We start from the raw sequence: 288,358 nt of genomic DNA on the forward strand, positions 1-288,358 counted from the left end.
TTTTTAAAAGAATAAATTGAGTCAGCTGATCTCATTAGGGCAGTACGGTGGCACGGTGGGTAGCGCTGCTGCCTTACAGTTAGGAGACTTGCAGTTGGGTTCGCTTCCCGGGTCCTCCCTATGTGGAGTTTGCATGTTCTCCCCGTGTCTGCGTGGGTTTCCAGTCCAAAGACATGCAGGTTAGGTGTATTGGTGATCCTAAATTGTCCCTAGTGTGTGCTTGGTGTGTGCCCTGCAGTGGGCTGGCGCCCTGCCCGGGGTTTGTTTCCTGCCTTGCGCCCTCTGTTGGCTGGGATTGGCGCCAGCAGACCCCCGTGACCCTGTAGTTAGGATATAGCGGGTTGGATAATGAATGGATGGCTGGATCTCATTAATTTCCGGAGGTCATTCCAAAGTGTGGACGCTATACAGCTGAAGGCCCTGCTGTCACCCATAGACTGCATGTTAGTGTGGAGCACAACAAGATGGTCAGAATCAGAGGACATCAGGCATAGATGCTGGATGGGAGCCCCTCTTAGTTGACCCTCTGTTGGTCATTCTTGGCTTCTCTGTCTCCTTCAAGCCCGATGCGATGGTTGGAATGGAATTCTGCACCTGAAAAGAGTTGTGAGCCACGAGGTCGCTGATGTTAGACGGTGCCATCAAGCGAGGGTTCCACCCATCACACCACTAAATACCTGGCTGCAATCACTTACACAGTAAGAGGGTATGGGCATATTCCTGGCATACTTGGGGCACGCTCTGCTGCTTCTCACCCGACGGACCCCACGCTCTTACCCATGTTCCCCTCAAGGCAAGTCAAAGTATAGAATTATTAAATGGAGCCCCCCTTCAGGGGCTGCTTTGAATGGGTTGTCTTTATTCAGACACATCTTCACCCAAAGGTACATGATATGTCAGGTGTATAAGACTGTCAGGATAAGGAACAAACGAAAGAATTTGCCAAATACAATAGCATCCAAGTGCTACGTCGATCAGGGCACAACTTCGTCATCCCCTTTTGTTCCATGAGCACAATGAGGCCTGCCAGTTCTCGGAGGGCCTTCATAAATTTTTCAGTTGGAGACATGATGATGTGGACGCCCACCATGCTGCCTGGGGTCTGTAGGAATCTCACCACCTGCTGGCTGAGTGAAGGAAAGGAAGCTTACAAAGCAAAAATGGAAAACAAGCTCACTCAGAATAACATGATGGACAACAGGGGCACCGGAGAGGCAACAGCAACACAAACCCCCCAAAAAAGGGAATGGTGGCCACAGACAGTTGCTCTCTTCTGATCCTCCCTGACTGATTCTTCTCTAGTTTTGCATTTTGATAATGTTCTTGTCAATACTGAGAGCATGTGTGTTTCTGACCAAAGTGTCATTAACAGACTCCATGAGGACAACATGAGGGCCTCTAGTGGAACCTGAGCTGACAGCTTGAGTGGCATTCACCAGAGAATACACAATTGGCAGCTCCACCATTGGCGCCCCATCCTCTTCAAAGATGACAGCAGGTTCACACTGAGCTCATGTGACAGACATGACAGAGGAGTCTGGAGACACCATGATGAATGTTAGGCAGCCTGCAACATCAACCAGCATGACTGGTTTGGCGGTGGGTCAGTGATGGTCTGGGGAGGCATATCCTTGGAGGGTGGCACAAACCTCCACGTGCTAGGTTATGGAATCCTGATTGCTGTTAGGTAATGAGATGAAATCCTCAGAGCCACTGTCAGACCTTACGCTGGTGCAGTGGGCTCTGGGTACAATGCCCAGCCTCATGTGCCCAATGTGTGTAAGCAGTTTCTGGATGACAAAGGCATTGATGATATTGACTGGCCTGCATGTTCCTAAATAACTTGGCTGTTGACCTGAATCCACCTGAGAACCCCTGGACCATTGTGTATCAGTGCATCTGATGCCACCAAGTAGCACCACAGACTGTCCAGGGGCTCACTGATGCTCAGGTCTGGGAGAAGATCCCCCAAGAAACCATCTGCCATCTCATCAGGAGCAGGAGCAGGCGTTGTCGGGGGTCCATACAGGCACTTGGGGGCCACACACACGACTGAAATATTTGAAATATTTTGCTTACATTATTTCCCATTGGGATTAATAAAGTATCTATCTATCTATCTATCTATCTATCTATCTATCTATCTATCTATCTATCTATCTATCTATCTAATTAATTAATCCTGCCAACTATGCTATCTATCTATCTATCTATCTATCTATCTATCTATCTATCTATCTATCTATCTAATTAATTAATCCTGCCAACTATGCTATCTATCTATCTATCTATCTATCGATCTTTGAAATATGATTCTGTGTTTGGACTGTCATTGTGACAACGCAACATATAACTACATCCATCCATCCATTTTCCAACCCGTTGAATCCGAACACAGGGTCACGGGGTTCTGCTGGAGCCAATCCCAGCCAACACAGGGCACAAGGCTGGAACCAATCCTGGGCAGGGTGCCAACCCACCGCAGGACACACACAAACACACCAAGCACACACTAGGGCCAATTTAGAATCGCCAATCCACCTAACCAGCATGTCTTTGGACTGTGGGAGGAAACCCACGCAGACACGGGGAGAACATGCAAACTTCATGCAGGGAGGACCCGGGAAGTGAACCCGGGTCCCCAGGTCTCCCAACTGCGAGGCAGCAGCGCTACCCACTGTGCCACCGTGCCGCCCATATAACTACATGTGATTGAATTTCGTTTCTTTTTCTCTATTAAACAAAACGACTTTTTCGAATGTTTGGCTCTGAGATTTGTTAATTGTCTTTGCTATTCTAACAGGAAACTGTAAATGTTTTAATACGAATGGCATATCCAGATCTCCTTTGGAGTCTAATGTTATCCCCTGAAGATGAACTGCATTACCTTTCTTGGATACGTCCTTCTTTCTACAGTAATTGGTGCGGAGGAAGTTAACGGTTGTAGATATTCTGTGTGATATTATAAGTTAATGTTTTCATCTTCCGCTCCATCACCACCAACTGTTTCAGCAGAGTCTATTGATACGCATTTAAACAATTTACGTGTAACTGATCAACATTTTTGCCGTTAATTCGTTTGACTTCATCATTTCTCGGTGCGAGGATCACCTGTGTACTCATTTTTTCAGTTGATAACCCTTCAGGATAAAATTCTTCAACAAGACACACTCCCTTCTTGGATACACAAGACATAATAAGTCTTCTTTAATTGTGAACTTAAAGTGAGGAAAACATTAAAATTTATAAGATCTATCTATCTACAGGTGCTGGTCATAAAATTAGAATATCATGACAAAGTTGATTTATTTCAGTAATTCCATTCAAAAAGTGAAACTTGTATATTAGATTCATTCATTACACACAGACTGATGTATTTCAAATGTTTATTTCTTTTAATGTTGATGATTATAACTGACAACTAATGAAAGTCCCAAATTCAGTATCTCGGAAAATTAGAATATTGTGAGAAGGTTCAATATTGAAGACACCTGGTGCCACACTCTAATCAGCTAATTAACTCAAAAGCCTTTAAATGGTCTCTCAGTCGAGTTCTGTAGGCTACACAATCATGGGGAAGACTGCTGACTTGACAGTTGTCCAAAAGACGACCATTGACACCTCGCACAAGGAGGGCAAGACACAAAAGGTCATTGCTAAAGAGGCTGGCTGTTCACAGAGCTCTGTGTCCAAGCACATTAATAGAGAGGCGAAGGGAAGGACAAGATGTGGTAGAAAAAAGTGTACAAGCAATAGAGATAACCGCACCCTGGAGAGGATTGTGAAACAAAACCCATTCAAAAATGTGGAGGAGATTCACAAAGAGTGGACTGCAGCTGGAGTCAGTGCTTCAAGAACCACCACACACAGACGTATGCAAGACACGGGTTTCAGCTGTCGCATTCCTTGTGTCAAGCCACTCTTGAACAAGAGACAGCGTCAGAGGCGTCTCACCTGGGCTAAAGACAAAAAGGACTGGACTGCTGCTTTCTGATGAAAGTAAATTTTGCATTTCCTTTGGAAATCAAGGTCCCAGAGTCTGGAGGAAGAGAGGAGAGGCACAGAATCCATGTTGCGTGAGGTCCAGTGTAAAGTTTCCACAGTCAGTGATGGTTTGGGGTGCCATGTCATCTGCTGGTGTTGGTCCATTGTGTTTTCTGAGGTCCAAGGTCAACGCAGCTGTCTACCAGGAAGTTTTAGAGCACTTCATGCTTCCTGCTGCTGACCAACTTTATGGAGATGCAAATTTCATTTTCCAACAGGACCTGGCACCTGCACACAGTGCTAAAGCTACCAGTACCTGGTTTAAGGACCATGGTATCCCTGTTCTTGATTGGCCAGCAAACTCGCCTGACCTTAACCCCATAGAAAATCTATGGGGTATTGTGAAGAGGAAGATGCAATACACCAGACCCAACAATTCAGAAGAGCTGAAGGCCACTATCAGAGCAACATGGGCTCTCATAACACCTGAGCAGTGCCACAGACTGATCAACTCCATGCCACGCTACAGTAATCCAGGCCAAAGGAGCCCCAACTAAATATTGAGTGCTTTTCATGTTCATACCTTTCAGTTGGCCAACATTTCTAAAAATCCTTTTTTGCATTGGTCTTAATTGATATTCTAATTTTCCAAGATACTGTACTGAATTTGGGACTTTCATTAGTTGTCAGTTATAATCATCAACATTAAAAGAAATAAACATTTGAAATACATCAGTCTGTGTGTAATGAATGAATCTAATATACAAGTTTCACTTTTTGAATGGAATTACTGAAATAAATCAACTTTGTCATGATATTCTAATTTTATGACCAGCACCTGTATCTATCTATCTATCTATCTATCTATCTATCTATCTATCTATCTATCTATTATATAGAGCCTTTCATATCTATCTATCTATTCTCTTTTTCCAGTGGCTCAGTCAGACTGCTTTTTCATGGAACAGGTTGGCCAGCAGGGGGCACTGGTGCCTCTTGTGTTGATGATTTCTTTCCATTTGTTATATATTTTCTTATTTTTTTTTTTTATTCTCCTCTCCTCCTGTTTTTTATATTAAAGGCAAATGCTGATAAACCAACATCTCGTTCCCATAATGCACTTCACCATTGCAGCTGCTCCTTCCCCACATGGTACAAGGGCACATGATGCCTGAAGGGCCACTGTTGGTGAATCCATTGCTGAGCATTAAAGAGAACAACAAGCTTGGAAAAGATGAAGGCCTTTCTCTACACCCTGTGCCCAATAAACCCCCATTCCACCAGGCTGCCACCCCTTCCAGAGCCGCTCTAAATGGTAGGTGCAGTTTGGTGAATTCCTTCTCATTGCATGTCAGCAGCCCAGAGCAGGTTTGTCTCCCATCTGTCCCTCCACAGTAGTGGACGGGGCCTTTAACTGGTCTGAGCAGTCCGAGCGTCAGGCATCACGTGGAATGGGAAGGACACTCGAGAAGATTGTGGGTTCACATTCCAGGTCATCCCAGCATGGAGAACACTTTGTGTAGTTAGAAAAGCGCTATATACATGTAAAGTATTCTTATTATTAACTAGCTGTCCTCGGCGGCTCCACCCGTGTAATAGTGAAACAGGATAAACTTTAAAAATCAATAAAAAAAATAATTTGTATTGAGAAGAATTTATATTGATAGCTCTTGAGGGCCTCTTGATAGACAATATTTTTAGTTCTGCTATCGGGGTGTGAATGTAATTGTGTAAAAACCAGGCAAGGTATCTGTGACCATGTGGAAGGTGAGTACACTCCAGTGTCAAACATCGCCACTGTACCTGATGGTGTTCAGCTCTGGCGGGAGAGCGGCGCCCACATGGACAGAAGAGCAGGTGGCTGTGATATCAGCAATCAGCTGGCCCCCTTTAAAACACATGTAGCTGTGATCTCTCTCTCAAAAACATCAAACGTTATTCCTTAACAGTCTCTAGATGATAATGTCTGCTGACCAAACAGGTAAGTGCTAAGTGGAGGCGAAGTGCACTCCAACACGTGGCGAGAGGTAAAGTGACTCGAGCAGAGGCTGGCGCGTGAGTGAGGACGGTCCCACCCGACTCCCTTTTCCTGAAGTTCCGCTTTCCCCTCCTCTCGGACCACAGCCTGTCTGTCGGATTTGTGCGAATAAATTGGTGTCGCAACCGAACGGTGATACTTAGTGCGATGACAGAAGTCGCAAAATCCACTGGAATCAAGTTGGGGAGCAGGCACTGGTACAGGGTACTGCCACACCCACTACACGATGAAACAACTCGGGATCCAGGTTGGCAACCCCCCAGGTAGACACGCGGTCCAGTAACACCCTGTATGAGCAACACAAAGTCAAACCAGCGGGACCCAAGGACTCTCCAAAGAGACACACATGAAGGAGTCCAGTCTTCATCTCTGGTCACTGGATAGCGTCCATGTCTCACAAACAGGTAGAACCAGGACTCTAAAGACTTGGACCTTCGTCCTTTTGCAGATATCAGGGGTGCCACACCCCCCTTTCCAGTGACCTAATGCCCCCCCCATGCTCTCCCAATCCGTCTACTGACTTCATAGGAACAGTCACCAGAGAGATGAATGTCACTGCCAAGGTAAGTAAACCTCTCAATGATGAGGTCGACACTCTCTCCGCAGACAGACACACTGCTGATGGCCGTGCCCAAGAGATCATTAAAGGCTCAATGTTGGTTTTTATCAGGACCCTCGCCAGCCCAGACACTCAGACTCCTCACTCAGTCTCTCGAGACCCCTGACCAGAGCCTCCATTGACTCCATGAAGATCACAGCATTGTCAGCAAAGTCAAGACCAGTGAATCCTTCTTCACCAACAGATGCCCCCCAGCTGCTGGACCCCACGACGATGCCCAACATCCAGTCCTTGCCAGCATTGAACAGAGTAGGAGCAGAACACACTGCTGATGGACCCCAGAATCAACTGGGAAAAACACAGAGGGTCTGCCACCACTCTGCACAGCACTCCCAGTACCAGTGGACAGGCCGGCCATGACATCCAGCAACCTCAAGGGGATCCCATGAACCCTTAGGATGTCCCACAGGGCAGCTCAACCAACTGAGTCGAATGCTTTACGAAAATTGACAAAGTCTGCAAAGAAACTCTACCGATATTCGCGTTTGCGCTCCATGAGAACCCTCAGTGCCAGGATGCGGTCGATGGTCGACTTCTCAGGCGTAAAACCAGTCTGTTCCGGATGCTGTTAGGTGAGCAAGTGATCACGGATCCTATTGGGGACAACCCTAGCAAGGACCTTACCCAGCACCGAGAGCAGTGTTACCCCCCTGTAGTTGCTGTAATCGAGGTGATCGCCCTTCCCTTTCCAGACAGGGACGACAAGGGCCAGTTTCAGTGAGACCGTCCTTATTCTAAAGGCGGAAAACCATTTATAGGGGAAAAAACAAAACCTCCTCCTGTACGTAGTCTCCTTAGCGTTTACCACTGGGGGAAAAAATGAGCCAAAAAGGTTTGCTTTTTTTCAGCAAGAAAAATTTGGATTATTCGAGGGTTAGCCCACCTGAGTGATTTTAGCGTTATTATATCTCCATTCACTTGGATGCTTGTATTCATTGAATTGATGTGGGCTGGTGACCTCCGAGCGTTAGCGCCGTATCCCTGTAGAGGACGGGAGAAGCAAGGGTTAAAAAGTAAAGGCATCTGGTCAGTGGTCCCGTGTAGCCTCTGTGGACGCTTGAGGCGCTGTTGCCCCGCTAAACCCACCAGACAGACGTCCTGATTTTTAATACTGTCATCTTCGATAAAGTGCACAAAGCACCGCACAATTCACAATACTCAATAATAATCAATACAATAATCAATAATCACAATCCTCCACTCCTCCCAGCAGCTCCATCACTCTACCACCCAACTCCGGCTCTCCTTGCTGGGATTATATACAGTACATCGGACTTCCAATACAACTCGGAGTCCTGCCACGTGCAAAAGTTCACTGATGACACTGCTATGGTGGGCTGCATCAGGAGTGGGCAGGAGGAGGAGTATAGGAACCTCATCAAGGACTTTGTTAAATGGTGCGACTCAAACCACCTACACCTGAACACCAGCAAAACCAAGGAGCTGGTGGTGGATTTTAGGAGGACCAGACCCCTCATGGACCCCATGATCATCAGAGGTGACTGTGTGCAGACCTATAAATATCTGGGAGTGCAGCTGGATGATAAACTGGACTGGACCACCAATACTGATGCTCTGTGTAAGAGAGGACAGAGCTGACTATACTTCCTTAGAAGGCTGGCGTCCTTCAACATCTGCAATAAGATGCCGCAGATGTTTTATCAGACGGTTGTGGCGAGCGCCCTCTTCTACGCGGTGGTGTGCTGGGGAGGCAGCATTAAGAGGAAAGATGCCTCACGCCTGGACAAACTGGTGAAGAAGGCAGGCTCTATTGTAGGCATGGAGCTGGACAGTTTGACATCTGTGGCAGAGCGACGGGCGCTGAGCATACTCCTGTCAATTATGGAGAATCCACTGCATCCACTGAACAGGATCATCTCCAGACAGAAGAGCAGCTTCAGCGACAGACTGCTGTCACCGTCCTGCTCCACTGACAGACTGAGGAGATCGTTCCTCCACCACACCATGCGACTCTTCAATTCCACCCGGGGGGGTAAACATTAACATTATACAAAGTTATTGTCTGTCTGTATACCTGCATTATTATCATTCTTTAATTTAATATTGTTATTATCAGTATGCTGCTGCTGGAGTATGTGAACTAATAAAGTATCTCTCTATCTATCTATCTTATCTTGCTTATGGGAGCTTTTGAATTCTGTATTTTAAATGTAGCTAGATGGTCTATCTAATCCTGCCAACTACGCTCTCTATCTATCTATCTATCTATCTATCTATCTATCTATCTATCTATCTATCTATCTATCTATCTATCTATCTATGACCCAGAAGTGTTCCTTCTCCAGGTCAAACACCACATCATCCTTCTCAAGTAGCCCAGAAGTACTGCGGGATTCCATCCTCGTGACTCCAAAGTACTTCTGTGGTGTCATAACAGTAGTAGTCCCCAGGTTCTTTATGAGCCCCCCCTGGCGGCACCTACAGCACCCAACAGGGCTGAGGAAACGGACTCCACGTCCCAGGGTGCTTTGAGGGAATCCAGGGATCCAGGGGAGCTGCCACCTAGCGTCCCGGGGGATGCAGTGCCCTGAAAAGGCTGCTTTCCTCCAATCTTTTCTTTCAGGGACGTCCCGGCCGGACTGAACGTATGTTCCTTATGTTAACCCCTGGAAAAACTTTTTTATTTTTTCAACGAGAGAATCGTGTAAATACCAAAAAGTCGCCATCATTACAGTAGGACAGGTCTGATGCAGGTTCGGTACACGGCCCTAGTGAGACAGTCGCCTACGCACAGCCCAACGTCACAATTGGGACAGTAGACATGCGTTTCTTTGCACACTTTTCTCATATTTTTTTTATTGCTCGTGCATTAGAAGGTATTATTTCTGTGCGATCGTCGTACATCATTGTAGTGACATCCACATTTCCTGCGACATGAACACTGACAGTTGCTTTAAGGGTCTTTCTTGCCCTTGCACTCGATTGCACCACAGTGAAGCTTCATGCGATCAAATTCGCCAGGCATATCATGGCAGTTTGGTCCTACCGTATCACATGCATCAGTTTCACTGCCGGCAGTGACGTCCAATGACCAATTCACGTTGTCGTCACAAAAGTTCAGTTTCAGTTTGCTCTCACAATAACTTTACAGCTTTCTGCTGTACGCCATTATGTTTTTGGGTTGAAAGCTCCGCCCTAGTCATGAATATGGATGAGTTGTCACATTAGATATGCAAAAAACCCGCATAGTAATTTTCATGCTTTTTTTTTGCAACTTGGTGTTTTATCCACTAGATGGCAGCAGAATACTGTCCTGAGTGTCATTCCAGGCTGGCTCTTGTCACATACGTGGGCCTTGGCGTCAGCTTAAAGGCTCTGGTGGAGGTAATTCCTTGCCAAGCCACAAGATGGTGTTATTTACTTCACACCTCTCTTCTCTTGCTCCCTCTACAGACCGGGTGATTGACAGCCCTGCTACCTCTGATGTCACTTCCTGTACACGCCCCCAACCCGGACCTGCCTCTTCCTGCCTGGCCTGTGCATAACTGGAAGTGTTGCCATCTTGAAGCAGTCACTCGTGTCTTTAAAGACGTCTTTGTAGCGAGAAGTCGAGCAAAATGGCCCCTTTTATCGGCTAACTAAGCAGATTACAATATCCAAAGGGCCCGAGCTGCCCCAAAAGCTTTTCACATTGTGATCTTTTTAGTTAGCCAATAGAAGGTGTCGTTTTGCTCGACTTGCTCACTGCATCCATAATGGCTAACACGGTACAACACCCTAATACTTTTTGCCCTCTGCTAAGCGTTTATGCCATTCGTCATGACACACTGTGTATCAGTGGATCAAAACAGCTTTCTCTAAGTTATCTGTTTTTGCATAGAATTCCAAGACTGAGATAAGCTTGGGATTACGCCAAAGAGGTTAAAGAGCTTGTCATTGAACCAGACTGCTTCGCATTATGGACATTTGATAGAACTTTTATTTATTTGTCTCCATGATGCAATTTGGCTCTTTAAATAAATGAATATATCACTAGGTAGATAGATAAATAAATAAATAAACACGCAGACTTGCCACTCTAAGTGTGACTTCATAGACCAGCCAGCAGGGGGCAGCATGTGTCACTGTCCAGAGCAGTCAGAGCCTCACATCTCCTATTTCATGTGCACATCACTCAGTGTGTGGCAGGCACTTGTCATAGCAGTGCTGCTCATTCTGGGCACGAGACAAGCCCCCTGGAGGGCAGTTTCAGTAGGGCAGTTACCAGACGTCAAGTTCACTCTTGGGCAGATGGGTCTAACTGTGGCCCTCAAAACCTGTAATGCCTGCAATGTCAGTCACGAAATGCCCTTTCAGTCAGATAACCCTCACACAACCCTAATCTTAACCACAGAGTAACTGGGCATGCGATGAACGATTCATGATTGACATGGTGGGCATTTTGTTATGTTGGTTAATCACAAACATTTGCGGTAATGCATTACTACAAATGTTTGGGATGAGCCCTCGGTTGGAATGATAAATGCAATGCATATTTTTGTGTTATATGCCATTTGGTATGGGATTCATAAAAGCAATGTTGATGTTTGTGGTGCACCATCTGTTGGAGAGCCTTTCATATCTATCTATCTATCTATCTATCTATCTATCTATCTATCTATCTATCTATCTATCTATCTATCTATCTATCTATTATATAGAGCCTTTCATATCCATCTATCTACCTAAATACAATGCATTTTATTACTATAAATGTCTGTGTTGTGCCACCTGTTTTAATGACAGAGATGCAGCAACTGGACAGACCCACAGACACTTTTCCTTTTATTATGGTGGACTAGCAGTGCTACACGTCTAAGCTGAGTTGAAATCTAACGTAAATTTCAGCGTTAATGCGTGCAGTGAACCATCTGTTGGAATGCATTTTGCTGTGCATGTAGTAATAAAATGCATTGCATTTGTCAGTCCAACAGATGGCGCAACATTTGCAGTAATAAAATGCACGCACTACCACAAATGTCAGTAATAAAATGCATGCAGTACCATAAATGTTTGGGATGAGCAATCTGTTGGAATGACAAATGCAGTTTGGGATGAGCCATCTGTTGGAATGACAAAGACATAGCAACTGGACAGACTCACAGACACTTATCCTTTTATTATGGTGGACTAACAGTGCTACACGTCTAGACTGGGTCTATTGTGGAGTGGCATGCACTGTGTGTGTTACACAAAAGAAAATAAACAGCGTGTGTTTGGACATTTGGCCGTCTCAGTGTCTGTCTGTGTCCGGGCATCTTTCACACTAGGCAATCTTAAAAAAAATGTGTTCGCGTTCTTTTAATCTGATGGTTTGTCAGCCAAAAAAGCCGTGAAAGGCGCTATATAAGGGTTACTTGGTAGTTTAGCTAACGATGGAATATTAGCCCCTTGACTAGCTAATGCATTGGTAGTAGAGCTGAAAGAACCATTTTGTGTCTTGTACAGTGACATTAACGAAAGGCACTATATGGATGGTAGTTTGATGAAGTGACCGGCTGGCCAGTTGTGCCCATTGGTATAAACGCTCACTCCGGACCTGGAAGAGGTTAGAGGTGGCCATTACTTTGGGTGGGTGGGGCAGGCTTCAAATTTTCCGCATGTCATTTTGTGGGGGCTACCTGTACGAAGTGATTTGATTCTTTCTGATTTTGGAGGGGGGTGGTAGCGGGAGTAAAGCAGAGCCCTCGTCGGAGTTGCGCTGTGCCCGCACAGATGAAGAGCTCCCATTAATGATGTTTTCATTTGTTCTGTGACTAATTAATGCTCAGCCCTTGCCAAGAATCATTTTCCTCCTCTGCTAATTCTAATTGGGGCAATTAATCATGCAAAAACAAAAAAAAAGGGAATTAGCATAAGTGAAACGTGGAGCCGCCGCCGCTGCCCCCAGGGATGCCACTTCCTTTCCAGATTCATCAGGGCTGCCACTCAGTTGATGCCGTGGACTGTGGGAATGTCGGTGATATCCGGGACGTGGGCGGGTACATGTGGGCAACACCTGGGCCACCATGTGACATCCTGGGGGTTTTATGCAGTTTCTCATAAAAGTGAGTGCACCCCTCACATTTTTGTAAATATTTTATTGTATCTTTTCATGGGACAACACTGAAGATGTGACACTTTGCTCCGATGTAAAGTAGTCCGTGTCCAGCTTGTATCACAGTGTGAATTTGCTGTCCCCTCAAAATAACTCAACACATCGTATACGAGAAAGTAAACAATAAACTTTTAGCCAACCTTTTAGCCCATCGCCTTGGTTACTCTTCAGGTCGTAACCTTACAGGACACGCCCCTAGAAACATGATCAGCTGTCCTAACGACGGATATCCAAGAAAGCGATGACAGCTAAGAAAACTAAAGGTGGCACAGTGGGTAGCGCTGCTGCCTCGCAGTAAGGAGACCCGTCTGGGTTCGCTTCCCGGGTCCTCCCTGTGTGGAGTTTGCATGTTCTCCCCGTGTCTGCGTGGGTTTCCTCCCACAGTCCAAAGACATGCAGGTCAGGTGCATTGGTGATCCTAAATTATCTTTAGTGGGTGTGTGTGTTTGTGCCCTGCGGTGGGCTGGCACCCTGCCCAGGATTTGTTCCTGCCTTGCGCCCTGTGCTGGCTGGGATTGACTCCAGCAGACCCTCGTGACCCTGTAGTTAGGATCTAGCGGGTTGGACACTGACTGCCTGACTGACTGATGTACGTTATCATCTCGATCCTTTTCCAAACATCACTTGTCCGATTACTAATTGGTTGTCATTGAATTTGAGATTATCAGAGGGCATAATAGCCAAACACAGATTACCAGAGAATTTCCCGTCTGAGACCATTTTGTCCGACCTCGTTATCCTAACAGCAATTATTGGAATGCCGATATTTCTTGTCCAAACACTGAATATCTGAATGCTAATTATCTACAAGCTCATTATCTGCACATCACTTATCTGAGTGTCCCTTATCCAGATTTACTGTATCTGAATGTGGAATATCGAAGGGCTCTTTATCTTACACCAGCTTTATAAATTCTTCTCCTTCTCCCAGCACAGATCATTGGAGAACTTCTTGTCTGTAGACATTTTATCTGAGCTCGTTAACCAAGCACCAATATTCAAAATCGCTGCTATTTGTTCTCCAAACATTGAATATCTGATGGGCTTAATATCTGCCCATCAATTATCGTGAAGATTTTTTATCCAGATGTACAGAGCCTGAACATGGAATATTGGAGGAATCTATATCCAAACACCAGCGCTGTAAATTATTCTCTTATCCAGACCCAGATTAGATGAGAACTCCTTGTCTGAAGATATTCTATCCAAACTAATAATCCAAAAACCATCCATTCTTCCATTTTCTAGACCTGCTTTATCCTGATCAGGGTCACGCAAGCATAGGGAGCAAAGCAGGAATAATCCCTGGACAGGGTGCCAGTGCATCACAGGGTCATTATCCAAATATGAATTATCAGAATAGCATGGGCTTATTATCTGCACATCAATGGTTTGAGTACAGTATTCCTTATCCAGGTCTGCAGTGTCTGAACACGGAGTAGCGGAGAGCTCTTTATCTGAGCACCAAGCCTATAAATTCTCCGTATTCAAGCAGGGATTACCTTAGGACTCTTTTTCTGAAGATGTTTTCCAAACACTTGTCATTGGAATAGTTCTTGCTGTAGGAGGCACACAAGATGGACGAGCGGCTCAGCCAGGAGGATTCCTTACCCGTATGGGAGGTCCTGAATAAAAGGGCAGACATCCCGACCGGACATGGACTTAATAACTTCCCTGACCACGACAGAAGAACACAGGGAAGGACTGTCCCTGGGAAATGTTTATTCCCCCCCAGATGCTAGATGGCAGCAGCCCACCATATCGGCTCCCATTCAGGAACCAGCAGAGAATGCTGGGAGTTGTAGTCCGGCAGCACAGCCCTGCTGGAGTCTGTGGTTGCTGCAATGGGGCACTGCAGGGAGATGTGCTCCCTAAAATACGGGACTTCTGTATAACCTGGAAGTACTTCCATCAGGCAGGTACTCCCGGGTCCTTAATTAAAGGGACCGCACTCCCTTATCCAGGTGAGTCGGAGCTGGGAGGACGGAGAGCAACACTCAATGGGAGGAGAGCCATGCAGTGGTGAGAGGTGAATTATGGAGAGAGAAAATCTGTGCTTGTGTTACAATGAAGGTATCGTGGTGAATGGAAACCATCCTTTATTTGAACCCGGGACTCTTGCTGTGTTCATGTTGGGGTTTGGGGTCGCTGGCGGCCCGGTTTCCTATCACATTGTGTAAAACACTGAATATCTGGCGGGCTCAATAACTGCACGTCAATTACCTGAGCATTCCTTATCCAGATGTGTGATATTTGACCAAAGAATATCTGAGGACTCCTTATCCAAAACCCCAATTCTCTAAATTCTTCTACTGATCCAAACCCAAATTAGCTGAGAACTTCTTGTCGGAAGACATTTTATCCAAACCCATTATCCATATACGGATTATTGGAATACCGATGTTATTTTTCCAAACACTGAATATCTGAATTCTGATGATCTGCAGACTCATTATCTGAGCATTCCTTATTGGATCACGAAATGATGGAGTGCTCTTTATCCAAATGGCCAAATCTATAAATTCTCCATATCCAAACTTGGATCACCTGAGAACTCATCATCCAAACACTAGGCATCGGAATGTCGATATTTCATCTGAACAGTAATTATCTAAGGGTTCATCATCTGCACATCAATTACCCGAGCATTCCTCATCCAGATTGTCTGAACGTGGCTCTTTATCCGAACACCAATTCTATAAATTCTCCTCCTTATCCCAACACAGATTACCAGAGATCTCCTTGTGAGCAGACATTTCATCCAAACTTATTTTTAAAAACCCACTTCTCAGAATGTTGATATCTTCTTGTCCAAATGCTGATTATCTGACGGGCTCAATATTTACATAGTTTTCCAAAGGTTTATGATCTTCACATCATTATTTGAGTGTTCGTTATCCAGATTTATTGTCTGGACATGGAATATCGGAGAACGTTTTGTCCTAAAACACCATCTCCATAAATTCTTCTCCTTATCCAAACCCAGATTAGCTAATAACTTCTTGACTGAAGACATTTCATCCAAGCCCATTACCCAACTACAAATGATCGGAATGCTGATGTTCCTTGTTCAAACACTGAATATGTAAATTCTGATTATTTTCGGGCTCATTATCTGCACCTCAAGGATAGGAACCTTCCTTTTCCAGATTTGCAATGTCCACATATGGAATAATGGAGATTTCTTTCATCCCTATAAATTCTTTATCCAAACACAGAGTAGCTAAGAACTCCTTGTCTGAAACATTTTATCCGAACCCATTATCCAAACACCAATTATTGGGATGCTGATGTTTATTGTCCAAACACTGATTAGCTTGATGCCGATTATCTGCACCTCAATTATCCTGGCATTCCTTATCTGAAGTGCTGAGGGATCACGATCTTCACATCAGTTATCCAGAGTGTTCCTTTTTCCAGGTTTACACTTTCTGAACATGGAATATCAGAGAACGTTTTGTCCAAAGACATCATCTCTATAAGTTCTTCTCCTTATCCAAACCCAGATTAGCTGAGAACTTCTTGACTGAAGGCATTTCATCCAAATCCATCATCCAAGTGCACATTATCAGAATGTCGATGTTCCTGGTCCAAACAGTGAATATGTGAATTCTGATTACCTTCGGGTTCATTATCTGCACATCAATGATCTGAGCCTTCCTTTTCCAGATCTGCAATGTCCAAACATGGAATAATGGAGATTTCTGTATCCAAAAACACCAACTCTATGAACTCTTCCTCTTATCCAAACACGAGAGTAGCTAAGAACTCCTTGTCTGTAAACATTTGATCTGAACCCATTATCCAGACACCAAGTATTGGAATGCTGGTGTTTATTGTCCAAACACTGATTAGCTTAACGCCGATTATCTACAGGCTGATTATCTGCACGTGAATTATCTCAGCATTCCTTATCAGAAATGCTAATTACCTGAGGGATCACGATCTTCACATCAGTTATCCGACTGTTCCTTTTTCCAGGTTTACACTTTCTGAACATGGAATATCGGAGAACGTTTTGTCCAACAACACCAACTCAAGACTTTCTTCTCCTTATCCAGGCCCACATTAGCTTGGAACTCCTTGTGTGAAGACATTTCTTCCACTATCAAACACCAGTTGTTGGAATGCTGATGTTTCTTGTCCAAGCACTGATTAGCCCAAAGCCGGTTATCTGCACGCCAGTTATCATGTCATACTTGTCCCAATTTACATAACTTGATCACGGAATATCAGAGGACTTTTTATCCAAAAACACCATCTCTGTTAATTGTCCATGTCCCAACACAGATTACGTGAGGGTTCCTCTCCCAAATTCTAACTAAGTACTCAATGTCTGAACACTAATTACCTAAGCGCTGTGGCCTGTAGGGGGCGTCACTGAGCTCCACAACTACGGACACAGCCACATGCAGGCAGTCGGGTTCAAGTGAAAGCATTTTTATTAAACAAAGTACCTTTCCACCGGTCTTATTTCTCCAATCATCACAATCCTTCCTCCTTCCTTCCTTTTGTAAAACCTCATTTACTCCTCCAGGTCAGTGTTGTCTTCTTCCTCCACAACAAGTGGTGGGCTCTCTTTTAGCTCCGGACCCAGGAGTCCTTCCACTGTTTAATCTTTTGCCTCCAGAAGGTACTTCTGGGTCAGGCAGGACTACAGTGGTCCTTGTATCATCACTATCCCATAGCTCCCCCTGGTGGCTCCCACAGAACCTGACAGGGTAGGCCCATGAGACCACAAGTCCCATGCTGCCCAACAAGCATCCATAATGTATGTACAGGGGGACACTTTGCCCATAACAGCAGTCGCCCATTGTGCTGTTCATCCCAGGTCCAGGATGCCAGCCCTGCTGAAACGTTCTTCCACATCTGGGTCCTGGAACGAAAAGAAGACATTGTCATTCCCTCCCTGATCTTCCATTATCAAGGCCTCCGGGCCAGGTCCAGGGGTGAAGTCCACACCGGCTGGGATGCCAGTTCATCCCTCACAGGGATTCCTGTTAGCCAATTCCATAAGTGCTTGGCTGCTGTTATTTCGAGATGCCATGGGAATGCTGATGTTATGCAGTCCACTGTGGTACAGACAGATGGCACTGTAGGGCAGCACAGCATCATTAAGGAGGTCTTTAAGGTGGTGAAAGTTTTCCATAATTGTTTTTTTATGCGTCATGTGGTGGTCGCCCAAGGTGATCTGAACCCATGACCTTCTCCTTCTAGTCCTGCTCCTGAGAGTCTCGGGGTATTTGGGTCAGTCAAGTGTCGTATCGCCCAGCAGATGACACCACAAGACAGAAATCAATTAGGAGTGCAGCGCACGGAGGAGGAAGCATCTGGTATTTCACAGCAAACCGCATCCACCCAAGGAGCGTCGTCTCAAACCTTTGCCTGCCAGGTTCACCACAAAGAAGCCCAAGCGAGGCAGGAAGCAAACAGTCAGGTAGATCTGCTGTTGACGGGAACCGTTCTTCTTGGCGCTCAGGGTCAGTGAGATCCAGTCCAGCAGCCACGGCAGCCGGCTTAATAGCAGGGAAGCCACCTTTGTTTTGCGTCGTGGGTTTCTACCCATCTCAAGGCCAAATGGGGTCATTGGGATTCTGGCGAGCCTCTTCTTTCAGAGAACAAGGGAGCCTGAGAACTTGGGTTCTGCGGCTGGGGTTTACCCGTCGATAAATCGCTGTGGCTGTACAAACACATTTATTTTACCATAAATACGCTCACATTTACAGAAAAGGATGTTGTCAGTACACTTCGGCTTTGCTCACAGGAAACTGCGGTGGTTCTGAAGTAGTGGAAAGAGCGGAAGCCTCCCCAGCAGTGTGCTGCAGTGCTACGTTGAGGCGCCACCTAGGGGTCAGGCTAGGCAGCAGTCCGAACAGAGTGGAGGTGATGCCCTTCAAGACGGGCACATCGATGAGACTGGAACTACACTGCTGTCCCTCTAAGGAAGAGGCTGCCCTCTGGTGGACAAGAGTGAATCTACAGCTGGGTATTTGCCAGTCCTGGGCTGAGAATAGCGCCACCTAGTTCTGTTTCTGTTGTGCATCACCTCCCCGAACATCTCTTTGAGCGCTTTAGGGTGCCATTCAGGGGGTTTGGGAAACAGTGGCACCCCCCTCCACTCTGGCATCCATTTTCTTAGAAGTATGGCGAGAGAGATGGACAGAGTGCCACTGAGATGACGAGTGCATGACTATATTTAGCTAGTAAACATTGTCACTTTAATTGCAAAAGCGTAAATATTTGATATTCACTAAATTAGATCTGTAGCTCAAATCATTTCTGTAAATGGAATTTTATCTCTCGCTCAGTGCCATTAGCAGCAGAAGTCAGGCCTGCCCGCGGGCCCGTAATTAACTCTGCTCAAGCGCAGCTAAGCATTTGTGACATTTCTCCTCATCCACAATGAGCTATCTCCATCTTGTTGTATTGTGTTCTCCTCTCGGCCAGAGTCAAAAGTTATGTACCACAGCGTTTTTGGTTCTTTTTTTAAATCGCCAAGCTTTGTCAAAGAGGGTGTAGGGTGTGAGTGTCCGTATGCCAGTGACACAAGGGGCAGTGGATGCCACCTTCAGTACCATCCACCCATCCATGCATTTTCCAACCCACTATATCCTGAGCGGTGCCTATTCCAGGAAGCACAGGCCACAAGGCAGAAACAGTCCTGGAATGGGGTGCTAGTCCTTCACAGGGTCAACACAAACACACACACACACACACACGGGAAAATTTAGCAATGCCAAAACACCCAACTTGCATGTCTCTGGAATGTGGAAGAAAATCCAAGCGGGCACAGGGAGAACATGCAAACTCCACACAGGGAGCGCTCAGGGCACAACCCCAGTTTTCTTGCTTCAAAGCAGCAGCCTGACCACTGTGCCACCGTGCCTCCCATGCTTAAATATCAGCCAGACTTTAATTTATATAGTGCCTTTCACAGTCAGCGCCAATGCCACCTTAATTACAGAATCCAATCAAAGTGTCTTGCAGGTAAAAAAAACAAAAAAAAAAAGTGTTTGAGTTGGGGGGGGGGGGGGGGCAGCAATAAGAGCATCTTCAAATATGCCCACGTCCCATGGAACCCAGTAGTGGGGCACTCATCTCCTGGGCACGCGTGTTAGCAGACCAGCACAAAGAGTGAAGTCAGGCCCCGCCTCCTGACCATAGGGGGTGTGTCAACACTACACTGTCATGGTGGGTGTGGCTTTAGAGCCCAGTCCCACCCCTCCTTTCAGGTCTTAGCAACAGTGCTGCATTTTAGGGAGCTCGGACTCTTAGGGTTAACCCTGTCATTATTTGAGCTGTGAAATGGACAGGCGGCTACTGAAATGTTCATTTCATTTATTATTTTTACTTCTCAGTTTATTTTACTCCAAGTCTTTTTTATTACAGGACTTTTTATCCATGCTCAATATTTATTACCAACATCAGTGCCAAGGCCAGGGGCAGATGATGTGTATCAACCAAAGCAACACGCCATTGCAGCCAACTGTGGCACAGAAAGCATACAGTGCCCGCCGTAGAGGTAGACACATGGCACACAGACATGTTGTCCATCCATCTCCAGACAGGAGACGCTCTTGTGTTACTTAGTCTTCTGTATGCTTTACTTTCTCTGTAAATCAGATTTGACTCTCTCTGCGCAGACAGACACACAGCTGACAGACAGTGTGGTCTTGGGCACGGCCATCAGCAGTGTGCCTGTCTGCGGAGAGAGTGTCGACCTCGTCATCGAGAGGTTTGCTTACCTCGGCAGTGACATTCACGTCTCTGGTGACTCTTCCTATGAAGTCAGTAGACGGATTGGGAGAGCAGGGGGGGTCATGAGATCATAAAGGGGTGTGTGGCGCTCCTGATGTCTGCAAAAGGACGAAGGTCCAAGTGTTTAGAGTCCTGGTGCTCCCTGTTTGTGAGACATCGACGCCATCCAGTGACCAGAGATGAAGACTGGACTCCTTCATGTGTGTCTCTTTGGACAATCCTTGGGTACCGTTGGTGTGACTTTGTGTTGTTCATGGAGTCCTGAATGAGGCACATGACCTGCACTGTGAGGGAGCGTCAGTTACGGAACTATAGTCATGCGCCGTGATTCCCGGAGGGTGATCCGGCTCATTATTGAAGACCCAGGTGACTGGACCAAGCCAAGGGGACACCCATGTAACACCTGGGTGCGGCAGATAGAGGGTCATTTCCGGAGGCTGGGACTGGACCGCGTGTCGGCCTGGGGGATTGTCAACTGGGATCCTGAGCTGTTTTGTTGTGTAATGGGTGCGGCAACGTGCAGTACCAGCGCATGTCCGCCAACCTGACCAGACCTGACCTGTAAATCAGATTATCATGGCTACGTGGTAGCGCTCAGTCCGAGCCATATTTTACATATTATATTGAAATATTATATATTATATTTATATACTATGTATATATATATATATATATATATATATATATATATATATATATATATATATATATATATATATATATATATATATATATTGTAGCAGTAGGGGGCGCTAGTGCTCCCTTGAACCCTCAGATACCACTCCAAACACCAGGTAAAACTATAATTATTATTATTAAGCTCAGCTCTATGTCTGGCTTTCCCAGAGTCCTTTTATATTCCCTGACCTGGAAGTGTTTCCCATCCCGCAGTCCATGTGATTTCTTATCACTTCCAGGTCAGATAAAAAGTCCTTCTTTTCAACCCGGAAACATGTCGTTCCTTCTAGTCATGTGATCATGACGTGTTTCCGAGTTATAGGGCACGTATAAGTCCTTGAGCCTCCCTGCAGTGTCCTCTGGTGGGCCCCACGGTGTCCAGCAGGGTAGGGAATAAAAACTCCATTGTCCATAATTCCCTGCTGGTCTTCGGGGCACTTCCATGCTACAGGGAGGTCTCCATCTAGCAGCCTGGGGGTATTGGCCGGGATGAACAGCCGGCCATCTCCCACAATATATATATTGTAGTGGACGGCCAGCTGCTCAACCCGGCCGGGATGCCCAAAGAAGAGAAGAATGGGGGAAGGCAGCTATTGAGGGACACTGCCTCCCCCAAGATGCCAGATGGCGAGTTCCCTGCAGCATAGCAGTGCCCTGGATTCCTGCAGTGCTTCATGGGATCTGTAGTTCGGCATCACAGCCCTGTTGGGTACCATGGGTGTCGCCAGGAGATGCTGCAGGAAGATCTGGGGATTTTTATTTTCCATATAGCCTGGAAGTACTCCCAAGTCACGAGGTCAGAAGCCCCAAAGTACATCCGGGCTGAAGAAAACCTCAAGTCCTCCATACGATCCTGAAGTGCTGGCAAGTCACGAGGACAGAAGAACGTAAGTCCGGGTCAAAAACTATATAAGGGACTACTGAAGAACCAGCAAACGAGCCGGAGTTGGGAGGTAGAGGACAGAGCTAGCTGGGAGGTGTGGAGCAGAGAAGAAAAAGAAGTAAATACTTTATTATACTAATAATTATACTAAACAGTAATTATTTTTGTATTATATTACATTCTGAAATCCATGTGATACATGACATGATGTCTACAGAGCTTAAAAATGTAAATAATAAAATAGACATAGAAATGAAAGGTGATCTTCATACACTCACAGGGGAGGGCAAAAGTAGTTTTACAGTTTGTATGGAAAAAGGCATTCAGGTTCTATCTATCTATCTATCTATCTATCTATCTATCTATCTATCTATCTATCTATCTATCTATCTATCTATCTATCTATCTATCTATCATATAGTGCCTTTCAAATCTATCTATCTATCTATCTATCTATCTATCTATCTATCTATCTATCTATCTATCTATCTATCTATCTATCATATAGTGCCTTTCAAATCTATCTATCTATCTATCTATCTATCTATCTATCTATCTATCTATCTATCTATCTATCTATCTATCTATCTATCTATCTATCTATCATATACTGCCTTTCAAATCTATCTATCTATCTATCTATCTATCTATCTATCTATCTATCTATCATATAGTGCCTTTCAAATCTATCTATCTATCTATCTATCTATCTTTCTATCATATAGTGCCTTTCAAATCTATCTATCTATCTATCTATCTATCTATCATATAGTGCCTTTCAAATCTATCTATCTATCTATCTATCTATCTATCTATCTATCTATCTATCTATCTATCTATCATATAGTGCCTTTCAAATCTATCTATCTATCTATCTATCTATCTATCTATCTATCTATCTATCTATCTATCTATCTATCATATAGTGCCTTTCAAATCTATCTATCTATCTATCTATCTATCTATCTATCTATCTATCTATCTATCTATCTATCTATCTATCATATAGTGCCTTTCAAATCTATCTATCTATCTATCTATCTATCTATCTATCTATCTATCTATCTATCTATCTATCTATCATATAGTGCCTTTCAAATCTATCTATCTATCTATCTATCTATCTATCTATCTATCTATCTATCTATCTATCTATCTATCTATCTATCTATCTATCTTTTATACAGTATATAATAGTATATAACACTATATACTGATAGATGAGAAGTAATCTTTTAATCAATATCAATATACACCTGAAAGGCACTATATAACAGAAAGATAAATAAGAGAGAAGTTCTATAAATTTCAAATTAAACATTGACTTTGCAGTGTGCTTTTTTGGACTGACCGACTCGTGCCGCTGTCTCTCACGGGGCCTTATCAATAACTCCTAAAGACTGGATGTAAAGCAGCCGTTTAGGTGCACATGCGTGAAAGGCACCACATACTGTAAGTGCACATTGAAGCTGCCATATTGCAGTTACGAGGCTAACTTGTATTTGCTGAGCCCCCTACTAGTACAAGTGTCTCTGTGTATGCTTCGAGCTGGAGAGTAGCCTGGCTTTGTTCATTCGCGTGCCCACTCAGAGTCTGTCATGTACCCCGAGTTAAAGCAGGGCCTGGTGTTTTATGCTTGCTGCTTATAGTGCCCTGCATGGTGAGCCCTGTCACAGTAACTTTGCCCTTTCTTGGTTTCATGCCCACTTTTGCGTGGCTTTGTCTGAAGTGAGCTGCCCGTGCAGAGGCCAGCAGCTCCTCCTGTTCTCTCAGCACCTCACTCGACATTTAAGGGTAACTCATTTGAGGCACAGGGGGGCGCTGTCCTCACTCCCCAAATGGACAGCTTCATGGACCCTGTGGCTGCCTGGGGGTGTCTGGCTTGCTGCGATGCCCCTTAGTGCCTGCTGCTTCAGCAGAATGACTTTACAGCCATGGTGGGTTGAATGAGTCCGCACTACTGCTGCTATTGCTACTGCTGCTGCTGCCGCTGCCTTTGTGTGGTGTGTGGGGGGGGGGGGCCTGTCCTCTGTCGCCATGGCAACAGTTGTGCTGGCAACACGAAATACAGGAATGTAAAAACCATGGCAACGTTTTCCAATTGAATTAAGCAAGCTGCACCTGTGCAGCCTACAGAGAGCGAGAAAAGACAAAAAGGGCCGTCGCTGCCCCTCTGCTTCTGTAGCAGATGAAGACCCTGACACTGCTGAAGGAAGGCTGTCTGCAACTGCTCTGAAGGGCCTGTGGAGGACCACAAAACCCGACCCAGTCAATGTGTGGCACACTCTGTGTTATGTGTTGGTGTGACCATGTAGTGGCACAATGCAATGTGCGGCAAAAGTGGAACTGCTGTGTGACACTCCTCCATCTTCTTGACTTGTCCCACTCCGTGTGTCACTGGAGTTAGGTGGGGGAAGATGGGCCAACTGTCCCACTGATGGCTGATTTGCTGTTGCACTTGTAAGGTGACAACCTGTTTCTTCCCGACAGGTTCTCATTCTGGAGCACTTTAGCTGACCATAGTGAGAATGTGAACATATTTTGTTCTTCTGCATCGATTCACTGTACATTGTCTCTTCACCAGTGGATTAGACACGGTGGAACTTGACCCGGACACAGACAGGCCGACACGTTTGTATTACCCCACACACGTTTATTGTGGTTTTCCATAGTTCCCAAAACTGCTCAACAAACCCCAATACCCCACAGTTCTGGCCAACACAATGCCTTCTCTTTGTCTTCAGGCCACCTCCTTCTCCCCTCCAGAGACCTCGTCCACTCTACTGTCCCGACTCAAGTCATCCCCTTTAAATAAGCACCCAGATGTGCTCCAGGTGTGTTCCTGGCAATCTCCCACTGACACGCCCCAGGGTGGTGGAAGTGCCGGCTGTCTCCCCAGAAGCCCTCCGGTTGTCCCTGCTTTTCTCCCCGGATCCCACACCACTCCGGGTGTGGTGGAAGTGCTGAGGTCCAGGGTCCTTCAGGTATTGGGGTGCCCCCTGGCGGTGACCACGGGCCCCTACAGGGTCGAGCTTCCCAGCTCTGTACCCATGGCCCCCAGGGCGGTCGCCCCCTCGAGGTAGGGAGGAGGCACAAGCCCTCCTCCGGACTTCAAGGGTATCCCGGCTGGGTACCACAACACATTATGCTGGTGATGGAGGGACAACTGTCTTTGGAGGAGTGGAGGAGTTGAAGTATCTCAGGATCTTCTTCACGAGTGAAGGAAAAAGGGAATGTGAGACCAACAAGTCCAGCAGCTGTTCTGCAGGTGACGTTCCTGTCCATGGTGGTGAAGTGGGAGAACAACAGTGGAAAATTCAGGGGAAGTGCATTTAGGACTGAAGCCAGGAAGCACTTCTTTACACAAAGAGTTGTGGGGATTTGGAACAAGCTAATGAAACAAGAAGTTGAAGCAGAAACCTTGGAGACGTTTCCGGATGAGCTATTGGGACAGATGAGCTATCAGCTAAACTAACGAGCTTGATGGACCGATTTGTCAGATTTCAAACGTTTTATCGAAGAGAGTCTGAGCAGGGAGGTCCCGCCGTACGAGTGGGAAGTGTGCAGATGCTGGTTGATTTAAAGCTCTTCGCCTCGCACGGTCTGAACGTCTTTTTCCGGCTCTCGAGTCGTCACTCTGCTGAACGCGGTTAAGACGTCATCTCCACCCAGTTTTTTGTTGTTGTTTTTTTTTTTTTGTTCTCTTGCCATGTCTTTCAACTTGACACACAACATGTGAAAACTGTTCTAGTTTGGAAAGTAGGGCACAGGATGTGTTTCAAAAATGAGAAAAAGTGATTTGAACCAACCACACCAAACTGGGTCAGATTGCATGTGATGACTGAGTAAGCCCCCAGTTGGATGGAGCAACTTCTTCTTGATTCTGAAGTGTCTAGTGCCTATCAGCCTCATCTGGGGTCAGAGCTCTGGTTACAGTGAACATGAGGTTACGTAAACCTGGCCTCCTCGGTTGAGTCTTATCTTCGCAGAGTCTGAAAACATGGCTGTCGATTAGACTGCATCTCGAAGATAAGGGGAAACCACAAAGAGAAGAGGCCGAATGAAAACGGATGCGCTGGCAGCCGCAGCCATAAATGGTAAGAACCAGGCAGAGGGGGTAGGCTGCGAGCTCCTCTTGGTAGCCTCACTGGACAACAATAAAAAAGCGAGAAGAAACGCAAAGCCGAAAGGCAACGCCATTGAGTCTGTTTCCTTTGGCGTGCCTCTCCCCTCCCCATAAAGACAAATAAAAACTTTCCGGTAAGCTTGTCGTCATGTTCTGGAGGCTGCTACTCTGTCGTCCAGTAGGTCCTTCCAAGACGAAAAGAGTGTTGTGTTGTTGGTTTGTTATTTATTTACTTAGAGGCAGACCCCCTGACTATGAAAACTAGAAGCTGGAACCAAAGATACAAGAAGGTGTCCATCAGTCAGGCCAAGTTATGGCCTGGGACTGATGGGATGTTACCTGAGGTTTCATCCCCAGCTGGTGTCTTCCATTTTTACATAATCAAGTAACCATCAGCCTGTGGGACAGGACAAGGTGACGAAATTGACCACCACAAGTGAAGACCATGTGAATGACAAGAACCTTTCAGAGCCATTATCGGCTCAGTTCACCCATCAAGAGTCTTCAGACGCTTCTTGAACACGTTAAGGGAGTCAGAATTTCAAATGGAGGCAGGCAGCTTGTTCCACCATCTAGGAGCTGCACAGGATTTTTATTTTTACATCTTCTTGCCTCCTCCACTCTCTCTTCAGTTTCTTCAGTTACCGATTTCGTTCGCCACTTCAACGACGTTTAATTTCAAACCAGCTTCATATGTTCTTCTGATCGAACGCTCCATCGTAGATAAGGGATGCTCTTACGATAAAGGGGTATGGGGGGGTGAGATACAAAACACACAAATCAGTGCAAACGTCGTCTCGGTTTAGTTCGGGTATTAACGTGTGGTCACGTAGGCACAATACGTAGAAAAGAAAGGCCATTAGCACAGTGGTACTCAACCTGTGGGGCGGGCCCCCCTGGGGGGGGGCGTGAAGATGTGAAAAAAAGAAAACAAGAATCGCAAAAATGAAAAATACATCTATTGAAACCAAAACAAATGAACTTAAACTACATTCTGATAGTAGAAGAATAAATATAGAGTTAGATAAATGTCGATAAAAGTTAAGTAGGTATAATAAAATATGCATCTATGATATATCATTAATTAAAAAAGAACAAATTGGTATTAGTGGGCTCCTTTCAAAAAAACCTTGGGGGGGGCGCGATTAAAACTGTTATGAAAACTCGGGTCGCAAATACTTAAAGGTTGAGAAACGCTGCGTTAGCATATCATAATCTCTTGGACCAATAGCATTACAACCGACTTTATAAAATACGGCAAGATATACAGTAAAATCAAGCCCTGACTTATCTGCAGGAGAACTTAAACACGAGTATATACAGTACAGTAAATTAATTTTTATCCCTCATCAGGCAACACTCAACAAAAATGAAATTTTCAACAGTTTTGCAGATTTCTGTCCCTCTCTCTCTCTCAAATGTTGCTATACTCCTTGGACCACTGGCACTAGGTCTTCACCACAGCCCATTGTGAGCACCCCACAATGCTAGCCGTCTGGCCATAACAATTTGTCTTTTATCAGAGTCACTCAGAATTTCCACCCACCCAACACGCTGACTACGAGAACCTACGTCAACCGCTTGCCATCTGATATATCTCAGAGCTGGACGTGCACTGTTATTAAGAGATATTTGACGTCATGTGCTTCATATCTCACAATGTTTTAGCTCTTCAGGGTATTTACACACCTGATTTCATTTTTGCATAACAGCACCATCTGCCAGGGGATGGCCGGCAGTACCTCACCTGCCCCCAGGGCCATCTCAACAGTTTCATAGACCCCCCCGGGCAAAGCAGAGCAAAATAGAAACATACATAGGCATCAGAAAAAAACGTGGACCCCCGGGCAACTGCCCAGCATGCCCATGCGTTAAGACGGCCTGCCTGCTCCTAATTCAGTGACATCACTGCCTACCAGTCACCCTTTGTTGGCCTGGCAGGCATGCAGAGAGGAGCCTACATAGAGATACCATCCTGGGCCGAGAGGGGGGCACTACCACTAACTGTCTTGTCCTTTTCTTCCTCCACAGTGCTGAGAAACTGCCCAGTGAGGTCAGCTGACTCCGCCCCGTCCAATCTCTTGAGCTTTAAAAGGATGACCACCTGGATTAGGAGACAACCTGAACTCGGGAGCTCCGTGATTAGCGACCCAGCAAAAGAGCCTGATTAACGGCGGCCACACACCTTACGTGCCAACTGTTTCTGTTCTCATTTTCACGTCATCGGGCATTTGTTTTTGAGAGTAAACAGGCAGGGCCTGGTTGGCACCTTAAAATTCTTCCATGGTTGAGCCATCTTTTCCTCAGATGACCACACCAATCATTTGTTAGGCAGTGCCTTTTATGTTATATAGCGTCTTTTGTGTCTGCCCAACTACGTATCTACTACATATGGTCTTTTATCTCTAGCTATGTTTAACGTACGTTTCTCTTCTCCTTTTCGTCCTCGTATTCCCTCTCATGTCTCCCCTGATGCCCACATAGCTCCTTCTGTCCTGTTACAGTCAGACTGACGGTCCCTCTTGTCTTGCAGGCAGTGAAGACGGTTGAAGTGTTGATCGAGCTGCCATGCATTGCCGGTAAGTGTTGTCTTCATCCTGGGGGTCCCGCTCTCTCCTGTCTTTTTTTTCTCATCTTTCCCCTCTTCCTCCTCTACTCTCTCTCTCTCTCTGACTAAGCCCGTTAACCACCCAGTGAAGCTGATGGGCGCAGTGCTGGAGAGCGAGGAGCCACAACAATGCAGCACACATTCCTAGGCAGATAAGTGGCTGAAGTCTTGGCACGGCCCCCTGGACCCTCAAGGCCAGTAGAAGGTGGGTGGTGAGGAATTCCACAATGCGGCTCTCCCACATCTCCGGTTTTTTTTTTCTTTATTTTTGTCATCTCAAGGACAACCCGCAGCTCCAAAATTGCACCTTTTTAGGCCAGAGATGGCACTTGTGTCACATGGCATGGAGAAGAACATCACGGAGTATGACAGGCACTGTAGGGAGCCATAAGGTGCTATAAAACCTTGAGGGGGCAGGATGGGGGCAGCTCTTAAGGTGCTGTGTAAGTGACATGTGGGCACCGCCATGCCTGCTAAACCCCTGTTGGGTGACTAGGGTCACTAGGGCTACTGCAGCATACAAGGCACTTTGATGGCATTTCACAATAGAAGGCACCATTTAAGCTAAACATTTCTCCCATTTGTTTGAACTTTATGGTGGTCACTATGAAAGGCACTATATAAATTAGGCAGCTTACTTGAGTATTCACCGCAAAAGGCGCTATATAAACTCAAAACTGCTAGCATTTTCTTTTCAAGCTGCATTGCCATTTTAGTAGTGGTCACCGTGAAAGGCACTATATCATGTATGCATTGCTGGCATCCACTTGCCTGACCGCTTTTGATCTTCCGTTTACAACTGGTTGGTATTCACAGTGAAAGGCACTATATAATTTAAAAATGTTAGGTCTCCCTCGTCTGCCTGCTTATGATTTCAAGTCTGGTTCAAGTGGGTGTTCACCTTGAAAGGCGCTATATACAGTATATAAATGAATGGATGACAGTGCCCTTCGACACTGGATGATACTCACTGTGAAAGGCACTACACACACATAATAAGCTGCTGTTGTCTGCTTTTCAAACTTTACTTTAAAACAGTGGGCCACGATGAAAGGCACTATAAAAAGTATGCCTTGCTGGAATGCGTTTGGTTTGATATGGTTGATGGGTTTTGGCATTCATAATGAAAGGCACTGCGTAACTTAGACGTTTCTGTGATCTCCTGCCTGCTTTTAAGTTGTGGTGTACTGTGGCTTGGAATTCACAATGAAAGGTGCCTTAATAAAAAAAAAAAAAACGGAGGCCTGCTGCCATCCCAGTGCCCATCTGCTTTTCATTTGCAGGTTGGAAGGCACTATATAAAAATGAAATGTTATTAGCATTCACGTTTTAAACTGCGGCCTACTTTTGGGTAATACTCACCACGTAAGACGCTATATAAACTAAACATTGCTTTCATTTCTCGACCAACTGCTTTTAAGTTAATGTTTACTGTGGGTTGCTGTGTACTCTGAAAGGCACTATATAAAATAAAAATGGCTGTCTTCTGTTTCCAGACTGGGCTTTAAAGATACTCAAGGGACTGGACACCATGAAAGGCACTATATAAGCTAAAAATTGATGTCTCCTCTTACCTGCCTGCTTTTAAATTGCAGTCTGCCATGAAAGGCACTATACAGTATAAACTGAAACTCGCTCTCAGTCATGGCCTGATGCTTCATCACTGCAGTTTGCAAGCTCACCATGAAAGGCACCATATTTGTATTAAAGGCTGACAGTAGAATTTTCGCAAAACGTTTACCCTGAAAGGCACCATATAAACTAAACATTCATGTTACTTGTTGCCTGACTGCTTTAACATGGCAGTTTGCTGCACCATGAAAGGCACTATATCGACACTAATGGTTAACAGAGTCTTATATAAAATATATCTACCCAGAAAGGCACTGCATAAACTAAAAATTGCTGTCATCTGTTTTCAGGGTGGGCTTTAACTTTACTTCAAAATACTGGTCAGTGTGACAGGCACTATATAAGCTAAAAATCTCTGTCGCCCCTTACCTGATTGCTTTTAAATTGCAGTCTGCCATGAAAGGCACACTATAAACTAAAACTCGCTCTCATTCATGGCCTGACTGCTTCATCATTGCAGCCTGCAGTTCACTGTAAAAGGCACTACACTATATCTAAATGAAAGGCCATTGAGGTTTTCCCTCACTAGGTGGCCTACCATGAAAGGCGCTATATAGTAAAACAAGACCCTCTGTACAACCTGTTAACACACATCAGATAAGAGCAACACGACTGTCGGGGTCCTCACCTTCCTGATTTTCATGTCACCCTTCCTTCCTTTCCTTCGGGTGGTTTGGCGCTCTCAGCCTCGGCGTTCAGATCCTGCAGCGGGCACTCAGGGGGGCAGTTGGATAAATTTAGACTTTTCTTTATAATCAGTTGTTTGTGTTTTACAAGAAATGCAAGCGAGTTCTAAAAATACAAGTGAACCTCAGCAATGGTGTTACAAAAGCTGTTAAAAATACACACGCAGCTTCCTGTCCGTCTCAGCCGCTTGGTCTTTTTACATAACGCAAGATGACTTTCACCTCTCTGAACGCTCCGCTTCTGTTCTGTTCCAGCGGCTCACCTGGAGCACCGAGTGCCTCCTGCTCGCTCCTCGCCTTGTTGTTGTCGTGGCGACCTTACGAAGAGGCACCCACTCGGGGTGGGAGGGTGTGGGGGGTGGAAATCACTAGTGCTGCAAAAGGCAGGAAAAGGTCGCTGCTGGAGACCACCCCTGCCAACACACTGCCCACGGATGACATCCACTTACACTGACCACCTGGTGGTGGCGCTATACAACATGACGATCACCTCACTCGGCTGTAATGAGCGACAAGACGACTCGGAGTGAGTGGAGTGAAAAAGGAAAGAGAAACAGGCCAGAAGATGAGATGTAGGGGGGCAAGTGGGGGGGGGGGGTAAAAAGATGGTAACAGAGAACTAGACCAAGGGGTGAGGAGGGGGATTCTGGTGTATTAGAATTTGAAACTCACCTTAAAACTCTAGGGAGGCCTAGAAAGAAAGTAAGTCAAGAAACAGGCGACCTGCACCCAAAGTCAGGCCTAGATAGATAGATAGATAGATAGATAGATAGATAGATAGATAGATAGATAGATAGATAGATAGATAGATAGATAGATAGTGTAGTCTGCAGCATTAGACAGATAGATAGAAATGAAAGGCACTATATGGTAGTAGATAAATAGATAGATAGATAGATAGATAGATAGATAGATAGATAGATAGATAGATAGATAGACAGTGTAGTTGGCAGGATTAGACAGATAGATAGACATGAAAGGCACTATATAATAGATAGACTGATAGACAGTGACATTTATATTGCGCCTTTCTAGTGCCTTAGACAGTCATGAGCCCCTTCAAACACCACCAGTGTGTAATGGCAGCCATCAGCCCGCCCAGCACACGGTGGCTATGAGGTGGTGAAGGGGTGAGAGAGATCGTTAGCCAGTAAGAGACAGGGAATGATTAGGGGCCAGAATGATCAGACCGTGGTGGTCAGTTTATCCAGGACATTGGGGTACACCCTACTCTTTTCAAAAGATGCCCAAGGATCTTCTATGACCTCAGAGAGTCAGCACCTTAGTGTCACTTCTCATCTGAAGGATGGTGCCAGTTTTATATTTATTTTCTGGCGTAGTCTTTTCCTCGTATTGCTCCTCTTCGTTTCTGTGCACAGCCCAGATCAGTATTCTTTCCCAAGCCTCCCCACCCACTTAGGCCCCTTCCTTAACTCATGCAGAAGGTCCCAGGAGTTTTCTTTTTTTCTGTTTCTTTATCTTGTGGGCTGTTGACAACTACTATTAGCTAAGCCACTCAGGAGCTGTAGAGCACTGAGGCTTCAGGAGCAATTAATTGTAGCCTCGACCGCTGAGAAGTTCTGTTTCTGAAGGATCCTGGGAGAGGAGCACTACACATTCCATTCCCATGCAGACAATGACAAGATGGAGTCACAAAGCAGGCACATTCAAGCAGGCTTGTACATCCCAGAGACTTACCGCCAAGCTTGTGTCTTTCTGCCATCGTTTCCATACCGACGGTAGCATCTCAATAAAGCTGGGGTCCGGATTGTGGTGGGGTGGGGGGAGGTGGAGGTGGTCATTGCAAATGAGCTATTCAGAATCTGGATGGTGCGCAGACTGGAACCCAACTAACTCTTGGGGTCTTTTTACTCTCAAGCCCCATTCAAATTACACAACTTTTATGGCGATTTTCAGCCATAGACATCATTTACATTAGCTAGTCAGGAGCATTCAGATCCCACTAGTGTGACCTTCGGTCGTATAGTTTGACATCCCCAGTGACTTGGCCAGGCTGGCCTGCACCTCACTCCAAAAAAAATCAAATGGGTTTGATTTGATCTTAAGTGCTAGGGGCGGGATCTGTTTGTGGGACAACCAATGAGCTCACTCAGATGTACAATATGTAGAATGAGGCCAAAGAGAAAGTAGAAAAGTGTGTGTATTAAACCTGGGAAGAGAAAAGAGACTCATCTGTCTGCTGTCTCAAGTCTGTCATAGATGGATGCGAAAGGCGCCATATAATACACAAACAGATAGGCAGACAGTAGTATTAATGCTATTGGATGTGAAAGACACTATAGATAGATAGATAGATAGATAGATAGATAGATAGATAGATAGATAGATAGATAGACATGAAAGGCACTATATAATAGATAGATAGATAGATAGATAGATAGATAGATAGATAGCGTAGTTGGCAGGATTAATTAGATAGATAGATAGATAGATAGATAGATAGATAGATAGATAGATAGATAGATAGATAGATAGATAGATAGACATGAAAGGCACTATATAATAGATAGATAGATAGATAGATAGATAGATAGATAGATAGATAGATAGATAGATAGATAGATAGATAGATAGATAGATAGATAGATAGATAGATAGATAGATAGCGTAGTTGGCAGGATTAATTAGATAGATAGATAGATAGATAGATAGATAGATAGATAGATAGATAGATAGATAGATAGATAGATAGATAGACATGAAAGGCACTATATAATAGATAGATAGATAGATAGATAGATAGATAGATAGATAGATAGATAGATAGATAGATAGATAGATAGTGTAGTTGGCAGGATTAGACAGATAGATAGACATGAAAGGCACTATATAATAGATAGATAGATAGATAGATAGATAGATAGATAGATAGATAGATAGATAGATAGATAGATAGTGTAGTTGGCAGGATTGGACAGATAGATAGAAATGAAAGGCACTATATAATAGATAGATAGATAGATAGCATAGTTGGCAGGATTAATTAGATAGAATTGCTAATATCACTGGATGTGAAAGGCACCATATAATACACAAACAGATAGACAGTAGCACTAATGCTACTAGATTTGAAGGTCACTATGTAATACACCAACTTTTCTATAAATATCTTTTTCTATGTGCCATGTGTTTTGTGGATGGTCTGTCACCGTCAACATCGTCCAGGGAAACCCTATAAAGTCTGAGGAAAGCCCACAGTCCCCTGCGGTTCATTGAATGCACTGGCATTGCTGGTTTTCGGTGACTCATAGTGAATTATTTTGCATTTCTGTATTTCACTGGATTCCGAAGCCTTCTTCTGTTTTTTGACCATGCTCCCTGGGTTTGTGTTTTTTTGGACTTGCTTTCTGAGGATTGCCCAGTTGTGACAACTCCAGCTATGCCTTTTCGGCTGTGTGGAGGTTTTTGTTAAGAGCTTTTTGTGAGATGAATCTTTCATTTATAAACATCCTGTGTTTGCTCTTATATTACTAGGTTGGGTTTGATGGTTTCCCTCCCTCTAGTGGGTATTTTTGATTTTTTTTGGGGGGGGTACTCCCAAGTTCACCAAAAATGAACGATTCCCAAGTAGGGTGTGATATTACACCAAATGAATGAGGTAAACGTAGAAAAATTACAAGTGAGAAGTCCAACATGACAGAAAGATTCAATAACTCAGGCAAATCCAAAGAAAGCAATCCCCACAAGATGGAGCGCTGCCTCCTCACAGGCCCATCGAGGTCTGTTATAACCCTGCTAACGCTGTCCTCTCCTTCTTGTCCCGCAATGCCGAGCAGCCTCAGTGTGAAGGCACTTAGCTCCGCCCATTCCAGTCCAGCCTCCATAAAATCCCGGGTGTCATTACTGGGCAGAGCAACCAGCCAGACGGAGCTCCACTGGAGCGACTACATCTTCTAATTACTTTGAATTCCCTACTGAAGGGATGCACACTGACAAGCGTTATTTTGTTTGTTTTTTTTTGTTTATTTTTCTGTCTCTGGGCAATAAAAGGGACGACCCCGGTTGGCACGCCAAAAATTTCCATGTTGCACCCTGAGCTGCCATTCCCACTGCACTTTCCACAGCGATCACACCAAACCCCTGAGAGACCTTCTGACCAACCTGAACTAGAAAGGTGGAGGGCAGCCCCTCAGCAGTGATGTCACGGTGGCCCCGCCTCTTGGGGTTCCACCCACAGAACACTGGCAAACATAAACACACAATGCATAAATACTAAAGCGTGTATAAAGATATCAGTGACGTAAAACCACATAACACAAATACGCATTCAAAAACAACAGTAAATAGGAAATAAAACAGACGCCAGCCTGAAACAGTGGTGGACATCGAAGTCACCATTCAGAGGATTCCTTCATTGTCACCTCCATACAGCTGGCATTGACTGGTGCGAAAAGGTGCTATATGGGCGCCAACCTGACACCATGAGCCACACGTAAAATAAATAAACTTTTTATTTTCTTCACCTGTGAGGCACGTCTTCCCCGTTTCCCAAAAGATCACCAAACAAAACACCACCACACAAACACTCTTCCTTCCCTCCACTCCAGCTTCGTCTCCCTCGTCCAGACTCCGGCTCCTTGAGTGGTGGCTGCAGGCTCCTCTTATAGCCCACCTGGAGGTGCTTCAGGTGGCAATTAGCCTAATTAGGCTGCACTTCCGGGTGTGGCAGCATCACAGCCCAAACGGGCTCGTTAAGTCGTTCCGCTCCCCCAAAAGGCATGAGCGCCAGTGTTCCACGATTGCGGCCCCGAAACTGCTCAGGGGGGCTGCCACCAAGTGTTCCAGGGAACGTAATGAGCAGCTTCCCCGGATTCAGTGCCAAAGGGGCATGGGCCCTGGTCATCCGTCACAACTGGTGCCAGGGCACACCAGGGTCCATGATCTGTAACAGCTGCTGGTGTGCCATACCATGAAGTGCCATCACTTGGGGTCTCTGCCCCCCTTGGGCCACACTGGAATCTCAATGGGTTTGCACCCCACTCAGTGCAGAGGAGAATGACAAGTACAGTAGAAGAGATGCCACGTTAAACTGGTCCATCTGCCAGAATGAAACCGGCTGCTGCTGCCATCGGCACGGCTGATGACTTTGTCGCGTGCCACAGGACTAATTAAATTGCTGAGGGGCTGATGATTAATGTCTGTGTGTGTTTGTCGAAGCTGACGGCGCCCCGACAAACTCTCGCCTTCTCTCTGTCTTTCTCTCGGCTGCTGATTTGCAGACCTGCTTTGTTTCTTCGCTCTTTAATAATTCACACTGTCGAGTCGCAGTGGGACTCAAATCCCACAGGTGAGAATTCGCCACCATTTTAATAACATTTGTCTGGAACTCCAACCTCTTCACTTCTCTTCTCATTGGTGGCATAGCACAATTCTGATACTTCTCAAGTGGCGAAAGGGGAAGGCTTAACAAATAGGGAAGGAGGAGCCTAAGAACTGACTTAGGTGCTTGAGAAACAGTGGGGAGGAGTCTAAGAAGGAAGAGAGAGACAGGAAGTTGGAATTCAGCAGGGAGGGGCTTGGCACAAAAGGAGGGAGGAGCCTAATAAATACAAAACAGACTGGGAAACAGTGACAGCAACATGTAAATCTGGAGGGAGGGGCTAAGGATAGAGGAGGGAGGAGCTTAAAAACACAGATACAGGAAAATGAAAACCAGATGGGAGGGGCTAGAGATAAAGGAGGGAGGGGCTTAAAAAACAGATACAAGAAAGTGAAAATCAGGAGGGAGGAGCCTAAAAAAAGACAGGAGAACTGAGCATGGAAGTCAGCAATTAGAGGAGCCTAATGAACAGCAATGGAGAATGGAGGGCAGACATCGTGAGGGAGTGGCCTAGAAAACGGAAAGGAGGACTCTTAAGAAAAAGAAATGGCAGGAAAGCAGAAATCAGGAGGGAGGAGCCTAGGAACCAAAAGGGTAGAGTCTAAGAAGGACAGGATAATGAAATAATGAAAAGAGACCAGAATGAGAAAATCAGGTGGGAGGGGTCTATGAACAAAAAGGGTGGAGTCTAAAGGAACACAAGTGACAGGAATCCATAAATCAGGGGGGAGGAGCTTAGGAAACAGAATGTAGGCACCTAAAAAACAACAAAGACAAGAGGAGGGTCTGGAAACCAGAAGGGAGGAGTCTTAACAAAAATGAGAGAGAGGAAGCCAAAAATCAGGAGAGAGGAGCTAGAGATAGAGGAGGGAGGAGCTTAAAAAGAGATAAATAGAAAAGTGAAAATCAGGAAATTAGTAGTTAGAGGTTTAGGAAATAGGAGGGGGGTGCCTAATAAACAACAGGGAAGGGATTGTGGACATCATGAGACAGTGTACTTGGAAGAAGAAGGAAGGGCTTTTAAGAAGAAGAAATAATACGAAAGAAGAAATCAGGAGGGAGGAGCTTAATAGCAAAAGGAGTCAGGAATGTGGAAATCAGAGGGCGGGGCCAAAAGGGTGGGGTCTTATCTAAAATCAATGATAGGAATCCATAAGTCAGGAAGGAAAGGCTTAGAGAAATAGGAATGGATGACCCTACAAAACAACAGAGACAAGAGGAGGGTCTGGAAACCAGAAGGGAGGAGCCTTAACACAAATGAGTGACAGGAACCCAAAAATCAGGAGAGCAGAACTAGGGATAGAAGAGGGAGGAGCTTAAAAACAGATAAACAGAAAAGGGAAAATCAGGAAATTAGTAGTTAGAGGTTTAGGAAATTGGAGGGAGGTGCCTAATAAACAACAGGGAAGGGATGGTGGACATCAGGAGGGAGCAGCCTAGAAAACAGAAGGGATGACTCCTGAGGAAAAAAAAACAATGGCAGGAAAACAGAAACCAAGAGGGAGGAGCTTAATAACAAAAAGAGTCAGGAATGTGGAAGTCAGGGAGGGGCCTAGGAGCCAAATGGATGGAGTCTGAACTAAAACAAGTGACAGAAATTCAGAAATCAGGAGGGAGGAGCATTGAAATCAGGAGGGAGGGGTCTAGTGTTGTATTTCAGCCAGGGTCCCTCCCCTGGCTGGGGTTCAAATGTCACTTTTTAGCGTGTTGTGTTTGTTTTTTACATTAAAATTGTTGCTCATTTAGTTTCTTTAAGTCAAAGCATCTTCTTTTATCTTCCAAGTGTTTTAGGGACTGGCCCTCTGCCATCTAAGTACCCCTTGGTGGTTCAATGAATGTGCTGGCCTGTGAGCTTTCTGCCATTTTTTGCTCTTTTGCTGTTCTGGATTTTGACCCCTATGATCTGTTTTTTGACTATTCCTTGTATCGTGTTTGCTCCAGGATGGCCATTTGACTTTTGTACTTCTTGGGGCTTCACTGTTTTCCAGAGAACTTTTCCAATTCAAGTTCAATGTTTGCCCTTACTCTGAGCAGCTGGGGTTTGACGGTTTTCCCCCTCTACTGGGCAGTTTTGAGAAGTTTTGGGACTGTTGTTCTTAGGCACTCTCTAGATCATAACATCTAGGAACCAAAAAGGTGGAGTCTTAACTAAAACAAGTGACTGAAGCCAATTACTTCAGTAGGGTAGTAGTTAGAGTGAACCTGGAAACCATATAAGGGAGGAGAAGGAACTGAAAAATCAGGAAGGAGGAGGTTAAGAAACACAGGAGGGTACAGCACTGAAATCAGGAGGGAGGGGCTTGGAGGAATAGGGGGAGGAGTCTAAAAACAGATATGGGATGATGGTAATCAGAAGAGAGGGGCCCAGCAGCCAAACAAGTGGACTCTTAACAAAAATGAGCAAGTAAATCAGGAGAGTGGAACTTGGAGATCAGGAGGGAAGGACTTGGGAAACAGGAAGGAGGAGCCTAATAACAACACAGACAGGAAACAGCCTGTAAACAACAGAGATTGGGAAGGGTGGACTGGCTATTGTGATTTGGCAACGCAGACGTGATGAAAAATTGTGAGGCTCCACAAAACAAGCCAGGAGCTTTACTAGCCAGTCCAGAAAAAGCTCACCCCCAGTCAGCCAGCCCCCAATTGCTATCTGCAGGCTGTGGCCTACACGGGCCTAAAAGAGGTATGGGGAGAGAGAAACCATTAAAACCTCTGGCTTGATGAGATTAAGTCCACAAATGAGGATATTATTATGTGAGTCAGGGTCTTCACCCCGAGATGGGATGGCGCCCCGTCCAGGGACTGTTCCTGCCTTGAAACTGATGCTTGGAACTGGATGGGCTCCAGCCTCCCCACAACCCTGATCAGGATATGTGGAAGGATGGATGAATAGATGAAAACATAAAAATTAGCACAAAACCCAAAAAAGAGGGAAATGGGGATGTGCCTAAAAGACAATGTGAGGCAACCAAGTCCCAACATGAAATCCAATAAGTCAGAATCCAGAAAAAGATTTAAAAAAACGCCAATACAGAGTACCATCCATATTACTAACCGAGAATAAACCGGATATAGACGCAGGGACACGGCGATGGGACCATGAGACGTACTGCACAGGCGCGCGTCTCATAAACCGCAAGCGAAATCGTATCCACCGCGAACGAAGGAGTCACGGCCCAAGAACGAAAGAGCTCAACTAACGTGAATGAGAAATGAAGCAACAACACGCCCATAGCTACCACAAACGACACAACCACACAAAAAAGACGATTCTGCGCTGCACCCCAGAGTCAAACGTGAGAGGCTACGGAGGCCCCACAGGTCCACACAGATAGTACGAAAGGCGCAGGCGTCACCGCCATATTGTGAGTGGCGCTACTGCGGAGTGAAGTTAGGAATAATGTGCTGCTTGGGATTGTACAAACCGCTGAACGCTTTACACCAAATTCAAACACAATACAGCTCAACGATACAAACACGAGCCCACCTAGATAAGATCAATGAACGCAGGAGCCTACAATGCGCGTCTGAAACTGCGGAAGCAGGCATGGGTTCAAAACGAACAAGCTCGACTGACGGATATACAAACACGAGCCCACCTGGATACAATCAATGAACGCAGGCGCCTACAATGTGCGTCTGAAATGCCGCGGGCAAAGCGGGAATGGCTCCAAAACGAACGAGCTCGACTAATGTATTTCAGGATACCCAACGCCGAGGGTAGGCGAGCGAAGCGAGCATAGGGCGGAGCCCCCTTGTAAACCAGAATGTAGAAGAGAGAAAAAGATTTGGGGCGCCAGCCGGTGATCCCAGTATATTGTTGGCAAGATAATGATGTCTTGTCTGTCCCGAGTCCGTATTTTGACTGACTCCATCCTGGAATGCTGGGCTTTATAAGGTTTCTGGACAGGATGAGACGGGACTAAGAACTGGAGATGGCAATGACATCACGGGTCCTCGACATTCTGAGCTTCTGGTCTGCAGGTGACAGAGAACAAGACGGGAATAACAGCGCCCCCATCTCAACTCGGGCTGGAATTACAGTCAACACACAAGCCCTTGGAGTGCCTCCCAATCACACTCAATGGTCCACTGCGGGCTTCTTCTTCTCTCTGACTGAATATAAACACAGGGGGAGGAGCCGGCAGCAGTGACATAAGGGTGGCCCCGCCTCCTGGGGCTCCACTCACAAAGCACAGGTGAATGGAGACACTGCAACACAACACTGTGGACCAGAAGGAAGGAGAACAATTGAGAACAACCTGGACATCAGAGTGGAAGAACTTAACAAACACAACCAGGAGGGAGAAGCCTAATAAACATTAGAGACGAGAAGATGGAAATCAGGAGGGAACAGAGCTGGCAAATTAAATGGCACAAGCCCAGGGTCAATTGGGACATATGAGGATGAAGTGAACTCAGGAGAAACGTCCGTATTACCATTTGAAATACTGCTGTTACATCACAAGTCAGGGAATTCAGCTAGTAGGGTCATCGGCTCCACTTTGAGCAACCACTGGAAAAGCAGTTTAGATGAAACTTCCAACTGGGAAATTCATATTTGTCACTGCATGTGACTGTAGCAAAAGGAGCTGGAAACTAAGGAGGTAGGAGTCATAATAAAAACAACATGAATATGGAGATCAAGCCAGGGAGCTTAATAAACGCAAGGAAGTGGAGCGTGGAAATCCAAGAGGAGACGAGGGGCAGGGGGGCTAACAGGTCATCAGGACCCGACATTGAGAGATGGATGTCTCTGGTGAAACTCTTTAGGGGTTGGATAGCAGATACAGTGGATTCAGAAAGTATGTGGGACCCCCCAACCCCTCCCCTGTCACTTTCTACACACTTTAATTGGATACATTTCCATTCAATAATGGCAAACGAAATTTTTCATTCCGAGAAGTAATTCGGACCCTTTGCTTTGGTACTCCAAACAGAAGGAACCCGAGAACAGTTTGCTTTCATTCTCTTTGAGATGTGTCCAGAACTTGATTGGCGTCCACCTGTGGCAAGCCGACTTGATTGGGACATCGTTTAGAAAGGCACACGTTTACCTGTGTATAGAGGGTCCCATTCAATTCATACTGCATGTTGGGACAAACACCAAGCCATGAAGTCCAAGGTGCTCTCTGCAGACCACCCTGGTCAAATTGTACAGTACTTTGTCAAAGACCCTTTGGCAGCGATTCCAGCTTTGAGTCTTTTTTGGGTAAGTCTCTACCAGCTTTGCACACCTGCACTTGGGCAGTTTGTCCCAGTTCTCCAGTCAGGAGCTCCATTAGATTGGATGTGAAGTGTCCTCTAAACCACCATCTTCAGGTCTCTCCTCACATCATCTTCTATGGGGTTTAAGTCTGGGTCACTCAAGAACAGTGAGAGATTTGTCCTGAAAGCCACTCCAGCATTGTGGTGCTGAAAGGTGAACGATCACCTCTGAATCGTATTCTGGACCAGCTTTTCTGCATGGACCTCTTCATATTTGGCTGCACTCGTCCTTCCCTCCATTCTGGCCAGTCACCCTGTCCCTGTACCCCCATGACACGTTGCCACCACCACTATGCTTCTCTGTAAGGACGGCATTAGGCAAGTGATGAGCATCGCTTGAAGTTCTGCCCAAGGAGATCAGTTTTTGTCCCATCAGACCAGAGACTCTTTCTCCTCCTGCTCCCTTTAAACTGTCCTATGCCTTTTTCCTCAAGAGTGGCTTCCATCTAAGTACTCCACCATTAACACCTGTTTGATGGAGTGCTGCCTAAATGGTCAATTCACAAAGTTCCCCACTGGTCTCCTCTCACCCCCACCCCTTTATCAATACACCCCACAAGTGATGTGACCTGGGGACAGGCCTGTTCCTGGTGGTGTCCCAGTGTTGCTCACACAATCCTTGAGCCTCATAAACTGGTGGTCTGCCTGACAGATAGTCCACCATCCAGGACACCACCGGCTCATCCACCTCCTTAACAGGGGTGGCTGGATGGCACTGAAGACCCCGGAGAAATCACAACACCTCATCCTCACAGTGCAGCCAGCTTTGTCCAGCCTGGTGGAGCAGACAGATAATTGCATCCTCCACTCCAATCTTTATCTGGTAGGCACACTGCAGTGATCCAGGTCCAGGTGGTCTACCACAAGAGGACTCATAAAGTCAAAGGGTCTTCATCATTTGAGACCTTAGTGCCACTGGTCTGTCATCATTAGGTGAAGAGGCGCCTGCCTTCTTTGGAACAGGAACAATGCAGGATGTTCTCCACAGCAGTGACACTTTCTCGAGCCTTAGGGACAAACTGAACAGGTGATAGAGGACACCATAAAGTGGGTCAGCATGGGCCTTAAGAACTCCAGGACTGACTCCATCAGGTCCTGTGCCTTTTTCTATTTGTAGCCTCCTCAGGTGTCTCCTCACTTGGTTATCGACAGCCCATTACTGATCACTGGCCATTCCAGTGGACGTGGTAGGAGTTGTGGACGTAGTAGGGATGGTATGGTGGGGACTGGTCATTGGAAGATGGCAGCAATGAAAGAGAAAATCTATTTTAAAAATGGCTTCAGAACGTTAGCTTTGTCCACATCCCCTCCTCGCGCCTTTTTTTCCTACAGTACCACCTACTGTGGTGAACTGGCATCGTGAAGGTTGTAACATCAAGGTGATTGGCATCACATTCAGGGCTGCTTCCTGCCAGGTACTTAGTGCTGCTGGGATGGGCTGTGGCTTCACTCCACACAGGCGAGTTCAGAAAATGGATGGAGCTGAGGGTTTGAAACTGAAAGCCAGACCACGTCATTTGAGCCACAAGCGCTGGCCTGTATGTTCATTGTGTTGACGACGCACAGTGAAATGACTTTTCACCTTGAAGTGTAGAAACAAGATGGACGATTGGCAAGCAGAATTAACTCATTCCTTTTACAGCATGGGAAAACAAATCACACTGAACCACAGCGTGGACGGGGCTCCCACCCCGTGGCATTACAGTCTACATAACGTGCAAGTTCAGTGTGACCTCCGCATGGCACGTATGGGTTAAACTGGATGCCGGGCAGCACCTGTCTTGGAGTCCCGCCCACACGTTTGGGGCCCGCCCTCGTCCTGTGCTCCTCATTAAGCAACTCAGACACTCCCCCCACGCGAATCATTTCGGAAGCCCCGCCCAGCCATCATGTTTACACGCACCCCCACCGCTGTTCTCCGCGCTGCTCCTCCCCCCTTTCTCGTTAAATGCGCACCTGTTCTCGACTGTACTGTAAAAGTGACATTGTGACATTCGCGCTGCGACATTCCACGCTCCCAATTAGTTCAATAGTTGCTTTGTAAGAGTTGTTGCCATTGCGCGGCTACAGAAAGACGCTACACGATTACAGTTGAACGAAGCCTCAAATCATTTGTTTAAATTATGTTTAGGCATTTATAGCGTAACCAGAAAATAACCCGTCCGGTTTTCTAGTAGTCCATTTCAAAGCCTCCCCACTGGCAATTTTGAGATTTGTCATATCGTGTTATTTGTGGGCTAATACCCTGCCAGTATGCCAACTTCATATCAACTGGGCACGAGTCGTTTGGAATTCGGTTGGGGGGGGGGGGGGGGGTCATGGTGTATTATCGGAGAGTCGCGACGGGTAATTTATACGACGTACCAGGATGCCAGGAGGAGCGTGGCACACCACATCAGGCTTCACGTCAAGTGGGTTGTATTCTCGGATGGGGCAAATGGCAATAAGAAGTTCCCGAAGCCTGGCCAATGAGTGCCAATCTGATCCGTCACAGGAAGCTGACTCGCACATTTCCAACGAGAGGAGCGCTTGCCAAGTAAGCGCAAAAACCCCCATCCCCCACCCCCCTTCGTCTCCTTATTATTGTTATTATTATTATCACAAGAGGTCGCCTGGCATTTATCATGGAGAAGGGAACAAGCAAAACCAAACCAGGAGTCCCCGAGCTGAACTCACGGATAAACACTCGGAGATGACAAAGAAGAGGCGAAGCAGCGGGAAAAAAAAAAATACACACGCGCACGGCGGAGGGGAGGCAGATAGAGGGGTCGGGGGTCGTGTGTGGGGATCGCGCAGCAACTTTTGCGCTTCTTGGGATTGCAAGTGTGCGAAAAGAGCGTTGAAGTGGATTGTCCGGTGTAGCGAGCGTGTGGCGGCGGCACAGCTCGAATAGGACGGGGGGGTCGTTACAGAAGGTCTCTCCCTCCATCGCTCTTTCTCTCCCCCTCGCTCGCTCCTCGGCAGACACGTGACGCCCCTGTGCACACCACAGCTATATGTACTGATGGTATAGGCTGAGCTGAAGCAGCATCACTGCGTATCCGCTAACTGCTCAAGTTAAAACCGCGAGCGGATGTCACAGACTCGGCCCCCTTTTCTCTTTCTCTCCCTCGGTTTCTTTTTTGTTCGGTTAAACAATAGCGGGTGCGCGCGACACACACACACGGGGCGAGAGTGAGAGAGCGAGAGCGAGCGAGCGAGAGGAGAGAAGAAGAAAAGAGAGAGAGCGAGCGAGCGAGTGAGCGAGAGAGAGAGACAGGGGAGCGGGAGGGTGGGTGTCACAGGCGCACTGAACCTGCTGCTTTCATGCCGTCAGTCTTACGGACTCTGAAATGGACGTGAGGTTTTATCCCGCAGCCCCGGCGAGCGTGGGTTCTTTGGCGGCGGATCCTGCTTGCTTGAGCCCCTTGGACTATTACCACTGCAATAAGGTAAGAGAGCAGGTGTCCGTCCTTCCGCCCGTCCGTCCGTCTCTTGTCTGTCTGTTTCGGCTCGCCTCTTGTCACCTGTGTCCACTCGCGCGCGCGCCTGCCTGTCTGCCTGCTTTTGTCGGTCGGTCTGTCAGTCTCCTTGTCCCGGGAAAAAGGCGGTTGCCTAAAAGTTTTGAGGCGAGGCGCCCCCTTCGCAACTCCGCTCAAGTTGACAGCTTGAATTAAGCACCCCCACCCCCAATGGTGAAAGTCTCGGTCCGGGGACAGCCACACAGGGCAGTGGATGAAGGGGGGGCGGTTAAACCCAGAAGCTGCGTCACCTGCACTTACACCAAGACCCCCCCCCCCTCCTGTGCCGTGTGTGGCCCGCGCTCAGACACAAACTTCAAAGGCTGCTTCATTAGCACTAATAGCGCCTGATTGCACAATAGCGAACACAACGCGAACAATTTAAGTAAATACATAAAATGAAAAGAATATCCGCGCAGCGCTGAAGCCCCCGGCTGGAAGGCTCACTCGCCCTAATTTTTTTTGTTTTCTTTCTTCGAGACCCGTAACTGCCGTGTGCGCTGTAGCAGTCCGTCAGCTTTTTAACGTCGCGCTTCTGTCCGCCCTTTCTCTACCGACTCGCCTCAGCTCAGCTCTTGTTTGTGTTTATTGAAAAAAAAAAAAGTAATCGAGAGCCTGCTGCGGCTCAGCTTTTATAAAGATGTGAACGTCTATCCCGGAGCCGGGGGCAGCACTCCTAACTAGTGAGAGGGACTGACCGACCGAACGATACATAAGACGGACATCTCCCTCCTCAACCCGGGTGGACACAAAGATGTTTCTCCTTGTGGCGCTTGCCCGCGTCTTGTTGACATACGCATGCGCAGTGCTGTGCGGGAGTGCGCGCTAAGCGGCTTGTTCGGACGGACCGAGAAGCTGCACACGCGCGCAGCCGGGTGCTCGGTCGACATTAACTGCCAAAGGAGCCTGGCAGGGTGTCGCCGCGAAAGCTGCACGTGTGCCTGTCAAATGAAAACGGTGCCGGGCAGCCAGCCAGCCCCGTTTCGGGTGTACTTCAGAACGGTGCCGTGTACGTCGTCTTCAGATCACTTCGAAAAGGGTTCGATGTGCTTCCTGCAGTAGCTGAGTGACTTCAGTCAACCACAAGAGCTGCAGAGCAATCATCGAGCCCCAAGAACATCCAAAATCTGACAAACGAGAGCGGACGACTCAGTTCATTTGTCGCCCCGTTTGTTTAGCTAATAATTAAGCTGTCCCGGTGTCTCACCCACATACCTCTTACGGGTTCTCGAGGGTTCTGCTTCCATTACAGTGTGGTTTGGATCAGCAACTAAATAACAATTCAGTTTTATTGTTCCAAGGGGTCATTTGGTTTTACGCAGAGACCACAACATAACATTAGAAAGGTTTAGATGAGAACTGGCCTTTCAGCCCAACAAAGCTCGCCAGCCTTATCCAAGATAACATCAAGTCAAGTTTTAAAGGTTTCCCCAAAGTCCTACTGTCTACCACACTCCTGGGTAACTAATGTGTCAAGTAAAGACGCACCAACAAAGAACACAGCCATCAAGTAAAAACTTAGTGCAAATAAATATAGCAATAAGCATAAAATATATGGTGAAACATTGGATCAAACCTATTAGACGTAAAAACGAAACCAACATTTAGACTCAACTAATGTCTGAGGCAAGCGCTGTCTGCTGAACTTATGATTTCAAGCAGAGGATCTTAAACTGTGGGTCACAGGTCACCAAAGTTGGGTTCTTAATTACTTTAGCATTTGATAGAAATGGGTCACCACAGACACTGCTCCGATGGTCCTCCTCCATTAACCGCCCCCTCCATGAAAATCGTCCTTGGTTCTCATCCTATGCCATAAGCTCCTCCCTCCTGATTTATGGGCTTCTGTTACTTGCTTTAGTTACGACTCCACCCTTTTTGGTTCCTAGATGCTGTGATTTAAAGCAGGCAGTCACAGGTTGCCCGTTTTGGGTTGCGATTTTCTGTGGTATTTAATTATCATGGGTTGGGGATATTGCTCAGATGATCCTCCTTGATTACGGGTCTGACGGTCAAAAAAGCTCTGATGATCGTCCAAGATTCTCATCCTATTCCATAAACTCCTCCCTTCTGATTTATGGGTTACTGTCATGTGTATGCCCTGCGGTGGGGCTGGTGCTCTGCCCGGGGGTTTGTTCCCTGCCTTGTGCCCTGTGTTGGCTGGGATTGGCTCCAGCAGACCCCTGTGACCCTGTAGTTAGGATGTAGCGGGTTGGATAATGGATGGATGGATGGATGTCACGTGTATTGGTTAAGACTGCTGTCTTTTGGTTCCTTGATGCCATGTTCTCCCTGTGTCTGCGTGGGTTTCCTCCAGGTATCTCCGGTTTCCTCCCACAGTCCAAAGACATGCAGGTTAGGTGCATTGGCGATTCTAAATTGTCCCTAGCGTGTGGTGTGTGTGTTCCCTGCGGTGGGCTGGCATCCTGCCCGGGGTTTGTTTCCTGCCGTGCACCCTGTGTTAGCTGGGATTGGCTCCAGCAGACCCTTGTGACCCTAGAGTTAGGATATAGCGGGTTGGATAATGGATGGATGGATGGATTTAATGGCCAAGGGTTACGTGACATTGCTCAGATGATCCTTCTTGATTACCCCCCGCCTCCTCTCCTATGAGCCACCAAGATTCTCCAAGGAGGGGAAAGGCTCAGGCAATCATCCACAATTCTCCTCCTATTCCATAAGCCCCTCCCTCCTGATCTGAATGCTCCTCCCTTCTGATTTATGGGTTTCTTTTAGTTTTTGGGTCCTAGATGTTGTCATTTGGAGCAGGGTTTTCTTAAACTGGGTCGTGGGTTCCCACCATTTGGTTGCTAGTTACTATTTATTGTAATCCTCCTTGATTATCCCCCATAACGTCACCCCGTCCCCCTCTGTGACAATCATCCACGATTCTCAACGTATCCCATTAACCCCTCCTTCCTGATTTATGGGTTTTTGTGACTTGTTTTAGTTAAGACTTCACCCTTTTGGTTCCTAAATGTTGTGATAGAGCAGGGTTTCTTTAACTGAGTTGCGGGCTGCTGGTGTTGGATTGCAAATTACTTTTGTATTTAATAGTAATGGTTTGTGGATACTCCGCGAAGTAGGTTGCTCCGGCAATCCTTCTCGATTAGCAATCCAGCCATGCTCTGATGAGCTACCAATATTCTCCAAGGGGGAAAAACTCAGATGATCATCCACGATTCTCAACGTATTCCATTAGCTCCTCCCTCCCAATTTATGGGTTTCTGTCACTTGTTTTAGTTAGGACTCCACCATTTTGGTTCCTAGATGTTGCGATTTAAAGCAGAGTTTATTAAACTGAGTCGCGAGTTGCCAACGACTTGCTCTGAAGATCCTCCTCAAGGGGGATAAAGGTCTGAAGATCATCCACGATTCTCATTGTATTCCATAAGCAACATCCAACCTGATTTGTGGATCTCTGTCACTTGTTTTAGTTAGGACTCCACCATTTTGGTTCCTAGATGTTATGATTTAGAGCAGGATTATTAAACTTGGTCATGAGTTTCTGCTGATGGGTCGCTAGTTACTATTGTATTTAATGGTAGTGGGTCATGGATATTGCTCTGGTGATCCTCCTTGGTTAAACCCTCAGATGATCATCCATGATTGTCTACATATTCCGTTAGCTCCTCCCTCCCAGTTTATGGGTTTCTGTCACTTGTTTTAGTTAGGACTCCACCATTTTGGTTCCTAGATGTTGCGATTTAAAGCAGAGTTTATTAAACTGAGTCACAAGTTGCCAACGACTTGCTCTGAAGATCCTCCTCAAGGGGGATAAAGGTCTGAAGATCATCCACGATTCTCATTGTATTCCATAAGCAACATCCAACCTGATTTATGGATCTCTGTCACTTGTTTTAGTTAGGACTCCACCATTTTGGTTCCTAGATGTTGTGATTTAAAGCAGGGTTTGTTAAACCGAGTCGCGAGTTGTCAACGTCCTCCAAGGGGGAAAAAGGTCTGACGATTATCCTCGATTCTCATCGTATTCCATAAGCAACCTCCCTTTTGATTTATGGGTTTCTGCCACTTGATTTATTTAGGAGTCCACCATATTGGTTCCTAGATTTTGTGATTTAAAGCAGAGTTTGTTAAACCGAGTCGCAACTTTCCAGCATTGGGTTGCAAATTTCTGTTGTATTTGATGCTGATGGGTCACAGATGGTTTACAAAGTGGGTTTCTGTGGACTTGCTCTGACGATCCTCCTCAATCCTCCAAGGGGGAAAAAGGTCTGAAGATCATCCATGATTCTCATCGTATTCCATAAGCGACCTCCCTCCTGATTTATGGGTTTCTGTCACTTGTTTTAATTAGGACTCCACCATTTTGGTTCCTAGATGTTGTGATTTAGAGCAGGGTTTATCAAACTTGATTGTGAGTTTCTGCTGATGGGTCGCTAGTTACTATTGTATTTAATGGTAGTGGGTCAAGGATATTGCTCTGGTTATCCTCTTTGGTTAAACCCTCAGATGATCATCCATGATTGTCTACATATTCCGTTAGCTCCTCCCTCCTGATTTATGGGTTTCTGTCACTTGTTTTAGTTACGACTCCACCATTTTGGTTCCTAGATATTGTGATTTAAAGCAGGGTTTGTTAAACTGAGTCGCAAGTTTCTTTTGTATTTGATGCTGATGGGTCACAGATGGTTTACAAAGTGGGTTTCTGTGGACTTGCTCTGATGATCCTCCTCAGTCCTCCAAGGGAGAAAAAGGTCTGAAGATCATCCACGATTCTCATCGTATTCCATAATCGACCTCCCTCCTGATTTATGGGTCTCAGTCACTTATTTTAGTTACGACTCCACCCTTTTTGGTTCCTAGATGTTGTGATCTAGAGCAGGTTTTATTAAACTTGATCGTGAGTTTCTGCCAATGGGTCGATAGTTACTATTGTATTTAATGGCAGTGGATCGTAGATATTGCTCTGATGATCCTCCTCGGTTAAACCCCCAAATGATCGTCCACGATTCTCGTCGTATTCCATAAGTGACCTCCCTCCTGATTTATGGGTCTCCTGTCACATGTTTTAGTTACGACTCCACCGTTTTGGTTCCTAGATGTTGTGATGTAGAGCAGGGTTTCTTAAACTGAGTTTCCACCATTTGAGTTGCGAATTACTGTTGCATTTAATAAAAAGAGGTCATCATGGGTTCATTAAGCCATTGACATCACTCTGATGATTTGCCTTGATTAACCCCCAATGATCAGCCGCAATCCTCCAAACGGGGACCCCACATCCCCCTCACTGATGCCGGTCCAGGCATTCGTCAAGGAGTGAGCCTCGAAGACACTAAGAAGGGTAAGATTGGGATTGTGAGAAGGAAACGTTTAAGAAACACTGATGAAGAGGTTGAGTTCGGTATTTTTCAAGTCAAAGTTGCTTCCTCACAGACACAGTCTGAATGCATTTGTTACGTGAAATTGTGTTCTGAAATTAAGCGTTTTCTACCAATTTCAAAAAGTAATAGCCTCTTGTTACGCTTTATAATGGAAGTCATGGGGCGCTGAGCTCCCACCACAAAACGAAAACCTACAAACTTACTGAATATGTCCACGTTGACGCAACAAAAGTTTACGATATAAGAAACGTGCCTTCGTTGCTTCTGATTCTTGTTTTTGACCTCAGAAGGGATCTGGGAGTAAACATTTGAACGATCCAGGAGATCATTCTTCTCCCACACTATTCAACTCTTCAATTCCATCCAGGGGGGTAAACGTTAACATTATTCAAAGTTATTGTCTGTTATACCTGCATTGTTATCACTCTTTAATTTAATATTATTCTTTATCAGTATGCTGCTGGAGTATGGGAATTTCCCCTTGGGATTAATAAAGTATCTATCTATCTATCTATCTATCTATCTATCTATCTATCTATCTATCTATCTATCTATCTATCTATCTATCTATCTATCTATCATATAGTGCCTTTCATTTCTATTTATCTTATCCTGCCAACTACGCTATCTATCTATCTATCTTTCACATCCAATAGCATTAATACTACTGTCTGCCTATCTGTTTGTGTATTATATGGCGCCTTTCGCATCCATCTATGACAGACTTCAGCAGACAGATGAGTCTCTTTTCTCTTCCCAGGTTTAATACACACACTTTCTATCTATCATTTCATCGCATATTCCTGGTACCATTTCTCTCGTGGTAAGGATAACATTTCCTGTTGGCTTGTGTGATAAAAGTGGCCGTCATGGGAGGAGTTCCCACATAAATCAACATGGCACCGATCACGCGGCAGGCAGGAAGAGTTTACTGTGGCTTGGTCTTTGGAGAGGAGACCACACCCCTTAGGGGGGTGAAAGGTTATTGCAGAGGAAGTCAAGCGTGCACAGCTGGTCTCCTTTCAAAATGGCCGAATCTCATAATATTGTTTGTTCGAAAATGACGTACATACAGTAAGCTACTTTACAATGTGTGTATAATCTGAAGACGCGGACTGACGCTCCGCTCCGTCACTTTCTTGGACTTTTCGGTAAGTTTTTTTTAGGGCTTCTGTTTTCCGGTTGTACCTGCATTATAGAATATATAAGGACAGGCTGTGTGGTTTTTGAATAAATTTATAGAAATTTAGAATACAAATAGAGTACATGTGCGCCATGCCTGTCGGGTAATAACGTTGACTTGAAAAATACCAAACGTACCCTTTAAGCCCCTTTATGTTTGTTAATAATTGAGCTTATTGAGGAGATTTTAACGGAAAGTGCGAATGTACAGTAGGGGACGAGTCCTCTCTGACCAAATACTCTTCGGCTTTCCGTAACGCTTGCTTGTTAAGCGGGGACTCAATTGCTCCAGTTTACAATTTGATTTCTTCTGTTTGTTGTTGCTGACATTAAGATTTCCAAACCTGAACATCCGGTGCCCTCCATAATGTTGAGGACAAAGACTCAGTTGTTCTTTGGTTCCCCCCTCTGCTCCACTGTCTAAAATGACAGATCAGCCCATTCAGACGCCGCGATCACAGGGCACATGGCAGACTTTCGTTGAAGGGGATTTGTACTTTTTCTACACGGTCCCCCCAATTCAGGGCACCATAATGTTTGGATGGCAGGTCTACTACTTTGTCACATATCCCAGCATGCAATGAGTGCTTGAAGTGTGTGATTCACAGGCCTCACCAGGTGCTGAGGGGGTCTTCTCTGGTGATGCTCTGCCAAGCCTCTAATTCAGCCATCCTCAGGTCCTGCTTGTTTGGGGGTCTTGTCTTGTCCCCTTACGTTTTCTCTTCAGCATATTGAAGGTCTGCTCAGGTGACTGACTTGGCCATTCCAGAATTTTCCATTTCCTAGCTCTGTGTAGCTCCCGTGTTGCCTCAGCAGTGTGTTTGGCTCATTACCTTGTTGTTGGATGAAGTGCCGTCCACTGAGTTTGGAGGCATTGACTGAAATTTGAGAAGATCGGATGTTTCTACACACCTGAGAATTCATCATGCGAGCTCCATCATCAATGAAGAGAAGTGTGCCAGGACCTGTGGCAGCCATACATGCCCACGCCATAACACCCCCCCAGCACCACCATGTTTAACAGATGAGGTGGTCTGCTTTGGCTCTCAGGCAGTTCCTTGTCGTCTCCACACTTTACCATTTTTCTAATGCAGGTTCATCTTTGCCTCGTCTGTCCATGTGACCTTTACCCAGAATTCTGCAGGCTCTTTGAAGTCCTTTTTCACAAACTGTATTCTGGCCGTCCTGTTTTTGTGGTTTCCATCTTGCAGTGTGGCCTCCTCTGTGTTTGTGCTCGTGACGTCTTCTGCTGATAGTCGTCTCTGACACACACACACACCGGCCCCCTGAAGGCTGTCTCTGATCTGTTAGATGAGCATTTGGAGCTTTTACACGACCAGAGTGAGGATTCCTCTGCCAGCAGCAGTGGGGGGGGGGGGGTCTTCCTTAGCCTTACAGCCCCTTTGTGATCACTGAGCCCACCAGTGTGTTCTTTCTTCTTCATGATATTCCAGACAGTTGATTTCAGTCAGAGTGGCGCAGTGGTAGCGCTGCTGCCTCACAGTAAGGAGTCCTGGGTTTGCTTCCCATGGAGTTTGCATGTTCTCCCCATGTCTGAGTGGGATTCCTCCCACTGTCCAAAGACATGCAGGTTAGGTGCATTAGTGATTCTAAATTGTCCCTAGTGTGTGCCCTGCGGTGGGTTGGTGCCCTGCCCGGGGTTTGTTTCCTGCCTTGCGCCCTGTGTTGGCTGGGATTGGCTCCAGCAGACCCCTGTGACCCTGTAGTTAGGATATAGCGGGTTGGTAAGTGGCTGACTGATTTCAGTCATCCAAATTTTTAACTGATGTCTCTAATGGTTTAATTCCCGTTTTTCAGCCTCATAATGGCTTCTTTGACTTTCATTGGCACAGCCCTTGTCCTCATGTTTGGACAATGGCCACTGCAGACTCCAAAGGGTAGCAGCATCTCTGCCCTTTATTTCTTTTCTCCATTCTGTTATGGTGTGTAAAATACGAGACATCAGACAGACAAGCTTCTCTTCTCTTCTCTTCTCTTCTCTTCTCTTCTCTTCTCTTCTCTTCTCTTCTCTTCTCTTCCTCATCGCTGTATTATATGAATTGATACCTTCAGGTGAGCATTCATTGGTTGTCAGCTCTCGTGCACACATGACTAACGAGAACGTCAGACCCGTTTGATTTTATCGCAGCCAATCACAGACTAGTAGGCCTCAGTTGCTGGGTTTGTCACATTAGACGATTGGTTCCGACTGGTTATGTAAATGAAGGCTGTCATCCGGTGTGACACGTCTCCATTTCCAACTGTGCGTGTTCATCATGAAGTAACTGGTTTAATGGAAGGTCCCGAGAATTACTCGTCCGCTGCAAGGTGCACGTCGTTTGGATGATACGATACGATTTATTTTTGTTGAGCCCAAAATCACACAAGGAGTGCCGCAATGGGCTTTAACTCTTTGAGGGCTGAATATTTTTTCTTGCTCACAAAGCAATGGCTTCCTACATAAACCAACATAAAACTGTGCTGCTGTTGACGCAAGTGTGGCATTTCTGGCAGCAGTGGCTGCGCTGGGGAGCCTCGATGGCCAGCAGGAATGCACGGTGGGCCAGCTACCTGGCTGTCTTCGCACAGCGAGTGGCGCATTGTGACCCAATGTGGTTTGTTCCTCTTGTCATTATAAGTGGTGGTCATCCCAAGCTGTTGGAGTATCAGCGACACGAACGAACGTGTTCAGCACCACGATCAGCCAATGCGTTCGTTTTTCATCTCCATCTCCAGATCACTTGCATCAAATTCCAAGACCGACAAGTCAGAGTCCGGTTCAGCAACAATACGTAATAACGTCCATGGAGCTCCTCGCTACTCAGGCAGGCACAGGAAATCGAGGAATAAATGAGCAGAGCTACTTCACTTTTCTCCTAGCAAAGAGAGGCGAACTAAAACGTCGGGGCGAGTTTACAGCCGATTACCGTCCTTGACCCTTCGAAATTTGAGAAAAGTCGACATCAGCCCTGAAAGAGCTGCCTTTTGATAAAGCCTTGAATCTCTAAGAAGACAAGGAAAAACTCCTAAAAAAAATAAAAAAGGAAGAAACCTCGGGAAAGGCAAATCAAAGAGAGACCCCTCTAGAGGTAAGGTTGGACGTGCAGTGGGTGTTAAAGTGAAGGGGGTCAACACAACACGATCCACAGAACAGAACACAATACAATAGAATATCCGTCCATCCAGCCATCCAACTCGCTATATCCAAAGTACAGGGTCACGGGGGTCTGCTGGAGCCAATCCCAGCCAACACAGGGCGCAAGGCAGGAAACAAACAGGGCGCCAGCGCACCGCAGCAATACAATCAAATAGTGTAATAGAAATATCACAAGTACAGCGCAGAATTCAATATCCCATAATAGGATGTTTTCGGTAAGTTTTTTTAGGTGTTTGTTTTCCGGTTGCACCCCGTGACTTTCCCTCGGAGAGGAGAATACTGGGCGACAGAAGAGTCACCTGACCTGACATGGCAGGTCCTAAGTGAAACAAGCACTGTCATTGGTTTCTGATGAACCAATTGGGTTGGAACAAAAACCTGCAGCTGCACCAGCCCTCCAGGACAGACGGCTCTACCCGGCCGGGACTTCCCAAAGGAGGGAAGGATGGGGAAAGGCAGATATTTTTGGCCCCCAGCTCCCCTGGAGTGTAGAGGACATCCTGGGACTTCTCAGCCCCGTTTGGTGCAATGCGGGTGCCGCCGTTGGGGTAATCTCAAAGGACCTGGGGACTCGTTCTCTCATGAGGGCGGAAGAAAATGTCAGTGGTCAGTGCCAGCCAGTCACGTGGTCGGTAGAACAGAAGAACCATATAAAGGAGTGATGGAGCCGCAGTTGGGAGGCAGAGGACAGAGCTTACTGGGAGGTGTGGAGGAGAGAATGGCGATTATTATTATTATTGTGCTTATTATTTGTTTATTATGGCGGTGGTGCTGCTTTGGGAGGTCCGTGGCAGAAGAAATATTTAATAAACAACTTCTTGGTGCTTAAAGGGGCAACAGCGACCCCTAGCGTTCATATTTTTTGACTATTAAGTCCTGTGCGGAGTCAGATTCCTTGTACGCAAACACACTTGGCCAGTAAATCTAACTGGGATTCGGATTCTGAGTGATGTGGCCTCAGGTTTGGGCCAGCGAACCACTCGGGCAAACTGATTGGAAGCTTGTGGGGCCGCCGCTGTAGTTGTCATCAACGCGGCAGGACGAGGGCGAGTTGTGAGTGAGGGGCCTTCGGGTGGTCAGATCAGATGCCTGTGCAAAGGGTGGACACGTTAAACACGACAAAATAAAAAGAGAGAAGCAAGCAAGGCGGCAGTACACGGATTGGGAGAGCATGGGGGGGGGGGGGTCATGAGGTCACCATAAAGGGGTGTGTGGCGCTCCCAATATCTACAAAAGGACGAAGGTCCAAGTCTTTAGAGTCCTGGTGCTCCCTGTTTGTGAGGCATGGACGCTCTCCAGTGACCTGAGACGAAGACTGGACTCCTTCATGTGTGTCTCTCCGGAAAAATCCTTGGGTTTCGTTGGTTGGACTTTGTGTTGCTCATGGAGTCCTGAATGAGGCACATGACCCGCATTGTGAGGGAGCGTCAGTTACTGCACTACGGCCATGTGGCACGATTACCCGAGGGTGATCCAGCTCGTGAGATCCTCATTGGTGGGGACCCGAGTGGCTGGACCAGGCCAAGGGGTCGCCCACTTAACACCTGGCTGCTGCAGATAGAGGGTCATTTTTGGAGGGTGGGACTGGACCACGTGTCTGCCTGAGTGGGGCTGCCAACTGGGATCCCAAGTTGTTTCATTGTGTAGTGGGTACGGCAACGCGCTGTACCAGTGTATGCTCCCCAACTTGACTTGCTTATCAACCTCCCCGTCAGTCTGTCCGTCCATTCATTTATCCGTCCATCTGTTATTATTTCACTATTAATTTTCGTGCAGCTTTATTTATCTATGAAACCTCGCGAGTTGGCCTTTCTGGAATGCTTGGTGGTGTTTAAAGTCTGGCTGGCACATCGTTTCCTCCGTGTGTAAGTCTGAGGGGGTCTTCTCTGGCCCACCTAAAAGTACTGGCGAGGGTCTGTGAACGCCTCATCAATAGATGTGAAATGACAGATCGGAGGGGGTTTTCGAATCGGACCTTAATGAGTCGTTGGAATGATCTCCCAGGTGAAGTCTCTGTTTTAGGGCGTGTGATCCTTGCATTTCTGTCTTCCCGTTTCGACTTTTGTCATTCTGTGTGTCGGGATGTCGGTCGTTTAACGTCTGTAATTGGTACAGAGAGCTGCCGCTGCATGAAGACAAGAAGTCGCATCCCTCCTTTCATTGGCTCCCAGTTCATTTTGGTTTTTTTAAGCTTTAAAGGGCTGCACCCCACCTTCTGTTTTTGACTTGCTTTGCTCCCACTCGGCCGCGACCCGTTTACATGTCCGCCATTATTAGATGAGGCGGATTGTGCCTTCGCAGTCGCTTCGCCGAGATTGTGGAACAGTCTGCTTCTCAATGAGTGTGTCTGATGTGCCGTAATAACCTGGTGTGACCACAAGGGTGTGCCACTGAGCCCCAAACCACAGACACAATGTTACCCACCTCCTGGGGGACCACCTACAAAACACAACAAACATAATAGAAGGTAATTGACAATCCAAACCAATACATGAAAAAACGTACAAAATAGACTCAAATGAGACATCTGAGACCCTGCCAGGGTTGGGGGGCAGGGAGGTGGGTGGGGGGGGGACCCCGGCTTAATCTGATTAGAGAAACCGGGGCATTGGTCTCTGAAAAATGGGGTTAATGTTTGTAATTGCCGTCGGTTGGAATGACTCAGGCAATGCATTTTAGTACTAAAAGTGTTTGTGATGCGCCATTTGTTGGAGTGAAAATGCCATGTATATGTCTCGGTTATATGCCGTTTTGTATGGGATTTGTAAAAAGAGTGTTAATGATTGTGATGCACCATCAATTGGAATGACAAATGCAATGTATATGTTTCTGTTATGCTGTTTAGTCTGGGACTTTTAAAAACAGAGATAATGTTTGTGACGTGACATCAGTTGGAATGAGAAAAGCAATGAATTTCATTACCCTAACTACAAAGAGGACTATTTCATTTATGTTAGGTAGAATGCCCAAAGGGGACTGGGCGGTCTCGTGGCCTGGAACCCCTACAGATTTTATTTTTTTCTCCAGCCTTCTGGAGTTTTTTTTTTGTTTTTTCTGTCCACCCTGGCCATCGGACCTTACTCCTTTTTATGTTAACTAAGGTTGTCTTATTTTAATTTCTTATTTGTCTTTTATTCTTCTTTTCTTCATTATGTAAAGCACTTTGAGCTACTTTTTGTATGAAAATGTGCTATATAAATAAATGTTGTTGTTGTTGTATTACTAAAATAGTTTGCTAGGTGCCATTTATTGGAATGATAAATACAATGCATATGTCTCTGTTATATGCCATTTAGTAAAAGCAGTGTTAATATTTGTGATGTGACAAATACAATGCATTTCATTTCTAAAATGCATGTGAGGCGTCATCTGTTAGAATGACAAGTGCAATGCATGTGTCTCTGTTATATGCCATGTAGTATAGAATTTGTAAAAACAGTATTAATATTTGTGATGCGACATTGGTTGGAATGGCAAATGCAATGCATTTTATTACAAAAATTGTTTGTGTGGCACCATCTGTTGGAATGGAATACAATGCACGTGTCTCCATTATATGCCATGTAGTATAGGATTTGTAAAAACAGTATTAATATTTGTGATGTGACATCAGCTGGAATGACAAATGCAATGCATTTCATTTCTAAAATGTATGTGAGGCGCCATCTGTTGGAATGACAAGTGCAATGCATGTGTCTCTGTTATATGCCATGTAGTATAGGATTTGTAAAAACGGTATTAAATGGCAAATGCAATGCATTTTATTACTAAAAATGTTTGTGCGGCACCATCTGTTGGAATGGAACGCAATGCATGTGTTTGTGTTATATGCCATGTAGTATAGCATTTGTAAAAACAGTATTAATATTTGTGATGTGACATCAGTTGAAATTACAAATGCAATGCATTTCATTTCTAAAATGTATGTAAGACGCCATCTGTTGGAATGACAAGTGCAATGCATGTGTCTCTGTTATATGCCATGTAGTATAGGATTTGTAAAAACTGTATTAAATGGCAAATGCAATGCATTTTATTACTAAAAATGTTTGTGCGGCACCATCTGTTGGAATGGAACACAATGCATGTGTTTGTGTTATATGCCATGTAGTATAGCATTTGTAAAAACAGTATTAATATTTGTGATGTGACATCAGTTGAAATTACAAATGCAATGCATTTCATTTCTAAAATGTATGTGAGGCGCCATCTGTTGGAATGGCAAGTGCAATGCATGTGTCTCTGTTATATGCCATGTAGTATAGGATTTGTAAAAACGGTATTAATATTTGTGATGCGACATCGGTTGGAATGGCAAATGCAATGCATTTTATTACAAAAATTGTTTGTGTGGCGCCATCTGTTGGAATGGAATACAATGTACGTGTCTCCATTATATGCCATGTAGCATAGGATTTGTAAAAACAGTATTAATATTTGTGATGTGACATCAGTTGAAATTACAAATGCAATGCATTTCATTTCTAAAATGTATATAATGTATGCACCACTCACCTCTTGATAGTCGTGATGTCCCGATCGCGTTAAAGCAATATGTTGGAGGGTCCCCCGTAAAGTTTTGTACATGTCAAAGCGCGTAGTTTCGTATCGTGAAGTCTACAAAGCAGATGTTTTTCCACAACTCCAGTGGCGAGTTTCGAGGGAAGTGGGCTGAGGATTGAGGGGAAAGCTGATGAGATGAAAATCCCCAAAATGCTGGTACCGCACTGTTTTCAAAATTGGGGTTTTTCGGTACTCTCCCCATTCCCAGTGTACGGTACAACCCTACCGTAAACGCACTCGGTGTTAGAGCTTACACGCACCTTCATGTCCGTCTAGATCGGGGGTCTCCAGCTGACCCTTTCCTTAGTCCGTGCTGCTAATTAACGTCTTTTCCCTTCATTTTAATTGCCTTGTTTTTTTGTTTTATTTTAAGATTCAGCCGTCTTGGTTTTTTTTTTTTTTTCCTTAAATGGCCCCCCAAACAGAAAATGGGACGTGAAGTCGGGGTCTCCAACTCCAACCAGTTTCTTTATTAGAGGTCGATTCCCGTTGTTAATTAAACCCCGTTATCTAGCTAACGCCATGGCTTGTTTTGCTGCTGGTTTCCAAAATGGTTGCTTTTTCTCTTTTCTGAGACCACCATCAAGATGTTTGGTGGACCTGAGGTGATCAACCTAACCGAGACCTTCGCCTTTCTTTATTTTTTTAGATATCGTGTTTTGGACGCAGGTTAGCTGGTCTCATTGGCTCCGTTTCTATCTCATTATTTTATTTGGCTGCTGATTAATGAAAAACAAAGCAATTAAGGGGTCTGAGTGTTAAATGGCAAGTTGATTTAAAACGAAGGAAAAAGAAGTTCATTAGCAGCAAAAAGTGATCGCTGATTAAGAAATGGGTTGGAATGAAAACCTCCAAGATAAAGGGTTAGGCTGAAAACCTCAGTAGCCCTCCAGGACCAGACTTGGAGACCCCCGGTCTAGGTGCATGATTCTGTACGTCTTAACGTGTCTGATGATTATAAGGTTTGTAACTTGGTTGTTCCTTGCCTTTTTATCTTTTATACCTTGTAAGACAAGAAGCAGACACGATAAAAGGTTTTGGTGGGGGGGGGGGTGCGCCTGTAACCCCCGGAATAATAAAAATATTTCTTACAAAGACAGCAATGCCATCTCTTCAGACAGGACTCTATAAACATTCAGAAGACCTGCCAGGGCAGAGAGGGGGCGGGTCCAGGAGGGCGGAAGTGATGTCATCAGGGGAGTGGCTGTCAGTCTTCTGTTCTGCAGAGGGAGGACGAGAGAAGGCAAATCAGCAAACAGCGCCAACCCCTGGTTCGGAGGGTAACTGCCATCACCGTCACTTTGGGTAACGCAGTGTTGTTTTTATGAGCTTTATTGATAAAATTCACATCCATTTTCTAAACTTGCTACACCCCGAGCAGGCTGACGCTGTAGCTGGAGCCAATCCCAGCAAGTATCGGGTGTAAGGCACTGAGTCGCCCGTGGGGGTCCTCAAGGCGGGACTGGAACAGAGCATACCTGAACTGAGGGGGCTGATGTGAGAGGATGGAGTCGCTCCTTAAATGGACAGGATCAGCTCTTTGTTGATGAAATTGTTGGCAGAGGTTCAGGGACTCTTTTCAAAAAAGTCAACTTCGGCCTCATTTGCGCCCATACGGTAAGGGCACGGGGTACACGAATCAGAGCCCACCGTAAGTCAGGTGATCTGACAGATGGCTCGCGTCAGGCGGGCCATGAGACCTCCCTTTGTAATTTTTTATTTTTTTGGTTCAGATGTTGCATATCTGAGTTAAGTGCTGTGTGTTTGACGGAGCCGTCCTCGCTTAAACACTCGCTAATCCTGCTGTCAAAACAAAATAAAGCAAATGAAGGCTGCAATCTGAGGCAGGCAGGCAGGCAGAGCAGAGCAGAGCGCTGAACCTGCAATTTCTTTCTTTCTTTCTTTTCTTTTTTTTTTTTTAATGGCTTTTAATAACGTTAAAGTAGACATACGATCTGCACGCTCTGCTATCATATGCGCACTAGAATAAACAGACACGTCACACATCCTGTACCTGGGCCCAGTTCATTCTTCTTGATTATCGTGGTTAAGGGTCATGTAACAGACACACGTTTATTTAATTAAATATAACCCCCCCCCCCGACATGCCACAAAAGGTTCAGCTCTCTTTTCTGGAGCTTTAGGGTTAACTGTATGGAGCTGCACTCGTGGGCAAACGGTCAGGGGGGTGATGGGGGATTACTGAGATGTAGAAGGCCGTAAAGGTTTGGGTTTGTCTGCCTTGGAAGGCTGCTCAGTTCATTTGGACTACTGGGTTTGCCCCGCTAGGTGAATGTCAGGCAGCATCAACATGTTACTTGTGGACATGGGGACTTTTTTTAGCTGCGTTCAGAGCAAATGAATATCTGTTTGATTTTAGCCGCCTCCATTTGGAATAATGCTGGGGGTTATTTTAGTTAGTGTTTGGTTTATTACCTTACAATCAATACAAGCAAGTGACATGAAATCCACCTGAACAAAAAGACAAGTGTCTGTAGGTTGGTCTGTGTTTCTGTCATTCCAACAGATGATGTGTCACAAACATTTTTAGTGGTAGAATGCAATGCATTTGTCATTCCAACAGATGGCACATCACAAGCATACAAATCCCATACCAAATGGCATATAACAGAGACCTAGGCATTACATTTGTAATTTCCAACGAATGGTGCATCACAAACATTTTTAGTGATGAAATGCATTGCATTTGTCATTTTAACAAATAGTGCATCACAAACATTAACGCTGTTTTTACAAATCCCATACTAAATTGTATTTAACAGAGGCATGTGTGTTGCACATGTCATTTCAATGGATGGCGCATCACAAACATTTTTAGTAATAAAATACATTGCATTTGTCATTCCAACAGATGGTACATCACAAACATTAAAACTGCCTTTTTGAATCCCATTTCAAATGGCATATAACAGAGACATATGTATTGCATTTTGTATTCCAACAAATGGTGCATCACAAACATTAACACTGCTATTACTAATCTCATACAAAATGACATATAACAAAGACATGCACATTGCATTTGTCATTCCAATGGATGGTGCATCAAAAACATTATAATGCTGCTTTTACAAATCCCATACTAAATGGCATTCAAAAGAGACATGTGCATTGCATATATCATTTCAGCAGATGGCACATCACAAACATTTTTAGTAACAAAATGCATTGCATTTGTCATTCCAACAGATTTTGCATCACAAACATTAAAACTGCCTTTTTGAATCCCATTCCAAATGGCATATAAAAGAGACATATGCATTGCATTTTGTATTCCAACAAATGGTGCATCACAAACATTAACACTGCTATTACTAATCTCATACAAAATGGCATATAACAAAGACATGCACATTGCATTTGTCATTCTAACAGATGGTGCATCAAAAACATTATAACGCTGCTTTTACAAATCCCATACTAAATGGCATTCAAAAGAGACATGTGCATTGCATATGTCATTTCAGTAGATGGCACATCACAAACATTTTTAGTAACAAAATGCATTGCATTTTTCATTCCAACAGATGGTGCATCACAAACATTAAAACTGCCTTTTTGAATCCATTCCAAATGGCATATAACAGAGACATATACATTGCATTTTATATTCCAACAAATGGTGCAACACAAACATTAACACTGCTTTTACTAATCTCATACAAAATGGCATATAACAGAGGCATATGCGTTGCATTTGTCATTCTAACAGATGGCGCATCACAAACATTTTTACTAATAAAATGCATTGCATTTTTCATTCCAGCAGTTGGGGCATCAGAAACATCAACTGCTTTCACACATCCCATACCAAATGCCATATAACTGAGACATATGCATAACATGGTGTACTGGAAACGTTGACGCTGAGGTCTACGTTGATTACTTAGATCTGAACCCTTCTTAGATGGGCAGCACAGATAGTTTCTTAATATTTGAGTGACGCTTTATCCAAGGAGACTCCAACGTTTTTAAATTCAATCGGGGGCATTTCTTTTTTATTGTTGGAGCACAGGCAGGTGAAGTGAGCTGCTCAGGGTCACACAGTGTCAGTAGGGGGATCAGAACCCACCACCTCAGAGTTTGAAGTCCAAAGCTTTACCCAGCCTGCCACACTGCCAGTGCAGCCTGTGGTGACGCTGGTGCCAGTGACGACTTTTGTTCAACATTTACTTGTTGAGGTTACAGTTGGCCTGTGTGGACAATCGTTGGTTTGGTTTTGTACTCCCAATGTAAATATTAGATTGGAGACGTGGATACTGGAGAACACAGAGAGTGTAGTAGTTGACATCGCTGCTGCTCCCTCCGACGTGCCTCTTCACAAAGGTGCTTTGTACGCCTTCAGCCAAACTGCACCCAGCAGCATATCTTAAAGATGAAATGTATAAACTTGAATCGTCCACGTTATTTTTTCAGCCTGCTCTGCTCATTGAAGTGTCACTTTAGGAGCCGTGGATGGGGTGCCACGTTATCCCAGTATACCGTGGGGGAGGCAGGCACCCCAGATAATGCAGACAGGCAGTATGGATGAGAATCCCCAAAGCCTGTGGGGGCAGTAGGGGCTTCAGGTAGGTGATGGTCCATTGGGGGACAGAATGGACGAGGTCATTGAGGGACAATGAGAGACAAGAATAAATAAGAATACATTTTATTTATATAGTGCCTTTGCCATGCGATTAACAAAGGATCATTAGGGGGACAGAATTGACAAGGTCATGGTGGGACAATAATAATAATAAGAAGAAGAATACATTTTATTTATATGGTGCCTTTCCCATGTTAAAGGTGCTTAACAAAGGATCATTAGGGGAAAGAATGCACCAGGCCATTGTAGGACAATGAGAGATAGCAGTAAATAATAATAATAATATACATTTTATCTCTATAGCACGTTTCCCATGCAATTAACAAAGGATTATTAGGGGGGGCAGAATGGACAAGTTCACTGTGGGACAATGAGAGACAGGGGATGATTAGGGGGACAGAGTGCACCAGGTCATTGTGGGACAATGAGAGATAGTAACGAATAATAATAATAATAATACATTTTTTTTTCTATAGCACCTTTCCCATGTGACTAACAGGACCATTAGGGGGCACAGAGCGGACAAGGTCATCGTGGGACACCTTTGAAGGATGCCCAGGGATGTTTAATGACCACAGAGAGGGTCAAGCCCTCGGTTTCACATCTCATCCGAAGCAGAGTGTCCCCCTGTCACTGCACTGGGGCTTTGGGATCCCCAACGCAGGGTCAGCGCCCCCTCCTGGTCTCGCCATCATCTCTCCCAGCAGCAACCCAAGCTTTTGCTGGTGGGTCTCCCATCCAAGTGCTGGTGCTGGTGCTGGTGCCGGGCCGAGCCCCCCTACCAGTTGTGAGGAGCAGGTTACCCAATGGCATGTAACAGGCTGAAGGTGAATATCAAGACTCTACGGATCGGACCCCTGATACCCGGAGCTGTGAGACGAGACTGGAGGAGGTTAGGGGCACACGCTGGTACAGCAGGCTGCCACCCCCACCACATGGCAAACCACCTTAGGATCCCAGATTAATAATAATCCATGCATCCAGTTTCCAACCCGCTGATTCCAAACACAGGTTAAGGTGGGTCTGCTGGAGCCAATCCCAGCCAACACAGGGCACAAGGCAGGAACCAATCCTGGGCAGGGTGCCAACCCACCGCAGGACACACACAAACACACCAAGCACACACTGGGGCCAATTTAGAATCGCCAATCCACCTAACCTGCATGTCTTTGGACTGTGGGAGGAAACCCACGCAGACACGGGGAGAACATGCAAACTGCACGCAGGGAGGACCCGGGAAGCGAACCCAGGTCTCCTAACTGCGAGGCAGCAGCGCTACCACTGTGCCACCGTGCCGCCCGTGATTAATAATAATAAGAAGAATAATTCTTTGCATTTATATAGCGCTTTTCCCAATACTCAATTGCAGGTTAAGGGCCCAACGGAGCAGAGTCCCTATTGGCATTTACGGGATTCGCACCGGCAACCTTCCGATTGCCAGTGCAGATTCCCAGCCTCAGAGCCACCACTCCGCCCCCAGGACCCCCAGTACCACCCCAGTTCAGACGGAATGGAACAGTGCGAGTTTTTTTTTTTTTTTTTTTAATGGGGGCTGGAGTGCCAATCCTGCCACCAGCCCCCCAAGTTTTCCCCGCAGGTTGGAGGGCCCCCGTCACCCCCAGGTTAAGGGTCTTGCTCAACGTTGAACGACATGTTAAAGGTGGTCCCCGCCATTCCTGCCTTTAACGGCATCGTCACAACATCGCAGTGTTTTGCCTTCTCGCCGCCTCATTGTTGATGTAAAAAACGCGCAGAAGTAAACGTTAGGCAGCGACACACATAGCTAGGGGGGGTTGGGAGAGGGGGGTCTTGGGTGGGCTGGTAATGCAGCGCCATGGATGTTCAGATCGGTGCCTGCAAACCTGCGTTTTCTTCCACCCACCCGTTCGCTTTCTAAAGTGTTGTAAGCCGTAATTACGGCACTAGTTAAACTAAAAGGCACCAGAGAGAGAGAAAGAGGGGGGCGTTTGGGGGGGGGGGGGGGGGTTCTGCTGGTTCTAAATGTACAGATTGTTCAGGGGAGGGAAAAAATGTTATTGTATGGCCGCTCTATTTATTTAACCATTTTGCTTTTCTTTTTTTTTTGTTTCTCCCTGCCAAGAATTCTTATTTTAACTTGACCATTGTTCATTAAGTTAAAAATAACAGCACCTTCCCACCCAGGAACAAAAAAAGGAGAGGGAGGGGATTTCGGGATGGGTGGGGGGCGCTTTATTTTAATAAGCCATGACGGTGGAAAAGCCAAATGTAAATAAGTGCTGAAAAATGGCATTTCTATCCGCCGCAGACATGGGGGGGGGGATGAGATTTGCGGGCTGAAGACTGGACTGGCGGAGGAAGACGACGACCATCGAGGGTGCGTTTGTCGTCGGGGTGGGGGGATCGGGGGATTGGGGGGTGGTCTTCACTCGCCGAGTGTACTCCACTTAATTGTGCAGCAGCGGCCGCCGCGTCTTTTTTTTTTTTTTTCCCCTCCCGTCTCTGAGTGACAGCCAATCAGCGCGCTGCCTGCCGGATTGTGGGGGTGGGGATCTTTACAAAACTCGGATGACCAGGGGGGCTTTGATGGTTTGGTTATAAAATAAGCAGCGAGTGGGACCGGGAGTGGGGGTAGTGGGGGTAGTGGGGGGGGGGACTCAATTGCTTTTGTCATGTTTGTATAATAGCCTTACTGGGGGGTGCAGAGTTAACACACGGTGGTGGTGACTTAAATAAAGATCAGTGTCTCACCTGGGCCTCAACCAATATTTAAAAAAAAAAAATAAACCAGACTGCAAGGTACAAAGCAAACAAGTGTGAAATGAAACCTTCACACAGGAACTCTGATAAGACTTCCAAAAGCATTGTGCAGGCTGCACTGTTTGTGCAAGCAGAGGCGGAGCGGAGCGCACAGCCCCCCCCCCAATGTGTGCTGCTTTTTGTGCCAGCGGGCCCACCTTTAACCAAACGTGGATGGGCATTCAGAGTAAGTTGGGTTGGTGTGCCATCATTCTGTAGTTTGCTACCTCCCCTGAAGATTTATGGATCCCTGTCACTAACTGGGAGTTGAAAGCACCAGAGAGTGTCCCAATAAGTTAAAAAAAAAAAAAAGCCTAACTGGAGGGGGAAAACCTGTCAAAAACCCTGGCTAGACAGAAAACTTCTGCAGCAACCCCTGAACAGGTCACCCCCCCCCCCCCCCCCCGCCCTGCAGCTAAGCATGTTCAGGCCCAGCCAGTACTTGGAAGAAGCTTGGGGTTGCAGCTGGAAGAGGTGTTGGTGGGGTCAGCAGGGGGGGCGCATACCCTGTGGTCTGTGTGTGGATCCCCACGTCCCAGTGCTGTGAAAATGGCGCCGTCCTTCAGCTGAGATGTAAAACTGAGGTCCTGACTTTCTCTGTGGTCTTGAAACACCCCCTGGGAATCCTTCAGCGATGTCCCACGATGACCTTGTGCCTTCTGTCCCCCTAATCGTCCAGTGTCTCTCAGTATCCCACAGCGACCTTCTCCATTCTGTCAATGTGGCGCAGAAATGGGTGCCGTCCTTCAGATGAGACGTGAAAGCGAGGCCCTGACTCTCTGTGGCCGTATCTTTTGTAAAGACTTGGGTGTATCTCGATGTCCTGGCTAAACGGCCCACCATGTTCCAGTCATTCTGCACCCCCCCCCCATCATCCCCCATCTTTAACTGGGTAACTGTCCCTCACCACCACCTAACAGCTCGCGCACGGGTGCAAAAATGGCTGCCGTCGCATCATCCAGGTGGGTGCTGCACATTGGTGGTGGTTGAAGTGGCTATAGAAATATAAAGAATTATTAATTATTATTACTTTTTAAAAAGAAGGGCCTCACAGAATATAAAAATGAAAAGGTTTATTCCCGCAAACCGCCCAGATTCACAAATGAAAGTCCTACGGAGAACAGAATACAAAATGGAACTGCCAGTAACAGCAAGGTGGTCCAAAGCCGAAATTTAGAGTTGAGTCCAAAACAACGGGGTGTCGTGGACAACAATCCAGAAAATTCACCAAAACAAGCACAGCAAAAAGCGAGCCCACCAGAACTCACCAACTCCGGGGCGCATTCACAAACGCGGAGAATTTGGCGCGGCATTGCTTGCCCTGAACCGTCTGGTCTTGTAGCTCTTGAGTGCGTAGATCGTTCACCTGGAATTTTCCGACTCCTCTTTTTCACCGTCGTCCCAACAGCAAAAGTGGAGGCCTGAAGGGAGAGGGAATATTGCACACTAATACGAGAGTAAGTCAGAAAAGTTGAGGCAATTTGAAAATTAACAGTGACAGATAGAAGCAATACAATGTGCTTGTGATGGATTATGGGAAATTTGAACGCGCACGGCACGGTGCTCTGGCGATAGTCTAGTTGAAGCTAAGGTCATATGAAAATGGACGCTCCGCTGTGGGATCACCCCTTTGTTGAATGGTGCGCCATTTTGAGATTGGGCTCTTTACGGGAGTGAAAACCGCGGGACTCGATGAAACGTTTCAAGTTTGAAAGTCGTAAAGTCTTACTGTCCACCACACTACTTGGTCGCTTATTCCAAGTGTCTTATCGTCGTTTGTGTAAAGAAAAACTTCGTAATGTTGGTGCGAAATTTCCCCTTCACAAGTTTCCAACTGTGTCGCCGTGTTCTTGATGAAAATGTTGTGACAAACTACAAATGGTAAGCCTGGTGTAACGAGCGAAATGAAACAAATAAGCAACATCCGCAGAGTCCATCGAGAAACACAGCGTCTTCCTTCAGGAGTGAGGATCGATCCTGGTGTGTTGCTCGTACGCAGACGCAGGTTTGAACCTCGACGTCCTTCATAGTCCGTTTAAAGCAGGAGAGGGCGGGACTTCCGGGTTTTGAGTAGAGGAAGTGACGTTAGTGCGGTGCTGGATCTGTCCTGGAGGTCGACGCAGAGAAGGTGCCCTCTAATGCCTGGGAGGTGGAATTGCCCAAATCTCAGTTGTCCCCTAGTCGCGCACATCTGTGTCCAAAATACAAATCCACACCACTGCCAGACGTTTGTACAGATTGTCCCGTTTGATCGTATGGCTCTGTTCCGGTCCAAAAATTTTCCCCTTGGGGAAACATAAGTTAGGGAATGCCCAGGAATGAGGAATCTCCAATAAGGAGTTGCTCCTTATTGGTGGGTTTTGGCTTGAGTCCCAAATTTTGTTCCCCCTGAGGAATTTATGTAGCGAGCGCACCTGCACTTCAGCGCCCCTGTCTGTCTGAAGTCGTTAGGTTCTCCTTCTTCCCTTTATTCTCCCGTTCTCTGGGATCGGTTCACACTCGGCAGTCTAAATGTCATTGTTATTTGCGGAGATGAATGCTTAATTATTGTTTTATATTGGGAGGCTTGATGGCTGATCATGAACTGTGTTTTGTCTTGTCGCTCTCATTTCACGGGAGGCTGTCTATTTTTACCGTTTTTTTGATTTCTCTTCCGATCTCAACTCCCCCAACCCTGAAACAGATTAAGTGGGCTTGATAATCGTTTGGCCCCAATGCCAGTTCAGGCTGACGCAGAACGGTATTTTCTGTCAGCTGGGGTTCATTCCTGTGCTTTTCTTCTTTGCTTCTGCTGAGCAATGCGAACGCGTCGAGAGTGAGCTCCACTTGTGGAATGCCACACCATCAGCCTTTTCACCGCTCGGGAGTGTTTGGCGGCTAATGTCTTCCTGATGTTTCAGGCCCGCACGTTGCTCCTGTGCAGTTAACAGGGATGTTAGATCTGCGAGGAGGAGACTGACAGACACGCCGCTGACTTCCAGTTGTCTCCAGCAGTGCGTGATGAGCATTTGAATTCTCTGCGACTCGGAAGCCAAATTTAGTTATACAGAGTGTCAGTTTTTAATGGTCTCTTGTGGTTAAGACCTGCCGTTTTTAGACAACTCCGTGGCGGGACTGCACGATGTTTCAGTCTGTTATATTTAGAGCTCTAATTTACGATCGGTCAACCGACTCTGGGCGCTTGCAGGTTTTGTGTCGGCTCTTTAAGAACAATGCAAGGGGGCTTGTGTTACCTTCCCGTGTTGTCCACCTGCTTCCCTGACCATTTGAAGAGTGGTACTAACAACTTTGAGAGCTGCTAACTGGCGTCACGCTACACATGATTGGGGGGTAAGTTGCCATCATTGACACCATCGGACCCCTAGGGTCCCGAGTCTCTTCAGAATTCATTATTGTGTAGGAGAGATTTTTTTTGCCCGTTTTTGGGTATAGCACTTCTGATCTCTCAGTGGTGATGTTAGATTTTTTTAAAAATTGCAACTACAGGGTGGAATTATTTCTACAGAAGAAGTGGCTTGCTCAGGTTTAGTCAGCAATGGAGATGGTATCAGCGTTGTGGTTTACAGTGCAACGTCTCAGCCACCAGGCCACATGCCTTAAAAAAAGAAGAGCTGCCATTTAACACACAGGAGAAGAAGGAGCGGAGGTCTCGAGGGCCGTGTCAAGACATTTAGCACCGTCCAGGTCCGCCAGTCCTTCCCACTTTCTTGCCCTGATCTTGCCAGCTTCTGCCAACCCTAGGAAGGTCACGTCAACCAAGCAAGAGGTCGTAAAAGGGCGTGGTGCGGATTTGGTAGAAAGGAAATTTGGTCAGCACCTCCTGAAAGTCACGTCATGTTCTAAATCCACGAGGGCTGCCAGCAAGCATAGGGTGCCAGGCAGGAGCACACCCTGGACAGGCCGCCCGTCCAATCTGAATCGGATTAAGAGGCTTGTACGTACATTTTGTGATGTATAGACAGGACGAGTTCCCAGTCTCATATTTATTTTTCTTTCAGACGTCTTCTTTGTTCATTAAATGCTCCACATGTGGACAGTTTTGTGGTTCCCCCTTCCACTCGAAAAGAAGAACCCGCCATTGTCTCTGAAAGCACTCGAAATTGACCTATGTCATGGGTACCCATTATTGTCGATTCGGTATTCAACAAAATTCGAGCTTGGCTTTAGAGTTTTGATTCCACAAAATATTTCAAATGGACACAAATGATGGGGGACCCTTCACCTCAGATTTGGTGGCACAACCTTTGGAGTTTGCATTCCCTGCACACAGGCGATTCCTGGAGCTCTCCATGACACTTCTGCATCCGTCCACCGGTCGTTTGGCCCACCAGCCCTGAGCAGACTTCTCCAACTGTGGTTTGAAAGGGGAGATCAGAAGAGCTCTACCCAAACACGGGCAAAAATCTCTCATGCACAATAATAAAATACTGAAGAGACTCGGGACCCCAGGGGTCTGATGGTGTCGGGAATAATAATCCATCCATTTTCCAACCTGCTGAATCCGAACACAGGGTCACGGGGGTCTGCTGGAGCCAATCCCAGCCAACACAGGGCACAAGGCAGGAACCAATCCCGGGCAGGGTGCCAACCCACCGCAGGGAATAATAATCTCTCTATTATAATAAAAACTAGGGGGCTCCGCCCTCTGCTCGTTTCACTCGCCCACCCCCGGGTTTGGTTTACCGGATATTCAATTTAAAGAGATTGCTATTTTAATATTATTAATATAATATAATATATTCATCCATCCATTTTCCAACCCACTGAATCCGAACACAGGGTCACGGGGGGTCTGCTGGAGCAAATCCCAGCCAACACAGGGCACAAGGCAGGATCCAATCCTGGGCAGGGTGCCAACCCACCGCAGATAAAATATATTATTAATATTAATTATTTATATTATGTGAATTTCCTCCTGGAATCAATAAAGTATCTATCTATCTATCTATCTATCTATCTATCTATCTATCTATCTATCTATCTATCTATCTATCTATCTATTTTCATGGAAATTGTTACATATCCATTATTTTCACTTTAACTTTAAAACTTTATTAAAAACAATATTTGGAATTCTGCGGTGGGCTGGCGCCCTGCCCGGGGTTTGTTTCCTGCCTTGAGCCCTGTGTTGGCTGGGATTGGCTCCAGCAGACCCCCGTGATCCTGTAGCTGGATAATGGATGGATGGATGGATATTTGGAATTAACTTTTCATCAAGATCGCATTGAGTTTTGATTCCGTGTTTGGACGTACATTTGGACTGCTCTCTGCTTAGGATGGGACACACGACGACACCAAACGGCAGAGTGATGACTTGTCTCCAATGAAATCGGCTGAATCAGCGACTGCACGATTAGAGACGTGTGTGATACGAATCTCAAGAAAACAGCCAGTTTGAAAATCCGCTTATTTGTGACCTTTTCTAGGGGTCCCCACAAACTTGTGCAGGCCGTTTTAGGAGGTCTTTATAGAATAAGTCCCACCTGATCTCTTGTCACTCTTGCTTTGCTTTACTCGATGATGAGGTATACAAGGGACAATTACTCTTCATTGTGTCACTTTTAAGGAGACTTGCGCCGCTTTTTTAAATGACCTGTACGGAGACCACCGCCTCTGTTCACGTCTCTTCTTATTTATTCGATGCATATAATGTTTGTTTCCAGTGCTCTGCTCTGTTTTTGTTTTCTGTGACCTCCTGCTGTTGGTTTTATTTTGTGAGTGAATCCCTGGGAGGCGGGGCCACCCTCCCCTACATCACTGCTAAGGGACCGCCCCCTGCTTCTAAAGGCAGGCTGGCAAGTGAGTCTCTTAGCAGTTCATTGAGTGAGCGGTCGGAGTGCTTTGTGAGTCTTGCCATTTCTTTACTTTTTAATCGTTTTTTTTTCTTTGGTTTATTTTTGGATTTCATTTTCTAGATAGTGTACTGGAACTCGATTGCCTTTCAGGCAGCTCATGTTTTTTTACTCTTTTGAGCATTTTCTTGTATTCCCCAATGACCAGCAGAATGCGATCGTGACTGTAAGTGCCAGAAGTCAAAGTTTGTTTGCAGTGCGTCTGGACTGACACTCCATGGTAGGCTGAGAAGCAGAGTGTTTCAAGGAAAGCCATGGAGGAGAGTCACTAGAGGAGGCAGCTGAGTCAGTTGGGGTATGTCGGAAGTGTGCCCCCTCCAGGTGACTCCCCTATGGGCTGCCCCAGGCAAATCCATCCTGGGCGGAGAAAGACCCCATGGAAAATCCAGGACAAAACTGGAAGGATTACATCTCTTGGCAGGCTTTAAAAGCCTGGGAATTCCTCAGGAACAGCTGGAATCTGTAGCTGGGGTCAGGGAAGTCGAGGCTGACCTGTCTGGCCTGCTGCCACCGTGACCCTCACCAGGAAAAGCACTTCCAGAACATGGGAGGAGAAGATCACTCTGGGACCTGACTCTATACAAGCCCGAGTCTTACGGTTCTCTCTCTCTTTTGAGATATCTGTCAGTCTTTTTTTATTTTTGAAACTTGAAAGCCTGTTCTTTATTTGGGGGTCTGGAGGGGTCCAAAGCCTCCCAGCTCCATAGGGTAGCCTTGAGGGTCTGGCCTGTTTCTGTGGGTCTTTATGAAGGCCTCACACGTTTCAACAACAACATTTATTTATATAGCACATTTTCATACAAAAAGTAGCTCAAAGTGCTTTACATAATGAAGAGAAGAAAAATAAAAGACAAAATAAGAAATTAAAATAAGACAACATTAGCTAACATAGAAAGGAGTAAGGTCCGAAACAATCACCACACATTTATACCCATCAGGGGTGCAACATCCCGTAGCGATGTACCTCAGGCAGCAGGTAACTTATAACTACAGTATGTCCTTATAGTCCGCGGCAATCCAAAGCAGGAGGGACCCACCCTTGAAGACCGAGTGACGTACTTTAATCTGCATTGATCCAGGGCTGAGGGCCATCAGGGGAACATCGAGGATATAACTTTGGACAGCAAGTCAGTTCATTAGAAGGCAAAAAGTTCTATCAACATATCTCTCTATTATATAGTGCCTTTCATATCTATCTATCTATCTATCTATCTATCTATCTATCTATCTATTATATAGTGCCTTTCACTTCTATCTATCTATCTATCTATCTATCTATCTATCTATCTATCTATCTATCTATCTATCTATCTATCTAACTATCTATTATATAGTGCCTTTCACTTCTATCTATCTATCTATCTATCTATCTATCTATCTATCTATCTATCTATCTATCTATCATATAGTGCCTTTAATGTCTATCTATCTATCTATCTATCTATCTATCTATCTATCTATCTATCTATCTATCTATCTATCTATCTATCTATCTGTCTATCTATTATATAGTGCCTTTCACTTCTATCTATCTATCTATCTATCTATCTATCTATCTATCTATCTATCTATCTATCTATCTATCTATCATATAGTGCCTTTAATGTCTATCTATCTATCTATCTATCTATCTATCTATCTATCTATCTATCTATCTATCTATCTATCTATCTATTATATAGTGCCTTTCACTTCTATCTATCTATCTATCTATCTATCTATCTATCTATCTGTCTGTCTGTCTGTCTGTCTGTCTGTCTGTCTGTCTGTCTGTCTGTCTGTCTGTCTGTCTGTCTGTCTGTCTGTCTGTCTATCTATCTATCTATCTATCTATCTATCTATCTATCTATCTATCTATCTATCTATCTATCTATCTATCTATCTATCTATCTATCTATCTATCTATCTATCTATCTATCTATCTATAATGCACTTGATTATCGCCAGTTAACATAATTTAAACATCTTGTAGGGTTTATGTGGAGATGCTGACTGGGAGGCTCCAAGCACAGATGGCCTTCACTTCCCAGATGTTAAAGAGAGGACGAACGTTCAGTTTGAACAGATCTTCAAGTTGCCTTCGGACCCGAGCACAGAGGGTTCCTGCCGCCATCCTTTAGAAAATCGAATACAAAGTTTGGGGGGAGAGCAGAGGGGCTGTCGGTCTTTGAACGAGTCCCGATTTGTCGGTCTTTTTTATTGGCTTTGCCGCTCTCTGTTGCTCTCCACAGTTCTTACATTGGCTGTGTGGGTGTTTGCAAGCCTGCTGACTTGAATGACCTTTTTGCTAAAGAACGTTTTAAAAGAAAAAAAAAAGAAACAAATGTGATTGGCTGCAATGTTTTTTTTTTGTTTTGTTTTTTTACAAATAAAGAATAAAAATAGCATACCTGCAACCAGCTCGCCAGCCATTGTTTTGCTGCTGCATACGGTTGGTCACCCACCACACTTGCGTTTTTCCGGTTTGTTTCAAGTTCAGGTGCTTTTCATTCCAGCAGAGACTTGAATCTTTTACTGGCTGGCGTACGACTGAGGGGGCTGATACTACAGTAGATGGCCAGACGTTGGTGGACGACCTGACCATCACACCTGTATGATTCTGCCGGATATGCCATTCCATAAACAGCAGGTCTGTGTGGACTTTGTGCCCGTTCATCCCAAAGAGCATTGGTGAGGCCAGGTCCTGATGTTGGATGAGAAGACCAGGCTCACAATCGGCGCCGCAGTTCATCCCAGAGGTCGGTGATCATTAGAGCTCCTCAGTGTCTTTATGGACCTGACTTTGTGCACAGGGCCACAGTCACGTTGGAACAGAAAAGGTCCTTCACCACATCGGAAGGACACGATTGTCTAAAATGTCTTGGTATGCCCTAACATTAACAGTACCCGTCATTGGAGCCAAGGGGCCGAGCCCAATCCCTGGCATCCATCCCTCCCTCCACTAGTAGGGACTACGCAGTCCAGAAGGTAGAGCTCCAGATGGGTCCATGAGACTGCCAGATACAGAAAGGCGATTTATCACTCCACGTTTCTACTGCTCCAGAGTCCAATGGAGGATGTGCTTTCACACGGCTTAGCACTGCGTGTAGTCATCTCAGGCTCGGCCTTGGGAAACCCATTTCATGAAGTTCCCAACACACAGTTCTTGTGCTGCATAAGAATAAAAAAACAGAACTATTCGGAAGGTTTGGGTGATCCCCGTTTTTTTTTTGAAAGATCTCGAAACAAAAGGAAATCCAAAAAGAAAAAATCCCAAGAACGTCTTCTCAGATGGGAGTCACAATTGTCGTGCTGCAAGATGGCGGAGTCTGAAAAGGAATGGAAATCCGGTGGCTGGAAACGGGACGTGAGGCCATCGTTGGTTGGTCTGTCGGCCTTCCTTTCTCCAGACGGGAGGAAGAGTAGAGGTGTCAAGTGACTGCGCCAACCCCTGGTCTGGCGGGCACTGCCTGTCACCTGACTGCGAGCACACACACGTGACAATGCCTGACACTTTAGGTGACACAGTGTTGCTTTTAAATGTGCTTTGTCAGTAAACTTTGCTTGCTCGCCTCCATTTTCCAAAAGTCGTAACCGTTACAATCGGCCGAGCCGTGACGCTGCCCCCCTAATGTGAATTTCCCCTTGGGATTAATAAAGTATCTATCTATCTATCTATCTATCTATCTATCTATCTATCTATCTATCTATCTATCTATCTATCTATCTATCTATCTATCTAATGGCAGGTGTGTGACAGCTGATGTTGCTTCCAGAGGTAGTTTGGACCCCTGTTGCCAGTGATGCCACACAGTGTAGTCCATTTCTATTGCTCTTTGGGACTTGGCAGGACCCCCCCACTCTATCGGCTTCCACCTCACGATAACAGCACTTAACAGTTGAGTGCAGAGCAGACATTTCGAGAAGGGTCCTGCTGCAGACCTCCCCACCTCTGCGGACAGCCAATTGGATCACAGGGTTTTGGTCACATGGCTTACTTGACTGGAGTCAGATAACCCTCACCTTAACCACACCGTGTGACCAGGTGTTATCACTGACACGACGGCCATCTCAATGGAGAGGAACTGTGGGGGGCCGCAGCTGGAGTCTGTTGGAGATTTCACGTACTGACTTGCCGCATAGGCGGCACTAACTGACAAGACCCTGAGCCCTTTGGCACGGCCCAGTGTTGGTCGATGGCACCCGCTAAACATTCACACGCCTGAACTCGACCTTTTGGAGGGTGTCCGTGGGGTCTCGGACCGTGGAGTGCGTCAGGGAGCGCGAATAGCAGGTCAACGTGGCGCACAGTCTGCCCGTTCTGGTCGAGAGGGTCGTTGGGGGTGACGCCTTGAACTAGTGGGCAGTTTTAAGTTAAGGTGCGGCAAGCGGGCCTGCTCTCCGAAAGACCAGCTATGCGTGTCGACCACATGGACCCTCTTAACACCCAGTGCCCGCTCGTCTTGTTTCTTCACTTTCCCATTCCGTCTTGTTTTGCAGCAGTTCCCAGCATTTACTATTAGGAGATTTCGACTTTTGTTAATCTTTTCCCCAACGTTTATTTCATTTTTCTTTACTGGGGCCCTTTGCGGAATGAAAGTCGAGTGTGTGAGCTCTGAAGCCGCCAGCAAGCTCTTGCCGTTTGAGACTGTGAGCACAGATCAGTGACGCTCATGGTTTAGGTTATCTGTTTAACATTTGAAGGAAGGAAGACATTGAGATGACACCGGGAATGTCGACGGTGTGAACCATGCAGTAAAGCACTCAAAAGAATTTCTGTGGCCAAGCTGGCTCTCTAGAAGCCGTGTGAGATTCGCATCGTGAATATTCTGAAACACGTACATTGGTTCGTATCGTTTGTGTCTTGACGGAGTGATGTGACCTAAACGAACGTGTCATTTATGTGTCTTCGGTAGTCTAAAAGCACCGGGTCTTTACAGGTGGTCTGTTTGTCTGCACACACACACATCTCACCTCTAAAGTAGTGGGGCACCTTCCATCTTTAATAAACTTGTTATTACTGGAACCCCGAGCATAAAGAGCACATCAGGTAAGGAGGTTTGTGCTTTGTGTTCATTTTACTAAAGTTCCGTCAACTGCATTTCGTGTATATTGTGGTGCCAACACGTTGGGATGTGTAGCACGTTGGTCGTGTATGAAGGAGTTTCGCTGCACTCTTTCCACCTGGCAATACAGTATTAGCAAGTCAATGAAGAAACAGAAACTTTTTAATAAAGAGGCAGGCAGTCCTCAAAATGAATCGGGATGACTCTCGTACGATAATATGTTCAAACCAAAAAATGATGGAGAGGAAAGCTGCAGCTGCACAGCCTTGCAAGACGAGCAACCATCCGTTGTGAGAGGAATCTGTGATCACCAGGCATAGATCTGTGAGTTCACGTGTGTACAAATATGAGAAACGTTTGTGCCCAGGACGTGTGTGTGTGTGTGTGCTTGTACATAGTTTTTTTTTTCTATTTTTCCTTCAGAACGTTCATGAAGTTCCTTAACAGTACTAAAGAAAATGACATAGGAATTGACGTCTCTCTAAGAGGGAGTCACGCTGAACGACACTAAAAGTCTTGAGGGTGGCTTGGGCCGAAGGTCGAGTGTGTGAGCTACTTCATGGAACAAGAAACATCGTCCTTTATAGCCTCCCCCCACTGTAGGTTTTTATAAATCCGCCCGCTCCTGGAAACATAAGATATGCAGGGTCACATTGTTTAACTTAACTACATTTCCTGAAATTGATTCAGAATATCTAAGGCTTTCCTGCCTGCAGATCTGCTTTGTTTTTGTTGCGTAACTTGCGGATCCGTATCAGCGTTTGGCTCTACATGTGAAATGGCATTCAGATGGTATTACAGTCGGTTGTTTTGTAACTGGCTTTGTCCTGAATGGGGACACATTGGGGGGGGGGGGGGTCTGCTGGAGCCTATCCCAGCTAGCACGGGGAGCAAGGCAGGAACAATCACTGGACAGGGCACCAGTCCATCGTAGGGCACATGTACACCAGGCACACACAAGTAGCCAATTTAGGATCACCAATTCACCTAATCTGCACCCGTTTTTGGGTTCTGTGTATACCACAAAGTTTTCAGGGGCGCGTGCCCTTTGGTGTGCATTGCTTGTGCACTTTTACTTTCATTAATGACACCCAGTGGGTAACGACGGCCGCTCGGTTATCGTCAGAGTTCAGCGACTTACCCAGAGCATGCGCCCCTTTTTTGTACTGTATATACCACAAACTCGAAATGTGTACGGCACAGACTTTTAAGAAGAGCCCGTCCCACAATGTGCGGAGTTGGCACGCTTACACTTTCAGAAATGTTGCTCAGTGTGTAAATGTGCCCACTTAGTATCAGCATAGTTTGATGATTTTGGGGCGGGGGGGGTGGGGGGGGGTTTGGAGCACACACCCTTCAGATGACGGCGGGGGGGGGGGGTTTGCACTATGCACCCTTCAGATGATGGTGGGGGAGTCTCTTCAAATGATGGTGGGGGGGAATGGAGCATGCACCCTTTAGATGATGGTGTGAGGGGGTCTCTTCAGATGATGGCGGGGGGGGGTCTCTTTAAATGATGGCGGGGGGTCTGGAGCATGCACCCTTCAGATGATGATGATGGGGGGTCTCTTCAGATGATGGTGGGGGGGTCTCTTCAAATGATGGTGGGGGGTCTGGAGTGCGCACCCTTCAGATGACGGCACCCTAGGCAGCCCCATATATTGCCTAACAGATTCAGCAGCTCCCTTGGGGGGGGCGGCGGGGGCCCGTTTAGATAGGGTGCTCGGTTGTCTGCTACCTTTCTTGTAAAAGTGGGCCTAAACCGTTGCTGACCTGCTGGGGGTGCTGCTGAGAAACCCGAGGCAATCAGTTTAATTCACCCGCTCTGGTAGATGAAAACATGGAGGCAGCAACAGATTTGGGGAAAACCCCAGTGGTCCCTGTTTGTTATGCCTCTGAGTGAAGAAAGAGTGAGGTGTTATGTGATTGTTCACCACCCAGAGCAGCAGTTCTTGGTTCTTGTGGTCCTCTTTATCTCTTCCTTTTTTTTTTTTTACACTCTGCTGTGGGTAAAGTTATGCAGTCGCCTTCCCGTTTACTCTGTGAAGGTGAGAAAATGACGACCCTGTTTATGAGGTGCAAAAGGGGAGGGGCCAGTCCGGCACGGTTAGGCGCTTGTTGAAGACAGAAGAGGCGCGCCATGTCAACTCACAGCCGGTGTTCCCGTCTCTCTTTCCATTTCACGATGTCCACGTAATGACAAGGTGGGGTGGCGGGTTGTCCGGGGAGGGGGGGGTCCCGTGTCTGTGAAGTAAAACAGAAAGGCTCCATAATCTGGGATTAGTTTGATTGCCCTGATGTCGGAAATATAAAAGCCATCAATATAGAGTTCCTGGGGTGGAACGACACTAAGAACGACAATAATTAGAAAATATCTTTTTGGCGTCTTCTCAACGACAATGAGATTGGAAAGAAATAAAGTGGAGACCTTGTCTTTGGTCTCCTGCTTCTCAGATTTTTCTCCCGAATTCTCACAAGGGGCCTCCTTCAATTTCACCAGAGATCTCGGCAAAGCCACCCGGTGGGCTCAGATCTTCCAAGCAGTGTCTTAACATTTTGAAAGTACCGTATATACTCGCGTATAAGTCGGGTCTTGGAACCCGAAAAATCGATCATAAAATCAGACCCCGACTTGTACGCCCGTACAAAAATACGACACTTACATTTTTTTTTTTTTACATCTTCTTGCCTCCTCCAATCTCACACCAGTTTCTCAGACACGTCAAATTTTGTTGCAGCAGCGCAGTTATCGATTTCTTTCACTACTTCAACGACTTCTAATTTCAAACCAGCTTCATATTTTCTTCTGATTGAACGCTCCATCGTAGATAAGGGATGCTCTTACGATAAAGGTGTACGAGGGGGTGAGATACAAAACACACAAATCAGTGCAAACGTCACTTAGGAATAGTACGGGTATTACTGTATGGTCACGTAGGCACAATACATAGAAAACAAAGGCCGTGTGCTCCGTGGTTACTCTCTCAGGTGGGCGTTAGCATATCGTAATCTTCTGGACCAATGGCGTGAGTTTTCCACATTTGACCTATAACGACAGACATTATAAAATACCAGAAATTATACGATAGTCAAACCCCGACTTATACGTGGAGGAACTTAAACGCGGGTATATACAGTATTTGCATTGTGTGCTCAGTAATATCTGGTGAAATGTATGGATGGCAGTAATAAAACACTTCACTAGGATTTCAAAGCTGTAGTTCCTGCTTCTGAATAATACGAGTGGCATCTCTAATTTCTATTGCTGTGCTCCAGTGAGGCGAGACTCATTCTGGAAGAAAAGGCAGGCAGTGCGGCACAGTGCTGAAGAGTTTGGATTTCAAATCCCACTGCTGACACCTGTGTGACCACAAGAAAGTTTCACTTTGCCTGCCTGTAATCCAATGGGCAAAACAGAAGAGGTGTAGATAGATAGATAGATAGATAGAGTGGGGCAAAAAAGTATTTAGTCGGCCACCAATTGTGCAAGTTCTCCCAATTAAAAAGATGAGACAGGCCTATAATTTTCATCATAGGTACACCTCAACTATGAGAGACAAAATGAGAAAAAAAATCCAGAAAATCACATTGTCTGATTTTTAAAGAATTTATTTGCAAATTATGGTGGAAAAAAAGTATTTGGTCAATAACAAAAGTTCATGTCAATACTTTGTTATATACCCTTTGTTAGCAATGACAGAGGTCAAACGTTTTCTGTAAGTCTTCACAAGGTTTTCACACACTGTTGCTGGTATTTTGGCCCATTCCTCCATGCAGATCTCCTCTAGAGCAGTGATGTTTTGGGGCTGTCGCTGGGCAACACGGACTTTCAACTCCCTCCAAAGATTTTCTATGGGGTTGAGATCTGGAGACTGGTTAGGCCACTCCAGGACCTTGAAATGCTTCTTACGAAGCCACTCCTTCGTTACCCGGGTGGTGTGTTTGGGATCATTGTCATGCTGAAAGACCCAGCCACGTTTCATCTTCAATGTCTCATCTTCAATGCCCTTGCTGATGGAAGGAGGTTTTCACTCAAAATCTGACGATACATGGCCCCATTCATTCTTTCCTTTACACGGATCAGTTGTCCTGGTCCCTTTGCAGAAAAACAGCCCCAAAGCATGATGTTTCCACCCCCATGCTTTACAGTAGGTATGGTGTTCTTTCTCCTCCAAACACGACGAGTAGAGTTTTTACCAAAAAGTTCTATTTTGGTTTCATCTGACCATATGACATTCTCCCAATCCTCTTCTGGATCATCCAAATGCTCTCTAGCAAACTTCAGACGGGCCTGCACAAGTACTGGCTTAAGCAGGGGGACACGTCTGGCACTGCAGGATTTGAGTCCCTGGCGGCGTAGTGTGTTACTGATGGTAGCCTTTGTTACTTTGGTCCCAGCTCTCTGCAGGTCATTCACTAGGTCTCCCCGTGTGGTTCTGAGATTTTTGCTCATCGTTCTTGTGATCATTTTGACCCCACGGGGTGAGATCTTGCGTGGAGCCCCAGATCGAGGGAGATTATCAGTGGTCTTGTATGTCTCCCACAGTTGATTTCTTCACACCAAGCTGCTTACCTATTGCAGATTCAGTCTTCCCAGCCTGGTGCAGGTCTACAGTTTTGTTTCTGGTGTCCTTTGACAGCTCTTTGGTCTTGAACATAGTGGAGTTTGGAGTGTGACTGTTTGAGGTTGTGGACAGGTGTCTTTTATATTGATAACGAGTTCAAACAGGTGCCATTAATACAGGTGACGAGTGGAGGACAGAGGAGCCTCTTACAGAAGAAGTTACAGGTCTGTGAGAGCCAGAAATCCTGCTTGTTTGTAGGTGACCAAATACTTATTTTCCACCATAATTTGCAAATAAATTCTTTAAAAATCTGACAATGTGATTTTCTGGATTTTGTTTCTCATTTTGTCTCTCATAGTTGAGGTAGACCTATGATGAAAATTACAGGCCTCTGTCATCTTTTTAAGTGGGAGAACTTGCACAATTGGTGGCTGACTGAATACTTTTTGCCCCACTGTAGATAGAAACTTTATTAATGCTGTGAATACTTTATGCGCTGTGAATACTTTCCGGATACACTGTATATTGTCTGGTATTACCTGCAGATTTCACTCGTCCACGGTGGGGTGTGGGACGTTCCCCTCATGGACATGGGTTGGGGGGATTACTGTACTTTGGTAATCCGGAACTGTGAGGCAGTCACGAAGCCAACGAGATCCAGCCACTGCAGTTAAGTTTGACGTGACCTCCGACTCGATGACGTGTCGTGTGATGCTGGCCTTTGATGCATGTCTTGGGGGAAGTGGGAGGAAAGCCGGTCCACCTGGAGCATAAAACGTGCATTCAGGAAGAGAATGTGAAAAACTGCAGAAAGGTAGCATGAAGCAGCAGAGCTAATCACTGCACCACCCTTGGTGTGGCAGCTCCATCGTTTATTGACGCGGATCCAGGTGTCTTCCTCTCGTCTGCTGGCTGCCAGCCTTTCCCACGGTTTTCTAGGAGCGTTAATAGAGAGGTGCGTGGAGGTGTCCTTGTCTTCACAAGCAGCGGCATCCTGCGAGTTCACCGAGTCACGTATCCAGTTCATTTTTGACGACTCAGTTACTCTTGCTACACGCATGGATCGTTTACTACGGTAACGATTGCTCTCCTCGCGACGCTCTTTTGTGTGTGTGTGTGTGTCTGTGTGTGTGTGAAAGGCAGTCAGTGGATTAGTGTCAGGATGCTTCCCTTGAGCGCAGCAGAGCAGTTAAAAGAGTGCCGTGTCGTTACTGGAGGCGGCATGCTGATGAATGGAGGGACAAATGTCAGCTGACCCCTTAAGCTTCTTGTTACTCAGCAAGACTCGCTATGGAGAGTTTCTGCCAGTAATCGCTTCCTCACTGTGGGATGTCAGAGTGAGCTTGACAGGACTGCGCACGTCGTGATCATTAAAGGAGTCTCTAAAGTGACAGGGGCTGCCTCGGGAATGAGCCGACGAGCACGGGCCTTGATCAGGGGAGCCGCGCGGTGCCGAGTGACGAGCACGTTTTGATTAAGCAAATATTATTAATCTGTCTGCCGCCCGAGTGGCGCATTAGGGAGCCGAGTGCTTTCCTTTTCGGATTGAAAGTGTTCTCTGCAGCCACCAGCAAGCTCTTGCCGTTTCTGAGTGTGAGCACAGATTAGTGACGCTCTCGGTTTAGGTTATCTGTTTAACATTCGAAAGAAGGAAGACATGCTAAGGCACTGGGAACGTCAACGGTGTGAATCATGCAGTAAAGCGCTCAAAAGAATTTCTGAGAAGAAGCCGTGTGAGATTCGCATTGTGAATGTTTTGAAATGCACACATTGGTTTGTTCGTGATGTGGCCTAAACGAAGAGTCTTCGGGAGTCTAAAAACACCCGGTCTTTATAGGTCAGGGGTTGCCAGGTCCAGTTCTGGAGGACCACCGTGGCTGCAGGTTTTCATTCTAACCCTTTTTTTAAATTGAATGCCCTGTTTGTGCTGCTGATTAACTTCTTATGAATTAATTTGAATTGACTTCTCTTTTGGGGGCGGCACGGTGGCGCTGCTGCCTCGCAGTTGGGAGACCTGGGCTCGTTTCCCGGGTCCTCTCTGTGTGGAGTTTGCTTGTTCTCCCCGTGTCTGCATGGGTTTCCTCCCACAGTCCAAAGACATGCAGGTTAGGTGGATTGGCGATTCTACATTGGCACTAGTGTGGTGTGTTTGTGTGTGTCCTGAGGTGGGTTGGCACCCTGCCCGGGATTGGTTCCTGCCTTGTGCCCTGTGTTGGCTGGGATTGGCTCCATCAGACCCCCGTGACCTTGTGTTCGGATTCAGCGGGTTGGAAAATGGATGGATGGATGGATGGATGACTTCTCTTTTAAGATTTGTTCCCCTGAATTTCTTCATCGTTCCTCTGAATTGCTTCACGTCTTTCCTTAAATGGCACCCAATCAGAAATGAAATGTGAAGTGAGGGAGCCGACAGAAGACCAACTCGGCCAGGGCCTCAAACTCCAAGCAATTTCACTCCAACCAGCTGCTTAACTCTTTTAGGGCTGATGTCAAATGGAGGAGTTGACGATGGTCATCGACTGTAAACTGTGACAAAACCAACCGTTATGTTTTAGTTGGACTCTCGTTGCTAGAAGGAAAGTTAGATTCGTTGGTCTGACTGTGATTTCCTGCGCTCGCGTGAGTAGCAGGGCACAAACAATGGCAAAAATGGCACTGACATAATGGCAAGAGATCAAAGCGAATGCGTAAAGCAAAATACTCTGTGGACGATGTTTCCCTATTCTCTCTGAACTGGACTATGACTTGTCAGACTCAGATTTTGATACAAGTGATTGAAAACGAATGTGAGGTTCCAGATTCAGCTGATTGGTCCCCAGCTAATCGTTGTACTGACAGTGTTCGCCAGGGAGGACTGCCACTTAACAATGATAAGAGGTAGAATCTAAATTGCAATGCACTGCGACCGTGTCCCAGCCACGCAAAGACAGCCTGGCCGCAAGCCTGACGCACATTCTTGGCAAACTGGCAGCCACAGCATGCAGCAACAGACGTTTTATGTTGATTTCTGGTACGAAACCATTGCGTTTCAGAAACTGTTTAATTTGGAAAACTAGGCCTGCTCACTTTGCTCGCCCAGAGGCACGCTACGCGCCAGCCACTTCACATCTCTGCTGCTCACGTTGTGATAATAGACCGCACGCTAAGGCGATGCGGACGGATCAGCTGCTGGCTTGCTGCTGCCGAATTGCATGTTCTTTCTTGTCGCGTCATTTAAAAGCCTGAACAGCAGCTGTCCTTTTGTCTCGCGGGACGTCCAAGTGTTTTCCGAGAAGATCACGTCATGACCCAAGATTTTTTTATTATAATATAATAAATATTCAGCCCTCAAAGAGTTAATGAGGCGCCAGTTCTTGTCGTTAATTAAACCCGTTCTTTAATTCCGTGGCTTGTTGCTGCCCTCGTGGTGCATCAGCAGACATTTCCGACATTGTTGATTTGCTCTTTTCTGTGAAAATGTTTTGGGGACCTGAGCACATCGACATTCCTCAGCCCATCATCTTTCTTTATTTTCAGATATTGTATGATGGACACCAGTTGTTTTGTCTCATTTTGTATCTCATTAAGAAACAATTAAGGGGTCAGTGTCTTCAAGAGCAAGTCAATTAAAATGAGTTCAAAAGAAGCTGATTAGCAGCAAAAACAGGTCACTCATTAAGAGAAGGGTGAGAATGAAAACCTGCAGCCACGGTGGTCCTCCAGGGCTGGTGCTGGCTACTCCTGTTATAGGTGGTCTGTTTGTCTGCACACACACATTTCACCTCTAAAGTAGTGGGGCACCCTCCATCTTTGATAACCTTATTGTTACAGGAACCCCGAGCATAAAGAGCACATCAGGTAAGGAGGTTTGTGCTTTGTGTTCATTTTACTAAAGTTCTGTCAACTACATTCTTGTTTATTGTGACGCCAGCACGTGGGGATGTGTTGCACGTTGGTCGTGGATGAAGGAGTTTCGCTGCACTCTTTCCACCTGATAATACAATATTAGCAAGTCAGTGAGAATCCTGGCAAATAAAACGGGATGACACTCGTACGATAACATGTTCAAACCGTTCTGTGGAAAAGAAAAAAACATCTGAAAGATGGAGAGGAAACCAGCAGCTGCACAGCCTCGCAAGGCAAGCACCTTCCAATGTGAGAGGAATCTTTGATCACCAGGCATAGAACTGCAAGTTCACGTGTGTACAAATATATACTCGTGAGAAACGCTTGTCTTCTGTTGCTGTGAATCCAGCAAAGAGCCCGGGATGAAGCAGAAGTCCAACATGGACCTCTTTTACAAATGTATGCCAACAGATGCCAAGAGCCAATTAAATAGTCCATCATATAGATGTTTGCTCTGAACAAGAAGCCAACTCTTTCTTAGAATGCAGCTGGAGGTGTTTGAGATGAAGATAACAAGTTCTCCCGTGCTGAGGAGAAGAAAAGTCGACCTTGAGCTGAGGTGAAGCTACCAGAGAAGAATTGACGTAGACCTGGGGTGAAGTTACCAGAAAAGAGTCAACCTAGAGTGGAGGTGAAGTTACCGTCTAACTAAAATGGAGGTGAAGCTACCGGAGAAGAGTCTAACTAGAGTTGAAGTGACGCTGTCAGAGACGAATCAACCTAGAGCTGGATTGACGTTACCAGAGAAGAGTCAACCCAGAACGTAGGTGAATTTACCAGAAAACAGTCAACCTAGAGCGGAGGTGACGGTACCAGAGAAGAGTTTAATTAGAGCGGATATGAAGCTACTGGAGAAGAGTCTAACTAGATTTGAAGTGAAGTTACCAGAAAAGAGTCAGTCTAGAGCAGAAGTGAAGGTACCAGAGAAGAGTTTAACTAGTGCGGAGATGAAGCTACCGGAAAAGAGTCTTAACTAGATTTGAAGTGAAGCTACCAGAGAAGAATCGACCTAGAGCTGGAGTTTAGTTACCAGAAAAGAGCCGACCTAAAGCTGGGTTGACATTACCAGAAAAGAGTTAACCTAGATTGGAGGTGAATTTACCCAAGAAGAGTCTAACTAAAGTGGAGATGAAGCTACCAGAGAAGAGTCTAACTAGAGTTGAAGTGAAGCTATCAGAGAAGAATTGACCTAGAGCTGGGTTGATGTTACCAGAAAAGAGTCGATCCAGAGTGGAGGTGAAGTTACCAGAAAAGAGTCAACCTAGAGTGGAGGTGAAGTTACCATAGAAGAGACTAACTAGAGCGGAGATGAACCTACCGGAGAAGAGTCTATCTCGATTTGAAGTGAAGTTACCAGAAAAGAGTCGACCCAGAGTGGAGGTGAATTTACCCAAGAAGAGTCTAACTAAAGCGGAGATGAAGCTACTGGAGAAGAGTCTAACTCGATTTGAAGTGAAGTTACCAGAAAAGAGTCGACCTAGAGTGGAGGTGAAGGTCCCAGAGAAGAGTCTAACTAGAGCAGAGATGAGGCTGCTGGAGAAGAGTCTAACTAGATTTGAAGTGAAGCTAACAGAGAAGAATCAACCTACAGCTGGGATGAAGTTACCAGAAAAGAGTCAACCTAGGGCAGAGGTGAAATTACCAGAGAAGAGACTAAGTAGAGCTGAGGTGAAGCTACTGGCATAGAGTCAGCCTAAAGTTGAGGTGACCCTACTGAAGAGTCAACCTGTAGAAGCTACCTTAGAAGATAGAGCTGAGGTGAAGTTACTAGAGAAGAGTCCTCGTAGAGCTGAGTTGAAGCTACCAAAGAAGACTCTGCACACTGGAATACTAAACTGATGCAGTCATTAATTATTGGAATCATTCCAGAGTGAAGCTTGTAAATAATTTACTCCATAACCGTTTTGATCAAATCATTTTTGAAACCTCAGCTGGAATGTTGTTGCCTCAGACGGGTCTTCCTTCATTCTTATTCCTGATTTTTGAACTGAATTTCCAGATACTTTTAGTCATTTCAGGTGAACTTATTCTTAACGACCAAACTTTTTTCATGTTAGAATAATCAAAAATGCCACCATTCCATTTGGATTATCCATAATGTTTTTGGCCCAGATGGTTCCTCCTTTATTGTAGAGCTGCTTTTTGAGGTGAATGTTCAGATCTTTCAGTTTTCAGTAGAACCTTTAATAAATGTTGTTTAGTTTTAAATAGACAGCAAATAAAGGAGAAGGAGAGACAGAAATGTGAGATAAATGCAGCACACTGAGAAAAGTGAGCTTGGGCAAACACGAGCAGTCGTCTCGGCTTCATGAGGTGCGTCCTGTACAAACAGAAAACGGCCATTGCAGGCTCTGCTCGGCCTTAAGAGCCAGGTTCTGAATACAGGAGAGCTTTCAGAGCTCATATTGCAGAGATGAACTTTATGTTTATGAGGAAATGAGGAGAGAAATTAATAATGTACGTGCATACAGAGAAGAATCTTCAAGAGCACTTTAACCCATTGGTTTCTGCCATTGCTGAGCACTCAGAGCAGTCACACAATGCTCAGGGGCTGTTTTATGTAGTGCCGGGTGCGGATTTGAACTTTTCCAAGGGAGGCGCTGTGTTCTTCTGCTCCTGTGTGAGCCTTCAAGTGCTGCCCCTTGCTGGGGTCTGGAATCAAATGTCTGCCCATGATCCAGTTTTAGTTTTTGGTGTCATGATCCACTCTTTCCTAACCCACCAAGGGAGGTCCCCCCCTTGGTAAATCAAGTGCAATCATCAGAGCTTTCCTTCCCTTATTGAATGGAGCAGGATCATCACAGTGTGTGGGGGTCTTTCTTGGTGAATGAAGCGTGATTGTCAGAGTGTGGGAGGAGAGTATGGTCCCCCTTGGTAAATCAAGCTCGACTATCAGAGCTTTCCCCCTCTGTGAAGCAAGTGGGATCGTCATAGTATACAGAGGTCCTACTTGGTGAGTCAAGTGTGATCGTCAGAGCAGGGGATGGGGGTTTGGTCCCCGTTGGTGAATGAAGTATGATGGTCAGATCCGCAGGACAGGGGGTTTGGGCCCCATTGATAAATGAAACATGATTGTCGTAGCTTTGCTCCTTGGGTGAATCAAGCAGGATCATCAAAGTGTGTGGAGGTCCTCCTTGGTGAATCAAACGCGATTGTGAGAGCAGAGATGGGAGTTTGATCCCCTTTGGTGTATCAAGTATGATCATCAGATCCTTGGGGGCCTTGGTCCCCCTTGGTCAATCAAGCCCAATCATCAGAGTGGGGGGAGGGGTTTGATGCTCTTTGGTGAATGAAATATGATGGTCAGATCGGCAGGATAAGGGGTTTGGGCCCCCTTGATAAATGAAACATGATTGTCATGGCTTTGCTCCTTGGGTGAATCAAGCAGGATCATCAAAGTGTGTGGAGGTCCTCCTTGGTGAATCAAACGCGATTGTGAGAGCAGAGATGGGAGTTTGATCCCCTTTGGTGAATGAAGTATGATCAGCGAGAGAGGGGGTTTAGGCCTCCTTGTCATAGCTTTGCTTTGGATCATCATTGTATGTGGAGGTCCTCCTTGGTGAGTCAAACGCGATTGTGAGAGCAGAGATGGGAGTTTGATCCCCCTTGGTGAATCGAGTATGATCATCAGAGATGGTCTTTTTGGTCCCCCTCGGTCAATCGAGCCCAATCATCAGAGTGGGTTGAGGGGTTTGATCCTCTTTGGTGAGTCTAGTGAGATCATCTGAATGTGGGAGGGGAGTTTCTACCTTAATGAATTGAGTTTAATTATCAGAATGGGAGGAGGGGTTTGATCCCCCCCCCCCGGTGAGTGAAGTATAAATTGGTGGCAGGGGGGATTTGGGCCCCATTGATAAATCAAAAGTGATTGTCAGAGCTTCTCACCTCAGTGAATTGATCGTCATTGTGTGTTAGGGTCCTCCTTGGTGAATCAAGTGCGATTGTGAGAGGTGGGGGGATGGGGGTTTGGTCCTTCCAGGTGGCTCGAGTGTAATTGTCAGATCATTGAGTCTTTGGCCCCCCCCCTTTGTTGAATCGCGACTGACTTTATGATGAACCGTAACCCCCTACTTCCATTATAAACATTACCAAAAGTGGGTCGGAACCCAGTAGGTGGAAAACTCTGATTTAAGGGGGTGTAGTCAAGGCCACTTCAGACACCCAAAGGTGGGCGTGCAGACGTTTAATTGTGGTAGCCATTACCAGAGTCTTGAGAAAATGTCGGGGATCACAAGTACATTTATGTTTTGTGCTCCACTTCCAGATCACCCAGATTTCTCACTCTCAAAGCTGTTCTCCATTCACGTTTTATCAGATACATCATCAGCTGGATAAGACCCACAATCTTTTAAAAAATGAATTGAGACATATACAATACACCTGTCGTATATTAACTTCTTCTGAATTTGGTGTTTTAATTTTTTACCTGAATCACCAGGTCCTTAGTTTTAAAAATGGTGCTAGTTACCCACATGTGAACCTGCGGGCTGCCGCTTTTGCTCGGTGTTTTGCCGCTTACATTCCATGTCGCACTTCCATGAAAGCTTAGTGTGCAGCACAAGGAATGTGGCTTCTCTCGCTAAAGCTAGAATATGTGGGAGCGAAGATGCAGAAATTAAATATGCAGACGACGTGAGCTGATCAGAGTCTGATTCAATTAGAGGATATTGGCAAGCATTCGCTCAACGACACGTACGCCTTAATGGGCTTTTAATTAGATTTTTAGGAAACCCAATTAGTCGAATTAGGTGCAACGTACACAAGGCGTTCTTGCAAAGCTGAGCCCAACACCGCTCTCATTTACTGTCTTCCGAATGCCTTTACCTGCCGAAGATGTGCTAAACACAAAGAGGGGATTTTACTGTTCGGGATTGCAAGCAATTGAACCCCTCGGGTCAAACAGATTGATGGCAAATGCCAGAATCCTTTCTGTTAAAATGCATCATCAGTGGGAAACAATTACAATGGTCTACTACCAAAGATAGCGGCATAGGAGCTGCAGATGTCTGCATTTCGGAGAACCCCCTTTTTCCGTGAGCATTTTGCCTGCCATACACCTTGTCTGCAATGCTTTTCATTTGTGTATCCTGGTCCCCTCCCACCATTCCCAGCCAAACCTGTATTAAAATGGCATCATCTGTGGGAAACAATTACAATGGTCTACTACCAAAGATAGCGGCATGGGAGCTGCAGATGTCTGCATTTCGGAGAACCCCCTTTTTTTGTGAGCATTTTGCCTGTCATGCTCCTTGTGTGCAGTGCTTTTCATTTGTGTATCCTGGTCCCCCCCCCCCCCCCATTCCCAGCCAAACCTGTATTAAAATGGCATCATCAGTGGCATGGGAACTGCTAATGTGGCATTTCAGAGAATCCCCTTGTCATACCCGTGTCATTCGTGTATCTCGGTTTTCCCTGAATTCCCAACGATGTTCCAGTTACGTTAACTGGTGATTCTAAATTCGACCCAGTGTAAACACGAACATAGGTGGGCACTGCAGTGGAGTGGCACTCCACCCTGGGCCGTCTCCTGCCTCTGTACCCTAGGGATAGGTTACATGATCCCGAAGCAGAGTGGAAATAGGTCATCCATTTCAGTTTGTTCCCACATCCCTTCATTTCCGTCTGCTGGTATTGTTCTCCGTTCCCTTCCATCATTTTAATTCTGCACAGTTCAATCAGTGTTTAGGTGCTAGAGGGCCATTCTTTGTCATTTTGAAGCCATTAGAGTTTATAACGGGAAGATTTCCTGTTCTTCAGAATCACAGGCATTACCAATATTACCCCGTGTGGGGTGTTAGTTGGACACGGACGCGACTAGTTGGGGTGCCACGGCAGCAGATCCCCTTTTAGTGGATAATTTTACAAAATGAAACCTCAGAGAACGACCATAAACTAACACGTATTGCCTTGGTCACATGTCTTCTTATACAACAACTTCAGCGCTTCGTCAACACACCCTGCCCGGTTTTATGGGCTCGGGCGGGGCCGACACTTCCCCTTTGGAGGCGGGGCTAGCCCACCCCTCCTGGTGATTGCTCAGATCTGTGGGGAAAGCAGACGCCAATGTCAGCGGCCTTTCACCCCATGGCGGAGTTTGTCGACTTGTGAGAGCCGTCCTGACAATCCCGGTGCACACGTGTGTGACGACGAAAAGCCGCAGTGAAGACCTGCTTCAAACCTTCCGCTCATTCAAACCCCAATGTCACGCATTTAGCTGACGTTTTATTTTTCATTTATCCTGCGCCCAGAGCCGCAGAAGATTGCCAATGGAATACTTCACACTTGCTGAGATCCTTTTCATCGCCAATACTACCAATTTTATGTGACAGTGGGGGACTTGAAACAGTCTAAACTGAAAATGTGCTTTTCGTCATGAATTACGTATGTTAATACCCTCACGTTTATCATTGCGCTGGTTGGAGGTAGATATGAGAAATTCACTGTCCATGCTTAGTATTAACCTCCAGGTCCTCCACATCTAACGAAACACCGTACCCCAGGTCACTCCACTGAGGGTGCCGCCACCTTTTCCGTACCGTGACGGTCTTTGGAGTGTTTGGCTTACGAAGGACCCGAAGTCCAACTACACGGCGGTGGTAGCCCATGCCACCAATTCTTTGGTCGTGGATGCCTTTGTTTTACTTTCATTAAAAGTATCCATTGTAATTTGTCGGCATGTATCTCTCTGGTGTTCCCGTTCTTCCACTCTGTGTCAGCTGTCTTCTGTTGCGTACGTGATGCTCTGATACCACTGCGTATGTATCATTAGCCCTGAGGAACTTGTGACGTGTCGCTTGACGTTCTTCATCAGCATCACGATAGATGCTGGACACAAGGCGCCGCTGTTCTTCTGCATCGTAAACCAATGGCTTGATGTTCCAGCTGACCTCCTCATCGTTTCTTGTTCCTCGTCAGTTGAGGTCTCAGATCACGTTGTTTTCTTTGTGACGTAACGGTGTGTAGGTGACGCTCACCTGATTGGCCTGTACAATGTCCTTCACTCTCGGAAGATGTCGCTTTCCTGCGACTCATGGCGTGTCCGCATATGGCTGTTTCTTTTTCTTGTCAACCATTGTGTGTAACCGTGCTGCCGCACCGGCGCAATTGCAAAGATCTGTGGTTTCTCAAACCGACTTACATGGAAAGGTTTAGCAAAAAGTGCGGGTGCTGCCTCAGAAGGAGATCGTGAGAGTTTTTAAATGGGAAGGATCAAGAGACGCAGCTGATCAGGTGTCAAGTTCAAAACGCTAATCAAAAGATCAGGACTGTAACGAGGATGTGGAAGAAGCTCAGACTGCAGCGGTCACATTTCCTCTACCATTAGAGCCACCGCACGGGGACGTGAGTAGTCGTGGACCAGCGAGACTGTTTTTGACAGCTTTCCTCTTCTTTTGCTGCCGATTGCAGCTTTTGGTTTCTCTCTAAGCTTAGCACAGGACGTTGCTCTGGTCACTTACTATCCATGTTCCTGAAATTGTCCCAGTGCAGGACCCTTCGTGTTGAGACGAATTCATAATTTATTGCAGAATTACGGTATTTAAGGGTTCCTCGAGTGCACGATTTGGATCAAAAACTAATCGGCACATCGTCATCTCATAACAGGCTTAAGTTTCGAGTTTTTTTCCGTCAAGCCGTTTAAGTTGTAGACCGTCCTCAAGAAACTGTGACACACAGACAGACAGACACACAACCCGTCATCGAGATATCAATCTTTTCGGACCCTAAATCGTTGAGAACCAGAAATCGAAATTTTTGACGAATCTAAAGCTTTCGCCCCTCCCCCATAGATGATAGGACACAAAGTAAAATAAACGGGGGCATCGTGGAAAGAAACAAACGAATTCTAGAAAAACTGACGATCTCCAAATGGTGCAAGTGAATAAGGCCCAGTTCTCCTCTCGCTTAAGAAGGTCTTAACGGTGACACGTTTCCCTAGCACACATTTTTTTTTTTTTGTTAAAAAGCAAATTGATGGCATAGCTAAAAGAAAGAAAGGAAATGAAGGCTTGGGTTTACCGTGGTAAAAAAATAAATGAATAAATAAAATTGTAGAAAAAGTGATAATCACAAAATGGTGCAAGTAAATAAGGCCCAGTTTTCCACCTGCTTAAGGTGACGCGTCTCCCTAATTCCTCCCTGGTGAGGTGGTCCGGGCAGGTCTAACCGGGAGGAGACCCCGGGGAGGACCCAGGACACTCTGGAGGGACTATGTCTCCCGGCTGGCCTGGGAACGCCTCGGGATTCCCCGGGAAGAGCTAGAAGAAGTGGCCGGGGACAGGGAAGTCTGGGCATCTCTGCTCAAGCTGCTGCTGCCCCTGCGACCCGACCTCGGATAAGTGGAAGAGGATGGATGGATGGATGGAAAAGAAAATAAATGGGACCTGGGTTGACCGTGAAGGGAAAAAAAAAAATTAGTAGAAAACTGACAATCCCAAAGTGGCACAAGTTCAGTAAACGTCACCTGAAGCGGTAGAGAGGTAGACGGCGCCACGTCCAGCAGAGTGTAAGTAACGCGTCGATATGGCGGTGTACCATCAGGTCCAAACAGACGAGAAGTGAACTCCTTCTGGAGAGAGGTGCCCCCCACGCCACATTACTATCACTTTGTAAATTTGAAGCCTGTTGCTGTATTTGTGCTCCTTTCCGCCCTCAGCCGTCTACCACGAGAGCCTAAGAATTACTTCTTGATCGTCCGCCAGCTCCGTTGACTCAGACACGCCGGGGCTGAAATTGCCTAATTATTCTGCTCGAAGCGTCACAATATTGAGTCAGACTGCAGCTGAGCGGAGCACGAGCAGCAGCTCTCCAAGCCCCTCTTTGACTCTTCTCGAGTAATCCGTCTCTGAGCTGTCTTCCCAATGTCAACACGGCATGCTGGAGAAGGAGGAACAACGCGTGAACTCCGGCTACAGAGATGGGTTATCCTTCGTGTACGGCAGTGATGTTGGCCGCCCGTGAAATCCCTGAGGAAGATGAACCACTCGCACCCTCCATGACCCTCTGCCAACTTCCTTGATTCTTGTGTTTAGTTGTACAAAGGGTCATCAAGCATGGGAAATGATTCTCTGCTCCACATTCGACGTGATGGTGTAATGGCTGGCCCACTCACCCAGAACAGAAGGACCCGTGGCCTGGCAAGCTGAGGAATGTTAGGCCCGACAAGCTGTACTTTCTCAATCGACAGTTAAATAATCATAAAGCAAACAGTTTGTGAAATAATAATATGAATATATATTAATAGTGATAAGAAACAAACAACAAAACAATATCTATTACACTCCATCTACAGCTCCCACATCACCCACAACCCCAAAAGTGACCAGCCGAATATAATAATAAAAAGGTGCAGCCAAAATAAAAACACAAATACACAACACAAACCCCCGGTGGCCTGGACCCCACACTGAACGTGAAACAAATACGACACACACAGAACAAAAAATGGCCATGAAAGTCCAGAGGATTAAACGGAGGATGAATATCGATTGTGAACCTCGTTCAGCTGGAAAAGTGTCCTACGGCAATTATACACGAAGGCAATTGATGGCTCTCTCCTCTCACAAACGACAAGAAACAGTCTCACTGTACTTATCCTCGGCGCGTCTGCGTAATCCTGAACCCCGGGGTAGGGAAAGTATTGGAATCGTCCAAAGATTCGATGTCGAGATTTTGATGAATCTCGACATATTAGTCCTCCCTGACTTTCTCGTATACGAAGAATAGGGAAAGTATTGTAATCATCCAAGATTCGATGTCGAGATTTTGATGAATCTCGTTGTTTTAGACCTTCCTGACTTTCTCATATATGAAGAATATGGAAAGAACTGGAATCGTCCAAAGATGCGATGTCGAGATTTTGATGATTCTCGTTGTTTTAGACCTCCTTGACTTTCTCATATACGAAGAATAGGGAAAGTATTGGAATCGTCCAAAGATTCGATGTCGAGATTTTGATGATTCTCGATGTTTTAGACCTCCCTGACTTTCTCGTATACGAAGAATAGGGAAAGTATTGGAATCGTCCAAAGATTCAGTGTCGAGATTTTGATGAACCTTGACATATTAGACCTCCTTGACTTTCTCATATACGAAGAATAGGGAAAGTATTGGAATCGTCCAAAGATTCGATGTCGAGATTTTGATGATTCTCGTTGTTTTAGACCTCCCTGACTTTCTCGTATACGAAGAATAGGGAAAGTATTGGAATCGTCCAAAGATTCGATGTCGAGATTTTGATGAATCTCGTTGTTTTAGACCTTCCTGACTTTCTCATATATGAAGAATATGGAAAGAACTGGAATCGTCCAAAGATTCGATGTCGAGATTTTGATGATTGTCGTTGTTTTAGACCTCCCTGACTTTCTCATATATGAAGAATATGGAAAGTAATGGAATCGTCCAAAGATTCGATGTCGAGATTTTGATGATTGTCGTTGTTTTAGACCTCCCTGACTTTCTCGTATACGAAGAATAGGGAAAGTATTGGAATCGTCCAAAGATTCAGTGTCGAGATTTTGATGAACCTTGACATATTAGACCTCCTTGACTTTCTCGTATACAAAGTATGGGGAAAGTATTGGAATCGTCCAAAGATTTGATGTCGAGATTTTGATGAATCTCGTTGTTTTAGACCTCCCTGACTTTCTCATATACAAAGTATAGGGAAAGTATTGGAATCGTCCAAAAATTCGATGTTGAGATTTTGATGAATCTGAACGTTTTAGACCTCCCTGAGTCCGAAAATACCATTCTTGGAATTCTGTCTGTGTGTCTCGGTGTGTGTGTGTGCGTGCGTGTAAACACGATAACTTGAGTACGCTTTCAGTTAGGTCAATAAAATTATACGTAGATTTCTATCAACTTTTTGACTATTTCCGTTAACCAAATGTGGTACTTTAACCTTTCATTTATGCAGCAGCAGAGTCCGATTTATTCAACTTTACCTTTTTAATAATCGCTCCATATATTATTAATTTAATTTGATTTGTTGTTGATGGTTCTTTAATGTACAGAATATAAAAATAGAATCCTTGTCTTGCGGTTTACTCCTCACATATCCATCCCCATATCTGAGTATATGAGAACGTCGAGGGGAGACCACTCACAATTTTTTTTTCTTTTACCCTTGCTGTCAATTTGCCTTTTAACCGAATTCGTGTATTAGAGAAACACGTCACCTTAAGCGGGTGGATAACTGATGGCTACATTAAGATCACAAATGGGAGTGAATGGCGCTGCCTTGTCGAGTCTTTTAAGGCACCCCTGCTGTGAGCCGCAGCGGGAAAATCTGCAAGTAATCCCGTCAGAGAGATCAACCGAATGTCGCATAGCAGTCCGTCTCCGGCGGCGAGGGGCCAAACACGGTCCCCTCGGCTGCGTTTTTTGCTTTTTATGTGAGGGTATGGCACCTCAAGAAGCTGTTCAGACGCCGTCACTTCTTCCATATTTTGTCACGTTGTAGGCAGCCTTGTGCTCAAATGTTTCCATTATGAAGCAACACTCACCACCCCAGGATGACAAAGCAAAAAGCGCATTTTAGAAGTTTCAACAAATTTATTAAACATAAAAACCTGAAATGTCACACTGACACAAGAATTCAGATCCTTCTCTCAAATACTTCATTGAAGTCCCTTTGGCAGCCATTCCGGCCCTGGAGTCTTCTTGAGGAGGACACGACAAACTTTAACACACGTGGATTTTGGGGATTTTTCTGCCGTTCTTCTCTGCAGGTCCTCTCAAGCACTTTTCAGGTCTCTCCAGAGGCTCTCATTGAGTCCCTCAAAGAAAAGACATTCCCAGAGTTGACCCTAAGCCACTCCTGGGTTGTCTTGGTTTTGTCCTGTTGGAAGCCCAGTTGGAGGTCCAGAGTGCTCTGGCGCAGGTTTTCAAAAAGTGTATTTTGAGGAGCAATCTGTAGTGGCGGATTATAGTCTCTGGTGCTTTTGGAAACCTAACCCCCCATGTCCCATCGGTTCAATGCATTAACAGTCTTTGACTTTCACACCGTTTTCTAGCAGCGTTCCCACTGAGAAAGTTGAGGACTGACTTGTATGTATTTTAGTGAAGTCCGTGCCAGTGCCGGTCAAAGCCCACATGGAACCCTAGGCGGTGGGATGGACAGAAGTAACCACAAGTTGTCCATAGAGGGTACTCTGTATTTTTAGACTTCGACGACCTGTGGATGAGGGTATTCCTTGGAGTCCGGAGTGTGTGCACTTTTACTTTCCTAAACAGCGCTCAGCGGGTAACGGTGCCCACTCAGCTATCATCAGAGTTCGACAACCTTAGGAGGGGGTCCCCCTCAGTGTCCAAAGCACACATGTCCCTTCAGCAGCACAAACGGGACCCCTTTGTGTATATACCACAGACTATAAGGACCGCGCACCCCTTGGTGTATGACGCGTGCGCACTTTTATTTTCATAAATGGTGCCCAGCAGATAACTTTGGTGTCTGGAGTGTGTGCCCCTTTGTGTATGTAAGGAACAAGCGGGCACTTCTACTTTTGTAAATGGCACCTAGTGGGTAACGGTGCCCACTCAGCTATCATCAGAGTTTAACAACCTTAGGAGGAGGTCCCCCTCAGTGTCCAAAGCACACATGTCCCTTCAGCAGCACAAACGGGACCCCTTTGTGTATGTAAGGAACAATGGCAGCCAGCGGGTAACAGTGCCCATTCAGTATCATCAGAATTTGACAGCCTTGGGGGGGACTGGGGGTCCAGATCGATGTCTATAGCATGTACACCCCTTCAGTAACACAAACAGCCCCCCTTGTGTATACCACAGACTATAAGGACCATGCAGCCCTCGGTGTATGGAGCATAAATGGTGCCCAGCAGGTAACAGTGCCCACTTGGTATCCTCCTTGGTGTCTGGAGCTCACTTCCCTTTATTAGCACAAACGTATACTGGGGACTTAAGGGAGTGTGTGCCCTTTGGTGTACAGAGCGGGTACACTCCTACTTTCATGAATGGTGCCCAGTGGGTAAGAGCACCCACTCATTGTCATCAGAATTTGACAACCTTAGGAGAAGGTCCCCCTCGGTGTCCGGACATTTATTTCTAGAGCACATTTTCACACCAGTGGTGTGGCACACAGTGCTTTTACACGATGAAGAAAGAAAAATGTATAATAAGAAGGTGGCACAGTGGTAGCGCCGCTGCCTCGCAGTTAGGAGACCTGGGGTTCACTTGCCGGGTCCTCCCTGTGTGGAGTTTGCATGTTCTCCCTGGTTTCCCCCCCACAGTCCAAAGACATGCAGGTTAGGTGCAGTGGTGATCCTAAATTGTGTGTGTGTGTGCACCGTGCGGCGGGCTGGCACCCTACCCGGGGATTTGTTCAGGTGTCTTGTGCCCTGTGTTGGCTGGGATTGGCTCCAGCAGACCCCCGTGACCCTGTAGTTAGGATATAGCGGGTTGGCTGACAAAAATAAGATTAGGCAATACTAAGTAACAGAGAATAAAGTGAGTCCTGAATGTGCCACCGAGGTCGCCTAATGGATCGCCCAGCTCTGCGTTTACGCTTGTTACCACCCGGACCACCGCCCTGTTACAGCCCCTAGAGCCGTATCAAGCATTCATCATTCAAAGAAGTGAAATAAATAGCATCCACGGAGATCGGCCCGTTTTCCGAATTTCACATTTCTGTTCACAAATAAAAAAGCCAGACGGGTTTGCAATGGAAGTGAAATCCTTGGGTTGTACGTCTGTGGGTGCCATTCTGCCTCCACCAGGGTCCTGAATTCTTTTGTTCCTTTTCGCAGATACGCTTCTCCTCGCGGTCCGGTGGTACACAATGCCAGGTGCATTTCTTAAGGGGTCATGGACCTCGTAACTTTCAGGCCACATGGACCTTCTTCTAATTCTCTTTACCATTTTCAGGTGCTTTCGGGCCTCGATGCTCCTTAATTCACGCCAGGCTGAGATGCCACTGCGCTTTCGAGAATTTTTTCTGTTTTTTTTTTTTTTGTTCTTTCCCATAATACCTGCAGAGATACGTTTGACTTGATGTGTAATGGCAGACAATCACACCACGCGCACACACACACAATAATGAATGGAGAACAAAGTCCTCCCCGCCAGGCGTGCCAGCACGTTGATCGTTGTAGTGGAGTGTGGCCGGCGGTGCGCCTGGGCGGAGAGATTATCTACTCCTCACTCTGCCGTATGGCAGAGGCAGTTAAAGAGATAAGTGTAGGAGGAAGCGAGAGTGTGAGTTTAAGAGCTGAGCCGCCGTCGCAGGAATGCCAGTTTTTATCTTCTTTTCGGGCGGCGAGCGCTCAACATGGAGCTCTGTGCTTAATGAGCTGAAAAGTACAGGCAGACCTTGATGGGATTTGCGTATGTGACGGGTTGTAAGGAAACATGCGTAGAAGTAAATAAACGGCTGCTGTCTTCTGTCGCCTCCTTTGCCTGCTTGTCGGTAGAGTGGTCTTCCACTAGGGGTCGCTGTCCTGGCCGCGACTCGGGCAGATTGACTGACGGCCGCCATCGTTCTAATGGTAACTAGTGAGGCACCCAAGTGAAAATTCTCAAAATCCTCACATCTGTTTTTGTTCCATTTCACGAGGTCAATCCGTTTTAATTTTGATCGAGGGTCTTCAACGACGTTACCATTGCAGCGGATTTTTCAGACCGCAAGTCTTAAAAGGTAACACAAGACAAGGAAAGAAAAATCGGACGACCCTGGCTAGGATGTTGGGTATCTCTGGGTCTTCGGTCCTTGAGGCTGACCCTCCCAATTAGCTGTGAACCCCCCCAGTCTCACTGAGCTGGCACAGGTAGTGAACCAGCTGAGGGGAGGGAAAGGCTGCAGGGATCTGTGGTGACCTTCTCCAGGCTGTCCTCCTGCAATCTTTGCTTTCATTTGGGACACTGGCATCATCCCGACTGACTGGAAAACGTGACGTGTCGTCCCTATCTGGAAAGGGAAGGGCGATCGCCTGGATTGCGACAACTGCAGGGGGATAACGCTGCTCTCGGTGCTGGGTAAGGTCCTCGCTAGGGTCGTCCTCAATAGGATCCGTCATCACTCAGCAACCGGAAAAGTACCATCGGCCGCATCCTGGCACTGAGGGTTCTCATGGAGTTCAAATGCGAATATCGGTAGAGTTTCTTTGCAGCCTTTGTCGATTTTTGTAAAGCGTTCGACTCAGTTGGTCGAGCTGCCCTGTGGAACATCCTGAGGGTTCACGGGATCCCCTTGAGGTTGCTGGATATCATGGCCGGCCTGTAAGCTGGTACGGTGAGTGCTGTGCTTAGTGGTGGTAGAACCTCTGTGTTCTTCCCAGTTGATACTGGGGTCCATCGGGGTGTGTTCTGCTCCTTCTCTGCTCAATGTTTGTATGGACTGGGTGTTGGGCAAGGCTGTGGGGCATCTGTTGGTGCAGAAAGGTTCATGGATCTTGACTTTGCTGATGATGCCGTGATCTTCGCGGAGTCAATGGAGGCTCTGATCGGGGGTCTCGAGAGACTGAGTGAGGGGTCTGAGTGTCTGGGCTTGTGAGTGTCCTGATAAAAACCAACATCAGGCCTTTAATGACCTCTTGGGCACGGCCATCAGCAGTGTGTCTGTCTGCGGAGAGAGTGTCGACCTCGTCATCGAGAGGTTTACTTACCTCGGCAGTGACATTCACGTCTCTGGTGACTCTTCCTATGAAGTCAGTAGACGGATTGGGACAGCATGGGGGGTCATGAGGTCGCTGGAAAGGGGTGTGTGGTGCCCCCTCATATCTATGCAAAAGGATGAAGGTCCAAGTCTTTAGAGTCCTGGTGCTCCCTGTTTGTGAGACATGGACGCTCTCCAGTGACCGGAGATGAAGACTGGACTCCTTCATGTGTGTCTCTTCGGAGAATCCTTGGGTCCCGCTGGTTTGACTTTGTGTTGCTCATGGAGTCCCGAATGAGGCACATGACCTGCATTGTGAGGGAGCGTCAATTACGGCACTACGGCCATGTGGCGCGTTTCCCTGAGGGTGATCCAGCTTGTAAGATCCTCATTGGTGGGGACCTGAGTGGCTGGACCAGGCCAAGGGGGTCACCCACATAACACCTGACTGTGACAGATAGAGGGTCATTCAAAAAATCGTAGGAGTCTGAAACAAACTTCCAAGACGTTGGAGCAGAAACCTCAACATCCCTTTAAAAAGTATGCAGGTAAGGTACAAAGTGACTGGTCTCCTCTACTTGGTCAAATTCCTTCTGCCCGACATCCCAAGCTGTTGGGTTCTCAGTTTTCAGCGTTTGCCGTCATCTTGACCTTCGAGACATCTCACAGTCTTTATTCAAAAAAACGTAAATCTGCCTGGCGACTTTTGCTCCGTGTCATTGTGCCCCCTCTGAAGGAAGGAGCCAAATGGCCCATTGACCCTCACCGCCGAAAATTCAAGAAGGAGAAGAGTGAAACAAGTAGATTTCCAGGCAGGAAAGGAGAGACAGTCAGCAGATCTCCACCAGAAGGCTACAGAGGTCTTCACAGCGATTGTTCCCAGGACAAGAGGCGTCCGCTGAAAGGGAGCGACAGAGAACGGCGGTCCGGGAGAAAGAGGACATTTTAACGGATGAAATGTTGGAGAGAAAGAACGAAAGGAAGCTACAGGAGAACCAGAAAGTAGATACTACAGGGCATTAAGAAACAGACCTAGGGGTCTTCAAAGAACAGAGATGAGAGTTTGGATCGTGGGCCAAGCCCACGGCAGAGTTCTTTTGCCCCTTATAACACATTTAGAATTTGTACCAAACTTCTTTCGTTTTTTTTTTCCTCCACTATTCTTTCCCCGTCCTGTGAAATTCGGGGAATGGCTGGACTTGATGTCTCGGTTTTACTTTGTGAACCATGTGGGACGATTCCCAAGGGCGGGTTTCCTTAACTCCCGTTACCATCTTTTATTTTTGGTCGTCGTTATCCTAAGTTTCCGACAGCTGTCCCCTGAACCGAACTAGATGTTGGTCATACTGTACGTCCCATTCTTTGGGAATTAGCATCCCACCGTGATCCGTCAGATCCATCGCTGGCGACGACATTTGTGTCTCCTTTGTGAGGCGGGATGGGCCCCCCCAGAGCACCTGGCACTTGTGTCGTTTTCACCAGATAAGTCCGGTTGCCCAGGAATATGAAAGTTGGCGGAGATGGAGACTGCTATTTGCACAAGCCTTATTATCAAAGACCAAAACAAACAACACTTCGCTAAATAACACTGTTTGCTTGGCAGAGGCAGAAAACAGCTGCTCCGCAGCGAGCCGTTAATGAACTACTAGGAAAAAGTAACCCCATCCTGCCCAGAGACAGCCTTCTGGAGCGGGACGAGACACGACGGGGGTGAGCGGGACCGCCTGGAGCACAAACACGGGCTGCACAGCGAGCGCAGGGAATGGGGACCTCGGTGTCTCCTCATTCCGACACGTGGCTTCATTGGAAGGCCCGCTCCCGCTGATACAATGGTGACCGTTATATCCATACATACATACATATGTTTTATTTTTGGATTGAAGGTGGCAGATGTGAGGCTGGTTTCAAATCCATTTTTTTTTTTTGTTCACCCAGGCCTGACCTTGCTAAGCATTTAACAAGCTGTCAGGATCACAGCACAAGTCGGCGTCGCCTCAGGCAAGCGTGTCTCCCTTTGAGGTGAGGACGGCCCCGGCAAAGCGAAGAGAGGCTGCCGCGAGCCCCTCCAGAGCACTCGCATCCTCCACAGACGAAATCAAAGGCTGCGCTTCTCGGGGCTTCTGAGCCGACCGCACGGCCGCTTTTATGAGCACTGCTGGGAATTTCTTTCCTTTCCTTTTCTTTTCACCATTTTTCTTCTTTATGGAGAGCTGACAAAAGGATTTGTGAACACTGGATACTTGTCCTAATCGGCGCTCAGCCACGTGGACCAGATCCACAACGCCCATTGAGCCATTCCTTAGTTTCTGTTTCGGTTTGGCAGGTGCACCCAGTGCCACCCAGGGTGGAGTAGCGAGTAGGGGGGCAAAGGCTTGGGTTGGTGCCAAAGCTCTCCTGGCTAAACCCACCCTGACGTACAGCTTTGCATAACTGTCTCAAGTGCCAATAATGCCACCTTGCAGCAATTTGCTAATAATGTGCAGGTGCGATCACTAAGTGGAGATCTCCAAGGGGCCTGCGGTCTTCACTGGTACAAAAGGGGGAATCTGAGCAAACCGTGGCGGAGGTGTGTTAGATGGGGGGGGGGGGGGGGGGGGCTTGTACACCAGAAGAATGCAGATTTAGAGAGATAGACAGATGTGAAAGGCAGTATATGATAGATAGATGTGAAAGGCACTATATAATAGATAGAGAGAAAGATAGATAGATAGATGTGAAAGGCACTATATGATAGATAGATAGACAGATGTGAAAGGCTGTATATAATAGATAGATTGATAGATAGATAGATAGATAGATAGATAGATAGAGGCACTATATGATAGACAGATGGATAGACAGATAGATGTGAAAGGCACTATATGATAGATAGATAGATGTGAAAGGCAGTATATAATAGATAGATTGATAGATAGAGGCACTATATGATAGACAGATGGATAGACAGATAGATGTGAAAGGCACTATATGATAGATAGATAGATGTGAAAGGCAGTATATAATAGATAGATTGATAGATAGAGGCACTATATTATAGACAGATGGATAGACAGATAGATGTGAAAGGCACTATATGATAGACAGATGGATAGACAGATAGATGTGAAAGGCAGTATATAATAGATAGATAGATAGAGGCACTATATTATAGATAGACAAATGTGAAAGGCACTATATGATAGGCAGATGTGAAAGGCAGTATATAATAGATAGATGTGAAAGGAACTATATGATTGATAGATAGATAGAGGCACTATATTATAGACAGATGGATAGATAGATGTGAAAGGCACTATATGATAGACAGATGGATAGACAGATAGATGTGAAAGGCAGTATATGATAGATAGATAGAAGCACTATATTATAGATAGATAGATGTGAAAGGCACTATATGATAGACAGATGTGAAAGGCAGTATATGATAGACAGATGGATAGACAGATGTGAAAGGCAGTATATAATAGATGTGAAAGGAACTATATAATAGATAGATGTGAAAGGCAGTATATGATAGACAGATGTGAAAGGCACTATATAATAGATACTGTAGATAGACAGATGGTCCAGTCCTTTGCTCAGTCGATTGGTCCACCATCTCACCCTTTCCTTTGTTGGTTGGTCTGCCATTTGGCCGTTTCTCCTCAGTCAATTGATCCTCCACCTCGTCCTTTCCTCGGTCGATTGGTCCCCCGTCTGGTCCTTTCCTAACCCGATTGCTCCTCTCCCATGGCAACACCGTTTTCCTAATACCCACCGTGCATGTTCTTCTTGACATTCGTTACCCATCGCCCCTCACTCGGCAAACAAATTGAGCATTTTGAATGCAAACCATGCATTCCTCACTTTGCTGTCTCAATGTCCATCTCCGGTCAGGCCTACATCGTTTCATCCTTATGCCGCTCCAACTTTGTCTGTTGAGTAATCCTTAATTGTGAATGGACGCACAGTCAGACAGACGCTTGTTGTTTTATAAATATTTAGGTTGAATTTCTGTCCTCCACTGGTTTCAGTTAGGTCAGATACAGGTTTGCGCTGCGTTTGTCTCGGACCAAAGGCCTGTCTTAGAGGTGTCCAGGGATGATGTTTAGGATCCACTGATTGAGAGGAGGTGTCCGTGTCGGGATTAGAGGGAAACATTGTATTTCTTGAATGATCAGTTCTTGGTTTAGAGTATTTTTCTGGAATGTTCTCTTGCCAGATACAAAGCTGCTGAAGTGGCTGGAGTCAGGAGAGAGTACCGTGTATTGCTGATGGGACGAAAAGAGCTTGACAGGATAAGGCACTCGCTGGTAGACCTGATGTACAAAGTGCTTGGTGGGTCCACAGTCTGCTCCCATTGGCAGACCTGGTAATTAATTGAGATGATAGGTCGGTTTTCTCAATTCACAAAAGCAGAGATGCAGAATTCTGTAAAATGATTGGCAGGTGCATAAATGATGGCAACAGGTCGCCGTTCCTGAAGTACAGATGTGCCAGTCTGGGTGTTTCACTTATAGAGCTACAAGGCAGATTAAGAGACTTCTTTGTAAGTGTGGAAGGTTCTGCGGAAATGTATTGTAATTTTTGTGGTTCTGGCAGCTGAAGTGGATAAGTGGGTACTGAAAATGAATGAATAATTAAGATGTATTTTATATTTAACCTTTCGTGATGCTTTGCAAGCAGATTTGGGAACTTAGGACTTTGTATTTGAAACCGTAGGGGGGCCTCACCATTCTTAGGCCTAACTTGAGGAGACCCTAACACACTGCTGGAGTATGTGAATTTCCCCTTGGGATTAATAAAGTATCTATCTATCTATCTATCTATCTATCTATCTATCTATCTATCTATCTATCTATCTATCTATCTATCTATCTATCTATCTATCTATCTATCTATCTATCTATCTATCTATTACTGTGTGTCATTTGCTCATCAACATCAGATGTGTTCACTTTTTGATGCACTTTGAAAGGTTGGCTGAGTTCTCACTCTTGTACTTGTCTTGTTAGCCCTGCCAACTTCCCGGCCATATGCCAACGTTAGCAAGTGGATGAACCGTGAAAATATTTTCGGCCTTAAAATTTACACTTGATACAGGGGGCTTCATGAAGCAAGGAGGCCGTCAAGTGAAACTCTTCTTAAAAACTCTTCATAAAGTTTCTATTAACGGCAACATAATAAAAAGTTCTGAGATGTCTCTTGCCATGCAGTCTTACCTGGCGAAGGAAGTTAAGTGGCTTTGTCTTTTTTTGTTAAGCTCTCCAAACTCTGGTAAACGTTGGTGTCAATTCCTGTGCAGTTCCTGTCCGTCTGCATATGGATTACAAGGAATTTGGATTTGGGGTTTGGAATCTAGCCTGAAAAGGTTCATTATTTAATCACAGGGCTGTGTTGGGTTTCTGTCTCTGCAGTCTCCGGGGAGGTTTTTCCCAGAATTCCCTGGGGGTGCACTCGTTTGTGACGTCACATTGGCAACCATACAAGTACTAAACTGTTTAATACTTTGAGATTTGTTGATGTGTTTGGTTTGGCTGCTTTGACCCCCCCCCCACACTATTTTTACTTTGCCCCCCCACCTACTGCTCCCCCCCCCCCCCCCCACCTCCTGACAGTTCTCATTCCCCGACAGTACATGTTCATGTTTTTGCTGACCATATAGATGTATCTAGGAAGTTTGGGTGGTAGGTGAATATTCCACACGACACAGATAAAGGTTTTGGGGGGCAGCCGCCCGTACACTTGAGAAGCTGGGGTTCAAATAGTACAGGTCTTAAAACAGACTTCGGTCCAACACAGACCAGTACCAACGGGCAAACATGGCGGTTCTAAAACCTGGCAGGGGAAGTGGCGTCATTGGGCCCGGAACTGGAAATGGTGTCATCGGGGCTGGGACCGGAAGTGATGTCATTGGGGGGCCTGGAACCAGAAGTGACATCATTAAGTCCAGACGAAAACGCCCGTAGTTGGTCTGCCGATGAAAAAGAGGAAGTGTCAGTGTACCCCTCCACACCCCCTTGGTCTGGCATGGAATGATCCCTTTGTAAGCCCTTTGGCCCCCTCCCATATGCGCACGTGTGTGACAAATGTTTTGTAAATAACCCTTGGGGGATTTTGAGAGGGGTCTGTAGGGGCACTCCAAGCGTGTCAATGTGATTTTCCTTGTGTGAATGTGCTTTCCTTCCCAATTTTTACCCCGTTTGAGATTTGCTGCAATCCCACTTCTGCCACCAAGTTATGTGTGTGAGGCTGGCAGTGTTTCCAGTGCACCGTGTTAGATGAGACTTGGGGGATTTTGATGGAGTCTGCCAGTGTGAATTAGAACTCCTTCCCGATTTCCCCAAAGTTGAGACTTGCTCAAATCCCACCCTGGGCGTTTCTGGGGTATCCAAGCTTAACGGATGAACCCTTTTTTGATTGTGTCAGAAGATCTTTATTTAGTCCTTCCTGGGTTCTTGACTCTCAAGTTGTTTCTGACTCTGACGTTTTCCATCGCGCTCTGGACTCTGACTGATGATTTCCTCGTCTTTCTGCCTGTTTTTTTATATCGAATATCAATTCTCCGGGTCGTTTTCATTTCCTTTCTCTATTTGTATCATTTTAGGGTGTTCGCCCGCTGAAGCGTCTGGTTTGAACTGGATTAGGACTGACGTGACAGACGGACCGTGTCTTTTCATCTCGATCGTGTGTTCATTTCCGTTGCCGGGACTCGCAGTTTGCCTCCTGACCCCTGTAGACGTTTTGCATGTTGATCAGCACACGGGAGTCAGAATGTCACTGTGCTCCGTTCAGGGGTCCAGAGTGACTTGTCTCGTGGTGACCGGTACGCGTATCCAATTGTGGACAGGTTGGCCCCAATACCTGCGGTCAGTGATACGAGGCAGTTGAGGTCTCATTTGGCCCCGGACCACCAGGTGGCTTTACGGTTCTGATAATGGCTGGGGTTTGTCGTGATTGGTGTATTTTATGAACTGTTTGTGGTTCTGCTGATTTGTTGGGTTTGGTCGCACCACCGCTTTGCCCCCCGGCTCCTGATCTCTTTTTCCTTGCCCCCCTGTGCCCTGACAATTCCCAATCCCTGGCAGTACATGCCCATGTTTTTTGCCGACTGTATAAATGTATCTGGGCAGTTGCTGCTTCTCTTTTTGGATGGTGGAGGAAGGCAGTGCTTTGTAAATAACGTGGTGGCATCCTAGTGGGATTTGGATGGAGTCTGCGGGGGCATTCCAAGCATGGCAGTGAGATTTCTTGAGTGAATAAACATTCCTTCCAGATTTCTCCCCCATTGAGATTTGCTCAAATCCCACTGCTGCCACCATAATCAGTATAAGGCTGGGCGTGTGTAGTACACAGCATTAAATAAGACTCTTGGGGGGGGGGGCGCAAAACCCTAGGGGGATTTTGATGGAGTCTGTCGGGGCATTCCAGCAAGCATGCCAGTGGGATGTCTTATGTGTGTGATTACTCCTTCCACCTCAATTAAGATTTGCTCAGATCCCACCGCTGCCACCATAATCAGTGTGAGGTTGGGCGTGGATGGTGCACGGTGTTCTGGGAAACGGCCGAGTCGAGGTGCTCATTGGTACTTTACAGCGTCAGGGATGGAGGGGTTGCTTAAATCGTCGCTGCTGCCTGTTTCGCTATCAACAAGCTCACGCTGAGCGACGGCACCTAGCAGCCGCGGTGGCCTGCGCCGGCGAGATCCGCTCGTGTGAGGTTTACAGAGCACACCAGCATTCGAAATGCTGTACTACAAAGCAAGAACATAAATGTCAGCGAGAAAATGGCAGGAAACGTGTCGGTGACAAGGAAAAAGCTGTCAAGAGTGGCCTAGAGATGAGAGTAAAAATAGGGCAGGAGGCAGGAAATCAGACGGCTGTGGCTTCTACCAGGAATGTCTTCTGGAAAGCAGAGATAAGCCGCTTAACCCTTTCCTGCCCGCGCCTGAACCCCAGCACTTCACAAAGGCAGCAATGCAGGCGCAGAGTCCTCTGCTGGGCGAGGTGGGGGAGGTGGACACTGGCACATCACAGGGCAGCAGACATGCCAGGGGGCGCTGTCCTAGAAGTGCCCTCTCCCGCCAGACTAAGCAGCGGGAAAGGAAAAAAAATAAAAAGAAACTTGAGGGGGTGATGAAGAGCGAGCGGGCGTATAGCGCCTTGTATTCAGCAGGAGGAAGTGGAAAGAGCGCAGACTGAGCAACTGTACTGGAAAAATTAACGAAAATGTAATAACTGAGGAACAGTGAGTGGTGCGGACTGCAGGACCTCTGTAAAGCATTAATAAGGGAGCTCATCATCATCATCATCATCATCACCACGATAAAATGAAATTAAGACAGGAGTAATGCATGGATTGGATTGGATATAAAACAGAAATGAACTGACTGATACTACCAATAGTGAGAAACAAGAAGAAAAATAATTAGATAAAATACTAGCAAACAATAAAGAAACAAGCATCACTAATAATAATAATCATAATAATCAGAAAAGAATAAAGTGAGGGAGCAACTTATAGTATGAATGGGAAAAAACATCAACTGTAACAAAAGCTGAGCAATTAATACAAATATCAATAATGTGATCAAAAAATAAAATGAACAACAAAGAATGAAAAAAAAAATAGAATAAAAACAAAAACCTGAGCAACTTTAAAAATCATTTTCATAAGCAAATAGTCATTGAGGAAATGCAGTAATAAGCTGGGTAGAAACAATTAACTGCAACAAAACATGAGAATAAAGGAAGGGAACAAATTAAAAGGATGGAGCAAGAAATAATAATTTTAATAATAATAATAGGATTGGGAAAAAATTATTAACTGTAACAGCAGCCGAGCAATTATATGGAAAGAACTTAAATAAAAATCAAGTGAGCAATAATGATGTGGTATAATAATCATAATGATAAAAGATTAACTGTGACAAAAATAAACAATTATATTAATGCTTTATGTTTATGAAAATCGTTATTGTTCATTTTTTTGTTGTTGTTAATATTTTCCCATTATTATTATTAATGTTATTATTATTGTCTTCATCATAGGTCCATGTGTTGTCATTATTATTATTATTATTATTATTAAGACATATAACCCTAACCCTAATTAAATTAATAATACAAATTATAATTGTTAATAATATTATTATAATCATCATAGGTCCGTGTGTTTTTATTAATAATAATAATAATAATAATAATAATGAAAACACACGGACCTATGATGAAGATCATAATAATAATATTAATAAAAATAATTTGTATTATTAATACCATTGGTTCATATGTCTTAATAGGGCGATGGTAGTGCTGCTGCCTCGCAGTTGGGAGACCTGGGGACATGGGTTCGCTTCCCGGGTCCTCCCTGCGTGGACTTTGCATGTTCTCCCCGTGTCTGCGTGGGTTTCCTCCGGGTGCTCCGGTTTCCTCCCACAGTCCAACGACATGCAGGTTAGGTGGATTGGCGATTCTAAATTGGCCCTAGTGTGTGCTTGGTGTGTGGGTGTGTTTGTGTGTGTCCTGCGGTGGGTTGGCACCCTACCTGGGATTGGTTCCTGCCTTGTGCCCTGTGTTGGCTGGGATTGGCTCCAGCAGACCCCCGTGACCCTGTGTTCGGATTCAGTGGGTTGGATAATGGATGGATGGATGTCTTAATAAAAATAATAATAATAAGACATATGAACCAATGGTATTAATAATACAAATTGTTTTTATTAATATTATGATCTTCATCATAGGCCCGTGTGTTTTCATTATTATTATTATTATTATTATTATTATTAAGACATATGAACCAATGGTATTAATAATACAAATTATTTTTATTAATATTATTATTATGATCTTCATCATAGGCCCATGTGTTTTCATTATTATTATTATTATTCAGAGTATTATTTGTAATATTCCCATTGCTACACAGACAGAGTGCAGTTTTCTGTGGTGTGTGTATAAGTGTGTTATTATTATTATTGCTATTATAGGGCCTTGTGCTTTTATTACTAGTATTATAACTAACCAGTGAGTGTCCAGGTGCCTGTTTAGCTGTCGCCTCACTTGTGCCACGTTTGTAGCAGGGTGCCCACTGTGCCCACACCGATGGCAGACTTAGGGCTGTTCACAGCCGGCTAAGCCACCGGCGCTGGCCTGTACTCCGTGATGACGCTGGTGTCCTTTTCTTTTTTCAGCCATCAGCCTACCTGTAATCTTTTAAGTCACTCGATGTCACGATTCTGTGCCTGCATTTTTTGCCACTGCCTTGTCCCTCTTTATATGGCGCCTTACATCTGTCCATCCCTCCTCTTTGTAGCGCATTCCATTTAGCAGCTAATCATATTTGATACAACTACGTGGCGTAAACTGTTTATTTAATCATCTAGCAACCCATCGCTTTTCATATAGTGCCTACACGTGACAGTCTGTTCACATGTGATGACCATTACTGTCACCTTGTCCTGTCACACTTATTCCCAAACTGACCCCCTGACTGATGTTTACTCGATTAGGTTTACTTTTTTTTGTAAGTTGCTTTGGATAAAAATGTCTGCTAAGCAAATAAATGTAAAGGTTTATAGCGCCTTCCCGCTGGCACTTCATCAGTATTTGTATAGCACCTTCATTCTGCAGGTTGGTCGTCCTCTTTATAGCGCCTTTCCACTGGCACCTCGTCTGCAGCCCAGTCCCTCTTCATATGGCGCCTCACATCTGTCCAGCCCTCCGTTTGCCTTCACATCGCACGTTTCATTTAGCGGCTGATTGCATGCAGTAAGCTGTCCTGCCCTTTCACAGAGCCCTCCATGATGAAGTCTGCCTCTCTTTATATTCATCCAGATGAAAGACTGGCATTTCTATGGTGTCGTCACCCTCTGTAGCACCTTGTGAGCAGCAGTCCGTCTGTGTTTATATAGCGCCTTTCGCTCAGAAATCCAAAGCGTCATTGATCGTAACTCATATGGAAGCCCATCAGCCTTTATGTGGCTCTGGTTGCCTAGTAATCTTTTATATAGCGCCCTTCATCTAGCCATCCATTTGTCTTTTTTTTTTTGTATTCTTTGCCCCTTGGCTTACATGGGGTGGGCCGTCTGTCTTTTTATAGCGCCTTGTTTCTAGAAATCTGCCTGCCTTTACATCACATCCTCATCAGTCTGTCGTGCAGTCCTTCCGACTTCTTTTAGCAGCTGTGCCCGACTAAGCCAGCAGCCCCAGCTTGGTGCCAGGGGGCGCCCATGTTCAGCCGTCATCCTCGCACCCTGTAACTCGTTGAGCCACTCGATGCCCACCCCTAAGGCCGACTCCAGACGTGGGGCTGGCCAGTATCCTGTGAGGAGCTCCTCGTTCACCTGTCACCTTTATCTGTCACATTTTGAGTCACGGTGATGCCAACTTGTCCACTTTGCATGCCTTCTGTTCCTTGCCAGGTGTATGGCGCTGTATAAAGTAAAACTGAAGTTTCGGCTGCTAGATAACTGACTCAGTGTGCAGGAAATTGCCAGAAGGACTGCACTGTGGACTGACGAGGGGGTTTTATAAAGACAGGCAGATTTATAGATGAAAGGCATTATAAAAAACAGAGATGGTCTACGCCACGTAAGACGCTATATAAAGAATGATGGCTTGCTAGATGAAGAGTACCACAAAAAGACAAATGGATTGCTAGAGGAAGGGCGCACTGTAAAGACTGGTGATGGAGAAGCCAGTTTGGGGGCAGCCCTGATAGCCTGCTGCCCACTAGGTGGCTTCCCCATTTCATGTCCCTTTGTCCCTCTTCTGCATGGCCATTTCTCGCTCAGCTTGTCTGCCTAGATGGCTCCTGGCAGCTCTGTCATTGTCACCTGTGACCCCAATGGCACAATAACCAGCAGCAACAGCCCCCCCTCCCCACAGCAGCATGTCTCCAGCAGCGGGTGACGACTCCGAAACATGACTCATTTACAACGGATTCCCGGGAGGAGGATGTTTACATCTTGGGCCGGCCTGGCACGTGTTACATAATGAACTCGGACGCTTGCCAGCGGCTGGCACCGACAGCGCACAGCTGATTTGAGGCTCTGAGGTCTAAATTTAGAGGTGACAATTTGCTCGGCTGAGGTGTTGTCACTCAGGGCAGTGCACTTCCTATGAGACTGAGGGATTAGTGTCTGCTCAAGTCACACACGTGCACGTCATGAGGCTTATATGGCGCCTTTTTACATGGAGGATAAGAGCGGGTGAGCGAGGCAGCCAGACACAATGCTTCATGAGCAGCGCCGATGATGATTGGTGGAGAATAAAGTGTTGGGATGGGGCCTGCTTGCTGTTTCTAAGGGGAGGGGCGATGAAATTGATGGGGATTGAGGGCAGGACCACCCAAGAGTAAGGTGGGTGGGGTGTGGCCTAGGTGTTGGGGGTGGAGCACAGTTGAGGGGCGTGTCTCTAGAGTAAGGTGGGTGGAATGTGGCCTAGGTGTTGAGGCGGAGCACAGTTGAGGGGTGTGTCTTTAGAGTAAGGTGGGTGGGGTGTGGCCTAGGTGTTGGGGCGGAGCACAGTTGAGGGGCGTGTCTGGAGGAAGACTGGGTTGATCTGGGTGGAATGAAGAGGCTGATGATGATTGAGGGCAGGACCACTCGAGGGTACGGTGGGTGGGGTGTGGCCTAGGTGTTGGGGCGGAGCACAGTTGAGGGGTGTGTCTCTAGAGTAAGGTGGGTGGGGTGTTACTTAAAAGAAGGGGCGATGACGGAGGTGAGGTGGGACCTGGTTGCCATTTCCGGAGTGGGGGGGAGAGAGACAGTAAAACTGCTGGTGATGATGATTGAGGGCAGGACTGCTAGAGAGTAAGGTGGGTGGGGTGGAGCCTGATTACCATATCTGGGGGGGTGTGGCTTGATGTGGTGTATAAGAGATACTCACATAGCAGTCTGCAGCCCCTCTTTATGTTTAAACAATAAGAACACAGACGTTGGGGCCCACCTGAGGACAAGTGATGAATCCCACCTCCTTTTTACTAAACTCCTTTGTCTTCCTGTCCAGCGGATGTGCAGCAGTGCTGGTGTGGCACCCCGACGTGGAGAGCTGCACTGTACCGTATCCCACCGCAGCTGCACCCTCCTGGATGTTGTTTCTTTTTCTTCATTTTAGTTTCTCTACAACTGCAGATCACACGTAGATAAGCCGTCACCCAGGAGAGGAAACCCGCCCTTTTTTCCACTGCCGTTATCAGATGCTGCGGCGCATACCCACTTTGGAGAGCTTAGCATCGCATCACTCTCTCCTGTCTCCATCTTTGTCTCCCTCATTGCTTCTGCTGGGTCACCTGCTCCTCTTCCCAGTTTGCATGAAGTTTAGCGCCTCAAGTGCTGATCTCTGGTGCAAGTGTGTCCATGTCGGTCAGCTTCTGGAGGTGGGACTTCGGTGGGCTGGGGAAGCTGCAAGGCCAACAATAGGCTCTTGTCCAGAATGCTCATTTTGGCAGGACGGTCACTGGGGCAGCTTTGAGTCCTGGACCCCTACAGTGGGATCAAAGTTCAGTACTGCGGACTTGGAAGGTTCCGGAAAGGTAAAAGCACAGAAACTGAAGAACAACCTGAAATGGTGAAAATTGTCACTTGTCACAGAAAAGAAAGAAGAGAAACACAAAAATGGAAGTCTGGGTTGTTATGAAAAGGGGATTGGCGTAGTCGGCAGGATGCTCCGCTTTGTTTTACCGCATAGAGGGTGGGGAAGGACTGACAACCACCGAGTGGAGGTTGTGCAGAAACAACACTTGGGTTATCCCAGAGATACTAAAGCATCCCGGAGTGCTGCGTCCAGTGAGCAGAGGTGCACACAAGAGTGAGAAGGAGTGAACCGTCCATCGCAATCCCTGCCCAGCAGCGGTGCCAGGCAGTTCTTTAGCTTAGCAGACTTGGAGCCCGCTATGCAGTTCACTTGGGATGCCACTGTGCTGTGGGAGGGTGACCCTTCCAGTGCTGCTTTAACGTGAAGTGCCACTGCCACCCTCATCCATCCATCCATTTTCTAAATCTGCATTTTCACAGGGTCATCATAGAAGTGGGTTCCAAGCAAGAACTGAGCCTGGTGGGGGCGTCAGCCCCTCATATGGCACTCATTCATTAATCTGTCCATCTTTTCTGGGATTCGTTTAGTCCAGTTAGCAGTTGTGAGGGTGAAAGGCCGATCCAGAGAGTTGGCCAGAAGGGGGTGCCAGTGCACCATAGGGCACATTCTTGTCCGTCCATCTCATCTCAAATTAGCTTGGCTAGGGGTCATTTTAGAGGGAGTGGGATATCCTGGATCACTGGGACGAGAGCAGAAATTAGACCAGGAGGGGGCACCAGTCCCGTTATGGCACACATGAATTTATTCACCTGTTCTCAAACTTGCTTAGTCCATTCTGCCCAGTAAGGGTCCGATGTCAATCACAAGACACGTGTTCATCCATCTATCAGGCTCACTTAGTTTGGGATTGCTGGGGTGGATCCAAGGCAGATGTCTATCCATCCATCCATCTGCTCTTAAACTCGCTTGTTTAAGGACTGTTGGAGGGCGATGGCTTACCCTGGCATCTTTGGCCCGTCCATCCATTCATCTTGTCTCAAACTCGAGTAGTTCAGGATTGTTAGCGGAGCCTGGGCTCATCCAGGAGGAATCAGCCCAGGATGGGGCGCCTGTCCACCACAGGTCACATGTCCATCCATCCATCCATCCATTTAGTTGAGGGCAGCTGGTAGTCAATGGCCTATCCATCAATGGGCTCACATTAGGAATGAGACCAGGAGGGGAGCACCAGTCCACCACAGGGGAACACATTCATTCATCCATCCATTGGTTAAAGATTTTTGGAGGGTCAGGTCCTGTCCTGGAATTATTGGTTTGAAAACAGGAATTGTGCTGGGAGAGGCTGCCAGGTCCATCACATTCAATCATTTATTCCCAGTCACTTATTCCAATTTCAAGTGAAGGGGCACATCCATCTTTCCTTAATTAAGCTTAAACCAGTTCAGGGTCAAAGTGGGGGGTCACAGGGTTAGGCATCTCCCACCAACAGTCTGCCAGTAGATTGGACCCCAGGCAGGCAATGACCAAGTTGAGAATCAAACGGCCCATAAATGAAGGTGAGGACCCCCCCGACAACCTCCCAGCAAATGAGATGTGCCTGTCGTGTCCACATGTATAGCGCCTTACGAGCACAGAAAGAGAGCCGTAACATATCGAGCCTGCTGTCTAAATATTATGCGAGTAACCCCCCTTCTCCCTCCCCCCCCCCATAATGCTCCTCTCCCCCAGCATTACTTCCACTCGCTGGCCGCATTGTGCGGCTTGTTTACGGCCGGCTGTGACCTACTTCCAGCCGTCCGCGGCCATCTCTGTAATCTCGAGCCGCAGTCCCTGCTGAACAATTACAACGCCGAGCGATCCTAATGGAGATGTTTGTAGAAAACAACATGTGTGTAATTAAGGCTTAATGAGCCCGCGCCTGTGAGGAATAGGCAATTAGAGTCGGAATAAAAAAGAGAACAGAAAGAAAAAGAAAAAGAAATGGCGCGCGCATGGCAGGCCCACTGAAGAGCACCGCCAAGGAAAGATCATTCCGGAGTGAATGCTGAATAATGGGCATGCTAATGGCGGTGAGGTGGGGGAGGGGAGGCTTGGGGTGAAGCGGGGGGGGGCCCCGCCATGCATAATACATGCATCCCCCGCCACCCCCCCTGCCCTCCACTGGCTTGCTGCACATGTATATTTCATACAGAATCTTCTTCAGTGAACTGAAAGGTTTGCCCTCCTGATGGCCGGACTCCCACCTGAACCCCCTTAGGTTATCACCTAGGACTACATTGTCTAATCAGTTCCATCCTACCAGAGGTCTACTTGGCTATCACTCTTCTAGTTTCCCTTTGGTTAGTTTTGCCTGCCCTGCTGTCCCGTCAGTCACCCCCCAGCTGGGATCAGCCTCCTGGGGGCACTAGAAAGCTCTACAATGCTAGGCCCTGCTCCTAAATGGTGGCCGGTGCCCAGCCTGTACCCTGGCAGATGTGGTATGAGTTACCAGAGAATGCCAGACCTTTAGTCGACTGTCTGAGGAGTTCTGCCAAGCTGGACTCACTCACAGATTCGGAAAAGTGAGATGCATCACACCAAAAGAGCACAGGGCAGAGTGAACTGCTTGCCTACTGTACCAAGGTGCATGGCATTGCCTAGCAGGCTTGTTGATTTGCACTTCCCTCCAGTCTCAGACAGTGCCAGCCTGACACTTCCTGTGCAAACCAACTTAAAAGACAGCTGGCACAGAGGCGGAGGGGTGGGGGACTAACCTAAAAGAGAGGAGCCAGCTGTAAATGGCAGAGAGAGTGGCATGAAGATGTCCGTCTTTTTTTTAATTTTATTTTGTAGCTCCTTTCAAAATGACGCCTGGGGTTTGTGTTTCATGAAGACAAAGTAAAGATGAATCAAATAAAAGGTTAACACCTAAGTTGTGGTTCACAAGGTTCAGCTACTGGGTGGGAGGTCCGTCTGTGGGGGTCCATTGTAATTCATTCACATTAACGATGAACCACCAGGAGGCAGCACTTCCAGTAAACTGACGACTCCAATAATAGAATTCAAACCCAGTTAGGGAAACAATTTCTTAGGTACTGTGGGGGACATTTTTTGTAGCCTCCATTTTGATTTTGATGATCAATTTCCTCTGCTCTGCCGGTGCGCCCCTTTGCGTCTCCTACACCTTCTCATTTTCTGTTGTTGGTTTGGCTTTTCCTACAGCATTTATTGCTCGCCGTTGTTAACAATAACGCCAAATAACGTCTTAGTGTTTTAAATTGTAGTATCTTCATTTTGTTCATTTTCTATTTCTTACTGTTTATTTTTGCTTTTTCGCAGTGTAGAATGTGTTGTGTGGATGGGCAACATAAAGGAGCGGCGGACGTAACAAAACGGTCAAACTTTGACCAACAATGAGAAAATCCCGTGTTATAGACTGAAGTTGGCACCACCCGGCACGACTCGAGGCAACTTGTAGTCGAAGGGTCCGTCAGATTTAACAACTGAGGGTGTCGGATTTCACAAATAGGGAGTGCCTCACGAGTCCCTCGCGGCTTTTTGTCCTCATACCGTTGGGCAGTTGACTAACCTGAACTTCTCGAGAACTTCTTGATTTTCGTCATTTTGTCTGAAATTTTTTTGTTGGCCCAGTTGGTACCCCACGCTGCCAGCTTTGTCCTGCGCCATCATTTTGCCCCACTACAGGAGCTAAAGAGCGCCTCCTCATGGAAGGCAATCAGATAAGCACATGAGAGGAGTGCAGTCATGACCTTTGGGGTAAAGATGGACAACCAGCTTTCAAGTCTTCCTCCCAAGAGTTGTATGTCGGCATTTGACCCCGACTTCCCTTCTCTTTGGGAACTTCACTGATGTAAACACTTCAGTTCCCATTTGTGTGCAGTTTGATTTTTTTCACATCATCATTCTTAATTTTTTTTGTCCGCCACCATTTTGTTTTATTTTTGTGGGTGCTGCCATTTTGGATCTGGCAGCCATATTGTTTAACGGGGCATTGTGACGTCATCACAGAGGGGGTGTTGTAGTCGTCCGAGGTAAAGGTGGGTCAAACAGTGGAAGAATTTGGGAGTGCCTGGCCCACCCCGTTTACGCTTGGTCTTTATAAACAAAACAGACGCGTGATGGCGTGAAAACGAAAATCAAACTGTCAGGCCGTATCATCCGGTCTATCAATGCGGACGTCCTTCGCTCAGGTTGTGTCTCCATCAAGTGACGCCGCCTTCCGGAAGGGGCGGAGTCAGTTACCCTCACTCGGCTGTTTCTCGACACGGTGGAAGACAGAAACTGACCAGAGAGTTAGCAGCAGCGCCCTCTTCAGACCCGGGGTGGTATCACATACCTGGAAAGACCTTGGCTTGGATGGTGTGTGTGTGCGTGACAGTGTATAAGATTCTGTTGTGTTGCCCAAGTAGTGTTAGATCAGTACTAAAATTTTGGTATCGATACCAGCTTTTGTAACTCTGTGCCAGTACCAAAACGGCACCAAAGCAAATATGGGTACCTCCTCACTGCCATCCCACGGCGGCCATCTTAATCCGCCGCATAATCTCACGCCTCCCTGCTCCTCCACACTCCGCAAATCGATACAAGGAGTGAGGGGAAGGCCACAAGTCTAGCTACATGCAGTAACGTATATTACGTCGAGGAGTAGGAGACGGCAGTTACAGTCGCACTAATTACGTAACCACCGAGCATGAGGTGCGTGAAAACTGCCATTTTCTTCAGGTACCGAAACTTCCAAAATGCTGGTACCGTTCCGTTCTAAAAATTGTGTTTTTTCGCTGCTTTCTCTGTACCACGCCACCCCTTTCCCTGCAGTGCCTTAAGATTTTGAATTCCAAAACCAAGTTTTTTTTTTTTTGTGATTGGCACTTTGGATGGTTGCGTTTCTTGATTTTTTTTTTTTTTTTGTCATTTTTTAACTGACCTTGGCCAACTTTTTCGCTTTCGAGTTTTAGTGTCAATCGTTTATTTTTTTTTTTCCTACCTTTTCCCTGGCCGAGTGATGAATCGCGCCATTCAACCGTTTTACGGGTCTGCCGGTGTGATTAGCAGGCACCTTTGCCCTTCGGGGGCTTGTTAGGCCAGTCGGTTAGATCTCGCCCTAACGATCTGTAATTAGTGAGGTTGGCACATGCGGGAGAGGCCACCACGGGCTAATTGCTTTTGTTTTTTTTTTTTTTTTTTTTTTTCTTTTCTTCTGTACACTGAGTGCCATTTATGTTTTTTTTTTTCACTTTCAGTTTGATGGTGACAACATGTACATGAGTGAGAGTAACCAGGAGTTTCTTGCCACTAATCAGGTGAGTGATGGATGTGCCCGGCACATCGAGCGCCTCTTCATTTTCTCCCTCTTTGGCTTTGGCCTGGAGATGTGCGGCGCTTTTGTCAGCCCGTTGCTCTTGGGGTTTTGCCTTGATGGCGCTTGTCCTCATCCGCGTGGCACTGGAGGTGCGATAAAATCTCAAAACGAAGTCCCGTGTATGAAGGCTTGCAAAGCCGGCCTGAGGGTGCTGCTCAGCGCATTGGGAATGGGGTTTCCTCCTGTCAGCTCCTTCCCTGAAGTGACTTATGTCATGTAGGTCCAGCGTTACGGTCAGCGGCAAAATGGGGAAATGGCGAAAATCCCTGCCAGTTGTTGATGAGAATTTTGTGTTCCCAGTTATGATGCCAACCTCTCATATTTCATTCTGTGCACACTGAGCTGCCGGTCAAGATGCCCATATTTATTTTACCCCCACATCCTGTCGTGGCTCACCTGTGCCCATACCAGTTGTTGATTGGTTGTGTGGTGCCAATGAACAGCTTGTCCATGCCAATTTTCAGAATCCAGTTCCAAAGGTCTAACTTGGCCACGTTGTGTGCCCATATATCCTTTCTCTAGCATTATGTCCGCAGTCAGGTCCTTTGTAAGGGTGAGACCAGGAGGCCACTCCTGAGCCAGATGTTGCGGGTTCACGACCGACCTCCAGCAGTTCACCACAGTGCAAATCTTCCAACTGCAGAGCTTTGTGGGGTGAATTCACGGCAGTGCAGTTGGTGACGAGGATGGGATTTGCACTGTGGACGATGTTGCACAGAAAAGGTGAGAGAGACGGAGATCTGGGTTGACATCACCAGGAAGCGTTCCACCCATGGCGTCTCTGTGTGGCTGACTAATCGAACTCTACTCTTAGCTCACACTTCGGGGAGCCTGATGTCGCGGCTTTGTGACTGACCACCAGCAGTTCAATACAGTGCAGATGGTGTGAGTCCACAGCAGTTCAAGATGTCTACTTCATTAATTTTGTGTATAGACCCGTGTCTTGGCTTCTACCTCATAAAAGTTGTTGTCACACATTAGTATGGACATGAAGACAGAAAAGACTTTGGATCAAGGTCCAAACCACAAGGTCAAAGGTTCAAGTCAGGATGATAATACAGAAGCTCGTTTTTGTTCATCCCTAATGAATGCAATCCTAGTGTTTGTCGTTACAGTGAATCAGAAAGCTTGTGTGCAGAATAGTGTGAGCCGCCATCTTATATAGGAGGGATGTATTGATAACAGTGCATTACGGGATCATAAATAACATGGCCGACAATAGCAGAGACTACAAAACATAAAATGGCATTTACAGAAGAATGATTACAAACATAAAACCAAATGGTTCTGAAATGACTATCATAGGATGCCAAAACCAAGATTCATCACTTCAGAGGAGTCAGATGATAGACTACAGGTATGAAGTAATACGCCACGGGAGTGAGGGAACGGTTTATTTTGTGTACATGTGCCATTGTTCTGCCAAATGGTTAAAGTGTTAGACCACAAGGGAAAGACAATAAAGGACCAGGGGATGAAAACGAAATTTAAAAATTCCGCGAAAAATCTCAAACTGTAAGATCACGATCCACCAAAACATTTGCCACAAACTGTAGTTAAAATTCGTTGCTGTGAACGCGTAAATACCAAAAGCACGCATAAAGATTCGGCCACCATCTTGGATAACCTAGAAATTCACACCGCTGGCCTTTACACATTAGCGACGTCTCAAACCACAGCTATGGTAGCCACCATGAGCACAGCCAACAGTTAAATGGCATTGCCCATAAAAAACAAAATGGTACTGCTTTACAACAGAGTTATAACATGAAAAAATATCAACTGCGGCTAAAAACACAGAAGTGCCAAATAATATCAATAATACCAGAATCTTTGAAAATCCAGAAAAAGTAAACATGAAATGAAACAGAAACTTAAACATTTATGGCAGCCATGTTATAAGCTAAATTGGAAGACTGAGATAAAGACCATGGAAGTAAGATAAGAAATTATCTAATAAAGCCAACGTCATATTATGCAACTTTTTGCCGATCGCAGCCGCAGATCTCATTGCTGCACCACATCACATTACACGACAAAGTCACAGCCCAGGGCACTTTCACTGACTGAGTACCGACCTTGCTGTACAGTCGTGCACGCCCCTTTTTCTGACAGCCAATAGCGTGCTTCCTGACAGAGCTGGGATGTGAGAATGCATTATGGGAATGAGGTGATACGAAATTGAAATGAAATAAGCCATTTAAAAGATAGAAGAATTAATAGGAATAGGGCCATATGTCACGGAGAGTGATCTGATAGAAGAAGATAATAAGGTAAGCCATTAGAATGTGGTGATAAATCATGAAGTGTTGGAGTAGCTCCATTCCTATCAGATATTATCTCATTCTAAGAACTTATTGCTCCACTCTTATTACACCATTCCAGTGACTTATTACCCCATTCTGTTATGCATCAGGTTCTGTTAAGTAGGCTTTGTTCAAGTTTCTGTCCGATGTTAATAAAGTCTATCTAACCTAATCCACAACAGGAATGGATAATAAATGAATAGAATGAGTCGAAATATAATAAGAATGGGGTAATACGTGTTAGAAGGAGATCATCTTCAGTTGGAATTGTGTAATTGGTTCTTAGAATGAGATAAATATTATTACAATGAGATAATATGTGATAAGAGCGGGGTGATATGTAATAGTAATGGAATACTGAGTTATTAGGATGAGGTCACGTAAAATAAGAGGTGTAATAAGTTATTACAATCGGATCGTATATAATACGTTATTAGAATGAGGTAATATACTATATAAGAATGGGGTAATAACTTGTTAGAATAAGATCCATCCATCCTTTTCCAACCCGCTGAATCCAAACACAGGGTCACGGGGGTCTGCTGGAGCCAATCCCAGCCAACACAGGGCACAAGGCAGGAACCAATCCCGGGCAGGGTGCCAACCCACCGCAGTAGAATAAGATCATATGTAAAAAGAATGATTTAATAGATAGATAGATAGATTTGAAAGGCACTATATGATAGACAGATAGATAGATAGATGTGAAAGGCACTATATGATAGATAAATAGATTTGAAAGGCACTATATGATAGATGGATAGATAGATAGACAGATTTGTAAGGCACTATATGATAGATAGATAGATTTGAAAGGCACTATATGATAGATAGATAGATTTGAAAGGCGTTGGAGGAGATGGCCGGGGTGAGGGATGTCTGGGCTTCCCTGCAGATAAGCGGTGGATAATGGATGGATGGATAATAAGAATAATTTAATAATTTAATAATGTATTTGAATGAAGTAATATATAAGAAGGGATAATAAGTTCTTAAGATGAAATAATAATATATAATGTGAATGGTTTAATAAGCTATTTGAATGAGGTTAATATATAATGGGGTAATAACTTATTAGAATAAGATCATATAGAATAAGGATAATTTAATAAGTTTTTAGAATGTGATAATATACAGGTATAAGGATGGTGTACTAAGTTATCAGAATGAGAGAATACATAATAAGAATGTTCCAATAAATTACGTGAATGAGGATATAGATGAGAACAGGATAATAACTTATTAGAACAAGATAATATGTAAGAACAGGGTAATACATTTTTTGAAGTAATATATAATAAGAATGGTTTAATAAGTTGCTTGAATGAGGTTATTACAATGAGATCATACATAATAACAATGATTTCATATGTTATTAGAATGAGATAATATATAATAAGAATGGTTTAATAAGTTATTTGAATGAGAACATCACTATTTATATATAAAATCTAACGTCTGTCTGTGTGCTTTTCACGAGAGAACTACTTAACGGATTTCAATTGTGTTTTTTTCTAGAATTTGCTTGAACATTCCGGTTGATTCTGTGACTTCGCTCATCGTGCTCGGTATCATAGTTCGCTTGCGGTAGCGATTTGATCGCGCTAATCCGAGACAGAGACGCAGTGGGCTGAGGGGAGCAGTGGGGTCTTCTCACTCACGCGCCGGCCTCAGGGCGTATCTTGCATCCACTTAGCTCGTGAAAGAGAGAACTATGTAACGGATTTAGATTGGGCTTCTTTCTAGAATTTGCTTGAACATTCTGGTTGATTTTGAGACTTCTTTCACCTCACTAAGAATCACAGTTCGTTTGCAGGAGCGATATATTCACACGGCTGCGGGGCCGAGGTGAGATGGAAGCGTGACGTCAGGAGTGGGGAGCCAGGCAGGGCCGTCCTCGCTGTCCTGTTACACTACTACGTGGGCGGAGCCGCGGGGGACGGCTAGTATATAACAAGAGTGGGGTGATAGGTCATGGTGAGTGATGTCATAATACATCATAGAAATGAGATAAGCAGTTAGAATAAAACACGGAAATGAGATACGATACAAACGGGGTGATATGTCATGGACGGTGATGGGCGAGTAATCGTGAGAAGAAGGTAATAAGCTGCTAAAGGAAGATAAGCAGTTAGAGTGAGATCGTAAATCTTAAGTGTGCAGTGACATTCACAATGAATACAGTAAGCAGTTGTGGAGTGAGCTAATAAATCATAGCAGTGTGGTGTTTTATATTAGGGAATTACGTAATAAGAATCTGAAATGAAATAAGCCATTAGAATGAGGCAATAAGTCATGGGAATGGGGTGATATACCACAGAGAGCGCCTTGCAGTTAGACAATAACTCCTGAAACAAGGTAATAAGTCACTGTGAGAATGCAATAATAAAACGTGAAGTAAAATAATAAATCATAGGAATGAAATAATTGTTGGACTGAGATGACAACTCAAATGAATGAAATAAGACTGGAGATGGGTAATCTATCACGAGGAGCCATGTAGTGAGTTTCTGGCATGAGATAATAAATCATGGGAATAAGATTATAAATCATATGTCAGTGTGAAGAAGGTAAGACGTTCCTGGTGTGAGATGATAAATCATTGGAAAAAGGCAATATATATGGAGGGATTAAGTAATAAGAAATGGGATTGAACGAAGCCTTTTGAATGAGACAGTAAATCATGGAAAATGGCGGTTAATATATCACAGAGAGTGACGTAAAATGACAGCAAACCATGAGGCCGAGGTAACAACCTGCTGTTAGGATACGATGATCAATCACGACATGAGATAATAAATCATCGGAATGAGATGAGCGGTTAGAGGGAGATAATAAGTTGTGGGAATGATAACATATACCATAGGGGTAATAACAGAGAGTGAGGTCAATAGTAAGCTTTGGGAATGACGTCATAAGTCGATGGTGTGAGGTGAACTCTTAGAATACGACAACCAATCGTATAACAGCAATAAGCGGCTGAAATGAGACAAGAAGTCAGAGAAGTGACATAACATCTTGTGAGAAGAGTGAGATAAATCAGCTGAGGGAATGACACGATTGTAGAAGATTTGTGCGCGTGATATCACATCAGATGGTGAGCCACGAAGATAAACGAGTGAGAAACACCTTATAGACGTGAGAACGAGGAGTGAGAGTGATGTGTGCACTAACATGGAAACGATGCGAACGGGCTATTGGGATTGGAATCTGCGTGTATTGGTTAGACACGTCACAACACGACAAGCACAACTACTCGACTCGGTGTGACAACAACGAGAAGATTCACGATAAGGAGAAAATACATCAAGGCGTCGGATGGCAGTACGCTGAATATGATAGCAGTAAACGTGAACGAGCGGCCCTGGGGTCTCGACTCGATGGGGAGTTTGGCTGAACCTGCCTTCAGGTGTGGATATGTGCGGTTCTGCCAGTTTCCTTGTTGGCACTCTGGGATTTAAAATTAGGCATAAGGAAAAAAAAAAAAAGGAGCCCGAGTACGAAATTTAGGGGAGACTGAGAGAGACCGAAGGGAGTCGGAGGTTAAAATAAAGGAGAAGAAGAAAGAGAGGCTGGAGCGTGGCTGAAATGGTGCGGCAGAGAGGAGGCAAGCGGTTTGGGAATGACGCGAGAGTGGGGCTCCAGCTGTGGGCTGAAGGGTCCCCATCCACTGAAGGCCCAGAGATCAGAGTTGACTGCGCTTGTCCACGGGCTGAGCAGATCTAATCGGGCGAGTCGAGAAGGAGGCACCGTGGCTGGACAGTCGGATCCTGCCCGCGATTCTATCCTCGTTTTTCTGAACGGATTATCTCATGAGAGCACTTTGCACATTTTTGCGCCTACTTGTGCTGTGCTCTGTGTCCTCGCGGCCCACGTTTATCGATGTCCCGGGTTCAAGAGAGCGAGTGCAGCTACAGCCAACCCAGACACCACTGGTCGTCAGGGTGGCATCTGCTCTTCTTCTCTTGGGTTTTTCATCTCCTCTCTTCACTCATTCGGGAAAGTAAAACGGTCCAACGGCGGGAGAGTTAGGGGGATTTGCCAATGTAGAGGCGGGGGGGCACAACAATCCAATAAATAGCTATCTAACCTCCGGATAAAAGCAGCTTCATTTAAAGAATGTGCATCCCTGACATCTCCCTGCCTTCATAATCCAGCAAATTAATGAACCCGAGACAATTTTACTGGGATTGTGTCCATGGCGCTCTGAGCGAGCGGGAAGATAACGCATTCCGACATGTGCCCGGCCTCTGACAATTTAAGCCGCCCGTTAGGAGAATTGAAGATGACGCCGACTTTCCATCGGATTGTGATGTGCTGGGCCTCATTTTGTGTGTTTTATTTATTTACTGAAGAGCTGGTCGCTTGTCCGCAGTGCAGCTCGAGAAATGTGGAGAACGAAAGAGCGACGGATGCCAGCTGACCCACGGCGTTGTGTGGGCTGCTTGTCACCTCCCGTGTGAGTGAGACTGGTCCTTGTCGGACACGTCGACGTCTCGAGTCAACGGGTGAGCCCCTCAATGACGGGTCACTTGTTCGCGGTGTACGCCACCATTCCGGGACGTGTACAGGCAGTGAGGGTACTGGAGGCATACTGGGCACTTGCTTTGGCGTGATGAGTGAAATGAGACAGACTCTCACAGATTATCAAGACATAATAACGTTAACCAAAATTGTAGAATCGGGCAGAAGGTCAAATAAATCGAGCAAACAAAACACTTGGGGCAAGAAAACAGAAAAGTCGAAAAAGAAAACCGGAAAACCCGAAACGAACCGAGTACTCGACCTACGGACACCAAGAGATTGGTGTTGATTTCGTCCAACTGAAGGATACCTTCCACTTATTTATAGCGGGACATCCAGGGACGTCATCGATGGGACAAATCGCGGTCACGTGACCTGCTAATCACGGCACATAAATCCAACAAAATGAACACGGATTGTAACAATCGGGATCTGGGAGTTGTGATCATGTGCAATTCCCGTTCACACACGCGAAAGGCAGATTACCGAACGTGGACTGAGACCAGACCTCAGTGTCATGTGGGATTACAGAGGGGTAGGGTTGTGGGGAGTACTGGTAGTGACAAACCCAAATTTTAAAAACGTTACGGTGCCAACATTTTGAGATTTTCGGTCCCGGAAGTAAACATCAGTTTTCCTCCGAGTCCCCCCAGCCTTTCCCTTGACACTCGCTGGTGCAGATGTCGCGAGACGTCCATTTTGTATACTTCATGAAACTGAAGCCACAGGTTGTGACGTGATTGAGACGTCATGGAGGGACAGGACTTCACGGTGAGGGGGACGCGGTACAGAGTGCGGCACACCGGGGAGGCTGCAGTAAGACGCGGAGGAGTGTGGGGGTCTGAAGGTATCCGTTGTTTGCTTCGGTGCTTACTGAGGTTTGAAAGCTGCTATCAATACCAAAGTCAAAATTGTAGTACTGGTTGTGACCGGATGTGGGAATGACCGGCAAATTTGGGGCGCCTACCAGGTTGTCCCTTTTAACACCCGTAGACAGCAAAAATTGGGAATTTCAGAGTAAGGGAATAAGCGCAGTCACTCTAGCGGAGCTCCGGCCGGCCCAGTAACGATACCTTCCTTCCAGGATGCCCGGGGAATCTTATGGCTGCCGGACAGAAAGCGGTTTGACTAAAAGACTTCACCGGGCGGCGTCTCGGCACAGTGGGGAAAGAAGGAGATGACAACGTTAGTGGCAGTGCGGCCCCTCGTCACGACGGGTTATTCCGTACCCCGACTGAGGCCTGCGAGGACACGATCCAACACACACCAGGGAGTGTACTGGCCTGGCTGTGCGAGTCGTGACGGCGAGATGGAAAAATGAAAAGGTGGCTGGATAAAAGATGAGGGGCTGGAAATCGAAACTCGGAAATCCAAAGCAAACCCAAAAATGAGCAAAGAAACCGCGATGGCGAGGCCCAGATGTGAGGCACAAATTGGGCTTCGGTCCGATCCCCATTAGCACTCGGCAACACACCAAAGGTTTTCTAGTAGATTGCAGAAGCTCGGATGCTGCCGACGGCACCCCGCCATCTTATATAGGGGATAACCTGTGATGTCACATGGCAGCAGCAAACCAAAGTGACCAAAATGGTGGCCCTAAGTATCACCATGGCCTAAATGAGTGTAAAATTAAGTTCATGACGGTACCCTGGGAGTGGTGCAGGTATTCCCAAATGTTTTGGGGGGAGACTTCTGGAATTATAGCGGGCTATGATTGTGTCAGTGGGGTTTGGGTGGGATGAGCCCACTGTGAATGAAGAGACGATAGCACACTAGGTTCACTTGTGCTGAGACCAGTGAAGGGCGGACCCCTTGAACAAAGAGAACCTGGTAAGATGGATGCCGTGATCCAGAGGCGGCGTGAGAACTGCAGAGGACGAGAGTCTGTGAGGGCCGAGGGGTGCGATTGGTCATGTGACCTGACAGGGTGGTCCTTGGGCCGCAGGCCATGTCACATTTGACGACGTTGTAGTCTTCATTTACCTAATCTTAGCGAGTCGGGGGTCCTCGGTGGTGTGCTCCCATGAAGGTCCGTCGTCTCGTCTGACGTATCCAGCGATTCCCTCCAACTCGTCTATGACTCGCCCCCCACAAAATCAGACAGGTTACTCATACAGGTGGGCTTTGTAGGTAGGACAGCTGCCAACCAATGGGTGATTATCGAGGAACAAGGAACGGAGAATAAGGAATGCGGGTGTTTTGGACCTCACCAGCTGAAGAGAAGCTCGTCTGTCTGATGTCTCGTGTTTGACGTACTGTGGCAGAATGACAAAAAGCACCTACTCGTTAACCCTTTGTACATCACCAGCTCCACCAGGCAGCATATTATTGGCTGTCAGAGAAACGGGGCGGGCACGACGGTGGTGGAATGTCACTCCGCAGTCACTAAATCTGACAAACTCAGCGATTTCCAGTCACTAAAACTGACACGGTCCAGCGAGGAGGTCAGCAACAAGTTTGATGTCCCCAACGACTAGAAGTCACCCAATGTGGCATCAGGCATTAGAAGACGGGCGCGGATCAGAACTGAGTCCCTGGGACCCGGTGGGGTGCGCCGTGTGTGACTCTGTAAAGGGAGTGAATGGTGGGCGTGATGTGGCAGCACTGGAAATGTACCCAGACATGACGGGAAATGATGGGAATTAATAGTCCGAGGTTAATGCAAGTGTACTGGGGTTTGGTGGGCTTATCCTGAGCCGTGATGAGAATGTGCTGAAAATACGTAAAGCATTGGGGCAGCGCAGAGGGTGCTGGGAGGAAACTGGGACATGCTGGGAATGCTGCCGTTGTACCAACTCATAGTGGGTATGAAGAAGCAGTGGTGGGATATGAGCGTGGTGGAACAGCGCTGGGCCATAATGGCAGTGTGCTGAGAATGTATTGGGACCAAACAATGGGCATCAGGTGGCAGCACAAGATTGGGAATGTACTGGGCCACAATTAGGGTGTACTGGGATTGTGGGGACTTTTGGGGACTAAACTCGTGGTGTACTGTGGTGTGGTGACCACATACCAGAAAGGTATGGAGAATATTTCCACGTCCTGAGGTGAGTATACCAGTTAGGACAAATTTGACGAGAGTGGGACATTCTGCCGAGCAAAGCCCACCACTCCTGTCCACCTAAAGTCTCCAAAGTAACATCAGGTTGAGGTCCCTAAATTCCTTCTCTTTGCACTGCGCGGTCATTTATTCCAAATGTCTATGGGTCTCTGGTGTGACCAGCAGGCAGACCAGGGTAAGACGATAGAAATTATTGGGGTACCAACCTGGTAAACCCCGTAAACAAAAGCAAAAAAGGGGGCACTGTGGCACAGCCGAACAAACAGCTGACCCCAAGATCGGCGGGACGCTCCTTCAGTCTCCACTCCTGGTCGTGTTGCAGCCGCCACCTTCCTGGGCCATCCGGCTTTATGGCACCCTGTCTGGCGCCAGCTCTGGGCTTCACAGGTGCCCTCACTGGGCATCTGTCAGCGCCAGTACCCCCTCTCGTCCCGGAGTGGAATCGCTTACCTCAGCAGTCAAGCCAGGAAGATGACCCCCCAGTCACCCAGTAATGCACTGGAACTCCTGGGGACCCCGAGGAAACTCGACTGGCATGATGGGAGAGTTCTGGGAATGTGCTGGAGGTGTCCTGTGAGCGTCCAGCAATGGCATGATGGGAGGGCTGGGATTGCCCGTCCGCCGCCCCATGGAATCTGGTGTGGCTCCGCCTTGTGCCATCTCCCATTAGTCACCGAGGGCAGCTGTGTCTTTGCAAAATGCATTAGGACCGCCACTCGGAGCGCCCGCGGCCCCCCGGGTTAAACACAGATGATATCATTTCTGTCATCCAATCAAATCAGCCTGACCCGCTGACCTCCGAAATGAGCCCGACGTGTAATGAAATATGACATCGCGCAAAGAAGCTGATTGTAATGCAACTTGACATCTGATCAAATGAAGACGACCCTGTGACCTTTGAGCGCGGCGGCACGAGGCACGGGCGCCAGCGAGAAAACAAATAGCAATAAAAGACTGTGAAGAACCCGAGCTGAAGATGAGAAATGCCATTCAGGTGTGGGCAGAGCATGTGGAGTGGGAAAGAAGCAGATGGCAGCTGGTGGGTGACATTGTGATGAGCGGACAGCCCCCGTGGGCAGCAGAACCTCGGACTTGGCGCTTACTTTACCGTTAACGTCTGAATTAGAGAAGAGTGAGCGCCCCCCAGAGGTGACCAGCCGCAATTGCGTTAACGCCATCTCTCGAGTTTCTGCTCCCTGGGAACGTCTCGCCACGGCTGAGCCCGCGCTGGGGACAAACTGGCAAACCTCGAGGGCGATGAAAACAAAATCTTGGAACGACTGATGACTGAGCGACCGGACTCAATTACAGGATTAGGGATACGCCGGTGCCAGCATCCCATGGCATTGTCCCTTGGCATCGGCAAGCCCAGGATGGACCAGCAGCAAATGAGGAGACGATTTATAGGTGCGAAAACGTGTGGGGTGTTTATTTCATAAAATCCACGTCTTTGGACAAATCAGTCGGTTAAAAGCAGGAGAGCCAAATAAAACAAAACAGTCGGAGAGACGAATTAAGAAAATCAGCGCATTCAAATGAAAAGAAAGGCAGCCCGGACCCTAACCCGGTCAGAACCCCCCAAAGCACCTTTCACCAGCTCCACCCAAACCCCTCCTTCAAGCTCGCCTGCCACCGTCTGCCCTCACTGCCACCTAATGGTGGATCAGCAGGTCCGCCCGCACTCCGCTCACTCTGTCTCATCTTTCACTTCTCGGCTCTTTCTTGTTTTACTTTGCCATTCTGTTTTTCTCTGCGCTGACGCCGTGTACTTGCCGTGCCACTGAATGCCAATCACCTCATTCTGGCGAGGGCTGCGAGTAATCGGCACGGTAAGTAAAAACTTTAAAACGCTGCTTTTAACCTGAAAAACCAGGAGGTGGGACAGAATCTGAGCTTGAAGTTAGCGGTACCCACCGATGCCCTGAGCCAGCATTTCCGCCTTCTTTGTAACGTGTGACCAACCGGTTGAGCAGACCATCGATGCCAGAAGAAAGACCCGTTTAACGATGGCAGGGCTTTCTACACGGGAGAGCGTGAGTTCTGTCACCGCTGACGTCCGGGTCCAAAATGAACGCCTATTTGGTGAAAGGGGCGGAGCCTTCTCTGGGTGGGTCGCTGGCCGTGACCCTGGTGCAGCTTTAGAGTGCGAGTGGCAGTGTGTGGCGAGTTACCGTCTCCCGTGTGGGCTGAAACACTGATGTCCTCTGTGTGGCAGTGTGGCACGTCCCCCTCTTGTCATTTACCTGCCGCCACTTTCTCACTGCAGCGCAGGTCAACGAGACGCACGTCAGTGCCAGGGGGACACGTAAATTACAAATGGATAGAATTTCCATATGAAATGCGTGTTCAGGGGGGCTTTGAGAGAAGGGACGGTCACCGCGGGCCGCGTGTAACGTGTTTTAACGTACATATGATGCGATGAAGTGGGCCGCATTACAAACGTCCCAGGACAGGACCCCCCGGATAATCTGAAGTGGAGTGAGGCGTGTGAAAGGTTAAAATAAAAAAACAATAAAAAGAGCCAAATAATTAGGGTTTGCTTTGGTGAGAATGGTGGTGAAAAAAAAAAGAATAATGGGCACTGAGGAGCCCCCCGCCGTTCAGTCGTTTCAGCGCACCCGGTGGGTCTCGTCCGCACTCGTTTATTTATTTGCCACGCTCGTGATTGAATTGATCAGATGAAACGTATGAATTATTTATACCTGAAATATTTAACTGGCAGAAATCCTTGAGATTTGCATCTCCTCTTCAAGGGCATCGAGGAAGACGGCGGTGGCATCTTAAGTGACGAGAGGAGAAACAAACGCGTTTCTGGGTGGGCCGGTCCCGACTGCAGCCCCCATTTTTTTTATTTTTATCTGAATCTCAAGTTGCTGACCGCTGGAGCTCTCTGTCTGTGTTTATAGCCAAGGAAGCGCGACTTGAAATCCCACCGCTGCCTCCAAGAGAGACCCCTCCCTGCGAGAGTCCCGTGGCCGACACAGGGGTACAGTTTGGACCTCCCACTTAATCCACAGGGTCTCCTCGAGCAAACATTCCCATCTCCTGCTTGCTCCATTTCCGCTTTGTTTGCAACCCCCATGTTGTGATTCCGACTTAACTACCAACAAGAAGAAGAAAAGGGAGAGGAGAACCGTGAAAACCCCGGCACAGGATAACAACAGGAAGTAGGCTTTAATTATTTTATATTTTGAAGATTTTTGCCTGGCCATTTTGTGTGCTCTTCTAGCTGCCATTATTGTCCACCCAGCTGGTTGCTACCACATGACCTCTATCGGTCTTTAAGATGGTGGCATGGCGTTTTTTCGATGTACAGCACTTTGCGGTGTTTCCTTGTTATTTTTTTTTCTATTCGGTGGCCGATTTTTCTCTTGTTTGTTTGGCTGCTGTTTCTCCTGCTGGAATTCGGAGTCCTTGTCACCTTGAGGATGTCAGATTGCATGACTGCCCATCGCAAGGGTGACTCTCTCTGTGATCGTTTTTCAGCACGGTTCCATTAAATATTGTGACGTCTTCACCGCGAGGATGTCAGACTACACAACTCTCTGATCGTTTTTCAGCGGGGGTTTTGCACTTCCTGCGCCTGATCTCGCCATCTTGGGGGACGTCAGACCACTCCACTGTTGAGGGTTGACAAGTCACATGACTCGGTGGTTCCACGTTTTTTAAAATATCGCAAGTTTGCCGCATGATGTCGTCACCTCGAGGATGTGATTGAATCGCAGAGCATTGCTTGCTGTGGATGTGGCGCTACACTACTAGCAGTCACAGCAGTGCCCTGTCATTGTCCCTTACTCGGCTAGCTGGAGTCACTGGCTAAACAAATCGATGGAGAAGTCGGGTGACGGGTAAACAGGTGGGCTTCAGGCTCTGCAGCATCCCAAACGTTGCGCCTCTACAACCAGAGAAGGTCCTGGCCGTGTCACCCGTGGGCCGCTGCCCACCACAGCACACAATGCGCCACATGTTTATGGCAGACAATTCAGTTTCCTTCCAACAATTATGAGGAAACTGAATCTCAGGAAATGTTCGTTTTCTCGTCCATTAGAGCAAAACAATGAGAAGCTCAGCGACATCCCCCTTCAAAGGGGTTCCAGTGAATCCGCGTCACCCCCCGTGGCTCCTTTATGGACTGACTGACGGCCACCTGATGCCACTTGTCACCCACCTCCCCGCCAGCACGCGAGCGGAAAACGACATCCGCGTCTGAGAGGTGGGCCGGGTGGGCTGGCGTTACGTCGAGGGGTCCTTTAAGTAGCGGGCTGTGGTTGTTATAGGTGGGAAAGAGTTTGACATGAAATATGAAGAGTGTGAAGTCTGAAATTCAAACAGTGAGTGAATGTTCTGTCGTTGAAGTCGGGGGGCTTCAGGGTATTGGGAGTGAGGAGGACGTCGGAGTGGCTGGCGGGGTGGCGTAGTCATTTATGGCTCTGGACTTCAAAACCCTGAGGTTGTCAGGTCCATGACACGGTGAGACCCTGAGCGGGAAATGAAAATGAACGCAACGGAGCAGCCGGCGAGCCCTGACATGTGACGGCCTTGCAGTGCTTTTATATAGCGCCTTTCCAAAACTTCTTCAAAACGTGAACTGCCCTCCAATTCCTTCTGCTTCCGTAAACGTTGATGTCAATGGCAAGTTGCTCACTTGTTAAACAAAAAGCTTGGGACATAATGAGTTAATACGCTGTAGCTGGAGCAACAATGGGTTCAATTGTGTTTTTATATAGCGCCTTTCCGTAACGTGGGCTACCCCAAGGCTGCTTTCATGTTGGCTTAACTTGGGTAGCAATGGGTTAAATGATTTGCATGTCGGTGCTGGGGACAGAGTTGGGTGACCCGGTGCTTTAATATGGCGCCTTTCCACTCAGGGTCGTGCTGTGACTAATGGGGACAGAACTGGTGACTGTGTGATGCTATATGGCGCCTTTCCATAAGGTACACATTCTAAAGGCTAAATTCATATTTTGGGTAGAAATGGGCTGAATGACTCATTCTTGGTCACAAAAGTGAGTCTGTGTCGGTGACAGAGCAGGTGACAGTGTGCTTTTATATAGCGCCTTTCCACAATGTGTACTTTTTGCTTTCATATTGGCATAGCTTGAGTAGCGGTGGGTTCAAAGATTCATGGGACACAAAGCACGTCTGGGCTGGATGTGACAGAGTTGGTGAGTTATTTTATAGCGCCTTTCCATAATGAATACATTGCTGCCGTTGAGCATTATGTGGTGCAGTGACATACTTGTGATCACACCGTGACTCCTGGGGACAGCGAATGATCTTATGCGTTTATAGCGCCTTTCCACAGTGCATGCCATCCTGCGGTCCTCTTTTTGTTCTTTTGAGGTTCACTTGTGGTCTCCCACTGAGTTACTGGGGACGGAGTTCTCTGACTTGGGCAGTTATATAGTGCCTTCCCATAGTGAATGCTTCCATATTCTTAGAGCTTGGCATATTTGTGACATGCCCAGAGTCCATCAATGTGCCACTGGTAGGTACAGAGGGCACAGCTTTGTGCTTTTATATAGCGCCTTTCCATTACGAATAGCACCCCGTGGTTCTTGTGTGTTTTTCCAGTTGGTGGATCAGCAGGTGCCCCCCTGCTTGTATTGGTGGTGGGCATTGTGTTTCTTTATAGCACTTTTCCACACCACATGGCGCTATATGAAGTTAATGGCAGAGGGCACCAAATCTGCTTTGTGGCCACTAGGGGTCGCTCTTCCCGCTGCTCTTTATCCATCCATCCATCCGTTTTTGTAACCTGCTCATCCAGTTCTGGGTTGCAGTGTGTGGGAACCAAACCAAGACGGGATGCCAGTCTGCCCCCTCAGATTCCATGCCACCCGTCCGATCGCTTCACCCCCAGAAAACACCAGTGGAGGGCAGAGCCAATCTTATGCCTGCAGGGGGTGCCATTCTGCCCCAAGTTGTAGAGCAAAGAAGGGGGGTGAGAGGCTGGGGGTGAAATTGTGCCAGTGGTCCCCATTTGGGGTATTAGGGGGCGACGATACAAAATGAAATTGAGTCTGTGTGTGATAGTCTATGTGGAGTCCCACCAGGGGACTGGCCACATGGAGTCCGCAGAGAGGTATTTTTGAGTGCCCGCGCCACCACACAGACTGTACCCAAGCACCTCCAGTGGAGGGCACATTGGTGGCACTTTTACGAATGGAATTTGTAGGCACTATTTGTAGGAACTGATATATAAGTCAGTCGGCTAAACCTTGTGGTGTATATAGCGCCTTCCATTTCGCACTTGTCTCTGCTTTGCAAGGAGGGGGTTGACTCGACAGTATATGACAAACGGACAGTCTCAGGGGTCAGCCCAAGACCCCGGCATCTCCGCTTCCTCTTCTCTGTTTAAGCCGGTGGGCATTTTGCGGAGGGCTCGTGTAAATCCCACCTCTCAGCCCGTCGCGTCTCGGAGCTTCCATAATTAACGCTGGGATCAGCAGCCCTGCAATTGCTGTTATTACCCTGCTTGACAACAGCAAAATAATCATTAGGCGCATTGCAGGGGTTCAAGTGGAGCCGCGCGAGAGGAGAGGAGAGGAGGAGGCGGGGGCGCGCGGGCGGGCGGACGAGCGCGCGCGGGGGATCACGTGGCCGCGCCTTCGTTAGCAGCCGTCCTAATTGAACGGAGCGCGCCGCGCGCACCAAGTGGCCTCCTCTGCACTTTTATTTGTTAAAAGTATTTGTTTGCAAGATAAATGGCCGTTCTCTTGAAGAAGATGACAGCCCGGGCGCAGAAGATATTGAATTGATTCTGAAATGTTGCAGAACTGACTGCTTGATATATACGGCAAGACATGAATCATAAAAATTCTATTAAAAACCTCTTGAATGGCTGACACCGGAATATTATTTGTGATGATTAATTTGACTCAGTCATTATGAGCCGAGCCGAGTCAGATTGCTTCTGACAAAATTGCTTTTCATTCCCCGTTGGATTCTCCGGCGGCGTGCGTTTGGAGAGCAGAAAACCAAACGACTCGGCGCACAAGAAATGGAGGGGCGCCGCCTCGGACCCGCGCGTCGGACTTAGCAAGGGGAAGGGCACCGTCAAGATCCAAATCACCCAAAAACTAATTAAGGAGGTGAGGTGAGAGAGCATATTATTCTCTTTCTGTATTGCACTTTTCAGGTCTTTCTAGCTGTCTAGGAAAGGCGCTATATCTGTACACGTCATCTGCGCGTCATATCATGCTAATTAACTGCTAGCTTGAGCTATGAACTGCATAGCGCCTTTAGTATCCACCTGTGACGTAGTGCCTTTCATCAGTCATATATCCGTTATACAGCGCCCTTCTTCTACCTGTCATGTCTATATTATTATTATTTATTATTATAGTGCCATCTGTCGATTTACGTACCTATTATATCTGGCGTTCATATCGTGCTCTTTCGTATCGGCTATCTTGTACTTGTTTATATGTCTGTCTTAGATAGATAGGCTTAAAACTTACTATGAAGATCAATTTTTACAATGATTTATTATATAGTGCCTTTCATCTGTCTCCTTCATAGCTAGGTATCATCTAGTGCTCTTTCATATTTATTCATCTTACTATTATATAGCGCCTTTCATACATGTCTATCTTATATAATGACATAGAATTCTGTTTATCTCAGTTAATATAGCGCCTTTCATTAGCAGTCATACTGTATCATACTGTGCCTTTCATGATCTGCCTATCCACGTGTCACCAGTTCTTATGGTCCTTATTGTCACCGAGCTCAGTGAAGTCCTCACAGTGCCATTTGAGCCCATCTGTCAGTGTGGTTATTTGGATTGCCTTTGAAGCTGATCTGTAACTGATCATATATAGTGCCTTTCATGTCTATCTAACTTGTAGTGTCTTTTAAGCCCATCTATCTATCTATCACTGTATATAGTGCCTTTCATTTCTATCATATAGATGGATAGATAATTTATCTATCTTGTAGTCCCTTTTATTATTTAGATTAGAAATAAAGAACAAAAAAATATAAAAGACTAAAAACCTTTCTTTTTAATATATATTAGTGTTTTCTATTAGTAAGTCAAATATTTATATCATTACATACAGTATGTTGTATGATGTCTTTCATAGCTGTATAGTTTCTTTTGTAGCTGTGTATATTGAACCATTAATTTTGTATCTGCTCTTCATTTAATAATTTTCATATCTCTCACTGTGTGTGTGTATACACATACATGTATATCTATTAGAGGCACTATCTGTCTATCACTATTTGTATTATATAGTGCCTTTCATATCTATCTATCTATCTTGTGACTTTTATCACTATTTATATTTACTCCGTCTATTAAATCGTCTCTTTTGTGTATATCTAACTTATATAGCGCCTTTTAAGCCAGCGGGGTCCTCCTCGCTGACCAGCGCTCAGCTTAGCGCCTGCTTGCTTTTCTTCATCCTCCGAGCCTGACAGGACCTGCAGGGTTGGGGGCCTTTTACTCCGGTGGCGTCTTGTAAAGAGTTTATAGCGCCCCTACTCTACTGTACCCCGCATGAGCACATGTGTGGCGATCATCCGTAATCCTTCAGGGTCGGGTACTTTGCCTGTAGGACTGCGACTCTTTTTTGGCCGGCGTGTGGTGGGCCTGCTGTCGTGGAGTTTTGGTGATGAGCCCACCGCCACTCCAGCGCTCACCCCTGCACTCCCAGACTCCACTGGGCAGCATTTGTGGAAGTTTTTAACTGTTTGTCCTTTTTAATGTCCATTTCAGAATTACTCCGGCCAAGGAGGAGGAGGAGGCGGCGGCGGCGGAGGAGGTGGTGGCGGCGGTGGAGACGAAGATTACGATATTCCACCCATAACTCCACCCAACCTTCCAGATCCTTCTCTCCTGCACTTGATGGACCCCGAGTCAGGATACCACTCACTGTGTCACTCGCTGCAGCCCAACACGCTGATCAGCCACTACTCGTACCCGGAGCTGCCGGCCATCATGATGTCCAACATGCTAGGACAGGACGGACATCTGCTCTCGGCCCAGATGCCACCGGTGAGAAATTTTGAATTGAATGCACTCCGCCTCATGCTGACCAGCAGGGGGCACAAGTGGGTAGGAAGGGAATTTGAAGTTGGATACACTTGGTGTCATGCAAACCTGCGGGGGGTGCAAGTGGGCAGACGTAGCAAGAAATGCTGAGGTTGATGCACTGTGTGTGTGTCCTCCAGCCCAGCAGGGTGGCGCAGGAGAGCAGAGGTGTTCTGGATAAGTCAAAGCCTGGTGGGCACAGGGTGGCCGTCATAGCTGTTATATCTCTCTGTTTGTATAGGATATAGTGCCTTTCAAATTAATTTATGTGCATATGTATCTACTATAGAGAGCATTTCATGTCTTTCTGTGTACAAATACTTTTTAAATGTATTATATAGTGCCTTTCACATCGATTATATGGTGTCTTTCAAATCTGTTATATAGTGCCTTTCACAAGCACCTAACTATCTGTCGTATAGAATAGTGCCTGCCTATTTTGTCTGTTATATAATGCCTTTCACACACAGTATAGTGTCATTGACATGTCTATATGCAGCATATTAGATTAAAATGAAAAGCATTAAATGTCTATATAATATAGCTATCTATCTATCTATCTATCTATCTATATACTATAGTGCCTTTTATTTTTATCTGTTATATAGTGCCTTTCCTATTTAACATACACTGCTTTTCATGTCTGTTATATGACTTTTATGTCTCCTATAAAGTGTCTTTGACATCTCTCTCTATATAATGTAATTTGGAAAGGCGCTATATACCATCTGCCTGTCTACAATATGGCACCTTTGAGGTCCATCCAGTATGAGGTGCCTTGCCAGTCTGTATATTCTGTAGTGAGCTTCAGGTCTGCTATTTGGTGTCTTTGACGTCTCTTCCTACATTGGATAGATCTGAAAACTACTATATATAATATGATGTGTCTTATTTTTCTCTTATATAGTGCCTTTCAAATCTATTTTGTATGTTGTGTTTTTGCCGAGTGTTTAGTGGTGTCCCTCTGTGCCTATTATATAGTGCCTTCCATCTCTAAATGTATAATGGGGTGCTTTTTATATCTCTCTGTGGCCCCCTATTATATAGTGCCTTCCATCTCTATTTGTCATATAGTGCCTTTCAGCTACCATGACATAAATCACCAAGTGTGCCAGCTGATGCCAGCGCCGATGCCCCTTTGCCCGGCCCAGTGTGCTTTTTGATGTCCGCTCATCAGTCCACCATCGTGCCCCCAAATGGCGGGGTCATTGGCACTGTTTTTATGTTTTTATTTTGCTCCTGTTTGCTTTTCGGGCACCATGAAAGGCGCTATATAGTCGTGGCCCCTCTGCTGAGCCCCACTGTTATGGCGACCTCTCGGCCATTTCTAGTCACATTTCAGAAATGAACCTGCGGATCAGTGGGGACAAAGTGGGGCTCGGCGTCTGAAAGGAAATCGAGAGACTGCCAAGTGGGGCCCTCGAAGTATGCGGCCCGCCGTTGGCATGGCCCTCTGCCGGGGCCTAAGAGGCCAATAAAAGCTGCACACGACAGACAGAAAGCCGGCTTTTAAACGGCTTTCTCGTCACCTTTGTAATTATTTATTTTCAAATGGCCCTTCAGGGTAATGTTCCATTTTCTTATTTCACACCCCTTCTTCTCATAAATGAAGCGGCGGCCGTGGCGGCGGCGCCATAAATCACGGCAAAAGCAGAGGGCCGTGCGCGAGCCCTGCAGATTTATGTAACGCATTCATGTTTCCCTCTTTCTCATTTTAGTAGCTCGCCGGCAAAGCCAGGCTAATAAAAGCCGCTATTAATATTTCCCGTTGCCTAGCAACCACAGGCCGGGAGTAATAGCTTTCTCTGGAAAAATAGATGACCGATAAGGAAAAATTCAATTCTTTTATTATCTCCAGGGGAAAGGGAGCCCGGTTCCGGCTGCAGGAGGAGATGAAACTGCCGAGCGCTCGCCACAAATTCAACTTCTTTGAGGTTCTATTGTGGCAGAAGGGCGTTGCATTCGTCCCCTCTGATGGTCGGCATGAATGACGGACTAACGGAGGGAGTAATTATTATGAGACGTTACGGCGGTCTGCGCACGGACGCCTCTTCACAGTGTCCCAAGTGGTCAGTTTTTGAGTCCAATCTGTGGGGAACAAATGGGCTTGGGGTGGGTTGCTAAATTGTCAGCCGCCGTCCAGATCCCTTTCTGCCACTTTTATGCAGGTGACAAATGGCTAATTAGCATAAAGGAACAATTACAAATGAGTTGATTTGCATAGAGAATGAGTGGTTGGCTCCACCCCCTGCATAAAAGGAAAGCCCATTTTCAATTATAAATGAGGTCATTTCCATAAAGAATAGCTGACTGGCATGAGAGCTGGCTCCACCCCCAGTCATAGTATTAGCATAAAGGAATGCTCATTTCCAATTACAAATCAGCTAATTTGCATAGAGTGGCTGACTAGCACAAGGGCAGGCTCCTCCCCTGATCATAACATTAGCACAAAGGAACACCCATTTTCAATTATTTGCCTGATCAATGGCTGACTGGCATAAAGGTTGGCTCCACCCCTAAGCACAGCATCAGCAGAAAGGGGCGTGTCCTTACATAACATACCTCAGACCAGCTCAGAGTCCTAATGGGCTGTCGTTGGTGGCAGAGCAGGACCAGCTGCCCACGTGATGGTGTGTGGTGGGCTTCACCGTTGAGCCTAAAGGAGCACATAACATACACACCTGGTATCTTAGGGTCAACACTCCTGTGTGCAAAGTCCAGTGAGAGTCATACCTGTGTGTGCTAATCAACAGGCCACACGTCACCGCTCTCAGTAAGCTTAGTGAGCAGGGAGGGAGCCATGTCAGCTGACGTCCAGGCATTCTAAACAGCACAGTGGCCATACGGAACACTGCCACCTGGTGGCCTAAAGGGCAAATGACACCTGGGATTTCTATTCCACATTACACACCTCAATTGTTCCCTGGCAGCCTGCCTTACACTGAGGATATTAGACATGGTGTAAAATACAAGGACCCTTTGGACCACCTGAAAGCAGGAAACAATAAATGGGGGGGGGGGGGCGTACTGTTATAAATCACTCAGTGGTGAGAAAGCAGGAAGGTGGCTGTCTGCAAGCTTGTTAAATGTTGGGCAGGGCCAGCTGGGTGGGGCTAAATGTTTGAGTGACAGCAGGTTGGAGGTGGGTAGGGGCTAAATGTTTGAGTGACAGCAGGTTGGAGGTGGGTAGGGGCTAAATGTTTGAGTGACAGCAGGTTGGAGGTGGGGTGGGGCTAAATGTTTGAGTGGAAGCCAGCTGGGTGGGGCTAGATGTTGGAGTGACAATAGGTTGGGTGGAGCTAGACATTCAAGTGCAATTAGATTGAGCGGGGCTATTTGAGTAGCAGCCAGCTGGGCGGGGCTAGACATTTGAGTGGCAGAAGGTTGGGCGGGGCTAGACATTTGAATAGCAGCCGGCTGGGCGGGATTAGTTTGAGTGGCAGACAGAGAAAATGAGTGTATCCTTTAAATCGTGACAATCGCGGAAGAAGGCAGAGACTTTCAGAGAAAAAGACTGACCAGGAGCTGCACGCCACCATTAGTGACGATGAGGTGGGTGACGTTATAGCGGAAAGTGACAGGGGACTACCAATACTGGCATGTGTCGCCGCTGCTTTACCCTCGACATATACAATCGAGAGAAAGTAAAGTGAAGGTCGGTTCTGTAAGCAGCCACCCTGACGACATGTCATTTAGAATAACGGCAGCAACCTGTGACCAAAATAAAACACGAAAATGAAGCTGAAAGAAACACAACAAAGCCGCCGTCACTCGACTCAGAATGTCTTGTCAGAGGAATTCGCCGCACATCTAACGGCGGCACAACGGTGACAGAAGTCCCCCTTCAGACCCCTAGAGGGCGCCCATTCACACCGCCGGGCTGCCAGCTTCTCACCTTCTTGTTCTTTTGCCAGCATTGCCAGACGGCGCCTCACAGCCTCGTCCTCTCCGCTCGCTGGGCTCGTCTCCAGTCACACAGCCCGTCTGCCACGTATGTTTGCAGCTCCGTCACATCCTGGCACAGAGTCTAACACCCAATAAGGAACAAATGTAAATGTTTATAAATACGGAAGTGTGAAGGAAGAATGACAGCCGACGCCCACCTGGAGTGGCGTCACTTACCTGCCAGAGGCCCAGTGAGTAGCCCGCCGTTTCCAGTATCCATAATAACCCAAGTTTAGGGTCACTGGGTGTTCTGATCCATCACGGGACTCACACACCCACCGCATACTGGGACAGGACACCCCTCATCTGCATAGCTTTGGGTAACCCATGGATGAGAACGGGCCATTCGGCCCAACAAAGCCCACCAGTCCTGCCCTCTTAATTCTTCAAAAATAACATCAAGTCGAGTTTTGATGACCCACAAGAGCACAGGCAGAACATGGAAGGTCCATTAAGACACCGACACCCATTTCTGGATGCCACCCAGGGGTGCCACTGTACACATCACAATACCACCACCACCATCATCATCATCATCACGTCCAAATTGACCTTCTCCCATTTTGTTTAATCCGATACTGGGCCATGGGGGGGCTGCAGCCTGTCTCAGGGTTAGGGTGCACATGGTGCCACTTCACTGCCAGGCTCCCAAAAGGAGTCCATTTAGAGTGGCCAGTTGACCCACACATCCAGTGGGCAAATCAGCCAACAGAGGGGTTTATGGGCCAAAGACCAGCAGGTGAAGACCTCCCTGGCCGTGTCACATTAGACGACTTTGCCCTCATTTGCATTTTCTTAGTCGAGTTGGAGGCAGTTGGCGGCGGCACACACCCGTAAACTCCAGCCGTGTAGTCGGACATCTGCAGCAATTCTGTCATCGGTGCGTGACGGCTGACGACCAATGAGCTTTCTGCCTCCGCTCGTACGTCCCCACCTGCTTAGAGGAGCAAAGCCTGTGGCCTGCAGTGGAGCTGTGAGAAGAGGAGCCACCTAAAGCCACGTGGGTGAGAGCCGCCACAACATCGCTCTTTGTGGAGCGAAGAGGAGGAGGAGGAGGAAGCCTCCTTTTGGCCCAAAGTCTGCTTGCCGCTTCTTTGAAGGATCAACATTGTGAGTCCTCAGCACAGCAATAATTAAAGCTGTCACGGCTGGGAGCCTGCCGGGATAATGTTCCATTATTAGAGTCATTTGTTTCAATTAAACGCTCTGTGATTTTACAACAGCAACTGTGAACCTGTGTGAGTAAAGCGATTACTCTCAACAACGGGCCTGCCGCTCAAGAAGAAGAAGCTGCACATCCAGGGGGCGGAGCAAAACAACGGGGAAAAAAAAAATCACATGACGAGACGGGCAGATGAGCGCGACTGTCAGGGGAGCCTAGGAATAGAAATGGCGGGCGCTGTTGGTCCTGTAGTGTTATATAGTGCCAGTCTTATCTACATATCATACAGTGCCTTTCAAAGCTAGACATTTATAATATTAATATAGTGCCTTGACTAACTAGCTATCTAATATATGTCTTATCTATCTATTATATAGTGTCTTTTAAACTTCTATTTTTATTAAATAGTATATTTCATATCTGTTTATTATATTGTGCTTTTCCTGTCTTTCATATAGCGCCTTATCTACCTATTATATAGTGCCTTATAATCTACCTATATATTATATAATGCTTTACACAACTCTGTCTATCATTTATGCTTTCAGCATCTATCTATTAATCAATTAATTATTTAGTGCATCAGGCAACGATCTATAATATATTGACTTGCATATACGTTTATTACAGAGTGTTTCAATGATCTGTCATACACTATAAAGAATAACAGATCATCAGTCTTTAGGCTCGCTAGTGTCGTGTACATCTCTATATAATGCCATATCTATCTATCTATCTATCTATCTATCTATCTATCTATCTATCTATCTATCTATCTATCTATCTATCTATCTATTATATAGTGCCTTTCATATCTATCTATCTATCTATCTATCTATCTATCTATCTATCTATCTATCTATCTATCTATCTATCTCACTCTCTCTCTCTTTCATGTCTGTATCTCTTATATAGTGTCTTACACATCAACCTGCCTCTCTCATATAGTGCCTTTCATATCCACTGACACTCCAACACAAGTGCAGAAGTGCTGTATTTTGATGCCGTGCGCCCCCTACAGGACTGAAGGTGTATCGGTGCCCATTTTTCATGATTTCTCCCAAGCCTAACTGAGCACTTCAGGGCCGCCCTGATGCCCAGAGTGCAGGTTTTCTCTCTTGATGGCCGTCTGCCGGATTTTGTCGTATTGTTAACTCATTCCGTCGACAGCACCGGACATGTTCTGGTTGTTTTTGTTGACTCGGCTCTTTGGCTGGCTACATGCCACGTCACATCATTTACTAACCTGCTTAACCCCCACCAGGGTCGCGGGTGGCCGGCTCTTTGTTTCGTAAGTAATGACGAACGCCAGCAATGAGGGTTTTGACCACAACTGAAGACGCGCAGGGCGGTGGCAGCTACAGGGTTAACCGGAGTTTCTCTTCTCCCGCTACAATGAAGCGAGTTGCCTGGATATGGGCCTGTGACACAATGGAGTCATTAGCATATTATCCCTATGGCAACCAGCAGCCTTTCTGACGGCTTTCATAATGTTTATACAAGAGTCCCCGTGCAGGGTGAGACGAGCCAGAGTGACACTGACATGGAAATGAGGCGCAAAAGTGAGGCCAGCGGTCGGTGCAGACAGCCAGAGCTTAGGGTGAGGCCGGGGGGCTGGGGACCACCACTCTGGGACACAGGGTTGGGGGAAGTGCCAGTGCACTCTTGTAGTAACTCGAGCTTGTCTCTGGGTGGCAGTCTCTGATTTATGGCCCTCCTGCGTTCGAGACCACCCCCCTGCACCCCCCCCCCAGCTGTTTCTATGGAAACAATGCATCACTACTGATGACAGGCCATTCGCATTTGATGAGCTGCATTTTCAAAGACTCATTAAATGAGCAGGATGAAATGTAATCACATACTGGGGCCGACTGATTATACGAGGGTCGTTGTGTAAGGCGCTATATAATATCGACTGGCTGGATTTTACTGCTCCCTCTCTCTGTATAAAGTGAGGTACTCTGGGATTTCTTACCTTCCATGTGGACTTTGTATGTTCTCCCAGTGTTCTTATGGGTTTTCTTGGGCTTTAGTCAGTGGGAGGAGTAGGCCTGGGTGGGCTTCAGCACTTCAGGACCCTGTAATGGAAAAAGTCAGATCAGAAAAAAAGGAATGGATGGAAGACCTGCAAGACCTGTGCCCAAACTTACTTTAAGTCGTTGTATTGTCACAGTGCACAGTGTGACGAGGTCCTTGTTTGTGGCCTCCAAGGTGTCCCAATACCCCCAAGGCTCCATGATGAACGAGTTAGCGATGAAAACGACCTCAAGAAATGGCTAAGGGGTCCGAATACATGGCGCTATATAAACAAATTAATGTCGGGTTAGAAATCCGTGGGGATTTGAAGATGCGACTGTCAGGATTTATCTGCCGCCTTCAGTCTTTGCAGTTTTGGGGGATGTTGGGGAAGAAGAGGAAGACCACCCTTTATATGGCTATAAAATGAAGGAGGGGGGGGGGGGGGGGGTCAAGGAGATGAAGCTGGAAATGGAGAGAAGGAATCCAAGGACTGTGTGGAGCCACTGAGAGGTAGGAGCCATCCTCAGGCTGCCCTGTCCAGTTCAGGATCATGATGCCAGTCCTCACAGCACAGGGCACAAGGCAGGCAACCGCCATGGATAGGGTGCCCCCCTTACGCACACCCACTTGTGCGCATTCAGTCTTGTACCAGTCAACTTAACCTGAGGGTCTCAGGGCTTGGGGGGGACTGAGTGGCGCCGAGTTCACACCACAGCTTACTAGTAAGGTGCCAAACCACACCCCTGAGGAGTCTCCGCCCCCTGGGACGGCCCACAGCTTTTAAATTTTGCATACAAAGTCCGCCTCTGGCCCGATTCATAACATGGATTGGTCTGTTGATGTTTGTGGGGCAGGAGCCTCATTTTGCATATTTAACAGGGCATCATGCCGCTCCTCCTCCAGACCAACTGGCAGTGCCAGCCCTGAATTAACACCCCCCACCCCCTTTTCTATTTACAGTCATGTGTCATCTTATGGCACCATTTGGAACTGGCCATTTGGCCACGTTGGTCACAAAGTGTACTGGTCATGGCAGCTGATGCTCGGGGGGGGGTCTGGTGTGGGGTCAACGGCAGGGTCACCAGGGTACAAAAAAACTATCAGCCCAAGGACAGCTCGAAAATAGAAAATAGCCCAATACAGACATGCCAAGAAGTGTGTGTGGGGGGGGGTGTGTGGCCCCCTCTTAAAGATATGAGAACGATAGATTAGGTAAATACCATCAAAGAACAATGGAGGGGGTCCCGTCAGAGATTTGTGAGTGATAGAGTGGGGTGTATACGGTACCACCAGAGAGCAGAATGGGTGAATGGTGTGCATAACAGGGAGGTGGAGGAGGATTGAAAAAGAGCCCAAAATACTGGGGTCCAGGAGCCCCCGAACCAGAAGTGATGTTGATCACCAGATCTACAGGAGGAAGGAGCAGAGAAGAATTATTAAGCAGCGCCATCCTGTGGTCTGGAGTGGAATTACAAGTCGAGAAGAACTGAATTTGTGTCTCAGGCACACGTGTGTGACACACTCACTCTCTCACTCTCTCTATTTTATATATATATATATATATATATATAGTGGTTGGGTGCAGGAATGACAGGCCTCAGAAAATAAAAGTTTGGATGCCAGCTGGCTCGTCCTTTTTAATTTTAGGCGTGTAGGCGACTCCCCTTCGGACTTTTAGCCAAACAAGAAGCTTTAGCCGCAGGTTCAGAGTCTGTTTGTTCAGCAGGTCACTTTGGTCACAATAGACTCCTCCTTCTGGGCACCTGGGGTTCTTATAGGTGTAGAACTGGAAGGGGCGGGGCTAAGTGTGCTGCACTGAACTCTGGGCCGATACATAAGCAGTCCCTGTGAGCCCCCCTCCTGTCAAACAAACTTTTCATTCCCGGCTTTGAGGACCAGTGGGCCCGGGCTAATCATCACCCCTTCTCCCTACCACCACTATGACGCCCATGGCTCTTACTGGGTGCTTTTCTCGGTGTTGCTGGGAGAGAAGAAGAGAATGTTAGCAACAGCGCCCCCCCTCTTCCTGGTGAGGTTATTACATACCTGAATTGAGCCTGTGAGAAGAACCTCCCATACACGGGTGTGACCATATTTATTTATATATATATATTGTGGCAGACCTGGCCGAGGTGCCCCTTCACCACTCGATATTCAGCCCTGGGGGGTGCAGTACCTCCCCCTGGACGCTAGAGTTGGTGACCCCTGTGTGAAAACACCGCTTGTTTTAATGTTTTCCGTGTTCTTTATGGTCACACCGTTGCTCCGAGTGTTTTACTGGGATTTTTGAGGGGTGCTACGGTATATAAAGAGACTGGAAATGATTTGAACTTGATCCGTGGTGAGGCCCTTTGTGAAAGGCGCTATATGAAGTCAGACTGATCTCATGCTTTTAAACTGGGCTTACGGTGGTGCAGTTTTTGAAAGGCGCTAAATAAAATCAGGCTGGTTTATGTTTGGTAAGGCGACTTCTTGTGGTGCCATTTGTGAAAGGCGCTATATTGTAATTTTACAATTGTAAAGTCAGACGGGTTTAAGGTGATTTGTGCTAGATAAGATTTTGAAGGGCGCTATATAAATAAAACAGAACTCGTGTCATAGTTTTAATGTGATTTCTGACCGTGCAGTTTCTGAAGGGCGCTGCTAGGGTATACAGTATAACAGCGGCCTGCTCGGACGGTGGTTTGTGGTGGTCCGGTTTTCAAAGGGCGCTCTATACAAGCAGACTGGGGTAATCTTTTTAAACGGAGTTTGTGAAAGGCACAATATATAAACTCCTACTGGCCCAGAGAGGGTGAACTCATTCGAGGTGGGTGTCCACCTCTAATGACATAATAGGAGGGTCTTTACACAGCTGCTGCCCGCCCGCCCGCCTGCCTGCCCACTATGGCGTTGCAGTCGGCACTATGATCAGCTGATGCTGGCCCATCACTTTCGTTTTCGATCTCCAGATTGGAGTGCGTTAAGTCAGAGTCCGACTCGGCAATGATATGCAGACGTTGTCCACGCCGTATTTTGCTTTGCGCGTTCGCTCGACTCTCTCGCCAGGTCCGCCTTTAGCGCCAGCGGCTGGCAGCTTCTGTACTGCGCGTTCCTGCTGGCTGACGAAAAAATATTCTGCTCTCAAAGAGTTAAAGTGATTTGGGAGGGCGCTATATAAAGCGGGACTCGTGTCCAATTTGTAATGCGATTTATGGCTGTGCGGTTTTGGAAGGGCGCTATATAAAGCCGACGGGTCTACTGTATTTATTTTGCGATTTGTGGTCGTGCTGTTTGTGAAAGGAGCTATAAATAAATGAATAAATATAAAAGGCGGCCCGTTGCGATGGTTTCCATCGTATTTGTGGAAGGCGCTATATAACATCAGACCGGTTTAAGGTGATTTGTGGCAGATAATGGGCGCTATATACAATGACAGTGACGTGACTTGTGAAAGGTGCCCTGCTGGTCAGCTGCCTTTAAAGTGCCCTCTGGTAGTGCAGTTCTTTATAAGGTGAGACCAGTCTGCCATGTGGCATTGCCGCTTGTGAAGTGCAGCCTGGCCCACTCTCCCCCTCTACTGTTGGGCACTCTCTGCTGTCCTCCTGGCGCTGGTGTCACTACGGCAAATTGGGCACACGACCAACTGGGTGGGAGTTTAGTTGGCATGAAGGCTGGCAGCCACAAGGGCAGAATGACTGCCTTTGGAATCCATCGCTGGCCCAACTGCCCCCCATGCAGCCCCCCCCCCAGGAGAAGTCACAGGATTCACACACACACGCACACACACACACACACCTTCTAACTTCTACTGTAACACTGAAAGCGTTCATCTTGTTTTGTCGCCCAGATGCAGGAGATGGCCCACCCAGACGGCTCCCGTTTCGACCCGAGTCAGCAGCTCCCTCTGATTGGCAGGTCTCGGGGGATTCTGTCGCACCACATGGCCGCTATGAGCCAATCCCAGCTGAACTCTCAGGTCGGCCTCCGCAGCGCTGCTGCCCAGGGTTCCCCCTCACCTCCAGGAAGTAAGTCGGCTACGCCGTCTCCCTCCAGCTCTGCCCAGGAAGAGGAGGCCGACTGCCACCCCAAGGTACCGGTAAGCCGTCACGGAGCGGCCGGCGGACTGTGTGTGTGTGCGTGTGTGCGCCTCCCGGCAGTTCTCTGCCCTCCAACACTCGAGCAGCAGTGCCCAGGACAGGCAGGCAGAATGTGCGCCTGGTATGTGGCGGGCTTGGCGCGGAGTGTGGAGCCACCCAAGGGCGCTGTTAGTGTAGGGACGCCATCACAGGGCGTTAAAATACAAAAAGGCACTTTATATCAAAATGTAGGGCATGCGGTGGTGCACCCTGTGGAAGGCGCTATATAAAGGGGGCCCAGTGCGATGGTTTTAGTGGGGTTTGCAGTTGTATACTTGGTGAACGGTGCTGCATCAGATCAGACTGGCCTAGTGATTTTAGTGTGACTTACGACTGTGCAGTTGGTGAAAGGCGCGATATAATAATAATAATTCATTACATTTATATAAATATGACATGAGGCAAGGGTGACGACGGTTCAATGCGCTTTGCAGTTGGTGCACAGCGTGAAAGGCACTAAATCAGATCAGAACGTTTTCAGTGTTGTGCACCTTGTGGAAGGCGCCATATAAAATGGTTTTAGTGGGATGTATGACTGCAGTTTGGGAATGGCACTATATTAAATCAGATGAGCGTACTGGTTTTGATGGGATTTGGAATTCTGTAAGCTTATATAAAATGGGACTTGTCTTAATGGAGTTTAGTGGTGATTTACGACGGTTGTGCAGTTGGTAAAAGGCGCTATATATAAAAAGAGGCTGGCTTAACACTTTTGTGATTGCATAAGTCTGTGAAAGGTGCTATATACAGTCTGGCTGGTCTAATGGTTTGAGTGGGATTAACACTTGTCTAGTCTCTGAAGAGTGTAGTTTGGGAAAGGCGCTATATGAACCAGACTGGTCCAGTGCTTTTAAAGGGACTTGTGGCAGTTCAGTTTGGGAAAGGCGCTATATGCAAATTGGACTGGTCCAGTGCTTTTAAAGTGAACAACAGAAGTGTCGTTTGTGAAATTGAATGTTTTCTGTGTGATTGGGCTGTGTGTGAAAGGCGCTATAAAGTCAGACTGGGTTAGTAGTGCAGTTTGTGAAGGGTGCTGGTCTAACAGTTTTAAGTGGGATTAGTGGTTATGGGGTGTGTGAAAGGCGCTATATAAAGTCAGACTGCTTTAATAGTTGAGTATAGTTGTACTGTCTTTGAAGCTCTTCAGTGTAATCCGCTTCAAGTGATTGGTGGCAGTGCAGTTTGTGAAGGGCGCTATATAAAATCAGACTGGTCTAACAGTCTGCAGAAGGCGCTATATAAAGTAAGAATGGTCTGAGGTTTTTAATGGGACTAACGTTAGTGCAGTTTTTGAAAGGTGCTATAGAACATCAGGCTGGTGCAGTGGTTGTAATGGGATTTGCAGCTGCACAGTTCGCTATATAAAATGACACTGGTTTTCGTGCTTTTAATGGGATTTATAATTTTGTTTAAGTGGTGCTGTGAAAGATGCTGTTAGGTCTGATGCCCTGAATGAATCTGTGCAGGTTGTGAAAGGCACTATATAAAATCAGGCTGACCTGAAGCCTTCAACGTAATTTAAAATGACTGCACGTAGCATCTTCCACCACTGCAGACAAAGGCCTTTGGACCCTCATGGCCGACCCTGACTGTGAAGTGGAGGTCTCGACACCTTCAGATCTCCATAATGAACCCCGTCATCGGTTAGCGCGGCGCTGATGGAGTCGTCTTCCTGCGCTTGCTGTCACTAAGATTTGGACGAGTCCACTGGCTGGGGGGGACGGTCCTATACTTTCCTCCCTTAAAGACGTTCGACTCCTGTGGCCTTCCCTAAGTAGCTTAAGCCACTCGATGGATTTCTTCTGCCATCTCTTCCCAGCTCTGGTGCATCTAAAACGGAGACGACTTGGGTCCGTTGTTTCGGGACACGAAATCCTGTGCTCGTCTCCAACAGGCTTAGAGAGCTCAATGCATTTCTCTTGTCATCAAGGAACATCTGAGACAAAAAGGAACCTCCTTGGCGTCTAACCCCCAAATTCTATGTAAATACGGTTAAGGCCGCGTCAGACTCGGGGTCACGCGTCACGATCCGCTTCACGGTAGCTCATCCTGCTGCCATCTAGTGGATAAAATAACATTATGCTGGAAACAAAAAAAAAAATAACTTGAATATTTCTATACCCTTTGACATTCTAATGCACCTCATTAATATGCATGAAGGAGGCGGAGCCTTCAACCAAAATGCAACGGTGTGTAAACGAGAAGCCGTAGAGTGCTCCCCAAACGCCTTTGTTAATCCCGGATCAGTCCCGTCACCTGCACCTCTCTTACCGTCTGCTTCTTCTGCCGCCTCACACGATTCCAGCATGTCAGTCAGACCCTCGTGGTCGCCATTCTGGTCATGTGACGCTCAGTCGTTCCTCTAATAATCGTTTCCATCGACTTATTTGACCTTTCAGTCCGCAACATCAAGCCGTCCAGACCTGGAGGACCCACAATGTTGGCAGCCAGTGGCATCTTATGGAGTGGGTGGGTGCGTGGGGGGCTACGCCCTATGATTCCAGTCTTGGCTACCTGATGACCACAAGCGTCCACCGTGGAGGGCTTGGTTGATTTGGGCAGCGATTTGCAAACTCCTCCTCGATGTTTTATTTTAAGGATAAAAGTCACTTGGGCCCCGTGCTCTTCAGTAACGTGATGTGCTCGCGTATTTAAAAGCGGACATCGGAGAGAAAGTGATGAAGGACTGAGGGCCACGGAGAATAAAGGGAGCATTAAGGCGTTTGAGCTGGAGTAACTGATGATGATGATGATGATAGGAAAGGTCAAGATGTCCTGCTTTGTTTCAGACTCTCTCAGCTTGCTCTGCCATTGGCTGTAATCCCCCCCCAATATCCCCCGCTCCTAGACACTCCACCTCTTGGACTGTCTGTTCCTTACTTTTGGATGCTGTGCTCCAGGGCAGGGCTTTTCAACCAAATGGGGGTCTCTAGACGACCTGGAGGGGCCATCAGATTAAGGTTAAAAAATAAATAAATAAATCAGCCATTGCTTTATGGTGTTGGGGGGCTACTGATGGCAGATTTCTGGCATTTTGCCCCACCAGACTGATGCCAGTCCAGTTCCGAGCAGACTTCGACTCGTTACACACCACACACTTCGTACGCATGGTCAAGTTCCTCCAGTGCCCCCATGGCAGACCCTCCTCCAAACTCTTCTAATTCCGACTCACCGAATTCAAACCATAAAACTGGAAACCAAATGGGAATGCTAGGAGAACGCCCAACGCAGATCTTTTTGAGGTGTGGCGAGCGCTGGGTTACCTGCGGTGTGGTGCTGCCACACAAAGTCGTGAGTCCTTCAGCTGTCGAGACGTTTGGAGACTTAAAGAATGAAAGCGTTCGACTTTTTCAAATGAAAATCGTGAGGCTTCCTGAAAAAATGTGCAAGCGTGTTCGCACAACACGTCGGTGGGCACTCATTGCCAAAGATGAGAAAGGGCACACAGTGGCAGAGCCGCTCGCCCCGCCTTGCGTAACAGATATGTGACCCCTAAAACCGATTCGTCTCCGCTCTCTTCACTCCCGTGAATATCAGACAAGCGCCAGGTTACCCATTAAAAAGACAAATTACATCTGCGGGTTGTGTTGGGTTGTTTTTGGATGGCTACGGTGCCCGATTTGGTTGCGTAGGGTCTTTTGCGTTCATCATGGCGCGGTCTGTGAAGGGCACTATGTATACGGCTGTCTGTTTACATGACATGGGCAAAGGCGTCACGTGACCGCGGTCGTCACTTCTCTGATGACACCAGATGTTGAGGTGTGAAGAGGACTCCGGTTCCACTGAACGTGATCCTTTATTTGGATAAACAGCAAAACTCTTCAGGGTGGCACAGTGGGTGGTAGCGCTGCTGCCTCACAGTTAGGAGACCTGAGTTCGCTTCCCGGGTCCTCCCTGCGTGGAGTTTGCATGTTCTCTCCGGGTGCTCCGGTTTCCTCTCACAATCCAAAGACATGCAGGTCAGGTGCGTTGGCAATCCTAAATTGTTTCTAGTGTTGGTCCTCCGGTGGGCTGGCACCCTGCTTGGGGTTTGTTTCCTGCCTTGTGCCCTGTGTTGCCTGGGATTGGCTCCAGCAGACCCCCGTGACCCTGTGTTTGGATTCAGCGGGTTGGATAATGGATGGATGGATGGATGGACAAAACTCTTCACGATGGCCGCTTCTGTGAACGAGTAGTCCTAGTGTTAGCCTTCGTTTTCGTTTCCTAAACGTCTTTTCGTTGTTGAGTACTGACTCGCGTTTTGTTTGCTTGATCTTTCGTTTCCCTTTGATCCTTCTAAAGCTTCGATTCCTTGTTTCACACTTTCATCTCCCAATCAATTTCTTCTCATCATCATCCTCATGGCCGTGTGTGACGCAAATGTGAGGAGTTCTTCCAGCTATCGTAGTGATTGGGGGGTCAGAGTGTTTGTATGAAGAATGGTGGACTCGTCCTCGGGTCTGTGGTGAGCGGCCTGAAAGTTGTGACGGTCTCTGTGGATACACGCGTGTCATGGTGCCAAGGTGTCCATGGTAAGCAGCAGAGAACTTGTGTGTGTGTGTGTGCGGCGATGTATGGGGGCGTCTCATCTGTTTTGACGACTTGTAATCGTGTATCTTGTGTCCCACAGATGAGTGGCGAGAAGAGGCCGTCCTCAGACATGGCCAAGAAACCAAAGCCACAGAAGAAGAAGAAGAAGAAGGACCCAAACGAGCCCCAGAAGCCGGTATCGGCATACGCACTTTTCTTCAGGGATACGCAAGCGGCGATCAAAGGTCAAAACCCCAACGCCACTTTCGGAGACGTCTCTAAGATCGTGGCCTCCATGTGGGACAGCCTGGGAGAGGAGCAGAAGCAGGTGGGTGCTGGATGATCTTCACCGGTTGATGTGCTGAGGTTTCGGAGGTTGACTTGTAGTTGCTGATACTTTTCTCATTCTACTTACTTTTTTGGATATATAAGAGCTACACTGCATGTCAAGGAATCGTTTTTTTTGTTGTCGTGATTACCATTTTTTTTTTTTTGTAGGCTTCTAAATATTTTTTTGTAATCGAAGGGAATTTGATTCGGATATTTATTTATCTCCAGGATTCAACATTTTTTAGCCTTAATTTTGTGACGCCATTTTGTTTCGTTATGGCTGCCACCATTTTACCAGTCTTTATTTACCTAGAATGACCCAGCAGAGCACGGGGTGTGAAAGTCACCGTGTGCATCAATGGATACTCGGAGATTAAAGTTAAGTGTAGTGTTGGCGTGGGAATCGTTAGTGAGAAATGTTTCGTTTACAGTTCTCTTTTCGATAAAGATTGCAATCGTTTTTTTCATCACGTTTGCACGAGGATCTCGTTCAGAGGAATGTGTTAATGGAGGGATGGCCGAGACTTTAATTGCCAGCACGCCAACGTTTAGCGGGCAATTAGCGGGCCAGCTGAGCAAACTGAAGAGAAACACGAGGCGAGGTGCAGATTTGTGAAACTCGTGTTGATCTACAATTTACATTTTTTACCTACATTGTTATCACTCTTTAATTTAATATTGTTTTTTGTATCAGTATGCTGCTGGAGTATGGGAATTTCCCCTTGGGATTAATTATCTATCTATCTATCTATCTATCTATCTATCTATCTATCTATCTATCTATCTATCTATCTATCTATCTAATCCTGCCAACTACGCTATCTATCTATCTATCTATCTATCTATCTATCTATCTATCTATCTATCTATCTATCTATCTATCTATCTTAGTGCCTTTCACATCTATCTATCTATCTATCTATCTATCTATCTATCTATCTATCTATCTATCTATCTATCTATCTATCTATCTATCTATCTATCTATCTATCTATCTATCTATCTATCTATCTATCTATCTATCTATCTATCTCATTCCGCTGTTCATCGAGATCCAGTGGCGTAGCTCAAGTTCATGGCGCTCAGGCGGAGCTTCAGTTTGCTGCCCTCCAACGTCTCTGAATATGTGAACCTATTTAAATAGAAAATTAAAATGATGTAGAGAGAAAAATTAAGATCACTTTTTCATAGATTTGTTCATATATAGAGAAACAGCAATAGTTTTTCACATATAATTATTTATAAGCATCAACTAGACAAGAATATAATATACAGTAGACGCTGCACTGATAAGCTGTGTTCTAATTATTAGTTTAATATAATAAATTAGAGTCAGTGTAGCGTTCAAGTGATAGGTGGGGATGTTTTCTGTGCATTCTGATTGATAACGAAACAAAATTCTAAACTAGTTGTTCATCTTCCTAGATATGATGATCGGTGTGATGTTTATTATTTTTCTTATCGCCTCATACATTTCCACTGCTGTGCCTGATGCCGTCACAGAAGGACAGTCTGAAAATTATTTTTGAAGTATTTGTGGATTGAAATCCGAGAGTTTGACTTTTGTCATTCCTGAGTGACATTTTTCCAAATCCCGCTGCTTACACACGAATTGTACTGAGCCCTTTGCCCAATCATGCCGCCCCCTCCACTTGCCCCTCGCTACGCCACTGTTGAGATGGCACTTTGAGGTGAGGACCGTCTCCTCTTAGTACCGCTGCTGGCACCGTGCTATTTCGGGTACAGTTGGCTCCTGTTTATTTGGTGTCACCGGGGTGGAGTGGCGGTTATCGCAACGCTCTCTTCGGTTTTGGTCTGATTTAATGTACTACAATAACAAATGCCATTGGGGTGTGTGAGGCGCTATATACATCTATAATCAGGTGGCTGATGGGTAGACTGCTAGCTGGCTTCTGACTTTCGTCCCCATTTGCGCTCCTTAATCTTCTTCCGGTGTCCTCTTCAGTTTCCCTCCACAGGGTCTTATAACTCAAATGAGTGCTGCAGTTAAAGATGGAAGCGGGTCTTTCTGAAGGCGCTATATAAAAACCATACTGATCCCCCCCCCTCCTGTGCCCCCCCTTGCCCGTTTTTTCTCAGAGTCTGCTTTCTCCCTCCGTTGTGTGAATTTCTCATTTCCGATATTCTTATTGTCGCCCTGTGGCCAGGTGATTGGAATACCAGATGAGCGATGGTCTCGTCCTTGGGCTTTCCTCAAGGGCGCATATTCAAGGAGTGCACTTATTGTGTGCCCTTCTGAAACGCTCTCCCTGGCGCACTTTGCCATGGCTGCATTTCAGGTCGGGTTTTCAAACCACCCAAGAGGTCAAAGTCAAGCATGAGAGACGCATGACGCGCCCACCAGGAAGAAATGGGTGAGAAGTAAAGCCTCATTCAAAGGAGCGGGCCGGAGAATTCAATACATCTCAATTGTCACAGAAGACAGGGGTTGGCTGGCATACTGACTGGGACAGATGGTTCCTTACCCAGCCGGGACACCTTTATCATGGAAGGATGGATGGAGGAAGCCTCCCGGAGCCATGTGCCCACCCCCACCACACTTGCTTTCTGGTGGGTTGACCATAAACACTCCTGCAGGGCTGCATGGGAGTTGGCGTTCCAGTAGGCAGCCCTGCCTGGTCTCGTTGGAGCCACCAGAGGGAGCTTTTGGCAGGAGGTTTCCTTCTTTTAGGGAGAGAAGTACTTCTGGTGCTGCCACATTGCATCATGGGCCGCCTGTTGTCCTGTTTTCGCTCTGTGATTTTGGGGTATCGAGTGTTGCTTCACTTGATTTTAGCAGAAGGTTGCGACCAAACAAAATGCATAAAGGGGTCTGAAGACTTTGTGCCGTACATAAGTGCGCGTTATTTAACGGACAATGCAAATCTGCTTAGTGGATGAACTCCTCTGTTTCTAGGCAGTAGCTGAAGTTAAAGAGACAATAAATGGAGGAGCAGAAGTGGAAAGACCAGCAACAAATGGCGAAATGGAGGAGAGGGGCACACGAGGCAAGTATTAGAGGGGAAGTGAATGAACAGAAGGAGGGACCGCTAAAAAAGGAAAGCGTCGCGAGAGCGTAGCTGCAGAAGGAAGTCCTGGAGGCCCCTAGACGGGACGTGAGGATGCCTGTGTCATCGCCCAGAGCCTGCCGAAGTGACGTTATCAAGACCGCGTGTTACTAATCCTGTTTTCGTTTTTTTTGTCGTCTTTTACGGAAGCTCCCTGTGTCAGCAGCTGGCGCACTTCTTGTCATCTTCAATTAAACGCTTATCGAACAGGAACATTTCATTAAGGTACAATTAGGCGCTAATTCAGCGGGGACGCCCCGGTGTCGGGATTACGACCACAACATATGCTCTTTACAGCTTACTTTGTTTTAATACATCCCAAGACCACCACCCCCCCCCCCCCCCAAAACACCGGCAGACTCGACTGCTAATGAATCCCACTCGCGCTCTCTCAATCTGGAATAATTAGAAATCCTTAGGCGCGCTAATTTATTTAAAAATATCCGCCGCTCGGAGAATCATTAGCTGTGTTAAATGAATGCGAAAGTGAAGCTGTTGGGAGCATTTTGAAGTTCATTAAAGACGGCACGCGTCTGTCAGTATTTAAGCGGCGACACGGAGGGTCATATGACTCCACCGGAGTACGTGATGCCAGCGCACGTTACATGCAGATCATTCGCCAATCCTGGCCCGCGCCCGCGAAGGTTGAATTGCATTCTCCACGATACGCTCTCCTCCTGACTCGCTCGCTCACATCTCGTGACCCCCTAATGTCTACTCGGAGGTCCTGAAAGAAACTGAAGCTGCACTGCCCAACGTCATCGCTTCCCTCTTACATAATCGGACTGTTTCTGAAGAAACGAGTGTCTCACAACGGCGGCCCTGTTTCTCTCTTTGTGTTCACTTCACGACTGCCAGCTTCTGAAGGTCAGGAAGGCCTTTTGCCTTCTTTCTCCGTCATCGGTTGCCTCATTTGACACTTCGATCTCCAGGAGAAGTGAAGTAATCGTGCTTATCATTCTACTTATCAGCCAACGTGAAAAGTGTGTGGACTGCAGAGAGCAGAGGAGCAAGATTTGGGGGGCAACCAGCTGACCTTTGCTAAACCCAGAAAAAGGAGATCAGACTTCGGGTGACGTGACGATTCTTCGACTTACGCTTCTTTGGGGGGTAAAAACACAGAAACGTTTGTATCAAAAATGCTTTTCCTTCCATCGTTAGCCAGTCATTTCCTTCACTTTACCTTCTTCTCCTCCCTGTCCTCCCCATCTGTACTTTTATTTCCATTTTCTACCCCCAGGGTTTTGTTTTTTTTTTTTTTTTACAGAAGGCACATTAGCCTTCCATGTCCTCCACACCACACATCTACAGCAGCTTCCATATTTCAGGCCCTTGGAGAACACAATCACAGGTCTGTATTTGATCCCAAGAAGATACCACAGAAGGACAATTGGTGGATTCTGCTGACAGATCTGAATGGCCGACATTGTGTCCCATTGAAATGAGCAAATCGTAGAATGATGGAACTCAAACAAGTCCAGCGTATTGTTGAGTTCTTTCTTATTCTGCGGTATGGCAGACAAGGTCTTGTCTAATGCTGATGTTGATGGAGATTGCGGTACCTAAGGCTCCATTAAGTTTAATTAATGGTTGATCTACAGTCAGCAACCACACAATGAGCTGAGCTAGAAACGTCAGGTCCTTCAGCACATTCCAGGTCTATTTAGGAGTTAGCTGAAGGTTTTCTTCAGACCTAAACTGATCATTTCCTTCTGTCTTTCTTTAAGGCACCCCTTATTAAGACCCGGTTACCCCTCCCATTCCTCCTGTTCATTGCCTATACCAGGGTTTTTCAAACATTTTGGTATCGCATCCCCATATTTCCCATGTAGATGTCTTTGTGATGCACCTGGTTTGGGTTTAGTCCCCCCTGACAAACTAAACGAGATCTTCAGAGCACCAGGCAGATCCTTGTTGGTGAATCGATGAGAGTCATCAGAGAGGGAGAGGGATGTCTCCTTTGGTGAATTGATCACGAGAGCAGGTGAAGGGGGGGATTTCCGTCTTAATGAATTGAGCACGACTGTCAGAGCCCCCCTTTGGCGAATTGAGCATGTTCATCAGGGCAGTGACCCCCTTTGTGGATCAAGTGCAGTGGTTAGAGCAGGACGGTGGATCGAGCGTGGTCTTTGGTGTCTGCTGTTACCCACCACCAATACAAACAATAGCAAATTGCAACCCACCAATGGCAGTCCACGACCCAACCCAGTGGTTAAGAAACAAAGGCCTATACGAATTTATCGGTGACCTGTCGTATTCCGTTTGCCCACACATTTGGTACGATTTGGTAATCTTGTAATAGTAGTGTTCCTGTAGCCCAGTCTGTTAATGTGCAAGAAAGTGGGTGATAAGAATTTGACGTTCTAATAAAAATATTTTACTATGGACGACAGCTTCACTTCTTCAAACATTTCTAACACATCTGTTTACATCTGCTCTTTCAGTTTAATATAAAAATTCTGGTGGTAGGCCATCACACCCTCATGTTTTTGCTGCTTTTGGATTTTTTTTTGTTTAAATGGGGGGAACCTCCATTTTGCGTTAGCATTGTTAGCATAGTGACACACATTGTTAGGGACATGTCGTCAAAGGACAATGCAACAGGTTTAATCTCGAACCACTTTCTCACCCACACATCTGTTTACATCTACTCTTTCAGTTTAATTTAAAAATTCTGGTGGTAGGCCATCACACCCCAGTGTTTTTCCTAATTTACAAGTTTTAATTGCATACTCTACTGACTATCTAGTAGTTAAAGATTTAACTATTGAAGACATTTTTGATCTTCCTCATCTGACTCTCGATCCTGTTCTTTTACAGTTTCTTTGGTTGCATTTTCCTTTACTCTGTGCTTTTGATAAAATTCTTCTGCAACTTCCCTTATTTTTATTAGTTTTTGCAGCTCACCGATCTTATCTATAATTTCCTCTTTACGTCTCTTTTTTCTTTCTTCTTTTCTTAAAGACGGAAACACAGACATTTTTTCATCTTCCTCCACCTCCTTTAATCTAATCTTGAACTTCATTTATTCCACTTGTTTTTTTTTAAAATAGATCTGACAGCCTCATCGGCCAAATTATTTGCTCAATTGTTTGCACAGTTCTTTATTTCTGACGGTATTCTTCAGAGTTTGCCCCATCTTTTTACTTCTGCACAAATTCAATTGATGTTTATTTCCTAGAGCTTCCATCCATCCATCCATTATCCAACCCGCTATATCCTAACTACAGGGTCAAGGGGGTCTGCTGGAGCCAATCCCAGCCAGCACAGGGCCCAAGGCAGGAAACAAATCCCACCGCAGCTCCTAGAGTTTCATTCTTTATAATTTTGTAGCCTTTTCTTATATATAAATGCTCCATTATCACTAATGGCAAGGGGTTCAAAACGAGGTCACATTGGTCCCATACAAATGCCAACGTCCCAGGGTCACCAACACCTACAGTGCATCCAGAAAGTATTCACAGCGCATCACTTTTTCCACATTTTCTTATGTTACAGCCTTATTCCAAAATGGATTAAATTCATTTTTTTTCCTCAGAATTCTACACACAACACCCCATAATGACAACGTGAAAAAAGTTTACTTGAGGTTTTTGCAAATTTATTACAAATAAAAAACCTGGACGTCACGTCTTCAAACTCTGATTTCAGCTTCTGATTTTTTTCCTATCCTGACTTAACTCTCTTAGTTGATGTTTGTTTTATAGGAGATTATTTATCCTGATCCTACAGTCACGGTAGATTACACAACAAATACTTCTCATTTGCCGCCGTAATTTTCATCCCGAGCTTTAAAAGCTCAGTGTGACTAGAAACAAACAGTTTTTAGGGGCCCGTATCCAGCAGGGGGCGCTAGCTCCCTTGTTGGAATGAGTTCTTTTGTAATTGCGGCGCTTTACATAACCCGAAACTATTCAGATAGAATATAAAAAGGCGATACCCCTCCGCTAGTGATACAGCGGTAAGAAATCACATAGGAGAAATAAATTGGCTTTCTTTAATGACGGTTTACGCTGCATAACAGACGAAGGAAGCAATGACAAGAACCCAATTGGGGAGCTCGATTTGTACAGTCTGCCATTTATGTCGCAGCATTGGAAGGATTTTTTCAGGATCGTCCGTCGCCTTCAAAGGTGTGCCAGGTAATGTGCCAAGGCTTTATGCTCTTCCTTCATGTGCAGACCCCCCAGTTCGGTGAATCAGGCCATTCCAAACAAGGCAAAGAGAGGAGACCATTTCATGCCGACTTTGACACGATGCCCACTTTGTAGTCGTCCCTTTCTTGTCTTCTAATGACAATGATGTGATAAATCTGGCTTTGTGTTAAGTAGATGTATAAAATATTTTTGTTCAGAGGACAGTGACATATTAAACTTATGTTACAGTGCCTCATGCCCCCTCCCTGCATTATGGAATAAAAGGAGTTGTGTATTTTTTTTAATTTAATTTATAGATAAAGTTTACCTTTAGAATATAATTTTGCATGGTAAACCCATATGGACCACGTTCGTGAAAAATAAGTTAGACTTGAAATGAATATCAAACTTTTTGCTGCCTTTTTAAACGGGGGACCTCCGCTTTGTGTCTCCCATTGTCAGCCCAGTGACGCCCATTGTTCGGGACATGTCGTCAGAGGGCGAAGCAACGGGTTCAATCTCGAACCACTTTCTCCTCCGTGATTCCAAATAACAAAGCCCCTTTTCAGACGTTCTTTGGACCGTTTTCTGGCTTTGGCTTGTACTTCACGTTGGACTCTGATTTTCGTCTCTCATTTTGGTTGCGGTGTTGATTTGACTTCCCGATTTCTCCTACGTCTTTTTTTTTTGTCCCCATCACAAGATCCTCTGTGCTATCGGTGCCTGGCAAGCGTAAATATACAGAATGGGGAAAAGTGTCCTAGTGGGTGAACAAAATTTTGAAATGAAGGGTGCCTCATTTTTAAGATTACTATTAAAAGAGCTAGATTTCCACTGTCAAAAAAATGGATAAAAACCAACAACCAACCCGTAATAAATTTAAATAAAGTTTTCATAAAATAATTAAGTAAACAATTAAAATCAAGGGAAAAAGAAGGATTAACTATTTAAATTTAGGCAAGAAATCTTGCCATTTGTAGGGTTAGGGGGAGGTTCTTTGGGATTAATTCAATTCTTTATTGTCATGAGTACAAGCGCCAAGTAGAATGAAATGCTTGTTTGCATGCGCACTCGCAGACAGCGAACACACACAAGAAAACACTCAATAAATAAATAAATGAATATAAATAAGGAAATAAATCAAACCAGAATCCTAGGAATAAAGAGACAGAGTGACAGAAGTATATGTGCAGGTGACACAAGGTTACCGATTGTTCATGAGTCTGACTGCAGTTGGGTAGAAACTGTTCCTGTACCTGGAGGTGTGCGTCTGAATGGACTTTAGTCGCTTCCCAGATTTGAGGAGGGTGAAAAGTGACAGTGCAGGGTGGCTGGGGTCCCGCCTGATACGGTCACTCTCCCGAGACAGCGTGTAGTGTGGATGTCATGGATGGCAGGGAGCTGTGTGCCCGTGATCTGCTGTGTGCCCGTGATCTGCTGTGCCGTACTCACCACCCGCTGTGGAGCTCTGCAGTCCTGAACGGAGCAGTTGCTGTACCAGGATGTGATGCATCCTATCAGGATGGACTCCACAGTACACCTGTGGAACCTCCAGTTCTTAAATCCTTAAACTGGCTCCCGGTTAAGTTTAGGGCAGATTTCAAATCCTCCTTTTAACATTAAAGGGCCGAGGTCCGGCTTACTTGTCTGAACTTATCATGACTTACAAACCTGAGCGCACATTAAGATCTCAAGATGCTGGTCTGCTTGTGATTCCAAAGAGTAATAAAATAACAGTGGGAGGTCGAGCTTTTAGTTACAGGACCCTCCTAAACTGTGGACTGGTCTGCCTGCTACTATAAGAGATGCCCCTTCACTCTAAGGCAGAAGACTCACTACTTCACTTTAGCACACCCTGACTAGAGCTGCTGATTAACTGTACAGACTGCATCTCTGTTGTTGGTCATTAGCACTAAAACATAAGTAACATGATACTGTAGTTAGAATTTGTTACTCACCCTCACCTATTCGGTTTCTCTTCTCGGTACTCAAATGTGGCACTTGGTGCCAACAGCCCACCTGCTGAGTTATTTTGCCTGCCTAATCGTAGGAATCGTGGGGTAGAGGGGTCCTTTCATCGGATTGGCTGTTTCAGCTGTGGAATGGCCAAATGGGACATCCAGCTTGATGGCTGAGGTCATCCAGGACTCTAAACAAATCCAGATCATATTATGGGATATCATCTACTGTTAAATTCTGCTCCGTATTTGTAAACTTTTTATGTTTATATTGTATTGAGGATTTGTTCTGCTCTGTGTATTGTATTGTATTGTATTGTATTGACCGCCCTTCTTTTTGACACCCACCCTACCTGGACAGGGGTCTCTCTTTGAAGTGCCTTTCCCGAGGTTTCTTTCATTTTTTCCTTACAAGGGAGTTTTTCTTTGTCTTCTTAGAGAGTCGATGCTGGGGGGCTGTCGAGAGGCAGGGTCTGTTAAAGCCCATTGCGGCACTTCTTGTGTGATTTTGGGCTTCACAAAGATAAATTGTATTGTGTTGTACCTGTAGAATCTGCACAGGGTTGTGGGCCTTACTCCGTCTCCTGAGGAAGTAGAGGCGTTGTTGGGCTTTCTTGACTACTGCCGCAGTGTGACTTGACCATTTAAGGTCATCAGTGAGGGTGACTCCGAGGAGCCTAAAGCTGCTGACCTGCTCCACAGCTTCACCTCCGATGTAATCTGGAAATCCACAATCATCTCCTTAGTTTTGCTAACGTTGAGGGTGAGGTTGTTGTCCTGACACCATTCTGACCTCCTCCCTGTAGGCCGTCTCCTCGTCCTCGCTGGTCAGACCTATTACAGTGTTGTCGTCAGCAGACTTGAGGATGGTGTTAGAGCCGTACTTAGCTACGCAGTCATGGGTGTAGAGAGAGTAAAGCAGGGGGCTCAGCACGCTGCCCTGTGGGGTGCCAGGGTTGATGGTGATGATGGAGGAGGTTTTTCCACCAATACGCACTTGCTGAGGTCTGCCAGTGAGGAAGTCCAGTACCCAGTGGCACAGTGAAGAGCTAAGCCCCAGTTCCAGGAGTTTAGCAATGAGCTGGGATGGAATGACGGTGTTGTAGTCCACAAACAGCAGCCTGGCATAACAGTTCTTGTTCTCCAGATGAGACAGGGTGGTGTGAAGTGTTATGGAGATGGCATCCTCAGTGGACCTGTGGCAGTGGTAGGCAAACTGGAGGGGGTCCCGACTGTCAGGAAACAGTTAGACGGCGAGCAGAAAACGGTTATCGGCTGAGTGTGTTTCAGGCGGTAGGGTTGGCGACAGGAAAAGCATCCAACCGTAAAAATGATTCTGAACCCATTACTGAGGAAGTCTAGCCAAAGGAAAAAAAAATGGTGGCCCGATACAAAAATAGGAATAGCTATGGAAGAAGAAGAATCCATCTGTGAGTACTGTGATTTAAGGAGCCGAGGATCGAAAGAAGAGCCATGTCTGTGCCACCCCAAACAATGGAACAAATATGGCAGAGCAGGGAAGCTGAACAACTAGAACAATACTTCCGGATTTGGCCCACCAGCTTTGCCGTGCCTTGCCATTGGCCACACCAGCAGCCATCGGAATACTTAGCAGTTATTGCTTTATTCCTTCCGCAGTACGCAGAAGCAGATTTTCTAAACCCGTTTCCATTGGACAGCCGCAGTGAGGGCATCCCTGACACGGCCAATCAAACCCACTTTGACTGTCACAGTCGGGTGGCTTCTACTCCGATGTGCATCACCGGCTCGCGTCTCCTTGTTGGCTTGTTATTTCCAGCGTATCGCTCAAGTGGCTTGTAAAAGTGGGCTGACGGATTCCGGTCCTTGTGCAACAAAGTAGCGCGGGTTGAATTTCCTGTTTTGTTCGTCTCTTCCCCTAACCCTGTCAGGACTCCATCTTTATGTCTAACGCTCTCCTTTTACATTGCAGGCATACAAGAGGAAAACAGAAGCTGCCAAGAAGGAGTATTTGAAAGCCCTGGCAGCGTACAGAGCCAGCCTGGTTTCCAAGGTAACAGGTTATGTCTTCTATAGGAGGTCGGGGGGGCAGATATGGCGTAGATAAGTTAGACCACCGCACATGCTAAGGACTCCCTGGGGAGAGGTGGGGTAGGAAGAGCTACGTATCATGGAGACTGAGATGAGAAGTGAGACCACGAATGGCGTGCGCGTTAATCGGCGAGTCACACTGTCGGCCTCAGAGCTTCTGGGAAGTTCCCGGGGATTGGCAGAAATGTCTTCCGCAGGTCCCACCTATTCCCATCATTAGGGGGGCCTGGTCCACAAAACAGAGGTGGCGAGAGACTGACTGTACCCGTCCCAGTGAAGCTCTTCCTACACCTCAAGAGCATCCACCCAATGGAACATCCCTCTCTAGGAAAGACTGGGGTGTGCTTAACCAAGCTGGGTCAAAGGTGGGCAAAAGAAGGGGCAACCTGTTCAGATGGGGCCTCACAACCAGCGCTGAATGTGCCTGTGGTGAACCCACCCAAACAATGGACCACATTCTCCTTGAATGTTCCCGAGGCCCTACATGTACCGATGAAGAGCTTAAGGATGCCAATGACGCCACTCTTACCTGGATACGGCACTGGTGTGATAAGATATGACAGTTAGGTGGGGCCTTTGGAAGCGAAGTGGTAGAAGGGGCTTTGCCATCTGCAGGAAGCAGGAACTTTTGTAGGATTCCCACCACAGGAACTCGGCCATTTGTAGTTCCCGTTTGCGTTTTTTTTTAGTTCCTACTCCAGGGTTGGTACTTTTAGTTTAACCAGGTGAGACTCAGGCGATGAATCGTGCCAATTGGTGACAACAAGCAGTGGTGCCATCTTACGAATTAGTCACATCGCCAGTCGAACCCTTTCTTCCACTTCAGCGTTCACAGTTGGATGATTTCTACTCTGATGTGCATCACTGGCTCATATCTCATTGAACTTTGGGTTTTTTCGCACCGTCTCACTCTTTGTTGCTGCCAGGGTGTGTCGTGCCATGCACACCGTCGACAGTTTTCACCTCTTTTGAGGTTTCACATTTTGTTGTTATGCAATGTTGAATCTCTGTGGATTTCATTTTTGACAGTACTCAACAGAACAAGGGGCGGCACGGTGGCGCAGTGGTGGCACTGCCGCCTCGCCGTTAGGAGACCTGTCTGGGTTCAGTTCCCGGGTCCTCCCTGCCTGGAGTTTGCATGTTCTCCCCGTGTCTGCGTGGGTTTCCTCCCACAGTCCAAAGACATGCAGGTTAGGTGCATTGGCGATCCTAAATTGTCCAGAGTGTGTGGTGGGCTGGCGCCCTGCCCGGGATGTGATCCTGCCTTGCGCCCTGTGTTGGCTCCAGCAGACCCCTGTGACCCTGTGTTAGGATACAGCGGGTTGGACGATGACTAACTGACTGACTGACTCAACAGAAGAAGACTCTCTAATGACAACATGGAGGCGCTGAGTCGCTGGGTGTGTCGGACTGTACCACCGGTGGTCACACGAGTGCCACCAACTCACTAAAAATTGTGACTGAAAAATCATTACACGATTTTTCCAATGTGACACACTTGTCACTAAATATCAAAGTAATCTTAGAACAGTGGAAACTAAAGTGAAAGCAAATGAATCCGTAGCACAATTTCTTTTTTTTAACATAAATTTCATAACATTTTGTGTTGAGACAAGTTAATCATGCGGGTCAGCCTGGCAGAATACACAAATTAATTAATTAATACGAGCTTTATAAAAGTAATAAAGTACAATTTCCACATAAACCTGCAGGCGAGTACAACACCCAGTGCAGGGCATGTAGAATGAAGCTACTGGGACTTCACTGACCTTGTGGCCTTAGGGTGAAGCTGTCTTTGAAACGGGTGGGCCGAGTGGTGAGTCTCTGGTGGCATTTCAGAAGTGAGAACAAGGAACGAGGTAGGAGGCGGTCATCGGGGACGATGGCTTCAGCTCCCTTCAGACCTGCAGTGGAGTAGATGGTGTGAAATGGTGAAAGCTCAGCACCAGTGATTTTTAGAAGTTGTACGGACGGATACCCAACGGGGCTGCATTTCCAGACCCCCAACTCCCATTCCATCCAGCGGGTGTCTTAATCAGGTTCAGCCTTGAGGAGCACTGCCACCTGTCATGTGATGTGAGTGAACTACTTCTGGTGAGCCCGTCCATCCATTATGGCCTCCTGGCCGAGCAAGAATGCCCTCCTTCCACCTTGGCACCTACACCACATATGTTAGACAAAGAAAAAAACATTTCATAGGCGCTACTGACTTCTTCACATGGCAGTGTCTGAGGAAATGTGGCGGGAGTCGTTCTGATGGGCTGGGAATGAATTCTAATATTCTTCCTATTGTCTTATGTAATACGCTACTGTGGCTGTCCGTGATTTTAAATCGCCTGTCGCTCGCAAACCGTTGGACCGACTGACCTGAAATATGGTACTCATATACTACGCGACGTCTACTGTCCACTTTCAGGGTGATGATTGACCTCCAAGGTTATCCCTCTTTTTATTTTATTGTAGAATCAACTCTCAGCAGCGGCCAGCAGGGTGGCCATGTGGCACACGTGTACGGGCATCATTCTCATCCCTACCACCTTTGCCATCACTTCCTCTACCTCTTTATATCTTAAGACTTAAGTGCCAACTTAAGTGAAAAATTAAAGAAAATGTACAAAGTAATTGCAACACAAACACTGACTTAATCAGTTTAAACGCGAAAAGATGCCGACGGAAGAAGAGAAGAAGCAGGCTGCTAGGGTGGAGAGAAGGAGAGGTGACCAGGAAACAGCAAACACATCAACCTCTGAGCAAACGAATGGTAAACGTAGAGAAAAAGAAAGAGGAGGAAAACCAGGAACGGTCAAGTCAAGCGGATAACGTGCAGTGCGCCCTTACTGGTTTAATAACATGGCAAATAGTTTTCGATATTCAACTTTTTCGTTTTTCGTCCCGTTGTCAGGAAAGGATTAAAGGTGAATAACAAGGGGGGGGGGGGGGGGAGATAGGGGACTGTAGTTTAAAGCCCTCGGAAAACAATAAAAGGTTCTGCCAGCTGTTGAAGATGATTGTCAGAGGGGGGGTCCTTGAGGGGGACTGGAGATTCACCATTCAGCCATGCTGGTTTGGTTTGTAGCATAAATGAGAACTCGGGATGTTGTGAGCCCCTAATACTGAAGTAAAACTGCGCCCCACCCTCCCACTTTATTTCTTTTTTCCATGAGCCGGGATTAACTTCCCGCGGCCCAACAAAGCACGCGGCAGGCTGCTCAGTTTCACCGCCTGCTTGAAAACAAGTAGACCTGATTGCAAAGCAAATGGCGTATTCATGAGGCCGCCGCCGCCGCCTCGCTGGGGTTTGTTTTTTTTTTTTTTTTTATATAATCGGTCTCGAGGGTGGGGGGGGCTCATCGTGTCTGTCATTTAGTGCAATTAAATATTCTGCCAAAGACGGAATTCAAAAAAAAAAAAAAAAAAAAAACAGGTGATTGATGGGCTTTCACAAAAAAATAAATAAATAAGTAAATAAAATCACCAGGCATTCAATCTGTGTTGGAAAATGAAAACTGTTAGGAGAACGAAAAGATGAACCTGTGTGTGTGTGTGTGTGTGTTTCTTTCCATGCTCCAGATGTTAAAAGAATAATAATAATAATAATAATAATATTTAAATGTATGCGAAATATGAATAAGCATTTTGAGCTTCTCTTGTGATGTCAAAGTGGATGAAAACGACAAACGCGATTACTGGGCCTCCGCGTCTAATGAAGTGCAGCACGACGCTGTCGTAGTGTGACAGAAAAATACAAGGAGTCTCTAGAAGTGTGTGTGTGTGTTTGTTTATGTATGTGTGTGTGTTTAGGTGTGTTTATGTGTGTGTGTGTGGCTGTTTATGTGTGTGTGTTTATGAGTGTTGGTTTATGTGTGTGTGTGTTTGTGTGTTTATGTGTGTGTGTGTTTAGGTGTGTGTTTGTTTATGTATGTGTGTGTGTTTAGGTGTGTTTATGTGTGTGTGTTTGTTTAGGTGTGTTTATGTGTGTGTGTGTGTTTGTTTAGGTGTGTTTATGTGTGTGTGTGTGTTTGTTTAGGTGTGTTTATGTGTGTGTGTGGCTGTTTATGTGTGTGTGTGTGGCTGTTTATGTGTGTGTGTTTATGAGTGTTGGTTTATGTGTGTTTGTGTGTTTATGTGTGTGTGTTTATATGTGGCTGTTTGTGTGTGTGTGTGTTTATGTGTGTGTGTTTGTTTAGGTGTGGGTGTGTGTGTTATTGTGTGAGTGTGTTTAGGTATGTGTGTGTGTTTTTGTGTGGGTGTGTTTGTTTATGTGTGTGTGTTTTTGTGTGTTTGTTTAGGTGTGTGTGTGTGTTTAGGTGTGTGTGTTTTTGTGTGTTTGTTTAGGTGTGTGTGTTTGTTTATGTGTGTGTGTTTTTGTGTGTTTGTTTAGGTGTGTGTGTGAGTTTATGTGTGTGAGTTTATGTGTGTGTGTTTTTGTGTGTTTGTTTAGGTGTGTGTGTTTAGGGGTGTGTGTGTGTGTGTATTTATGTGTGGGTGTATTTAGGTGTGTGTGTGTATTTATGTGTGGGTGTATTTAGGTGTGTGTGTGTTTGTTTGTTTAGGTGTGTGTGTGTGTTTAGGTGTGTGTGTGTATGTATTTATGTGTGTGTGTTTGTTTATGTGTGTGTGTTTTTGTGTGTTTGTTTAGGTGTGTGTGTGAGTTTATGTGTGTGTTTTTGTGTGTTTGTTTAGGGGTGTGTGTGTGTGTGTGTATTTATGTGTGGGTGTGTTTAGGTGTGTGTGTGTTTGTTTGTTTAGGTGTGTGTGTGTGTTTAGGTGTGTGTGTATTTATGTGTGGGTGTGTGTTTGTTTGTTTAGGTGTGTGTGTACAGCTCTCTCTCCGCGCTCCCCATTCGTTTTCTCAGTGGCACCTCAGTGGCAGCACCTCCTGTTTCCACCGCCGGCCTCTCCTGATTCCAGCAACTGATGGTCCCCATGATTTATTTTGGCACACAATTTATTTTCATCCTAAACAGCCTGCTCTTCCTTCATGGCGTACCGTATGTGCTCGGTCATCGATCATGCTGAGAGTTTGGACTGCTTCATACAAATGAGGCTTATTACACCATAACCAACACTGATAGATCATCTCAGCGCCGGTGACAGGTAATAGAAGAAACTCATTACGACGTTTATGATGCAGGGGGCCACAAAAGGTACCCGACTGCATAATCAGCATTAAGCATAAACTTTCAGCTCCTCTTCCTCAGACCCTGCTGGTCCGCTGCTTGGGCGCTTTGGGGCCCAGGAGGCATCAGGCTCACGTTTGTGACTATTCCGCCCTTATTTTTATACAAAAAAAAAAATTGAGATGTCAACTTACCTCAGCAGTGACATTCTTGTCTCTGGTGACTCTTCCTATGATGTCAGTAGACGGATTGAGAGAGTATGGGGGTCATGAGGTCGCTGGAAAGTGGTGTGTGGCGCTCTCGATATCTGTGCAAAAGGACGAAGGTCCAAGTCTTTAGAGTCCTGGTGCTCCCTGTTTGTGAGACATGGATGCTATCCAGTGACCTGAGATGAAGACTGGACTCCTTCATGTGTGTCTCTTCGGAGAGTCCTTGGGTCCCGCTGGTTTGACTTTGCGTTGCTCACGGAGTCCCGAATGAGGCACATGACCTGCATTGTGATGGAACGTCAGTTACGGCACTACGGCCATGTGGCGCGATTACTTGAGGGTGACCCTCATTGTTGAGGAGCCGAGTGGCTGGCCACATAACACCTGGCTGCGGCAGATAGAGGGTCATTTCCGGAGGGTGGCACTGGACCGCATGTCTGCCTGAGGGGTTGCCAACCGAGCTGTTTCGTCATGTGGTGGGTGCAACAATGCGCTGTACCAGTGCCTGCCCCCCAACCTGACCTTTTTCAAATTCAAAACTGCTCCATCACAAATGGGATCCCCTTCACTTCCATTTTCTTCTCCTCTAATTACAGTGCCAATAAAATGGGTTAAACTCAGAGAATGGCATTGTGCCAAGCCAAAGGCAGGTTGTATCGATCAAACACATGTAAGGCGCAGCGGGAGTTTTTACTGTTCATTTATATGAGGGACCTTCAAAAAGTTTCCACACTTTTTTTTAACTCTATTAAGAATTTCAGAACCAAATGACATCCCTTGTTCTACATGGTCACCTTCCTTTGCAATGCAATTTTCCCAGCATCGTACCAACTTTTTAATGCCCAATGACTACTCCTCCTGTCTTCACCGTTTCCAACGAAAATTTAAAAGTGTGGAAACCTTTTGAACGTCCCTTGTAGTTCCTCTTTTGAATGAGTGGCTAACTGGAGCCACCACCACCAAATATTTTCCCTGTGCTAAATTTTGTCTGGTCATATTTTTGACGTTGTTGGAGAAAACTTGCCACAGGCATACTAAAGAGAATACTGAGGTGAGAACATTTTGGCAGATCCACAGAGTTTGATCACTGACTAACCAAGTGAAGTGGCCGCAACCTTCCAGGATCTGAGTTTGGCACCACTGATTTGAGGTTCTCTAGCTGCGTAAAAGTTTGAGTTCCACTAGAGGGCCACGTTGTGCTGCATTGTTGACTCTCAGAAGTGTTTTCAACTGACCTTTTGTTTTTTCTTCTTCTTCTTCAGAGCTATAGTGACCAGGTGGAGGGGAAAAATGTCCCAACAAGCCAACCTTCACACATGATGCCACCAAAACAACCTTTGTACAGCGTGCCACCGCAGACCCCCTCGACGTATCTAAACCCAGGCTCATTCCCCCTGACGGATCTGCAGAGCTATACTGGCGCGACCCATCACAGCCTTTCCAGAAGTCTCAGCCAATCACAGATGTTGCCCAGCATTAGTGCCTCGCCCCCGTCATCCTTTCAGATTAGCCCACCTCTGCACCAACAGCTGTCTCTGCACCAGAGCTCACTTCTTGGACAGCCAATTCACATGCAGCAGGTCCAGTCTCAGTCGATCATCTCTCATCAGATGGGTCTACCAACTTCACTTCATTCACCTCCTCCTGGACAGCAGGTACGTGCCAAGCCCTCCTCTTCTTGTGTTTATGCCGGCCTGGTGGGTAGGGTGATGAGGGTGAAGCTTATGGCTTGATTGTAGATGTTTTAAAGTACATCTTCTGTTGATCTCATTTCTTTTCTTTGTACTGTAATGCCATCGTGAAATGGCAGCTCACAACTGAGTAGTCCGGTTGTTCTCAAGTTCAAGCACAGGGAACTCGTATGGCCAAAGGTTTTATTCCAAGAAATTTTACAATCAGTGTGTCATCCTTGCTTGTAATTGACTCCATCACTTAGTTAACAGGCCAACAAATACTTCCAAAAAAATTCTAAGCATTTAGATAGATATACAGTGGGTACGGAAAGTATTCAGACCCCCTTCAATTTTTCACTCTTTGTCATATTGCAGTCATTTGCTAAAATCATTTAAATTAATTTTTTCCTCATTAATGTACACACAGCACCCCATATTGACAGACAAAAAAAAGAATTTTTGAAATTGTTGCAGATTTATTAAAAAAGAAAAACTGAAATATCACATGGTCCTAAGTATTCAGACCCTTTGCTCAGTATTTAGGAGAAGCACCCTTTTGAGCTAATACAGCCAGGAGTCGGCCAAGTTTTTCACACCTGGATTTGGGGATCCTCTGCCATTCCTCCTTGCAGATCCTCTCCAGTTCTGTCAGGTTGGATGGTAAACGTTGGTGGACAGCCATTTTTAGGTCTCTCCAGAGATGCTCATTTGGGTATAAGTCAGGGCTGTGGCTGGGCCATTCAAGAACAGTCACAGAGTTGTTGTGAAGCCACTCCTTCGTTATTTTAGCTGTGTGCTTAGGGTCGTTGTCTTGTTGGAAGGTAAACCTTCAGCCCAGTCTGAGGTCCTTAGCACTCTGGAGGCCTGGTTGTCACCACACATACCTCAGCGCAAGACACATGACAGCCTGCATGGAGTTTGCTAAAAGACACCTGAAGGACTCTGAGATGGTGAGAAATAAGATTCTCTGGTCTGATGAGACCAAGATAGAACTCTTTGGCCTTAATTCTAAGCGGTATGTGTGGAGACAACCAGGCACTGCTCATCCCTTGTCCAATACAGTCCCCACAGTGAAGCATGGCGGTGGCAGCATCATGCTGTGGGGGTGTTTTTCAGCTGCAGGGACAGGACGACTGGTTGCAATCGAGGGAAAGATGATTGCGGCCAAGTACAGGGATATCCTGGACAAAAACCTTCTCCAGAGTGCTAAGGACCTCAGACTGGGCCGGAGGTTTACCTTCCAACAAGACAATGACCCTAAGCACACAGCTAAAATAACGAAGGAGTGGCTTCACAACAACTCTGTGACTGTTCTTGAATGGCCCAGCCAGAGCCCTGACTTAAACCCAACTGAGCATCTCTGGAGAGACCTAAAAATGGCTGTCCACCAACGTTTACCATCCAACCTGACAGAACTGGAGAGGATCTGCAAGGAGGAATGGCAGAGGATCCCCAAATCCAGGTGTGAAAAACTTGTTGCATCTTTCCCAAGAAGACTCCTGGCTGTATTAGCTCAAAAGGGGGCTTCTACTAAATACTGAGCAAAGGGTCTGAATACTTAGGACCGTGTGATATTTCAGTTTTTCTTTTTTAATAAATCTGCAACAATTTCAAAAATTCTTTTTTTTGTCTGTCAGTATGGGGTGCTGTGTGTACATTAATGAGGGAAAAAATTAATTTAGATGATTTTAGCAAATGGCTGCAATATGACAAAGAGTGAAAAATTGAAGGGGGGTCTGAATACTTTCCATACCCACTGTATTGATTTAATGTAGTGTAGTAGGTAGGATTAGATAGATAGATATGAAAGGCAGTATATTGTAAAACTGGGTGGAATAAAAACTTTCAGCTAGGACTGACCTTGATAACCACTGGAGGATTGTTTTGAATTTAAGAACAACTTTCGGTCAGTCTTTGGTGATGAAGTTACTGGACCTTCACCCCAGAAGCATCACTGCTATTGAAACGAGTGAAGTTAAGACAGTCAGTGAAAGATTGGTGGGTCAGAGATGTGTGTCCATCCATCACACACAGTGCAGCACATTGACCGGCTATTTCTAGATGTGCAAGCGTAACAAGACAGTCAAAGTGGAAAGCTGCTCAGCAGCAGGTAAAAAGTGTCATTTCACAACAAGAGGTCATTTTTATTGTCCTCCGTCTGGTGACACTCCTTGACTTCCTCCTCTTTTTTTCTGACTTGCAGGGCTTTCCTCACATTCAGGCGGAGTATCAGAATAATGTGGGCTCACAGTCACCAGGATCAAGCAACCCTGCTGTTGGTCAGAATCCTGACTGGGACAGTGAGTACTGCAATCGAGAGTGTGGCGTGAACCACTGCAGGTCAGTGTGAGCAGGTCTCTGCCATTCAGTTTGCTTCATTGCTAATGTCATGACCTGCAACTTTCCGTTAAAAGTATTGAGCCGTTTGAAAATGCAAATGGATACATGAATGGCTTGCAAAATTTAATGAGGCAGGCAGGAAAAGTGTTGTGTGCAGCGGTCCACAACGAAACATTCTCTTATTGCAAAGTAGATTTCCTTTTCTGCTCTTATGGCTTTCCATTCCGCTGTCAAATCCCCACTTCTGCGGCAAAGTAACCAGATTTTTTTTTAGATTAGAGGAGTGTTATGCAGGTGAAAACTAGCTGAAAGAAAGAAAGCAGCCAGATGTCAAGACAAATTCAAGACCGTGAAAACCAAAAAGAACCGAACATTAAGTAAGAATGTCAAAAGCCCCGTTGTGCTAAGAGGAAAATTTAATAGCAAGGAATGAAGTGATCAAGGAGAAAAGACACAGTGAAGAGGGCAGGCACAGATCATATTCAAAACTATTAACAAGTAGCAACAATTAAAGCCAAAAGGACAGGCAAAAATTCCTAAATGAGAGCAAAAATGAAATGAAGAGCATTTCAAAAAGCACAAGGAGATGTTTGCTATCCAGAAACTCGGTTAAGGGAAGGGTCATTGGAAGCGACCTGAAGATGGCACACACTGCAAAATTCCTGGTCATTACCAGCACGACGAATAAACCAGTGGCGGCGCCCATTGAAAACAATGAATAAAAAGAGTACAAATAAGTTATAAATGGCCGCAATAAGAGCCAAAGCGAACAATAAACACAGCAATGAATTTCCAAGGATCAAACCCACAAACCAGGTGGCACAAAGTGTGGAAGTGTTGAAGTAAAATGTGAAAAGATTTCCATATTATTCTGTCAAAAGTGATTCTCTGTTAAAACTGAGCTGGTTCTTTGAAATAGCAGGCAGAAGGCACTGACCTTTGAAACGACAGCAGCGGAATCCATCGGGGACAGACAGCTGTTTAAAGTTCATGGCTTAACCACTCAGCAGAATTTTGAAAGGAGGCCACGTGGAGCTGAGCTTTGATCGGAACATGTCGTGGTACAATATGAACTGGGGATTTCGTGTGCAGCCTGGTCGGTCGGAAAATCCTACAAAAACCTTAATAGTTGGGATTATAATCCAGACGTGTTAGGCCAACCTGTCGGATCTGTATGAGTGTCTGCAGTCGTGGCCAAAAGTTTTGAGAATGACACAAATATGAATGTTCACAAAGTTTGCTGCCACAGTTTTTATGATGGCAATTTGGTTTTACTCCAGAATGTTCTGACGAGGGATCAGATGAATTGTAATTAATTACAAAGTCCAGAACACCACTGCATGTCAGCCCTGCCACCAAAGGACCTGCTGACGTCACTTCAGTGATCCTCGGTGTCGACAAGGACAAGGCTGGAGATCACTCTGTCACGCTGATGGAGTTACAATAGAGAGGTGAAGAAGGCATCAGGGCACCCAAGAAAGTCCAGCAAGTGCCTGGAGTGTCTCCTAAAGTGGATTCAGCTGCGGGCACCGCCAGGGTTTGATTTTTGTCTTAAGTCGCAGGGCTGGGCTGAGGTGATAATCGATGAACGATCAGCCAGGTGTATACAGTGCGACTATAAGGAAAGAAGAAAGACGCCTGTTTTCGAAGAGAAGCTCGTCTGTCTGATGTCTCGTGTGTTTGTTGTAGGATGACAAAATTGAAAAAGAAGAATAAAAACACAAACCTGGCAAACCATTCAGACAGACACCACCACAGTCAAGATGGGTGCTATTTGGCTGTCCAACCATTGTTCAGCCGAACATAATTTAGAATGAGACCAGAAGATAACGGGGGCAAAGATTCAGAACCAGGAAGTCAAACACACAGTCGTCAAGCCAAAAATAAGAATCGTAAATCATAGTCAGTGTTCTGTTAGCCTATTACGACACAGCAGTCTCTTCATTTTCATTCCGTAAACTCGGATGGTTTTGGAGGTGCACGGTGTTATCTTTATACAGATGGGATGATGACATCACGTGCCACACACTTCTGGGTTGTGCCGAGCGAACACTCAACAAAATCCCAGCACCTGCTATAAACAAAACAGTCTTGAAAAAGATGCAAAAATAATTCAGATGGATTAAATAAACTCCCAAATAGGAAAACTATTCTGATATCGGAATTGGGATCTACACATTCCAGAACCTGAAGGGTCCACCTGTGTAACCACAAGAAAGTCCAAAAAAAAAAAATCTTTACAGCGATACTTCGGGAATTTTAAACTGTACTGAGAATCTCAGTCTTGGAATTAGACATCCGCAACTAAGTACCGTAAGAAGGTAGTCAAAATATATTTTTATTACGAAATTTGAAAATGAACTAAATACGGGACATTTGGGTGTCCCTGAAAGGTCAGTACGGGACAGGGGAGAAAATGATCAAATATGGGACATGCCCCGCATATAAGGGACGTCTGGATACCTGAACCTAAGATGACGTCTGTAAACTTGAAGGCAGCAGATCATAAAGAGTTGAAAGTGAGGGGTTACAATCGGGGTGGGGGGTCAAGGGGGCATCTGTGCACAATACAAACATTTCAGGAGTCGTCCTGACAAAGAGAACGCGCTCGCATCCCGGATTAGTGGAAGGTGAAACCTGTGTGGAAAAGCAAAGGGCGAGGGGTGGACTGAGAAAGTTAGCTGTGCTGGAATGGCAGGCCATTGCTGCTCTGGTGTGTATCTGGCATACCTTGATGAAGGTTGACGTTCCCAGCCCACGAGGCTTCGGCCTTCGTCGCATTGCTGTGCCGCTCCATTTATCGACGTTTCTCTCATATGTTTATTTGACCATAATATGCTAATTATTTTCTATTCTTTTTTTTTCCCCCCTCACAGTATGATACCAAGAGACAAGTCACTCTACCTCACTTGAAGAGTAAAGTCCACTGGCAAACTGGGACACCTGGGAACTCCTGCGTTATAACTGTTTTGTTTTTTTGTTTTTTTTTGAAGGATTTCACGCAAGTCCTAAAGACTACTAGTGAGCTTCTTGCCAAGCACTTAGAGTCACAGGCCTCTATGGACGCCTGCAGAGCACCCACCCCCCTACCTACCCACCCCCCTTCTTCTTCTTCTTGGCCGTTTTCTTTAAATTACTTTTTAAAGAGCCATTCAGCTTTAATATACGAACACAAACAGTGCAGTCAAGTTTTTCAGATTCTCGATTTTTTACTTTCTTTTTTCTTTTCTTTTTTTTTTTTTTTTAAAGCTTTCCAGCAGCTCTCCATCTTGGACTTTCTGAATTGCTCGCAGATTCAAAGGAGGCTTCAGTCTCACAGACTGTACTGTGCAAGAGAGCGTAGAAGTGTGGGCGGTAGGGGCTCGAAAGACTAAACCTGTGCCCAATGAAGGAAATAAAACAAAAAGAACTTTTGAATCATACACAGGCAACCTGTCGAGGTTTAATGGATCTGTCACAGTGTGATTGTAAATATCACTTTATCGAATTTAACTTGGGGATTCAAGTCCACCTCGTTCATTGGCTACCAGCTTGGTCCTGCCTCAGCCAATCAGGAGTCTGCATATTCTGTCCTGTCCCATAAGTTCATAAGACCACTGCATGCGTGTTCATTTTTGTCATATTTACTTAGACTTGGGACATTTTTGGTGTCCATTTTAAAATCAATAATTGCATTTATTACACCCTGGAAAATAAATGATTACGTGACTTATGCTCCACCCCTTATAAACAAACCCGTTATTGTAATCATTATAGCTCCTTTTTAAATAACACGCATTCTATACCGTGTCCCATTTTCAAATTCAATTATCGCATTAATAAATTACAAAAAATCGATGACTGCTTTGTTTGGACCACTCGCCTTATTCCAAATCAATTACTGAATTCATTGTGCCCACCTCCTTGCAAAATAAGTTATTATTACATTCATTATGCACCATTATGTTTTAAAATTCAGTTGTTGCATTGATTATGGCCATCCTTTTGTAAAATAAAAAAGGCAAATACAGCATCGACTACACTGTGCCACATCTTTTTTTTTTTTTAAATCAACTTTTACTTGATTTTTTACTTTTAAATAGAGAAAAATAATTAAACACCCATTCATTAAACGCTGCCCCATATTCAAAATATTGAATTAATAACCTCTCACTGCTTATTTAAATTAATTATGGCGTGCATTTTATAATGCTCTTTGAAAAATAACAATTCCTACCTTCATTATGCACCATTATGTTTTAAAAGTCAATTGCTGCGTTGATTATGGACACCCTCTTTGAAAATAAAAAAGCAAATGTAGCGTCAACTACCCCGTGCCACGTCTTTTTTTTTTTTTTTTAAAATAAACTTTTATTTGAAGGAAAACAAACAGTTACTACATTACTGTATGTCCTATTCATTAAACACTGCACCATATTGAAAATATTGGACTAGTAAGTCCGCACTGCTTATTAAAATAAGTGATGACGTGCATTCTACTGAGCTTCATTACGCCACCATTCCAGCCTGCCCAGGGACTGATCCTGCCTTGTGCCCGCTGCCACCCTGCCCTGGATAAGAAGACACACAGGCAGGGGCGTACCTTGGGCAGGGCGGGGGCGGAGCTTCAATTTGCCACCCTGAATATGTGAACCTATTTAAATAGAAAATTAAAATGACGTAGAGAGAAAAATTAAGATACATTTTGCATAGATTTGTTCATATATAGAGAAACAGCAATAATTTTTCACATATAATTATTTATAAGCATCAATTAGATAAGAATATAATATAAACGCACTGATAAGACATGTTCTAATTATTAGTTTAATATAATTACGCTGCAGAAACAAGAACCAGTGTAGTGTACAAGTGATAGGTGGAGATGAGCAGAGCAAGAGCGCATTCAGATTGATAATGAAATGAAATTATAAATTAGTTGTTTATCTTCCTAGAAATTCTTATCGGTGTAATGTTTATTTTTCTTATCGCCTCATACATTTCAACTGCTGTGCCTGATGCCGTCACAGAAGGACAGACTGAAAATTATTTTTGAAGTATTTGTGGATCGAAATCAGAGAATTTGACTTTTGTCATTCCTGAGTGATATTTTTCCAAACCCCGCTGCTTACACACGAATTGTATCTGAGCCCTTTGGCCAATCATGCCGCCACCTCGCTATGCCACTCCCGAGATGGCACTTTGATGTGATGTGGTACCGCGCTATTTCAGGTACAGTTGGCTCCTCTTTATTTGGCCTCATCTGAAGTGTCATCGGGGTGGAGTGGCGGTTATCGCAACGCTCTTCGGTTTTGGTCTGATTTAATGTACTACAATAACTAATGCCACTATGGGTGTGTGAGGCGCTATATACATCTATAATCGGGTGGCCGATGGGTAGACTGATAGCTGCTGAGTAGTCTGGCTTTCGTCCCCATTTGAGCCCCTTACTCTTCTTCTACTGCAGTTAAAGATGGAAGCAGGTCTTTCTGAAGGCGCTATATAAAAACCAAACCGTTCTTTCTCAGAGTCTGCTTTCTGGTTCAGCCTGCTGCAGGCCTCCATTTTTCAGAGGCAGCTGCGATTCCCTCAGTTATGTGAATTTCTCATTTCCGATGGATTGCACACCATTAAGTTCTAAAAAAATAAATTGTTGCTTTATTCTGTAAACACCCCCCCATATTAAAAATAAAGTATTGAACTAATAATACACACCCATCAGTTAAATTAAATATAGCATTTAATTAGGCCCTGCGCCTTTAAAAGTAATCATGTTCATTATACACCCTTCAGTTTTAAAAAGTACATCATTGCATTGTTATAGCTATCCTTTTTAAAACATTAGCTGCATTCATTAAAACTTATCACATACAAATAAAAATGGTAAACTAATTATGGTGGTCTTTTTAAAATAATCAATTGTCACATTAGGCTCCCTTTTTGTAAAAAATCAATGCCTACATTTATTAAACACGGCCTCATGTTAAAAACAATAAAGTACTGCATTGATGATACGCCAGCCCTTATTAAATGAATTGTTCCAATCATGTTGCCCCGTTTCTGTGAAAACAACAATTAAAAAATTAAACTATTGTATCATTACAGCTGTGTATTTTTATGACAATCAGGTATACCCGTCCACACACTTTATTATTCTGTACTGCTAAACCCTTAAGCACTGGCCATGTTAAAGTGAAATAACGCAGAACACCCCACCCTGCACACATCGGACTGATTACATTCGTTTGGCCCCGTTTCTGTAAAAATAACCCTCATTATATTCATCACACACTTTTACATTCTAAAAAGTAGACGGTTGTGTTATTCTGTCTGTGCTTTTTAAAACAATCTATGCATCAGTTCTCTCTTGCCACATACTGTATAGGGAAAACACAAATGATTATTCTCGATTAAAAAAGAAAAAAAAATTCTCTTTTTTGGAAAACTAAATTCTTTAAAACCTGCTCCGTATTAAAAATAAACTAATTAAATAATCCCCCACCCAGTATTTAAATGAATGATTACATTAATTCTGCCCTTTTGTGTAAAAATAAACATTATTATATTTATCAGACACTTTAGTAAACTACTGCATTATTATGGCTGTATTTTTTTAAAAGAATCATTGCATCAGTTGTACCTTGTATCATGCAGAAAAAAACTACTTTAATTATTAGTCTCTAATAAAAAATACATTCTCTTTTCTGTAAAAAATCAATTACTAAAATCCTTAAAAAACTGCCCCATGTTAAAAGTAAAATAATTAAGAATACCCCTCCCTTCATTTAAATGAATTATTACATTGATTTTGCCGTTTCTGTAAATATCACCATTGTTACACACTTTTGAATTATAAAAAGTAAACTATTGTATTATTATGGCTGTGTTGTATTAAAACAATCATAGCCTCATTCATACCATCAACTCTCTCTCTCTATTTATAAAATCCTAAGCGTAAAAGTGCAACGATTTTATGTCACCTTTTTTGTCACGCTTTAAATCGGGCGTATTTTAAAACCTACATATATATGTTTGGTATCATTCTTTTCAGAATTTATCAAACTTTAATGTGATGTTGTTAGATTTTCAGATTGTTATTCTGTTTTTAAATTATAAACTAAGAAATATCAAGAACTCATGTCCCACGAGACGAGACTTTGTGCCAAGAGATTTAACCAGGCCTGGGGCTGGAAATAAAAGACAAAGAGTAGGACAGCCGCTGTACAGGATTTTAAATGTTCGAAGCACTGCACGAGATTCAGATCACGCGACACAGCAGCAGCTGATCGAGCAGAGAGGAGCTAAAAAATAGAAACTGTATTTGTTTCCCATTGTGTCACCGTTTAAGAGGGGGTTTGGGAGGAGCGACCGCGTCCCCTTGGGGTGCGTTCAGCCGCCATCTCCACAACACGAGCGGCAGAGACTCGAAGTGGCTGGAGTGTAGTGCAGGCCGGTGGGGTTGGCGAGCAAAGCGAGGGGGTGAGGGGTGAACCCCCTAATCCTACATATAAAACAAGAAGAACAAGAAGTTGTTTCTTTAAATAAAAAAATCAATCAGGACATTACATCCCCTTCTTTTTGTGAAAATAAATTACTCCCTTGATTAAACACTGTCAGAACTAAAGTATCGCATTCATAAGAGCTCGTCCCTTACATAAATGAATTCTAACATTTATTCTGCTCTGCTTCTTTAAAAATGTTTACTGCCTTCACTGTGCACTCTTCATCTTTAAAACATTAACTGCTCTATGATTATAGCTATCATTTCTGAAACATTCAAAAATTGTTGCCATTGATGTAAAAAAAGCTTCAATTATACCTTGCAACATACAAAAATAAATAAATGTTATCGTTTATTTAAAATAATCAATAATTACATTATGTCCCCTTTTTGTAATTAAAGAAATAAAATTAATTGAAGCACTCCCCTATTCTCTATAAAAATCAGTTATTACATTGATTATCTCTCCTTCTTGTAAAAATCAATTGCTACATTTCTTAAACACCACCCCATGATAAAAAGTTACATTAATAATTAATAAAACTGTATTATTATTTATTAAAAAGTAATATTTTATTGCAAAAGTCAAATATTAAATTCCTTAAACACTGCCCTGTGTTAAAAATAAAATAATTAATTGTACCCCACCCCTTGATTAAATAAATTATTACATTAATTTTTGTCATTTGTGTACGACATTCATTACACGCTTTTAAGCTTTAAAATGTAACTTGTTGCTTTATTAACGGCTGTGGTTTTTAAAGCAATCGGTGCGTCAGTTATACTGTGCTGCATTAAAAATAAATAAATAATAATCACCTTGTACTTTGCTTTTCTCTATGAAAGAACTCCAATTCTTACATTACGTCCCTTTTTGTGAAAATCAGTTCCTGCATTTGTTAAACATAAAAGTATAATATAAAAAATATATTAAATTCCCCGCCTCTTATTTAAATGAACGATCACACAGAAGTGGCCAGGTTCCTTTCTAGAAATGGGCCATTGTGGTGATTAGGCCCCGCCCCTTTACAAACCAATCATCGCATTAATTATTTCCTGTTTCCTTTTTTGAAATTGCATTAATTTGCCCCTCCTCCTCCTTTTTTTTTTTTTATATATAAAGAGTTTCACACCTGATGGACTTCAATCTCCAACACATCTTGTACAGGTAAAAATGGTAAATGTGAAATGTTACTAAAGATTAAAAAATTAAAAAAGAGTGGGTTTATAGTTTTAAAGTAGTTTTACTAAGTGTTTTAGAATTGTGTTTAAAAATCATTCAGCAAAATCATTTTTTATTTTCTTTTTGAGGGGAAAAAAAAAGTACTTTATAAGGCAGGAATTTTCTATTCACTGTAGCACACCTTTTTGCGTTTGTATGGATTAATTAGCAGGGGAGGGGATGCATTACGTGTTAAACTGACAAAAGTCATTCTTTTATTTGTAAGGCTGGCGACGGAGCCGATTTTCTATCTGTGTTGTATGCCATGCCACTCGACGATTCATTTGACGGCCTCTCACCCACGGTCTATTTAATTTTATCGACTCGCTCCTATCTATTTATGAACAATATGTCTTAAATGTTTTCATCTGAATAATGTGCATCATGTTCCTTCATTATTTTTATATTATTGTTATTATTATTATTTTATTTTTTATTTCCTGTGCTGGGGGTCCGCCATCAGCATGATTTATTTTGTGTCTGTATGCTTCTTTTTATTTTCATTTGTCTGTAATAAAAATGCTAAAAGTGGAAATAAATCTTTGGCTTGTGCTTCACTCAATGACGCCGAGTTGGAGGATGGAGCATCTCCTGAGTTGGCCGTCATGGATTGAGAAGTCGGGGGACAAAGCAGGTGTGATCACGTGGTGACAATGTAGTGACGAGGCCTGCTTGGTCACATTCAAAGTGTTCATTCTAATTCTGACATCATAAGAAATTTTAACAAGGACCTGCCATTCATCCCGGCAGAGCATATGGATTCCTGTTCGTCTAACAGGCGGGAAATAAATTTGAGTGGCGATCTCAGAGTGCCAGGGCCGCCATGTTAGGAAACTTTGTCTACATAATGTTTGGGACAGAGACCCCTTTTTTCTTTAGTTTCCCCCTCTGCTTCATAGTTTAAAATGACAAATCAAACAATTCCGACCTCATGACCATATTCCCTTGAACCCAGGACACTGATAGTCATAAAGCCGAGATGGACTGGGCATTGAGCGCACAAACACACACACCGCAAGAGTTGGTGCAAATGTACTTTAGTGCCTTTATTTTCAATCCCAGCAGCGTCCAACAGTAAGTGCACTGCAAAGTCTTCTGTCCATAAATGAAAAAACTGCATAAAAACAAACGGTAAAAACAGTGTTCTGAAGGAAGTTAAAAGTCAAATGAATAACAATAGATAAACCAACGATAAAACTGAACCAGAGTCCCCTTCATCTCCGTTCTCCAGGGCTCTCACTCTCGTCTTGCCACCTCCCAGGTATACTCAACAGGACCCCCATCACCTCCTGTCCCAGCTGCCATCCCTTGGCGTGCTGAGCCCAACTCCGTCTTTCTCACATTTTGCTCTGCGTCTACGTGTTCCCAAGGAACCCAGATTGCTCCTGCTCTCCACAGTGCAGTAGGATTGCCCCTATCACCACTTGCTCACTCACTCACAGGGTTTTTCCTTCTCTGTCTCCTCTCTACAGCAGCGTCCCACCGATTTCTCTTCTCTCTCACAATCTCCGCTCTGGCTCACTTACACTCCGGAGGGTGCGGTATGCTAATTACAATCTGGTGCGTCCACAGCAAACAAACTAAAAACTTGCCCACTTGCCATGGACCCTGAACACGCATTATCACAAACCACTGCCGCCTGCCTAAGTGAGTGGGTGAGAAGCTCTTTAATGTTTTTGTCGCCACTCAAGAGTTTTGCGATTTTAAAATAAACGAGTAGTTACTGCCAGTCTTTGTAGTTCTGTCATAATAGATTATTAGATTAGATTACACTTTATTAATCCCACGGGGAAATTCAAATTCATGCAGCAGCAGAAGCATTCAAAACAGGAATGCAGACTCACAGGACAGATAATCCAGCCAATCAATCAATCGATAAATACATAAATACACATAAACCTAACAAGTACTGTACATCAGGTGGGAGCACTGAATTGCTTGACAGCAGTGGGCAGAAAAGACCCCCAGAGGCGCTTCTTAGCATTCCATGGTGGAATGAGCCTGTGGCTAAAATTGCTCTAAGAGGGCACCTCCTGGAAGGGAATTTTCATGATGGAATCCAATTTTGCTACTGTCCCTCTTTCCACAACAGTTAGTTAAAGGTCATGGTCATGCATCAATAGCTTCTTTTTATCAATTCTCATTTAATTTCATATTGCGCCCTTCAGGCTTAGCAACAGCAATCAGAAGAACACAGAGGAACTCTCTTAAAACATAAAATGGAGGACGTTGGTCCTTAAATATTTCATATCAAGAGAACAGTATCAACATTCACACACCTCACATTATTTACTACAAGACGCACTCCACTCCTTTCCCTATAGGCGATGTTTCACACATCCAGGGTGTCTTCAGGCTTGGCTCACCTTGGCAGGATGCCACTTATGCCCCGGCTGTAGCAGAGCAGAATGACCGCTGCCCGTTTATAATGAGTTGTGTAAGTTCACAACAGACCAGCCATAGAGACTATCAACGTTTCTTTCTTGAGAAGTTCTAAATGCAATGCTAACTACGTCACTCTCTCTGCTCGTAAATTCATTCCAATTAATTGTATTTGAAACAATGCAAAAATTCCTATAACCAAAAAAGTGAAATTTAAGGACATCATTAGAAAAAGGTATTAATTGCACTGCAGAAGGCAAAAGGCCATATTCTTCCTTGCCACCTTTCACATCAAGGGTGGGCATGCATAGTCCGGAAAGGCTGCAGCTTTTCTCATTTTATGTGCAGGACAAGAGAATTTATAAACCTGCTAATTCTCTGGAGAACACCATTAAAAATAAAACAAAATAAACAAATAAGAGAACCAAGACTGTTCTAGACGCCGCTGCTCCGAGATCACAGTCACGCTCCATGCACCACTTTCTCATCATAAATTGTCCAGCGCGTGCCGAGGTGCCTGCCTTTCTTCTCAGCATCACTTAGAAATTCAGATCACGACTCCCACTTTCAGAAATGTACTCCTGCTTTAAAATTCATAGATGCTGTGCAAAGAATAAGGAAATGACGGAGTGCTTCGAGTCAGCTGGCTCACTTGAACAAAAATACATTTCATTTCATCAAGAAGATGGGGAAGGGAAAGGAACGCTGCTAACAGAATCTGAACGCCCAACGGGGTCACTGGGACTGCAGAATGGCACTGAATACCCCAGCAAAGCCTCGTCTCATGTCCAGTTTGGTCATAAAAATGATGGTTTACACCAAGATAGAGAGATACTGAGAGTACATATGATAGACATACAATGGTGTAAGGAACTATACGATAGATCGATAGATAGATAGATAGATAGAAAGAATTTGGTATAGTAGGCAGGATTAGATAGATAGATAGATAGATAGATAGATAGATAGATAGATAGATAGATAGATAGATAGAAAGAATTTGGTATAGTAGGCAGGATTAGATAGATAGATAGAATTTGGTATAGTAGGCAGGAATAGATAGATAGATAGAATTTGGTATAGTAGGCAGGATTAGATAGATAGATAGATAGATAGATAGATAGATAGATAGATATGAATTTTAGTATAGTAGGCAGTAGGCAATTCACTGAGAACAAAATGATGTGCCAGCGGTCAATGGAATCCAAAATCACAGACCCACTGAGGGTTGAATTCAACATCACACCGAAAATCAAAGTCAAAAATTAAAATTTCAGGCTGATCCAACTTGTGTGAATTTCATGATGGCATCTCCTAATGTGACTCAGTAGTGTGTGTGGTCCCCACGTTCCTGTATTCACTCTCGACAACGTCTGGGCCTGCTCTTGATGAGACAGCAGATGGTGTCCTGGAGGGTCTCCTCCCAGACCTGATCAGGGCATCAGTGAGCTCCTGGACAGTCTGTGGTGCTACCAATACGTAATGGTCCAGAGGATCTCAATTGGATTCAGGTCTGGGGAACGTGTTGGCCAGTCAATGTCATCAATGCCATTGTCATGCAGGAACTGCCTTCACACTCTGGAGGAACCCAGAGCCCGCTGCACTAGTGTAAATTCTGACAGTGGCTCAGAGGATTTCATCCTGGTACCTAACAGCAGTCAGGGTATCGTTGCCTAGCATATGGAGGTCTGTGTAACCCTTCAAGTATATGCCACCCCAGACCATCACTGACCCACCGCCAAACCAGTCATGCTGGATGATGTTGCAGGCTGCATAATGTTCATCATGGCTTCTGCAGACTCTTTCACGTCTATCACATGTGCTCAGTGTGAACCTGCTCTCATCTGTGACGAGAATGGGGTGCCGATGATGGACCTGCCAATCGAGCTGCACGGTGATGGGCTGTGAGCACAGGTCCCACTAGAGGCCCTCATGCCACCCACATGGATATTTTGATCAAAACTATGCACACCAATAGCTGACTGGAGGTCATTTTGTAGGCTCAGTCAGTGGTATTGTATTGTAAAATCTCCTTCTGACTGATTTCCTGCAGTATCGATAAAGTGTAATTAATATGGAAGGACTATATGGACCACTCCATACTCTCACACATCGATGTGCCAGTGAGGCTGACAGGTATGACAAGTGAAGGTGAGTTTGCCCACATTTGGTCCTTGCTGCTGCTTTGCACCTGATGGTACCACAGGCTCGGCCCCAATGTGAAGCTTTATTTGAACAAGTCTGTTCCGTGAATGAATGTGGAATGCCACCTTATTGACAATTTTTATAAAAGACTCTTTAGCCTCGTATCCTAACGCTGTTTGGTGTATTGTCACCTTGTCTGCCTTCTCTTGTCACGCCAAGATACAAATCTTCAATGAGTGTTGAGGCAGAATCCTCACCACGCTCGTATACCGACTTCAGGACACCATTATGTTGGCCTTGAGACATACTTTAGTCACACTCTTTAAGGCTGCAAGATAAACTGTTTGCTATTAGGCTGCTTTATGTGCTTCCAAGGAGAAGAGTTACAATTAATAGAATATACGCATCATACAGAGAAAATAAATTGGGAGTGGTCTCCCCTGGACTTTTTCGTCAACTCAGATATGGGGATGGATATTTGAGGAGTAAACCGCAAGACAAGGATTCTATTTTTAAATTATTTACATTAAAGAACCATCAACAACGAATCAAATCAAATGTATAATATATGGAACAATTATTATAAAGTACAATTAAATACATTGGACTGAATGAATAAAAGGTAAAGTAGCACTTCTGGTTAACAGAAAAAGTCCAAAAGTTGACAGAAATCTACATTTTGTACTTGTATGCAAAATTTGTTTGACCTACGTGAAAGCGTACTCAAGTTATCGTGTTTATACACACACACGCACACACAATTCCACAAATGGTATTTTCAGACTCAGGGAGGTCTAAAACATCGAGATTCATCAAAATCTCGAGGTCAAATTTTTTACGAGTACAATGATTTCCCGACACTTCGTATACGAGAAAGTAAAAAAGCGTCAAAGATTATCAGCCATTTTAATTATAACTCCTTTCAGCAATCTACACCGTCACAAACAACTTATACAGTAACACAGCACTAAATGAATATCCTCCTTAAAGAAAACTCACTGGTATTGCTAAAGTCAGTCAGTCAGTCATTATCAAACCCACTACATCCTAACACAGGGTCACGGGGGTCTGCTGGAGCCAATCTCAACCTAAATTCAAGCATCAAAAGGCCAAATAAACAGCAAACATAAAAAAAGAATAGACTTTTAGGCATACAGTGTCCTTTAGAAATGGCATCAGTTGGGATTGGATTTGCACTCACACTCTTTGAACTCTCGGAGATTTCAAAATATTAAACCTGAACTGGGGGTAGGGTGTGCTGATGGTGCGTTTTCAAAATGGATTCACAAGCTTTGTCTCGTGTTTTTTGATTCCCTGCCCCCAGATTTCAAGTGCTGTGAGCCTCCTGCGGCAGCTCTCAAGTATCTCTGTTGTCTCGCTGCCTTTTTTGTTCTTTTTTCTTGCATACACCAAGTCAGCTCCTTTGTTTTGGTTGCTTTTTGTTTCAGTTTTTTTTTTTTTTTATGTTTATATTATTATTTTCTGTATGGAGTGTTAATGCCCTCTAGTGAGCACATCTGTGAACTGCAGGCACTTTCTACATTTTTAAACCAGAGGCCTGTAAAGTCTGTTCTGGTGGGCCATAATGGCTGCAGGTATTTGTTCTCATCCAGTCCTTTCATGACAAGTCCGTTATTGATTCTTCAGCACTTATTGCTCAAGCAACATTTTTATGTTTCACTTTAGCTAAGCTGCTTATTAAAATTCTCCACACTTGATTGCTTATTTTAGTCACAAACAGCTCTATTTTATTTGGTATACTTTATTAATCCCCAAGGGGAAATGGTCTTTTCATTACTTGTGTCCTGTTCTGTGTATTGTGCTGTATTGACCCCCCCTTCTTTATAACACCCATTGCACACCCAGCCTAACTGGAAAGGGGTCTCTCTTTGAACTGCCTTTCCAGAGGTTTCTTCCATTTTTTCCCCTTTTTTTTTGGGAGTTTTTCCTTGTCTTCTTAGAGAGTCAAGGCTGGGGGGCTGTCAAGAGGCAGGGCATGTTAAAGCCCATTGTGGCACTTCTTGTGTGATTTTGGGCTTCACAAAGATAAATCGTATTGTATTGTATCAATGGCCTCTAACTAGCAACAAGATGCAAACAACAGATCAGCAGTGCTCTGTGTTAACTGGTTTCCATTTAGACTTGTGTGTCTTCATTGTGAACTGTCTAATTTAAGAAAAAATGTTAAATCTCAAAAAGAAAAAAAAATCACAATATACAAATGACTTGAAAAAACTACCAAGCCATAAAATTTAATAAGAACGGTCACCGGCAAAGAACGGGTTCAGATGAAGTAATTGGGTTGGAACAAAAAACTTGCAGCCACTATACAGCCCACCAGGACTGACTTTGCAGACCTCTGTTTTAAAAAAGTTTAAACTCATGGGTTTAATTTAGTATTGGGGACCCCCCACACTGTGACTGCAGATTTTTATTCTAAATATCTGCTTTTCTAATTAAGTTTCTATCTTTTGGGGTCAATGTGGAATTTACAAAATTTGGTAACTTTTCATTATTAGACATTGTGATCTGTAGCGAGAGTAGAGAGCAGGACGAGGAAACCCTGGAGAGGTGGAGATCTGCTCAAGAGAGGAGAGGAATAAAGGTCAGTAGGACCACTGTGACAGAATCCATGTGTGTGCATGAGAGGATGGTCAGTGGAATGGTGAGGATGAAGGGAGTAGAGCTGGCGAAGGTGGATGACTTTAAATACTTGGGATCAACAGTACAGAGTAATGGAGATTGTGAAAGAGAAGTGAAAAAGAGAGTGCAGGCAGGGTGGAGTGGGTGGAGAAGAGTGTCAGGAGTGATTGGTGACAGACGGGTATCAGCAAGAGTGACAAGGAAGGTCTACAGGACGGTAGTGAGACCAGCTATGTTATATGGGTTGGAGACGGTGGCACAGGAGACAGAGCTGAAGGTGACAGAGTTAAAGATGCTAAGATCTGCACTTGGTGTGATGAGGATGGACAGGATTAGAAAGGAGGACATTAGAGGGTCAGCTCAAGTTGGACGGTTGGGAGACAAAGTCAGAGAGGCGAGATTGCGTAGGTTTGGACATGTGCAGAGGAGAGATGAGGTGTATATTGGGAGAAGGGTACTAAGGATAGAGCTACCAGGCAAGAGGAGAAGAGGAAGGCAGAAGAGAAGATTAATGGATGTGGTGAGAGAGGATATGCAGGTGATGGGTGTGACAGAACAAGATACAGAGGACAGAAAGATATGGAAGAAGATGATCCGCTGTGGAAACCCCTAACGGAGCAGCCAAAACAAGAAGTAACTTATTATTAGAACTTGTATTATTATTTAAAGGATAAGTTTATATTTTTGAAGTCAAAGTTAATTCCTTACAAATGTGCTATAAATTCATTTTCCACATAAAATTATGCTCCAAAGTCCTGCGATTTTTGTAAATTTTTAAAACTATCTTTCCTGTACTCGCACTTTACATTGGAATTAACAGATCACGAAGCAACACCAGAAAACAAAAGCCTTAAAACTTACTAAGTACCTCCAGTTTTCAAGCCAAGACGGTTGTCAGTATAGATCCACGTCTTGCGATTACACACACAGTGTAAAATAGCTTATATGTGTAATTTTTGAACAAAAACGCATCAATGTTACACAATTCAGCCATTTTAAAAGATGACCAGCTGTGTGTGACAGCTCGGCACTTTGTCATCCTGTACAACAATCTTTCATCCATCCTTAGGTCATGGTGTCCTCTTGAAAGACCAAATCACAGTAAACTGTTCGTGCCATGTGGTTGGTTTGGTTTTGACTTTCTTCTGTATTTATGTGAGAACTCACACAGCTTTCTAAAAACTCATGTGTTGCTTCAGCAGCATGTTTGTGACATTATCTTCTTGAAGGATGAATGAGTTTGGAGGCATTTACTGCAGCTTGGGCAGATCAGATGTTTCTATACACCCCAGAATTCATTGTGTGGCTGCCATCAGCAGTTCCATCATCAATGGAGAGAAGTGTGTCAGGACCTGTGGCAGCCATATATGCCCAAGCCATAACATCACCAGCACCGCCATGTTGAACAGATGATATCTGCTTTGGATCTCGGACAGTTCCTTCTCGTCTCCACACTTTGCTCTTGCCGTCACTCTGATGAGGTTCATCTTTGCCTTGTCTGTCCACAAGACCTTTTTCCAGAATTCTGCAGTCTCTCTGAAGTCCTATTTCATAAACTGTAATCTGGCCATTCTGTTGTTGTGGTATGTATCTTGCAATGTGGCCTCCTCTGTGTTTCTCTTCTGGTGATAGTCGTCCCTATCACCACACTCACATTAGCCTCCTCAAGACTGTGTCTGGTGCGCTGAACAGGCGTTTAGAGGCTTTTTCTTTACCATAGTTGAGGATTCTTCTGTTGTAAGCAGTGGAGGTCTTCCTTGACCTACCAGCCCCTTTGTCATTATTGAGCTCACCAGTGTGTTCTTTCTTCTTTATGATATTCCAGACAGTTGATTTCGGTCATGCTAAGGTCTTTGACGATCTCCCCAATGGTTTTATTCTTGTTTTTCAGCCTCATTATGGCTTCTTTGACATTCATTGGCACAGCTGTTGTCCTCATGTTGAACAATGGCCACTCCAGACTCCAAAGGGTAGAAGCAGGCCGAGGTATCTTATAAAGCCATGAAACCTACCTGAGGAGTCACAAACGCCTGTGACGCCAATTGTCCCAAACATTATCCATCCATCCATTAAATACAGGGTCACGGGGGTCCGCTGGAGCTAATCCCAGCCAACACAGGGCGCAAGTCAGGAAATAAACCCCGGGCAGGGTGCCAGCCCACCGCAGGGCACGGGCACACACACACACACACACACACTAGGGACAATTTAGAATCGCCAATACACCTAACCTGCATGTCTTTGGACTGTGGGAGGAAACCCACGCAGACACAGGGAGAACATGCAAAGTCCATGCAGGGAGGACCCGGGAAGTGAACCCGGGTCTTCTAACTGCAAGGCAGCAGCGCTACCACTGCGCCACCGTGCCGCCCCCCAAACATTATGGTGCCCTGAAATGTAGAAAAAGTGTTGCATGACAGAAATGTGTGCAGATCCCCTTCAACGAATGTCTGCAATGTGCACTTTAATCACGATGTCTGAATGGTTTGATTTGAAATTTTAAACTGTGGAGCAGAAGGGGGAAATCAAGGAACGAATATGTCCCCAAACATTATGGAGGGCATTTTACATTTATTTGCTTAGCAGGTTCTTTTAACCAAAGCGACATACATAATCAAGTAAACATAATTTGGGCAAGTGCTTGGGAACATGTTGCATGTTGGTCAGAGTTTCACTGTGCCCCGTACACATGACAATACTACTCCTCCTACTCCTCGCCCCGTTCAGGGTTTGTTCCTGCCTTGTGCCCTATGCCAGCTGTGTTAGGCGACAACTCCCACCAAATCCCCACCCGCAACCCTAGTCTGGATTAAGCAGGTTGGAAAACGACATGGCTACTCCGTCTGCTCCACCTCCTTAATGGACAAGGTGAACTACAGCCATCTTTTCACTTAATTGGGGAACTGAAAATGCAGAGGGCTTGTCTGCAGTTCTTCTATATTTTCCTAATGTGGAGCAAAGACTTAATGCTGGAATATGCAATGTGAACAGTTTAGCTAAACACACTCATTTCTGCTCCTTGTCAAATGACAGGCTATATGATACTTTTGATATCATCATCATTTGGGAACTGTTTCATAGCATTACATGCTATATGCTCCATTAAGTCATCACCTCATGGTCCACCCTGCCACTTTCATATTCACGTACTTCAGAACCTTAGTGATATGATGCAATATACCTGGAGAGAGCCGAGCACAGACCCTCTTTTAATCAAAGATGACCACAGGATGCCAAGAACAGCTTTCTTCATTGTTCATTCAGCTATCTGCTTGCTCACGATCTCCTGTCGAATTCTGTTTAAAACGACGAAAGAGAAATGGAGGAGGGAAACAGGCAAAGAAAGTGCTTATTGAGGGAAAAAATGATCATTTTGGTCACATAACAAGCATCCACTACAAGCAAAAAAAATCAACTAGCAATTAAAATGGCACAACTTTAAAAACTTGTTAGGTAACTACTGCTACATTTTGACTGCCCACACCCACACTTAAGGAAATGTTGGCTCAACAATTGGGAGAAGAACAACATTCATCCCAACCCTCCAAAAATCACAACATTCAGCTCTTCATTCATACAGATGGAAAGTATTTTTTGACAGAATGAATGATGCAAGTTTTCCCTTGAACGAGTGTGTTTGCCTCCTTTCTTTGCTTTCCCTGTCCATAACCACTTGTAAGAAGAACGCAATGTGTGATTCTGAAAGAAATCCAAGTAAACGTATTTTAAGGGAGGTTCAGTGTTTGTTTGTTTCGGTTTGCTCTTCTCATTTTGAGCCCCAAATCTGTAGACTGCTGCCTTCTATTGGCCTAAGCTAGAACTGCACCACCGAGCTCCAAAACCATACTAAGATTGCTCCAGGGTTACTTTGCTTTGCACATCATTATACAGTGGTGTGTAAAAATATTCAAACCCTTGAAAGTCATCCTAATTTCCTGCATTACAGGAGATTTTTACACATATTTATCCATTCGGTATTTTAATGTGAACTCTTATGCTGTGGCAATACATTTCCAAAGTCTAAATAAACCATTTAGATATTGATATCCAATTTAGATATCCAGGCCTTTAATGACCTCTTGGGCACGGCCATCAGCAGTGTGCCTGTCTGCGGAGAGAGTGTCGACCTCATCGAGAGGTTTACTTACCTTGGTAGTGACATTCATGTCTCTGGTGACTCTTCCTATGAAGTCAGTAGACGGATGGGGAGTGCATGGGTAGGGGGTCATGAGGTCGCTGGAAAGGAGTGTGTGGCGCTCCCGATATCTATGCAAAAGGATGAAGGTCCAAGTCTTTAGAGTCCTGCTGCTCCCTGTTTGTGAGACATGGAAGCTCTCCAGTGACCTGAGATGAAGACCGGACTCCTTTGGCACTGTGTCTCTCCAGAAAATCCTTGGGTACTGTTGGTTTGACTTTGTGTTGCTCATGGAGTCCCGAATGAGGCACATGATCTGCATTGTGAGGGAGCGTCAGTTACGGCACTTCAGCCATGTGGCGCGTTTCCCAGTGGGTGATCTGGCTTGTAAGATCCTCATTGTTGGGGATCCAAGTGGCTGGACCAGGCCAAGGGGTCACCCATATAACACCTGGCTGTGGCAGATAGAGGGTCATTTCCGGAGGGTGGGACTGGACCGCGTGTCTGCCTGTGGGTTTGCAAACCGTGATCCCGAGTTGTTTCATCGGGTGGTGGGTGCGGCAACGCGCTGTACCAGTGCATGCTCCCCAACTTGACTTGACTTGATATTAAACTGCAGAAGAAAAACACCCAAGTTTGTGTTTGCCCAAGTATTTAAACCTCTGTGCTTCGTGTGCTCGAGGTTTACCCAAATGACAAATCAATCGTAAAGGTGACAGTCATAATTAAACATAATAAAGGTACTACCTGCAAGTCCTTTATATCCCTCTAGATATAAAATGCCTCCTTTCTAAGGGCCGTAGTCTTTGTTGGGAAATCACTGCAAAAATGATGACAAAGGAGCGTTTTGCTAACATGAGAAACAAAGTCACTGAAAAGCGCAAGGGCTACAAAAAAATATCAAAGAGTCTGAACGTCCTGTTGTGCACGGTTGGATCCTTCATCAGAAAGTGAAAGGTTTATCACAGCACCCAGACTCTTACTACAACAGGCCGTTCCTCAAAACTGAACATCAGAGCAAGACATTGACTGGTGACAGAGACGACTAAAATTCCAACCGTCACTCTCAGAAGTCTGCGATGCTCTTTGGCTGACACTGGAGTGAAGGTGCTGGGGTCCACAATTTCAAGAGCTCCCCATAACACAGGCCTGTATGGGAGGGTAGCAAGAACAACTCATTCTTTTAGGAAGGTCCACATAAAGGCATGTATGGCATTTGCTGCAAAGCATGAGATAGACCGAGTTAGATTGTGGGAGAAGATTTTATGGTCAGATGAGACCAAAATAGAACTTTTTGGCCAGATGTCAAAGAGGTATTTGTGGCATAAAACTAACACTGTCTATGCCTCAAGAAACACCATACCTAAATGAAAAATGGTGGTGGCAGCATCATGTTATGGGGATTCTTTTTATGTGCTGGGGGCCTGGGGATCTTGTTCAAGTTGAAGAGACAAACACTATTCAAATCTACTACACAAATCCACGCTATTGCAGGAGAACTTGTCCCAATTTACTATGAACCTACAGCTCGGGAGAAGATTCATCTTTCAACATGACAGAAGGCCACAAGCAAAGCTGAAATGGCTCCAAAAGAGAACGGTGAATATTTTGGAATGACCAAGTCAAAGCCCTGATCTTAACCCTAAGGAGAATCTGTGGCACTGTTTGGAAACTGCTGTCCAGAAGTGCCATCCCACTGGGCTAGAGGATCTCCAGAAATTCTGCCAAGAAGAATGGGGAAGAATCACTCCAGACCAATGTGCAAAACTGGGACATACTTGCATACCCAAAAGAAGGAAGGGTGTTAAGGCAGAAAAAAAGGGTTCTCGACAAAATTAGGGCTTGAATACTCATGTAAACACAAACTTGAGTCTTTCTTCTTCTGTTAAATATCTACAGAAAATGGATGACTTTGACTTTGGAAGTGTATTGTTACAGCATTAGAGTTCACGTTAAAAATATTGAATGAGTAAATAAATGTACAAATTTTTTGTCGCGCAGAAAATTAGGATGACTTTCAAAGGGAATTGAAGACATTTGCATGCCACTGTAACTGACTATTATACAGTAACAATTGTCGCATCATCAATCGATTTTTTCCTTCATTCAAAAACAACTACAGGACTTGCCTTTCATTTCTAAACATCAGCTGTTCATATATTGAAAAAACAGGAAATAAATGCTAACCTATCCATAATTTTTGGCAATACTGCAAAAAAGACCAACCCAGCCTGACCCTGCTACTTACGTGTGGTTGCCTCAGAAGATGATTTGTTCTCTTCAGTCTGATGATCAAACCTGACTTGTTCACAGGCCCATCCAGTCTCCAAATGAACTGGAACAGATGTCTGGACCACCAGGATATCAAGCCTGAAAATTTCTAATAGGGATAAGTCTGTAACAGGAAACCCAGAATGAAGTTAAGGTTAAAAAAGAAGAAGGAAGAAATTACTGTAAAGCACACCTTTATTGGAGTTCTGTCAAAGAATGACTGGCTTAGTTAAGAGAAATTGTTCAAAAACACTGAATGGTAATTTACAGTTTCCAAGCTATCTAACAAAGCAACAGTTATTCATTCTCAAATCGGACACAGGGGGCCAAGATTCCATTCTGGCAGCAATGGATTCAAGGTAGGAAACTGGACAACATTGCGGGTAACAGATTCAACCAATGAGCTTTCATTTTTATTAGCACCATCATAAAGAGAGTTTCAAAAGGAAAACTATTATCGTTGCCATGTGGAAGTGATTGCCAGGTTTAGAAAACAGCTTCAGCATAACCCTGGGATCCTGTGGTGGGACTACAATGTTGTGCTTTAAAGTCACTTGGCCATTCAAGCAGCACGGCTCCATGTTTCTCTAAAGTCAAAGGCAGACCCAGCTAGAGATGACATGACTCAAAGTCAACACAGAAAGAAACAGGCTTACGGAAATGTGGAATTCACACTTCAGAAGAGCAACGACATGTAATAATATCTACAGAAAAACTACAAAACACATTTGCAAGAAGAATAATTTACAAACAAATAAATAAAGTGGGAAACAGAGAGCATGGGAGTCAAAAGTTAATCAACAGACCAACTGAATGCGAGTCAGTGTGTGCATGTGTTTGGTAAATAGCTGGAAGTGATGGAGGTTAGTCAGGTGGGATTTGTAATGCTCTGCTTTGCTTACTCGAAAGCTCTTAGTGCTGCAGTGCATGAAACATACCACATGAAAACATTTATTAATTATTATTATTACTTCTGAATTGTCACAGGTGTTTATTCCCACTAATAAACAGGCAAAGTCTTCCCTTACCTTCCCTTGACTAATTAGGTGTTGGTGTGCTATGGCAATTTTCAAGGATGCCACTTGTGACGTCTCCCTTCCCACTTCACTGTTCACATTTAATTTCTGGTGACTGTTTTGGAAGGAGGGCGGCACGGTGGCACAGTGGTAGCGCTGCTGCCTCACAGTAAGGAGACTGGGGTTCGCTTCCCGGGTCCTCCCTGTGTGGAGTTTGCATGTTCTCCCCGTGTCTGCATGGGTTTCCTCCCACAGTCCAAAGACATGCGGGTTAGATGAATTGGCGATCCTAAATTGTCCCTAGTGTGTGCGCCCTGCGGTGGGCTGGCGCCCTGCCCGGGGTTTGTTTCTTGTGTTGGCTGGGATTGGCTCCAGCAAACCCCCCATGACCCAGGTTGGATAATGGATGGATGGATGTTTTGGAAGAACTCTTAAGTTGATAATAATATGCGGCATGATCTGCACAAAAAGTTTTATCACAAAAGTATAATTTCTGGATAACTTTCATATAATTGAATGAAGTAAGATCATAACACCACAACTCAGAAATTGTCGGTATTAGTGTCTTTCTGGGTGCCATTTCAAAGGGTGTTCTTACTTGGAAGCTCGTATTTTCCGTCTGTCCCACTGCAAGACAAGAAATTGTGCACTTTTGACATTTTGTCATTCCCACTCTGCTGGTGGGAAATGCCATCACACTGCTGGAAGAAGCCTTTTACCCAGTATTCTAAGCACAGTGCGTAACTAGCAAGGGTAAGGTTTGTTTTCTCAACTGTTATGGAAACGCACTTTTTAAAAATATTCACTATTAAATAGCACCAGTCTAAAAACTATGGTATGTTTCTCATAGGGAGAACACTTAAAAATGGCAAATCACAAAGACACTTATAAAATCATGGTTGACACTACATCCTCATGCATCTTCAAGGGACAGGAGACACTTGAATGTAAAATCAATTAAATATAAGCAAAAAATAATTTTAGATTTCAAAATTCTTTATAAATACCCAAGAAGTTTAAACATGTAAACACAATCATAGGCAAGGCTAAAACGTGACAAGCAGAATGACAATCTGAACAAGATGTAGCATGCTGCTAAGTTTGTTTCCTTTGCTTTTTAGTGTTACAGGGATGAAGGCAGATTTCTGATTAAATTATTAATATATATTTTAAATAAATCAACTCATCATAACCAGTAGTATCATATCTTTTTTTTTTTTTTTTTAAAACTATAAACTCCATAAGCTGTGCTGTGATTGGCCGATTTGTTTCTTTGTGCAAAGTAGTGGAAGGCACTTTTATACATGATTGTCAAGGACAGCGGTTGACAAACTAAATTTCAGTTAAGAACATAGAAGACAAAATTAAAGTGAGAAAAGGCTCTCGTGCATAGTAAAGAGTACAAGCTGAAAGGAGATTGTACAAATAATTACAGTAGAAATTCATTTATAAATGGAGTTAGTGTGTGTGTGTATAGTAAACTCTCTCAGATCAAAACACCAACTTATGAGTATGTTTGTTTATTAATTTATTTAACTAAAACATGTTTCACATTGTTAAAAACAAAAAGGAGAAGAACTGAATGTTGGCAGCACGTGACTCCATTGCCAGTGGAAGTTGCTCAAGTGTCACTGGCTCAGAAGTTGGCTTGGATGTCCCGATTGTCATTATTGCTATTGTTGTGCTGTACACTATGTGTTCACGCGTTTATATTTTAAAGTTTATATTAGACAAACTAGAAAGAGAAAGGGATATTTTAATTATGTCTGGAAGATATTAGCTAAACAAATGGGGGCTTGACAGACTGAATGTTCTCCTCTCGTTTGTCAAATTTCTTATGACTTTTGTGCATTTCCTTTGTTATGAGAGAGTTTACTGTATGTCTACAAACAGTTAAAAGATAATTAACCACTCAAAGAAATCTTTAAAAGACTACTGCCAGTTTGTCTTATTGAGCCATTTCTTATTGGATCTTTAAATCACACTGCAATTTCAAAGGTTGATTAGGCATAATCCATAGCATAAATTCTGAATACTGAAACAACAAAACTGCATATGTTTATATCAGAGGTCAAAGCACCAAATAGAAATACTCCTCAGAGTAAAAATGAAAATTAAAATCTCCCAGTGGTGAGGTAAATTATCCACAATCTTCAGATCGTTTGCATATTCTGTACAATATATCTGTTTATGGTGAATGATCAATGGCTACTTAGTGCCAGTCATCTAGAGTTTAGAAAGAAGCCACATACTGTACATCAAGATTTTCACAAAGAAATTTACTCTACAGTGACATCAGAAAAAAAAAAAAAAAAAGGACTCATATTCCTCTTATAAACCGTCTTGAATATTGCTTTAGCGTGTCAGAATGAATTTAACAGTAAGCAAAATAATCATTCAATTGACAATGTAAAAATTCACTCTTTCACTTTGCGACCCTAGAGTGCACACTTTGAAATGTCACATTTTCTTAGATCACTGATTTAGTGTTAATTAGGCAGACAGTCATTTGGGTATTTTGTTTCTCTCACATTTGATGGAAAAGCTGTGTTACCCGCCTCATTCTAGAAGCTGGAAAAACTGCATATCCATGTGTTGTATGCAATCCATTTAGTCAGTGGAAAATATCAATTCAAAGGCACCGTGTGAATTAAGGCTTTTCCATAGTATTAGTCCATTCCTAGGCTTCCCATGAGACGGGCTTCACTCTGAGGTGGGCATGCTTTCAGATGTTCCTCCGCTGTGAAGCTCCTAAGCAAGCAGGCCTAGTCTCGTCACTTTGGCAGACAGGAATGAGTGAATGATGAAGACAATGGTTTTAGGGCAGGAATGAAGGTCTAGTTGCTGTGGAGAATAACGAAACTTGTTAGGAATGCGTATTACCAACAGTTCCGTACCACTGTTTGACTTTGCGGTTAACGTCTCTGCCATTCAGGTAATATATAACACAAGGAGCTCATGCTACATCTCTCTTTTAATGGCATTGCTATTACAACACAGTAAACGTTATTGATTCTTTTAAAAGAAATAACAGAACAGAAGCTGAGTATAAAATAGTTAGAATTTCTCAGCAACCCTTTAGTCACCTTTAAAGTACCCAATTATGGGAACGTCTACTCAAAAAGTTACTTCATATGGAATAAATGGCATCATTTATTGTTATTATTGTAATATGCTTCTGCGTAATTTGTCAGACAACAAAGGATTTTCACAAATTAGAACTTTCGTTTGTTTACTTACAATTTCTCCCTCCGGGCCACCAAAGTCAAGGTACATCATACGAATTCCATCATCCGAAGACATCTTTAGCTTCTCAAATGGTTGGTGAAAAAGAACTAACTTGCTATGGCCTGTGTCTTCTGTAAAAAGGGTGAAGCCCTTGTCGATGTGGATGGCAAATATGCAGTCTTTTCCATTCCAGGTACAAGCTGAATGGCGAAAAGAAAAAAAGGGCATCCTTGATGAATTGCTAAAGGAGTTTAATTGTTCAGTGATGCATCTGTGTTTTGTACTCTGGAAATTATATTAAAGTAATATTACCATTCTAAACTGTTAACCAACCGCTAGTTGGCCATTCTGCTTGTGTTACCATCAGTTCAGACAATGTGGTCCTGCTTATCTTATATGACTGTCAACTCTGTGAAATGCTTACAGAGATTTAAAGATGAACAACTCATAATTTAGCCCCTCATTATTATACAAACGTTTAAGTGGCACTTCTGAAAGAATATTACTATCTGTCATATATCTTCTTCCTCTTCATCTTTTCCCACTTCTATGTGGGGTCGATGTGCTGATTCAACTTTCTTCATACAGTTCAGTTCTGCACCTCCTCCCCAGTCAGGCCCTTTTCCTTCAAATCTTCTTTTACTTTATCCATCCACCTCCGCTTTGTCCTCCCTCACTTTCTCTTCCCCTGGACTACCAATCCCATCATTCTTCTGCCTACATACTCCTTGTCTCTCCTCATCACATGTTCATACCACTTCAACCTACTTTCCTGTATTTTCTTGGATGTCTCTCCCACTTTTGTTGCACCATGATGGTCTCATTTCTTATTCTGTCCCTTTCTGTAACTCATCCACCTCAAGATTCTCATTTCTGCCACATCTAACTTCTTCTCCTGAAGTTCCTTATCTGCCCATATCTCATTTCCATACATCATTAGTGCTTTTACCACTGTCTTAAAAAGTTTACCTTTAATCTTTGCCTCAATTCTTTGATCGCACAATCCTCCTGATGCCTTCTTTCATATATGAAGCATTAAAAGCTAGAAAGGGCTGTCCAGTACCTGCAGTGACTTCCTGGATGAGTTCAGCAGCACTATGACATCCATCCACCAGCAGTCTTGTCCAGATGGAAAGCTCTTTAGCTGTATCCACTGAGAATATGTGTGTCTCCACCCCCTGCCGTGTGCCGCAGCGTAGCGCAAATGTAAGATCTGAGTCAAGTCCAGGAGGGCCCTTGCCAGGCCCAGAATGTACCAGTCTGTCAGAAAAACATGACAGGTGAGCTTAATTAAGTTTATTCTTGAGACATCAAAATGTTATATACTAGAAATAAAAAAATAGATACTGGAAATGTTTCTAATAAGTTTGTAATTATTTCATAACCAATTACTCTGCAATTCATTTCACCAGATTGCAAATCCTCTTCATTAAAACATCTTACAGTATAAGGTTCAGGTTTTCAACACACAATAATGTAACTTATAATAATTACTCTTAACACCAGAGTTTACTAGTTATCTTTGCCCACTTAACCAGATGTGGTACAATGGGAGCCAAACCCCATCTCTACAGCAACAGTTAAGAATCTTTCCCCAAACTGAACAAAAGCATGCTCCGAGAAAAATGTGCAGAGACCTGACACCAGAGTGGACACTACACGATTAACCACAAACACACACACACACACACACAAACACACACACACACACACACACACACACACACACACACACACACTGGGGCTGTTTAATGTTAAACACAGGTCTGACTATATTTATCCAAACTATATGAAGTGACCCATGGACAAATGAGGAAAGCAAGCACTGTGTCCCTGGAGGCCTCACGTGATTCTGCACCACCAAACTGCACAACAGTACAGTATGTGTATGGTATTTTCCAGGTTTACAGTTTTATAGTGTTTGTAATGATTGTACATTTATTTGAAGCTTTATTATGTTCACTTCTCAGATCTGCTTTTCTATGGTCATGACATTTATATAAAAAGCCATAAAGTGTTATTTGTTAAAAGCCATCCAGTATGAGCGAGTGTAAAACTGTACATGCAGTACATGTGCCCTGTGAGGAACTGGAGTTTCATCCTGTGTTGTTATCTGCATTTGTGCCCAGTGTTCTCAGGATAAGCTCCAGCGTCACATGACTATATATTGGAGTAAGGGGTTTACAAAAATTGTTTCATGGATAACTATAATGTAAATATAATAATAGCTGGCAGCTGATTTATATTTCTAACTGCATGCTGAATGAACAGTTTAAAACAAATATTACAGTGATAGCTGCCAAGTCTCTAGACTTGTACATACAGTATGCCAAAGTCACAAAAATATATTTTGAAAACAATGTAACCAAGCTACATAAAAGGAGTGGGAAAAGAGGGAATATACTGTATGTGTATGTATTTTTGCTGTATAATCGCTTTCTGTTATCTGTACTGTCCCTTATTCGTCGTGGAAACTGCATGTAAATAACAAGCAGTCTTTAAATTGCTTTGAACTCACACCATGAAGCATCTAACTTTGCCGATTTGCACTGTGGTGAACTGCTGGTGGTCCGCCGTGAACCAACAACATCTGGCTCAGAAGCAATCTTTTTACCACATGAGCTAATAGGGGTACTCCTTTAGACAGCCATGCATAGACTGTTTCTGTGAGCAGAGAGGTCCCTGGTGATGTCAGCTGAACTCTCTTTCTGTCAACCTTCACCTTATCTGCATTGTATCACCATTACACTCCACCCATCCACAGTGCAAATCCCATCCTCGTCACCAAGTGAATTGCCGTAGACTTGCGTCACAAGGCATCTCAGTTCTCAGATTTGAACAGCCAGTCTGTCACAAAGAGACCACCTCTGAACCAGGAGAACATTGCACTTCCTGCTGACGTCAGCTGAAGTCTTTGTCAGCTCCCACCTTTTCTGTGCAGTATTAGCACTGTAGCCCACTATGGCGGGGATCCCATAATTTGGTCTAGATAGGCCACCATAGAAAGATGCCCGAGGGGATGTCCCAGGATATTTAAAAGGAAAGGGAAAGAAGACAGGAGAGAGCCAGCATTCAACCAACATCTATTATGGCAACAGCCTAAATCTTACAAGAAAGAAAAACATTGACGCCATCAGGAAGATACGGAGGGGAATAGACAAAGACAGACATTAACAAAAATGGGCATCATAATGTCTCTTTCATCTGATCAGTGAGGGAGTATATTCTAGGGGTCCCAAGCTTAGTGGAATCAGTGCCTTCAAAAATGACTGGTGTCAGATGAGCCATATCTCTTCTGGTTTAGATGTATGAACTGGTGATGTAATGGAACTGCAGCTTAAATTATTGGCTGGCCAACTCCTGTAGGATTTACTGTTTATTTAATCTTGACATAAAACTGTCAACGTCCATTTTGCATTGTGTTCGATGTGATTGTTTTACTGTCATAAGATTTATGATTATTTTTTCCCCATATAAAAGTGCTTACATATACTGATGTGTGGTCTGTTTGATGGCGATATATCTGAATTTAGTTTATGTGAAATAGCTTCTGATTACACAATAACTACATTAGACCACATGTTATACATATTTTAGGTCATTAAAGTGTGTCCGTTTTCTTTGAACATATTTAGGAAATGGTTACATTACATTTTCATTGCCTAAAAACATTACTGTTCTAATACCTAAGGTATCTAATAAATGGTAGGAAAAGGGTGTGCACCATGAATTGAGCTATGTTATTTTCTTTACTCTAACAAAAGATTACAGGGAGGATAGCACAGGCGGTATAGGGTTTATATCTATTTTACACAAGTTCTTTTTTTTTTATAGGTTCCAAGTTTTCCTTGTACTTTTAAAACACATGTTAACCAAAGACACTGGACTAGCCCCATATGATTAAATCTGGACTGTGACTGCTGTCCCACCCACGCTTTGCTCCCTTATGCTAGCAGGACAGGCTCTGTCTCTTTGCAACCCTATGAAAGAATAGACTGTTTGGCAATGTATGTATATTGTAAAGCATCTGGTTTATTTTACTAGGGGCAGCAATATCAACCGCACACATTTAGATAAACTCTAATATGATCAGCATTCTTCACTTTGAAAACAAATCATGACTGATGTAACTGAAGTTTCTATTCCAAAACTGAAAGCAGATACAATAAAAATGATAACACTCATCCAGACTAACACTTTACATTTTAACTTTTCTCTATTTCTACTGATCAGCATTTACACATCGTTTTGGAATGTTCTTATAATATTACCTGGTGGCTATTAGTGGGTGGCTGTGCTCTGAGCTGTTCAATGCCTCTTTGCTGTCTGGCAATTTTTGGTAAAAAAGCAGATCCTTCTCCGTTAACATGGCCAACACAGACTTCTCCTCACCGTGAGAGGGCTGAAATAATGAACAACAGTCACCTCCAAGATGAACATACGTGTAGCAACAGATTCCAGGCCAAAGCACTGATAAGGCATAAAGAAGTCAGTAATACTTGTTTATGAGTTCACACTTAACAGTAGCGGATTAAACCGTAATGACTATAACTAAAATAAGAAAAAAACAGCAAGAATCACACTGCGAAAGCACACTGTTTTTTTTGTTAAATAATCGCGACATAAACCTTTTGTATCACTTTAGAAAATATCTCCTCTAGAAGATACTATAGACAAGAAAACAAAAAGCAAAACAGAATTTAAGCAGAGGAATAAGAGTATAACATTGTTCTTCATCGCAATGTCCTGGAAGATGTTTCCAGAACATCAAAATCAAAACTACTCAAGAAGGGTTGAAAGCTGACAGACAGACAGAGAGAACTTATTTGTCCCAAGGGGGTTATTTAGATTTTTACAGAAGCTCTGTAAATAAATATGGAGCTTCTGTTAAAAGGCAGCTGCATGCACAGCGCCCGAAAGTATGAGTGACATTCACTAACAACCAAGTGTCAGATGATGCTGACTGTGATATTTATCATACCATCATCGCCTCACACCTGAAAGGTCAATGGCAATGAAAATACTCAGAAAGCAGAACAAGACGAGGCCTCTTATTGTTAATTTACATATCACAGTTTTAATGTTATCATCAATGAGGGAGGTGCTCATGTGTTGTCTGTTGTTAGATTTATGTTAGGAGAACAATTGAAATAACCAACTTATTTCCATAAAACGTGATATTTTGGTATTTGGTACACTGTATTAATCACTGAGGGGAGACTGTCTTTTCACGTGATCTTTTGGTGGTCAGAGCGCAGGGTCAACCACCATACAGCACCCCTGGAGCAATTTTCAGGTTTAAGGGCTCAAAGAAGTAGGGTCCCATCTGGCAGTAATGGGATTTGAACCAGATATCAGCACATTTCATTTGCTTCACAGCCACCACTCTAACTAATTTTTCTACACAACAACTTATTTCTTGTAAAGCTCAAAAATCACACAAAAAATGCCTCATTGGGCTTTAAAAGGCCCTGTTGTTTGACAGCCTCACCTGCCTTGACTCTCTAAGACGACATGAAAAACTTTATATAAAAAAAAAAAAATGTAGGACAAAAAAATGGAAGAAAGGGCAATAGAGTGAGGGGACCCTCTGCAAGGTAGGTTGGGCAAACAACTGTTGTCAAAAACAGCAAGACAAGACACCCAAACAGAATACAAGTGATCCCCTTCATAAAACTAGATGGCCAACCTATCATTTCCTCCTCAGAAATATAATACATGAAAACCTAAAGTAATTAATTGTTACAAGTATTTGGAAAAACAAAAGTTTTATAAAACTTGTGACAGCTGGAAATAATGAGACATCAGAAATTGAATACGTTATCATTCTCTCTTCTATTCTTGCAAGTTAATAACTTAGAATGTAACTATTTTATGAGTCTTTTATACCTTTTCAATTAGCCACCCAATGTGTTTGATTCCTTTTCCTTCTGTGTTCACTTGTAGACTTTTCAGTTCCTCTATAACGCGGGGGAGAAGGGCACTGGCATTTGCTTGAATAGCTGTGTACCACGACTGAGCCATAGCTGAATCTTTAGCCCGCAAGAAGAAGGTTGACTTGCGATCAGCTGAAATAACTTCAATGTACCTGCAATGGGATACGAGACAAACTCCATTTTAGACCTTAAACGTGGTTAAAAAAAAAGTGCTTCAGAGATTTGACAAATGAAAAAAGAAAGATTCATATTTAAATGTTTAGTATTTATAGGATATTTCAATTTTCCCAAAGAAAACACTTATGTACAGGTAGGTAAGGCTTAATGTCTGTCTAAGGTGAAAAAAGGTGCGTTATAGGCAACAATTCACTGGTCAATGTGTACCATGCAAGACATGCATTTTGATACAGAAAAAACAAAAAGTCAACTACAAAAAGGTTTTGTAATAATAAAAAACAATAATAAATTGAAACACAATTTGGAAATGGAAGTAACATATTTGTGAAATTAACGCACAAAAAAAAAATCACTCCAGTGCCATTTCTCTTCTTCTGTGGCCCTACTTGAACTGCTTTTGGCCCTTGCAGTAGCAGCTTGGCATCTCAACTATTCCCAAGGGCAGATAGCTCGATAGGAGAAGAGATGAGGAGAATTGATGAGATGAGACAAGACAAGAAGGAGAGAAGAGGAGAAGAGAAGAATTGATGAGATCAGACCAGACCAGACAAGAGATGAGACGAGAAGGACAGGAGAGGAGAGGAGACAACACAAGAGAAGAGACGAGAAGGACAGGAGACGAGACAAGAAGGAGAGAAGAGGAGAATTGACGAGATGAGACAAGACGAGACAAGACAAGAAGGAGAGGAGAAGAGGAGAATTGATGAGATCAGACCAGACCAGACCAGACAAGAGATGAGACGAGAAGGACAGGAGAGGGGACGAGACAAGAGAAGAGACGAGAAGGACATGAGACAAGACAAGAAGGAGAGAAGAATTGACGAGATGAGACAAGACCAGAAGGAGAGGAGAAGAGGAGAATTGATGAGATCAGACCGGACCAGACAAGAGATGAGATGAGAAAGACAGGAGAGGAGAGGGGACGAGACACAAGAAGAGACGAGAAGGATAGGAGACAAGACAAGAAGGAGAGAAGAATTGACGAGATGAGACAAGACGAGAGAAGAGAATGATAGGAAGACAAGACGAGGAGAAGAGGAGAATTGACGAGATCAGACGAGACATGAAAGAGAGGAGAGACGAGAAGGACGAGAGAGGAGATGAGACAAGAAGGAGAGGAGAAGACGAGAATTAACGGATGAGATGAGAAGGAGAGGAGACAAGACAAGAAGGAGAGAAGGATAGGAGACAAGACGAGGAGAATAGATAAGACAAGACATGAAAGAGAAGAGAGGAGATGAGGCAAGACGACAGAAGAGAAGAGAAGGACAGGAGATGAGAGGAGAAGAGGAGAATTGATGAGATGAGACGAGAGAAGAGACAAGAAGGACAGGAGAGGAGAAGAGAGGAGGAGCAGAGACAAAATGAGAAGAGAAGAGAGGAGAGGAGAGGAGACGAGAATGGCTGACCTTAAAGTTTAATACTAGATTAAGCTTAGTGATTCTTGTAACTGTTGCATGAGGCACCGTGGTTGAAAAGAAGGACAAAGGTCAGTAATTACACTCTGGAAACAGGCAAACATACTTAAAGAGTCAGTCAAAGCCATAGCGAAAAAAATAAAGTAGTAAAATAAAGATAAAATCATAAAGAATGAATATAGTCAAAATATAAATGCAGAGATCAAAAACACAAACATACCGAAAAACCAAAGCAGAACGCAGAAAACAAGAGTCATAAGGGCCTTAACAACATATCTTAAAAAAGAAAAAAAAAGGAGAGCCAAGGGTAAATAACACATGAAGGGCATTGTAACAGTCAAACAGTACATGGAATGGAGGGAAAAAAGCTGGGAAAAGGGGTCACGATCAAGAGTACAGCAATAAATGATGGCGAGTACAATAACCAATGCATGTGCATATTTTAAATTAAAAGTGCTCCATTAAATTGTAAAGCATATTCTAAAGCTTTGTAGAGATGTAGCTACTCAGTTTGAGTGACCTTAAACTATGTAACTGCCATATGGCTAAAGGCAGAGCTACTGTATACAGCACCATTTACAAGGAAGCACTACAGAGCAAACACTAGAACATTGAAGCAACAAATCTGTAGAATACAATTAAAATTCATCCGCATAAAGCCCACAACAAGCCCTTACTGACAAACTGTCTTTAGATGGCATTTCAGACAAGGTATCTGAATGTTAGCAATGGTATAGGAATGAGCTCAGAGGAGTATCACTAATGCTACACACCCATCTTTCCAAGGCAAAAAAACGTAGGAAAGCAAAGGCAATTTCTCACTATGCACAATGCAAAATAGTACAATCACGCACTTATTTCAAGCAAAATTGACTAATGGTAAGCTGTTTTTCCCGTTTGCTCAAATTGTTCTATTTCTACCCTGTGGTATATTCAGAATACTGCTCTAAATATTATTCCTACAAATATAAAGCATATGAAGTACAACCATAAAGTATATCTTCTGTTATCATTTTAGGAAAGGTTCATACCAGCCTCTCTAGCTGCTTCCTCTCCTCGCCATATGAAATTGCACCGGAGAGGGCGAGATAAATTTCAATTAACGGGCATTCAGATAATGGCCATTGCTTCCAGGTAGACTTTGCAAGTCTTTAACTGTCACAAAAAGAACAACCTCTAATCAGCTTTTTTTAACCATAACAAAAGTGATGACTGATGAAATTAACCAGAGAATTTTTCTGCAACAAATTTGCTGTGTTTGCCAAATTTTTCCCTGGGGGGGAAAAAAAATTAAAATAAAAATTAAAAAAAAAAAAAAAAAAAGAAAATTTTTTAACCAGCGCTCCATGATGCTTTGTAGAGCCAGCATGACTTCATAAAGCAAAAGCAGCCATAGTTGGATGGGGATGTCACTACATGGTCTACACTACCTGCCTGGATTGCGTCACACACATGCAGAACATTCAAACATGTTCACTGTAAGTGTAAAAGGCACTACATAAATCAAATGTATTATTATTATTACCCCACCTCTAACTTTACTTCACTGCATTAATAATTGACAGCATATACCCACATCACTACCAGATCGGTATGTCAGCAGGATTTGCAACCGGCATTCAGGAAAAAAAAAAACAATTGCAGTGTTTTCATTTGAGGGGTACATTAGCTAACCATAATGAGAATATCATAAACATAGTTTGTTGTTTTGCATTGTGTCTTCACTGCTGTATTAAGTATGTTGTGCTCCTCGCTACGCAACGCAGGAAGTGGCAAGGACAGCCCCCCCCACTCTACCTACCTGAGCATATAACGTTGATCACCTGCACCGTAAGGTGTTAGTTAATCATAGTGATGGGAGTTTGGGAGACACAGACAGAGATAAAGGGCTCGGAGTACTGTAGATTTGGTTAGCACTGCTGTTTCATAGTTCAGGTCATATTTTTGGCTACAATAATCAGTCCACCATAGTTGGCAGATGCTTCCCTAGCCCTCAGGGACACCATTATAATCCATTCAGTTGCTTACTGGTGCAAAGAGAATTATCTTAACATCAGCAAAACCAAGAAACTGGTTATTGATTTTCATTGCACTAATTAGCCTATATGTCCAGTCACTATTCAAGGAGAGGATGAAGAGGTGGTCCACAATCATGACATGTTGGACTGGTCTCAGAACACAGAGGAACTATATAAAAAAGGAACAGAGCAGGCTCTTTTTCCTTAGGAGACTGTGTTCCTTTAATGTTGGAAGTGACATCCTTCACATCTTCTACAACTATGTCATGGCCAATGTGACTTTCTACGCTGTGGTGTGCTGAGCTGGTAACATCACTTTAGGAGAGAACCACCAAATCAAAGAGCTAACTATTAAAAGGGCAGGCTCAGTTCTAGGATGCACTCTGGACCTCCTGGAGTAAGCAGCAAAGGAGAGAATGAAAACAAAACTGAGTGCCATTATGAACAATGCCACACAAACACGGAGGACTGGCACCCAATGGATCATTCAGCAGAAGTGCGTAAAGAAACACAACGGGGTCTCTTCCTTTATACCAACAGGAATACGTCTGCATAATACCTCTCTGGGACTGTGACAGCCAAGTCAGAACTTTTCATTCTTTTGAATTTTCTTGCTTTATAATCATTCTGGTTTGTGTTCAGACCAAAGTGTGTGTGTGTGTATTTATTTATTCATTTGCTTATTTACCTATTCATGTATTGATTTATTTAAAGAGCTTCTGTAAAATGACAAATTTCCCCCTGGTGACAAATACAGTTCTATCTATTCTTTGAGTTTCAAGTTTAGAAAGGATAAGTACATCCTACCAGCATGGCCAGAAATTCTTTCACCATTAACCACAGTTGGTATGTTAAGATATATAAAAATGGCAAGCATAAAAGTGCTGCATACAGCAACATTCTGTGTGCCTACTACTTATCAGGTTACTCTTTTCCTTGTTCAGAGGTGTCTTTCCTTGTCTTTATTGTCTGTAAAGGAATGCAGCTCCTTTATCATGTGTTCGATACTTCAAGTAGTATAAACAGACCTAAGGCCCTTTTTGACATTGTATTGAAATGGTGACAATGCTCGTTATGAAAAGCACAGTAGAAACTAAAGGCCAATTGAATGTCACAAGTTTCTGCATGAACAAACAGATCATTGTTTCCCACCTGTTGTCTGTGTCTGGTGCACAGGCCTTCCTGAAAACTTGGCACATCTTTAGCTGAATGGCTTTTCCGTCTTTGAGCTCCCCCATGCCTTGAGTGGGGGACGCGGGGTCCCTCTGTTTCTGGGGAGATGAAGGCGGAGAATCCCAGGGAACTGTGGCACCAGGTGAAGCATTCTTGAAATATGAAGACATTTCTTTAATGTACTTCACTACAAAGAAATCAAACGACAAACAAATTATCCATTGCCTTCATTTATAACTAGTTAATTAGTAGTGACATAGTGAATCATTTCTTAGCACAAGTTTGGTTAATCAGTGGCTTGTTAAACCCGCACTCAAGACCCTTACACCTCACTTGAAAAACACTGACCTCTCTCTGCCAGCGAGGCAACATGGAGCAGGTGACTTGTCTGGCCTCTGCACCACCCACTTTTTTGTGTCTTGAATTTACTTTCAGATACAAAACAATTTTTCGCCCACCTTCCTCTAGATCAGTGTTTCCCAAACTCAGTCCTGGGGACCCCCTGTGGCTGCAGGTTTCTGTTCCAACCAGATTCCTAATCAGTGACAACACCTGATAGCACTCACCTCATTTAATTAGCTGGTATTTTTTATCTCTTATTCTACATTCAGAAAAGCACAGCAGCATGGTTTTTACATTTATAAGACATTTATAAATATTTCTGCTTTTGCTAGAGATTTAAATGCTTAACTCTCTTTTGTTGATTTCATTCTATTTTGCCCTTTCCCTGTGCAGGTTTTCCCCTTCATTGTATCTTTTAATGACAATTAAAAATGAGCAGAGCAGACACGCTGGGCAAACAACACGGAAAAATCAAAGGCTGCAAGTAGTTTAGCGTCAGACCCACTGATTAGTAAATAATGGATTAATTAAACAATTAGAACATCTAGAAAAGTTGAATGAAAATCAAGATGAAAATCTCTCTTTATTATAAAAAAAAATCCTGGAGAGAAACAGTAGAGTGTCGAGACGTGATCTTCACGTTAAGATCATGAAAGAAAGTTAAAAGACCCGCGAGGACCTTAAACATGACACATTGTGCCAAGAGATTGACCCAGGACCGTCTCGCGATGAGGTAGAACATGAGATTCTTGCAAGACACACCCTACTTATAGTCAATATCAAGTAAGACAACGGGGCAGCAAAACATTCAGTCTTGTGAAGGATTTGAGCACACACAGATCCAGGGTCTCAGTGCATATAAAGTGTATAAGGACAATACGTTATAGATGAAACGTTGACGACTAAGCGAAGAAGAAAGCAGCGCGGAATAAAGAGATTCAAAAGCGTTGGACAGAAAAAAGAGCAAAAAGGAAAAAATAATCTAGGTGCAAATTCAGAAAATAAGGAAAGTAATTATCAGCCCGTAACAAGTGGAATTGAAACAAAGCACGTCCAATCGGGCTCAGAATTAAAAGACAGAGTAAACGACAAAGTAGAACTTCATAAACACGTTCATAAACGTTGGCGCTATACACATGCAGAGCAGATTATGAAAGCAGTGAAATTCGAAAGGCTCAAAAAAAAAAAAAAAAAAAAAAAACGTGGAGAAAGTTAAAGAATATGAGAGTATGAAAATTAGAAAGTATAAAAAAAGAAAATAAGACCGCAGGAGCACAAACAAACTGAAATTATTACTCGAAAAAGGGAAAATAATCACCACGGACCAGGTGTCATTGAAAAAAAAAGCAGGACAAAGCGAGGTCAGAAATAAAAGACAAAGAGTAGAAAACAAAGTAAAATGTCATAAAAAGGTTACAAAACAATGGGGCCAAACACATGCAGAGCAGGTTAGAGATAATAAAAACTGGAATTCAAAAGACTCAAAAAAATAAAAACGTAATGTCTGTGCTGAAATTCCAAACAGAGAAACCTATCCTGAATTATGGTACAAAGTCATTAAACACACATCTCACTGATCTCATTAAAAAGATTCAGCATATTGGGACTCCAGAGATTCCAAATATTGTTTTTACAGAAGTTCAGGAATAAAAGTGAAACTAATGAAATAGCAACAATTCAAAGAAAAAAAAAATCTTAAAAGTGTGCATCCGGAAAACCAAACACGGGGGTTGGCGAGCGAAGCCCCCTAGTTGTTCAAAAGAAAAAAATACATTATTCCTATATAACTGCTTGGTACATTTTAATATATTTCTAATTTCTATATTATTCCCAAAACACAGAACTTGGGAAATAACACATCACTTAATTAGCCCAGGAGCCCAATTAAAAACAAGAGCTGGTTGGAACAAAAACCTGCAGCCACAGTGTGCCCCCAGGACCGAGTTTGGGAAACGCTGCTCTAGATCTACTCGATCAGACAAAAACAACAGATAAGGAAAAAGAAAACAAAACATCCCAAAACAAAAAAATTACTTTAATGCCAATGGTACTAATGTTATTGTACGGTTAAAGTTTTTTTACACGGCTCACACAAATGATGACGTTCACACATCTTCAGGCACCGAAAAATACTTTAATGTTCATCTCCATCCTTTCCAACTTTACACATGGTGGGCGTGGGGGGCGCTCAGGAAATGACTAACAAACCTTTATGCAGGTAACAAAAAGGTGGCCAGCATGATGGTGAAGATTAGTGTTACAGAGCCTGGGGCTTTTCAAGTTTTAAAGGTGTAATGCTTTTGGTACTTAAGTCTTCAAGAAGATAGAACATTAGAACAAAACTTAAGAAAATCTGTGACGATAACAGACTATTCAGCCCAATAAGCTCACCCATCCCAAGACCTGGAGGTCCACAAAGTCCTGCAGTCTACCGCAACACCTGATAATTTATTCCACACGTTTGTGGTTCTTTCCACAAGGACAAACTTGGTAACATTTGTACAAAATCTTCCCTTAACAAGTGTCCAACCAGGTCTCCGTTGCCCTTTTAGATTCAGAAACGTTTCTCAGACATTAGCCTGAGGCATGGGCTCCAAAGCTGTTGGAGTTTGAGGACACCTGCTAGGCAGGTACAAGTAGCTTGGCTTTATAAAAGTTTTACAATTTCTAAGTGTATAAGGCGATTATTTATATACAAAGACCAAATGCTATTGTGCTACACATTACATTTCCACATGGTATGAACTCCTCCCTTGAGCTATCTGTAAGACACCACATTGGAAAATTGGTGTTCTAAAGTCAAGCTGCATACCCTGTAGAATTAACATGTTGACAGTGTCCAGATGGGTTCTTTGGCAGTTAGCTGTGGGAACTTCTTCAGTGCTAAACGTTTGGCATGCATTTCTTTAAAAAATAATAATAATAATATTGTGAAGGATAGCACAAATGTGCTGGCATCCCTGTTGGGATGTGTTTCCAATCCCTTACCTTGCCAGGAGGCCATGGCATTAAGTGGGCACAAAGAAGGACAACATGTTTCCTGCCCTAGCCCAGAAGACTGATAAAGCATGCCAATTTGACCCTTACCAAGCCGAGAGGCCAGCAGGATGCAGCCATACCATATAAACTTCAGAACAGGTCATCCACCTGAAGGTAAGCATGTTCGGGCCCTGCCAGTACTTGGATGGGAAATCATCTAGGAAAAGCTTGGGTTGCTGCTGGAAGAGGTGCTGATGAGGCCAGCAGGGGGCGCTTACCCTTTGGTCTGAATGTGGATCCCAAAGCTCAAGTGTAGTGATGGGGACACTGTGATGTGAAAATGGAGCCAATCCTTTGGAATGAGATGAAAAACTGAGGTCCTGACTGTCTGTGTTCATAAAAGATCCCTGGTCATCCTTCATAAAGAGTAGGGTGTATCCCAATGTCCAGGCCTAGTAATTCTGGCCCCCCTAGTCACCCACTACCGCTTATTGTCTATCTATCTCTCTCTTTCTCACTCCTTCAGCACTTAATAGCTGATGTGTGGCAAGCGTAACTGTGCAAAAATGGCTGCCGTCATATCATCCATGTGGATGCTACCTATTAGTGGTGGTTGAAGTGGCATCCCACTCACTATGAAAAGCACTTTGAATACTGAGAAAAGCACTATATAAATGTGAAGAATTATTATTATTATTATTAAGGACAGGGGGAGATAACCTGGCAGGGCTACTTACTCCCCCCAACATGCAAGATGGCAGCCTCGCTGGGCAACACTACCTATGCAGACACCCGTGAGGAATGCTGGGAACTGGAGACCCACTGGGCATTCTTGTCAGGTTCTGAGGGTGCCACCTGGCATTTTGTGAAACTTCCGTTTGACCCTGAAACACTTCCAACAGGCTATGCCTTTGCACCAGAAGTACTCCTGGGACTACGACAAAATGAGCTAATCGACTTCATCCAGGTGAATTTGAGTCGCGTGTGGAGGAAGGCCAAAGCTCGCCTGGGAGGAGTGGAGGAGAAGAAAGCAAGAAAGAAAGAGAAAAGAACTTGGATTGTTGATTGTGTTTATTAAAGAACCTTTTTGTAAGGTAATTTATCATTAAAAAAAAAACTTGCATATTGCACCAGGGACTTTTTGTGTGTGTGTGTGTGTGTGGTTGAGTCAGGTTTTTTGAGTGCTGCAACGCTACCTACTGGTCACAGTTTCAAGAATATTTTGTCATCCTTTAAAGCACGGGTGTCGAAGTCCAGGCCTGGAGGACAACAGTGGCTACAGGTTTTCATTCGAACCATCTTCTTCATCAGTGACCAGTTTCTTACTGCTGATTAACTTCTTTTGCCTTCGTTTTAATTAACTTGACCTAGCCCCTTAGTTGTTTATTTTTCCTTAATTAACAGCCAAACAATAATGAGAAACAAAACAAGGTGCCACATGAACTGCTTAATTGTGCACATCTCACAGTATCTGAAAATAAAGAAAGGTGGCGGTCTTGGTAAGGCTGATCTCTCAGGTCACCAAAACATTCTGATGGTGTTCTTAGAAAAAACAGAAAAATCAACAGTTTTGGAAATGTCTGCTGTGGCAGAATGAGAGCAGCAACAAGAAATGGAATTAAATAACGGGTTTAATTACCAGCAAGACTCCGCTTCTCATTAAGAGATTGGTTGGAGTTTGAAATCCCAGTTTAGCTGGTCATCCGATGACTCGTTTCACATCTTATTTCTGTTTGGCTGCCATATTAATGAAGAAACAAATCAATTCAGAGGACTGACTACTTAAAAACAGGGCTATTAAAATGAAGGGAAAAGGAGTTAATTAGCAGTGAAAACTGGTCACTCATTAAGAAAAGAGTGAGAATGAAAACCTGCAGCCACTGCAGCCCTCCAGGCCCGGAGTTCGCACATGCCTGCTTTAAAGGATGGGTCGCCAACTCTCGTCCTGGAAGACCACCATGGCTGCAGGTTTTCATTCTAACCCTTTTCTTAATGAGTGACATGTTTTTACTGCTAATTAGCTTCTTTTAAATTCATTTTAATTGACTTGTTCTTGAAGACTCAGACTCTTAATTGTTTCTTTTTCCTTAATTAGCAGCCAAACAATAATTAAATACAAAATGAGCCAAAACAACTGGTGTCCATCATACAATATCTGAAAATAAAGAAAGATGAAGGTCTCAGGAATGTCAATCTGCTCAGGTCCCCAGTGCTCTTAGAAAGAGATCAACAATTTTGGAAATGTCTGCTATTACACAATGAGAGCAGCAACAAGCCATGAAATTAAAGAACGGGTTAAATAAACGACAAGAATCGGCACCTCATTAAGCAGCTGATTGGAGTGAAACTGGTTGGAGTTTGAGGCCCTGACTAAGTTGGTCTTTTGTAGGCTCCCTCACATCACATTTCATTTCTGTTTGGGTGCCATTTAAGGAAAGAAATGAAGCAATTCAGAGGAACAAATCTTTAAAAAAGCAATTCAATTAAAATTAATTCACAAGAAATTAATTAGCTGCACAAATAGGGCACTCATTTAAAAAAAAAAAAAAAAAAGGGTTAGAATGAAAACCTGCAGCCACTGCGGCCCTCCAGGACCGGACTTGGCGACCCCTGCTTTAAAAGCATCACATGAGACAAATCAGTCATTGTCAGTAAAGATGATCATCCCATTTCTGCAGTTTCACTAAGACTATGCATTCTGTCTAATTAACCAATGTCTTAAAAAGATATTTATTTGAAAAAGGTCAAAGTTGTTCTCTGGCTTATCCTAAAATTTAAGAGATGTAGACAATACAAAATGAAGAGTGGAAAGTTTGGCGGGTATATACTGCGTGTAGGGCGGCACGGTGGCGCAGTGGGTAGCGCTGCTGCCTCGCAGTTGGGAGATCTGGGGACCTGGGTTCGCTTCCCGGGTCCTCCCTGTGTGGAGTTTGCATGTTCTCCCCGTGTCTGCGTGGGTTTCCTCCGGGCGCTCCGGTTTCCTCCCACAGTCCAAAGACATGCAGGATAGGTAGATTGGCGATTCTAAATTGGCCCTAGTGTGTGCTTGGTGTGTGGGTGTGTTTGTGTGTGTCCTGCGGTGGGTTGGCACCCTGCCCAGGATTGTTTCCTGCCTTGTGCCCTGTGTTGGCTGGGTTTGGCTCCAGCAGACCCCCGTGACCCTGTGTTCGGATTCAGCGGGTTGGAAAATGGATGGATGGATGGATACTGCGTGTATCTGTTTTTGGGGAGACACTATGGCAATAATCAAATTTACACACTGAGAGGTCATCCATGATGGATTATCATCATCAGCCCCCAAAGAGACAATTAAGCAGTCACAATCGGGTATCAGAGATCCTTATTCCTAAAATAGCATGCTGGGAAGAGAAGAAGAACTCTGAGAAAAAATATCCACATCTTAACGGTGATGATAAATCAAAGTGTAATCAGATCCCTTCCACATGCAGGGTTTCTTGGGTTAACCTGAGACTCCGATTTTACAAGCACAATTAATGTGGCAGAAAATAACTGTCAGCAAGTAAAGCAGAGCTGACATTTTATTGAATGGCTGCAGGATATTACAAAAATATTCAAACAAAATTGCAAACTATAGCCAGCTGTGTTCAGCACATCCTATATATGTGACAATCAATACTGTGAATTTTTAATGAGCAAAATATGATTTATTGCACTTTGCTCTGTATTACATTATAGACTATGAAAGACTTCAGAAATGAATTCAGAAATAACCTGCCCGTTACCTAAAGCCATGATCATGTTCAGTTTAGCTAGTACTGTGAATGTAGCAAGGAACCTAAAATTTAGAGCAATATTTGTAACCAGGCAAAATACAAGGCATTCATTAGTGGCTAGCTAATTTTATATTTAAGTAGAGGGTATCTAATTTTATTTCTTAAGTCCTGTTACATTAGACAGAAAGACTAACCAAGGGGAGGGTGGTTTGCGTTCTCATGGTCTTCATCATCAGGACATCAGCTACTCTTGCCCACAGTCACTGACTCCAATTACATTGGCATTTTTTTTTTGCTGATTCATACATGGGTGGAAAACCAAAAGCTGATCCACAAAACAAAAATGCCTGGTGATGGCCTGTGTTCAAACAGCCTACAGTATATGTGCTGACATGACATAATAATAAAAATGGCCTTCCCTTTCTTCTGGAATGTGCCCACTGTTCTCTTATCGTTCAAAAAAATTGGGTAAACTGACACGGGGTGATTTCTGGTTGCAATTTATTCAGCTCCTGTAGCTTTTTTTGCGACTGCTGTTGTGGAACACACTTTGCAATCAGCAGATACTTACAAGGAAAAATCTTCTTCTTCTTTCGGCTGCTCCCGTTAGGGGTTGCCACAGCGGATCATCCAAAATTGTTGTCCGCATATTGATTTGGCAAAATTGTACACCGGATGCCCTCCCCATTTATAAATGATAATTGATAACTGAATTTCAATAGGAATTATGAAAATACTAAAGAGAGAGACAGGAGATTTCGACAGATCCAAGTGAAAGTCAGACATAAGCAAGGGTCCCGACACTGAACCGAAGCAGAAGCACTTGCAGAGTGGATGGCACAGTGGTTAATACACTGAAAAAGTGAAACTAAATTGGGTTGTTCTCTTTATTTATCTAATTTAACTTAAAATAATGATGTTTAGGGCAGCACAGTGGTGCAGTGATAGCGCTGCTGCCTCGCAGTAAGGAGACCTGGGTTTGCTTCCCGGGTCCTCCCTGCGTGGGGTTTGCATGTTCTCCCTGTGTCTGCGCCGGTGTCCTCCCACAGTCCAAAAACATGCAGGTTTGGTGCATTGGCGATCCTAAATTGTCCCTAGTGTGTGCTTGGTGTGTGTGCGCCCTGTGCTAGCTGGGATTGACCCCCGTGACCCTGTGTTAGGATATAGCGGGTTGGATACTGACTGACTGACTGGATGGATGGACGGACAGATAGATAGATACTTTATTAATTCACATACTCCAGCAGCAGCATACTGATAAAAACAATATTAATTAAAGAGTGATAAAAACACAGTTCAAGTTAAAAAATGCAAGGTGGAGAGTGCCAGGCAGGTATAACAGTCAATAACTTTGTATAATGTTAACGTTTACCCCCCCAGGTGGAACTGAAGAGTCGCATAGTGTGGGGGAGGAATGATCTTCTCAGTCCGTCAGTGGAGCAGGACGGTGACAGCAGTCTGTCGCTGAAGCTGCTCCTCTGTCTGGAGATGATCCTGTTCAGTGGATGCAGTGGATTCTCCATGATTGACAGGAGTCTGCTCAGCGCCCGTCGCTCTGCCACGGATGTCAAACTGTCCAGCTCCGTACCTAAAATAGAGCCTGCCTTCCTCACCAGTTTGTCCAGGTGTGAGGTGTCCGTCTTCTTTATACTTCCTCCTCAGCACAACACCGCGTAGAAGAGGGCGCTCACCACAACTGTCTGATAGAACATCTGCAGCATCTTATTGCAGATGTTGAAGGACGCCGGTCTTCTAAAAGAAGTATAGTCGGCTCTGTCCTGTCTTGCACAGAGCATCAGTATTGGCAGTCCAGTCCAGTTTATCATCCAGCTGCACTTCCAGGTATTTATAGGTCTGCACCCTCTGCACACAGTCACCTCTGATGATCGCGGGTTCCATGAGAGGCCTGGTCCTCCTAAAATCCACCACCAGCTCCTTGGTTTTGCTGGTGTTCAGTTGTAGGTGGTTTGAGTCGCACCATTTAATAAAGTCCTTGATGAGGTTCCTATACTAGTGATATATACTATACTAGTGACTAATGATGTTTATTGATATTACATAGCTTTTCTTCTATCTACTTGACATCATGTCCTTAGATGTTACATTAACACAATTAAATCAAGTTGAAACAGTTAAATAAAGTTGATTCAATTTTAAAGAAACGAACTGAAAATACATGACTATCCTATATTTGTCCCTTTTGTTTTATTGTCTTCCAAGGGGTCTCCACACCTTTGTACAATTGGAAACAACGTTAATAAACTTTTTGTTCTGAATGTTGTGGGTTTTCTGTGGTTGTTGAAGCCGATTTATAATGGTTTATTTTTTGTTGCTGATACACTTGGTTTGACTTTGTGTTGAACGAGCGATTGCTCAAGGACCCCCGAATGAGACTCATGACCTGCATTGTGAGGGAGCGTCAGTTATGGCACTATGGCCATGTGGCGCTTTCCCCCCCCCCCCCCCCGAGGGTGATCCGGCTCACTGTTAAGGACCTGAGTGGCTGGACCAGGCCTAGGGGTCACCCACGTAACACCTGGCAGATAGAGGGTCATTTCCGGAGGGTGGGACTGGATCACGTGTCTGCCTGGTTGGGTTGCCAACCGGGATTCCGAGATGTTTTGTTATGTGGTGGGTGCGGCAACATGCTGTACCAGTGCCTGCTCCCCAACTTGACTTGACACACTGGCAAATCTGTTGCCCACCTTACATCAAACAGGCATCTTTTACTTTGCCCCCTATACAACACAATTATTAACATGAAGATTACACAGAACGTGCAATCACCCAAAATGAAAAACGTACCCCATATTCTTAAGTCGTTGTGTTAATACAGCATATTGATAGAAGTACATACATAGAGAATTATTTGAATACTAATTGCATCCAATATTCCAGCTTATGCAAACAATTCCCATGAACTGTAAAAAGACAGATGATAAAAATGATCATGAATTAAGCATAATAAACCAACTAAATAGAGTATAGCTAAATAACTTGGTAATGAACATTTTTAAAAGGTTACAAGATATTGTTATTACTGTATATTATTGTTTATTGACACGAGTCATGCTGGTTTAACGCAATTAGTTTGACAGATAATGAAAACATTTCTTTCATTTTACATTAACAATGTTATGTTGTTTCAGCCTAAACTGATTAAGTACTTTAAGCATAATTAAATCATTTTTGATCAACACAATTTATTACGTGAAATCGATGTCCATATTGCTTTTATTTTAATCTAACATGCCTTTTCTTCAGTGTACTGCAACATAAAAACTGAGAACAGGTATCAACTGTCAGCTACATTATTTTACATTCTCCCTTTCTGTCTGCAGGCTTTATCATTGCACTCAGAGTGGCAGACTGACATGCTATCCGTGGAGGTCAGATGTTTACTTGGTTCCTGTATGTCATGAGCATGTGCTACAGACGACTGGTTAAAAAATGATGAATGGATTAATAATGTAAACAATTCAGGGGGGTCTCACCTTATAAAACTGTTTATTTCTATCAAACAGTACATCGCATTAGTTCAAATAAAAGCTGAGCAATTAATCTATATTTCGACAACAATGAGATGATCATCATCTTGAAGGACATATGTCCTGCTAATGACACTCTGAAGGAAGACTGCCTCTCGAATGTTCTTTTGGGATCCCATCTCTAAAGAGAAAATTCTCCTGCGTCTAGAGATCCGCAAAACGATTTATGAAAACGAATTAAGTTTTGGTTATGTCTGATATATCAACTGATAATTCTCAAAACTCACAAGTATCACATACGAGTACAAAAAAATAGCTGCTAGAGGACGTAGAGTTATATAATATAAGCCAATTTTAGCGCAACTGAAAACTACAATTAACCAAAGCTTAACTGACACTTCTGGAAAAGAATTAAGTTTTAGTTTGGTCCAACACATAAACTTATAATTCCCAAAACTCATCAGTTATACTGTATATATGAGGACAAAAACAGATTCTATAGAGTGCAAATTTATATACCGTAGATACTCGCGGATAAGTTCTCCAGCAGATAAGTCGGGATTTGATTTTACCGTGTAATTTCTGGTATTTTATAATGTCAGCCACAAAAGCCGAATGTGGAAAACTCACGCTATTGATCCATGAAATTACGATATGCTAACGGCCACCTGAGAGAGTAACCACGGAGGACACGGCCTTTGTTTTCTATGCATTGTGCCTACGTGACCACACGGTAATACCCAAACTATTCCGAAGTGACGTTTGCACTGTTTTTTGTATCTCACGCCCTCATACACCTTTATCGTAAGAGCATCCCTTATCTACGATGGAACGTTAGATCAGAAGAAAATATGAAGCTGGTTTTGAATTAAAAGTCATTGAAGTGGCGAAAGAAATTGGTAACTGCGCTGCTGCAACAAAATTTGATGTGTCTGAGAAACTGGTGAGAGATTGGAGGAGGCAAGAGGATGTAAAAATAAAAAAAAATTAAGTGTTGCATGTTTGAACGGGTGTATAAGTCGAGGGTCTGATTTTATGATTGAATTTTCGGGTTTCAAGACCCGACTTATATGTGAGTGTATATGGGTAATACAAGCTGATTTTTAGCAAGTCCAACAGCTACAATTAAAGGAAGTTTAGTTGACAATTCTGTACTTTGATTTAAATGTAAAATCAATAGTCCACGATTTAGCTTACATATAATACAAATCATGTATTTTAAACATTTTGTTCTTTAGAACAAAATATTGAATGGAATTAACATTTGCTTCAACTACTTTGTTTGATGATATACTGTAGGAGGAGCGGCTGCTGTTTTATTAACTAAAAAAATTGCATGCTCTAATCTTTCAAGCCCCTGACGGTATTTCAACTCAGCAGTAGAAAATTCTTTTTTTTATTCCGTTGATATGATTTTGTACAGCTGCTTCCATAAATTAAGTGATCGTGAGAAGCAGTTCATTAAATTGTTTAGTTCCCTTCCTTTTAGGCTTATGATTCTCCCTGATTGTACACCACTGTGTTACACATAATCATCAATGCCTTTTTGTCAGAAGAAGTGGGAATTGGTGAAAAATACCATCTTGTATTGTTCTAATTGGACAATATCTAAGGAATATATTTTCATTCCACTTCATTTTTATTTTATAAGATGATAATTTATAATAGGAATCATGTTTGTGCGGTAAGTAGTTAGTGCTGCTGCCTCATTAGTCTCATGCCCACTCTCTGTCTATATGCAGACTACATTTTCATTTAAGTATCTATGGAGGCTTTTTTCTAGGCAATTGACTGTTCCACCCACATGCCAAAGATATGCATGTTAGGTTACTTGACAACTCCGAAATGGCCTTGTGTGATTGTAAATGTGACCGTGTGTGTGTGTGTGTGTGTGTTTGTAAGAACAAGCTTACTACGTAGGGGTTGATTGCTACTTTGCACCCAATGCTGCCAAGGTATGACCCCTCTGCGATCCCCCACCCAAGTAACCCTGAATTGGATTAAGAGATTTGTGAATGTTATGCAATGCTATGTAGGATAATTTCTTGTTAATTAAAATAATTCAACCTCATAATACTCATAAAATTACCCACCTTCTAAGATAACCTCTTTGCCAGTTTTCTTCAGTGCCTGCACTGCATCATCATGTGTGGCATCTCTTAGGTCGTGTCCATTTACTGAAAGGATGGCATCACCAACATAAAGAGCTTCTGTCTGATCTGCAGCTAGGCCTTTGAAAATCTTCGAAATCAGAATGGGCATCTTGTTTTCCTTTCCACCTTGAAAGAAATGCATGTGATACAATTATAAAATAATAACCACAGAAACAACTAAAACATTTTGACGTAGATAGATAGATAGATAGATAGATAGATAGATAGATAGATAGATAGATAGATAGATAGATAGATAGATAGATAGATAGATAGATAGATAGATAGATAGATAGATAGATAGATAGATAGATAGATAGATAGATAGATAGATAGATATAGAATCCCAGCCAAACTCAAAAATACAAATGATTAAAAATTCCCATTATGCATATAACAAAGCTTTACAGAAGTGATATACAGTAGCTCCAAGTCTAAGCTATAAGGTATTATTAGCAGCAGCTTTAAGAATGAATGAATATACACAGACACACTACCTCTTTCCCAGTTCCTTAGACTCTGCCATCTTCTGCACAAGTTCCTTCATTGACAGAGGATTCTCTCTTCATATCGTGGGCAGGGCCCTCAATCAAACCAGGAGTTGACCTTGTAACTTTCACTCCAAGAGAGACCCCAATAATGAAACCTGCATCATGGCAGACTTCTCATTCCACCCCAACACTCACTCTCTCTTTTTTTTCCACATTTTGCAAGCTGATCCTTCCACAGGAGTCCTTTACCTTAATCCTCCATTAACGTCTCCATATGTCAAACACCTAACCTACACAAACTTTTCCTCCACAGCTCACTTCACAGAGAAGAGCCACATTCCTCACCAGGCAACTCTGAGCTGTAATAGGAGCCGCTGTGTCACTTGCAGATACGTCACCAACAATGCCCTACTTTCGGGTCCCTCTGGTAAATTCAATATTAAACAACGGGCCTCTTGTCAGTCTAAAAATCTTATTTACTGGATATCTTGTAGGATGTGTCCAGCCATCTACATCAGTGGCTGTTTCAGGGAGAAGGTCTGAGCCATTAATATCAAAGACCTTACGAAGCATTTTGTAGAACGTGTCACATCCCTTGACCATAGCCACACCAAGCTCTCTGTTTCTACTCTTTCGCAGGGCTTCAAAGATACCATTCCAAGAAAAACTGAAGACGCTCATCTCATTCTCAGCTGGGGATCACATATAGTATTTCTCCAGGTCTTAATGACAAACTAACTTTTTAATGTCTCAGTTCATCTTCTCTAATGACGTCCTTTCTCCTCTCATCTGCACTTTTTTCTCCTCTCTAACCCTACCCCTAAGCCTAAGTCTTCCACATATACAGTATGTTACCTGCATTTCTCGTTTTCAGTTGCACATCTGATGAAATCTGTACACCTAAAACGTCGTCATCTTTTAGGTTCTTTCCTTTTTAGATTGGAAATAACCTTCATTTTTTTCCCAGTCAGAATTATGATTCTTTCAATTAAACCAGCAGTATTAGACTCTAGTAGTTGTGCCACCATTTCTCAATTTCAGCATTGCCACATTTTGGGCGCACCTTGTTACACAGTCTCATTAGGCCGAGAGCCACTGCAGAGATTTACTGGACATTCCTGCTTCTTTTAGGAGAATGAGGTTCCCACCCTTTTCTATGCCCCGCATCCCTAGAAAATGTTTAAGTTGGCACCCCCTACACAAGTAATGTCACAGTTCACATTTTTGAACCCCACATTGAACCACAAACGGTACTGCAGGTGAACAGACTGAATTAAAAAAAAAATAAGCTTTTAACTCGGTGCATAAAATGTAATCATAAATTGAGTAATTTGCTTTTATAAATCTCAGCAATCTTGGAAATGTGTCCCCCTCTGAAGCTTAGACTCTTGATTGACGATCCGGGGGGTTGGAGTATCCCACAAAGCATCAAGAGCCACAAGGAAATGGTACGCAATCAAAGATCAAAGGGTTTGGGGGATTGGAGACCCCCGTGAAGCAACAAGTGCTGGCACGCCAAGATGCACTGAGACACAGTCAATGACCTTTGGCCCCCAATAACACCTGCACTGCGGTTCAAACAGACGCGGCACACAGTTAAAATTGCTGCGCTACTGTCAGGAACGTCAGCAGGAGAGATGGGCTGTGTGCGAGCAGCAGGTGTTACACCCAATTCAGTCCCCCTTGCAATGACAAAAAGAACCCTTGAAATCAGTGGCATTGCACAGAAATCCATACTAGACATCACCCTTCTCTATAGATCATTGCAAGGTCCAAAAAAAAACAAAGTTATCTGCCATTTTACGAACGCTCCACCCGTGGCAAGGAACCCACGAGAAGATGCACTTCTGTAGCTCATTCACAGGTGACCATTGTGTGTGCAATGCTTGATTCTTTTCACACTGCAGACCAGGAGCACCAACTAATAAATGAGCCACAAGTGACCACACACTGCAAGACACCGACTGCACTGTGATAAAGAAGGACAACGCATCTCACTCAATTTTTGGTGAATTGCGACACAGTCTTCCTCATTGTTGCACCCCCTGGTTGGGAACCTTTGTTTTAAGAAGTACAACAGAGTAGCCTAATGTTAAGGATTTACACTATTACGTACTTCAACACTAATAGTCCACACTGATTTCATTTTTTTGTGGTCAGCAGATCAGGTATGGTAGTGTGAATGTGAACAAATCAAGATTTGTAGACAGACAGACAAAATATGCTATAAGACGGAGAGAGATAGAAGAGAGAGAAAATGTGCTATTAGATAGACAGACATATAGAAATTACTTTGTAGTATAGTAGGCAGGATTAGATAGATAGATAGATAGATAGATAGATAGATAGATAGATAGATAGATAGATAGATAGATAGATAGATAGATAGATAGATAGATAGATAGATAGATAGATAGATAGATAGATAGATAGATAGATAGATAGATAGATAGATAGATAGATAGATAGATAGATAGATAGATAGATAGCAAAATAATAATGACAGTGGTTTTAAAAGAGTGGTTCATTGACCATCTATGGTCCTCAAGGTGAGGGTCATCATATCTGCACAAAGTGTGTTTTAAATCAGTCATTTATGTTAGTCTGCCATGTCATTAACGTATGCATTTAATAATAAGTTGCATTTATTGAGCGCCTTTTCACAAACCCAAAGTCGCTTTACATATAGATGGGAAAAACAAAAGTACGTTGAAGAGGAAAGTTTTGAGTTGAGATTTAAAGGTGGAGAAAGAGGAGCAAACTCGGAGAGACTGAGGAAGAGGGGCCATAACACTTGGTGGACAGTCTGGTGCGTGGGACAGTAAGGAGATTACTGCATGAGGATCTGAGAGAGCGACAAGGAGTGTAAGGAGCTAGTAGCTGAGTGAGGTAGAGAGGGGTGAGGCTATGTATGGCTTTGAAGGTGAGAAGCAGAATCTTGAATTTAATCCTTGATGGAACCGGTAACCAGTGAAGTTGGGAGAGAACAGGGGAGACATGAGCAGAACGCTTTGAGTGGCTGCAGAGTTCTGCATGTACTGTAGCTTCTGTATCGATCTTGCCAATGAAGAGGGAATTACGGGAATCAATACGAGACGTTATGAAACAATGAACCAGAGTCTGAACATCATTAAAGGACAGACATGGACAGAGTTGAGCAATGTTACGGAGATGATTGAATGAAATTTTGGACAGACACCTAATGTGTACCTCAAAATTAAGTGATGAATCAAACAAAACACCAAGGTTTCTGACAACAGGAGCAGGTTTGACAAGTGTACCATCATCAGAAACAGAGACGTTAGATGCCTTAGAAAGTAGGGAGTTTGGGCCTACCAGTAACACTTCCATTTTATTGGCATTAAGTTTGAGAAAGTTCTTTTCCATCCATAGCTTAAGATCAGTGAGTGTGCTGGGAGGCGAGTCTGTACTAAGATAATAACTGTGTATCGTCTACATAGCAGTGGAAGTTAAGGCCATGTCTGCGAATAATCTGACCTAAAGGAAGGATATAAAGTAGAAAGAGTAATGGCCCAAGGACTGAACCCTGAGGGACACCACGCAACACGGATGAGGTGAAGGACTTATGTCGGCCGAGTGTGACAAATTGTTGCCTATTGGAAAGACACAGTATGATGTAAACCATTGAAGGGCTAAGCCAGAGATCCCTACAGTGGAGAAACACGAGAGGAGGATTTCATGATTAACAGTGTCAAATGCTGCACACTTAAGTCAAGAAGGAGGAGAATATTAAGTGAACCACATTTATTAATTGTTATTAATAACCCCCCTGTTCTTAAATGAACTTCCTCGTTGTTAGTGACACAGGAAACCACCCCACAACCACCATCACCACCAAGCGCTCCATTGAACTTTCTTGCAAACAATAAAAACTTTTACTTCTATTTTAACCCCTTCCCATAGTCTCTCTCCCAAATCAAGCAATATCGGTCCTTGTGCAGGAGCCCCTTATAAATCTGTCTTGACATCCGCCTGTAGAGTTCACTCTCGGCAAAGATGGGCTCTTACTTTCATGTGCCTGTGATGAATGCCATTTCTGCTGTGCCAATGCGACCAGGCTGCCCGTAGTTAACCTATCTTCAAGGCCAATGAGTTATTAAAGGTAAAGACGAGTCCAGCATTGTTGGATTTGAATCATAATGTGGTCTGGATAAATACATAAAGTGAAATGAATGCAGTAACTATGGAATTTATGGTCTATGACAGGGGTTGCCAACTCCAGTCCTGGAGGACCACCGTGGCTGCAGGTTTTCATTCTAACCCTTCTCTTAATGAGGGACCTGTTTTTGCTGCTAATTACCTTCTTTTGAATTAATTTTAATTGACTTGTTCTTGAAGACCAGGACTCCTTAATTGTTTCTTTTTCCTTAATTAGCAGCCAAACAATAATGAGATACAAAATGAGCCAAAACAATTGGTGTCCATCATACAATATCTGAAAATAAAGAAAGATGAAGGTCTCAGGTATGTCGATCTGTTCAGGTCCCCAAAACATTTGAACAGAGCTCTTAGAAAGAGCAAATCAGCAATTTCTAAAATATCCACTAATAGATAGATAGATAGATACTTTACACCACGAGAGCAGCAACAAGCCATTAAATTAATAAACGACAAGAATTAGCACCTCATTAAGCAGCTGGTTGGAGTGAAACTGGTTAGAGTTTGAGGCCCTGACTTAGTTGGTCTTCTGTTGGCTCCCTCATGTCACATTTCATTTCTGTTTGGGTGCCATTTAAGGAAAGAAATGAAACCATTCAGAGGAACGATGAAGACATTCAGGGGAACAAATCTTTAAAAAGCAAATCAATTCAAATGAATTCACAAGAAGTTAATTAGCAGCACAAACAGGGCACTCATTAAGAAAAAGGGTTAGATTGAAAACCTACAGCCACGGTGGTCCTCCAGGACCAGACTTGGCGACCCTTGGTCTATGGAATGTTAGTTTTAGTTGGCACATCATATTTTAAAATTTTTACAAAGTGTTCCTCACTCAGAAATATCACTCTGCTATAGCAATCACTCGTCAATTTCAGTTTTCTCGTTACAACATATAAAGTGTAGTGAAGTAAAGTACATGATTTCTGCAACTCTGGTTGCAGATTTTAATTTATGCCGCTTCATTGCTTCAACAAAATGCCCATTACGTGAGCATGGCCAAAGTTGCTGCACTGTCAGCTAGGCCATAAATGTCTGCCTTTGTTCCTATTTTATTTGAGCAGAATAAACACGCTGGAAAATATCATCGTTATCTAGTGCCACATCAGTCACGGTTCAGCTGCTCTGGCAGTGTAATGCAGCGCTGCTGTTCCTGCCAGAAAGCACTTGCTAAAATAAACAAGATGGGCCTAGTCTGCTCACAGGCACAACTTTCATCTGTGGCCAATACTTACAGGAGCCACATGTCCACATTTATGGAGACACAACCCTGAAATTTCACACCACCACTTTAGCTGCCCGTTTCTATTTGGGGTCATCTGTAAGCAAGCAGGTATGTGCAGCCTGGGACACTGAAGGTCTCCCTGCAAGCTGAATGAGAGAGAATGAAAGCACACGTTCAAGTAAGAGCTTCTTCAAGAAATTCATTTTGGGCCATCTGGAAGCCAGCGAGAGAACTTTAGATTAAAAGAATCTTACTTTTTCCTTAGGTTAAAAGTCGCCATTTTGACTGTTCTCACCGGTAAAGTTTACCACCTACTGTTACTGCATATACTTCTACTACTGGCAGAGACTCAATGCATTGTATGGATAATTAAATTTGGGAAGATGTTTTAGGGCGGCACAGTGGTAGCGCTGCTGCCTTGCAGTTAGGAGACCTGGGTTCACTTCCCGGGTCCTCCCTGTGTGGAGTTTGCATGTTCTCCCCGTGTCTGCATGGGTTTCCTCCCACAGTCCAAAGACATGCAGGTTAGGTGGATTGGCGATTCTAAATTGTCCCTAGTGTGTGCTTAGTATGTGGGTGTGTTTGTGTGTGTCCTGCGGTGGGTTGGCACCCTGCCTGGGATTGGTTCCTGCCCTTTGTTGGCTGGGATTGGCTCCGGCAGACCCCCATGACCCTGTGTTTGGATTCAGCGGGTTGGAAAATAGATGGATGGAAGATGTTTTATTAAAAGATTGTTGCTTTTATTCTTTCTGGAGACTTCTAGGGTTGTCCTTTTTTCTGAGCCTTCTTTTGAGTTTCATGGCCGGACATGCTTTATATTTTGAGGCCATGTGACGATGCGGGTTCGCTGCATGCTCCCATCATCCGTCCGGGAGCCCTTGAACCCTGCACCGTCGGTAATGTTACCGATGAGCTCGGCAGTGAGGCATAACAATGGAGCAAGGGGATGGTGTAATAGTGTAAAGTGCTTTTATTTAAAACAAGAACAAAACCGTATCCAACTTAAATAAAGTGCAGTGCTTCAAATCATTAAATAAATAATCCATAAAATAGGTGAACTAGTGGAGGTTAAAAACAATAAACGAATCCTTTAAAACGAGGTTAAAACAATGCTGGAAGCAGCCTCTTAAAAAAACAAACCGGTGTCTTCTGTTATCTGGCGGCTCTCCTGCTTCTCCCGTCTGGGCCTCGCAACAGGAGAGTCGCCCTCTCGGCAGCTGACCTTACAACTGTCCGGTTGCCTTCCGTTCCCTGGCTCCATACGGCTACCTTACCGGACCGAGACTTGGGTTCCTCAATGGCCAGGTCTCTCACACTGAGGCACACCTTCCCAAGACTCCACGACTCTCGCTGCCATCTCGGCCTTGCACGGCCAGCCGTCCTTCATCCCCGGTCACTCCAGCTCCTTGTTCGCTCAGCTGGAGCGACCGCTTCCTTCTGCCCCACCGAGTGTCGGCCAAACACCCCTGCTAGGGCTCACTGTCCAGCTGCCTGCCTGCGAGCACACGCTCGCTCGCCCACACCGGTTCTCTCTCCATCCTGCTTCCTGCAACCGCCATCTCTTTTCTTCCTTAACCTCCTTTTTTTTCCTCTTCCTTTCTTCTTCCTCACTTCCGCAACCTCCGTTTTTTTTATTTCTCTTTTTACTTTTTCCCCAAACCGCCTTGCGCTTCTATTTATGAAGAGGACGTGGCAGCTGTGGCAATCAGCAGCTTCTGGGAACAATTACGGATGTGGACGGTTTCTCACCTGTGCACTTAGGTGAGAAACGGCCACACCACGAATTCCCCTGGAACCGCTTCAGCCACTCAACCACCACACCCCCCTGCTAAGCTGCAAGCTCTGCGATTATTCATTTAAAACTGGCCTCTTTTGACAGGAGCTGTGGACCCGCTATACCACAGGCCATCATGGAGATTTTAGGGCTTGATTTGAATGTGCAGCGTTTTTTGAGTTCCATGGGCCTGGATTTCATACCACTGCCTCTACACCCAACTGTCACAGTCAGGATTTTGTTTTTGATATTTCATAATTTCTCTTTGTCCTTAAAAAAATTTAAGAGGATTTCTGTTAGGGGGCTTTAGATTTCAAGGAATATCGTAGTCACATTTGTTTTTGTGTTCAATGTTTTTAATGACATTGAAATTAAGAAACGATCTCCCGCAACACACTGATGGTTTTCTTATGGGCAATGCCATTTTGGGAGCTACTTGTTGATAGTTCCCTTGGCTGTGTGGTGTGTGACATCACCAGGTCAAAGGTATAAAGGTCAGCGTCATGTACTTTCTGGTTGTCCAACATTGTATTTTCCCATACTAGATGACCTTTGCACTTATCCTTTGTTGTTTTTGAATGTCTAGTTGCAAATATTTTTGATTTTCCATTGATTACTTGTTCCTTTTTATTTTTGGTTATCAAACTTTCCCTCGCTGTTTCCTGACTATGATTCCTAAACAGTGTTTGCTTAGCAATTTATCTTTTTTGTTCTGAAACTTGATCTTGAAATTTTTGTCTTAGCAACAGAGATGCCAAAATATCATGCAGAATTTATTTCCATACGTACAGAGCTCTACATAATCCAAGAGGCCCTTCTTAGCATACCACGGTGGAAGGAGCCTGGGACTAAAAGTGCTCCATGACAGTGCCTCCTGGAGGGGATGGATGTGATTTTTTTCTTGATGGCCTCCAATTTTGCCACCATCCTCTTTTCTATAACAGCTTCCAGTGTGCCCAGGGTTCATCCTGTGATGGTGTAGGCTTTCCTGATAAGTTTATTGACACAATGTGCTTTTTTTGGAGCTCAAGTTGCTTCCCCAGGGGTTTACAGCGTAGAACACCCCACTGGTTTCTTATTATTAATATTACATCCGTCTTATTTACGACTTTGTCACATATCCCTTGTACGCAATGACTGCTTGAAGTCTGCGATTCACAGACATCACCAGGTGCTGAGGATCTTCTCTGGTGATGCTCTGCCAAGCCTCTTGTGCAGCCATCTTCAGATCCTGCTTGTTTCAGGGGGGCTTGTCCCCTTAAGTTTATGCTTCAGCATTTGGAAGGCCTACCCCAGTTGGATTTAAATCGGGTGACTGGCTTGGCATTTCAAGAATTTTCCATGTTTTACCTTTGATGAACTCCTGTGTGGCTCCAGCAGTCTGTTTGGATCATCAACTTGTTGTAGGATGAAGTGTCGTCCAATGAGTTTGGAGGCCTTTACTGGAACTTGAGCAGATCAGATGTTTCTACACCCCTCAGAATTCATTGTGCCACTCCTGTCAGCAGTTCCATCATCAATAAAGAGAAGTGTGCCAGGATCTGTGGCAGCCATACACGCCCACGCCATAACACCCACAGCACCACCATGTTTAACAGACGAGGTGGTCTGCCCTGGACAGTTCCTTGCAGTCTCCCCACTTTGCTCTTGCCGTCACTCTGATGAGGTTCATATTTGTCTCTTCAGTCCACAAGACCCTTTCCCAGAATTCTGCAGGCTCTTTGAAGTCCTTTTTCACAAACTGCAATCTGGTTGTCCTGTTTTTGTGGTTTGTATCTTGCAGTGTGGCCTCCTCTGTGTTTCTGTTCAAGTAGTCTTCTGCTGATAGTCATTTCTGACACGACCACATCAGCCCCCTGAAGACTGTGTATGATCTGTCGCACAGGCGTTTACGGCTTTTTGTTTACCATAGCGATGGAGGTCTTCTTTGGTCCACCAGTTCCTTTTTGATTACTGAGCTCACCAGTGTGCTCTTTCTTCTTCATAATATTCTAGACTGTTGATTTTGGTTATCCTAAGGTTTCACCGATGTCTCCAATGGTTGTTTCTTGTTTTTCAGCCTCATCATGGCTTCTTTGACTTTCATGGGCACAGCTCGTGTCCTCATGTTGAATTTTAAAACAATCATTTTAAAATTGTAGAACAGAGGGGGAAATCAAGGAAATGGGTCTTTGTCCCAAACGTTATGAAGGACACTACATATGTTCCAAAATATTGGGAAGTGAGGGCGGCACGGTGGCACAGTGGTAGCGCTGCTACCTCACAGTTAAGAGACCCGTCTGGGTTCACTTCCCGGGTCCTCCCTGTGTGGAGTTTGCATGTTCTCCCTGTGTCTGCGTGGGTTTCCCTCCCACAGTCCAAAGACATGCAGGTTAGGTGCATTGACGGTCCTAAATTGTCTCTAATGTGTGTGTGTGTGCCCTGCCTGGGGATTTGTTCCTGCCTTGCGCCCTGTGCTGTCTCTGATTGGCTCCGTGACCCTGTGTTAGGATATAGCGGGTTGGACAATGACTGACTGACTGACTATTGGGAAAGGAAGTGAACATTTGAAGTAATCCCATTCTGCTCCACCTGTAGGTAATCCGGTTACATCTCCTAGCTTTTCTTATTTTTGACAACTGTAGCATAACATGAAAATTATAAAATTCTCCAGTAATGAGACACCACATAAAATCAGCCCATCTGTGACCGTAACGCACATCACATTACTCCTCTAAACTTTTGATTTCTGTTCTTTGTGGTTTTGTTATTGTCATAGCGCTCAGAACAACATGTTGTACAGCATGAGAAGATCTGGCTGGCTACCTAACTTGTAGAAATTCTTATCAGCAAACTTCCTCATGCAAAGTATCAAGTGCAAAAAAAAAAAAAAAAAAAAAAAAGAAAAAGAAAAAAGCACGCACTGGGTTGCCTCCTGGGCTTACTGGTTTACTGGCAGTGTAGTACGGTTGTTCTGGTATCAAGTCTCAGGGCTGGGCCAGTTCTGGGATTTGTGCCAGAAGCTTCCATGATCAGTCCCCTGTTCACCAACATGATGTCATATAATGGCAAATCAGAGGCTCCCATAAAGCACTTCTGGAGGAGAATTTGAGGTTAAAGAGAAAAACAAACACTCGTACTTTAAAAGTTTCGATCTTTAAGATAAAAAAGGTTAAAAGAACAAGAGTGAGATGAAGATACATTAAGGCCAAAATGTGTTATCTCAATCTGCAAAAAAAAAAAAAAACAAAACAAAAAAAAAGCAAAACTGTTGTTCTTTTTTCATGGAGATACTAAATGTGTAAAACTGCACAACAAAAATAACAAAACAATATGACAGCAATAAAAGAGAGGTAAGAGTTTAAAGCAAAAGTAGAAATATTTGTAAATGTCTTATAAATGTAAAAATCATACTGCTGGGCTTTTCTAAAGGCCAGAATAAGAGAAGGGGAAAAAAGACCATCGAAATAAATGAGATCAATTATTATCACTAATTGTGAATTTGGCTGGAATAAAAAGCTGCAGCCACAGGGGGTCCTCAGGACCGAGTTTGAGAACCACTGCTCTAGTAATCATACCGATAGCTTATTATTGCTTTAGGTTTTAAGCAATGGCAGCCACCAATATTTGAAAGAAACTATTTTTTCATGAATTGTTCCCTAATTTCGATCACTAGTGTATCTGCCCCACAGTACATGAATGCAGCACAAACTCCTCCAGGCCTTCTCGAATTAGCCCGTTTCAGGTCACTGATTGTTCACGTCAAGAACTGATTAGTTTATCTTGCAGTAACAGCAAAGAACAAAAGCTAACGGTGTGGTCAAGAAGATCCACTTCCGCTTTTATTTCCAAGCATAACATGCCACACACTTATGAGGCACAAAAGTTTGTTTTTGAGCACATTAAGTTAAAGCCTCTCCTTGCTCCTTAATGATTATGTTGTGTATTTTGGCATTGCTCATTATTCTTCCGGTTGCACATTAGACACATTACAATCACAAAGACTGGTATAGCACTCACACTGTATAACAGATAGGTATTTTAGCATAGTCGGCAGGATAAGAGATAGATAGATAGATAGATAGATAGATAGATAGATAGATAGATAGATAGATAGATAGATAGATAGATAGATAGATAGATAGATAGATAGATAGATAGATAGATAGAGTTGCTTCCCCAGGGGTTCACAGCGTAGAACACCCCACTGGTTTCTTATTATTAATACTAGACATTAAGCCCGTTACAATAACGGGTGCTACAATAGTAGTGCATAAACATTAGTAGGAACAGTCTATATTAAATGGCAAAGGACCGTCTATTTTCTGTTACAGTAATACTGGCTTGTATGTGGCTGTAATATGCGTCACTGTATTGTGTGCCTTTAATTTTCTCTCACAGTAATACGTCTCTCCAGCAAGTATTTTAATCTGTGCTGGCGTGCAGCTGATTATTGTATGTATGGCGTCTCCCCAGCAACGGATTTTATGTGTGCGAAAATAAATCTACTTTTAAAAGTCATCCTATTGTAATATCATGAAAATTCGGATATTTAGGAAAACACTTTACCGGGCCAAGTTTTTTTAATCGCAAATCTAACATCCTCAGAGTGAACACTTGCACAACAACAAGCACTAATCCCACCTCTTTGGGGAAGCTGGTCTCCGCGTCTCAGTACCCGATTGGATTTTTCATGCGTTATGTTTTAGGTCTTACCTCATTTACCAAAATCCGATTGGATCGGCCATGCGATATTTTATAGGTCTCGCCCTCTCTGTCTTGTGTGACGCGTCAGGCAGCCTTTGAAGTATCACACCGTGCCCCGCACAAGAGCACTTCACCAGAAGACACACACACACGGACACATGGACGCACACAGGGATTTTATTAAAGAGGATTACAGCCGTCTTATTTATGACTTTGTCACGTATCCCTTGCACGCAATGACTGCTTGAAGTCTGCGATTCATAGACATCACCAGGTGCTGAGGGTCTTCTCTGGTGATGCTGCTGCCAAGCCTCTCATGCAGTCATCTTCAAATCCTGCTTGTTTCAGGGGGGCTTGTCCCCTTAAGTTTACGCTTCAGCATTTGGAAGGCCTACCCAGTTGGATTTAAATCAGGTGACTAGCGATCACTAGTGTATCTGTCCCATAGTACATGAATACATCACAAACTCCTCCGGGCCTTCTCAAATTAGCCCTTATCAGGTCACTGATTGTTCACGTCAAGAAGTGATTAGTATATCTTACAGTAACAGCAAAGAACAAAAGCTACAAACGGTGTGGTCAAGATGATCCACTTCCGCTTTTATTTCCAAGCATAACATGCCACACACTTATGAGGCACAAAAGTTTGTTTTTGGGCACATTAAGTTAATCATTAAGGAGCAAGGAGAGGCTTTATGTTGTGTATTTTGGCATGCTCATTATTCTTCCGGTTGCACATTAGACACATTACAATCACAAAGACTGGTATAGCACTCACAGTCGAGAATCAGCAGCTTTTGTTCTGTCCACCTGATGACCAGTGCCATATATAAGGACGCCTTGTGAACTCAGTGGTGCGCATATCCCCTCAAAATGAGGAACCCACATTTCAAGTGACGTTGTCAATAACACATTAACCTCATTTTTATGTAGTGCACAACGACTGCTTTCTTAGAGCACTAGTTTTAGTTTAAATAATTAAGGTTACATTACAACAATTACAGTAAAACAATATGCAGCAAGGGATACTGTAATATGTCAGATCTTACTTACTAAAACAGAATTTCAAGGATAAACGATAAGAGGTATATCATCACGTTTCATTCATTTTAATCCCAAAACAGACTTTTGAGAAAAATTGCTTCTGGAAGTCTCAGTGACGGTCTCTTTAGATCTGGCTTAATTCTCTTCTTCATCCTAAGAGGATACAGCGAAGACAATACTTAAACTTGTTTCCAGCTGGTAAACCAAGCAAAGCAGTTTCATCCCGGGGAAATGTAATGAAAGAACGATTTGTTTCTGTGAGGCACCCTACTCGAGGCTATAATGGCTGCATTCTCTCCTCTCTCTCTCGCTCTCTGTCTGTCTCCCGGGCTGCCTCCAGTTCAACGTGCATCCCACAAGCATTCTTCTTCAAACAGGACGGCTGTTCGCAACGCTTGATAAAAAGCGGTCAAGAAGATTTTAACCCTACAGAGGCCATGCCAAGTTTCTAATTAATGGCTTCCCACTCAAATCCATTTCTCAAAGCTTGCCTAAGTGTACTTTGCCAAACTGCTTTTTGATACCAGTTAGGAAAGAATTAATTTCTACATCTTCTGTCTGCGGAAAATAACCGACAAACTAAAAAAAAGCAAAACATAAGCACAGAGAACTTCCTGCAGTGTTCGTGTATTTTCCATCTCACACATCCAGCTCTGAGTCATTAGGAAGTTTGATGTGATGGTAGCTCATCAGTGACATCCTGAATTAATCTGGCCTAAAAGATAACGTTAACTCTGATTTTGATTGTAAACAAAATTGCGTCTGTAGAGAAGCATGGCTTGAAAAGTGAGTTCTTTGTATGGTAGAAAGATAGTTGGCACCGCTGCCTTTCAACCTTAAGAACACATTAAGCTGTTCCTACCCCTTAAGAAATTAATTACATACACTGGACCAGCATTACATAAATAAAATCAGTTTGTTTGTTCACCAATCACACAAAAATGACAGAACCCGCTTTTGTGTGTTGCCATTCGTCCAACTTACAAATACAGGCTATATGGCATATCGGAGAGCAACCCAAAACCCAACAGTGACGCAGGGACTACAATTCCCATCAGGCAGCAGGAGTGTTCTGGGGTTGATAGAAGAACACCATCATCAGCGTGCACAAACGTTTGCACTGGTTAAAGCAGGGTCTCATCTAAGACCACAGTAACAGCATTTCCTTCTCAATAAATTGGGATAACAATTTAACGGCCTTGCTCTTTTGTCTTGAGAGTATGTCTGTTTGTGTCATCGTGGGTGGTGTTTAGCCATGTTGAACTTCCAAATAACGTTTTTTCTCCATTATATTTGCTTTCTTAACTTTACCTATTACACAAAAATACCTGGGCAAAACCAGGTACTGTGGCTAATTTGAAAAACATTTGATAGATGTCCGTGACAAAATATTTGGTAAAATAATAAAAGGCAAAAATCACCAGAGTACGCAATTCAAACTAAAATGCACTACTTATAAAATATCTTCTTTATAAATATCTATGTGTGGAAGTGTGTGTGTGTGTCTCTGTCTGTCCTGCCCGGAAGTGAGAGGTGGACTCAGGAGGAAACAGAAACTCGCTTAGCCGCTAATACACAAGCGAGGCGAGCACATCGGTAAAACAAAACCTCAGAAGAAAGACAAAGTCACTTAGCCGCTAATACACAAGCAATGCAAGCATGTCAGCAAAACGAATCCTCCTAGGAGAGAGACGCCCAGAGTAGTTCCTTTCAATTACTTGACATCTCTATATTTCAATTTTTTTTTCCTAACAATTTCAATACTTTCTAGGACCCCTGGCTTTTTACAGCATGGGCTTATGCAAGCTAGTGCTTAATATAAACAATGACATAAATAAAGGGCAATCGGCAGGGTTGATTCTCCTTCTTCTGCTCACTTCTGTGTGGGGTCAATGTTCTCCATCAACCTTCTCCAGACAGCTCGGTCCTGCACATCCGCACCCTTTTCCTTCAGATCTTCTTTGACTTTATTCATCCACCTCCACTTTGGCCTCCCTCACTGTCTCTTCCTTTGTACCTTCATTCCCATCACTCTTTTCCCCCACATCTTAACTGTCTCTCCTCATCACATGTCCATACAACTGCTTTCTTGTACTTTCTTAGATTTCTCTCCTACTTTTCTTGTACCTCTGGTTGTCTGATTTCTTTTTGTAACACCACACAACGTTCTCATTTCTGCCACATCCAATTTCTTCTCCGGTGCTCCCTTTACTGCCCATGTCTCTGAGCTGTACTGTCTTTAAAAACCTTAACCTTCACCTCTGTTCTTTTCATGAACTATTTACACTCTTTAATGAACCTACATCTACAACGGCTGTTCAATTATAAACAGAAATTGTCAGGCTCTGTTACTTATAAGTAGTGCAAGGTAGGCCTGACTCATTGGACAAACACACGCATATATGGACTTGTCGTTAGTAGTGCTGGCTGCTCTTCCCTCCCTTCCTGTCCGTTGAAGGTACACAGTAGTGGTGCGCAGCGCGTTATTATACAATTTGTGACAAATGAAGGAGTCGCACCATCTCAGATTTATTTGAGACTTAAAAATCAGTTTGGGGATGAGTGGCTCTCTCTGTCTCTCAGTCTGGAGTGTATGGTTGGTGCAAGTCATTCAGAGTGAGACTGACGGTCATCTCGATCCACTTAAGGAATTTGTTGGAGGGAAGTAATTCAAGTCGAATGAGGAGGTTACCAACGCTGAGCAAGGATGGGTCAACATGCAGTCAAGAGACTTCTACTCTTTGGGGATTAAGAAACTTCCTGAGCGCTGGAACAAGTGGACTGCAGTGGCAGGAGACCGCAGTATTCAATAAAGAAAGCATGGCTCAGAAACGTCCCTCGTATAAGAGCCACACTGTGATACAATCAATATACCCGGGGTCACACAGGTGAAGATTTAATGAGGAAGACGAATGTAGACATACGAAAGTGAGGTGAGACAGTGCTACACTTTTGTTAAAGAGAAATTGACTGAAAAAAAAAAGGTTTTCACAAATGGAGTGGGAAGCAATGAATAAGCAGATGTAGAGATGTTTTGTGGTAAAGGAGTACAGCAGAAATGCCGAAAAAGAAGATGTAAAAAGAAGTCGAGGTGAATAAAGAACAGTTCTGATCTATAAAAGTTAGCATTACAGCTGTCATGCATGTGCACCAGACGGTCGCCTTCCAGGCTCTCCTAAGGTATGTGGTACCACCTCAGGACAAAAGGGGGCGCTGCCGCTAACAGTTCTGTCTCCTTTTTCCCCTCACAACGCCAAGAAACTGCCCCTTGAGGGTAACAGAGCCAAAGAAGCCACCCCCCCCTTCTGGTCCGGCCGATACGAAAGGGAGACTTCACCAGAAGGTGGCATCTCATTTGGACCCCAATTGTCAGGAATGACTCCAGACCAGTTATTCCCAGAAACATCACTAGAGGGCAGTAAGTGGCCTATTGCCTGCTTTTGTTTGCTTAGCACCATCATGGACCTGTCAAGTTCACTTTTGATTTGTTTGATATTAAATGGTTTTACTCAGTTGGCAGTCAAACTTTTTTGGGACTCACTCAGCCCTACAAAGCATACAATATTTCCTTTAATTCACCCCAGGTTTGTCGCTGCTAGCAATGTTTCATGACTGGAGTGAAATCCTAACAACACAAGCAAGGACTACTGTAGAAATGAGAGTCACAGAGTGACCATTAATTATGTTACACTCTCCAAACATGTCATCCAGAAAAAGTCAGATTTGATTTTTTTATTTTTGCCATGCTTCATATTTTGTGTCTGCTGTGCATTTAATGGGTTGAAATCTACTGCCCAGCCCAGAGAGCTACCGTCACAGGCAGCAACCGAGACCCAAAGCTAGAAAGCAAACAGATTAAAGTAATGCAACAATGCTGTCAGAAGTAAGAAGGGTATCAGTAACACGAGCTAGCAAATACAATCAAAATCCGAGGAAGGTATGAAGTCACAAAACAGGCTCAAAGTTACATTTCAAATCAGGCAGGAATGTTAGGAGAAACAAGTGACAAAAAAGTAAATGACAAAGGTCAAAATACTGGAAGTACTGAAATGAGTCGCTCAGTATTTACACTACATATTGTATTGTACGTGACAAATAGAATTCATCCGATTAAACAAGAACTGATACAACATGATTGAGAAAGCAATATTTAAAATATCCAAAAAATACCAAGCAGCTTATTGTAAAAAGAAATATAAATGCTTCCTGAATAAGGAACACCTCACCGTGACTCTGACAACAAAGTCAGTAGTTTTCTTGCTTTTTAGTCATTCTGGTGTGTGTTCAGACCGCAGTGTATGCATATGTGAGAATATACTGTATTATATATAGAGGGTGGGCCATAAGTTTCCATACATTGGAAAAATAAACATTTTTTTATGAAAAAACATTTTTATTTATATAATATGCTCCACATGACTGTCATTGTTTTGAAAACAGATTTCAATCCTGACCCGGCCATCAGTATGATTTCAATTCATTGCTCTTTATTCAAACGCATTTTTTAGGGTATCTGAAACATAAATCATTTTAGGGAACATATCACCATTATAAGCATAACTCCAGCTGTGCTAATATGTGTTCATCAGCAGTGCCGGACACGTATTGAAATGTGTTTTCAAAACAATGGCAGTCATGTGGAGCATATTATATAAATAAAAAAATGTACGGAAACTTATAGCCCACCCTGTGTGTGTGTGTGTGTGTGTATATATATATACACACACACGTGTCGCGTACTCTTTGCATTTATTTGACAGTAAACTATTTCAACCATTCTATGATCTGCTCCTCACAAACTGAGGGCACCGTGGCGGATGTTAGCAGATTGCTGGCCAACCACAAGCGTTACCTGGTAGGTAACCACCCATACAATCAGATTGTGACACAGACTTCGAATGCCGTGAATGTAATTACCCCGATCTACATGCTGTCAAATAAACGAACCACACGCCGTGGCGCAACGTTAGGGGCATCGCCTCTGGCGCTGACGTCCGAGGTTCGATTCCCGAGAGGGAGTGCAGTGGAGTGTGTATGCCTGATGAGCCCATAATGAGGGCGAAACACGTGTCGCGTACTCTTTGCATTTATTAGACAGTAAACTATTTCAAGCATATATATATATATATATATTAATTAGACAAAGAGCCCGTTTCAACAACGTAAGATGAAATGGGCACGAGTTTGTGTCAGCAGTGTATGAAAAACAGATGATAAGTAATGAAGAAGTTGTTTTGTAATGATTATAGTCTGCTTTATTCATTACTGTACAGGCTTGTACTGTTAGTTGATGAATTTTCCAGGCCTATAGTATAATATTGAATGATGAATGTTCCAGTACAATATGGAATAGTAATAAGTATAAGCACCACAAACCTGTTATAGGTGTATTGAATGAATGCGTAATTGAATCAGAATGCATAATTAGGCCTCGAGCTGTAGTCGAAATCGCCTTTCAGGCCTCTAGAGCTTTATTTGAAGTCGCCTTTCTCTTTGAATTTTTGTGGCCGTAAATCCGCTGCCTGCCGCAATGTTGGGGTTACATGTTGGTCTCGTAAGGTTTTTCGGGCAGCTGCGCAGAATGCGACTGCGCATTCGGCTTTGGACGGACGTGAGTGAGTGAGTGAGTGAGGAGGCAGGCAAATTATGTATTAAGATATATACACACAGTACTGTGCAAAAGTTTTAGGCAGATGTGAAAAAATGCTGTAAACAAAGAATGCTTTCAGAAATGGAAGGGTTAATCATTTATTTTCATCAAATAACAAAATGCAGTGAATGAACAAAAGAGAAATTTAAATCAAATCAATATTTGGTGTGACCACCCTTTGCCTTCAAAACAGCATCAATTCTTCTAGGTACACTTGCACACAGTTTTTGAAGGAACTCGGCTGGTAGGTTGTTCCAAACATCTTGGAGGACTAACCACAGATCTTCTGTGGATGTAGGCTTCCTCACATCCTTCTGTCTCTTCATGTAATCCCAGACACACTTGATGTTGTTGAGATCAGGGCTCTGTGGGGGCCATACCATCACTCCCAGGACTTCTTGTTCTTCTTTACGCTGAAGATAGTTCTTAATGACTTTGGCTGTATGTTTGGGGTCGTTGTCCTGCTGCAGAATAAATTTGGGGCCAATCATACGCCTCCCTGATGGTATTGCATGATGGATAAGTATCTGCCTGTATTTCTCAGCATTGAGAACACCATTAATCCTGACCAAATCTCCAACTCCATTTGCAGAAATGCAACCCCAAATGTTCAAGGAACCTCCACCATGCTTCACTGTTTCCTGCAGACACTCATTATTGTACTGCTCTCCAGCCCTTCGACGAACAAACTGCCTTCTGCTACAGCCAAATATTTCAAATTTTGACTCATCAGTCCAGAGCACCTGCTGCCATTTTTCTGCACCCCAGTTCCTATGTTTTCGTGCATACTTGAGTCGCTTGGCCTTGTTTCCACATCGGAGATATGGCTTTTTGGCTGCAACTCTTCCATGAAGACCACTTCTGGCCAGACTTCTCCGGACAGTAGATGGGTGTTCCTGGGTCCCACTGGTTTCTGCCAGTTCTGAGCTGATGGCACTGCTGGACATCTCCGATTTTGAAGGGCAATAAGCTTGATGTGTCTTTCATCTGCTGCACTAAGTTTCCTTGGCCGACCACTGCGTCTACGATCTTCAACGTTGCCCATTTCTTTGGGCTTCTTCAAAAGAGCTTGAACAGCACATCTTGAAACCCCAGTCTGCTTTGAAATCTTTGTCTGGGAGAGACCTTGCTGATGCAGTAGAACTACCTTGTGTCTTGTTGCTGTGCTCAATCTTGTCATGACATGAAACCGTCTTCCATAACCTCACCTTGGTAGCAGAGTTTGGCTGTTCTTCACCCAGTTTTAAGCCTCCTACACAGCTGTTTCTGTTTCAGTTAATGACTGTGTTTCAACCTACGTGTGACATTGATGATCATTAGCACCTGTTTGGTATAATTGGTTGATCAAACATCTGACTAGAATCCTACAAAATCCCTGACCTTTGTGCAAGTGTACCTATAAGAATTGATGCTGGTTTGAAGGCAAAAGGTAGTAACACCAAATATTGATTTGATTTAGATTTGTCTTTTGTTTGCTCACTTTGCATTTTGTAAATTGTTAACAATAAACAATCATTATTTATATATTTCTGAAAGCATTCTTTGTTTACAGCATTTTTTCACACCTGCCTAAAACTTTTGCACAGTACTGTATATATTATATATACAGTATATATATACAGTATATATATATATATATATATATATATATATATATACACATACACACACACATACATACATACATATACATGGTGGGCAAAGTAGGATTACAGTCATGAGTATGAGAAACAGAGTTTATTAATTATTGTATTACTTATTTGTATTATTTGTCTTCATTTTATTATTATTATTATTACTGTATTAAGTGTGCTTCAATGTAGCAAGTAGACTACAACAATGTGTAAATAATGAAAAGGCCGGTAATTTGAACACTTACGAGATTGTATAGGCACTGTGACATTCTTTTTGAGTTAATAAAGCTGTTGTAATAATCATAACCTCCATGTCTTTTTCCATATGAACAACTTCAAACCTACTTTTACCTACCCCTTTACATACTTATTTATTTATGTACCTATTTATGTTTTTATTTATTTAAAATGCTTCTGTAAAAAGCAAAATTTTACACAGGGGACAAATAACGTTCTATCTATCTATAATTTAGTGCCTTTCACATGCATCTATTGATCTAAATGGTGAGGGGTGTTGGTCTCAGAATTACATTATTCATCTCAAAAATGTATTGTAAGCACTTTCTTCTTAAAATGGAATGTGGAAAGATTCAAAAATCATAATCACATATTGCAACAGCTTCTAGAAAATTAGATTTTTAAAGACGGCATCAAGTATATGAAGCCCAATGATTCAAAAGATCAAGGGAAGTTAAGGAGGGGAATTTGTGGTGCTAACAGGCAACCTCGGAAACATGAGAGAGTGGTAATTTAAAGTTGTTTTATTTATTTATTTTTTGTGTGTTTGCTTGTAGTGAGTTTCCAACTTTATGACTGATACAGGATTACAACGATCACCTTCCACATGTATGGCTCAAGATATTAGTATATTAGATTAGAGAGAACTTAATTTGTCTCTGGGATAATTTTGGCATATTATATAATAATTTTACATCTTTGTATATTACAATTTTACAAAAAACATATTGTGGATGTGTACCTGAAGTACAGAGAATAAAACTTCCGGACCTCCACGATTGCATCCTAGGACTGCCTATCTTTTTTTTGTTGGCAGGGCAGGTGGTCTGACTAAAGGAATTGATATGGATTGTGTTAGATAAGGCTATGTCTGTTACATCCATCCATCCATCCATTTTCCAACCCGCTGAATCCGAACACAGGGTCACAGGGATCTGCTGGAGCCAATCCCAGCCAACACAGGGCACAAGGCAGGAACCAATCCCGGGCAGGGTGCCAACCCACCGCAGGACACACACAAACACACCCACACACCAAGCACACACCAGGGACAAGTTAGAATCGCCAATCCACCTAACCTGCATGTCTTTGGACTGTGGGAGGAAACTGGAGCGCCCGGAGGAAACCCACGCAGACACGGGGAGAACATGCAAACTCCACGCAGGGAGGACCCGGGAAGATGTCTGTTACAGTGCAAGTATTTTTATAGAAAAATAAAAAAATAAGCAGAAAAACTGCACATTATTTATCAATTTATTTATCGATTGACTGGCTCTATTATTTGTCCTGTGGGTGTGTATCTTTATTTTTTACGTTTCTGCTGCTGTATCCATCTTAATTTCCCATTGGGATTAATAAAGATTATCTAATCTAATCTAACCTAACCTAGTCTAATCTAATTTGTAAAAAGATGGTTTCCACACCAGATTATTAAAAAGAAACAGAGTGAATTTCTTATAGGTTTAGAGTTCATCTTCTTAAATTTTCCTGACGAACATGTGCAGAAACATCACTGGCTGGGGGTAGCATCTGACTGGTGGAATTCCCTGCAACACAAACACAGTAGTGCCGAACGTTCTAAAACATGCAAGCGCCAGCTGTTCAAAGAAAACAGAAATGCATGTGAAAAAAATGCTGCCCTCAGCCTCTGCCATGTGAAGGGAGCAATTAAAAATAAATAAATAAATAAATGAAACGCAAGTCGTGGTGTCCTCACAAGACTACACGAACAGCTGGTTTTGTTTACATTCTTCAAACGACAATGAAAGCAGAGCTTAAAACAAAATACTGTATGAAAAAAAACAAAAAAATCATTGGCAGGTTAAACTTCAACTGATTCTAACACAGACGTGTGAAAGCCAGGAATCATAAATGGCAAATTTTCACTCCAAAAGGTATATACTGTAAATGATCCAGAACCTGACTTACTGAATATGGCCTTAGTAAGACTACTTTGGCTGCAGGTTACCACTTCCAGAATGTGAATAAAGTTGGTGCCAAAAGAGAAGTTGTTGTTGTGTCTTATTTTGGTTCGATTTATTAATCCCATGGGGAATTTAAATGCAGTCGACAGCAGAAATGTAAAAAATTAAGAATTCAGGACAGATAGCACAACCAATCAATCGATTAATAAATAATAACAAACTTATCAAGTGCATCGGGTGGAAGCACTGAATTGCCTGATAATTCATTGTTTGGCTGTTTAATTTAATTTTAGCCCTATAAAAACCAACATGCCTCTACACATATAATCTGAGGCACACGGCTCATACCAGCAAACCCAACATTTGGCTGCAATGTCTGAAAAAAGAACCTGCTTGTGTGGAACATTTTCCCATCTGGATAAGCTCTTGTTGCCAACAATCCAAATGAAGTGTCAGACCAACAAAAGGAAAAGTGAAAAGACATGGCAGGCTTCTGTCAGCTCCTAGGGCTATAAATGTTTAGCAGACTCCACTGATAACATGGAAAGACCACACAGGAGCCATCTCACAACAGGACTGCGAAAACCTCAATGGTGCTCTCATACAATATTTTGAGATAGATAGATAGATAGATAGATAGATAGATAGATAGATAGATAGATAGATAGATAGATAGATAGATAGATAGATAGATAGATAGATAGATAGATAGATAGATACTTTATTAATCCCAAGGGGAAATTCCCATACTCCAGCAGCAGTACAGTATACTGATACAAAAAAACAATATTAAATTAAAGAGTAATAAAAATGTAGGTAAAAACAGACAATAACTTTGAATAATGTTAAAGTTTACCCCCAGGGTGGAATTAAAGAGACATTATGTGTATCTTATTTTTCTTCTGCCCTTTTTTTCAAATGTTGTATTTCCTTTATAGTTACAGTGGTGGTTGGCTGGGGGCTGTGCCCAGTCGTGACACCTGGACGGACTGGGAGAGGGACTGTGCCTCCCCAGGACCATGAGAGGCAGCCGCCCTGCCTGGTTTGGGGGCCCACGGGGTCCGAGCATGGAAGCTCAACCCTGTAAGGGCCCGTGGTCACTGCCAGGGGGCGCCCAGACGATGGTGGAGCCTCGGACGGTAGCACTTCTGCCACACCTGGATGTGTTGGCAGAAGGAATACCGAGGACACCCAGAGTGCTTTCGGGTGCTCATGCGGCACTTCCGCCATACCAGGAAGTGCCGTAGGAAGTCCATCAGAAAGCACCTGGAGCACGTCTGGGTGGATATAAAAGGGACCGCCTCCCTCCAGTCGGCAGCTGCAGTCGGAAGGAAGAGGACAGAGCTCGGTGGAGAGGAGTGGAGGTGGTGAAGACTTGAAGAAGTGGGTGAATGGTGCAAGGGCACTGTTAGCTGTGGACTTTATTATTAATAAATGTGTGCTTTGTCTAACCATCGGTGTGTACCTGTCTGTGTCTGGGGCTGGACTTCCACATTACATATATAAGTGGGCAAGCTCAATTAAGTACTTAAGGACGGACAGACAGACACTTTATTAATCCCAAGGGGAAATTCACATACTCCAGCAGCAGCATTCTGATAAAAAACAATATTAAATTAAAGAGTGATAACAATGCAGGTATACAGACAGACAATATCTTTGTATAATGTTAACGTTTACCAGACCACCACCCGCAAACCCCCAGCCCCCCCCCCCCCCCCCCCCCCCCCGAGTGGAACTGAAGAGTCGCATAGTGTGGAGCAGGACGGTGACAGCAGTCTGTCGCTGAAGCTGCTCCTCTGTCTGGAGATGATACCTGAAAATTGCTCTGGGGCACAGTACAATGGTTGCTGTCACCCCCCAAAGGTCACGTGAAAAGATCATTTCCCCTCACTGATCAACAAAGAATATCAAATCAAAATCAAGTCAAAACAAATCAAATAGCACTTAAGTTGTGACCCAATGTAAATGGAACCAAAACCTGACGGAAACTATTGTACGGCATTTCTTCTTCTTCCTCTTTCTCTTCATCTTTTCCCACTTCTAGGTGGTATCAACACAGCCCGGTCCTGTACCTGCTGCTCACCAGTCAAGCCCTGTTCTATCAGATCTTCTTTTAATTTACCCATCTACCTCTGCTTTGGCCTCCCTCTCTTTCTCTTCTACCTCCAGTTCTCATCTCCTACTCTTTTAGTGCCGATTATCTTAACACCTCCATTTACTTCCCTCCATCCGTGAGTGTGGAGATAACCATTGCTCCCCCTTCTTCTTCGTCCTCCACTTCTACTTTTCCCACATCTGTGTGGGTTTGACGTGCTTGATCAGCCATCTCCATACAACTCGGTCCTGCACCTCCTCACCAGTCAGACCCTTTTCCTTCAGATCTTCTTTTACTTTATCATTCATTCACCTATGCTTTGGCCTCCCTCACTTTCCCACCCCCTGGACTTCCATGCCCATCACTCTTTCATCACATGTCTATACCACTTCAACCTCCTTCCCTGTCCTTTCTTGGATATCTCTCTCTCGCATTATTTTTAAGAAGCAAGCACTTGGTGCATTTAATGAAATGCCTTGTCCTTCTTAGTTAATATGGGGAGAGTCACTCGAAAGAGGCCCCGAATATTCTGTTGTAACTCCCATTAGGATGAAGCAATCTGAACCAAAACAATCTGCTCTATACCTTCACGTTTGTGTAATCGATTGCATTACAAGCAATGCTGGAAGTGGTTTCCATTTTCTGCCACACATTTCAAACGTGGTGCTCCATGTTCCTGATCATATCGGCAAGCGTCTCGGGGGAAATAGCAGCAATTTCACGTTGGATGCTTTCCTTCAAATCTTCCACAGTGTGAGGCTTGTTCCGATAGACTGGGGCGGGCGCCACGGCGCAGTACGCATGCTCCTCGGTGGCAGTACGCATGCGCCTTGGTGCGTCCGCCGTGCATAAATTAACTGTGGTTTAGTAAGATAGATAAAAATGACCTAAATCCTTGTCAACATTTATAAATATGTGTGAACAGTATTTGACATACAGTTTGGGCATCTCTGACCACACAAAATGAAAGCAAAAATAAGCCAACAAATCAATGACAGCGGAAAAAGAATAACAGTAACATATAACCTAATTAAGAATGTACCAAAATTAAAAGAGATGCTGCTGGGATTTTCAAGATAAGACTACAGTGAGAAGTCAAGCAAAAGGACCACTTTTATTGGCTAACTAGAAATATTACAGTAGTCATCATTACTTCTTGCCTGAAGAAGGGGCCCGAGTTGCCTTGACTACTGTAATCTTTCTAGTTAGCCAATAAAAGGGGTCCTTTTGCTTGACATCTCACTACATTCATAATGGCTAACACGGTACAACACCCTAGTACTACAGGTAAGACTAGAAATCTCCAGAGCTACACTGCAAGAGCATATTAGGTCTGTACAATGGCTACAAACGAGTTCTCCAAGAATGATCATAATAACGGATGTTCAGTAGGTAGCACAGTAATTCGGTTCTCTTTCAAACATTAGGTACAGACAACAAGACGGACGTGACACCATCATGCCTATCAGATGAAGGCCGGAGTGCACCAAAACACAACGGAAGACCACAGGGCCAACACTCTATACTCTGGTGACATTCAGCTAACGCAGGGTTCATCACAACCTGTTAAAAGGAATGTGTTTGCAGCTTGGCTGAACATTTCTAACACTTCACACCCTCTAATAACAAGGGCAGTATACACAATAGGAAGGCAAAACCATTAAAGGGGGAAGCGGGACCACACTGCACAAGGAAGGTGTGAGGACACCTGCTTCTCTTCGAATCTCCTGTCAGCTGTCAGGCAGCCAGGAAACAGAAACAATGCAAATAATATTCACAGGATCTGAAACTTGTGCCATCCATTCTGATGAACAAACACGGGAGACAAAACGGTTGAATTTCACGGATCTTAAAGTGCGGCTCGGCTATTGTTACGTTTCACCACACATGCACATGGGCACCTGTATTTATTTTCGGTACCGGATGGGTATGTGAAGTAGGAGGTAGGCTTAAAATTGTAATTTAAAATATTCCAATTTTTATTTAATTTTAAACTATATGCTTAAAAAAAATAAAAATAAAAACTCTATGCCAAGAACTCAGCAAGTGGATTCAACTTAAACTAAAAATGAGGAAAAGTCTCAAATATCCTTAAAAACCCTTCAGCCTGTGCCTCGTTAATATTATCAAAAGGAACAGAAATGCCAGCTCTTGGTATGTTTGTGCCACTCCTGTGGTGCCTTGCTGCATGCTGCTCATCTATTCAATTGTGAAACAGTTCTGTGGATGCAGCCTAACATACTGCACATCAGCTAATCCTCTTTTCCTTTCCATGATGGCAAGTTTCAACTTGTTGACCTAAGCTCTCTGATTTTTATATTAAGGAGTTTGATAAGGTAAACATAAGCTGAAAAAAAAAATCAATCAAAACATAAAGATTCTTTTCTAGTACATCTGTTCCAATTCATTTTCAAAAAATCAGTTAATCAGCTGCCCGACGGTATTCTTAGTACCACGAGTAACCAGCCTTGGTTGAAGACACCAGCAGACTGATTCTCTATTTTTTAGATGCTTTAGCCACTAACAACACTAGCTGGGCTGGAAACCACAAAGATGCGGGCCAACATCTGATTTGAATACCACATATCCACATATTGCATGCCAGTGGTTCTCCAGTTCAGTGCTAAGGGTCCACTGTGGCTGTAGGTTTTCATTCCAACCAACTCATGCTTTTTAATTGGGCTTTTGCCATAATGAAGTCTCTAGTGTTCTGGTACAGAAGCCGAGAGAGGACGTGCAATATGTTTTTGTTTTTTTTAAATTGTTTCCTCAAGATAACGGACTAATTTTATCGAGATCTTGATAAAACAAAAGATCTTGTTTTCTCGAAATTATGAAATAATTGTATCTAATGTTTAATGTTTAGCCTATTGAAGCCACATCCTGTGTGAAATGGCAGAAGAGAAGCACTGTATTGATCAGCGCGTCACATTTTTGTTCAATCAAGGGCTGACGCAGGCTGAAATACGTTTATGCCTTAGTTTAGAAAATAAGAACATTAGTGACTGTCACTTAAGAAGACGGTTAGCAAGGCTTCAGCTGTATATGCATCGCAATCTAAGCGAGCCTGATGCCAGGAGCAAAGGTTAAGTTTCGCTTTCTCGAGATTGCAATAAAATTATTCCGTTATCTCAAGTTTTCTCGACATCTTGATAAAATTATTCCATTATCTCGAGAAAATAACGTTCACTATGTTTACAAGCTCAGAGTTGGGACTGAAATACTGTCATTGCAAGCACAAATGGTTTTAATAAAGTCTCATTTACAAAACAGGGAAGATCTCGGCATATAATATGCATTTCTGGTCACTGACAGGAGTTAGCTAAGATGGTTTAGATATAAAGTTAGGAGAACTCCCTGGGCATGTTTGACATAAGGCGTAACAGGCGCGGCCTATTAGGAGTAGACCTGTGGTAAACCAAGGATACGCACAAGGGATTTAATCCGAAAAGAGACTGTTGTTGGAGGCATAGGGTGGTCCGGTCTGCACAGATCAGCATGTTTACACCGTGATGTTAAGCAGGACAAGCAGTGGCCAAGTGAAATGAAGACAAATGTTTTTCTTAATCTTCTTGTTTACACACCTCTTACAGTTGACTTTAGACAATACTATTAGAATAGTAAGTGTTAGACTTTTTCTATTGTAATTCATTTTCCTTTTACTTTTTAGTTTTCGCAAAACTTATTTTAACAACATTTTCCACATGACTGACAAGTGCAGTTTCAACCATATCGCTCAAATGTAAAAATCATCCTCACCCTGAAAACTTATTTCTGAATTATTCCATGTAGAGAAAAGCCAAGCAAAATGACACCTTTTATTGGCTAACTAAAAAGATTACAATATGCAAGCTTTCGAGGCAACTCAGGCCCCTTCTTCAGGCAAGATGTAATCAATTACATCTACATTACATCTTGCCTGAAGAAGGGGCCTGAGTTGCCTCGAAAGCTTGCATATTGTAATCTTTCTAGTTAGCCAATAAAAGGTGTCATTTTGCTTGGCTTTTCTCTACATTCATAATGGCTAACACGGTACAACACCCTAGTACTACTGAATTATTCCACAAATTCTGATCACTAAACACATTGGTGAGTGGCACAGTAGTGCAGTGCTTCGTGGTGATGCCCAAACAGACAGAGAGACCCGAGTTTGAATCCTGCACCCTGTTGTCACTCATGGACGTCTATGGCTCACCCTCCAGGCTTGTCTAAAGCTGGGAATGCCACCCCGGGCCAAGAGGGGGTGCTTGTGTCAACCTTCTCCTCTCCCTTTCCTTCTGCAGCAAGCAGAAGACGCCCAGTGAGGGCGTCCACCTTTAAAACCCACTGCTGCCTGAAAGAAGCGGTCAGTTCTGATTCAAATGAACCATAGGGCAGAAAAAAAATTAGCAAAATATTACCAGAATATATTGGCTTACCTGCCTTGTTTAGTTGCTGTTTAATTATAGAGGCACGCGTAGCAGTGTCATTAACAGGGACAACGGGGTTGGTGCCCCAACGTTTTCCTGTGGGAACCTGCTGTGCCTTATTTCGACCACATTGTTCATCTCGCGTCTGCTTTGATTTCACAATTATTCTGATCCACTGTGGCAACCCCTAACGGGAGCAGCTGAGAAAAGAAGATTCTAATCTTCCTCCCACACACCCAAAACGGAGATGTGGGTTGTTAGCTGCTGATTCCAAACTGGCCCAGTGCGGGTGCACATGTGAGTATGTGCAGTAATGAATTTTTGCACTGCCCAAGGCTGGTTCTTGACTTGTATCCAGTGCTGCTGTGATACAATTTGGCACCCAGTGATCCTGAATTGGATGAGCAGGTTTGAAAATAATATGTAATATAAACAATATTATTACATTTTATCAATAGTCAGTCAGATATTCTCAAACATGACTGATCAAACAAAGGGTTGTAGGGACTGGAACCTGTCCTGATAGAAGTGGGAGCAAAGCACAAAATAGCCCCAGACAGGATGCCAGTCCATTGCAGAGCCCATTCATACAAACATCCATAAGGTGGGCAAATTTGGAATCTCGAGTCAACCTAAGCTGGAAGGAAAATCCTTGTAGATGAGGCAGAATGTCCTCAAACCTTAAACAGATTCAAACCCAGGAGACTACAGCTATAAAGCAAGTAATGTCAGTGCTACCATAATGCAACCCCTAAATGTCAAGAAACGAAAAAAGTCAAGGCCACTTACTGTACATTCCTGGTATCAACCTATTTACTTTCAACAAGTTTTCTCTGCAATTTGTAATACAGGGGTGTCACGGAGGCACAGGGGGTAGCACTGCTGCCTTGCAGTAAGGAGACCAGGGTTCACTAGTCAGACCCTCCCTGCATGAAGTTTGCCTGATCTCCCCATGTCTGCGTGGGTTTCCTCTGAGTGCTCCGGTTACCTCCCACAGTCCAAAGACATGCAGGTCAGGTGGATTGGTGGCACTACAGTGGCCCTGGTGTGTGAGCTGCTCTGTGACTGCCACCCTGCCCAGCTGCCTAGCTGGGACAGGCTTCAGCCCCCCTCGTGACCCTGTTCAGGTTAGAAAATGATTGACTGAATTTCTAATACAGTTTTCTTTTCAAATTGCGGAATTTTCATTTCAGCCATAAAAGTAACTCGGTTGTTGCTTCATCTTATTAAACTCCCTACATGTGGTTTCAGAATTTTAATTCAGTAGCATTTTTTTCTTCTTTTTTTTATATATTTTATTTTATTTAAAAAAAGAAAAAACATTCTATACATGCAAACAGGGCTGTGGAGTCGGTAGATAAATCCTTTGACTCTTTAGTTTCCGGTACTTCCGACTCCCACTCCTCTCTATTTAATATTCTAATGTATTTTCCATGTTGATTGAAGGAAGGCAACACACATGTCGTAACTTAACTACAGAACTACTGGCTAGAAAGCGGCCTCTCTGTCATATTGGCCAGTTTAAACAAAAGACAAGAACCCCTGAACACACACCAGGCCATAGCACACACCTACACCTACATCATTACACTTGTTAAACACATTAGATTTGAAATAAAATGAAAACCTAATCCAGATTACGACATGTGAACGTCAGGTTGTATAATCGCTCAGCTGAACTTCACACTTGTAGAAACACAACTATACACTCGGCGTTACTCTTATATCACAGAAGTATTTAATTAGGACTAGTGTTTGTGAAATGGGCGGCACGGTGGCGCAGTGGGTAGCGCTGCTGCCTCGCAGTTGGGTGATCTGGGGACCTGGGTTCACTTCCCGGGTCCTCCCTGCGTGGAGTTTGCATGTTCTCCCCGTGTCTGCGTGGGTTTCCTCCGGGCACTCCGGTTTCCTCCCACAGTCCAAAGACATGCAGGTTAGGTGGATTGGTGATTCTAAATTGGCCTTAGTGTGTGCTTGGTGTGTGGGTGTGTTTGTGTGTGTCCTGCGGTGGGTTGGCACCCTGCCCGGGATTGTTTCCTGCCTTGTGCCCTGTGTTGGCTGGGATTGGCTCCAGCAGACCCCCGTGACCCTGTGTTCGGATTCAGCGGGTTGGAAACTGGATGGATGGATGTTTGTGAAATGGGACATTGGAACTTGCTGTATTTTTTTTTTCATTACAATTTAAATTTATTAGGAGTTGGAGTCTGTACATTTTTGCCGACTCCGACTCCAGGTACCCAAAATTGTCTCCGACTCCTCGACCCCGACTCCACAGCCCTGCATGCAAGTCAAGTTTAACAAAACTGGTTTGAAGCAAATCGCCCCCAACCCATGAGAAAGAGAGCTAGGTCAGCAGAGTGGCACTTTAATAAGAGTAAAAATATGTAAATAAATACATAAATAAAGATAGACAGAATCGAAAAAGAGGGAAGAGAATCCACTTCCTCAATTTAAAATGCTTATTCTAAAATGTTATTTATCAGCAGCAGCACTTTTCTGAACATCATACTTAGTGTCGCACAGATTTTAGGCTGTAGTGGCAACTGAAACACTTGACGTGTGCTGCCGGCTTGACGTGTGCTCCGCTCTTATCTGTCCCAAGCACCCAGAAATCAGGACCTCTCCAAACATACAAATCTAATCAAGAGCTCTGCTACTAAAAGTACAAAGCTGTAACTTCCAGCTCTCCATGATTACCTGTCACTTTGTGTTTGGCCTCGTCTCAGCCTGCCAAACACTTCAGATTCTTGGACACCAGCCTTTGCACTTTTCAAAAGGCACATCTTGCCACCGAGTAAACACGCGTTTATCTTTTGAAGTTCTGTCGGTGAAGCGCTCTGTATATTCACATTCAAATCGAGCTCCACAATCCGCCGTTGTTTCTTCCTGAAGTATTATTTTTCAAATCGGAGTCTTCTGCCTGCGCTCTACCGGGTTGGATTCTACTTCACTGTCAGTTCATGCTGCCAAACAAAGTGCTCCAACTTTCTATCAGTTCGAGTTTCCTTAGATAAGCTCTGCCAAGTTACTTCACTACAATTAATTATCTATCAAATGATTTTACACTTTGTTTTTTTTTTTTTACTTTGAACTGTACTCTTTCATTTTTTTTTCTTTATTAAGCACCTCTATGAGAGCAGCTACATACAATGCAAAAAAAAGGCAGATCTGAATGTTTTCCAATGTAAATAATGCAGAAGAACTACAGATGATGTAAGAGGAAAATAATTCAGCTACTGATCTATTGGGTAAACAGGCGTGTGCCTGAGGATTAACGAGGGACATCCACACACTTCCAAAAAATAAAAGATAAACGTCCTCGGATCTTCTGCGATAATATGATCTTCACAAAAGGACTCTTTGTTTTTGTTTATTACCATTTTTATGGAGTATAATTTAGAGTATTCTTAACTCTGTGGCAACACAAGCGCTATTGTTATGTGAAGAAAAGCAGAGTAGAGCAGTTTTTGCAGTACATTTTAAGAGACAACCCAACTAAAGGAATAATTTGTGCAGACAGGTTCAATACATCAGTTTTGTAAGCTCATCTACTCCATGAGATGGCTCTGGAGCATCACGGCCATAAGCCACCACAGAAAGGCCCACTCACGTATCCACTCATTTACTACGCTTGCTTAATTTAACTATATGGTGGCAGGGAGTCTGAGCCTCTGGTGGTCTCATCGGGTCACAATAAAAAAAATAAGCTCTGGACCTGATCAGCTTAAAGCAGGGATCTGGGCTTTCCCCCATCTTCTTGACTAATAACCAATTCATGCTGCTTTGTCTTATTTTTAATTTGCATTTTTTTTTAATCCAAAACTCTTTTAATCGTTTCTTTTTTCTCCTAAGCAACAACATAAAAAGTGGGCCAACAGATGAAGAGCTAACTTGGGGGTCTCAAACTTCTTAACTAAAAGGCAATGCTTGCCTTTAATGACACATTAATTCGTTATATGGCTTATAAGTGCCGCAAAAAAAGTTTCCCTTTCTTTTCTGAGGGCAACACTCAAAAGTTCTGACGACCAAAGCAGACTTCTCATCAGCTTTTAATACCATCCAGCCCAACCTTCTTGCACAGAGACACTTACTAAAGATTTTAATTTGGACTCAGCGGCTGACTGACTTTTTAACAATGTCACGCCTGAGTGTCTAAGGTTTGCCTTCCCGAACTCATCTGAGAAAAGTACCGCCACTCCAGGACATGAGGGAACACTGCTGCTGATGTTAACATCTCCCTTTATCCCACAGCACCGAGAAACCACCCATGAAGAGAAACTGACTCGGCCCTCTGATTTTAAAAGTGAGAACGACGCTCCTGGCAATCTGTGTCTCATTCTGGAGAGAGCACACCGACGACTGGAGTTCCTACCTGAACTTGATACACCCGAGAAAAGACTGAAAATCTTCTTCTTTATTTGTGTAGTTAACCTGCTTTTCATTTTGGCTTATTTGACGCGCCACTGAGCACCTGATTCAGTTCAAGTACTTTAAAAATATTAAAGGAGCCAACCAGGTTGGTGCCCAACAATTTCCCTGTAACGGGTATATCCCCTCGGTCAGCAACAACAAAAACAACTCAAAAGTAAGTGGTGGTCTGTCTAAGATGCTGTCTTCATTTTCAGGGTCCTCTCGGGAATGTGCTCTTTAACCCTTACGGCCCTGGATTTTCTGTTTTTATGGGAAAAATTATTTTGCGAAATATTCTACCTTTGGGGTGTCTAGTCAAGTTAAGTTCGGGAGCATGCAGTGGTACAGAGCGTTGTCGCACCCACCACACAACGAAACAACTCGGGATCCCGGTTGGCAACCCCCCAGGAAGACACGCGGTCCAGTCCCACCCTCTGGAAATGACCCTCTATCTGCCGCTGCCAGGTGTTATGTGGTTACCCTTGGCCTGGTCCGGCCACTCGGGTCCCCAACAGTGAAGACCTTATCAGCCGGATCACCTTCGGGGAAACGCGCCACATGGCCGTAGTGCCGTAACTGATGCTCCCTCACAATGCAGGTCATGTGCCTCATTCAGGACTCCATGAGCAACCGCTCATTCGACACAAAGTCAAGCATTTTCCGGTGAGACACAGTACCAAAGGAGTCCACAGGAAGTTATTATACAATAGCTGCCAAATACTTCATTACTACTTTGTTTCGCAGACTGTTTACCAGTCTCTCCAGCACGCCCGGTTCCAACGGCTGCAAACATACCTGCACTTTACAAAAACGGCTGCAAATAGATGTACTAGCGATAGGATGTCAGGGCCGAAAGGGTTAAGCTCTTTTGTAGATTCTCCACACTGACGGCTGTTGTTGTAAATTTGATTTGCTAATGACGCGGTGATTGCAAGCCTACTTAATGTGGGTGTCATGGCCCAGTGGTAGATGATTTCGTTAGATGCTAAGGCGTTACAAAAACTAAGGAACTAACAATCATTTTTAGAAGAAACACCATTTGCCTACAAGAAACAACCATCAAGGACAAGGCAGTAGAGACTATTGAAACATAAATATCTGGAGACTCTCACAGACTCAAAACTGACTATTAAAGAAAATACAGAAGCAATCTGCAGAAAGAGATAACAGTGCCTCTCCTCTGTCTAACAGTAAGGCCACATTACTTGACTTTCCCAGTCAACTGTGCACTCCCACGAAGGCCCGTCGCCCAATGTGACATACCCAGCGACTCACTCCTGCAAGTTCAAACAGGTTTGGTTTTGTCTGTAGTCGAAGGGACAGGCTCGTTGTGCATGAGAGAACTGAAAACGAATGAACGGTCATAATGCAGGAGTTTTAGACCTCACAAACAGAAGAGAAGCTTGTCTATCAGACGTCTTGTGGCTTGTGATCCACAACAGCATGTAAAAACGAAAGAAAGGGAAAAGATTGCAGCGGAACTCATTGTACCTATTAACCCTTCATACAGCGCCCACTCCGTCACGCAGGACAATACTGGCTGTCAGAAAAGGCGTCAAGAACAACAACGGTGCTAGAAAGTCTGCATGCGCAGTCGCCAATTTGATGTGCCCAGAGATTTACAGTTGTAAATGGCTCAGCGACAAGCTAAGCAACTGCAGTCGGCAAATCCGACATACCCCACAGCCAGAAGTCACCTAATCGGACATCTGCTTACTGAAATCACGTCTTTTTAATCAGAGTCCTAACAATATGGCAGTCTTTAATAAATCTTGTGTTGGGTCTTCACTTATGTTCTGCTGGCCCGGTATGGAAATCTTAATGTCAGCAACAACAACAGATTAAAACAAATTTTAAAATGCAGCAGTAAAATAAGTTTTCAACAGGCAGATCTGTTTTTTAAGCAAGTATTACAGAAAACAGACGGGCCTCACCCACTAGACTCTTAATTCCAGTTGTTGCCATCAGGTCACCAAGATAAAAAGCAACCGATTCAAATACTCCTTCATCTTAATGGCTATTAATCTTCAACTTTAATAAACTTCTACAGGCTTAAATCATAGCAGGAACAGATGGCATTTGTATCAGCCATTGGTCAAGTCTTAATGTCGGTTTGTGTTTGTTTTTTTAACGTACAACACGCAGAATCGGATGTTACAAGATACGCATTATGCTTACTGCCATATTTTATTTACTTGTGCCCATTTTTATGTCTGATGGCGGTGTTCTTTGAGATGGGATTTTAATGTTTTCTTTGTGGTCTCACGGTGGTGCAGTAAGGAGACCTGGGGTCACTTCCCGGGTCCTCCCTGCATGGAGTTTGCATGTTCTCCCCGTGTCTACATGGGTTTCCTCCCACAATCCAAAGACATGCAGGTTAGGTGCGTTGGCGATCCTAAATTGTCCCTAGTGTGTGCTTGGGGTGTGTGTGTATGCCCTGCGGTGGGCTGGCGCCCTGCCCGGGGTTTGTTTCCTGCCTTGCACCCTGTGTTGGCTGGGATTGGCTCCAGCAGACCTCCGTGACCCTGTGTTAGGATATAGCAGGTTGGATTATGACTGACTGACTGGCTTTGTGGTCTCTCTCTGTGAAACCTGCTGACAAACCACAATAATGCTGAATTGATTCACTTTATCTTTTCAAATGTTTATCAAAACAAAAAGTATCTGATGGGCACATCGGAGTAAATGGGATCAAGTGAGCTGGCCAGTTGTCAACTTGCTTTACATATCTCACTAGTAAATGGCTGGAGCAGCGCGGTGGTGCAGTGACAGCACTTACTGCCTCACATTAAACAGGCCGTGGTTCACATCCCGGGTCCTCCCTGCATGGAACTTGCATGCTCTCCTCATGTCTGCTTTGGTTTCCTCCAGGCACTCTGGTTTCTTGAGTGGATTACTGATACCAAACTGGCCCCAGTGTATGTGTGTTTACCCTGTCCAAGGATGGTTTCTGCCTTAATGGGATAGGTTCCAGCTTCCCCGCAAGCCAGCTTAGGAAGAAGCAGGTCTGGATAATTAATCTATATATACATGTAAAAGTCAATGTACGGCGGCACGGTGGCGCAGTGGGTAGCGCTGCTGCCTCGCAGTTGGGAGATCTGGGGACCTGGGTTCGATTCCCGGGTCCTCCCTGCGTGGAGTTTGCATGTTCTCCCCGTGTCTGCGTGGGTTTCCTCCGGGCGCTCCGGTTTCCTCCCACATTCCAAAGACATGCAGGTTAGGTGGATTGGCGATTCTAAATTGGCCCTAGTGTGTGCTTGGTGTGTGGGTGTGTTTGTGTGTGTCCTGTGGTGGGTTGGCACCCTGCCCAGGATTGTTTCCTGCCTTGTGCCCTGTGTTGGCTGGGATTGGCTCCAGCAGACCCCTGTGACCCTGTGTTCGGATTCAGCGGGTTGGAAAATGGATGGATGGAAGTCAATGTACTGTATGTCTGTGTGCGTTTGTTCCAGCAACACTTCCGAACGATTTTGATGAAACTTGGTACACCTGTTTCTCATTGGTCGACTAAAAATACTGTAGAGTGAAATCAACCCTAACCCACCCCCTTTCTGGGTAGGGTGGGAGGTGGGTCGTGGGAATGGATTGATGAATGAACAAATGAAAATCGGCTACGAACAAACTTCGGTGACTTTTTCAGTTTATCAGTGAATGTGATTTCAGTTGGGACTTGCGAGTTTAGTAACATTTTTGTTTGTATTTGTCTATTAACGTGTTTGATAAAGTGTTTATTACTTTCCTTTAGCTATTTTTAAACTTTGCTATTTTAATTAAGTGTATCATTTGTTTTGATAACAAAAGACCAGGCAACGCCAGGTACTCAGCTAGTGAATGGATAGAATCTGAAAAAAACAAAAAAGAGTTTTAAACCTTACAAAGGAAGCCAATTAAACGTCAGGCAAAACATGTCTACTCCATTAGTAGCAGTCATTGGTTACTAATTAGGGAAGCTGCTGGAACGAAAAACTTGAAGACACTGAGGCCCTCCAATATCTGAGTTTGACAGCCCTGGTTTGGAGTAAAAAGTTAACCAGTTGGCTTGATATGGGCAGAAAATCCAAGCAGCCATGGACAAAGTGTCCACAGTCCACAAATTCGAACCCTGGCCACTGTAGTTTTAATGCAGCGGTGCTAACTCGTATGCTACAAAGCCACCACCGGCAAGTATGTGCAAATGACTGCATACAACAGGGAGGTCAAACTCAGTTCCTAGAGGGTCACAGTTGCTGCAAATTTTCACCTTCTCCATTAATAACCCATCACTAATGACAATGGAACACACTATACTGCCTTGACTTTAACGGACGTCCATTATAATTACTACATTTTTTCTTTAACAAGCAGCCAAACAATAATGGGATGCAAAGTGAGCCAAAAGATGACTAGACTCACTTAGATGTCATTAGCACCCGTATCCTTTATACAATATCCGCCTAAACAAAATACCTCAATAGCCAAAAATGAAGGTTTGCGAAATATAAATGTGATTAACTAATTAATTACATAATGATCTGCCTTTGGGCACTAAATATTTAGATGGTGATAAAACAGAAAATCAGTTTTGGAAATGAAGGTGCGGCAGAATGAGAACGCTAACCCGCCATAAAATGAAGCAATGTGCTTCATTGATAGCTTAGTTGGAGTGAAAATGGTGTCCCTCAAGGACTGTTTGAGACCCCCTGAGTGTGTTGGTCATCTGTTGGCTTGCTTTGTATAACTAAAAATAAATAAATTAAAAATTAGCAAGTCAATCATAATCAATACATGTGTGTTATGTTAAATTATAGCAACAGTAACTCGTTGCTAAGTAAGAAAGGGGCTGGAATGAAAACCTGCAGCCCTTCAGGATCTGGGTTTGATAGCCCCGGTGACAGACCTACATTTTTGGGGGTCCTGAAACTTAAACTGTTTTGGGGGCCCCTTTGTAACTAGCAACAAGGTCTGGGTGACCGCAGATATCTTCTTCAGTGAGGTTGACCCACAACAGACCACAAATTGTTAAAAAATTTAAAAAAACAGGAAATTAGTTGGTGGCCCTCAAGGACTGTTTGAAACCCCCGAGATTGTTGCTCATCTGTCGGCTTGCTTTCTATCTCCTTATTGTTTAAGAAAAGAAAAACAAGTAAGCATCCATCCATTATCCAACCCGCTATATCCTAATACAGGGTCACGGGGGTCCGCTGGAGCCAATCCCAGCCAGCACAGGGTGCAAGGCAGGAACAAACCCCGGGCAGGGCGCCTGCCCATCGCAGGGCACACGCATACACACATCAGGCACACACTAGGGACAATTTAGGATCGCCAATGCACCGAACCTGCATGTCTTTGGATTGTGGGAGGAAACCTACGCAGACACGAGGAGAACATGCAAATTCCACGCAGGGAGGTCCCGGGAAGCAAACCCCGGTCTCTTTACTGCGAGGGAGCAGCGCTACCACTGCGCCACCATGCCGCCCACAACAACTAAGCAAGTCAATCATAATTAATTCATGTGTGTTATTTTAAAATTATTTCAAACTGGCAGCAATAACTTGTTGCTAATTAAGAAAGTGGCTGGAATGAAAACCTGTGGCCCTCCAGGATCCAAGTTTGATAGCCCCAGTGGTGGATCTACACTTTTGGGCCCCCTTTGCTACCAGTAATGAGGGCTGGGTAATCACGGTTATCTTCTTCAATGGGGTTGTCCCACGATAGACCAGAAATTGGAAATTAGTTAAAGTGGTGGCCCTCAAGGACTATTTGAGACCCTTGAGATTGTTGCCTGTCTGTTGGCTTCCTTTGTACCTCCTTACTGTTTAAGGGGGGGGGGGGGGGGAGACAAGTCAATCATGATCAAAGCATGGTATGTGTGGAGTGGTGGCTCTGTGCTGTTATCGGGAAGGCTGCCTGTTCAAATCCTGCTACTGCTGGAAAGGATCCTACTCTGTTGGGCCCCCTAACCTGAAAATTGCTCCAGGGGCTGCTGTGCAATGGCTGACTCTGTGTTCTGACCACCAAGGGTAATACGAAAAAACAACTTCCCCTCGAAGACTAAAAAAAGGTATATTAAAAATATGTATTTTTTCAATTCGCAATAGCCTTGTTGCCAATTGAGAATGTGGCTGAAACATAAACCGACAGCCGTCCAGTATCTGAGTTTGACAGCCCCAGTGGGGGACCTTAAGCTTGAACTGTCATGAGGGCTCCTTTGTAACCAGCACTGAGGTCTGGGTAGCCACGTTAATCTTCTTCAAAGGGTTTGTTCCACGACAGATCCCCACAAATATAAGCATTATATGTAGCAGTTTTATAAAAACCCTTCTCATACAGTAAACACCCAAAACTTGTATGCAATGTGGACTAAAGTTACAGGGATTGAGGGCCCTGAAGTTTAAGCTTCATAGTTGATGCGCCCCTGGAGAGCTGTGGTTTGGAGTAGAGAATCGGTTCTTGTTTACTAAACGGACGGCTAGTATCCTTTTCTGTCATCGTGACGCAAATCGGATTTTCGTTTTTAACATTAGGCACCCAAAGGAGACATTAACACCACGGCCCTATAGGCAGCTATGCTCCACACCCACTAACTTTAAGGTTAGTATTTGTGGTTGTGATAGGTCAGTCTAAGAAACCTTACAAAAGACAGACAATTAAACGACAGGCAAAACATGTCTGCTCCATACAGCAGTAATTGGTTTCTAATTAGGAAGGTGACTGGAACGAAGGACACGGAGACCCCAAAGATCGGAGTTTGACAGCAACCTGCCTCTAAGGCAGACCGCTTCGCCATGCTGACAGGTTCGATTCAATATTGAATTTACTCTTAGGAGGCTATTCTCACAAGTCAGGATCGTATCGCAGACACTTAAAAATATCAATAGTTAAAAAGAAAACAACAAAATCACCGCATTGGACTCACATGGGAGGTGAACGAAGTGCGCTGTGCCGCTCCGATCCCGATCGTGTAGGATGGAAGTTTGTTTCCACGCCAAACATGTAATACTTCTACCGCACGTTTGCAAAAACAAAAAAAAAACGACTTTCGATATTTAAAGTGCTTCCGAGGCAGCTGGTAAAACAAGCGCTGTATCTCCAGGCGGCTCAATCCAGAATCAGGTGACATGGTGGTGGGCGGCTTAACCGCGACTCGTCCGTCACTCCAGAATGAGACGAGAGGCGCACGACGACTTCACCCGCGCCCGCGAAATCGTGCTTCACCTTCGCGTTCCCGTTCCCGCTGGCGGGAAGCCGTGCTTCTCACACATATTTTTTTTTTCCCACCCCTGCCCTTCTTGGCGGTTTTCGACCGGTTGACGCGTCGCCCGCTCCGCACGTTGTTTTTCTTGACAGCGGCACACCTCCGACTCGCAGCTCTCTTACCTTTAATGCTGATTCCCAGCCCTCCGACATCCTGCTTGACGACTCTCACGGTGCGCTTGGAGTTGGCTATCGAGTCGGGGATCGGAGAGCTCGAGCCCGAGTGTGCAGCTTCCCCGTTCACTGTCCCCGCTGTTGCGGCGGGACTGCCGCTGCTGCTGCTGCTCACCGGCGGTTCTGTAGTGCCTTTCTCCGGACTCACCGTTAGAGTCTCTTCGCTGAGGCTGGCGAGAACCCGCACCCAGCGGTCAGCGGTGGTCCGGAGCTCCAGCAGCCCGCTCTTGTGCGCTTTCATGCCGGCAGCCATGTTCAGAACATTCCTGGAGTGACTGAGCGAGTAAGTAAGTAAGTACGTGGGTGAGTGAGTGCGCTGCCGCTCGCCACACTGGCCTGGCAGAGTGAGGGAGCGAGCGTGAGGGGGGCTGCGCCGTGTGGGACGGGGCTTGGGGGGCGGGCGCGCGCGGGTGAGATGCCAGGGCACGGCGGAGTCCTCCCCTCCCCTCCCCCAGATCTCTCCCGCTGTTCTGAGCCTTCCCACGCTGCGCTTCATTCTGCACAACGCGCTGGCTTCTTGCCCAAGTTTGGCACATGAATGTTACGTGGGTGCCTCTCTCGGTTTAACCCCCCCTACCGACTCTTTTATTATAATGAAACGGACGGTAAACGGTTTATTTCTGATCCTCAACTTTTCGGTTCACCTTTTTTTTTTTCCCCATAAAGTTGTCAGATTGTGCTTCAGCCTTTCACTTGTAATTGTCGCCCGCACATTGTGCTTCATTCTGAAAGGTCCCCTCATACAGTATTTCTGTTTTTGCTTTCCCAAGTGCGCTGACCACCCCGATCGCGATCCGAGAGGATCATTCAAACCTGCGAAGTAAATCAGGGCGCCTTTGCACAAGTCGGACCTGAAAGTTGTGCCTGCAGATTTGTATGCAAAGCACACTTTGTAGCTGTCTGCACTTGTGCTGAACTTTCAGCCGAGTCTCCAAGGGTGGCCGCCATCAGCCTTCTGGCATGCTGTCCCCCTGAATGTGCACAGCCGTTTTACTGCATCATTGAATTAAAAAAAAAAAAAAAATCAGATGCGTTGACTCTTTCATTTTTAACAATAAAAAAAAAATTCACCCCACTATTCTATCGCAAGGAATTTAATGGAAGCAGAATAACATATCTTGTCCAATTGTGCTACGCTTCTTAATTATTCTCAACATTTATGTTGTGCTTTACACAGTGAAGCCATCACTAATGTGTAGCATTCCACCTGGATGAGGTGATGGCAGCCATTTTGCGCCAGTACATTTGCCACACAGGGCAGTCGTAACAGTGTTATAGACCCCCTGGCAAATCAGTGCACTAGGCCCCCTACCTACACAACCACTCAGCAAGTCACAGCATACATAGATTAGTATGGGGCCCCTATGCTCATGGGCCCTCCGGCGACTGCCAAGCGTGCCCATGCGTTAAGATGGCCCTGCACACATTAGGTGGTGAAGGGGTGAGAATGACCAGGCCGTGGTTGGTAATTTAGCATTGGGATACACCCAGCTCTTTATGAGGGATGCCCAGGGATTTCAGTGACCACAGAGAGTTAGTTTTATGTCTCATCTGAAGGATGGTGCGATTTTTACAGCATAGTGTCCCTTGTCATTGAACTGGGGAATTGGGATCCACATTCAGACCTCAGGGTAAGCGACCCCTGCTGGGCCCTTCAAAGCTGCAGAAATGTTTTTGTAACCTTCCCCCTATTCCTTAATTTTTAAAAGGAAGACATTTGGAACAGTCACAAATGGTAACATAAAATTGGATTACTGTATCAGAGTGTGAAGCAGAAATGGCGTAATCAGATTCTCCCACTCAACCCTAATTTTATTATAAATTCAGACGACACAAGACATTGACCTAATTTCCATTTCCAGAATTTCTCTTGTACTAACTGCTCCTGTCCTTTATTTTTATTCCTTGCAAGATCTGAACACTAATTTCCAGGTAAGATTCAATTTTAAGTGATGTCACATATCTTCTCAGGAGTTCTCCTCCTCTCTAAGTGAAAAGGTAAGATGTTGTGTCACACCCTCAGTCTTCCCCCGTGTTTCCCTTCACCAGAAACTATGAGATGCCACGCTTGTATGTACAGTATGTATACTACTGGTCAAAAGGTTTAGAATACCTCAGTTTTCCCAGTTTTATTTCCAATTTAATCAGCTGAAATGCAATGAATGACATAAAATGGTGAACTTGGTTTAAATTTAAAATTTAGGTTAGCAAATATAGGCCTTCATCAGGGAATAACAAATAGGTTACAACTTACAGATGTTATCCATCCATCCATTTTCCAACCCGCTGAATCCGAACACAGGGTCACGGGGGTATGCTGGAGCCAATCCCAGCCAACACAGGGCGCAAAGCAGGAACCAATCCCAGGCAGGGTGCCAACCCACCGCAGTACAGATGTTATGCAGTAATTAAATGAAGCCTTGCAAGTTGAAGCAAGCAGTTTGCACAGGTGTCCCAACTTCTGTTGATTACTTCAAAACCCTCTGTCTGTCTTCAAGCAGAGTTCGAACAGACTGTTTTATTACAATCTCTGAAGTACTACTTGGATAATATTCCAGTGATAATGGCAATTAACAAATGAAATGAGACAGAGCGTTATGATCCTTAGAAGTATAGGCCCTTAATTTAGAGAAACTGCAAAAAAAAAAAAAAATCAAAGTGTCAGTGAATACAGTGGTGTCTTACACAATGCACATTTGGAAACTACAGTACATGAAACCAACAGGAAGAGATCTGGCAGAGCCAAAGTCACCAGCCAATCAGAAGACAAGTTTCTGAGGGTCACCAGCTTGCATGACAAACCCATCACAGCACAACAGTTTGAAGCACAGGCTTAACAGTACAGGTCGAAAAAAACAAATCTCGGTTTCAAGGCCCTGTTGTGTCCTTAAAAGGAATGGCTTTCCTATTGCCACTTGCCCTGTCAAACCTGCAGCCGCTAGTCTCCTCTTCACTAAAACTTAGGTGTTCTAAAATTTTTGACCGGTAGTTCATTTACAGTATGTGTATATATAATTCACATAAGTTGGATCAGACTGTGATTTCAGTTTTTGACGTTGATTTTTGGTGTTGGTGATGTTGGTTTCCATTGACCGTTCCGTCATTTTGTTCTCAAGGAATTACACAGTCATCTTCTTCTTCTTTCAGCTGCTCCTGTTAGGGGTTGCCACAGCAGATCATCTTCTTCCATATCTTTCTGTCCTCTCCATCTTGTTCTGTTACACCCATCACCTGCATGTCCTCTCTCACCACATCCATAAACCTTCTCTTAGGCCTTCCTCTTCTCCTCTTCCCTGGCAGCTCTATCCTTAGCACCCTTCTCCCAGTATACTCAGCATCTCTCCTCTGCACATGTCCAAACCAACGCAATCTCGCCTCATTGACTTTGTCTCCCAACCTGAGCCGACCCTCTAAATGTCCTCATTTCTAATCCTGTCCATCCTTGTCACACCCAATGCAAATATTAGCATCTTTAACTCTGCCACCTCCAGCTCTGTCTCCTGCTTTCTGGTCAGTGCCACTGTCTCCAACCCATATAACATAGCTGGTCTCACTACCGTCCTGTAGACCTTCCCTTTCACTCCTGCTGATACCCGTCTGTCACAAATTACTCCTGACACTCTTCTCCATCCATTCCACCCTGCCTGCACTCTCTTTTTCACTTCTCTTCCACAATCCACATTACTCTGTACTGTTGATCCCAAGTATTTAAACTCATTCACCTTCGTCAACTCTACTCCCTGCATCCTCACCATTCCACTGACCTCCCTCTCATTTACACAGATGTATTCTGACTTGTTCCTACTGACCTTCATTCCTCTCCTCTCCTCTCTAGAGCATATCTCCACCTCTCCCGGGTCTCCTCAACCTGCTCCCTGCTGTCTCTACAGATCCCAATGTCATCATCAAACATCATAGTCCACGGGGACTCCTGTCTAATCTCATCTGTCAGCCTATCCATGACCATTGCAAATAAGAAAGGGCTCAGAGCCGATCCCTGATATAATCCCACCTCACCACTGTCACACTTCACTCATACATATCCTGTACAACTCTTACATACTTCTCTGCCACTCCTGACTTCCTCATACAATACCACAGCTCCTCTCGAGGCACCATATCATATGCTTTGTTCAGGTCCACAAAGACGCAATGCAACTCCTTCTGGCCTTCTCTAAACTTCTCCATCAACATTCTCAGAGCAAACATTGCATCTGTGGTGCTCTTTCTTTGCATGAAACCACACTGCTGCTCACTGATCATCACCTCACTTCTTAACTGAGCTTCCACTACTCTTTCCCATAACTTTTTATCCCCCTGTAGTTACTACAGTCCTGCACATCCCCAGTACACTTCTTCTCCACTCCTCAGTCATCCTCTCACTTTCCAAGATTCCATTAAAGGAATTACACAGTATCACTCAGTTAAGATTTAACACTTGAATATTTCGTTCATCGAGATTCGATTTGTGATTTAAGTGTTTCCTTCATTTTTTTGAGCACTGTATACGGCAGGCTTCCCAAGTTCAGTCTTGCAACTTTTTGATGTTTGTAGCTTTTTGTTCCAGTATCCTTTTGTCAGTTAGAGGCTCATTATGGCAACTGAAGCAGTTATGTCTTGATATCTGTGTGCTTCCTTTTATTTGACTTGCTTGTTAAGATTTCCAACTCTTGTTGTCTTCTCTTTTTATCTGACCAGAATGCAGAGTGATACAAAAAAGACCACCGAATGAGAGGTAGTGAAAATTATTGAGGGTGAATATGACCTTCCAAATGGGCCTTTAGACCACAACACTGCAGCTATGAAATTCTAGACCTCTGAAGATGCATGTCAGATTTACTGGAATACTGTAATTATACAAATTTTTATTTTTCTTTGCTCTTTATATTTCACAGTCATGGAGTTAGTCTAATAGGTTGAGTTTGCTGGGTTTTTTTCTAGTGCTACTTGTATTATGTTGATCTTTATAAAATGACCAAAAAAGGACTTTTTATTTAATCATACGAGTGTTACCTGGGAGCTTCGTAACCCAACATCCTATTTCTGTTCAAATCACTTTTATATCCCGTGAGCTTGAAGATATTGGGTCTCACAAGTAATGAGTTCTTATGAAACTCTAACACCATTGAGAAAATTCCAACAGAAAGTCGTCAGAATTATCTTAGGAGACATATGAAGATGTTACGTGGTCTCACTGGGTAAGAATATGAGTTTACAGTTTTCTACCCAGATTTCCCGATGCTTCGCCAGGGCAAAGCCTCTTAGGCTTTACCTTTGAGATCCATGCTGGTGCCTGTTTTTTTCTGTTTCTTGTAAATGTTTTACTTTCACAAGCTACTGAGTACACTTTGCTCAAGGTCAAGTTAAACAAAAGTAATGTTATGTGAAAATTCAAAACAGCATACACATGCACTGTAAACAGTGAGTTACTTGTTATCTTTAATGTACGTAAGGCCGCATATTTCAGTGGTAATTTCCATGGTTTCAAACATCTTGTTATTTTCACAATGCTGACATTGACATAATACTATAAATGTATGATTCCCCATGTTGCAGTTTAGAGTGTGTATTGGGTATAGAAGATATTCATCTTCTTGGTGATATTATATACTTCACATAGCCACAGTACCTGTCAAAGACAGGTTAGAGAATAATTCAAATATATTTACTATCTCTTCAGCACCTTTTTTCTGTATCTGTGAACATTTTTTTTGACCATCACTACTTTTCTGTCTCTGTTTTTGAGGCGCCTTTCTTGCTCCTTGTCTGGTTCTGCTCTTCCCATCTTTGAAGACGACTCACTCAGTGTGTGCCTTTACTCCTCCTTGTACATATCACACTCACATTTTCTTCCTTGTCACTTCACCAAAGCCAAACTGACCAATCAGATTGTTTGGAGGGACCGGGCACACAGACACTTAGTGTTTCATTACATAGTAGATAGATTAAATTACTTTATGGAATCATAACGTATTAAACTGGGGTAAAATGTGTGAGTAAGGGAGAGGGGATGGATAAAATGTCTACACCAACTGCGTTTGTAGTGGAAGTGCATTTATAGTTAAAATACAGATCAGAGAGAAAAGTTTTATTAATACAGCTTGGGAAGTTTTATTGGTAGCACTTTAGTTTAGGTGCTGCAAAAATGCATCTATTACTCATTTACTATTATGTAATAAGACCTTAACACAGGCATCTTTCGGTCTCCATAACCCTTGCAACACATCATTAGACAGGTTATTCAAGTCTGTGCTGGGTGGCATATTGACCCGATGGTAAAACGACCTGTTAATATGAAGGATTCAGGGGTCTTATACTAAATATGTAATATTAAGAGAAATGTGTCTCAGTTGCCCCACCTCAAACCACTCCAGTTTTCTAAGCAGGCCACATTGCAGAGGTAAGTGGACACTTTACTGGTGCTTTGGAAGAGTTATGAAGACCCAAAGAAGCCTGTGTTAAGGTCTTATTCCATCACAGTAAATAAGCAATAGGTGCATTTTTGCAGTATCTAAACTAAAGTGTTCAGTTTTCGTTATTTTGATTTCACATGCTTTGTTAATTGTCTTTTCACATGACCATTGGGGGTCAGCGCGCAGGGTCAGCCATTGTACAGCGCCCCTGGAGCCATTTTTCAGGTTAAGGACCCAACTGAGTAAGATTCCTTCTGGCAGTAATGGGATTTGAACTGGCATCCTTTCAGATACCAGCACAAGTCCTTAGCCACAGAGCCATCACTCTGCCTACAGTATACAGATAAATATCGTATATCTGTTGAACCGACCATAAGAGTGTCTATCACTAGAAGACATTTTTCCTTTGTACTTGCATATCTTCCTAACAGTTTGATTATTATCTGTATTTTTAAATTGTGGACTTCTTAACAAGCGCCGCCATATTGTCAGTAATAACTGTTGCCTGTCACATGGGCACGGTGCACAATATAACCATCATATAGCATGGTGGCATGCATAGCAAACCTGTCCTATCTTTAGATTGAGGACAACGATTAGGTTAGACAGGGAAAGGATAAGAGATACTGTATATAGATAGGTGATTCCCAATGTGGGGCACACACCCCACTGGGGGGCAATTTGATTGTTTAGGGGGGCAATTCAAGAATTTAGGTGTGTTCATTTATAAAATGAAAAAAAAAACAGAAATTCACTGTTAAAAATGATAGAAAAAAATAAACAATTTTTATTTTTTACAGAGACATTTATATATTTATATAAACATAGAAGGGATGGTGAAGAACCCTTTAATTTATGATTTTGCAACCGGCTTGGGTTTTTCTACTTAGAAATCATTTTTACCATTAAAATAATATGAATTGTAACAATGATTATAATGATTATATGAATTTACGTCAAGGGGTGTTATGCTCAAACTATATAATGCACTAGTGAGACCACATCTGGAGTATTGTGTGAAGTTCTGGTCACCACAATACAATAAAGACATAGCAGCACTTGATAGATAGATAAGAAAGGCACTATATGATAGATAGATAGATAGATAGATAGATAGATAGATAGATAGATAGATAGATAGATAGATAGATAGATAGATAGATAGATAGATAGATAGATAGATAGATACTTTATTAATCCCAAGGGGAAATTCACAAAAAAAGAGAAAAATAAAAGTAGAAAAATAAAGTCGTACACGGAGCTGCTGAAAAGGCTGCCACTCTCGGCGGTGCCTGAGTCATACATTGTCATACATATTGATGCTGTGCAGAGGAGAGCAACCAAGTGCATCTCAGAGCTTGAAGACAGAGTCGGACAATTAAAACTGTTTAGTCTCGAGCAGAGGAGACTGCGTGGGGACCTCATCCAGGTGTTCAAAATCCTCAAAGGTATTGGTAAAGGAGATCCACGTACTCGAGGACATCAATACAATACAATACAATACAGTTTATTTTTGTATATCCCAAAATCACACAGGAAGTGCAGCAATGGACTTTAACAGGCCCTGCCTCTTCACAACCCCCCAGCCTTGACTCTCTAAGAAGACAAGGAAAAATTCCCAAAAAAAAAACCTAGTAGGGAAAAATGGAAGAAACCTTGGGAAAGGCAGTTCAAGACAGACATCAGTGGAATTTAAGTGGAAGAGCGTTAAGGACTGAAGCCAATAAGCACTTCTTTACGCAAAGAGTTGTGAGGCTGTGGAACAAATGGCCAAGACATGGAGTTGAAGCAGAAACTTTGACAACTTTTAAGAAGAATCAGGATGAGATGTTGGGACATCTTAGCTATTAGCTAAGCAAACGGGCTTGATGAAATGAAGGGTCTCCTCTTGTTTGTCAGATTTCTTATGCTTCAATCAACTTTAATATCTGTCTCCTGGTTTGGCTCTGGCCTCTGAAGGACGATTAAGTAATGGAGGAATGATAACTTGATGGTGGAAAATCATAGCTTTCATGTTTTCTACCAGGCATGTCCTCCAGCAGTGGCTCAGAGACCTCTACATTATCTTGAGGTAGTAAACTGTATTAACATCTGGCAACCACTGACAATAACAAAATATTTCTGATGTTTTGTAATACGCATGCATGAAAAGAACATTTCTCTCCATTTGTAATAATTATGCAGCCACATAATAGCATGCACTTGAAAAATAAAATACCGCAATCAGATGTAATGTGGATAAAATTGTTACCCCAGGCATTTTTTCCCTCTTCATGCATTCTTGCAAAAGGCGTATACCAGGCCCACAATTGTTTTTAAAGCTCTGACATCAGCCAAATAAATAATAGAGAAAGGTTTGGTGGTCATCCATAGTGTTTTAAACTAAACCTAGAGTACAACTTATGTCACAAATGGTAATTGTCGGATTCCAAGATGGCTATGAGTGTAGCATTAATAATCTAATCAGGGGGACAAGCAGCAGAAGTATTTGTTTCAGTGGCTCAAATGAGCTTCCTCCATAGGGTGTCTGGGCACAGCCTTCAAAATAGCGTGAGGTGTGAAGACCTTTGGGGGGATCTCAGTGTGGAGCCGCTGCTCCTCCGCATTGAAAAGAGGGAGCTGAAATGGTTTGGACACCTGAATAGTATGCCTCCCTGTGGAGGTGTTTCTTGCATGTTCAACCAGGAGGAGACCTTGGGGCAGACATCAGACACGGTAGAGGAATCTAGCTAGCCTGAGAATGGAGGTGGTGGGGAAAAAGGAACGTCTGAGCATCTTTGCTTAGGATGCTGGACCAAGATAAGGATCAGAAAATGGATGGATAGTTTTATATTCAAAAAAAGAGTAGAAGTTCTTAATGATAATCGATCAAACAAAATACTTCAGAAATGCTTAGAGAGACAACAATTAATATGAACAAATGAATGAACACTCCAATGGCAGTTCAAACTACTTGCATCAGTCTCCAGGAATAGGAAATAAAGAAGTTCATCTCAGAGTTGCTCCATCTTGAGCTAGTGGACCGTGTGGTAAAGGCTGCTGCCTTCTCAAAATTTTTATTGTTGATCCCAGAAATGACTAAACCACTTAAAGTTTGCTTTTTATTCATAGATTTTGATGTTGTGAAGATTGTCATTTTTCCTTATTTTCTGTGCTTTTTCCTGAATGGATCCTGGTGGTTTTGTCTTTTTTGGGATTTTTACACCTGGAGTTTTGCCATTTCAAATACCCTTTGAAAATAGCACAAAACCCGCACACTGCCAAATCAAAAAATTTCCCCGCACAACTTTTTCAAAAATAGCCCACTCTGGCAACCCTGCCCCTAAGGTTTACCTTGTATGCCCATCTCACACCTTGTGTGTGTGTGTATATATATATATATATATACACACACACACACAGTCTACATACATACTAGGGGGCTCTGTCCCATGCTCACCAAGCCCCCGGCCTGCGCTATGCACCAGCAACTTTGCGTCTCTGCCGCTTGCATATGTGGATTTCACTTTCATCAAACAACAAATCTTTTAATTCTCGCGGATAGGCCTCTAAGAAACACTATTTTTCCCTGATGGCAACACAAATTATACAATCTGCAAGTCTCCGACTTAAAGTTTAAAGCCGAACAATATCTACATACTTCTGTCACATCACCTATATCCATATATTCGATCTATTTTCCGTTTGTTAGCGCTAATGCGATTTTTATGATCATTTTTTTTAAACTTTTGAATTTTAGTACTTTCATCATTTTTAACCTGCTCTGCCTGTGTACTGCGCCAATGTTTTTAAACCTCTTTACGATGTTCTACTTTGTCTTCTACTCTTTGTGTTTTATTTCCAACCCCACTTGGAGCTGAGAGCGCAGGAACTGTGTCTGACAATAGCATTCACACAAAGGAGAAGTGATTGGACTGTGGGCGTGGTTGAGGGCAGGACTTGTTAAAATGTCTTGGCAAAAGGTCTCGTCTCACTGGAGTTGAAATTATCTCAGAGAAACCCTCATCTCAGGATTTCCTTTTATAGTGGGAAACAATTAAAGACTACCATTACTGCCAGCAGTCTGGGGTGTTTGGTAGTACCCATTTTAATCAACAACAACATTTTCCCCCTCATAGACAAAGAAACAATAGATAGGACCAGCGGATCATTCTTTTTGTTTCTTAAATGGCTGCTCGGCTATCAAATGTAGTGGCATTGCTGACTACAGGGTTCACAATGACAGTTGCACTCCAGTCGTCTTACATAGGCTGTGGGGCAGGAGTTGTGAGGCCACAGGTTATGTCGTTATTTGTTCCAAAACTCATTCTCTGTTCTGAGTAAAACAAGGTGGGGTTAGTTTAGGACGGTGTAACACTCTAATCCTTCCTCTGTACCTTCCATTTCATAGCCAGACAGCTGCTCCTGCAGTTTGTGTGGTGACTATGAGCTCTGGCCTGATCTGGTTTGTCCCACACAACACACATCAATTCACCAGGAGGCCAAATACTTCTGACAAGGCAGCTGATGTCTCTGATAAGAAGTGATCCCTGCAAAAACAACTGCAGTGGCATCTTGTGTAGGCAGCTCCACACTCCCTCTCTTTACACTGGAAAATGCAACTCTGTTAAGAGTTAGGATAACGGCCAGAATGCCCGAAATTTCAAGACTGCAAAGCTATCACGATAAATAAAACCTTCAGAAGACATGCAATTGTACTCCGATCCGAACCTTTGCACTAGATGGAGGCTCTGTGCCAGCCTTCTCTCCTTCAGGGCACCTGCAGACTGTGCTGATAACCAGTTGACTTCATCCTCGGATGACGAGTTTTACTGAACCACGGCTGTCTGAGTGAGAAAACGCATTCTGATCTGAAGAATCATCGTGAGGTTATGTTAGTGCACAAGACCCTCTAAAGGATGGCACAGCAGCAAAAGCTCTTTAGTGTAAGTGACATTTATTTGGAAAACAAAACAGAAATAATAAATATTCAGAACATTTTTATGCAACTGATCCTCACACTGTCCTCTCTACTCTCATTAATGATGAAATATGTTGTCTTTTCAGTCTTGGGTTATTACTGGATATATTTGTGTTCCACTCCCCAGACTCTGTAATTAAGCTGCTTGCACACCTGTATATACACAAGCTGTAGTGTCACTTACATGACTATACGGCACCATTGACACCATATACAAAGAGTTTATTTTTTTTTATTTAAAAAAGTCACTAATTAAACATACGAAAGCTTTTTAACTTAATATGCTACAAATTAATATTTTATCCAATAAACTGTTAGTTAGATACAAACAGTTTTGTGATGACAAAGAATTAGCAAAGCACATAACGGCAAATTCCTATAAACGATAGATATGAAAGGCACTATATAACTGATAGTAATTTGTAGTATAGTAGGCAGGATTAGATAGACAGATAGACAGATGTGAAAGGCACTATATAATAGATAGATAGTAATTTGTAGTATAGTAGGCAGGATTAGATAGATAGATAAATAGATAGATGTGAAAGGCACTATATAACAGATAGATAGATAGATGTGAAAGGTGCTATACGGGTGGCCCAGATCTAATTATGCAACTGTTCGACTGACAACCGTCTCCCCGCCATTTTGGAATGTAGGGTAGATGCTGCCATCTATCGCAACAAAAAGAATTTTAAGTGAAATCTCTACGTGCAGGGCAGGTGCTGTGAATTCTCTATGTAATAAACTTAATAAGTTATAGCGTAATGAAAATTGCATAATTAGATCTGGACCCCCCTATATAATTGATAGATGTGAAATGCAGTATATAATACATAGATGGATAGATAAGGCACTACATAACAGAGCAAATGAACTTTATTTATCCCCAGGGTAAGATTTGACTTTTTACAGAAGTTCTAGTAAACAAATCAATATTATTATTGTATTATGTAAAACAACAAACGACCCTTCAATGCACACAGTCGGACTGAAAAGGAAGAACATTTAAAAAGAAAACTTCCGACTTGGTGGTCTCATTCCCAGCGAGGTGCTATACAGGCATATTGCCATTGGTGTAAAGGAGCCCCCGTAGCGTTTCTTGACCCACCTCTGCTCTGAATGAGTCGTTGTCTGAAAGTCCCGGGTGTTTGTGCGCGACACACTGCTGGGCCGGATGCGTCTCAGGACTGACACTTCGGAGCCGGTATGTGGTGTTAATGTAAATTCAGGTTTCTTCACCTGTTTCCAGTCCCAGCCAGCTGAGGTTTTTTTATGCACAAACCCCCCCATCTACCCCGCCCTACAAGAGTGGCTTGTGATCGCAGTCCTTTCAGATCCCAGTAGGTTTTTGTTTCTGTCAGTGTTAGTCAGTCAGTCATTTTTCCTTCTAACTGATCTCGGTGTTTAATTAGCTCTCTTTTTTCCTTCTCTTATTCTCCAGAAAGCAGGAGACAGAGCTGGAGGTGGCAGAGTTAAAGATGCTAAGATTTGCATTGGGTGTGACGATGATGGTCAAGATTAGGAATGAGGACATTAGAGGGTCAGTTCAGGTTGGACGGTTGGGAGACAAAGTCAGAGAGGTGAGATTGTGTTGGTTTGGACATGTGCAGAGGAGAGATGCTGAGTATAATGAGTGACGGGTACTAAGGATAAAGCTGCCAGGCAAGAGGAGAAGAGGAAGGGCTAAGAAAAGGTTTATGGATGTGGTGAGACAGGACATGCAGGTGATGGGTGTGACAGAACAAAATGAAGAGGACAGAAAGATATGGAAGAAGATGATCCTCTGTGGTGACCCCTAACGGGAGAAACCGAAAGAAGAAGAAGATTCTCTGTTTAGAATAGAGCAGTAGCACAACATTTACATTGACAAGAAATGTAGAAATATTTGTACTTTTGGCATAATTTTAATTTCTTAATTCTTTTTGTATGATTTTTTTTCCTATTAATGTAATTCTCTGTAGTATTTGCTCCCTTAATTGTATCTTAATAATGACATTTAAAAAAAAAAACAAAACAGATGGGCCAAACAACACGGACTGGTTAAAGTCAAGCAGCTACCAGTGCGGCTATTAGCAAGTCGAATCTTAAATAACAGAACGTGTGGAAATGATAACGATGATGATGATGATAACGATGACGAGGTAAATCTTGAAAGCTTAGATAAAAAGCACAAAGTTATCTCCATGAAACACACACAAATGCTTAGTCGTGTTATGAGTGGATTCATGTATTTAATTTTTGCAGGTTTTCTGGACCCTAGAATTATAATTTAAAATTAGTTAAATAATATAAAGTTGTTAATTTACAATCGCCACCATTATGTCTTTCCCATCGTTAAGGGAAGTCCCGTGTTGACAGGGGCGTGTCTGAGGTGACACAAGTAAGGGGTCCGTGGAGGTGCAGGATTTTAAAATATAAACTGTGCAGCTCAGGCTAGTGGGGTGTCCAGTGAGGAAGCGAGCCGACTGCTTGTTAACGTGAGGTGCGATCGGCGCTGCTGCTCCTGATGGACACTCCACGGGTCATTAAGGCAAAGCACCTGCACCCTCAACAGGAAACACCCGGAAAGAAAAGATTGAGAGCAGAAAGGAAACTCTTAAGGATGACAGTTATGGTTTGAAGATCAGGCCGGCAAGCCGGTACAATAACTAGGAGGCTTGGCGCTTGGGATTTGACCCCGCATTGAGCGAGAGGAATGGGGGTACGGTCGTTCTTGCGGAGTGCACAGGGATCGATTTTAAATGGTGGAGCCGAGGGGCAAATCAAGGGAGAAGGTGTCTTTGTCCCAAACATGATGGAGGGCCCTGTATTGGCAAAACTACTGTAATGGCAGGCATGACATACCAAGTCCCTGAGGTTCATAGAACTGGACACCATGTTGTCACAGCCCAGTTTAATGTCATCAATTTCGGTAACGGAGAGTCATAGAATGGAAAATCAAGGAACAAACGTGTTTTTGTCCCAAACATGATGGAGGGCTCTGGATGTTTAATTTGCAGGGCAGCACAATGGCACACGGTGAGGAGGCTGGGGTTCACATCCTGAGTCCTCCTGGCGTGGAGTCTGCCTGTTCTCCCAGCATCAACAAGAAAAGAAAGAGACCATAAGCCAGAGAAGAAGCCCTGGATGTATGGAGCGAACCAAACCAAAAAAGAAAAAATCAGGGTCAACATATCAGGCAGGAGTCAAAAACAACAGTGAGGACTTTGAGCAAAAAGATTTAGAAAAATCCATCAACTCGGATATGGAAATGATCCCAAGGGTGACCTTTTAACCCGTTGTGTGGTAATTGGATGGTCACAACCTTCGCTCAGGTTGCCTGCAGCTGACGTCACCTCCTTGAGCTCGGCCATCAATAGTCATATGACCAGGACGGGCGGTGCGAAACAAGTGCCGAGTGCACTTCATCTCAAACGTTCGGTGTCCGTGAAATAACGTGTGGGGCAGCTCTTTCAAAATTCTTTAATACTGTAAACAAATAAAAGCTACAGTACCACGATAAAAACAAGTGACAATAAAATCAGTTAATAAATAATCCAAAGGAACGTAAACAAATACAGGAATTAAATCTCAGTTGGTCGAGCTGCCCTGCGGGACATCCTGAGGGTTCACGCGATCCCCTTGAGGTTGCTAGATATCATGGCCGGCCTGTCCACTGGTACTGGGAGTGCTGTGCAGAGTGGTGGCAGACCCTCTGTGTTTTTCACAGTTGATTCTGGGGTCCATCAGTGGTGTGTTCTGCTCCTACTCTGTTCAATGCTGGCATGGACTGGGTGTTAGGCATTGTCGTGGGGTCCAGCGGCTGTGGGGCATCTGTTGGTGAAGAAAGATTCACTGGTCTTGACTTTGCTGATGATGGCGTGATCTTCGAGGAGTCAATGGAGGCTCCGGTCAGGGGTCTCGAGAGACTGAGTGAGGAGTCCAAGTGTCTGGGCTGGCGAGGGTCCTGATCAAAACCAAAGAGCCAGGCCTTTAATGACCTCTTGGGCACGGCCATCAGCAGTGTGTCTGTCTGCAGAGAGAGTGTCGACCTCGTCATTGAGAGGTTTACTTACCTTGGCAGTGACATTCATCTCTCTGGTGACTCTTCCTATGAAGTCAGTAGACAGATTGGGAGAGCATGGGGGGGGGGGTCATGAGGTCACTGGAAAGGGGGGTGTGGCACCCCCAATATCTGCAAAAGGACGAAGGTCCAAGTCTTTAGAGTCCTGGTGCTACCTGTTTGTGAGACATGGACGCTCTCCAGTGACCGGAGATGAAGACTGGACTCCTTCATGTGTGTCTCTTCGGAGAATCCTTGGGTCCTGCAGGTTGGACTTTGTGTTGCTCATGGAGTCCCGAATGAGGTACATGACCTGCATTGTGAGGGAGCGTCAATTACAGCACTACGGCCATGTGGCGCGTTTCCCTGAGGGTGATCCAGCTTGTAAGATCCTCATTGGTGGGGACCCGAGTGGCTGGACCAGGCCAAGGGGGTCACCCACATAACACCTGGCTTGCGGCAGATAGAGGGTCATTTCCGGAGGGTGGGCCTGGACCACGTGTCTGCCTGAGGGGTTGCCAACCGGGATCCCGAGTTGTTTCGTCATGTAGTGGGTGCAGCAACGCGCTGTACCAGTGCAGGCTCCACAACTTGACTTGGTCCTCACTAAGCCTCGGTGCTTTTTTCTGTTCCTTCTCCAACCCCAGATCACCCATCAGGTTTGTTCATTGGGAGCCAAGACACCAGCAAGAGTGGGTCAACCTCTAGGATGGTCTCTTCAGCCCGTCTCTACCATCCCACCACCTTCACTCTTGTGCCCATAGGATGATCCCTGCACCCCCATTCCTCTCCCAGTATTGGCAGGCAGTCCCGGGGCTTCACAGAACTGAACATCATGTTGTCACAGCACACGCCAATGTGATTGGTGTTGGTAATGGAGAGTCGTATCCATGTCCATAAAATGTCGCATGCGGGTGGAAGGCCAGCAGCCTCCGGTGATCCTCATTTTATTTCTTTGAAGTTTGTGATTGTCCAGTTTGCTACTGCAGGCTTTGATCTTTTCCTTGGAAAAATTTTTTTTTTCACAGTATTCAAAATATATCATCAAAAATAAAGGTGCAACTAACTATCCCAAAAATGTTCGATTATCCCCTACCGTATATCATTTTAAAAGACAAAACAGTGCGAGCAGTTAAGAGAAAAATCCAGAGAGCGTCAAAAGTAACTCTGGACACACGTCTGCATTTTTACAAAGCCGCACTTACAGAATTATGAAACTCGTAACCTTGATTTGACGACTGATAGTCGATTGATTCTTTTGACAGATACGGTGCACAACGAGGAGTATTTTTTTATTTATTTTTTTAATTTGATGCTTTGATGTCTTGTTGGGTTTTAATTGCATTAGCAGAGCATCAAAAGTGTTCAGAGATTTCTCAAGAAGAGGGGGTCCACAGTGTGGTGACAAGCTGCATGCTGATTAGCACATTCAAGGAAGAATTTCACCGGACTGTGTGACAGCAATGGCCTGATCGATGTATTTAGGGTCGTGTCCCAGTGGGGGGGGGTACACTTAGAGGGGTCTGACCATCCTTATTGCAGCGCGGCCCGCGGTGTCCTCCGAGTCTGGTGTACATTGAGCGTTGCACTCGCCAGATATAAACCGTTTGCCTCGTGTGGCATGCAGGGAATGCCAGAGTGGGGGGTGAGGGGGGGATTTAACCTCAAGCTGTAAAGCAAGGCCATGTTCCCTCTTGAAGTAGACTGGCACCAGGCAACAGGTGAAGAAAAGGCAGCAGTCAAGCAGCCATATATAGATGGGGAGGGCTTGGGTGTCCCTTTCGACTGGCGCTCTCTGCAGGAGCTGGCAATGCACAAGGGTGTCACCTTTCAACAAGACGAGCGCTCAAATAGTTGGACGTTAAATTTAACAGGCAGGCCGGCCGGCCGGGCCAGCTGATGTCACATCTCAACAGAGCCATGCGCTATTTTTGAAAAACGAAAGGGGCTCCCAAAAGCAGAGGGGAACACGCAGCATGTCATCCCGTCGGAGCAGACGGGTCTCGTTTAAACTGAAATATTTGTGTTGGACAAGGCAAGTTACAAATCAAGCAAGTTTACGACACAACTTGAAAGGCTTCACCGTTCTGGAACAATCCGTGTATTCGTTTAATACACCCTTAGGGCTTTTGGGGAACCACAGCCTATCCCTTCACCAGGCAAGACAGGGCAGGGCAGGACAGGAGCAAGTCCAGTACAAGCCATAGTGTGCCAGGCCGGGCACTTGTGAGGGCACAAGGGAGCGGCAACAGGCAGCGGGGTGGTCTGGTAAGGGAGGGCAACCACGTCAACGCAGTTATGAATACAGGATAAGATTTATCTGAACACACATGTCTCTTCATTTTTTGATTATTCATAACACTTCATTGTCTCTGAGGCCCAAACAAATTTTTGTTTCATACAAAGGGAGACTTGAGTAACCCAGCCACAGGGGATGCCCAAACCAGTGTGTTTCTTCGTGTCGCTCCCAAGCCTGCAAAAATGGGGGGGGGGGGGGTTCTTATGTCAGGAAGGACATCTGGTGTCAAAATCTGCCAAATCAATATGCGGACATCAATAGAAATTTACATAAAGGTGATCCGCTGTGGCAACCCCTAACGGGAGCAGCCGAAAGAAGAAGATGACAAAGGGAGACTTGAGTAAGTAGGGCACACGGTTTTTAATGACCATTTGATTTATTGAAGGGGAGAAAAAAAAATGCACCCAAACCTATAGCACCCTGGTGAAAAACAAAACAAAACAAAACAAAAAAAAAAAAACGAGGAATTCAGGCAAGGGGGCAAATACTTTTTCACAGCACTGTTTTTGTTATTGCTTTATATTTATGAAGTGCTTTATGCTGCTGTGGTCTACGAAATGTGCTATAAAATCAAAGAATATAAAGTTTTATTATTATTGTTACTATGTCATTGACCTTGCTACACACCTGTATGGTGGCTCACTGTGACTGTGACCGCCAAGTCAGATGTTATCCTCTTTTGTAGTCATTCTGATGTGTGTTCAGACCCGAATGGGTGTCTGTCTGTCTATCTCTATATTTATTTATTTAAAACCCTTCTGTTAAAAGTCACAAAGAAAGTTCCATCTATCTATCTATTATATAGCGCCTTTCCTATCTGTCTATTTATCTATTATATAGTGCCTTTCCTATCTATCTTATAGTGTCTATTGTGGCACCACTGGGTTTGAACCAACACTGGCCAGGCTGTCAGTCCTTGTGTGGCCCACTCATGGATATTTCCCACACTCAGGCCTAACCTGTGTGTCTTTGGGGGTTTTCAAGGAAAACCCGCACAGACAAATTCCACATCGACATCGCCTGGGCGTAGGATTTGAACTCCAGAGACGGCATCCATGAAGCAATAAGCACGAACAACTGTGATGTTCTGGAGAGTAGATGACAATTACATTACCCATTCTAACAGATGGTGCATAACAGACATTAACAGTGCTGTTACAAATCCCATACCAAATGGCCTATAACAGAGATGTTTGCATTGAATTTGTCATTCCAATAAATGGTGCCTCACAAACATTTATAATAATAAATTGCATCCATAAAGGAATAAGCACAAATTACTGTGATGTTCTGGAGAGGAGATGGCGGAAAACTCAATGGCAAAGTTACCTGTCTGCAAGGACTGAGAGGATAAAACACTATAAGACAACGCTACTGTCCTCATTATGCTTTTGAATTACATAAAAAATATGCCCAATTAGTTAAATTAAAAACTATATATATATATATATACATATATATATATATATATATATATATATATATACATATATATATATACATATATATACATTATATATATATATATATATATATATATATATATATATATATAAAATTCAATGTCTGTCTGTCTGCTTTCCAAAAGATAACTACAGTACTTAGATTTAGATCTGTTATTTTCTATAATTTGCTTGAACATTCCAGTTGATTTTGCGACTTCTCTCATCGAGCTAAGTATCACAGTTCGCTTGCGGTACCGATTTATCTGCACGAATCTGAGAGACACACAGCAGGCTGGGCCCTCCTCACTCACACGCCTGCTTCGGGGTGTGTAGCTTACCTCCGCTTAGCTAGTGAACGAGAGAACTACTTGATAGATAGATAGATAGATAGATAGATAGATAGATAGATAGATAGATAGATGTGAAAGACACTATATAATAGATAGATAGATACTTTATTAATCCCAAGGGGAAATTCACAAAAGTTAACTTAACAGATTCAGTATCATAGTTCTCTTGCGGTACTGTTTTATTTGTGCGAATCCGAGACAGATGGGGTGGGTCCCTCCTCACTCCCACACCAGCCTCCGTTTGAGTCACTCTACCTCGCGCCATGTGTTGGAGTGCACCTCGCCCCCGCTTAGTTAGCGATACCCGTTTGTTTAGCAGACATTATCATCTACAGATTGTTAAGGAGTAACATTTAACTGTTTTGAGAGAGATATCAGAGCTATTTTTGTTTTAGAGGGTAGCTGCTGATAGGCAGAGATATTAAGGGCATCTGCTCTTCTCTCCAAGCGGGGGAAGCTCTCCCATCAGAGCTGAACACGATCAGATACAGTGCCAATGTTTGACATGGGAGCGCACCTACAGTTCCTTCAGCTTGGACGGAACTACATTTCTTTTTATTGATTTTTAAAGTTTGTCCTGTTTCACTACTATGTGGGCGGAGCCGCGGGGGACAGCTAGCCTAACATATAAGAACTCCAAACTATTTGGTACAGGCCTTTAAATATATAATATAAAAGTAACGATTTCGTGGAGGTATGAACAGGAGGGGCAGCAGTTGATGCTGAGACCTTACAACTCCAGGAGGCCTGCTGACTGACTTGTGTGCTTCTTGCATGTTCTCCCATATCAGGCTCAGGCACAAGACCCCCATCCCATGTTGAGGGAGGACCCTCATGACAATTAAACCAACGGAGTGTCTCAGAATTATTTTCGTGTTAGCCCATACACATCGACCGAGTTAGGCTACTAAACAGATCACGTCAATGGAGCTGCCACCGTTATTGCAACTCTTCCGAATTGTTCAGGTACAGTTCAGAGCGTACCCCGCGTGTGTCAGCACAAGTGAGCGCCACGCTGGCGCTAGCGAGGAGGGTCTCAGTTCAAGCAGACGGGCGATTGCGATCTTTGTGGTGTTGGAATACAGTCAGACGACAACCCCAATTTTTGCAGGACGTGTTTATATATCACGCCGTTTGTGTCTTCATACTGAATGCACGTAGAGCCCGTTGTGTCTTCTCTCATTTGCCAGCACTTAATCTCAATGCAAATTATGGAAAAACTTACTGTACGTGCAATCTGTTCAGCTATAGCACAGTGATTCCCAACCGGTGGTTACCCAACCCCTGGTTCGCGTTCTTTATAAAAGGGGTTCGCGAAAAAAATTTTGTAACGGCAGAATTTTAAATCCCAAACGTAAAAAATATAGCGAAATATTAAATGTAGGGAAATATATTCACAGTACTATTAATAATACAATAAAAATGGGTGATCAAATCAATTAAATGTCAAATTCAGTCACGTACGCATTGCGA

At 44.4% G+C, this 288,358-nt stretch overlaps 2 protein-coding genes across 5 annotated transcripts; one reads left to right on the forward strand and one right to left on the reverse strand.

Moving 5' to 3' along the window:
* Window positions 1–44,620: 44,620 nt before the first annotated feature.
* tox2 (TOX high mobility group box family member 2) lies at window positions 44,621–179,874 on the forward strand. Of its 4 annotated transcripts, none has more exons than XM_051932657.1 (9): window positions 44,621–45,149; window positions 120,561–120,620; window positions 139,299–139,577; window positions 150,569–150,817; window positions 155,467–155,694; window positions 166,810–166,890; window positions 173,520–173,912; window positions 176,134–176,270; window positions 179,147–179,874. In XM_051932657.1, exons 1-9 carry the CDS (start codon window positions 45,051–45,053, stop codon window positions 179,181–179,183), a joined length of 1,563 nt encoding a protein of 520 aa, XP_051788617.1. In that variant the 5' UTR covers window positions 44,621–45,050; the 3' UTR covers window positions 179,184–179,874. The 4 variants fall into 4 exon arrangements, with proteins under 4 accessions (XP_051788617.1, XP_028668224.2, XP_051788619.1 ...); XM_028812391.2 differs by having other exon boundaries at window positions 44,623–45,149; window positions 150,569–150,811; XM_051932659.1 differs by lacking the exon at window positions 150,569–150,817 and having other exon boundaries at window positions 44,624–45,149.
* An 18,851-nt stretch (window positions 179,875–198,725) lies between these two features.
* snta1 (syntrophin, alpha 1) lies at window positions 198,726–267,741 on the reverse strand. Its single transcript, XM_028812392.2, has 8 exons — window positions 267,323–267,741; window positions 226,151–226,336; window positions 213,494–213,701; window positions 208,682–208,880; window positions 207,064–207,194; window positions 203,856–204,052; window positions 202,805–202,992; window positions 198,726–202,408 (listed from the first exon to the last, which is right to left on the reverse strand). Exons 1-8 carry the CDS (start codon window positions 267,624–267,626, stop codon window positions 202,316–202,318), a joined length of 1,506 nt encoding a protein of 501 aa, XP_028668225.2. The 5' UTR covers window positions 267,627–267,741; the 3' UTR covers window positions 198,726–202,315.
* Window positions 267,742–288,358: the final 20,617 nt, after the last annotated feature.

This window comes from Erpetoichthys calabaricus, chromosome 10, assembly GCF_900747795.2.
Source record: "Erpetoichthys calabaricus chromosome 10, fErpCal1.3, whole genome shotgun sequence".
Classification (NCBI taxonomy): domain Eukaryota; kingdom Metazoa; phylum Chordata; class Cladistia; order Polypteriformes; family Polypteridae; genus Erpetoichthys; species Erpetoichthys calabaricus.

Coding starts and splice junctions, on each gene's coding strand:
- snta1 (XM_028812392.2), bottom strand. CDS start 267,626: ATGGCTGCCGGCATGAAAGCGCACAAGAGCGGGCTGCTGGAGCTCCGG. Junction 207,195..208,681: donor TTGGGTGGCTAATTGAAAAG/GTATAAAAGACT, acceptor TCATTATTTCAG/CCCTCTCACGGTGAGGAGAA. Junction 204,053..207,063: donor CACCCACTAATAGCCACCAG/GTAATATTATAA, acceptor TTTTTCTGACAG/ACTGGTACATTCTGGGCCTG.
- tox2 (XM_051932657.1), top strand. CDS start 45,051: ATGGACGTGAGGTTTTATCCCGCAGCCCCGGCGAGCGTGGGTTCTTTG. Junction 155,695..166,809: donor TGGGAGAGGAGCAGAAGCAG/GTGGGTGCTGGA, acceptor TTTACATTGCAG/GCATACAAGAGGAAAACAGA. Junction 166,891..173,519: donor GAGCCAGCCTGGTTTCCAAG/GTAACAGGTTAT, acceptor CTTCTTCTTCAG/AGCTATAGTGACCAGGTGGA.